Source organism: Anomaloglossus baeobatrachus, chromosome 5 (genome assembly GCF_048569485.1).
Source record: "Anomaloglossus baeobatrachus isolate aAnoBae1 chromosome 5, aAnoBae1.hap1, whole genome shotgun sequence".
Lineage (NCBI taxonomy): Eukaryota > Metazoa > Chordata > Amphibia > Anura > Aromobatidae > Anomaloglossus > Anomaloglossus baeobatrachus.
This window is the reverse complement of record NC_134357.1, coordinates 393,343,168-393,588,308: the sequence shown is the minus strand read 5'-3', so window position 1 is coordinate 393,588,308 and position 245,141 is coordinate 393,343,168. Positions and strand designations below refer to the sequence as shown.

At 47.0% G+C, this 245,141-nt stretch overlaps 1 protein-coding gene across 3 annotated transcripts; it reads left to right on the top strand.

Moving 5' to 3' along the window:
- Window positions 1–57,586: 57,586 nt before the first annotated feature.
- LRRC3C (leucine rich repeat containing 3C) lies at window positions 57,587–204,536 on the top strand. Of its 3 annotated transcripts, none has more exons than XM_075347675.1 (2): window positions 57,587–57,751; window positions 201,012–204,536. In XM_075347675.1, exon 2 carries the CDS (start codon window positions 201,095–201,097, stop codon window positions 201,875–201,877), a length of 783 nt encoding a protein of 260 aa, XP_075203790.1. In that variant the 5' UTR covers window positions 57,587–57,751; window positions 201,012–201,094; the 3' UTR covers window positions 201,878–204,536. The 3 variants fall into 3 exon arrangements, with proteins under 3 accessions (XP_075203790.1, XP_075203788.1, XP_075203789.1); XM_075347673.1 differs by lacking the exon at window positions 57,587–57,751 and adding an exon at window positions 192,066–192,427; XM_075347674.1 differs by lacking the exon at window positions 57,587–57,751 and adding an exon at window positions 194,900–194,966.
- The last annotated feature ends 40,605 nt before the right edge of the window (window positions 204,537–245,141 follow it).

The window sequence follows — 245,141 nt, the reverse complement described above, 5'->3', positions numbered from 1 at the left end:
GGAAAGCTGGGGTCACCCTTTTGGGAACCACAGTGGGTTTGGTATTGTCCTATTATCGAGATTTCCAAGAAATGGCTGCAGCTATTTATTTCTTTTTGTTACTTCTCCCCAAAAGATAAATCTGAAGTAAAAGGAGTGGTGTCCCAGGAACAGCGCCACTCCTGTCCGTAGGCCGTGCCCAGTATGGCAGCTCAGCGCCATGTAACCATCACGATTGGGAGCTCTCTCTGGGCAGAGACCTCCCTAATCAAACAGCACCATTAGAGGGGTCATCAACACTATAGACCTTATAGAAGGGGTCCAGATCCCCACTCTCCCCCTTGTTAGGTGGGGGGATTTTCATCAGTGTTTAGTCAATTATTACCATCAGTGATTTTCTCATGCAAAAAAAATCTAAATCTTCCCATTAGTGTTAGTCACGGACAGCACAGATTGCACACTGACGCCGTCCATCACTTTCACAGATCCATAGACTCATATGAGTAATCTTGATCTGTGACTTGGATCAAAAACTGACATGTCCAAGATTATTTACATCTACACGGTCCACAAAATACACAGACGTGATCAGTTCCATAGATTATAATGGGTACGTGTTCAATCATTGAAAAGAGGACATCGGACTTTGGCTTAGGCCGAATTACCAATTGTCCGTTGCATTTGGCTCAGTTTTTTTGTGTCTCATCTGATATCAGACGAGAATCAGGCCTTTAAACCAGATTCTATTGCAGTAGTGAGTGAAAAATGCATTATGCACTTTTTTAAGGTTCTGGGTTTCAAAAAGGGTCAGCACTACAAAAGATGTTCTTGTCAGGGGCATACATAAAATCCATGGGGCCCTATAGCTACAGGTGAGCGGACCCAAACTTCCAAGGGTGCGCTCATCTCTACCCATCGCAAAAGTTTTAATTGGGTCTCCCTAAAAATATATCTATTCAGCTGAGATATATCTCCCAACTTTTATAATTGTAGAGAGATGTATCACGGTACATACACAGTAGTTATGTCACTATTGAAGCACCTTAGCTCTTTCATGGCCATTATAGAGATTGGTGCTTTCAAAAATGACACACACACACACACACACACACACACACACACACACACACACACACACTTGTCAGTATGATGGTCCACACTTTTAATCATGCCCCCACAACAATAATAAAGTATGATACCCTCACACTATAATTTTCCTCACAATAAGGAGGTCCCTCCGGATAATGCTCTCCCTGAACCTCAGTATAACGCTCCCAAAGCCCCCAACCCCACACACCGTATTATTTTTCCCCTACACAGTATGATTGTCCTTCAACATGATGCTCCTGCAGCCCCCACTTAGTATAATGCTTCCATAGCCATCACTGAGTATATTACCCCCACAAACCCTTAAACAGTATGATGGTCCCACAGACCCCATTCAGTACAATCACCCCCCCTGTATGATGCTCCCACAGCCGGTAATTCAGTATAATGGTCCAGAATGCCTGACCACCACTGAATATGATGTCCACTACAGCTCCCACTCAGTATGATGTTTCCCGCAGACCATCCCCACTCAGTATGATGTCCCCCACTCAGTATAATTTCCCCACGGCCCACTCATTGTGAGCATCCCCACAATGGCAGTCCCCCAATCAGTATGATGGAGCCCTATGCCCTCTCCTATTCAGGATGATGGCCTCCAGTGCCAACCCCCAACTCAGTATGATGTTCCCAACAGTCCCTACTCAATATCATATCCCATACAAAAAAAGACAGTTTGCGCTCTGATAATGCTAAAGTATGGAAACCACAAATGTGTGAACATGGACCTGTATTACTGCTAAGGAAAATCTGAGAAAAATGAGATATTTAGCATATATAAATGGCCATTTGTATATCTGCCCAGTTGCCACTTCATGGCATATCTCGTAACTGGGTACCTACACTATGCTGAAGCCTCTCTCTAGGTTAAAAACCTCCTGTGTATGGGCAAGTAGGAACCTGCTATATAGGATAAGATCACGTGTGGCTAGTGGGGGAGGGGTACACTCACCAAACTGATGTATATGCTAAATATCTCATTTTCCTTAGCAGTAATGCAGGTCCATGTTCACACATTCATGGTTTCCATACTTTAGCATTGTCAGAGTACACACTGTCTTTTTTTGTATTATATGGCATGTTCAGTTATGCACCTGTTGACACCTCAGTTTGGTGAGTGCAGTCAGTCTTTTTGTCAATATCATATCCCCACAGCCCACCACCCACTCAGTATGAGGTTCCTGAATGCCAGTTCCCCACTTAGTATGGTGTCTCCCACTCAGTATGATGTTCCCGCAGCCTTCCCACAGCCCACCCCCCCACTCAGTATGATGGCCTAAAAAGCCAGCTCCCTTCTGACTATAATGGCCCCACACCCCCCACTCAATTTGATGTCCTAACAGCCCACGCAGTATAAGGGCCCCCAGAATACTGATATTTAAAATAAGCAATACTTTACCCCATTCCCCTTGCTTGCTGCTCTGATCTGTGAAGTGTGAGCACTGATGCTTTGTACTACATCATGATGTAGTGATGTCATTGCGCCTACAGTTCACAAACTCAGACCCACAAGTACTGGCTGAATGGTGGATCACGCAGGCTTCAGCTCCTTGAGCCACAATTCTAATCAATGGTATCTGCACACTGAGGATGCGGATGCTGCTGAAAGCGTGATATTGGGGGGCGAGAGGCATGCCTCTAATGGTATTGCCCCTCTACCCTCCCCCTGGCTTACAAGACCCCTAGCGGCCACGGGGCCTGCAGTTATGGGTGATACGCCCTTGGTGCCGGCTGAATATGAAGGATCCTATGGGATCTGTTCTCACATCAATTTGCCAGGGCGTGGTGTAGCATAGCTTGCTGGATAATGGGACATCCATCCTTATTTACATGCTCCTCAGCCTTAGGGTATGTGACACTCCCGCGCCGGGGCCGTGGGGCGACTCGTTACCGGGCCGCGGTTCTTGCTCTGGGGCGTCGTGGTGACGAGGCCCAGGTTCTGTGACCCCGGCGGTGTCGTTTAAATGTAAAGGGGATGATGATAGTTTATTCGTGACGCCACCTGTGGTATGCGGCAAGTTAGGTGCCGCTGCTGCGGGATGTGGACTTCTGGGGCAGATGGTGACACAGCTGAGATGGTATAGCTCCCCACAGGTAAAGCTGGGCCCCAGGGCGGATTGGGGAGGTAGTAGTAATCTATGATGGCGGGGGTTGCAGGGCTGGAGGCGCAGGTGAATAACGGAGCGACAGAGGGATGCAGTCTCAAGGTTTTTACTCACTGTAGCAGGTTCCAAGGTAACATGACATGTCAGTGACCGCCTTTGAAGTGCTGGGTTTCACTGTGATGGGCTGCAGCCGATCCCGGGTAATTTAGAGGTCGAGTCCGGTGCACCTTTCTTAAGTGTACCCTTCCCTGATTGTCATCTTGCGCTTGCTTCGCCCTCCTGCCTTGCGCCCTCACACACTGTACCCTGTCCCAGTGCCCATGGACCATGTTGGGTGGTGTGAAGCTCTATCCCTTGATCCTTTAGGGTCACCTTCCAGCAAATTTGTGTGCGGATGTGGCTTCTTTGCTTGCAGTCACCTCAGCCACTGATTTTACTAGTGGAGTACATAGGTGCTTCTCCTCTAGCCTAGGGACCAGTCCCTGTGTTGCGGCCAAGTCCTTCCACCCGTGGATTATATGTGAAACAAGGCCACGGGAGGATGTTGTACTTCCCGTGGTCTCTAGGACCCTCTCTGTCTGTGCCCGGGCCGAGCGGTACCATCTCCAGGCCATGGGTCTTTGCTCCTCTCTCCACACTCCACTACTCTGTGTTCCCACTCAACAGACTCCAGCCCCCCCCGGTCTGGTTTTGGGTATAATCACGCCCTTGCCATGTCTGGTGAGGTGTTGCTGTGTCGCCCAGGGAATGGGGTACTCGGTCCCGGGCAGTGTATCACTTAGGAATGTCACTTTGGTGGCTGTTGCCTGGTCTTATGCCCTGGGGGCTTTTTAGAAGGGTAATATTTACAGGGAGAATTATAATCATTAGTGTGACGCCACCTGCGGGTTGCGGTTATAATGATGGAACCGTCACTGTTGGGTTGGCTGTCCCTAGGGCTGGTGGTAATAGCAGCTGAGGTGGTAGGTCCTCTGCAGGTAGGGCTGAGCCCAGGAGATGTATGATGTAGTAATAAGGGAGGCCACACCGTGGGTTGTAATTAACAGTCTCTACTTACTCTTGACCCTCGGACGGCTGGTTCAGGTCCCTGTAGTTCCAGTGCCAGTTGATGACTCGGTTGCTCTATCCCTGGCACCCTCAGTGTGGTTGGGTCCCCATAGCATGGAGCGTTTGGGGCCCCACTGTCCCTTTTGTGTGGCAGTTTCCTTGTCTGTACGGTAGGCAGTGTGGACCCTGTAGGGCTGGTCTGTGTCCTGAACCCTGATCCTTGCTTTACTGCTGGTGCCCCCAGATCTGTGGGTCAGAGAGGTCCCCTCACTGTGCAGGTATTTGCCAGGCCGTATGAAACTGACATCTGACCTAGGACCCTGTGCCCAGTTGGTGCTCTGGTCCCAGCGGTACTCGGGGTACCTGCCCTGGCAACCACTCTCCTATGCCCCGGGTCACCGTTACATGACCCAGCTCAAAGGCACCTCTCCTTTATCCTACTTCTCTGCACTGACTGACTGCTGTTCCCTCCCACCAGGCTGTCTAGTCTCTCTGGTCTGGCTCCGCCCGCTAGGTGGCTATCCCCTTGTGTCTGACTAGCCAATTAAACCTGGTGTGGAGTGGAAATTGGGATTTTGGTGTGTGTGGCTGTTGCTGGCACTGGTGTTCCAGGTCCCAGAGGGTAGGCCCTGCATCCTGGTGAGGATGCAGTTCCTAGTAGTGCCCTGAGTGACTCAGTGGAGCTACATTGCTGAGTGAGAGTGTTGTTCTTTGTGTGAACCGGTTTTGATCTCCTCCATACCCAGGATGGAATACCACACCTCTGGATGAGGTGCAGTACCTCTGTGGCGACGGAAGCCTCAGGGGCGCCACATATATTCACACCGCATCTTTTTCTAGCATTCAAAAACATCTATACTTTCAAGCAGAAGAGGCTGCAGAAAACTCTTCTTTTCTCTGGAGTTTTATAAATGTGAAGTGTTTTCTTGTGTTATTTTAAGTGGGATTTTTGGGTTGTTTTTTCTTGGCATTTTCTGATGTTTAAAAGGAAATTAAGAAAACGCTAGCATTTTTGCAGCTGAAACACTGAGAAAACAACAACAAAAAAAACAAACACCTAGCCTCTTTTAACCTTCCCATTGACTTGTATTGAAATGTATCAAGACTAACATCCTCCATAATACGAACCTCACACCTCCATCTCCAAGACTTTTCTCATGCAGCGCCAGTTTTCTGGAATGCACTACCCCAAAGAATGCAACTAATATCCAGCCCCCAAGTTTTTTAGCATGCATTAAAAACACATCTCTTCAGACAAGCTTATCATAATAACTTACTAACCTAACTCTCCCCCGTCCCACCTTCTAAATACTATATGGTAATTATTTTAATATTCTGAGATAATGACTTTTGGGTTGTCATTGGCTGGAAACCATAATCATCACCATTAACAGAAATACACACTTGAAATAGATCACTCTGTGTGTAATTACTCTATATAATACTATATATGCGTTTCATTGTTTTGTATTGAATTACTGAAATAAATTGACTTTTTGATGATATCATTTATTGAGATGCACTTGTATATGTGTTAGCTCACCCATAGCTCCCAGCACAGGAGAAACTACACAGCACAGAGGGCATGCGCTGTGAGGAGTCACAAATCTGTAGTCACATAGAGTTAGTGCATACTTTATCCTAAAGGCCACTTCACACATAACGAGATCGCTAACGACATCGTTGCTACGTCACATTTTCTGTGACGAAACAACGACTTCACCAGCTATCTCGTTATGTTTGACACGTACCAACGATCCGCCCCCTGCTGTGAGATCGTTGGTTGTTGCTGAATGTTCTGAGCCATTTTTGGCTCGTTGGAGTCCTGCTGGGCAGGATGGATCTGTATGTTTGACACCTACCAACGATCTCGTTAACGACCTAGATGAGAACTTAAAATTGTGACACGTAGGCGTGTAGTTGCGTCACCTTTTCCGCGCCCCCTCTGCACCGATTGGTTGGCGCTGAGAACAGTACTGCGTTCTGATTGGGTATCGCTTCATGCTTTGTTCATTTTTGAGCCTTGCTTTGAGGTCTATCAGTGAAGAACAGGTAATCCTGGTGGAATCGCAGCTTCAATCTTCAAAGCAAACACTCGGGAACGAAGGAGGGATGAATCCGGTGCAGATGGAACTTCGATCCGAAAAGCAAGCAGGCAACCGGGAACAAAGTACGAATGAATCCGGGTGGAGTCGCAGGTTCTATCCTCAAAGCAAGGCCTAAAAAGGGACAAAGGATGAAGCGATACAAAGTTGCCTTCTAGGCTGGCTGCCTAATCAGAACGCAGTATTGGTCACCAATCGGAGCAGAAGGGTGTGGAAAAGGCGACGCATATGCACGCCTACTGGCTTACAGCGTCAAACACTATGTCCCTATTCAAGGTCGGAATCGTTACATAGCTGCTGTGTGACAGGGTCCCAACGACCAACGAGATCGTTATACAGGTCGCTGCATCGTTACCAAAGTCGTTGGGAAAATGACTGTGTGACATCTCACCAACGATCTCACCAACGATTTAACAACGATCCGGAAACTGTGATGTAGTAACGATCTTGTTAACGATATTGTCATGTGTGACTGTACCTTAACTCTGGACAACCCCTTTGATCATTGAAGTTAGGGTTTTCATTCAGTCCCATGACCACAGATGTATAATATCCAGCCCCTCGCCATGCAGTATGCCTTTACTAACATTTGTGACACAATGGTTTTATTCTCGCTGATACCAGCCTGGTCCTGTAATAGGAGCCACCAGTTAACAATTTGTCGCGGGCGGAGGAAGGGACGCTGCGCTCTCCCACTGCTCGGGTCCGGCTGCTGCGGCTGCTGCTGCTGCTCGGCGGTGGCTCGAGCGGTGGGCCGGATCCCGGGGACTCGAACGGCGTTCCTCGCCCGTGAGTGAAAAGGGGTAGGGATTGATTGGATGGTGGATTTGAGTATTGTCCGTGACGCCACCCACGGTTGTGGTGATATTGGTGACACCATCGCTGCTCTGGACGGGGATCCCGGGAGCGGTGACAGGGAGCAGCTTTGTTGTTAGTTCTCCCCTCTGTGGGTAGGGGGGTTGGTTGTCCCGGGCCCGGTGATGGGGAAGGGATGGATGGCAGGCGGGTTACGGGGCCTGGTGAGGTGCAGGGTCGCAGGGGCAGCGCTGTGCCGCACGGCACGGTGGTACTCACTCAGCCAATGATGAAGACACAGTTCTCGGTAAAACACACGGCTGGATGGACGGGTCCCACTGACGGCTGCGGTGGTTTCTGCTCCCGGCAGGTTGATGGTGACTGCCTTTCCCTGCACCTATGTACGGTAGATGGTTACGATGGGTTCCCACCGGTAACCCGCTCCCCAGCTTGGATATGGGCTGGAGGAGCCCCTTTTTGCCCGCAGGCTTTGGCCCTGGAAAACGGTTGCCTTGGCGGTGGCGGTGTCTCCCTCTCACGGTTGGGCTGTTGCCTTTTGTCGGGACTCGGCTGCTGGGGAACCCAGGAGGTTCCCTTTGCTGACGGATTCGACAAATTCACGGCGACTCCTAGCCTTGTCAGGGTCCGTAAACCCCTGCCAGATGGTGCTGACTTCTCTTTGTGTACCGGTCCAGTACCGCCGGGCCACCGCCCATCCACGGTCCTTACGGTAGACTCCAATCGGTCACTCCTGCAGACGGTCACCACCGTCTGCCAACCTTGCTGTACCGCCCGAGCCACACACCCGGACGCTGTCAGTTAGTTGCTCCACTACCACTTTCCTTCCTTCCACTTTCACCTCCAAAACTGAACTCTTTGCTTTTCCCGCCTCCAGGACTGTGAACTCCTCAGTGGGCAGGGCCAACTGCCTGGCCCACCCCCCTGGTGTGGACATCAGCCCCTGGAGGAAGGCAACAAGGGTTTTGTGTTTGACTTCGGTGTGCCTGACCGGGAGTGTGGGGTGTGTGGGTGTTGTGCTCTGTGGCCCCTGGCTTGTCCAGGGCGCCACATTCCCCCTTAGTTAAATGCAGACCGTCCGCGGGCTGCCCGTCCATCACCGGTTTTATTTTCACAACTGAAAAATAGAAAAGGTAAAACGGTAACACATTACAATTATATTAACATCTTCCCACATCGGGAGGTACTCTTACTTAAACGTTACGGTTACGGCTTCCGCTCTCTCCCACCCAAGCAACCTGGCCCTGATGCTGCCCCTAAGCAACAGGCAGCACCCCTTGACCCCAGTCCAGCACAAGTTGCCCGAGCGGGTTCTGTCCTTTTCAGGGGACCCACGTCCATGGGGAACCCCTGAAACCCCCAGAGGATTGCCACCGGTTCCGGTGGTGGCTGGGCCCCAGCCTGCTCCACTGCGGGCCCTTCCTCCAATCTGCCTATCCGGAGGCGGTCACGGTAAAAGCCACAACAACATTATTTACATGCCACAAGTTTGTGGTTGCCCTGCTAGTTCTCTGGCCTGTTCATAAGGAGTTCCTTATGCAAAATTATAAAGGGGGTCCCAACGGGGACCAGTTGCCGGCAACGACCGGTTTCAAGCAGGCTGACAATCAGGTGCAAATCAGATGACTTCATCGGTAAATCATTCTTTTATCATTTTTCAAAACTTTTTAAACTTTCAAACGGTTGCTGTGGTCCCAACGGGGACAACTTTTAGGCGGAGGACCGCCAGCTTCACTGCTCGCTTTCAGCATCCTCAGCCGGCCCTGGGTGGAAGAACACAGGCACCAGCCCCTCCAGCGCATAGCAGGCGCGACGAGGAAGGGCCGCCCGGTATCCGTTATTTCCGCTCCGGGGAATGTAAGTGGCCTCCATGCCATCCAGGGCGATGACTCCTTCATCCTCCTCGGAAACAGGCTCTGTGTCAGGTCCGGAGTCACTATCATCTGACCCTACGCCAGGCGGGTTGCCGCCAGCTGCTGCAGTCTCCGGGCCCGCCGATGTACGCCAGACGGACCAGCATCAGCGGGGTGCACGGGCGGGGAAGACGGGGGCAACATGGAGGCCAGGGGTAGACCGGGTCCCCCAGCCGCATTGACCGGTCCCTCGGGGACACAGGGGCGTGGGTCACTCACCAGCTCCTCCATCATTGCTTCCATTCCGTACACCCGGGCGACCGCAGCTACCTCCTCCACCTCCGCGGTCCACTGCTCCATCAGCCTACAAATCTGCCTCCGGTAATGTCGGCAGATCCCTGCCGTTCGGGCCCTCAGCCATGCCTCTGTTCCGGGCACCGGCTCGGTAGCCTCCGCATAGCTGGGTGGAGCGGACATTCTTTACAGGGGTTAGCGGATCGTGGGGTCCCGCCGTCCCTGTTCGTATAGCCACGCTCACATGCAACCAGCCGCCATTTCGTCCCCCTTAGTCTTTTTCCGGCTCCTCCTCTACAGGGGTGGGGTTTTGGCCTTCGCGCCTCCACTACTCGAGGAGACGCTCGAGCGGGAATTCTTCGCGCCCAAGATGGCGGCTTCACAAATTTTCCGGCCGGACACCTCCAGCGGTAACAAGGCGCACCTCTACCAGACGGCAGAGCGGTAAGATCCTGTTCGTGACGCCAAGTTGTCGCGGGCGGAGGAAGGGACGCTGCGCTCTCCCACTGCTCGGGTCCGGCTGCTGCTGCTCGGCGGTGGCTCGAGTGGTGGGCCGGATCCCGGGGACTTGAGCGGCGTTCCTCGCCCGTGAGTGAAAAGGGGTAGGGATTGATTGGATGGTGGATTTGAGTGTTGTCCGTGACGCCACACACGGTTGTGGCGATATTGGTGACACCATCGCTGCTCTGGACGGGGATCCCGGGAGCGGTGACAGGGAGCAGCTTTGTTGTTAGTTCTCCCCTCCGTGGGTAGGGGGGTTGGTTGTCCCGGGGCCCGGTGATGGGGAAGGGATGGATGGCAGGCGGGTTACGGGGCCTGGTGAGGTGCAGGGTCGCAGGGGCAGCGCTGTGCCGCACGGCACGGTGGTACTCACTCAGCCAAAGATGAAGACACAGTTCTCGGTAAAACACACGGCTGGATGGACGGGTCCCACTGACGGCTGCGGTGGTTTCTGCTCCCGGCAGGTTGATGGTGACTGCCTTTCCCTGCACCTATGTACGGTAGATGGTTACGATGGGTTTCCACCGGTAACCCGCTCCCCAGCTTGGATATGGGCTGGAGGAGCCCCTTTTTGCCCGCAGGCTCTGGTCCTGGAAAACGGTTGCCTTGGCGGTGGCGGTGTCTCCCTCTCACGGTTGGGCTGTTGCCTTTTGTCGGGACTTGGCTGCTGGGGAACCCAGGAGGTTCCCTTCGCTGACGAATTCGACAAATTCACGGCGACTCCTAGCCTTGTCAGGGTCCGTAAACCCCTGCCAGATGGTGCTGACTTCTCTTTGTGTACCGGTCCGGTACCGCCGGGCCACCGCCCGTCCACGGTCCTTGCGGTAGACTCCAATCGGTCACTCCTGCAGACGGTCACCACCGTCTGCCAACCTTGCGGTATCGCCCGGGCCACACACCCGGACGCTGTCAGTTAGTTGCTCCACTACCACTTTCCTTCCTTCCACTTTCACCTCCAAAACTGAACTCTTTGCTTTTCCCGCCTCCAGGACTGTGAACTCCTCGGTGGGCGGGGCCAACCGCCTGGCCCACCCCTCTGGTGTGGACATCAGCCCCTGGAGGAAGGCAACAAGGGTTTTGTGTTTGACTTCGGTGTGCCTGATCGGGAGTGTGGGGTGTGTGGGTGTTGTGCTCTGTGGCCCCTGGCTTGTCCAGGGCGCCACAAATTCACTTCACAAAACCAAAATTCTTTTTCTCCTAAATTTTCCACCATCACCTGTGAGTGATATTATTGAGAGGTGGAAGCAATTAGGGACCACGGAGCATTTTACCGTATGTATTGCAAAGGTTATATTCATGTCTCAGATTTACAATTCACAAGATGTTCAGTTCAGAAATAATTCCACAGTGCGTGAATGTGATTTATTAAGATCTTATTACAGTAGAGGAAAGGGCAGATGATCGGCTGTGTGTGCACACGATATTCATGCAGCTTTGGTTTAGCCGGGGCTCACTCACATGCAAATATTCCTGTAAGTCTCCTGCTTTATACCCTTTATTCGTGGAAAAGGAGTGGAGTGGCAATTTTACAAAGTGGCTGAAATGATTGCTCTATGGCTAGGTGCAGACGACTGTGTAGTCTCTCATCCGAGAGAATCGGGTCGATTATGGAAATCACTCTGATCAGAGTGTGAGCATAGTGCTCTCCGATTCTCTCAGATGAGAAGATGAAGAGAAAAAATTCTCCATTCGGTCAGTCTGTGGAAATTAGACTATACTAAGATGTGATCCAAATGCAGTCCGATGGTTTCCACTTGCATGGCCTAGTGCGATCCGAATATTAGATCAAACTCGGGAATACAGCATTTTTTTCCTGACATATGCATGGCCACATAGAAAAAGCACAAGACAAGAGGCGATCAAAATAGGTCCAAATATATTTTATTAATAAAGAGTGCGGACAAGTGAAGGGGGTCAAAACCCGGTATACATCACTGCAGCTAGCATATGCAACCATTGTGCAAGACAATATACAGTGTCAAGGTTGTGAATATATATGCACAGTCAAACAATACAATCTGCACTGAATATAGAGAATTTTAGCATATTCAAAAAGGGGGGACATCAATATCCCTTAGTTGTATACACAGCTCAATCATCCTCAATGCACACAAAAGGAATTAGATGTTTATATATAATGCGAAACCACATAAATTGCTCCAGACTGAAAGCATGGAGCACATTGTAATCCGTGGACATAGCCACACTAAGTATCTATCAATTACTCATAGAGTGCACCGAGGATGAGACTTAAGGGATATAAACATTGTCCACAAATCAGTAAGCAGATAAACAACGGCACTTGCTGAAAGGCAAATCAAGACTTACATATTACATAAGGATGTGAATAGCTGCAGTGGACTGCACCCAATGCGCATTTCGGTGTTAACCTTCGTCAGGGGGCGTCGCCTGCCGTACGCTCCCTGACAAAGGTTAACACCGAAATGCGCATTGGGCGCAGTCCACTGCAGCTATTCACATCCTTATGTAATATGTAAGTCTTGATTTGCCTTTCAGCAAGTGCCGTTGTTTATCTGCTTACTGATTTGTGGACAATGTTTATATCCCTTAAGTCTCATCCTCGGTGCACTCTATGAGCAATTGATAGATACTTAGTGTGGCTATGTCCACGGATTACAATGTGCTCCATGCTTTCAGTCTGGAGCAATTTATGTGGTTTCGCATTATATATAAACATCTAATTCCTTTTGTGTGCATTGAGGATGATTGAGCTGTGTATACAACTAAGGGATATTGATGTCCCCCCTTTTTGAATATGCTAAAATTCTCTATATTCAGTGCAGATTGTATTGTTTGACTGTGCATATATATTCACAACCTTGACACTGTATATTGTCTTGCACAATGGTTGCATATGCTAGCTGCAGTGATGTATACCGGGTTTTGACCCCCTTCACTTGTCCGCACTCTTTATTAATAAAATATATTTGGACCTATTTTGATCGCCTCTTGTCTTGTGCTTTTTCTGTATTATAATAGCGATTTGGTCCAGTCATTGTAGTCCTCATTCTGCACATTATACCATTATTGTGATAATTGTTTATTATCGTTATGCAGAATCTGTGTATGCCATTTCTTACTTTATGGCCACATAGAATAACATTGGTTCAAGTGTGATCCAATGTTTTGTCGGATTGTACTCGGATTCAAAATACAGCCATGTGCATGAGCCCTATTATGAATGACCAATTAAAGGGAATCTGTAATCTGTCAGCAGGTTTTTGCTATGTAAACTGAAGACAGCATGCTGCAGAGGTTAACACAAATGTCAGCAATGCATCTCTAATCACACTGTGCAGTTTATCTGCAATGTTTGTTTTAGCTTCTGGAAATTATCATTGCCAGTCTAGGTCAGCTAGAGTTCAGCTAGTCCGGCATGCTACCTGCTTTGATTAGCAGCTCGCTGTCTATAGATTTTATATATAGAGAGCCTGGTGTGGGTTGGGGCAACTTTCTGATCTCTGCTACATGCTAAATCTAAAAACTCTGATTGTGTCAGAACTGCTATACCTAAGTGATATATCGCTGACTTCAGGGTCTCTTTGCCTACATCATGCTACGCTCAGTTGAGGTAGCAAATACCTGCTGACAGATTCTTTTTAAGACGCCACAATTTTTTATTGCATCGCTGGAGTAGTGCTTTAAATTTAAGTCCCCTGCCCCTAGTCTTTTACGCACCCTCTGTCGTCTTCATCAGTTATCATCGTTGCTTCGTTGGTCCTCTCCATTTTGTGACCTGCCGGCAGCTCCAGTGTTTTAAGTAGTGTGCCAGAGGTCACAACACTATACAAGTCTATGGGTGCCTTGTTTTTGCTCTCATAGACTTGAATCACGAGCTTGCGATATAATGACCTGCAACCAGTGAGAAGTTAGGATCACGAGATGGTGCCGCAGGACCGGAGCAACGCTGAAAAGAGGTAAGGATGCGAGATGGGGAGTGTAAGGGCTCATGCGCACGTTGCGTAATTGCATGCATTTACGCTGCGTATTGCACTGCAGTGTAAATGCATGCGTCCTGCATCCCCTGCACAATCTATGAAGATTGAGCATGATACGTGAGCACTTTGTTTTTATGAACGCAATGATTTGGATGCTAAAATTTTGACCCAACTCCGTGCGTTCATAAAATGAGCATGTCAATTATTCCGTGTGCTATGGATGCAGCTCCCACTCTGTCTATGGTGGGGGCAGCATTCCGACCGCATGAAATCGGCTTTTTTCTACAAAAAAACTGCATTTATTATGCAGTGTTTCTGCAGCGATTTGAAGCGCACATGTGCTGTCAAATCGCTGCAGAATATTCAGCAATTACGTGCGCATGAGCCCTAAGACCGCGGATTTAGATTTAAAACATCAGTCCAGCCCTGGAAAAAAGAAAATACCAGAGTGGTGCTTTAAAAGAGGCAAAGAACAGCTACTGGACTCGTTCCACTTGTAGTTACGGTGGACAGCCCAGTAGAGGGCGCTAATGGCATACATTTACAATGGGTAATGGGTTCTTAGCTGCAGCAGGTAGCAAATGACATAACAATGATGTAGTCAGGTGAAACAACAATCGTGCATAATACAATAGTGCATTATTTTGGGCAGATTGTCAAGAATGTTCCTCTAATACATCCTTATGCCTTGAAATAGTTTATTCTTCAGAAAATAAGCCGAGAAACTGAAGCATCATCCTGATTCATATAAGCATTGCAGAAAAAGGATAAGTTTAGCCGTATACTTCTGCAATCCTTTTCATATTTCTGTTCTGTGCTAGATTTATTTGCTCTTCCATGTACCGGACTGAGGATTTCTTCTATATTATGTATTATGCATTTCTATTGATTGTGCTTGCTTACAAAGCTTTATGTGGTTTGCTTCTTATACATCCATCAATATTGCAGTCACAGCTAAAGTAAGGTAATGGGAACTGGGGAAACCGGGGTATTCTCAACGATCGTACATCTTATCAGAGTTATTAAGCTCAGTTTAATGACATATGAATACAAATTTATGGACTCATTGATAACTCAGAAAATATTACATATTTGTTATGTCTTACTAATACTAGATGAAAATGCCTATATACTTCACTCACTCACAATATTGGCCAAATGGTATGGTTTCCCATTGAGGAAAGAAAATACGGTAATTGCAGACTAAATAAATTACTGATACATTGCTGTAAATGCATCAATAGTGTCATTTAGAGATGAATCTGACAGTCTGGACCCTTAGACCACTGATCAGACTGAGACATGCATCTGTAACTGGCCAAATAGTGTATACAGTACCAGGATAAAATCTAACATTTGGTAACTAAAGAGGTTCTGTCACCTGCAAAATACAAACTGAACTAATTAAACAGTTATGTAGTGAAATTAGCCCCAATAAAATCTTATTCACAGTATACATTTCACTGTTGTAATTAGTTTGAAAACTTTTTGTATTCCATATACAAATGAGGAGGCTTTGGTGCACCCTTGGTGTGGCCAAGAGCGAGAAGTGTAGTGAGCATCTTCAGAGGAGAGTAGATCTGTCACGAGTGTGTCCCAGGTGACAGTCATGTGGTTTCTGACCATAGAAGGCCACATAGTTTGGCTGCCCAAATTGTTCCCTGACTTTCCATTGTTCCTGCTGTAAATATTCATTGGTATAGGTAGTTTTCCTGCTGAATTCATCTCTCCCGCTTTTGGACCCAACAGGAGCTTGTCTTCTTCCCAGCTGCTGATCATCAGTATTCTCTTGGTGCTTAAATGCCCCTTCCTTCCTTGGACTGGTGCTGGTGATATTTTTCAGTTCATTCAAGCCTTGGTTGCAAACAGGTGGCTTGTACTCATCTGTGGTGTCGTTGCTGAACTTCTACCTGAATCATCTATGGATAAGTAGTTCATGCATTTTCCCCGTGTGTATCCTCCTTGTGTCTTCTCTAGTGTTTAGTGGGGTTGACAAAAAGCTCATTCCATCTGTTCCCTATTTAGGGCCCAGCACTAGGGATGCCAAGTGTCAGGTATCCGGCTTGGCGCATAGGTGCAGAACCTATTAGGCTGGTGAGGGACCCCAGGGACCAGTAGTAGGTTTGGTCAGGGATCACCATCTTTCCTTTCCCTAGACACAGGGTTTCCCTTTCATTTCACCTTTCGCTTGGTACTTCCCCGTACCTAGCATGACAAGATAAATCCTTCCTGTCTTTAGTCTGTCACAGAGTAGGTCTGCATTGAAGACTGGAGGTGCACAAAACTGATCTCTCCTCCCCTCTGATGCTGTGTATTAAACTACTGGGGGTAGAAGTTCTGGTGCCTTGACAGGAGGCAATGATGGACCTGCCCCTGTAGTGTATACTCGCTGATTACTGCTGCATATTCAGTATGCTCACTCAGAGTTAAGCTTCAGGAAGTGCTCACTTTGGCCAAGTGAGCACCATTGATCAGAGTCAGGGAACTGCTAAGTATGTAAGTTAACAGATCAAAAAGCTCCTGGCCACGCCAAGGGTGCATCAGTGCCCCCTCATATGCGTATGGAATATAAAGAGTTTTCAAACTTATTACAACAGTGAAATATATATTGCTAATATGATTTTATAAGGGCTAAGTCCCCTACATAACTGTTTAATTAGTTCAGTTTGCATTTATTGGGTGACAGACCACCTTCAGGACTCCCAGGCTCATTAGATAGCTGTCGGCAGAACAACTGTTTGTCTGAAAGCTATGGGGTACTTTACATGCTGCGATCTCGCTAGCGAGATCGCAAGTGATCGTACCCGCCCCAGTCGGTTATGCGACAAGGGCAAATCATTGCCTGTGGTGCACAACCTCGCTTACACCCATCACACGGACTTACCTGCCCTGCGACGTCGCTCTGGCCGGCGAACCGTCTCATTTCTAAAGGGGAGGTTCGTGCGGCATCACAGCGGCGTCACACGGCAGCCGTCCAATAGCAGAGGAGGGGCGGAGATGAGCAGGACGTAACATCCCGCCCACCTCAATCCTTCCGCATTGCCGGTGGAGGCAGGTAAGGAGATGTTTGTCGCTCCTGCAATGTCACACACTGTCGCTAATAAGCAGAAAACAATTTTTGATTTCAGGACGACCTCTCCGCGGCAAACGATTTTGACCGCTTTTGCGATCGTTTAAGGTCGCTCGTACTTGTCACACACTGCGATATCGTTAGTGATGCCAGATGTGCGTCACAAAATACCGTGACCCCGACGATAATTCACTAACGATATCGCAGTGTGTAAAGCCCCCTAATCTCTCCCGATTACTCCATACACAGGAACGCTCAGCTCTTGTGCTCTCTAGGAGAAAGCTGCTGCCAGAATAATCTAGCACTATGTTATATTCCTGCAAAACAAAAGGATCAGATAATTGATTACTAACCATCGGATCCTTGAGTCTCTAGGCGTAATCACTTGGGGGGAAGGGGGGGGGGGGGGTCACTGGGTAGGCCCTAATGAATGGTCGGCCGATTACACCAAAACCAGCAGGTTCGGATGATTTTTATATACTGTGTATGAGGGCCTTAACACAAGACTAGAGATGAGCGAACCTGAATTTCGATGTTCGGTACGAACTCAGACCTTTCCAAGAAAACAAAGTTCAAGTTCGGGTGCTTTACAAATTCAAACCATTTGTGCGAGCATCGCAGTGCTCGGGTACGCTCAGTGCGCAGTCCAGTGAGAGACGCTTGCAATGTTTGATCTGCTCGCACTAGGCATAACATCAGCATTACCAGATGTAGTGTGAACCACACAAAAAAAAATGGAAAAACCTCACCCCCGGAAGTGATCTGTTTATGGCTGGCTGCATGTGGGTGGACACCTGAACTGCCATTCAGTCACTTCAAATGAAGTTCAGGTCAACTTTAAAGAAGTTCACCTGGACCTACAGAACAAGAACTTCCACGGATCTGCTCATCTCTAGAGAAGTCAGCACATATTCATACGCCAGTCTTAATGAAGGGGGCTGGTGAAGAAAGATGCAATTAATTTATTAACAGATACGTCCCAATTAACGGATCAGGCGCATTTTATCAATTACTTTATCTATTGTCTAGCTGAACCGAATCTCAACAGGTCCACTCATCTCTAGACATGTCAGATTTAATAAATTTGGCTCGGTTACTAAGGGGTTACAGGTGTTTCACTCCAGTATTCTGGGGAAATCATCTAAGATAAGACACTGATCAGTTGACAACCTTGTCAACCATTCCTCCTTGCCTACATAGTATTTGTCTGAGGTAAAAGGGGCCTACCAGAAAGCAAAGTGCACTACAGTGGGACCAGGATGTGACATAATAATGGGGCCTAACCACAAGAGCACAAGGCAATTCCTTCTAATACTGTCTTTGGATGGGCTGCTATGGAGTCATCCCACCTCAGCCCACAAAGGTAGACAGAGTGGTTGTCCACCACTTTCATACTTTCCATATCAGATCATTGGGGGTCTGACACCTGGTACCCCACCCCACGATCAGCTGATTCCTGCTGCTAGAAGTAAACAGTGCTGGAACAGAACAGCAGCATACAGGGCCAGATTAAGGTTGGTGGGGGCCCCTGGGCAGAAAATCTGGTGGGAGCCCCATAAGGTTAACATTTTTAGCCGTAACAGTAGAGCGCGAACCGTAGCATTTAGATATAAATCCAATGAACATGTATCTTATCCTGTTCTGCCACATTCAGATTTACAGTACTACAATACAGATACAGTCCAGGATCACTCACAGCCGTCACATATACACAGAAAGTAGAGTTACTCACATTTTTTTATTGATCCCAATGTTAAGACAGCCAGGACCGGCTCCAGGTTTTTGTGGCCTCCGGGTGAAAGAGTCTCATTGGTCCCCATCCACACACAGACACGCACATACACATACAGGCATATGTACATATACATATTTGAAGACAAATTCAAAAAAATACATATAAACAGACAAATATATGCACAGTCATATACACTGTGTAACGTTGCGCCCTGCAACGTGGGGGTTTCACTCGTTTGCAGTGGTGTGAGGTAGCTTCAGCAACACATGTACACAGTCTCTTCATAGAAATTCTGGCAGTTTATTAAAAACACTCAGCATAAACTGCCCTCAAACATAAACAATAAGTCCATAATGGAAGTTTAGCAACTTCCCCACTCTCTGGCTCCTGCCAGCGTACAACTCTAGCCAAGGTTCCTTCCAGCACCCAGGGCCCTCTGCAGACCCCTGTCTGTCTCTCCTCCAGGAGAGATTCGGCCCTACAGCCCTGGCCTGGCTTGGCCGCACTCACCTCAGACTCAATATCAGAGCTTTGTGATCAACCTCCATGCAGGTTGAAACACCCAGAGCTCCCGGCTCTGCTCTCACTTGTTTCCAGCACACACACTGGAAATCTAGAGCCAGTCTCTCTCTAGACTGCCCTAGACACACTCCATGCAGAACTCTCGGCTCTGCTCTCACTCTCTCCCAGCATACACGCTGGAAGTCTAGAGCTAGTCTCTAACTAGACTGCCCTAGACACACTCCACCCAGGTTCAGAGACAGGATTGCTTTAACCCCTGGAGCCACACCCACAGGTGGTAAGGAGTGTGTAATCAGCATCACACACCCTTCCATGGCTCTACATGTAATGCAATCCTGTGGAACCACAGGTCCCAGCCAGCTTCACATTGCAGAGCACCCACGCTTCTGCAAAACATGCCGGCCCTTTGTAATACAGCCGGTTGATACCTCACAACTGACATACATGCAGACACAGACGCATTAGGGCTTGTGCGCACATTGCGTAATTCCATGCATTTACACTGCGTATAGCACTGCAGTGTAAATGCATGCGTCCTGCATCCCCTGCACAATCTATGTAGATTATGCATGATACGTGTGCACGTTGCTTTTATGAACGCCGCGATTTGGGTGCTAAAATGTTGACCCAAATCTGTGCGTTCATAAAATGAGCATGTCAATTATTTTGTGCGCTATGGATGCAGCTCCCACTCTGTCTATGGTGGGGGCAGCAGCCATAGCGCATGAAATCGGCTTTTTTTGTACAGAAAAACTGCATCCATCATGCAGTGTTTCTGCAGCGATTTGACGCGCACATGTGCTGTCAAATCGCTGCAGAATATTCAGCAGTTACGTGCGCATGAGCCCTTACAGGTATTAATATGGGAAAGTCGCCAGCAGCCTCACTCACCTCTCCCGCTTGTTTCCGTCCAGCTCCTTCAGGACATGTAGCTGTGTTTCATGAGGGCTGTTACTAACAGACATGACTGCACGCTGACAGCACTGCTGTATATACATCACAGGAGGGGCTGGGGGCTACAATATATACATTACAGGAGGGGCAGGGGGCATAGTCGTTACTGGAGTGGCAAACAGCTCTGGTGGTGTACTCATTACTGGGATGGGTGACATAGCGCTCTAGGGGACCCATATAGTTCTGGGGGGGCCGCACAGACTGCTCTAATTCATATACAGTCATATGAAAAAGTTTGGGCACCCCTATTAATGTTAACCTTTTTTCTTTATCACAATTTGGGTTTTTGCAACAGCTATTTCAGTTTCATATATCTAATAACTGATGGACTGAGTAATATTTCTGTATTGAAATGAGGTTTATTGTACTAACAGAAAATGTGCATTCTGCATTTAAACTCAATTTGACAGGTGCATAAGTATGGGCACCTCAATATAAAAGTGACATTAATATTTTGTAGATCCTCCTTTTGCAAAAATCTCAGCCTCCAGTCACTTTCTGTAGCTTTTAATGAGTTCCTGGATGAAGGTATATTTGACCATTCCTGTTTACTAAACAATTCCAGTTCAGGTAAGTTTGATGGTCGTCGAGCATGGACAGGCGCTTCACATCATCCCACAGATGTTCAATGATATTCAGGTCTGGGGGCTGGGATGGCCATTCCAGAACATTGTAATTGTTCCTCTGCATGAATGCCTGAGTAGATTTGGAGCGGTGTTTTGGATCATTGTCTTGCTGAAATATCCATCCCCTGCGTAACTTCAACTTCGTCACTGATTCTTGCACATTATTGTCGAGAATCTGCTGATACTGAGTTGAATCCATGCGACCCTCAACTTTAACAAGATTTCCAGTGCCGGCATTGGCCACACAGCCCCAAAGCAAATTTTACTGTGGGTAGCAAGTGCTTTTCTTGGAATGCCGTGTTTTTTGCCTCCATGCATAACGCCTTTTTGTATGACCAAACAACTCAATCTTTGTTTCATCAGTCCACAGGACCTTCGTCCAAAATGTAACTGGCTTGTCCAAATGTGCTTTTGCATACCTCAGGCGACTGTGTTTGTGGCATGCTTGCAGAAACGGCTTCTTTCGCATCACTCTCCCATACAGCTTCTCCTTGTGCAAAGTGCGCTGTATTGTTGACCGATGCACAGTGACACCATCTGCAGCAAGATGATGCTGCAGGTCTTGGGAGGTGGTCTGTGGATTGTCCTTGACTGTTCTCACCATTCTTCTTCTCTGCCTTTCTGATATTTTTCTTGGCCTGCCACTTCTGGGCTTAACAAGAACTGTACCTGTGTTCTTCCATTTCCTTACTATGTTCCTCACAGTGGAAACTGACAGTTTAAATCTCTGAGACAACTTTTTGTATCCTTCCCCTGAACAACTATGTTGAATAATCTTTGTTTTCAGATCATTTGAGAGTTGTTTTGAGGAGCCCATGATGCCACTCTTCATAGGAGATTCAAATAGGAGAACTACTTGCAAGTGACCACCTTAAATACATTTTCTCATGATTGGACTCATCTGCCTATGAAGTTCAAAGCTCAATGATGTTACAAAACCAATTTAGTGCTTCAGTAAGTCAGTAAAAAGTAGTTAGGAGTGTTCAAAACAAGAAATTGATAAGGGTGCCCATACTTATGCACCTGTCAAATTTAGTTTAAATGCGGATTGCACATTTTCTGTTAGTACAATAAACCTCATTTCAATTCAGAAATATTACTGAGTCCATCATTTATTAGATATATGAAACTGAAATAGCTGTTGCAAAACCCCAAATTGTTATAAAGAAAAAAGGTTAACATTAATAGGGGTGCCCAAACTTTTTCATATGACTGTATACACACACACAGTACTGCTTCTTACACGCACAGCTCTGACACACACACACACACACAAATACAATGCACCCCCATTACTCCATACACAAACACACAATACAATGCACCCCCCATCACCCCTACACACACACAATGCACCCACCCATCACCCCCTCCCCACACTCAATACAATGCACCCTCCATTACCCCTCCCCCCACACACAATACAATGCAACCCTCATCACCCACTACACACACAAATTACACTGCCCCATCCCTACACACTCCTGCTTCCCCCTCCCTCGGAATACAGTACTACTCCCTCTGCCTGTCACAAAGCTGAGTTCCTTCAAAAATGTTCCCCGTTATGTGTCCTCAGCCCCTCCCCACTCATCCGCATTCATTATGTGGCGCCCTGGACTAGCCAGGTCATCACAGGTACTGCAGAGCACACCCCCACCTCGAGACAGGCACATCAGCCAGACACAAAATCCTTGTTGCCTCCCTCCAGGGGCTGATGTCCACACCAGGTGGGGTGGAGCGAGGCAGTTGGCCCCACCCACTGAGGAGTTCACAGTCCTGGAGGCGGGAAAAGGAAGTTCAGTTCAGTTAGGGAAGTGCAAGTGTGAGGAGTGAAGAGGAGTGGAGGAGTAAACTGACGGTGTCCAGGTGTGTGGCCCGGGCACTAAGAGCAAGGTTGGCAGACGGTGGTTGCCGTCTGCAGGAGAGGCGAATCAATGCGGAACCGTAGGACCGGGGTCTGGCGATGGCCCGCCGGTACCGAACCGGGGAGCGAAGTGAAGCCAGCACACACAGGCAGGGCCTGCGGACCCTGACCAGGCTTGGAGTCGAAGTTAAAGGTCAAATCCGTCAGTGACCGGAACCCCAGGGGTTTCCTAGCAGCCAAGACCCGATAGAAGGCAACAGTCCGACCAGTAGATGGAAATACAGCTACCGCCACAGCTTGAGTTCCGAAGGCCAGAGCCTGCGGGCAAAAGGGCTCCTCCGGCACATATACGCTGGGGAGCGGGTTACCGGTGGGAAGCCATCGGAGCCGAACATACACAAAGGTGCAGGGAAAGGCAGCCACCACCAACCGTCCGGGAGAAGCCACAGCAGCCGGCTGCGGGACCCGTCCATCCAGCCGTTTGGTTTACCAGAGACTTTGCGTACATTTGTGGCTGAGTGAGTACAACCGTGCCATCCGGCACCGCACTGCGCAGTCCAGGCGACCCTGCACCTTGCCAACCCTGCCTCCCCGTCACCTCACCGGGCCCCGGGACCACCAACCCCTACCCACGGAGGGGAAAAAACAACATCCCAGCTGCTCCCTACCATCGCTCCCGGGATCCCCGTCATCAGCAGCGGTGGTGCCCAACCTCACCACAACCCGTGGGTGGCGTCACGGACCAAATCCCCAAACCAAACGACCCCCCCCCTCCTTTCACTCACGGGCGAGGAGCGCCGCTCGAGTCCCCGGATCCGGCCCACCGCTCGAACCACCGAGCAGCAGACGCAGCAGCGCTGGACCCGAGCGTTAGCGAGCGCAGCAGCGGCGTCCTCCTCGCCCGCGACAATTACACCTGTCTCTTCGGCTCCTCCATGGAGCGCTTACCGCTGCCTGATGTCCCCTGTGTGGCGCCCGCAGCACTGTGATGACGTCAGCAAGGTGCTGATCTCATCACGTTGCTGCACGTCGGGGTCGGGGTGCGCTGTTCAAATGTATTTACGTCTGAAAGACGCAAATACATTTGAATAGGAAGGAGGAAGCTGCGGTCACCGGCACCGGCTCTGCTGCGCTCCTCTGCAGTGTGTACAGGCCGGGCACACAGCAGCACACAGCAGAGCCAGCACAGCACAGCGCGCTGCCTCCTGCTGCAGCTACAGCTAGTGTGTCGAGCATGCATGCACACACTGCGGAGGAGCGCGGCGGTGACAGCAGATACAGCGGCCCACGACACCATGCCCCTGCCCTCGCTGGGTACGCCCATGACGGCCGCAGCACATAGCAGGGAGCTCATTGGCACACCTCTGACCCCGGAAGTGCAAGCGCTGGTACTTCCGGGGTCAATTAGCGTCCTGTGCCCGCAGTTTGTTTTTGCGTCTTAAAGACGCAGATACAAATAAATGGCGGTGCGCCGCCCCGCCCTCCCCCCAAACACAGCTGATTTATTAGACTGTCTTTACGGAGGGGGAGAAGGTGTGAAGAAAAAAAAAATGCTGACAGGTGCCTAGTGGCAAGTATGGCCCTGGTGGTGAGGGCCCCCTTAGAAGCTCTTTTGGTGGGGGCCCTGGGGCTGGAGCCCCGCCTTCCCTGCCTATAATCTGGCCCTGGCAGCATACACTGTGTAGTGGCCATTCTTAGGTATTGCAGACCACAACCTTGGGAGTGAAAGTAATTTGAACTGCAGTACCCAAGAGCAGCCACTACACAGTGTATGGAGCTGTTCTGTTCTGGTTCCATTCTGTTTACTTCTGGCCACTGCTGGACCTGGTAACGGCTGATTGGAGGGGGAGTTGGGTGTGGGACCCCGTGATACTGATGATCTAGAGTGATATTGACATTAAAGCTCTTGGTCCGTAATACTAAATCTGAATTAAGTCCTTTCAGTTACCATTTGTCATATCATATTCTGTTATCTTCTTATGTAGCTGAAAATCCAGGGCCTGGGCACAAGTATGATGACCCAAAGCTACGCTTCTGAATTCAGAGTCTAGACATATAATACAGGCCATTGCAGTTTAGGCAATTCCCTTATCCACAATCATCATCGAAGGTAATGTGATTTTCCAAATAAACTGTTATTATTATTCAAGAAGGATCTGAGCGCTCTTATCTGTGAGCTGTGTCCTATAAGATGTGCAGATGTCAAGTCGGGTTTATATAATGCCTCTGACATAAACATTACCATGCCATCTTCCCTAATATAATCACAGAAACCATCTCCAGGAACTAATGTCTTCTAATATCTTGGGCTATGATACTTGCCAGATCTGTGCCTTGCCCTCTTACATTTTGCACATGCAGCTCTTGTATTAATATAAGGAGTTCTTCTGGCGTTTTCTGTAAAACCTCAACAAGATCCCATTGTAAAGACAGTGTTCAAGAAAACAAACACCTCTTACACAGCAAGCAGGGAATTACACCTGTAACCTCCAACAGCAGTCCTCATGTCACTCCTGTCTCAAAAAAAAAATCTATCTATCCATCTATCTATCTATCTATCTATCTATCCCTCTATCTAATAATCCATCCATTAGCTATCCTTCTATTCCTCTATCCATTAATCTGTCTATCAGCTATAAATCAATCCTTCCATCATCTGTCTATCTATCAATCCATCCATCATCTATGTAGCCATCTATCTCTAGCCATCATCTATCTATCTATCTATCTATCTATCTATCTATCTATCTATCTCTCTGTCTGTCTGTCTGTCTGTCTGTCTGTCTATCTATCTATGGCATCCCTGGGCTTCAGGCGCTACAGAGTATTGCACCACTTTTCTGGGGTAATATCTATCCTGGGTCAGGAGGGGGTTAACCTGCCAGTGCCTTCACAAAACACATGCATACAACAGTAAGGTGCTTACTCATAGTGGGTTGGACTAGGTCAGACAGGATAGTTAGCCATCACAAAGCATGGGACTTTCCTAGTCGCTAGGACAACCATCGGGACAGGCACCACGAGGTAGAAGTAGGCGCAACCATCACCCTTAGAACAGAGTCAGACCTTCCAGGGCACAGCTTGGGATAACATCTAGCACTGACAACTGGAGTTAGGCTATGTGCCCATGGGGAAAGTGTCCTGTGGATATATTGCAGGACATTCCGCAGGAGCTCCCAGAAAACCGCAGCACAACTTTGTCTGTTTACATGCTGCGGTTGTATTGCGGAATGTCCTGCGGATATGCTGCGGTCATTCTGCATTGATGATACGGCACTGTATCCTCAATGCAGAACAAGTGCTGGAGTCATCGGTGAGTTCATACTTACCTCCATCACACAGCACTCCACTTTCTGGCCGTGTCTGTCTGAACTTTGCAGGAGAAGGTGGGCGGGCCTGAACTAGCTCCGGCTGTCACATGACTGCAGCTCGTGCAGGCCCCACCCACCTTCTGCTGACCACTCCTGGCTCCATCGCGCTCCTCTGCATCGGAGGAAGTGACTCCGGTGTCTTCTATCAAAGCAGGTAAGTATAGGATCGTGCGGAAAAATCCACAGGAATAATTGACATGCTGCAGATTTTTCTGCAGGGAAATCTCCATTATTTCCGCTGCGGAAAAAAACGCAACAAGGGCACAGCACTTCCAAAATGCCACAGAAATGGCTGGGGACTCACTGTACTGCGGATTTTTGAGAAATCCACGACTTTGCCGCAGAATGGGCACATAGCCTAAGTGTTTCTCTCTCTCTTTGTGGGCCTGTAGCTTGGAGCAGGAGGCTCGGCCCGGGTTCCGGATAGCAACCGAAGGACACTTCACTAAAAGACTTTCACGGGCACCAGCGGTGACTGCCGACTATCTGGAATCGACTGGAGCCCATCGTGGCAGAGATCGGTACTCTGGGGCAGCACCTGAACTACTTGTTAGTAAAAGACCTGGAACCGCAGCCCCTGCTTCTGCCTCTCCTTTACTGTTGCCATCACCTAGCGCTGCAGCGCCAACGGGGACTACCACCACCCAAGTTCGTCCACCATCATCTTCCCCGGGGTAATCCCGTTCCACCTGTGGGGAGCGACACCATCACGACTGTGACCTTCACCATCAGCCCCAGGGAGCAGCAGCTGCAGCAACGGCCCGAATTCCTGGTCGCGTAACACAGGTGGCGTCACGATCATAATAGACTTTCCTAACCGCCACTACCACCCACATCCTTCGTCCTGCCTCCCTACCACCCTCCAACCCTCCATTCTGTACGACTCGGGGCAACAGAACTGGGTCAGGCCACCCCATGACGACGCAGAGTATCCGCATCCCCGACCCGGCAATGAGTAGGTTAAAATACCTGCCCTGTGGGGCGCTACATATCCATCTATCATCTATCTATCCATCCATCTATCCCTCTATCTAGCAACCCATTATCTATCCATCTATCTCTAGCGATTCATCATCTATCTTTCCTTTTATCTCTATCCATCCATCATCTATTTGCCTATCAATCTCTCTATCCATACATCCATCCGTCTATCCATCCATCCAGTCACCCATCCAAACATCCAGCCATCCATCCATGAGTTCCTCAGATTGTAAAAGTATGTACTGTCAAGATTTATTGCCATAATATAGCATGAAATTACAAAGACTGTGAAACTACTCCAGCGACAGTCGTTTCAGCAGCCAGTGATGTATAAGATACTTTATGGTGCTTGTCACGCAATGGATGTGAGCATAAATCCCCATTATGTAATCTTTAGTCTTGTGTAATGCTTTATCTAATGCTTATTTCTCTGACATCCTGAGATTTTATGAATTATAGCTGTTCAGCCCAGACATCAGCCAAAGCAACACGTCAAAGGCAGCTTCACTAGTCCCAATTATAGTTCTATGATGGGAAAAGATAAAATAATACTCCAAATGTGTTCTGAGCTCGAGACGCTACCATCATAAACGCTTTATACTGTGCTTGTATCTATCGGAAAAGGCCTTGAAGGAGGTTCATTATAAAGGAAACCCTACATCTATAAAGCCTCACGGTGATGCTCATTGGCTAAAAGAACAGAACTAACAAGGCTCTTGTTACAATGCTATTCCCTCCTGTCCTTTTCCGATAGATGCAAGCCTAGTATGTAAGCACCCATGAAAACAATACATTAAAAACCATAAAATCCCTCTATAGTGCTTTTCTATAGTACAATTTCCTCATGTATTTCAGATCTAAAAGATGCTACAGTCTTTAGATAGTATTTTGTGTCCCAGGTCCTCTTTCCATGCTGGACTGCCCATGCAATTATTGCAATTACACACATTTTTTATACACGTTTATTTCCTTTGGGTGTATTTCGACAACACAAAAAACGGAGAAAACAGGCAAATTGGACATAATTTAACATAAAACTCCAAAACTGGGCAGAACAAAATTGTTGACAACTAAGGCTAATTTCACACTTGCGTTGGGCGAAATCCGCTGGGTCTGTTGCTGCGTCGTTTTGACGCATCCGTTATTTTTGTGGTGTCAACGGATGCAACGGATCCGTTATTTCACAGGAATCCGTTAGCTGATTCCTGTGAAATAACGGACCCGTTGCATCCGTTTGGCGTCCGTTAGGCGTCCGTCTAACGGAATGCGTCGGCTCTGTTTTTTTTTTTTTTGTTTTTTTTTTCATTTTTTTCATTCTGGGCATGCTCAGTAGAAATTAGCGGAATCCAGCAGCGGATTCCGTTGTAAAGCATTATGCAACGGAATCCGCTACCTTAGGAAGCCATTATAAATTTTAACGAAAGCAACGGAATCCGCTGCTCGGCGTCATTTTGACGCAAGCAATTAATGTTACATGCTGCGTTGCTTCCGCTCGGCGGAAGCAACACAGCGTCGGCCAACGGAAGCAACGCAGGTACTTTTGGCACAATCCGTCATCCATACAAGTCTATGGGAAACAGCGGAATCCGTTAACGGATTCCACTGTTTTCCAAAAGGGCGGATTGCGACTGAAGGAAAACAACGCAAGTGTGAAAGTACCCTTAATATTTGGTAACATACCCTTTGGAATAAATAACTGCGATCACTTCCTATAACCATCAACAAGCTTCTTAACCTCTTCACAACACATGACGTACTGGGTACGTAATGGATCGTGTCAGGTTAATGCCTGCCTGCTCGTGCGGGCAGCCGGCAGCGATCGCTGCACATGTCAGCTGATTTGAACAGCTAACATGTGCGGCTATCAAGCACGAATGGATTCGCTACATACTCGTGCCTGTTAACCTCTTACAGCACACTGTGAAATTGTCACAGCGCGATGTAACAGCGCGCCGCGGTATGTATTCACTTATCCGGCTCCATTGGAAGTCACGTGATGTGATCACGTGGATCCGATGGTTGCCATTGTAGCACAGAGGCATGTAATGACTCCTGTAACTAGCATGAGTCACTTCCTGTTACACCCAGCAGAGGGATTGTGTGTAAGAGGAGAGCTGCTTTTGTGCAGATCAGAGCAATGCTGCTCTAATCTACAATAAAGGGAACTAAACATCAGGTTTTTCATCTATAAGGTGCAGCCAGTGCAGTACTGGCACTATCAGGCACATTGTGTACATACCATCAGGGGGCAGCTCGGGTTTTTAGGCAGCGAAATCCAACTTTATAAAGTTTGAAAATTCGTGCACTTTTTGATTGACGTGTGCACCTCTCTCCTAATGTCCGGGTGGGTTATGCACGTGTTCCCCGTCCCCCCCACCAGCCTGTTCCTCCCTCTCTCCCTCCCTCTCTCCTAATGTCCGGGTGGGTTATGCATGTGTTCCCCGCCCCCCTACCCGCCTGTTCCTCCCTCTCTCCCTCCCTCCCTCCTAATGCCCGGGCGGGTTATGCACGTGTATCCCCGCCCCACCCCGCTGCCTGTTCCTCCCTCTCTCTGGTTGTATTTATATTTTCCTCTTCAGTGACATGACGTCGGAGTTGGCGCCTGCGCATAGCGCTTATCTCCGGCGCCATGTTTCTGAAGCCCGCAGTACCGTTCAGCCGGGTGCACGAGAGGGCGGCGCATGCGCACTCGCTTCTTCAGATCCCGTTGTGACCGCGGGAGCGTGCGCGGTTACAACAGGACTGGAGATAGCACAGCAGCCGCCTAGGACACCGGGGCTCAGGTGAGGTGAGTTCACAATGCTGTATGTGCGCCACTGCGTTGACCTGGGCTCACCTTCTGAATGCCAGGTCACCGCAGGAAAACACTCACAGCTGTGTGTCTGTGCTATGTGTGTGTGCAGTGTGTGTGTGTGTGTCTGTGCTATGAGTGTGATTCTGTGCAGTGTGTGTGCAGTGTGTGTGCGTGCGCAGTGTGTGCGCAGTGTGTGTGTGCACAGTGTGGTGGTGTGTGCGCACGCTGTGTGGTGTGTGTGTGCGCGCACGCTGTGTGTGGTGTGTGTGCGCGCACGCTGTGTGTGGTGTGTGTGTGTGCGCACGCAGTGTGTGTGTGTGTCCTGAATCCAGGCCTGGCATTACTGGAGTTTCATCCGGTAGCCAGTCCGACGCTGCACTGAAGTGTGTTTTTTTTTTTTTTTTCTTCCAGATGATATTGGATCCGGATTGGACGGCGCGGGACCCTTGACCCAGGATTACTGCGGAGAGGGGTTCTTTATTTCAATAAAGATGGAGTCACTAATTGTGTTGTGTTTTATTTCTAATAAAAATATTTTTCTGTGTTTTTTTTTTTTTTTTTATCTTTACTAGAAATTCATGGTGGCCATGTCTAATATTGGCGTGACACCATGAATTTCGGGCTTAGGGCTAGCTGATAATACACACCTAGCCCTAACCCCATTATTACCCAGTGAGCCACCTGGCATCAGGGCAGCTGGAAGAGTTGGATACAGCGCCAGAAGATGGTGCTTCTATGAAAGCGCCATTTTCCGGGGTGGCTGCGGACTGCAATTCGCAGCGGGGGTGCCCAGAAAGCTTGGGCATTCTGCACTGCGGATTCCAATCCCCAACTGCCTGGTTGTACCTGGCTGGACTCAAAAATTGGGCGAAGCCCATGTAATTTTTTCTTTTAATTATTTCATGAAAATCATGAAATTAAAAAAAAGGGCTTCTCTATATTTTTGGTTCCCAGCCGGGTAAAAATAGGGGGGGGGCCTTGTAGTTTGGCAGCTGCTGTCTACTCTCCTGCATCCACTAGTGGATGGAGTATGCTGGGCCTTGTAGTTCTGCTCCCCCTGCCTCTCCCTCCTGCATACAGTCCTGGATGTAGCATGCTGAGCCTTGTAGTTCTGCAGCTGTCTGCTCTCCTGCATAGACTAGTGGAGAATGAAGAACATATTGAAGGAAATGATATCAGACCTTTTTTCTTTCTTTTTTTTTAACAATCTTTAATAGCATTGTTTACTGTTAAAAAACGCATAAAAACGCAGTGAGCAAAAACGCAGCAAAAAAAAACGCACCAAAATGCGGTAAAAACGCATGCGTTTTTTGCCGCATTTTTTCCCGCGGGTGCGTTTTTGTCTGATCACTCATTCTTTTCTCCCTATCAGAGCAGCACCGCTCAGATCAGGAGAAATGCTCATCTCCTGTAACCTGCAGTACTCGGCTGCTGGCTATAGGACCTGCGTCACGTGAGCTACAGGAGTAATCACAAGACCCAGTGCTAACACGACAACCATCGGATCCACGTGATCCCATCACGTGACTTCCTGTGGAGGCTGGTGATTATGCGAATAAAGCGATCGCCAATTAAAATGGAGCTGTGAGATTTTTACCGTCCTATTTAAGGGGTTGACAGGTACAGGTGGATAGCGAATCCACTCGCGCCTGCAAGGCACACGTCAGCTGCACAAATCAGCTGACATTTGCGCTGATCGCTGCTGGCTATCTGCGTCTGCCAGTGTGGATTACCAAAATGAGTGCAGGGACGGAAAATATTTAAATGGATTTGTTAAGGAGTTGATAAATGCATTAACAAAAATGTTGCCAAAATCTTGATCTTTCATATTTTTTTTTGGTCAGAAGCTGTTTCTGTGACCACAGGTAAAAAAGATGCAGCGTGCTGTCATAGCCATTGAGTTATTTGTCTGCAAAGCTGCTCAAGTTCTTGTATATTTTCTCAATATTTCAATACCTTTGTTTAAATTAAAAAACAAACATTTTAAAATAATTAATTGTTTTGTTTTTTGGGAATAGGTTCTGTTGCCCCCATGTAGTAGTTTTCAGACACTTAGTATTATGGTGCGCTTTATAATATATGTAGGACTATGAGGTGCATTAGATTATACGGACGACTATATGGGGCACATTACTATATGGAGGACTGTATGCTGGAGGGAGAGGCAGGGGGAGCAGAACTACAAGGCTCAGCATACTCCATCCACTAGTGGATGCAGGAGAGCAGACAGCAGCTGCCAAACTACAAGGCTCAGCATCCTCCATCTAGGACTGTATGCAGGATTTTTTGCCCCGCCCCCCCCCCCAAAAAATGACGTGGGCTTCACCATGTTTTTGTATGCTAGCTAGGTACAGCAGGCAGCTACGGGCTGCCCCCAACCCCCAGCTGCCTATTTGTACCCGGCTGGGAACTAAAAAAATATAGAGAAGCCCCTTTTTTTTTTTATTTCATGGATTTCATGAAATAATTAAAAAAAAAAAATGACATGGGCTTTGCCCAATTTTTGAGTCCAGCCAGGTACAACTAGGCAGCTGGGGATTGGAATCCGCATTGCAGTGTGCCCAAGCTTTCTGGGCACCCCAGATGCGAATTGCAGTCCGCAGCCACCCCAGAAAATGGCGCTTTCATAGAAGCGCCATCTTCTGGCGCTGTATCCAACTCTTCCAGCTGCCCTGATGCCGGGTGGCTCACTGGGTAATAATGGGGTTAGGGCTAGGTGTGTATTATCAGCTAGCCCTAAGCCCGAAATTCATGGTGTCATGCCAATATTAGACATGGCCACCATGAATTTCTAGTAAAAATAAAAAAAACACAACACACAGAAAAATATTTTTATTAGAAATAAAACACAACACAATTAGTGACTCCATCTTTATTGAAATAAAGAACCCCCCTCTGCAGTAATCCTGGGTCAAGGGTCCCGCGCCGTCCAATCCGGATCCAATATCATCTGGAAGAAAAAAAAAAAAACACACTTCAGTGCAGCGTCGGACTGGCTACCGGAGGAAACTCCAGTAATGCCAGGCCTGGATTCAGGACACACACACACACCACACACAGGGTGCGCACACACACCACACACAGCATGTGCGCGCACACACACACACCACACACAGCGTGCGCACACACACACACACCACACATAGCATGCGCACACACACACACCACACACAGCGTGCGCAAACACACACCACACACAGCGTGCGCACACACACACCACACACTGCATGCGCACACACACACACCACACACAGCGTGCGCACACACACACCACACACAGCATGCGCACACACACACACACCACACACAGCGTGCGCACACACACCACACACAGCATGCGCACACACACACCACACACAGCATGCGCACACACACACCACACACAGCGTGCGCACACACACACCACACACAGCGTGTGCACACACACACCACACAGAGTGCACGCGCACACACACCACACAGCGTGCACACACACACACACCACACAGCTGTTCTGAACATGGTGTAGAATGGTGACCGGCTACACTGATACTTGTAGTGCCACAAGTATGATTAAAGGCATTACAAGAGCAGGTTTGAATGTTGCTGAAGATGGGAGTGTTAACATACCTCCACATGTGAGTGGGGCTTCCAGCATATAATGTGAGTGTTTGTTTGACCACATGGTCTGGCAGAGAGAGAGACACACAGTCCCAGGGGGAGACAGCCTCTGGAGGGGGGCTGTGTGTGTACTATGTGTACTAACTGGAGTCAGTGGGAGGGTGTGCACAGTGGTGCAAGCTGTTGTGATGTCAGTCTTGATTCAGTGTGTTCTCCAGAACCTCCATTCTCCCTCAGGGCATTGTAGTTTAAGGGCATCTTCGAAATTGGAATTGGAGATTCGTAAAATCCAGTCCTTGGGCCCTTCTACTACCCCAGGGTCCAAATTATTTGCAGAAGTTGAGTTTTTCCAAGAGTGGTGGTGAGACTGTGGAAGGGTGGAGGCGAAGCTAGGGTGGACCCTAGACGGAGTCTCAAAATTTTGCCAGTATGGGGCCCTGAAATTGCTGGTGGCTAGCTACTGACTAGTGACTGGCTAGTCCTTAAAAGAGCAGTGCATGCCACACGACCTAGGAACCTCACAGAACTGGAAGACTTTTCAAAGGAAAAATGGATTCAAATCCTTCAAACAAGAATCGAAAGACTCTTGGCTTACTACAAAAAACATTTACAAACTGTGATACTTGCCAAAGGGGATGCTACTAGGTATCCAAACTTTTGTATCTGCCCATTTTCCATTTTAGTTAATTTTAAAATGTAAAATATGAAAAAATATATATTTTTAGCCTAAAATACAAAGTAAATGAGTTATCTTTAAATCTATGCCTTTTAGAGATCATTTAATCTTCAACTTGCGTAACTGTTCACAATAACACTACTTTATGTCCTCATCCTGGGCCCATACTGGTATGTATGTCCTCATCCTGGTCACATCCTGGTATGCATGTTCTTATTCTGGACACATCCTGGTATGTATATCCTCATCCTTTGTCCATCCTGGTATGTATGTCCCCATCCTGGGCCCATTCTAGTATGTATGTCCCCATTCTGGTATATAGGTCCCAAACCTGGACCCATCCTGGTATGTATGTCCCCATCCTGGGCCCATCTTGATATATATGTCCTCATTCTGTTCCCCATCCTGGTATATATGTCTCCATCCTAGTATGTATGTCCCCATCCTGGTATATACATCCTCATCCTGGGCCTATCTTGGTATATATGTGCTTATCCTGGATCCCTTTCTGATATATACAGTCCTCGTTCTTTCTCTAATGCATAAAAAAAAAAAACTCCAAAACTCTACTCATCTCCCCCTGCTCCCACGTCCTGCAGCATCCTTTGTAGCCAGCTTGCAGTGGCCGGTAGCTAACAACGTAATGCACGGCATGGTGCATGGCATCACTGTTTTGCTCCCCCAGTCACGTGCACACCAACATTAACTGCTGGCCAGCAGCTTGTATTTCAGCTTGTATGACAGGTCTCTGTGCTTCAATGCATTTCAGCTGGATGTGTAACTTCAGACACACATCCAGCTGAAGCACGCACTGCACTCACTACGCCTCTTACTGTCATAATTTCACCACTTACATTGTCCCAGGGACTCAGTGAGTGACAGCTCAGTCATCCTGTAGAATCGGGCTTGCTGGGCTTTCAGGATTGTGGGTGACAGCCCAGGGGTCCAATCTCATCAGGTCTGTTGTGTCAACCATTCAGGATGATTATCTGACTATTTAGATATCAGACCAATGCCATTGGTAGCTTTTCTCGATGGTGTGTGTACCTAGCGCTTAGTGTTTTGCTATTTTGATCTTTGTTGCCTAACCTCAGACTTTGCCTTTTGACTTTTTGTTTGTATTGCTTCTTTGCCTTTGAGATATTCTGACTTTTCCTTCCTGCCCTCTGAACATGCTTTTGCTTACCCAGTTGGCTTCGACATGCTCTCTTGGTATTTGACCCCTGACTCTCTTGACCCACAACCTATCTGTGAGAAGTGACTTACCGTCACAATATCCTTATGTGATGAGTTAAACACATGGCAGTAATGAAAGGATTACTTCTATTTCTATATAATATTAGCACGTGTAGCTATAATTGCCACCTGTCCTAATCTCCCCAGAGGTTCTCTGATTAGATATACAGTATATGACCTGGTAATGACCCTATTTTTCACTATCGACCATCTGTACAGCACGTCTCTTGCTCCTGAGTATTGGAGGAGAGACTAGTTCTATCTTTCAGGTCTATAGAGATATCGACTTTATATTTATTCAGGAGTAGATGATTCCACACTATGTAAAATGCAATTACGTTGTATTCGATAAGCATTATAGTGTGTGACATGGCTAGAATTATCCTAAACAAATTAGTGTATGTCCCTGAAAATTATATGAATATCTTGTCATTGATGTAAATGGGGTCACCGGGCAGGTATTTATCAAGCCGTGTAGAACTGGCACCTGATCTAGGGCCCTGTGCGTCGTGCGTGCTCCAGTCCCAGCGGTACTTGTCTGTACCTGCCCTGGTGACCTCTCTCCAGTGCCCCCGGGGTCACCGCTGCATGAACCCATCTCCGGCACGTCTGCACACCTCTCTGTGTGCTTAACTTCTCTAGACTCACTGCTGACCCCTCTGACTAATCTAAGGACTCGTTTCTTCCATGGTGACCATCCCCTTACATGGTTAACCCTCTATGCCCTTTGTGGAGTGAAGAACTGGGATTTTGGTTGTGCTTTGGTGGCATCGGCACTGGTACTCCAGGTCCCAGGGGGTAGGTCCTGTATCCCCAAGAGGATACAGTTCCTTGCAGTGCCCTGAGTGGCTCAGGGGCACTACATCACCATAGCGGGAGAGGCTGGTAAGTGTCACCATAGGAGGAGAGGCTGGTAAGTGTAACTTGTTTTTGTTTTCCTCCAATACCTTTTGTCTCTGTATTCAGTTTTTGTAGTTTCTGTCATTCTTCTCTTTGTCCTACTTTGTCCTACTTTGTCCTACTCTTCAGTGGGCAGCCCTGCAGTGACGGACGTTCTGTCCCCGTTTCAATAATCACCTTGAAACGTTGTGCCATGGTATAATAAAACAACCTCATAGTTTGCAATGTCTGTATCTTTCTGGGAAACCTCTCTTCAGGTTTGTATCACAGAGTATTTTCACGTGAATTTTGGTGCCTATAACGACCCAAAATGTTTCTGTAAAATCCTTTGAAAACAACTTCTCGTTCTGCATTGCAGTTCATGCACCAGTGGAGTTGAGAAATGCTTTATTAAATGACAAGTCTTTTATTAATGAGATTTCCATGCATATTTCACGCGGAAACCATGGCTAATGAGGGAAGTTGACTGGCATGTGGACCCGCTGAAGTTCAAGCTGAAAATCTATAGCAGAAATGTGAAGACCATGTGCACATTGTGATGACATGGACTCTGTCAGTGCCTAGCATGGGTTAACTTTCTTAAAATTCAGCCAGACATGAAGACAGTTTGTTTATAATCCCTCATTGTTCTACAAGACTCTTGGGAGTTTAGTATTGAAGTTTTTGTTGACTCATGTAATTGTTTTGGCCACTGAAGGCCAGATACCCATTGTATTACGATTTGAAATCTAGCCAATAAGAGCCCCGTCTTATCCACCAATCATGAAGACCCCAAATGGTCTGAATGAAGAGCTTGGGGGTATAAGAAGGAGGACTGTCCATTGCCCAGGGAGACTCTTGCTACATGATACCAATCTAGGACCTGCGGATCCGATTGGAAAGCCATAGCTGAACTTGGATTATAATACTACATGGACTTCAGCATCAAATGCAAGGATTCGGCTGAGATATCAAGGACTACGTAAGGAAGGAATCCATCTTGGGATTATGCAGTCACCGGACTACAGACTTTGGACCTCAAACAGCTTCCTAAATCTGGCGTTATTCCATTCTTGGTGGATGCCCGCCGAAAGCGAGGTGCTGCTGGTTTGGAGTAAGTAGCCCTGGAAGCTCTGAGGCATGGACATTCTAAATCCCTGGTGAGCCAGCGGAAGGGTGAGAAACTGTTGCCAGTTGTATTCTGTGGTTTTGCTGGTTATGTGCCATATGCCGTTAATTGTTTGGGGATCCAATAAAGTCTTAATATTGTGATTCCCTCACCCTGTGTTGTCTGAGTAGTGTTCTGCCCATGGTTAAGGAGGTCGGGCGTTCAGTTGGGATGAGGCCTGGGTCATGCTGTCTTTGTAAAGGCGGCCGGGCCAGCGGACGAGAGCACCCACTGACCCCCATGTTGAGTATTTCTGGGGGGTTTACCTCAGTATTTGTAAATCAGGAGTGGGTAAAAAAATCCAGAAGTGGGGACGTGTTTCTATTATACTTTTCCCCCGATTGTCCCACTCCTTGTTTTCGCTACAAATACTGAGGTAAAAAACTCACCAAATAATCGTGTGCACGTGGCCTTAGGCCTCATTCAGACTTCTTACATGTGTGAAAAAGCAGTCCGAGTGTTTTCAGTGTTTGGTACACTGTCAGTTTTTACCATCAGTGTTTCATCAGTTAATTTCACATATATAAAAAATAAATTATAAACCATCTTCTATTCATTACAATGTTAGTAACAGACAGCACATGGATTGTACACTGATGACCTCCGTGTGCTGTCCATCATTTTCACAGATCGATAGACATGCATTGGTAAGTTTGATACAAGACGCAGATCAAAAATGGACACATCACCGTGATATTTTTGTGCACACACAGTTTGCAGCTAAACAGAATAACTTGATAGTCTATAATGGGTAAGTGTTCCACCAGCGAAAAGAACGGATATGACAGTCACCTAAAAAATGGACATCTAAATGAGGCCTGAGGTGAATCACACAGCTAAGGCACCACAGATTTTCTGTGTGAAGTCACCCCTATTTGCACATGGCTTCTGCTGGAGAACTGTGGCATTACATGGCACGGATTGAAATGAGAACATAAATATGCAACACATGACCCTGCTGACTCCTCCAGAGCTGTAGCTGTTTCTGAGAAGTGGTATAGGAGGGGGTTAAAGGGATTATCCGGTCTATTGTAGTGAATTTCAGTGTATTGAGGGAAGCCACAGCCATCTAGTCAGGATGTGGCCGAGTATGCTTATCACATATTCGCAGCCACTTGACCACTGTTCCCAACTCTGACACCAGCGAATCCTCACAGAGCACAGTGTATACGATGTGAGGACTTATAAATCTGCAGTCACATAGAGTACTGCAAACTTGTGAGTTTAGACCGGACAACCCCTATAATTACTGGTGATGGGCAATCCCCCCCGATGGTCAGGGTGGATTGATTTAAATCACGCCGATTTAAATCATGATTTAAATCACGATTTAAATCAAAAGATTTTTTTCTATTTAAATCGGATCGATTTAAATCATGATTTTAATCATGATTTAAATCACTGATTTAAATCAAAAGGTTTTTTTTAAATATAAATCACGATTAAAATGAGAAGTGAGAGCAGTGTGCATGTGCGCACATAGTTACACGGGCGAAACTAGGGGCAACGACATACCTCCCAACCGTCCCGGATACAGCGGGACAGTCCCTCGTCTGAGCCTTTGATCCCGGGTCCCGCCCGTGAGGCTGTTTGTCCCGGCTCCACCCACCCACTGTAGCCCCGCCTCGCTGTTTCTCCCTTCTACTATTCATTACAGAGCCGAGCGCGCACCTACTCCTGTGACTGCTGCTGAGGTATGAATCACCCCCTGCAGCAGAGCGACCCCCCTGCAGCAGAGCCGAGCCCCCCCTGCAGCAGAGCGACCCCCCCCTGCAGCAGAGCCCCCCCCCTGCACCAGAGCCGACCCCCCCCAGTCCCGGAGCCTGCGTTTGTCTGCAGCTGTTCTCTGATTCCCCGTGTGCGGCTTCTCACTGCTGCAGACACGCGGGGAGTCAGGAAGCAGAGGAGACCGTGCAATCAGCACTTCTCTCTCCTGCAGATAGCAGTGGCAATAACCTATGCAGAGTGACATCTGCAGGCTTCTATTAGCTTACCGATCAGTGGTCTCATGCCTGTGGAGCAGAGCTGCTGGGTCCTAGCTTCCCAACAGCTTCAGCTCTGCTTTATCCTGGCTCCCCTACCAGTTAAAGGGAACATGTCAGCAGAAATTTCACAATAAAAATAAAAGATTCCCCTCTGCAGCTCCTGGGCTGCTTCTAGAAAGGTTCCTGTTGTTATTGTGCCCCCTTTGAGACCTACAAAAATACTTTATGAAGTCTTACCTTTTTGCATGCAAATGTGTTTTTATGGTCACGGGGGCGGGCTGTCTGGCGTCCGTTATTCCCCCTCCTGCCGCTTTACGCAGTCCCCCCATTGCTCATTTACATACACAAGGACGCCTTCCTAATGTAACTGTCCTCCCGAAGTTTTGCGCATGTGAACGCTTTTTCAGGTGATTGCGCAGGCACGAGATTATGGGCGGCGCTGTGATTGTCATCAGCAGCGTTAACCAAGTACCCGCCCATAATCTCGTGCCCGCACTTTTCCCTCTGACTCCACCGTTATGCGCAAGTGCTGGCCATATGAACCATGTTACCTATTACTGCTTGCACGAGATTATGGGCGGGTACTTGGATGACTTTGCTGATGACAATCACAGCGCCGCCCATAATCTCGCGCCCACGGTAATAGGTAACGTGGTTCATATGGCCAGTGCTTGCGCATAACGGTGGAGGCAGAGTGAGAAGCGCGGGCACGAGATTATGGGCAGGTACTTGGATGACGCTGCTGATGACAATCACAGCGCCGCCCATAATCTCGCGCCCATGGTAATAGGTAACGTGGTTCATATGGCCAGTGCTTGCGCATAACGGTGGAGGCAGAGTGAGAAGCGCGGGCACGAGATTATGGGCGGGTACTTGGATGACGCTGCTGATGACAATCACAGCGCCGCCCATAATCTCGCGCCCACGGTAATAGGTAACATGGTTCATATGGACAGTGCTTGCGCATAACAGTGGAGGCAGAGTGAGAAGCGTGGGTACAAGATTATGGGTGGGTACTTGGATAACGCTGCTGATGACAATCACAGCGCCGCCCATAATCTCGCGCCTGCGCAATCACCTCAAAAGCGTTCACACTTTGCACAGTGCTTACTCCCGCGAGAGTGGCACTGGGCATGCACAAAACTTCAGGAGGACAGTTACATGAGGAAGGCGTCCTCATGTATGGAAATGAGCAATGGGGGACGGCGTACAACGGCAGGAGGGGGAATAACGGACGCCAGGCAGCCCGCCCCCGTGACCATAAAAACAGATTTGCATACAAAAAGGTAAGACTTCATAAAGTATTATTTTAGGTCTCAAAGGGGGCACAATAGCAACAGGAACCTTTCCAGAATTCATCCCAGGAGCTGCAGAGGGGAATCTTTTATTTTTTTTGCTAAATTTCTGGTGACAGTTTCCCTTTAAAGGGAACCTATCAGGTGCAATCTGCACTCAGAGCCAGGAGCAGTTCTGGGTGTATATTGCTAATCCCTCCCTAACTGTCCCTGTATACACTAGCATAGATAAAGGCATCTATAGAAAAAGTATTTTTAAAGAGCTTATATCTTATGCTAATTAGCGCGGGGACTAGTCCCAAGGGCGTTACTTCACTTGGCTAGTCGGCTCATATAGCGTGTTAGTACTCACACAGGGGCGTAATAACATGCTAACATGCTATGCGAGCCGACTAGCCAAGTGAAGTAACGCCCTTGTGACTAGTCCCCGCGCTCATTAGCATAAGATATAAGATCTTTAAAAATATTTGTTCTTGATCTCTTTATCTATGCTAGTGTATACAGGGACGGTTAGGCAGGGATTAGCAATATACACCCAGAACTGCTCCTGGCTCTGAGTGCATATTGCACCTGACAGGTTCACTTTAAAGGGAACCTGTCACCAGATTTGGGGCCTATAAGCTGCGGCCACCACCAGCGGGATCTTATGTACACATTCTAACATGCTGCATACCTCCCAACCGTCCCGGATACAGCGGGACTTTCACGCTTTACGTTGTTTGTCCCGTTGCCACGGGCGGGACGGCCGGCTCCCGGGCTCCGCCCACCCACTCTCTCTCCGCCTCCCTGCTTTTCCCTCTTACCATCCTAGTAGACGTGGCATAGAGAGGAGCGCTGCCTGTGCTGCTGCTGGTACAGTAAACTAATCTCCCCAGCGCTGATTTCCCTCCCTCCCCCCTCACCCCCGGCCGGAGCCTGTCTGTGCGGTCGGCCGGCCGCCTGTCTGTGCGGTCGACCCGCCACCTGTCTGTGCGGGCGCCCCCCGCCGCCTGTCTGTGCGGGCGCCCCCCGCCGCCTGTCTGTGCGGGCGCCCCCCTGCCGCCTGTCTGTGCGGGCGCCCCCCTGCCGCCTGTCTGTGCGGGCGCCCCCCTGCCGCCTGTCTGTGCGGGCGCCCCCCTGCCGCCTGTCTGTGCGGGCGCCCCCCGCCGCCTGTCTGTGCGGGCGCCCCCCTGCCGCCTGTCTGTGCGGGCGCCCCCCTGCCGCCTGTCTGTGCGGGCGCCCCCCTGCCGCCTGTCTGTGCGGGCGCCCCCCTGCCGCCTGTCTGTGCGGGCGCCCCCCGCCGCCTGTCTGTGCGGGCGGCCCGCCGCCTGTCTGTGCGGGCGGCCCGCCGCCTGTCTGTGCGGGCGGCCCGCCGCCTCATTGTGCGGGCGGCCGGCCGCCTCTCTCTGCGGGCGGCTGGCCGCCTCTCTGTGCGGGCGGCCCGCCGCCTGTCTGTGAAGGCGGCCGGCCGCCTGTCTGTGCGGGCGCCCCCCGCCGCCTGTCTGTGCGGGCGGCCCGCCGCCTCATTGTGCGGGCGGCCGGCCGCCTCTCTCTGCGGGCGGCTGGCCGCCTCTCTGTGCGGGCGGCCCGCCGCCTGTCTGTGAAGGCGGCCGGCCGCCTGTCTGTGAAGGCGACCGGCCGCCTCACTGTGGCTGCCTGCGTGTCCGTGCTGGAGGCCCGCCGGCTGCCTGCGTGTCCGTGCTGGAGGCCCGCCGGCTGCCTGCGTGTCCGTGCTGGAGGCCCGCCGGCTGCCTGCGTGTCCGTGCTGGAGGCCCGCCGGCTGCCTGCGTGTCCGTGCTGGAGGCCCGCCGGCTGCCTGCGTGTCCGTGCTGGAGGCCCGCCGGCTGCCTGCGTGTCCGTGCTGGAGGCCCGCCGGCTGCCTGCGTGTCCGTGCTGGAGGCCCGCCGGCTGCCTGCGTGTCCGTGCTGGAGGCCCGCCGGCTGCCTGCGTGTCCGTGCTGGAGGCCCGCCGGCTGCCTGCGTGTCCGTGCTGGAGGCCCGCCGGCTGCCTGCGTGTCCGTGCTGGAGGCCCGCCGGCTGCCTGCGTGTCCGTGCTGGAGGCCCGCCGGCTGCCTGCGTGTTTGTGCTGAATGGGTGTGGATGGGGAGTGGATATGGGCGTGACCGTGAAATGGGTGTGGTTAGGGGGCGTGGCCTAAAATTTGCCGCGGCGCGCTACGCGCCCCGCAAACTTTGTCCCTCTTTTCCTTCTTTAAAAGTTGGGAGGTATGGGCAACGATCTAACGCCAGGGTGAGGGGGGGACCCCAAAGTAAGTAAAAATCTTTTTTGTTTTACTATATGGCAATAGGTAGGTGTTTAAAAGCAGCATGTCTTAATTGTATAAACTATTAATAGCCTCCACATTTTGTTCATACTGCCCCTTTAATTCCACACTTCTAGCTTGGTTTCAGTTTTGGTTTAGTTTCTTTTTCCCTGCATTCAGTTGACATGCCCAAACTTGTTGGATAGTCAGCAGTACTTGCCTCAGACTGTAGTAACATCAGCAGTGAAGTGTGAATCTGCACCATTTCAAAAATACATGTTTGCAGATAACGTCGTTAATGAACTAAAACCACTGGACTGGTGGAAGTCGCAATCACTTGTTCTTCCAGCAAAGATAATAAATCTAGCTACTCAGCTACTGACTGCATCGGCTTCATCCGCAGGAGTAGAGAGATTGTTTTCTTCATTTGGTTTTGTGCACACAACAGTCCGAAACCGCTTAGGAACTGCTAAAGCAGGACAACTGGTTTTCCTATTAAAAGTCCTAAATAAACAGTAGGCTTAAAGGACTGATGTATTCACTGAAGATGTTTGCTTACTTCAAACGTTAGAGATAGGCTATTGTTAAAAAGTACTTAGGGTACCTTCACACTTAAGCTGGTGTCACACATAACGACGACGACAACGACGTCGCTGCTACGTCACCATTTTCTGTGACGTTGCAGCGACGTCCCGTCGCTGTCGCTGTGTGTGACATCCAGCAACGACCTGGCCCCTGCTGTGAGGTCGCCGGTCGTTGCTGAATGTCCAGCTTCATTTTTTGGTCGTCACTCTCCCGCTGTGACACACACATCGCTGTGTGTGACAGCGAGAGAGCGACGAAATGAAGCGTTCAGGAGCCGGCACTGGCAGCTGCGGTAAGCTGTAACCAGCGTAAACATCGGGTAACCAAGGGAAGACCTTTCCCTGGTTACCCGATGTTTACGCTGGTTACCAGCCTCCGCTCTTGCTGCCAGCGCCGGCTCCTGCACTGTGACATGTGGCTGCAGTACGCATCGGGTAATTAACCCGATGTATACTGTAGCAAGGAGAGCAAGGAGCCAGCGCTAAGCAGTGCGCGCGGCTCCCTGCTCTCTGCACTGTGACATGTAGCTGCAGCACACATCGGGTTAATTAACCCGATGTGTGCTGCAGGAGAGCAAGGAGCCAGCGCTAAGCGCGGCTCCCTGCTCTCTGAACTGTGACATGTAGCTGCAGCACACATCGGGTTAATTAACCCGATGTGTGCTGCAGGAGAGCAAGGAGCCAGCGCTAAGCGCGGCTCCCTGCTCTCTGAACATGTAGCACAGCGACCTTATGATCGCTGCTTCTGCTGTGTTTGACAGCTAAGCAGCGATCATAACAGCGACTTACAAGGTCGCTGTTACGTCACCGAAAATGGTGACGTAACAGCGACGTCGTTGTCGCTGTCGTTTAGTGTGACACCCACTTTTGCGATGCAGCAGCGATCCGACCAGCGATCTGACCTGGTCAGGATCGCTGCTGCATCGCTACATGGTCGCTGGTGAGCTGTCAAACAGGCAGATCTCACCAGCGACCAGTGAACAGCCCCCAGCCAGCAGCGACGTGCAAGTGACGCTGCGCTTGCACGGAGCCGCCGTCTGGAAGCTGCGGAGACTGGTAACTAAGGTAAACATCGGGTATGGTTACCCGATGTTTACATTAGTTACCAGCGCACACCGCTTAGCTGTGTGTGCAGGGAGCAGGGAGCCGCGCACACTGAGCGCTGGCTGCTTGCTCTCCTAGCTACAGTACACATCGGGTTAATTAACCCGATGTGTACAGCAGCTACATGTGCAGAGAGCCGGAGCCGGCAGCACAGGCAGCGTGAGAGCTGCGGAGGCTGGTAACTAAGGTAAATATCGGGTAACCACCTTGGTTACCCGATGTTTATCTTGGTTACAAGCTTACCTCAGCTGTCAGACGCCGGCTCCTGCTCCCTGCTCGCTTCATTTGTCGCTCTCTCGCTGTCACACACAGCGATCTGTGTGTCACAGTGGGAGAGCGCCTTTGAAGAAAACGAACCAGGGCTGTGTGTAACGAGCAGCGATCTCGCAGCAGGGGCCAGATCGCTGCTCAGTGTCACACACAGCGAGATCGCTAATGAGGTCACTGCTGCGTCACAAAAAGCATGACTCAGCAGCGATCTCGGCAGCGAGCTCGCTGTGTGTGAAGCACCCCTTACTCTCTGTAGTTCAATTCTGAGTGTTTAATAGTGCAAATAAAAATTATTAGGTTTCATAATCAACTGTTTTAATATTTTTATTTGTGTAAAACAATTAGATTTGCAAAAAGACAAAGTTTTGCTTGTGTACAACTTGATTAAAAAATCTGATTTAAATCAAATGATTTAAATCAAAAAAATCTGATTTAAATCAAAAAAATCTGATTTTTTTGATTTTTTTAAAAAAAATCAAGATTTTTATCCACCCTGCCGATGGTTGGGATCGGGAGCCTCACCCGATCGTTTAATAAAAATCGAGATCGGGATCGGGATCTAGATAACACGATCTTGTGTCCAGCTTTAAAGTTATGGGATGGGACGGGATTTGTAAAATAAAGAATATAGTTAATAATAAACATTGTCATTATACTTACAGGTCCTGCGACGCGTCCTGCAGACTCTGTCTCCCGGACGATTCTGAGTTCGATCATTGCTGTGCCCCCGGGTTAAAGGACCTTCCGTGACGTCATAGCCATGTGACCAGTCTGGTGTAAATGTTGTACAGACATTGGCTTACAGACTGGTCACATGACTATGACATCATCGAAGGTCCTCACTGTCAGCCTGCTTCTTGCTCTGTACAGAGCAATGTAGCAGAGATGACATGGCTCTCGCTGCTTCTCACTTTGTATAGACTGTGTCTGTACAGAGTGATGAAGCTGATTTTGCTGTCTCTTTGAACTACGTCGGACTAAGGAGCTTTTTATAATAAACATGGAGTCTCTACATTTTTTTTTGTTTTATTTCTAATAAAAAATTTTTTTCTATGTGTTGGTTTTTTTTTTTACTGTTTATTACAAATTCATGGTGCCATTTCTAATTTGTCGCGTCACCATGAATTTCAGGCTTAGTACTATCTGAGAATACAAAGCTGGTATTAACCCCTTTATTACCCAGCGTGCTACCGCCTTAAGGGACTAAGGGACTAAAAAGGGACTATACATTTCTCATGTATAGTCATCCAGCCTGGTGCCTGCAGTTTGGCTCCGGCTGCCACCTCCATTCAGATCAGCATTACTTTCCTCCTGCTTCCAAGATAGTTGATACAGTAGCATCAGGAGATGTGATAAATCTAAGCAAGACCATCTCAGCCTTTCCTGTGCTTTGGGGTTGTAAAGGCAGAAGAAATAATATAAAATGTACCACTGCACATACATACAACTGCATCGACAATCTGCCAGTAGTTTAGACCTTAAAGGGGTATTTCCATTTGCAAGATCCTATCCCAATATGTAGTAGGTGTAATAATAATAATATTAGCAAATATCGTCAATTAGAAACGTAGTATAGTTCTGGTTCACTATGTCGCTTACCTCATGTTCAGGGCTTAACAGGACCTTAGGTATCCCTGGTTAAGACCATGAGCAAGTAACTAACTGTGACTATATGCATGCTTGTCACCATGGATACCTAAGGTCCTGCAATGCCTTACACATGAGGTAAGCTACATAGTGAATCAGAAGAACTATACTAAATTTCTCATTGGAGGTATTTGCTAATATTATTACTATTATTATTATTATTATTAATAATAATAATAACCCTATTTATTAGGACATGATTTTGGAGCTGGGAATAACCCTTTAATGGCTGTGTGTTGATTTATTTAGAGGGGACACCAGATTTACACTGTTATACAAGCTGTACACTGACTACTTTACATTGTATCAATGTCATATCTTCAGTGTTGTCCCAAAAGAAATAGTAAAATATTTAGAAAAAATGTGAGGGGTGTACTCACTTTTGTGATATACTGTATAATAGGTAATAGCTCTTTAACCCATCACCTTAAATTTTCTGAAAATCAGCACCAAATTAAAGCCCTTTGTGATTCATTACTGTTTATTACCTACAATGACTGTCAGGCATTAACTGATTACATTCCTGGGTGGAAATTATTAAACTGTCCCTACGGAAATGTTTCTTATTTGTGATAATTTGAAAGGAACAAAAGGTCTGCCATTCCCGGGGAAATGAAGGAGGAATAATCAGCTTTGTTCTATTTATAATCCTCCACCAATGTAAAACTTGCTGAATAATTCAGCGCAGTCGCTTGCTGAGCTAAAAATAGGCGAGCGAGTGTTTTGCGGGGGCGAGGGAGACAGCGAGCGGATACGTGTGCTAATACTAAGTCATCGCGTCTGCAGTGGGACCAGGGGCGAGCAGCTCCCCAGGGCGATGTGTGAAAACACACTTCATTTATTCTTGTGAATTATTCCATCTTGGTGATGTTTGCCAGTGATGACCCCCATTGTTTCTCCTGACCTTTGTCCACTTATTGATTCCTTTTTGTTGGGTCCTATGGAAACCTGCTATGCTGTAATGGATTGAATCTGTTGTGTCTGAGCGCAGCTATCACCATCTCTGACACTCATTATTTCTCTTGCTTTTTCTAACCTTTTCAGTGTGACATCTTCAGCCAGCATCTTATACATTTACAGCTTTATTTTGCTCTCTGCTTTTATTTTTTTTCTTTTTGTTTGTCATGTTGCACAAGATGTAATACTTAGAAAGATTTGAATCTATCTATCTATCTATCTATCTATCTATCTATCTGTATACGAGGAGCTGCTGATAAGTCTTTGGCTTCACCCATAAAGATAACCCTCCCCGCAAAAAAAAGATAGGATAATGAAACTTTACATTTATCCCACATACTGTCCACTGATATCAACACACTTCTTACATCGGTATTCCAAGTTCTGTAAGCCTAGCAGAAAGAAGGATTTCGCTTGTGCCTCAAACCAGGCATCCGTAGCAGCCATGGCACCCTTGAGGGGTTTCTTCGGGTTTGGAAACAGATGATAGTTGGAGGGAGCTAGATCTGGTAAATAAGGTGGGTGGTCATCCAACTGGAAGCCCAGCTCTGCCAGTTTTGCCGTGGTCGCTTGTGCAGTGTGAGCAGAGACATTGTCTTGCAGGAACAAGATTCCTTTGGCCTTCAGAGCTTCCTTCAATTGGTACAAAAGTTCAATGTAATACCTTGCATTGATGGTGGAACCCTTTTGAAGGTAGTCCACTAGCAGTACACCCTTCTTTTCCCAGAACACAGACGCCATCACCTTAGTGGCTGATTTTTGCACCCTGAACTTCTTTGGACAAGGAGAACCACTGTGCCTCCACTGTTTTGACTGCTCCTTGTTTTCAGGGTCATACAAATAAATCCAGTTCTCATCCATAGTGACCAGTTGATCCAGGAAGTTCTTATCAGTCCGGAAACGCTGACTAATGGACCGGGAAGTTTTCACTCGCATGTTTCTCTGATCTGTTGTCAAATATTTGGGGACCCACTTTGCAGATAGCTTCCTCATGTCCACAAGTTCATGGATAATGACACAATCCCATTCACGGGAAATCCCTATGATGTCTGTATTGCTTTAGCTGAAATTCGTCGATTCTCCAGTATTAAGTTGTGCACAGTATCGGCGATCTCTGAAACAAGAACCACTCTCGGTCGTCCAGGACATTCCTCATCATTGGTGCTGAAGTGGACCATTTTAAATTTGGCAACCCAGTTCTTAACTGTGGAGTATGAAGAGCATTGATCCCCCAAAGCCTGCAACATATCACCATGAATATACTTTGCGGACTTTCCTTGCAGAAACAAGAATTTTATCACTCCTCTGCTCTCAGTTGCTGTGAATATCGTATTAGACTCCGCCATTTTGTTTTTCCACATGTTGCCACATGTGGCAACAAACACAACAAAGCCATAAGCAACAAACACAAAATTTTGACAACATATAATAGACACATAAGGCTTTCATATGATGTAACATTTGTTACCATAGAAACAAAAAAGATCACAAAGCCAAAGACTTATCAGCAGCCCCTCGTATATTATTTATCCTAGGTACTATTCAGATGTTTCCACTGTCGGAGTGCTGACCTCACACAATCAGGGTTTGCAGTGTTTTGGATGCACCGTGTTTTTGCTGCGTCCAATATGCTGCATTGTATAGTAGAAGCACAGTGGATGGGATTTATAGAAATCTCCTGCCCACTGTGCTTCTTTTCGCTGCAGCATAAACTGACATGTGGTGCCGCTTTCCGAGTCGCAGCATGTCAATTTATGTGGAGGAGACGTGAGTGAAAAGAGTGAGCGAAAGTCCACAGCAGTCAAACCCTGATCATGGGCAGCTCCAGTCTCCTGCAGAGAACACTTGTGTGTCCACAGGAGAAGACTTGCAGCGTGACCGGATCACGAACACCCACCCTTATATACCCCTGAGGATGTTGAGTTCATACCAGGAGACCCACATCTAATCTGTACCTTGCAGCCCATACACGGACCATGAAAGTCAGATGTGTGAAATCGACCTTAATGCCAGAGTCACACTTGCGAGTGCCTCTGCCGTGTAACTCGCGCGAGTCTCTCATTGAATCACCCGGCATGGACTCACACTCTCAGGACAGGAGCATCTCAGCTGCATAGACATACATGCAACCGACCCGCTCCCGCTTTTTTTTCCCATAGGTTTTGCTGGTGAATCACTGCAGAAAGGTTATGAACATTTTCTGCAGCAAAACATGCAGCAAATCTGCGGGAAATCTGCGGTACAATCCGCCTAGTGCGCACAGAGCCTAAATCTGAAAATTGTGACGTGCATGTTTATTTAACCCCCTGTAGTCTGATACCCCTTTAAAGTCTCGAGTGACCAATTAGCTCTAGAAGTCACTTAATTAGTTGTGATGGGCGGATCCGGACTGTAAAAGTCCAGATCCACACGGGTTCAAAAGAACCCATCGCCAACCCGGGGCCCAGAGTTTTCAGGGAACTCCAGGTAACTATCCAGATCTGGCCACCCGGATAATAAAAAAATCAAAGAAAAAAGAAAGAAAATAAGAATAAAGCAAGTGCTTCACACTTACTGGTCTCCGCTCGACTGTATACTGCTTCTGATCATTATCTTCATGCATATGCACTGCCTCAACTGCTAACCAGCAGTCCCCACGTCTCCTGATTGAATGCTTATCTTTACTTTGTATCAAAATAAGAAGAACCGCATGCAGCTTTTTTTTTTTAATTATTTAAATAAATACTGGCTTGCGGTCCCCCACCCAATTTTGATACCCAGCCATGATGATGACAACAGCTGGGAGCTGGTATTCTCAAGCTTTGGAAGCCCATATTAATTGGCCCCACCAGCCTAAAAATAGCAGCACGCAGCTGCCCAGGATTGTTGCATCCATTATATGCAACAATAATTGCACTTTAGTCAGTTCATCCTGATTGCCTTGGTGCTGTGGCACTTGGGGTAATAAGGGGTTAATGACAGCTCACAGCTGCCACTAAGCCCTTAATTAGTAATTGAAGGTATCTATGAGACCCCCCCATTACTGATCTGTAAGTGAAAATAAATAAACAAAAATGCCGAAAAAAACTTTGTTTGAAAAAAAATACAAAAAACCCCCACTCTCTCACTTCTTTATGAACTCCAAAAAGACCCAGGTCCGACGTAATCCACACGAGTTCCTATGACGATTTCAGTCCCGCTACATCTCAAGTGTGTATGTGATATGTGATTAGGCGCTTAATTCCTCAGGTCTGATTGATTACAGGTTTAGATACTATCACGCTACAAAATAAAGGTTTTTGGTATCACTGAATTTTGAAGGTTATATTGTTGAAGTGTTTATTGGCACTTTAAGTCACCTAATATTTTTTGATTTCTTTCTAGTTTACTTTTTGAGAGGCAGAATCAAGCAGAAACTACAATTCAGGATTTATTTTTTTTTTTATGTCGTTCACCATGTCATAAAAGGGATGACAGCTTTATCCTTTGGGACAGTACGAATACAGTATATTAGTTCATATAGTTTTTTTTTATTTTTTTGTCACTTTTACACCAAACAAACTACCGTGTTTCTCCAATAAGAGAGGGTGTTATATTATTTTTTTCACAGAAACATGTGCTATGGCTTATTTGCAGGGGACGTCATATTCTCCCATGAAAAATAATCCACATTTATTCTTGAAGAAAAAAAATACCATATTTACAAAGGTTTTAATTACCTACTTAAATTCATTATTCTCTATGATACAGGTTATATATATCTCTTCATCAGGCATTGGAGGAGAGAGTAAGAGTGATACCTCTCCCAGACCACTAAATGCTGTAATTGATCGCAGTATTTAGGGGGTTAAGCAGCCATGGACAGTGCAAGGATTGTCCCTGGCTGTGAAAGTCAGGGCTCAGCTATGTTGTAAGCCGAGTCCCGGCAACTATCACACCGGGCACAGCTTCTCTGCCAGCACAATTGCAAAGACGAACTAGGCCCGCGACCCACCTTTAGCCTGTTTATCTCTGGCCACTGCATCCATTCTGCTTGTACTGTACAACGTAGAGTTTTGGACGCAACTAATCTCACACAGGAATCCCTGATTGTGGGCACATACAGTTACATACATGCATCTTTCAAACATACATACAACCCCAGAAACACGGACATGTAAACATACAGTACAGAGATGTGTACACATATACAGATGTGTATACCCACACGGCATACAGACGTGCACCCACACGTTATACACATGCACACACAGTGTACAGACGTGCACACACACATCCAGATGTGCACCAATACGGCCTCCAGATGTGCACCCACAGTGTACAGACGTGCACACACATAGCATTGACATACACACACAGCATACAGACATGTACATGCACGGGGCAGCCTGCCGCTGCTCGGGTCCGAGCCTTCCGGTGGGTGGCTCGAGGGTCTCCGGACCCGGGGGATCCCGTGGACATGCCGAATAAAAAGGGGTTGGGGGGATGGTGGATGTAGGACGTATATGTACGGGCTGGGCCATACTAGGTTCATGACGCCACCCACGGTATGTGGTGAGTTTTGGACACCACCACTGCAGTTACGGGGCACCCGGGGGAGATGTTGTGCAGCAAGTAATTAATCCCTCCATGGGCAGAGATGGTGGCCCCGGGACCCGTTGTGGTCTGTTGGTGCAGGGAAATGGGCGACCGCAGGGTGCTGGTATACTCACTATTGAAGGAAACACACGAGTCTCTGGTAAACCAAGGTGATGGTGGTTGGTGCCCACAGCCGGCTGCGTTCTGGTTCCCCCACCCGGCTGGTGGTCTCTGTCTTTCTCCTGCACCTTTGTGTAATGGTGGACTGCCTGTGCTTGCAACTTCAGGAGTCCGCTCCCGGCTGGATGTGGCCTAAGGAGCCCTTGCCCGCAGACGCTGGCCCGTGGGATCTCTGAGCAGTGGCGGTGGCCTTTTATCCCCCTCGGTGGGCTGTTGTCTCCTAATAGGGACTTTGGGTGGGACAGGACCTCTAGTCCTGTCCTCAATCGGTTAATTAGCCGGTTCTAGTCGCTTATGGTCCCGGCTTCAGGGTCCGAGTACCCCCCTGTGTGCTTCGGTTTCCGAGTCGGTTCCCCGGGTCGGTACCAGCGGGCCACTACTCTGTCCCGGTCCACCTCGGTTCCACCGAGCCGTCTTCCCGGCTCCTGCAGATGGAGACTGCCGTCTACCTCCTAGCCAGTGGCACCAGGACTCCTACCCTGGCGCCGTTCAATTTGGGGTATTCGCCTCTGCTGGAGCTGCACCCAGTTCCAGCCCACACTCCTCTCCAACTTGAACTCTAACACTTGACTGACTACTTTCCCGCCCCCGGGCTGTCCAGACTCCTTGGTGGGCGTCTTCCAACCGCCTGGTTCCGCCCCCTGGTGTGTCCATCTAGCCCTGAGGGGGGTGACTAGGGTTTTGAGGTTGGCTGATGTCACCTGTGAGGGAAAGGTGTAATGCAGGGGCCTATCTGTGACTACCTGGCCCGGCCAGGGTGTCACACATGGACCCAAATGGCAGAGACATGCACATACGGCATAAAATCGTGCACCCACAAGGCATACTGAATTCCCAATGCTCATTGTGCCAAAACATCTCATCCCCCAAACCCAAACGTGACTCCTCAGTCGCTACCCCAATGTGAAAAGAATGTGATCTATATTTACGGGGCTTCTCGCCCAAACCTGTCCAACACACCCAGAATACTTCAATAAACTGATATCTAGATAACGCTGAACCATCCAAATGTCTTAAAAATGAACCAGGTAACTGCCTCTAATACACTGAAATTTGCAACCATTTTTAGCGGGCAGCACTCGTACCCCGGAATCTCATACCAGCTTACTCAGAACTACCAGCTTACTCCTCCCAACTGGATCTCTCTTTGAGCTCTTCAAAACACAGTCCACTCAATCCTCCAGCAGAGTTGTCTAACTGACCTGCTGCCCTTCCTACACCTGTCTAGAAAAAGCAACCAATTCACCAATCTGAATGACACCATAAAAGACTAATATGGCGCCCCTGCGGCTTCAGGCGCCAGAGGGTACTGCACCTCACCCGAGGTGCAGTATTCATCTTGGATACGAAGGAGGTCATCACTGGTAAACGACCACCACAACACATCCAACACATAACACGGAAGCTCTGTCACTGGAACTGGGCCAGGGTAGGCGCTAGGGGTGGCCATCATGAGGTATGGGACCTCTTGCCCACTAGTTCAGCAACCCAGGAGGCGGGGCACCTGCAGGGGAAGTTAGGAGCCATCTCACACAGTAGTTAGCTCCAGGCGCAGCATGCGCCAGGTCACACCCAGGAAGAGACAACAGTCAGAAGTGACAAGGACAGACGGGGGCCTGTGGTTCGGAGCAGGAGGCTCAACTCGGGTTCTTAGGAAGAAGGGGGATCCCAGGGTTCGCAGGGAGTGCTGCAGGCACCGGTGACCCGTTCCACAGCCCAAGAGTTGGGGTGGAGGGAAGACCATTGGAAAGGACACAAAGAAGGAAACGCTGGCCCCGACCTCTAAACTATCCGGTATCAGCTGGAGTCCATCACATCACAGCGGAATCCGGCAGCCCAAAGGCGTGACTTCAGTGAGTAAAGAATTTGAACTGCACCCTCTGTGTCGTTCCATCATTGACGCGCTCTCATCATCGCGCCCCTGCGCCATTGGAGACTACTACCACCAACTTCCTCCCTGGGGCCTACTCCCATCATCCCCATCCCCATCTTTATTGACACCGCTGGGGTCACGAAACCGGGCCAGGCCGCTGTGACATCCCAAACCAATACCAGCCCGGTGATGAGTAACCCCCAGAGACCCCGTGGGCACGTCACTAACATAAAAGCAGATGAGAACAGCAACACCTCAAAATTTGAAAAACATCACATTTAATCAAAACAGCAGCCTGTCTAAAAGGATAAAAGAAAACGATCTCCTTTTGTTGTGACTGCACCTCTCCAAAAACCTCTCAACACTGTATAACTAAAAAAATCCTTTGTTATGTCCTCCAACCCTTGCAACTTAAATAAATGCTAAAGTAACCAGTCTCTGCGACACTGCTGACACTGATCTACATGCACCCTCTGTGAAGTCATAACCAACCAATGACAGTATTAAAAACAATTGATCCATATACGATGAACCAACCATCACATTCACACACAAATCTTCCCACTCTTCCTACACTTTCCTGTACTGTCACCACGTAGCTGTGGTCACCGATTGTTTAATTGGTTCACAAACTACTCCATAACCAGCTGTGACACTCTACTCCCACGTCGTCCACCCATGGAACCAGACAACGCATCAGCTACTTCTTTGGACACCCCTGGGATATGTCTGGCTATAATACACACATTCCATTCCAAACAATGCAATACCAGATGGCGCAAATAAAGCGGGCTTTACACGCTACGATATATCTAACGAGATGTCGGTGGGGTCACGTCGTTAGTGACTAACATCCGGCATCATTAGTTATATCGTAGTGTGTGACACCAACGTGCGACCCTGATTGTGCGTTAAAACGATCGCATACACGTCGTTCATTTTCTAAAAATTGAACGTCAGGTTGTTCATCGTACCCGGGGCAGCACATATCGCTGTGTGTGACACCCTGGGAACGATGAACACAGCTTACCTGGGTCCCGCCTGCAATGCGGAAGGAAGGAGGTGGGCGGGATGTTTACATCCCGCTCATCTCCGCCCCTCCACTTCTATTGGGCAGCCGCTGTGTGACGTCGCTGTGACGCCGGACGTCCCTCCCCCTTCAGGAAGAGGATGTTCGCCGCCCACAGCGAGGTCGTTTGGATGGTAAGTACGTGTGACGGGGGTTTACTCGTTTGTGCGACACGGGCAACAAATTGCACGAGCCGCACAAATGATGGGGGAGTGTGCGATCATATACGAGATCGCATATGAAATTGTAACGTGTAAAGCAGCCTTAAGCCACCATCAAAAGAGACTTAGCCATAAGTGAATTAATTGCATAAACCACACGTTATCACAATGAAACTAAATCTTCTGATTCCTGAATTCTGAACTCCAAAGTTCCAACGCCACTATGATTGGAAACATTTTCAGTAAAGGCAAAATTTTCACAAAGGCCACCAACCTCAGCACCAACGTCCCTGAAAAAATGCCCCAAAACCAACTGATGCTGCCTCATTTGTATACAGCTGCAAACCACCATAGGACGTGACCTTCTCCATCTACAACAGCACTCATTATACTTTGGTAACAAAGAATCCCAGACCGCTAAATTGTCCCTTACCTCCCTTTTGATTCTCCCAAAATGTGCTAGAGATTTTACTCTTGCTGTGGCAGCTGCCAAACGCCTAGAAAAAATACAGCCTGTAGGCATAATACGGCAAGCGCAATTGAGCTTACCCAATAATGACTGAACCACACTCAATTGAACCTTCTTAGCCCTCATTAGCACGGCTAATGCCCACTTTACAGTCCATGCATTGCAGTCCGTGCTTGGACTAAGTTTTATGGATGTATGCAGGAGCCTGCATAAATTGGATAAGGTGTGACTTTTGACTTCAAAGGTTTATTTGGAGCAGAGGAGCAAAACTGTAGAAAACAGAAAACACAGTGTGCCAATTTATTCGTTTGGGATATTTAAGGTGAGCCTTTTTCTATGTGATTTTTACATGGATCATGTGAAAAAAAACACTCGGTACGTCCTAGATGTAATAAAAACGGTTACTGATGAGTGAACCAGAACTTTAAAGTTTGGTATTCATGCCGAACACAGACTTTACAAAAAAAATCAGAGTTCAGAGTTTTGATGTTTTACGTATGCTGACCACTCGAGTGAGCATTGGTGTGTTCAGGTGCTCGGTGCTTGGCCCAGTGCGAGCCGCTGGCACTGTTTTAACGGCTTGTACTGGGGGGTAAAATCATAGTTATTGGATGTAGTGAGTTCTACAAGAAATCAATAATTGAAAAACCTGCCCGCTCCCAGAAGTGCTCTGTATGTGGGCGAAGGAGAGCTGAACCAGCCAATCAGTGAATTCCAATTAAGTTTGGGTTAAGTCCAGGTCCAAAACAGAACTTCATCTAAAGACTGACTGAACCCACAGAATCCAAACTTCCACGGGTCTACTCATCTCTAAAACCAGATGCTATACTGAATATATGCTTGTGGCATCCATTAATATCCATTGCAAAGATTACATAGAAGACTAAATTGCACTTTTTGTTATTTTAATTGTCGATGATGTGAAAAACTGATGTCATATAGTCGAGGATACATAATACACAGACATATAATAATTATATAATCTACTTTATACACTTATATAGCGCTATGTACATCAGCAACACTGTCCCCATTGGGGCTCACAATCTCAATTCCCTATCAGTATACGGGGCTTTACACGCAACGACATCACTAATAAGATGTCGTTGGGGTCACAAAATTTGTGACGCACATCGGGCCTCCTTAGCGACGTTGTTGCTTGTGAAACGTACGAACGACCGCTAAAGATCAAAATTACTCACCTAATTGTTGATCGTTGACACATTGTTCCTTTCCCAAATATCGTTGCTGGTGCAGGACACAGGTTGTTCGTCGCTCCTGAGGCAGCACACATCGCTATGTGTGACACCCCAGGAACGAGGAACCTCACCTTAGCTGCGTCCTCTGGCAACGAGGTGGGCGTGTCTTTCCTTTGGCTGCTCTCTGCCCCTCCGCTTCTATTGGACGTCTGCCATGTGACATCGCTGTGATGCCGCACAAACCGCCCCCTTAGAAAGGAGGCGGTTCGCCGGCCACAGCAACGTCGCTAGGCAGGTAAGTATAGTGTGACGGGTCCTAGCGATGTCGCTGCGTGAAAAGGAGCCTTTAGTCTTTGGAGTGTGGGACAAATGGAGCACTACATGGATGAAAAATCGTCTGTATCTTCTCAATGTAAAACACAATTTTTCACACTTATCTGAATTTGGTTAGTCTTTATATGGGAGGACAATGCATATTAAATCTGGTTTACATAGGGAACCAAGATCAATATAATTGTAAAAGCCAATGAATGGCGTCTTCTGCAACCTCATAGCTAAAAATCTCTTAGCCGCAAGGCAGATGAAGAATTTAGACAGTTTTTACTTAGTGAATCTCTCCTCCAGTCCTTGTGTTTTAATAGATGTCCTGAAAACCATGTGATTTCTCTAATTAAATCAGAGTTCGCTGTTGCCTGCTGCTCAATCTCATGCATGCGTCTGTTGGAAATGCCAATGGAATACAGCCTGGCATCGAGAAAGAAAAAAAAAGTAGAATTGGCATCTAACGAGCAAATATTTATAGGACTCTCCTCATCCCGCCAAGCAGCCAAGCTGCTGTCCAGTAGCTACACTGCCATGAGGATGTGTGGGAGACAGCAGCACATACTAGGGATGCCCCCCCGCGTAAACATCTGACCCCAGGTAGGTCCCAGGGAGGAAGGTTCACATTTAACGATGGCTTTTGCACCTTACTATACAGCAGAGCTGGATTTGTCGTATGTAGCAGAGGTGAGTTTGTCATTTGGTATGCAATCTTGATAGAGTAACAGGCAGGAATTATATTTAAATATTGTCGTAAATTCTCATTTATTGACCCCATGTATGCCCCTATGCCCCACACTGCTGCAGATGAGCATCATATTTGATGTTTTGTACAACGCCCTTTGCTGTGAGGAGTAATATTATATCTGACTATATCACGTCTGATTCTCCTTTTATTTTCCATCTTCCCGTCTCTCGCCCCTGGGATCCCCCTTTCTGACTACAACCAACACAAGTCTATTATTAGGCTCTACTTTCCCAGGTTGCTGAGTTCTGCAGTTATTTTTAAACCCCAGAAATCAATATTAGTCATTTTTTTGTGGAGCTGAGAGTGATTATTGCATTTATAAGCATTAAGCCTTCCTTTCCGCTTCGGCTTATTTGCTCTGTGCCTGCAGAGTATTCTAATCCACTGCCATCACTAGCTACTTGTACATCATGCATGTGCTACAGATACAGACAGTGGGGAAATATGGATGGCCATAGAGCTCACAATCCATCTAGTGTAGCATTATCCAGTTGGAAAAATGAATAAATCAAAGTGATCTCTGCTTTGGGACCACTTAAAATATTATATTGGGGGAACTGCATTATTATCAATTACCTAATGTAAGTGTATTACTGGAATTGCTGTGCTGCATTGTGCTGATGGTGCATGTAGTGCAGCGAAGAGAATTTAACTTGTAAATAGAGTATGACGACCATTACCCTACCAAACTGGAACAGTACTGGCACAACATGCAATGAAAGCTATTCTTAAGCTGCCAGATACATTAGATAGCTATCGGCCGTACAATGGTTGGGTCGTTCGTTTAGCCGGCAGCCATCTCCACTACCTCCCGCGTACACTAGAGCGCTCGTTCGGATGAGTGCTCCTAGTCTATGAGAGAGCTGCTGCTAGATATGTTTGGTGCCAGCTTATCTTCAGGAGAAGTAAAATATTGGCTGTCCAAAATCAGACATGCCACATTGATATCTCCCCCAACAATAAATTAGTCTAACATGTATTGGGGGGCTCTGGATTGATCGCGGGTATCTGGCCGGTAGACGGTCCCCATATAAGTCTATGGAGACCAGAATCCGGCGATTACAAATGGTGGTAGGACGGATAGGGGATAGGAGCAAGCAAATTATACTTACCAAGTCTCCGACGCAGCTGTAACTGCTTCCTTGCCACTCATTCACTTCCTGGGGTGGTCATTAACCTTCATTGCATATGCACTGCTTTACCCACCCACTGGCGTCTGTGATTGGTTGTAGTCATATATGCCCCCACCCTGAGTGTCAGCGTGTTAGCTAACTGCTTCCAATCACAGAGCCTGTTTATATCATACAATAAAAATAAAAAAAATTGTCAAAGGGTCCCCCCATATTATGATACCCAGCACAGATAAAGCCTATGGCTACAGACGGCAGCCCCCAGCCATGCCCTCATCTTGGCTTTGTACCAAAATAATTCTAAATAATAAAACAGCGTACAGTCCCCCCCAATTTTGATACCTAGCCAAGGTAAAGCCCGACAGCTGGGGGCTGGTATTCTCAGGTTGGGAACACCCATGGTTATTGGGCCCTCCCCAGCCTAAAAATAGCAGCCTGCAGTGGCCCAGAATTGTCGCATCCATTAGATAAGAGAATCCCGGAACTTTACCAGGCTCTTTCCGAATGCCCTGGTGCACTGAAGATCAGGGTAATAAGGGGTTAATGTCAGTTCACAGCTGCCACTAAGCGCTACATTAGTAATGGGGAGGGTATATGAGACCCACCATTACTAATCTGTAAGTGAAAAGAAATAAACACCAAAAAAATCCTTTATGTGAAATAAAATGGAAAAAAGCACCCTATTTCACCACTTTATTAACTTCTAAAACACCTCTGCAGGTCTGACATAATCAACACTAGGTCCCATGACGATTCCAGCTGCTATTTTGAGGCTGAGGGGAGCCCAATAAGCAGGGGTCTCCCCAGCCTGAGAATTCCTATCACCAGCTGTTGGGCTTTATCTTGGCTATGTATCAAAATTGGGGGGGAACCACATGCCAGTTTTTTAAATGATTTATTTAAATTATTGAAACAAAAAAAATACAAAAAAAAAGGCCACATGCGGTTCCTCTTATTTTGATACACAGCCAAGATAAGTGCATGGCTGTTGGCTGCAGCCTGTAGCCATATGCTTTATCTGTGTTGGGTATCATAATTTGGGGTGACCCTACGCTAATTTTTTTAAAAAATGTTTCCTGTACGATATAGACACGCAGTCATGGTGTGTGATTGGAAGCGTCAGACACGCTGTCACTCAGCATGGAGGTGCGTCTGACTGCAACCAATCACAGACACTGGTGGGTGTGGAAAGCAGTGCAAATAAATGAAGTATAATGTGAGGCCCTGGAAGTAAATGAGCGGCCGCGGGAGCAGTTACAGCCGGACCTTAGACTCGGAAAGTATAGCAAGCCTGCTTTATTATTATTTTCTTTATTTTTCCTTTCTTTTTTTTGTATTACCCAAGTGCTGGATCTGGATCAATAACCAGAATTCCCTGAGAATTCTGAGCCCGGGCACGGCACTCGGGTACCTTTGAACCCAGTGCGGGTCCAGACTTTTACAGTCTAAGGCCCGTTTCACACGTCAGTGAAAAACACGGACGTTTTTCACTGGCGTGTAAAACACGCACATGTCCCTGCGTGTGCCGAAAATCACGGCACACGTGGGTTGTCTAAGTGCAATCCGGGCTCCGTTCTCCGTGGCCCGTGATTGCACTTAGAGATTCACTCACCTGCGCCCGCTCCCGCTGTCCATGGTGCTGATCGCTCCCGCGACGCAGCATCCGGCCGGCGGTGACCCCTGCAGGAGCTACTTCCGGGTCGGCTGTGTCGCGCATCATGAATATGCGCGACAGTAATCAGCCGGCTTAGAAGGAGCAAGCTGCACGGGCTGCAGAGGACATCGCTGGACGCCGGGTGAGTTAAAATGTTTATTATTTTAAATGCACGTTTTTTTCTAAAAAATGGACATGTCTCCGTGCAGCAATCACGCACACGCGGGTACGCTGCACGGAGACACGTGCAGTGAAAAATCACTGACGTGTGAGCAGACCCATTCATTATAATGCTAGAAAAAACATTGCATGCACATAACTTTTATAGGTACGTTCTCTCTGAGTTTTTTAGACCAGGTTTGCTTAAAAAATTCTGACAAATCGATACAAAAACACATGAAGTACTCACCCAATTAATTTCTATTGTAAATCCACTCTACTGTTCATATGTTCCAGCTTTTGAGTGCTTTTTACCACTTCAGGCTTTGCAATACACCTAGTGGGAAAAAAGAAAGTTCATGTCACTTCTTTAAAACTGATCCTGATGAAATCTGCTCCAAAATAGTCACTGCAAAGAAAATTCTCCAGCAAAAAAAAGACACTTACAAAAAGTTTAAATAACTCTTAAAAATCGCTTCAGGAAACAAAAAACTACTTGAAATAAATCCTCAAAGGAGTGTTAGTCGATGTTTTTCAACGCCTCAAAAAAACTCTGCGTGCACATATCCAAACTTATATCACCGTACACAATTGTGTAATAAAGTAGAATATACACGGCAAGAATGGAAAATGCCCTAATCAGGGCGGGATTATAGGCGGGGCAAGCGGGGCTCCAGCCCAGGGGCCCCCACCAAAAGAGCTTCTAAGGGGGCCCCCACCACCAGGGCCATACTTGTCAGCATTTTTTTTTTTCTTCACACCCTCTCCCCCTCCGTAAAGACAGTCTAATAAATCAGCTGTGTTTTCGGAGGGGGGTGGGGCGGTGCACCGGCATTTATTTGTATCTGCGTCTTTAAGACGCAAAAACAAACTGCGGGCACAGGACGCTGAATGACCCCGGAAGTACCAGCGATTGCACTTCCGGGGTCAGAGGTGTGCCAATGAGCTCCCTGCTATGTGCTGCGGCCGTCATGGGCGTACCCTGCGAGGGGCGGGGGGGGCACCTGCCCCCCCCTTCCTAGAAGCAGGGGCACGGTGTAATGGGCCGCTGTATGTGCAGCCACGCTCCTCCGCAGTGTGTGCATGCAGGCCCGACACACTAGCTGCAGCAGGAGCAGGAGGCAGCGCTGTGCTGTGCCGGCTCTGCTGTGTGCTGTGTGCCCGGCATGCACACAATGCAGAGGAGCGCAGCGGAGCCGGAGCCGGTGCTCGCAGCTTCCTCCTTCTTCCTATTCAAATGTATTTGCGTCTTTCAGACGTAAATACATTTGAACAGCGCGCCGGGACTGGTCCCCGCCCCCGACGTGCAGCAACGTGATGAGATCAGCACCTTGCTGACGTCATCACAGTGCTGCGGGCACCGGCACACGGGACATCAGATGGTAAGCGCTCCATGAAGGAGCCGAAGAGACAGGTTTAATTAATGATGATGAATGGGGAGGGGCTAAGGACACATAACGGGGAACATCTGTGAAGGAAGTGGAACACAGCTTTGTGTCAGGCAGAGGAGGAGTACTGTATTCCGAGGGAGGGGGGGGGGGGCAGGAGTGTGTAGGGATGGGGCAGTGTGATTTGTGTGTGTAGGGGGTGATGAGGGTTACATTGTATTGTGTGTGGGGGGAGGGGTAATGGGGGGGTGCATTGTGTGTGTGTGTAGAGGTGATGGGGGGTGCATTGTGTGTGTGTGTGTGGGGGGGTGATGGGGGGTGCATTGTGTGTGTAGGGGGTGATGGGGAGATGCATTGTGTGTGTAGGGGGTGATGGGGAGATGCATTGTGTGTGTGTGTAGGGGGTGATGGGTGGGTGCATTGTGTGTGTGTGTGTGTGGGGGGTGATGGGTGGGTGCATTGTATGTGTGTTTTGTGTGGGGGAGTAATGGGGGGTGCATTGTACTTGTGTGTGTGTGTGTGTGTAGGGAGGAATGGTGGGTGCATTGTATTTGTGTGTGTGTGTGTAGGGGGTGATGGGGGGTGCATTGTGTTTCTAGGGGGTGATGGGTGCATTGTGTGTGTAGGGGGTGATGGGGGGTGCATTGTGTGTGTGTGTGTGTGAGGGTGATGGGGGATGCAGTGTGTGTGTGTGTGTGTGTAGGCGGTAAAGGGGGGTGCATTGTGTGTGTGTGTGTGTGTGTAGGGGGTGATGGGTGGGTGCATTGTGTGTGTCAGAGCTGTGTGTGTCAGAGCTGTGTGTGTCAGAGCTGTGTGTGTGTGTGTGTGTGTCAGAGCTGTGTATGTGTGTCAGAGCTGTGTGTGTATGTGTGTCAGAGATGTGTGTGTGTCAGAGCTGTGTGTGTGTGTGTCAGAGCTGTGTGTGTCTGTCAGAGCTGTGTGTGTGTGTCAGAGCTGTGTGTGTGTGTGTGTGTGTGTCAGAGCTGTGTGTGTGTGTGTCAGAGCTGTGTGTGTCAGTGTCAGAGATGTGTGTGTGTCAGAGATGTGTGTGTATGTGTGTCAGAGATGTGTGTGTGTCAGAGCTGTGTGTGTGTGTGTGTGTCAGAGCTGTGGTGTGTGTCAGAGCTGTGTGTGTGTGTCAGAGCTGTGTGTGTGTGTGTCAGAGCTGTGTGTGTGTGTGTCAGCTGTGTGTGTGTGTCAGCTGTGTGTGTGTGTGTGTCAGAGCTGTGTGTGTGTGTGTCAGAGCTGTGTGTGTGTCAGAGCTGTGTGTGTGTGTCAGAGCTGTGTGTGTGTGTCAGAGCTGTGTGTGTCAGAGCTGTGTGTGTATGTGTGTGTCAGAGCTGTGTGTGTGTGTGTCAGACCTGTGTGTGTGCCAGAGATGTGTGTTTGTCAGAGCTGTGTGTGTCAGTGTCAGAGATGTGTGTGTGTCAGAGATGTGTGTGTGTCAGAGCTGTGTGTGTGTGTCAGAGCTGTGTGTGTGTGTGTGTGTCAGAGCTGTGTGTGTGTGTCAGAGCTGTGTGTGTGTGTGTGTGTGTGTGTGTGTCAGAGCTGTGTGTGTGTGTCAGAGCTGTGTGTGTGTGTGTGTGTGTGTGTCAGCTGTGTGTGTGTGTGTCAGAGCTGTGTGTGTGTGTCAGAGCTGTGTGTGTGTGTCAGAGCTGTGTGTGTCAGAGCTGTGTGTGTGTGTCAGAGCTGTGTGTGTCAGAGCTGTGTGTGTGTGTGTCAGAGCTGTGTGTGTGTGTGTGTGTCAGATATGTGTGTGTGTGTCAGAGCTGTGTGTGTGTGTGTGTGTGTGTGTCAGAGCTGTGTGTGTAAGAAGCAGTCTGTGCAGCCCCCCAGAACTATATGGGTCCCCCAGAGTGCTATGTCACCCATCCCAGTAATGAGTACACCACCAGAGCTGTTTGCCACTCCAGTAACGTCTATGCCCCCTGCCCCTCCTGTAATGTATGTATTGTAGCCCCCAGCCCCTCCTGTGATGTATATACAGCAGTGCTGTCAGTGTGCAGTCATGTCTGTTAGTGACAGCCATCGTGAAACACAGCCACATGTCCTAAAGGAGCTGGGCGGAAACAAGCGGGAGAGGTGAGTGAGGCTGCTGGCGATTTCCCTATATTAATACCTGTAAGGGCTCATGCGCACGTAACTACTGAATATTCTGCAGCGATTTGACAGCACATGTGCGCGTCAAATCGCTGCAGAAACACTGCATAATGGATGCAGTTTTTCTTTACAAAAAAAGCCGATTTCATGCGCTCTGGCTGCTTCCCCCACCATAGACAGAGTGGGAGCTGCATCCATAGCGCACGAAATAATTGACATGCTCATTTTATGAACGCACGGATTTGGGTCAACATTTTAGCATCCAAATCGCTGCGTTCATAAAAGCAACGTGCGCACGTCTCATGCACAATCTACATAGCTTGTATAGGGGACGCAGGACGCATGCATTTACACTGCAGTGCTATACGCAGCATAAATGCATGGAATTACGCAACGTGCGCACGAGCCCTAATGCGTCTGTGTCTGCATGTATGTCAGTGTATATGACCGTGCATATATTTGTCTGTTTATATGTATTTTTCTGAATTTGTCTTCAAATATGTATATATACGTATGCCTGTATGTGTATGCGTGTCTGTGTGTGGATGGGGCCCACTGAGACTCTTTCACCCGGAGGCCACAAACACCTGGAGCCGGCCCTGGCTGCCTTAACATTGGGATCAATAAAAAATATGTGAGTAAGGTTCTGTACGCACGTTGCGTATTTGCATGCAGTTACGCTGCGATCTGCACCGCAGCGTAACTGCATGCGTCCTGCGTCCCCAGCACAATCTATGAAGATTATGCAGGAGCCGTGCGCACGTGGCGTATTGGAGTGTAGCGATTCGGCTGCTGCCTGAAGTGCTGCGTTCTAAGAAGTGACGTGTCACTTTTTTCATTTGCTTTGGATGCAGCCCCTGCTCTGTCTATGGGAGGGGCTGCACTCAGAGCGCATGAAATTTGCTTTTCATTACGGACTCTTTCTGTAGCGATTTGAAGCGCACGTCTGCTGTTCAAATTGCTGCAGAAATTTCTGCAGAGACAAACGCAACGTGCGCACATAGCCTAACTCTACTTTCTGTGTATAAGTGACTGCTGTGAGTTATCCTGGACTGTGTCTGTATTGTAGTACTGTAAATCTGAATGTGGCAGAACAGGATAAGATAAATGTTCATTGGATTTATATCTAAATGCTACGGTTCGCGCTCTACTGTTTTATAGCTAAAAATGTTAACGTTATGGGGCCCCCACCAGATTTTCTGCCCAGGGGCCCCCACCAACCTTAATCCGGCCCTGGCCCTAATATATTGTTAGCAAATAGGATCTGTTCTACATGTGATAGGACAGTATAGGAATAAACTCAATCACTTAACAGGAGTGTGTAAGCACAAACTGACAATGTACTGTACACTAAGGGGTACTTTGCACACTACGACATCGCAGGTGCGATGTCGGTGGGGTCATGTCGAAAGTGACGCACTTCTGGCGTCGCTCTCGCCATCGTAGTGTGTAAAGCCTAGATGATACGATTAACGAGCACAAAAGCGTCGTAATCGTATCATCGGTGTAGCGTCGGCGAAAACCACAATTACCTTGCTGCGACGGTCCGATGTTGTTCCTCGTTCCTGCGGCAGCACACATCGCTGTGTGTGAAGTCGCAGGAGCGAGGAACATCTCCTACCTGCGTCCCGCCCGCCAATGCGGAAGGAAGGAGGTGGGCAGGATGTTTACATCGTGCTCATCTCCGCCCCTCCGCTGCTATTGGCCACCTGTCGTGTGACGTCGCTATGACGCCGCACGACCCGCCCCCTTAATAAGGAGGCGGATCGCCGACCAGAGCGACGTCGCAGGACAGGTGAGTGCATATGAAGCTGGCGTAGCAATAATGTTCGCTACGCCAGCTATCACCATGATATCGCATCTGCGACGGGGGCGGGGACTATCGCACTCGGCATCGCAGCATCGGCTTGCGATGTCGTAGTGTGCAAAGTACCCATAAGTACATACAGTAGCTGTGTAGGGGATATATGCAGATCTGAAATGTAATCAAATATGCTAATTATGGTGCTTGGTGTACACTTGGTGTGCAAAAGAAGCTCAGCACAGCGTTCCTTGCACTGATTTTGCATGTCGCCACCTTCCTCACTGGTGATAGACAGCACTGGTGTCAGAGTTCTGATTTGGGGTGCTCTGCTCTCCTGCAGAGCCGATGCGCTGCTGTTGTATTGTGCTCCGGTGCATGGGTTCCTGGCCTTGGGTCCTGCATTGGTGCTGGGAGAGGTCTGTTCACAGAAGCTTTGTTCCGGGTGATTGCTCTGCTTCATTAGGGAGCAACCTCACCCGGAACGCCGCTAGTCATAGTTCTTGTATTGAAGCAAGTGCTTTTGACTCCCAAAAGAGTACTGTTCTAATCTTGTCTCTCAACCCTGGACCTTAGTTACCCTTCTCCTTCCGTGCCTCTGACTCTGATGTTACACCTTGGCTCCTGACCTCCGTCTCGTATCCTGACCTCAGCTCCGCTTTCTCTCTGTGTTCCATACGTGACTTTCTGGCTCCTGACCTCTAGCTCATACCCTGAAATTGGCTCCGCTTATTTCCTGTGTTCCATACATGACTTCCTGGCTCCTGACCTCCGGCTCGTACCCTGACCTTGGCTCCGCTTTTTCCCTGTGTTCCATACGTGACTTCCTGGCTCCTGACCTCCGGCTCGTACCCTGACCTTGGCTTTGCTTTCTCCCTGTGTTCCATATATGACCTCTTGGCTCCTGACCCCCAGCTTATTTGACCACTCCTCTACAAGTTGTATCTAGTGACACCTAGTGATTGAGCATCACAACTGGCTTGTCTGGAGTGTGTACTGCCTGCAGAGAAAGCTAAGGCAAGCCAGCGCTGTCAATCACCAGTGAGGGAGGCGAGAACATGCAAAACCAGTGGGCAGAACAATGCACTGAACATTTTGGGCACACCCAGGGTACACTAAGGCCCCTTTCACATTGCGTTTTACCTTCCGCTCACAGGTCCCGTCGGAGCATCCGTCCGAACCGCCCCTCCCCCATTCTGCAAAGCGTGTTCCGGACGCATGCGCCCGACAGGGCCATTCACTGCTATGGAGCGCACTGCGTTAGCGTGTGCTCTGTTTTGTGCAATTTTCTGCACATATACGTTTCTACAGACGGACACCCGAACGTTGTCCACCTAGCAGTGAATGGCCCTGTCGGGCGCATGCGTCCGGAACACGCTTTGCAGAGTGGGGGAGGGGCGGTTCAGACGGATGCTCCAACAGGACCTGTGAGCGGAAGGTAACACGCAATGTGAAAGGGGCCTAAGCAGCCAATTTAGCATTTCTTATTAAAACTGCAGTTTCTGCAAATTGGAAGCAGCGATTAGAGTGCTATAGGGGCAATTTATATATTGTTTAAATACCCTGCAATACTATGTGCTTAGTTTATACTGTCAGTTTGGACTCATTGACTCCCATGAAGTACATACCGTGTTTCCCCGAAAGTAAGGCCCTGTCTTACATTAATTTTACCCCCAAAAGTCCCACCCTGCCTTACTTTCGGGGGAGGCCTTACATTGGAAAAAATAATAATCCGGCATCCACCCCATCCTCCCCCCTGCAGCCTCCCCATTGTTTCATAATCCGGCATCCACCCCATCCTCCCCCCTGCAGCCTCCCCATTGTTTCATAATCCGGCATCCACCCCATCCTCCCCCCTGCAGCCTCCCCATTGTTTCATAATCCGGCATCCACCCCATCCTCCCCCCTGCAGCCTCCCCATTGTTTCATAATCCGGCATCCACCCCATCCTCCCCCCTGCAGCCTCCCCATTGTTTCATAATCCGGCATCCACCCCATCCTCCCCCCTGCAGCCTCCCCATTGTTTCATAATCCGGCATCCACCCCATCCTCCCCCCTGCAGCCTCCCCATACAGTGGTTCTGCCCCCCACTCTGCCACCACACACACTGACACATACGGTACCGGTACAGCCCCACACGGCACCCACACACATATCGTACCGGTACCGTACACACACACACACACACTGACACATACAGCCCCATACGGCACCCATACACATACCGTACACATACCGTACACATACCGTACACACACACACACACACACACACACACACACACACAGAGTTTCGGAACTTACCGTTACTTTCCTTCGATCTCCTCTGCGGTGCCGGGCTGACGTATCTGATGCCGGGGACGCTGGACCAATCGGAGCGAGCGCCTGCAGGCGGTGACGTCGCGGCTGATTCGGCCAATCAGCTGCGAGCCGGCTGACTGGCCAATCACAGCTCGAGCTGATGGCCAGCAGGGAGCCTGTGACTTACAGGCTGATCGGCCAATCAGCTGCGAGCAGGAAGAGCGGTGACCCGGGACGCGCCGCAGGCCGGTGAGATATGCAGCCTTACATTACATTACGCCACGACCACCACCCATAGGCGGCCTTACATTCCCGGGCCCCCCCGCTACCCTGCCTTACAATCGGGGGGTGCCCTACATTGGCGGACCCCCCCGAAACCCCCACCCTGCCTTACTTTCGGGGGGGTCCTACTTTCGGGGAAACACGGTAGCAACACTAACAGCAAAATAGTACAGAGATAGGTTGCCAGTGCCACTAATAAAGGGAAGGACTCTAGTAATTCTATAAGGACATACATCATATGCACCAATATATCTCCAATGTTAGTAGGCGAATAGGGGAGATAATAACAGATAGATATTTATAAGCATTAAGCAACACTATAGCAGTGCTAAAGTAATAACAACAAACAATGCTGTAGAAACATTATCACCCTAAACCAAGTCTAGTGACCTCATGAGTCCAAAGGTGTTAAATTATCCCAGCTATATAAACTGTACCATTTAAAGGGACTTTTTTAAGTTTTCCTATGGGGCTAAGCACTTATCCACAGGTAGTTACTAACTACCTTCGTGTTCTGGCCTGTGACGATCTCTCCCGACTCAGATCGGTCATGGACCTCAGCTGCCAGCGATTCTTTTGGATTATGTGATATTTTTTCAGTAGAGCAGTTCTTTTTCTTCCTCCTTGCTCTGCTGATGGAGCGTCACTGCCGACGTCATGTTGATTGACAGCGGGCCCAACATAATGCAACAGGGAGCCGGCTGTAAATCAACATGATGTTAGCAGTAATGCCCCATCAACAGAAGAAACAGAACTGCTCTGCTGACACGACATCACAGGAAACAGAAGACTTATTGCAAACCACTTGTTGTGTACACACACGTTGCGTTTTTGCTTGCAGATTTGTCACAAAACTACAAGCAAATCCTTATGCCAGCAAAGTCAATGAGAATCCTGAAGTATAGTGCACATGTTCAAGATTTTCCCCTTGCAGATTTGGTGCAGAAAATAATCTGCAGCATGTCCATTCTTTCTGCATTTTTGGCTGTGTTTTTCACCAATTGACTTCAATTAAGTCAGTCAAAAACGCTTAAAAATGTGTTGGAAAAACGCAGCAAGACACGCGTTTTTACCTCTACATTTTTCCTTCCAAGAGATACTGAAATGGTGCAGAAATTTCTGCAAGCAAATCTGCAACATGAGCACATAACCTAAGCCAAAACAAATTGTCGCAGGATAGTCAGGCAGTTAATAACTACCGTACCTACCAATAAGTGCTTGGCCCCATAGTGAATATAAAAAAAAGTCCCCTTGAATGAAAAAATAAACCCTTTAGTTATCACTATACCCAATGATATGACATCTCATAATGACAGTAAGAGCAGGAGCCTTAAGCTTTGTGCACTCATGTCTTTAGCGCACCACTCCAGCGTTCTTTTCCTTTTTGGAGCCCAGGAGTGGTGGTTTAAATCTAAGTCCTCTGTCTTATACTGACCTTCCAGCGCTTTCATCCTTCTTCGGCGCCACTATGGTCCTGTAGCGTCATCTTGTGCCTGAAACTTCCGACTGGCTAGAAGTCAGAAGTAACGTCATAATCACTCAATACAAGCCTATGAGAACCAAAATGATGCTCCCGTAGACTTGTATTGAGTTGTGACCTCTGACACGCTCCAGAAACTACTGGGTTGCCAGCAGGTCACAAATCGACAGAGACCGAATGGAGCAACACTGGATACAGATGAAGATGGCGACAGGTGAGTATTATACAGGGAGCAGGGTATTTACATTTCATGCACCACTACAGTGCTGATTTTTTTTTAAAAAAAGATGTCATGGTGCTTTATTACACCAGCATACCCGCTGAGATTTTCCTAAGCAAAGCAGCTTCAGGACCAGAAACCGGCTATCTTTATCTGTAGTGGCTTTGCTGGCGGTATGATGTTTTTTTCCCTGTAATTTTAAAATATGATGAGCAGGCGACTGGGAAAAATGAACATACTACTTCTTTTAACTGATTCACGATTTCCAAACCATTAAGTAGTTAAAAGAAGTAACAAAAACATAAAAATGTGCACAGCAATGTCGTTTTGATATTACTGTGTGTTACATTATATTTTGTGGCATTTTTTCAGGCGGATTGCAAGAGGAATTTTCCTATAAAAGATACACATACCCTTACCTGTTTTAGGATACCACTATTCACCATCAGCAGCCACACTTTGAACAGCTTGTCACTACAGATGCAAGTCACTTACAGATCCTCTTTTAGCCCGGAGTCACATTTACGAGAGACTTGTGTGAGTCTTGCATCATATCACACGGCGTGGCCTCACGCTTTCCAGACGTGAGCGTCTCAGCTGCATAGAAATACATGCAGCTGACCCGCTCCTGTCAGCAGAGCATATGGCCGTGCTGGGTGATGCGACACGCGTGCGAGTCTCTCGGAAGGGTACGGTTCCACTTGCATTTTGCACGGACGAGTACAATCCGATAAAACATCGAATTTCACACGCACCAGTGCAAAAGTATGAAGCAGTGTCCATCTGTGATTGCTTTCTCATGCCATATCGGCCTGAGCAATGACTTTCAGCATATTTCGTTTGGCAGCGATTCTTGGCTCACGCACCCTCATACAAGTATATGGGAGCGTGTGAAACATTGCACAGCACTCGCATGTCATCCGCATGTCAGTGCGATATATGCAGAGACAGGCAGTGGAGGACATGGGGAGAGAGTGCTCCCCCACTCTTCTCCGCACCTGTGATGCCATCACAAGATCGCATCACACTCGCATGAACCTCGGCTAACACACGCAGCCATCAGAAGCTATATGCAAGTGGAACCGTACCCTAAAGGCTACTTTACACACTGCGATATCGGTCCCGATATCGCTAGTGTGGGTACCCGCCCCCATCTGTTGCGCGACACGGGCATATCGCTGCCCGTGCCGCACAACATCGCCCAGAGCCGTCACACATACTCACCTGTCCGGCGACGTCGCTGTGACCGGCGAACCGCCTCCTTTCTAAGGGGGCGGTCCGTGCGGCGTCACAGCGACATCACTGAAACGTCACTGAACCGCCGCCCAATAGCAGCGGAGGGGCGGAGCTGAGCGGGACGTAACATCCCGCCCACCTCCTTCCTTCCGCATAGCGGCCGGGAGGCAGGTAAGGGGAGCTTCCTCGTTCCTGCGGCGTCACACGCAGCGATGTGTGCTGCCGCAGGAACGAGGAACAACCTCGTTACTGCTGCAGTAACGAGATTTGAGAATGGACCCCCGTGTCGCCGATTAGCGATTTTGCACGTTTTTGCAACGATGCAAAATCACTTATCGATGTCACACGCAACGGCATCGCTAATGCGGCCGGATGTGCGTCACAAATTCCGTGACCCCAACGACTCCGCATTAGCGATGTCGTAGCGTGTAAAGCCCGCTTAAGGGTGACTCTGGCCTCAGGCTCGGGCTACACAACAACATAATGATCTTGGTATCATATTGCGTCATTGCATCTAATAACTGTCAATGGAATCACTTTGCAAAAAACCAAACCGTTCGATTTTTATTTTTTAGGTTGCAAGTCACACATAGCTTTTCCCCCTAAGCCCCAATATACAGTATGTCAATTTTGACATAGGTTTCCCATGCGACCTGTGGACAATTTGGTTATTTGTTTTTACAGCCAAGGTGCATTCACAGCAATTCACACAGATGTTGATGGTCACACAATTTCTTTGAGAATTGCTGTTACATGACCAGAGTCACCATCTATGTCTTTGTAGCAGGAACGCTCAATAATTCATCACTCCTGGTGGGCAGAGACTGGCGTGTGCCCCTAAGCAGATGGCACCTGTACCAATCAGGGTCAGTCAGAGAGGCGATGGATGGTGTAATGTAATCATATTGGATTTGTCTATTTTAGAGGTGTAGTGTAATTTTATTTTTTTATAAATATGGCAAATTGTATTTGTGACATATTTTTTTAAGTATTGGAATCTTTCACATTGCAGTTATATTTGACATCCATGTAGAGTAAGAATTTGGAGACATCTGGATGGGTTGGTAAGAGTTAATGTAGAGCTGCATTCTGTATGTATTTGTGTCTGTGTATGTAAATAACGGGCAAGGATTCCGTATCCCTATCACGTGACGCGGCTGGTGGCATCTGGTCCAGGATAATCTTTGTTAGCGAGGGTTTCCTAGCAACAATGCAGTCCCTTAGCAACCCCAAGCCCCTGATGCTTATTTTTGAGGGAAAACCAGTGAGTCATTTTACACTTTATATTTAGCAGGGGACACCACCAGTGGGAGGAAGGGAGGCCCGAAATAACACCAGGGTGTGGGGATGTCTGATGTGTTCAGGAGAACGCTGCTGGAGATTCAAAGAATAAATGCAGATACCATGTCAGATTAACATGGCGTATATGAGTGAGTAATTAAAATTGCCGTGAATCAGAATAATACAAACAGTAACATAAATTTAATCTAACATTTAAAAAAAGTCTCTTATTACTAGGGGGGGAAGGGGGCTTAGTAATAAGAACCAAAAAAATTCCATCTGCACTCAAATCTCGGAGCAATGGGGTGGGCAACGCTTTTCCCAACTGCCTAATATCATATCAGGGAGTGAATTTCTTTGTAGATGTATCATTTTCATTCATGCATACAGGTAATGATCACTTATTGATGACCACCAGGCACGGCTCCAAGTTTTTGTAGGCCCTGGGCGAAAGAGTCTCAGTGGGCCCCATGTACACACAGACACGCACATACACAGATACATACACATACAGGCATACGTAAATATACATATTTGAAGACAAATTCTTAAAAATACATATACACAGGCATAAAGCTAGACACAGTCATATACACTGACATACATAGATACACATACATGCACACACAGAAACATTAGAGATATTTTTAATATGGGGAAGCTCACAGCAGCTTCACCTACCCCGCTTGTCTCTGTCCAGCTCCTCCTGGGCATGTGCAGGGCGCTTTGTGTGATGGACGTCACTAAAAGATATGGCCGCGCACTGTGCACAATGAGACTGCCACAGGGGAGGCTGGGGCCATACACCTTACTGTGTGGTATGCACGTTACTGGGGGAGGAGGGCATACAGTACTGGGGGAGCAGCATACAGCTCTGGTGAAGGGTCCATGCAGCTCTGGTGGGGGTGGGAGGCATACAGCTCTGGTGTGGGGCCCATACAGCTTTAGTGGGGGGCTCATACAGCTCTGGTAAAGGAGCGGGTCATACAGCTCTGTTGGGGGCCCCATGCAGCTTGACGGGATGCTGGCAGTATTTCGGCTCTTTTCTTCATCTGTGGGATGGGACAGCATCGCGTGCTAGGTCTGCCCACGGATGAACTTCAATGCACTTGCATGCAGTATTCAGCAGTGAACCCTGTCTCTCCAGGGTCCTAGCACTTGCCCAGGTGCGCCAAGTGCTGATGCTGGCTCTGATGACCACATTAAGTTTATAACCAAAAAGCTCTTTCTAGAAAAGTGTGGAGAGAAACTTCTGAGAGAGTTTTGCATCTCTTTGAGACATTGGGTTCTCCACACCAAATTAGTTTATTACGTATCTTCAGGATTGCTGAGTACCTTACAATGTTTAGAATGAACTTCGTTCCTCAGCACAAAGGAGCCGGAGCACAAAGGCCCCAGTGCTGAAACCATTTCCCCTTCTAATTAGCTTCCCATTATGATTATAAGGGCGGCTGTCAAGGTTCAACAATTTCTGAATGTAAAAATAGGGCACTTTTTTTACCTTTTCAGTAAAAAAAATCTGACGTGTCCATGATATATTTGAAGCTGATTAAAATTGTTCAGATTATTATTACAGTCGTTATCATTATTTTACAGTTCACAGTGAATGCAGCAAATGTCTTCCTATCAGAATTACGCACTGCTGTAGACATGGGTCACTTACATTCTTAAAGATTTATTATAATTTTACAATATGTCCATAAAAATAAGTTGGTTGTGCGTGATTATTTTATAAGCTCTTTATAAAAAAGAAAGAATCCAGTTGGCATCACTGGTGGCCATACATTACATTAGAGTTTGTGAAGACCAGACTCATAGATGAATATCAAAGAAAGAAAGAGCAAACAAATGATTCTACTGAAAAAGATGGTGGAAATGCTCTTAAAGCTACAGAATCAAAGATACCCTATAATAAAGAGACAAGAGAATGTTTCAGGTGTAAGAAAAAGGGACATTTAAAGAGACTGTACTATACAGAAAGCAGAACAACAGAAATTACACCATAAAGAGAGTACACAGAAGGTGAAAAACACAATTTCTGATTAATGTGTAAATAATTAGAATGGCACATTTAAAGTAACTGATAAGAAATCATCATCAGGTTGGTTTATTGACTCAGGAGCAACAAGTCATATGAGAAGTAATAAAAGTTTCTTTACTGAACTTGGTTTAAATAAGAAGGAAGCCATTTATCTTGCAGATGGGAGCAAAATAACTGCAGAAAATATTGGACAAGGTATGCTAAACTGTTATAATAAGTATGGGCATGATTCAAAACTACTTGTACAGGATGTGTTATATGTTCCAGGATTAGAAGGAGGATTGTTATCTGTAAAATGTCTAACAGCTAAAGGACTTACTGTAAAATTCAAAGATGATGAATGTACATTCCTAGCGGGAAATAAGATAATAACCAATTGTCTTGCTAAATTCTCCTAAAAAGGAGGCTGAAAGCCCGTACTTACACAGCGCTCACTGATATCCTAATCAGGCACGAATACTAAGATTCTTTATAGCAAGATACTATTTATTTTAATAGCACATGAATAATCAATGGTACATAGGCATTAGAACTACTTTATAATCATAGAATCTTATACGATAACAGAAATATGCATCAACATTACCGTTATGTTGTAGCAATCCTTTCTCATCGGAGGGACTCGATTATTGATAAGGAAACAACATGGCATTTGCATCACAGGAACAGTGAGTCCACTTGAGCGTCCTGGAAATGTCCCTAATCATTAAGCGAGTCTGGTGTATTTTTATAGGAAAAATTTGTACGTCATGTGCACTGAGTGGTGAATTAGTGACCAGCATGTGACAGCTGAGTCATGTTCATGTAACTTGACCACAACCTGCTGTGGGCACCAGTAGCTTCCTGCACATTTAACCAGTTGAACACTGGCCGACCACAGTTTCTGGAGATATTGCAAGGAGCCGTGAATTTTACATGCCAGCTTCCTTACACCTGTTGTGAATTAACCACGAGTTTCCTGACTGTGGAACTGTAAACGTTACTTCCTGATAATCGTGGTTTTGCTTAAGATCTGTTTGACACGTATTCTTCATCATGGTAAAAATGGGTCAGCCAGAGGACATCTCTCTTTGATACTGAATTATTGATGGATCAAATAGTATCTGGGATCACGATCTTTTGATTATGATCCCTATCTAAATCACACTCATTCTTCAGTCATATCACATTGGTATCACAATTGGTCCTTGATCCCAGGGATTATTTTCCATCATCAGTATTCCACTAGAGGAAGATCACTCGGAAAACACCATACCATGACCAAGAAATATCGTTTGCGACAAATTTAGTTTTCTTGGTTTGTTTAGATAAACGATGAATCACAAATATAATCACTTTCACTACTATGTATATTAAAACTAAAAGCAATATTATTTGAAAAGCTCCCTTGAATATCATGTGTTTTGGCATTTGCTCGATATTCAGAGGAATTATTACACATTAAATTTCCCGATATGTTACTACAAGTTTCATTAGTCCCATTTATGAACATATTGCCATAAGGCCATAACATATCATGAATTGTCCTTTCCACTAAGCTGGGTTTAAAAGCATCTACAGTATTTATAGCTGTCCCAAAACTTATTTTTATATTCCCCATAGGGATGAATCCCAGGTTAGTCAGTCCAGTCTTATTTCTTGGTACCCAAATTCCTCCCTTAAAAGCCAGATATTGTAAATTGGTGACTGTTGCATTCAAATTGCCTTGCCACCATGGAAGATTGATCCATCCCACTACGGGAATGGGTAGTATTCCATAGACAAACATTTCGAGTGTCTTTATCAGCAAGATGATCAGAACAACTTTTCCACTTTAAGATTTCCATCGGTACCGGGATAGCCAGATAAGGGATACTGGTGGCTGTAACCGGAGAATGTGTACAGATCCAGCAATCTGTGTGTTGAAAATGTGATGGTGCATCAGGAATTTATTCGCCATATGTTCCTCCTGATATAGACTTGTCCATCCAACGACCAAAGAGGCGAACATCAAACACACGAATTTCTCCATCTCATCACTATCGAGCTCTTCCCAGTAACCGATACCATGGATTCCGCTTATTTACAACACCATCTGCAAATAAAGATACACTATTATTCTCGTAAATAACATTTTTCTTGTGGAACATATTCCCACTTCTCCACTCCTGGTCTCATTATCAGGAGAGTACGATCTTTTCCGACCACTATTACCTCTGCCTCTGAGGGCGGTCCTTGGAGTTTTTGAATCCATATTTTTGCTCCTATATTTGTAATATTAGAGGATCCAAAATGTTTAGTACCCCGTATTGTTAATTCTGCCGGGGCAGATCCTTCTCTTATCTCAGACAAGTTTATTGGAATTATCAACTTCTGAGCCACCTTCTGGTGTTTCACCAATATCAAAGGTTCATTTCCCAAATTTAGCATCAGTACCTTGATTTCTCTCTGATAATCTGCATCTATAACCCCTCCCATCACTTTGGCTCCTTTTAACGCTAAACTAGAACGAGTGGCTATTTGACCATAATGATCCTTTGGCATCTGGCAACCCAATCCTGTTGAAATTGGTTCTACCTTACCTGGGGGTACCACGACAGTTTCCAATGTACTGAGGTCTAAACCTGCTGAATAAGGTGTCGCTCTTTCTGGTGTGCCCAAACAGCTGTACCTTGCCTTGTCAACTGTTGGACTGACTTGTCTGATGGCTGCTGCTCTATCTGCTTCTGAATTAAACAAGTAAAATATATCTTTGTACCGTGTTAGCCAGTAGAGATAAAAAAATTTGTTTAAAAGAACTGAAGTCCTCAGTGGTTGATACCTTTTAATGGCTAACTGAAAAGGTGGTAATAATTGCAAGCTTTCGAGACTACTCAGGTCTCTTCATCAGGCATGGTATAACACAAAATCTGAAGAGTCACATATTTATACACAACAGGACATAGAATGGGGCAGTAAAAAAAATAAAATAAAAAAAAACAACCAAGTTATATAAAACAGAACTATCATTATGCAAGGGGGACAAACTGTTGTAGCCATAAATTTTGCTGCAGTTCAGTGTGAAAGTTTTATTGTCCTCTGATCAGGGTCTGGTCCAGGCTGTGACACGCTCGGATGGTCTGAGGAGCACATCTTTTAACTGATGTAAAAAGACAGCATTTTTGTAACTCAGACCACAGCATCATAGTCATGTAATTGCTGTTATTGAAAGGAAATTTCAAGTCCCAGAGAGATAGGAGACTTTGGGAGTACAAACTTATGATGACCTTTGACACATTCAGAGTAGGAATGAATGTGTCTCATGGATTCATGTCTTTTTACATCAGTTAAAAGATGTGCTCCTCAGACCATCCGAGCGTGTCACAGCCTGGACCAGACCCTGATCAGAGGACAATAAAACTTTCACACTGAACTGCAGCAAAATTTATGGCTACAACAGTTTGTCCCCCTTGCATAATGATAGTTCTGTTTTATATAACTTGGTTGTTTTTTTTTACTGCCCCATTCTATGTCCTGTTGTGTATAAATATGTGACTCTTCAGATTTTGTGTTATACCATGCCTGATGAAGAGACCTGAGTAGTCTCGAAAGCTTGCAATTATTACCATCTTTTCAGTTAGCCATTAAAAGGTATCAACCACTGAGGACTTCAGTTCTTTTAAACAAATTTTTTTATCTGAATTAAACAAACGTTCAAGTGAGTTAGTAGGGACATGAGCATCGACATGAAATACAGTGGTCTTGGTAGATTGAATAATCTCTTCAATGTCTTGCCACACTTCCTTGACCATCTCAAACGCATTTTGCTGTTCCTCTCCTCAGTGGAACTCATATTTTTTTCCTCGTTTCTTTGTACAAAGGAGCCAACATTTGTCCCAAATGAGGGATATGTTGTCTCCAAAAATCAAACAATCCAATATAAGACTGAGTCTCCTGTCTGGATTTAGGGACCGGAAAATTAATAATTTTCTGTCTGGCATTGGGCAAGATCTCTCTGTGCCCCTTGGTCCACTGAATCCCTAGAAATGTTACCACCTGAGACGGTCCTTGAACCTTGACATCATTGATTTCCCATCCTTTACTCCTCATATGAGCAACCAGTTTTGTCAATTGATCTTTCACACTTTGCTCATCTTGTCCTTGTATCATTATATCATCGATATAATGTGAGATCTGCATTTCTGATGGTAGATCAAATCCATCCAAATGCTCTGCCACCGTCCGGTGACAGATTGTGGGGCTATGTAGCCATCCTTGGGGTAACCTAGTAAAGGTATATTGTCTCCCTAACCAAGTGAATGCAAATTGATCTTGAGCCTTCTCTTCTATAGGTATAGTAAAGAAAGCATTTGCCAAATCAATTACTGCATACCAAGTTCCGGAGTGAGTCTGAATATTTTCCACAATCGTTATTGTATCCGGAACTGCAGCTGTCAAAGGAGGAGTATTCTTGTTTAACTCCCTATAGTCAACTGTCATGCGCCAAGAGCCATCACTCTTTTTAACTGTCCAGACAGGACTATTCCATGCGGTAGTAGTAGGGCGCATTACCCCAGTTTCTACCAATTCTTTAATGGTTTCTCCTATCTCTCTGTGACCTCCTGGTATTCGATATTGTTTCATAGCTACCATTTTTGTAGCTGGAGGTATATGTACAGGGGGCATTTTAACTTTGCCCACCACCACCGGTCGCATTTCCTTATGACAAGACTTAACCCCAAAGGAGAATTTTCCTTCGGTTAGATTAAGAGTCATCCCTTTTAGGACATCAATTCCCAAAATATATTCTGGTATAGGAACTACCAGCACTGTATACTTCTTGATAGGTAAATTACCTATCTTCAAAGCTACCTGTGTCTGAACCCCGGTGATCACTTGACCACCTAGTCCAGCAATTTTTACTCGAGGTCCTTTTATTTTTTCTGGGTTTCCATGAATTAAAGTAGCCTCTGCCCCTGTGTCAATCAAAGCTTGGACTCTTTGAACATTTCCCCCTTTCCAATGTATGCTAAGATTGACGTAGGGACGTTCGTCCCTTTTTATCAATAGGGGGGCTTGGCTGGCTACCTATGGTAAATCACTTCCTTCTGAACTTTCATTTACACAGACTTCAGTCTGTGTATTAGCCCTTCCTTCCGTGACCTTTGTGGCCACGGCTGCAGCCAGTTCTTCCCATGGATAAACTGACTGAAAATCTTCCCAAGACACTTTCTTTGGGGGTTTTTCCCCTTTTCCTTCTGATTTCTTTACCTTGGGTTTTTTTGAGCCCCCTTTCACATTTGTAGTGGTCACTTTCTTTGCGGATAGAACTTTCTGTTTGTACAACTTCCATAATTCTCCTGTCTCCTTTCCATCAATCCTTTCCTTAATGATTCCGGCTTTAAGCAAAGCCTGGAACATGTCTTTGCGAGACACCCGTGGGGCCTCCCCTACTGATTTCTCTTTCCAATCAGGATTGTTTGGCTTACTGTTACCAACATGGCCTCCAGGGGACGATTTATCCCACTGTCCCATATCCTGTAACTCCCTCATCCTCCCTAGAACTACACCGATTGATTCTCCAGTCAGCGCTACAGTTAAGGTTAAAATAACTGTTTTGTTTGCTGGAGGAGCATCTTTAACCAGCCTATTTCTTATGCTGGCTGTCAATTGGTACTGGAGATAATCATCATCCATTACCAAAAGAGGAAGAGCATTCCTCATTGCTTCTTCCTTCAGCCTTTCCATACCATCTTTTAAGGTATACCAAGGTTTATCATTGATAGGAAAGTCTGCTTCTGATGTGTATTTGTCCAGAAAAGCATGGGCTAAGATCACGATTAACTTTTGAGTACCATGCTCATTATGATCAACAAAATAATTTTTTATTGATCTCTGAATTACTGGGTCCCGAGACATGGTGACAAATTTTGCCACATCTCCGGCGTCAAAGTGCACTCCACCTCCTCCGAGATCGTGCACCCTGACCAACCAGGGAATTTCTCCTTCTCCTGGTTTTTGTCTAAACTGTGTTAAAATGCTATCAACTTCTCTCTGAGATTAATCTTCAATGGTTACTCGATTTTTTACATGAGGAATCGTTCTCTCATCTGTGATGGCATTACCATCTTCGTCATATTGCAGATTTCCCTGACCATCCCGGACATGTTCCCGGATGATCTCATTCTCTGTCCTCTCTAGCCGCCTCCTTACTGGGTTAGCCTGAATCTTCCCTTTATGGTAATCCTCCTCATCAGATGATGAAGATGAATCCCACACATCCCCATCCCAAGTATCGGGATCCCAGTTTACAGAAGCTGAGGCGATACTTTTATGTACTTTGGTTTTATTTACTTTTCCTCTTCTTTTCTTGTACTTATTTTGAGCAATTTTTACGGCAGCTTTTTCTGCCACATTCTGATAATGTTCCAATTTATCCTTCAACAGTCTGATATTACATTCCAGAACTGTTTTCTGGCCACCTAATTCTATCATCTTTTGTTCCATCTGGGAACCTTTCTTCTGCATCTTTAGATTACGCTCATGCATCTCGCGATATGCACTTGCCAAAATCCAGATGCACCGTCCTAAAGACACTACATCACCTGCTTTCACAGGGATACTACTGAGTACATTCACAACATCAGTAACTTCACAACCCTTGAGCTTATTCTGCCATTGTTCTGCCAATCCACAATTGACCAATTCATGTGCTATAAGATTGTAGGGAGCCTCAGTCCAGCCGGGAATCTCCACAACAACCTTAACATTATCCTTAAGTTTTCCGAACATTTTGATACTATGCAAATATATGTGTTTAATTTCTAAATTAAAAAAATTCATTAATTACTTCTTATAGAAGTAATCCTGCCAACTACGCCAATTTATGTCTTGCTAAATTCTCCTAAAAAGGGGGCTGTAAGCCCGTACTTACGAAGTGCTCACTGATTTCTTAATCAGGCACGAATACTAAGATTCTTTATAGCAAGATACTATTTTTTTTAATAGCACATGAATAATCAATGGTACATAGGCATTAGAACTACTTTATAATCATAGAATCTTATACAATAACAGAAATATGCATCAACATTACAGTTATGTTGTAGCAATACTTTCTCATCGCAGGGACTCGATTATTGATAAGGTAACAACATGGCATTTGCATCACAGGAACAGTGCGTCCACTTGAGCGTCCTGGAAATGTCCCTAATCATTAAGCGAGTCCGGTGTATTTTTATAGGAAAACTTTGTACGTCATGTGCACTGAGTGGTGAATTAGTGACCAGCATGTGACAGCTGAGTCATGTTCATGTAACTTGACCACAAGCTGCTGTGGGCACCAGTAGCTTCCTGCACATTTAGCCAGTTGACCACTGGCCGACCACAGTTTCCTGGAGATATTGCAAGGAGCTGTGAATTTTACATTCCAGCTTCCTTACACCTGTTGTGAATTAACCACGAGTTTCCTGACTGTGGAACTGTAAACGTTACTTCCTGATAATCGTGGTTTTGCTTAAGATCTGTTTGATACGTATTCTTCATCATGGTAAAAATGGGTCAGCCTGAGGACATCTCTCTTTGATACTGAATTATTGATGGATCAAATAATATCTGGGATCACTATCTTTTGATTATGATCCCTATCTAAATCACACTCATTCTTCAGTCATATCACATTGGTATCACACCAATGTCAAGGCAGATGAACAATTATATCATCTAGACACATTAAAGGAACAGATGAAGTTGTGTACACATGATCACAAGAATTGTATTCACATGTCGCATAGACGTCTAGGACACAGACATCCTGAAAGTATAATGGAGCTACAAATGAAAGAATTGTCAAAGGATTTATTGATACCTGATTGCTCAATTACTGTAAGATGTGAATGATGTATAAAATCTAAAGCTACAAGAATATCTATACCTAAAGAAAATGAGACGAAAAGTGGACGCAGACAGAAGGACCTTGTGCAAGAACAATATATGTGCCCTTTTTCAGTCCAAGAGCTCATCAAAATGCACAATTCCACTTGTTTTGGATCTAGAAATGGCTCCCCTGACCTCTTGGGCCTGTGTACAGCTGCACAGGCTCCACCAATGATATATCTGCCCCTGCACTGCATAAGCTACCCTGCTTAAAGGGAGCCAATCACCAGGATTTTAGTATGTAACCTAAAGCCAGTGCTATACTGGCACTATCATGCTGATTCTATACATACCTTTAGTAGTCATCTGGGATGTTTAGGTTTTGAAATCCAATAAAGTTCATTAAATCATCAGGTTCTTGTGTGACAGCAGCTGAGGATCATATAATAGCAGAGGGGGTATTTATAGTTATCCCCTCCCCCTGTTAGATATAGCATAAGTATTATACCATCGTTTCACTTTTTCACTTGCAGATAAGGAATAACGTTTGGAACTCCATTCTATGCCAGAACTGGGTGCAAAAACCTAAAAAAACCATCACTATATGGAGATAAGGTATGCACACCAGTTACTATGCAAGGGGAATACATGTAATAACAGAAACTGCTGTGTGAATACTGACATGAAAAATTCAATAGCTATATGTAAGAATGAAATGTGAAAAATGGAACCTGCATTACTGCCATGAATATATGAATAAAGAGAAATTTAGCTACTGAATTGATCAATGCAATAGAGCCCCAACACTACGCCAAAGTATTTCTCTACGTTGGGGTCCCTAGCTTGTGTGTGTCCTCCCATGCAGTTAAAAAACTTACCGTGTATGGGAAGCTGAGACCCAAGCTATATATACTGTGACGTATCAACCGGCTGTATTACAAAAGGCCGATATGTTTTGCAGAAGCATGGGTGCTCTGCAATGTGAAGTTGGCTGGGACCTGTGGTTCCACAGGATTGCATTACATGCAGAGCCATGGAAGGGTGTGTGATGCTGATTACACACTCCTTACCACCTGTGGGTGTGGCTCCAGGGGTTAAAGCAATCCTGTCTCTGAACCTAGGTGGAGTGTGTCTAGGGCAGTCTAGATAGAGACTAGCTCTAGACGTCCAGTGTGTGGACTGGAAACAAGTGAGAGCAGGGAGCTCTGAGTGTGTCTAGGGCAGTCTAGATAGAGACTAGCTCCAGACATCCAGTGTGTGGACTGGAAACAAGTGAGAGCAGGGAGCTCTGAGTGTGTCTAGGGCAGTCTAGATAGAGACTAGCTCCAGACGTCCAGTGTGTGGACTGGAAACAAGCAAGAGCAGAGCCGGGAGCTCTGGGTGTTTCAGCCTGCGTGGAGGCTGAACACAAGGCTCTGATATAGAGTCTGAGGTGAGTGCAGCCAAGCCAGGCCAGGGCTGTAGGGCCAAATCTCTCCAGGAGGAGAGACAGACAGGGGTCTGCAGAGGGCCATGGGTGCTGGAAGGAACCTTGGCTAGAGTTGTACGCTGGCAGGAGCCAGAGAGAGGGGAAGTTGCTAAAACTTCCATTATGGACTTATTGTTTATGTTTGAGGGCAGTTTATGCTGAGTGTTTTTGAATAAACTGCCGGAATTTCTATGAAGAGACTGTGTACGTGTGTTGCTGAAGCTACCTCACACCGCTGCAAGCGAGTGGAACCCCCACGTTGCAGGGTGCAACATTACATATGGTGGAGATAGCGGGCATGCTGTCTGGTTGTTAGGGGCAACGCAGCCTGGTTGCTAAGGGCAACGGTCTAGGACGTATTCCTCTGGATACAAGTGGTTTGCGGTGGATCGGCAGGTCCACGAAAATTTTGTCTGCGCACTCAAGCAGCTGGCGGTGGATCGGCGGGTCCACGAACAGTGACAGCGCTCTCAAGCACCTGGCGGTGAATCAGCAGGTCGGCGAGGACCCGTGCTGCAGTGGCGAGAGTCCAGCGACTAGAGGTTCCAGGCCAGCCCGGAATTGCGGGGCCCTGTTTGGTGAGCAGTGATACACCACAGGCTGGAGATCCTGGTTGTACAGGCGGTACAACCCGGAATGGTTAGTGGTTCTCTAACCCCCCCCCCTGTCTTTGACCACCGGGTATTACCCATTGGAGCCCCCCTCCTGTTCCTCTTCTCGTTGCAGCATGCAGGAGCTCCTGAACCAGCTGCTAAAGAGTCAGCAGCACCAACAGCATGTGCCAGGAGGTCCAGCGACAGTAGTGGGGGCTGAAAGCCAAAAAGAGGGAATGGTCCCTGCGGACAATGTGGAGGAGCTGTACCAGTTCCTGGTGCGGGGACAGCAGGAGCTGTCAGTGTGCAGCGATGTCGCAGCCATGGACCAGTTTGAGAGTTCTCTTTGGGGCCCAGTATGGACACTAGGTGCCCAGGGAAATAAGGGCGAACGGTGTGAACTGGGGGCTAAGGACATTGCATGGAAACCCAAAAGGGGGCGGAGTCCCAAAAAGGGGTGGTTGCCCAAAAGGGGCGGAGTCCCAAAAAGGGGTGGTGGCCCAAAAGGGGGCGTGATTCCAAAAAGGGGTGGTTGCCCAGAAGGGGGCGGAGGCTCAGAACGGGGTAGTTACCCAAAAGGGGGCGGAGCCTCAAAAAGCAGTGGTGACCCACCAGGGGGTGGAGCATTCACAAGCCGAACAGGTGGACTATAGCAAGGGGCAATGGGATTCGCCTTACCTATGTCCTACCTGCGGTATAGGCTATCCATCCGATGTGAGGCCACAGAAGTGCTCAGTGGACTTGAATGGGCTAAGTGTGTCTGGTCTGTTAGACCCGGATAGCCAGTTGACCTTAGTGAGACCCATGTCCGATCTCCATTTTATGGTGGGTAGGACAATAGAAGGACGTTGTGTGCATGGGACCACTAAAGAATATCCTCTGGCCAGGGTGCTGATTTGGACGGCCAGAGGTGTGGGGCACCCTGATGTGGGTGTAGCTCCAGATCTGCTATATCCGGTTGTCATAGGACAGGACTGTGAGTTTTTTCGGGACTTATGGAAGACAGAGGCCGGGACCGATTGCACAGGAATAAGTCGGCTCCTGTCTATGGAAGCCTCTTTTCCGCAAGAGGTTATACAGGTTCCCGGTGGGACATTGAGGAACACTGAGGACATTGAGAACACGTAAGGACAGTCCTAAGTTAGGGGTGACCAAAGATAATGGGGGACATGCCCAACTTAGTGACATGACCGTTAAAGTAACAAATGGTAGTGTGACCGTTGAAAACGGGAGAGCTCCAGACAAGGGGTCCGACACCTGGTTGAGTGGGGACGTGGTAGTCCAGAACACCAGGGGGAGTGACGATGACTCTAGAATAGACACTGAAGTTACTAAAGTGACAAATGAGTTCAGTGACAGACTGATGAGCAAAGGGGGGAAATCCTCCTCCAGTCGCCGAAGGCGCAACAGGCGCAGAGGGGCGAAGCAAGCTACAACCTCAGAAAATATGGACCAGGTAGAGACAGTGTTGTGTGTGTCTGCCCACCGTGCGGATTCCCTTCCAGAATCTGAGTGTGCAGAGAAGGTTGAGAAAGGCACGTTGCCGATAGCAACCGCTAATGTAGAGTCAGACAGCAAAATCATGCAAAAGAAAGTTGTTATGGGGAGATAAGGTATGCACACCAGTGACTATGGAAGGGGAATACATGGAATAGCAGAAACTGCTGTGTGAATACTGACATGAAAAATTCAATAGCTATTTGTAAGAATGAAATGTGAAAAATGGAACCTGCATTACTGCCATGAATATATGAATAAAGAGAAATTTAGCTACTGAATTGATCAATGCAATAGAGCCCAACACTACGCCAAAGTATTTCTCTACGTTGGGGTCCCTAGCTTGTGTGTGTCCTCTCATGCAGTTAAAAAACTTACCGTGTATGGGACGCTGAGACCCAGGCTATATATGCGTATAATGTGGATTGGCAATAGGTGTGTATGGGGAGGGTTCACAAACGAAAAACTACTAACATTAAGGAATAACGTTTGGAACTCCATTCTATGTCTGAACTGGGTGCAAAAAACCTAAAAAAACATCACTATGGGGAGATAAGGTATGCACACCAGTGACTATGGAAGGGGAATACATGGAATAGCAGAAACTGCTGTGTGAATACTGACATGAAAAATTCAATAGCTATTTGTAAGAATGAAATGTGAAAAATGGAACCTGCATTACTGCCATGAATATATGAATAAAGAGAAATTTAGCTACTGAATTGATCAATGCAGAAGAGCCCCAACACTACGCCAAAGTATTTCTCTACGTTGGGGTCCCTAGCTTGTGTGTGTCCTCTCATGCAGTTAAAAAACTTACCGTGTATGGGACGCTGAGACCCAGGCTATATATGCGTATAATGTGGATTGGCAATAGGTGTGTATGGGGAGGGTTCACAAACGAAAAACTACTAACATTAAGGAATAACGTTTGGAACTCCATTCTATGTCTGAACTGGGTGCAAAAAACCTAAAAAAACATCACTATGGGGAGATAAGGTATGCACACCAGTGACTATGGAAGGGGAATACATGGAATAGCAGAAACTGCTGTGTGAATACTGACATGAAAAATTCAATAGCTATTTGTAAGAATGAAATGTGAAAAATGGAACCTGCATTACTGCCATGAATATATGAATAAAGAGAAATTTAGCTACTGAATTGATCAATGCAATAGAGCCCAACACTACGCCAAAGTATTTCTCTACGTTGGGGTCCCTAGCTTGTGTGTGTCCTCTCATGCAGTTAAAAAACTTACCGTGTATGGGAAGCTGAGACCCAGGCTATATATACGTATCATGTGGATTGGCAATAGGTGTGAGTGGGGTGGGTTCACAAACGAAAAACTACTAACAAATAAGGAATAACGTTTGGAACTCCATTCTATGTCTGAACTGGGTGCAAAAACCTAAAAAAACATCACTATATGGAGATAAGGTATGCACACCAGTGACTATGCAAGGGGAATACATGTAATAGCAGAAACTGCTGTGTGAATACTGACATGAAAAATTCAATAGCTATATGTAAGAATGAAATGTGAAAAATGGAACCTGCATTACTGCCATGAATATATGAATAAAGAGAAATTTAGCTACTGAATTGATCAATGCAATAGAGCCCAACACTACGCCAAAGTATTTCTCTACGTTGGGGTCCCTAGCTTGTGTGTGTCCTCTCATGCAGTTAAAAAACTTACCGTGTATGGGAAGCTGAGACCCAGGCTATATATACGTATCATGTGGATTGGCAATAGGTGTGAGTGGGGTGGGTTCACAAACGAAAAACTACTAACAAATAAGGAATAACGTTTGGAACTCCATTCTATGTCTGAACTGGGTGCAAAAACCTAAAAAAAACATCACTATATGGAGATAAGGTATGCACACCAGTGATTATGCAAGGGGAATACATGTAATAGCAGAAACTGCTGTGTGAATACTGACATGAAAAATTCAATAGCTATATGTAAGAATGAAATGTGAAAAATGGAACCTGCATTACTGCCATGAATATATGAATAAAGAGAAATTTAGCTACTGAATTGATCAATGCAATAGAGCCCCAACACTACGCCAAAGTATTGCTCTACGTTGGGGTCCCTAGCTTGTGTGTGTCCTCTCATGCAGTTAAAAAACGTTTTCACTTGCAGGACCTGTGTGAGGTCATACCCATGTGACCAGGAGAGGCGGGGCCTCAGCCAACAGAAAAATGTTGCTTTATGGTATCAGCTTTGTTGGCTGAGGCCTTGCCCCTTCTGTCACATGGGTATGACCTCACACAGGTCCTGTAAGTGAAAAAGTGAAACGATGGTATAATACTTAGGTTGTGGCTAAATCCAGTGGGCAGAAGGACCTGTGGGCGTGACTGGCTTGGTTAGAGGGCGTGATGGCTTGTTTGGTGGGCATGGTGATGTTTGCTCCAGCCCAACATACTGATGCTTCACCCACCCTGCACCTCCCCTATCTGGAGGTCTTACCCTCAGACCCCCGCTTCTATTATAATCAATTCCTTGCCCACGTGGACTTAAAAGAATAATGTATCTTCCTAGTATCAGCTGTCGGCGGAGGCTCCACCTCTTCTGGTCACATGGGTATAATGTGAGCAGAGCTCCCTCTGGACACTGGGATTTAGATGTTACCATAATACTTATTCTAATTCTAACAGGGCGAGGAGATAACTATGAATACCCATCAGATATTATCTGATCCTCAGCTGCTGTCACTCAAGAAGCTGCCGATTTTGTAAACTTTTGTAAACTTTACTTTTTTCGATTTCAAAACCTAAACATCCAAGCTTAAAACTAAAGGCAGCGTTACACGCTACGATTTACCTGACGATATGTCGTCGGGGTCACGGATTCCGTGACACACATCCGGCATCGTTAGCGACGTCGTTGTGTGTGACACCTACGTGCGACTCCAAATAATCGCAAATAGGTTGAAAATCATTGTTCGTTGACACGTCGTTCACTTTCAAAATAGTGTTCATCGTTTGGAACGCAGCAGACATATTGCTACGTTTGACACCCTGCAAACAACAAAAACAACAAACAACATCCACACGATCGCCTTGGTCAAACTATATCGCTGAACGATTTTGCGTCGTTTGTGCAAATCGTTACGTGTGACCGCTACTAAACGACCTATGTGCAATCTCGGCAAATTGGAACTACGATCTGGGCGTGTCACATCGCTAATGAGATCGTTAGATAAATCGTAGCGTGTAAAGCGGCCTTAAAGGTATGTATAGAATCAGCCTGATAGTGCCAGTATAGCACTAGCTTAGGTTATATATGAAAAGTCTGGTGATTGGTGCACTTTATAGCAAAATGGGTTCGCTATAGAAGAGCTGCCGCTCTGCCACATAAGAACACTCCAGTTTTATAAATGGCATATGGTAGCTGCGCCGTCTAGAAGCATCATATTACACCCCTGTTTGTCTCCATGTCGGAGTTTTCCTTTAACATAGAACAATTTTTTTTTTTAAGAAAATTTGAAAAATGTTATTCCATGGTTGCATAAAATGGAAAAGGAAGTGTTGCAATATATTTCTTTTTTCCATGCCACTGGGTTTTCTGGTAAAGCTGTAGAGTGTCCAGGGTTTGTGATTCCTGAGACTGCTGCCGTGTGTGAAAACAGATGGAACATGGCAGGTTAGAGCGAGCTGTGTAAAAGCTGCAGAGTAACACGAGCACAGACCGTTTGCATATTAATAAGCTAAGCTAATGCTGAATAATTATGCACGGGGCTGCCTGGGTTCTTGATTAAATCATTGCTCAGTCCTTGCAATAAATCTGCTCTTCGTGGGGCAGACCCTAAGGATGTGTGTGTGTTGAGCTACATTACGGGTTTCTCCACTCTTCTTTTTTTTTTTTGTAACTTTTCTGCATTACATTTTATAGTTTTATACATACCGCTAATTGAATATACTGTATTGTGTATTTTGTATACTGCTTCTGTGCAGACCTGTAATCAAACCATGTGTGATGTGATTCTGCAGCAATACTTCCCTTCTATACATCTCATATATCCTGCTAACCTATCAAATGTAGGATAAGGAGAAACAGATGGAAGGGAATATGACTCCAAGATCAGACTACACAGGTTGTTTATTGTCCTTAACCATGGAGACACATAGGAGCCGTAGAGGAAAAGAGCTAGAATTTGTTTTAACTAAGATTATGTGCAAAGTTTTATTTATGTATATATATTATTTATTTATGGGAGCAATATGAAAAATAGGTTACAAAGGCAAATTGTCGCAGCATATATTCCTTGAATCATCCTCTTTTTTTTTTCTTCCTGTCCAAAAAATGAACACAAAAGTTGGTTGTTTTTTTATGAAATTGACCCATCCTGTGTGTCTGTGTATGTATGTGTGTATGTGTCTGTGTGTGTGTGTGTGTGTGTGTATATGTATGTATGCAGGTGTATGTGTCTGTGTGTGTGCGTGTAATGTATGTATGTGGATGTCTGTGTATGTGTGTATGTATGCTTGACTGTGTGTGTATGTGTGTTTATGTATAGTATGTGTGTGTGTTTGTGTATGTATGTGTGTGTGTCTGTATGTATGTGTGTATATTTGTCAGTGTGTGTGTATGTGTGTTTGTGTGTCAGTGGGTGTTTGCATGTGTGTGTCTGTGTGTGTCTGTGTGTGTCTGTGTGTGTATCCTAAAAAGCAGATTTGGAGTCTCATTGGAGAAAAGAATTCAAGTGAATGATGACAATCTCTATACAGCACTGCAGAATGTGTTGGTGCTATATATGCAACAGGAAAAAATAAAGAAATATTCTGTTTTGTGATTTTTTTTTATATATCTTATTCTCTTAAAAGCCGGGTAACAACATAAATACTAGTAAGCTTTATTAAGAGCGGTCGATCAGCTTTTCTGAATGGCAAATCCTTCTAAGTATGGAGTGATTCATCCCTCCATCTGTATTTCTGCATAACTGACATTCAGGGTGACAAACTCTGCATATTTAATAACTTGATCAAAGAAGATGACTCAATGAGTTATATTTTTATGAATATTAGTATAATATTCTTTATGATCTACACTTATGTTTGCAGACGTGAGACCTGCTAATTATAACTTCTAGTTAATAAGCCATTGTAGGACTATTGGGCTCAGAGGTCTGCTGCTGTCCATGGTGCTGAAGACATTTAGGAATTAAAAGGGTATGTGCACGGCCACCGCTGGATCCAGTGACAGCGGGTAACCTCAGTGACAGCTCAGCTGATCGCGCTACTCACCTCAGTTGCTGTGTGGAGGTGACAGGAGCGGCGGTGTATTCTGCAGCTCCGGTCCCCTTCATGCAGCAGAGCTGGAAGCGACGCTGGAGGTCCGTGGATTACGCTAGACATGGAGGGCTTTTTGGGGCTTATTAAATTGCTGAACCAGGGAATTTGTTAGTGTTTTTAATTTCTAATAAATGATTTTTTCAGGTGTGTGTGTGTTTATTTACTGTAACTTACAGATTAATCATGGAGGGTGTCTCATAGACGCCTGACATGATTAATCTAGGATTTAGTGGCAGCTATGGCCTGCCATTAACTCCTTATTACCCCGATTTGCCAATGCACAAGGGCAAATCGGGAAGAGCCAGGTACAGTCCCAGAACTGTCGCATCTAATGTATGCGGCAATTCTGGGCGGCTGCTGACTGATATTGTTAGGCTGGGGGGCTCCCCATAACGTGGAGCTCCCCATCCTGAGAATACCAGCCTTCAGCCGTATGGCTATATCTGGCTGGTATTAAAATTGGGGGGGACCTCACGCCATTTTTTTAAATTATTTATTTATTTATTTCACTGCACAGTATAGACCCGCCCACCGGCTGCTGTAATTGGTTGCAGTGAGACACCTGTCACTGAGTGGAGGCGTGTCTCACTGCAACCAACCATAGGCGCCTGTGGGCGGGGAAAGCAGGGAATAAGAGATTGTTTAATGAGCGGCCGGCTTTTTCAAAATAGTAAAAGCCGCCGGAGCAGTGTGAATGCCGTGCAGCGCCGCGCCGGGGATTGGGGATCGGTGAGTATGAGAGAGGGCTGCTAACTTCAGTCACTCGGGGGATTAGCGGTCACCGGTGAGCCCTTCACAGGTGACCGCTAATCAGGACGTTGCACAGACAGAGACGCAGCATGACAATGAAGTCGGGTGAAGTTCACCCGAGTTCATTCTGACAGTGCGGCTCTGTCTGTGTCTGCTGTCATCTGCCATTAAGCTCTGCTGCATGGCTGTCTGTGTCTGCTGTCAGCGGCCATGTAGCAGCGCTGAATGGCAGATGACATAGTAAAAAATACTCATTACACACGCATTACACACGCTAGTAAAATCATTAATTTATTCAGAAAAAGCATCGCACTTGCGTTGCACTCGGACTTAACGTGAACCGAGTTTTTTTCAGCCCAGTCGGACCGATTTTACTCGCATAGATGTGTTTCCACCCTTACATGTATTAGTTGCATTTGTTTGAACTCATTACCTGTATAAAAGACACCTGTCCAGACACTCAGTCACACTCCAACCTCTCCACCATGGCCAAGACCAAAGAGCTATTTAAGGACAACATGGATAAAATTGTATACCTGCACAGGGCTGGGATGGACTACAGGACAATAGGCAAGAATCTTGGGGAGAAGCAACAACTGCAATTATTAGAAAATGGAAGAAACATAAGATGACTGTCAATCTTACTCAGACTGGGTCTCCATGCAAGATCTTTCCTTGTGAGGTAAGGATAATTTTGAGAAAGGTCAGGAATCAGCCTAGGACTACACGGTAGTTAGTTAATGACCTGAAGAAAGCTGGCAACACAGTCTCAAAGAGTACAGTTAGTAACACACTACACTGTAATGGATTAAAATTCTGTAGGGCACACAGGGTCCACCTACTCTCACCAGCACATGTCCAGGCTCAATTGAAGTTTGCCAATTAAAATCTGGATGGTTTAAAGGAGGCATGGGAGAAGGTCAAGTGGTCAGATGAGACCAAAATAGAACTGTTGGTATCAACGCTACTCGCCGTGTTTGGGGGAAGAAGAAGGATGAGTCCCAACCATGAACCATGGGGGTTGATACATCATACTTTGGGAGTACCTTTCTGCAAAAGGGACAGGACGACTGAACCGTATTGAAGGGAGGATAGATGGGGTCATGTATCACAACATTTTGGCCAACAACCTACTTCCCTAAGTAAGAGCATTGAAGATGGTTCATGAGTGTGTCTTTCTGCATGATAACGACCCAAAACACACAGCCAGGGCAACTAAGGCGTGGTCCATAAGAAGCATTTCATGGTTCACTAGTGGCCTAGCCAATCTCCAGAACTGAACCGAATAGAAAATCTTTGGCGGGAGATAAACTCAAATGTTGCCCAGTGAAAGCCACGAAACCTGAAAGATCTAGAGAAGATCTGTATGGAGGAGTGGGCCAAAATCCCTGCTGCACTGTGTGCAAACTTGGTCAAGAGCTACAGGAAATGTCTGATCTCTGTAATTGAAAGCAAATGTTCCTGTACCAAATATTAAGTTCAGTTTTTCTATTGTATCAAATATTTATTTCATGCAATAAAATGCAAATTAATTATTTAAAAATCATACAATGTGATTTTCTGGATTTTTTGAGGGTTTCTGTCTGTCACAGTTGATGTGTACCTACGATAAAAATTACTGATCTATCCATTCTTTGTAGGTGGGAAACTTGAAAATATTTATGTCCCCCATGGTATTATACTAAACATTTGCATGTACAGTGTTCAGCATATTCACATTTTGCCTCCATCAGGTGCCCTTAACCCAGGGTACTACTGTGTCTATAAGTAACAGCTGCTCTGAATGTCACCCAGCTTTTCATAACTCTCGAATGACAATTACCCTTATGGCTCATTCACATATCAGTTTTGTTATTTTTGTTTTTCACGAATATCGTTTGTACTTATTATAATCTATGGGGCTGTTCCAAATCATGAACACATGACTTCTATTGATCCACGTATCGGAGCAAACTTGGCAGTGCAAAATAGTCAGTAAAAAAAAAACGGACAGCACTCAGATGCCATCCAACTGTTAAGGGTGCTTTACACGCTGCGGCATCGGTAGCAATAGCTAGCGATGTCGTGTGCAATAGCACCCACCCCCGTGCGACATTTGGTGATCGCTGCCGTAGCGAACATTATCGCTACGGCAGCGTCACACGCACATACCTTGTCAGCGATGTCGCTGTGACCGCCGAACAATCCCTCCTTCAAGGGGGAGGTGCGTTCGGCGTCATAGTGACGTCACTGCGGCGTCACTAAGCGGCCGCCCAATAACAGAGGAGGGGTGGAGATGCGCGGCCGGAACATGCCGCCCACCTCCTTCCTTCCTCATTGCCGGTGGATGCAGGTAAGGGGATGTTCGTTGTTCCTGCAGCGTCACACATAGCGATGTGTGACGCCGCAGGAGCGACGAACAACCAGCGGCATGCACCACCAACGATATTTTGAAAAGGAGCAACGTGTCAACGATCAACGATTTTCGATATTTTTGCGATCGCACGTCGCTCCTTGTTGTCACATGCTGCGATGTCGCTAACGGTGCCGGATGTGCGTCACTAACGACATGACCCCAACGATATATTGTTAGCGATGTTGCAGCGTGTAAAGCACCCTTTAGATAGGAGAAGGTGGAGAAACTTTTTTTTTCCACATATCAGAAAAGCTGATGAAATTCGGACCAAACTCTGAGGAAACTTGGATAACACTGTTAAAAATCAGATAAAACTGATGAAAATAACTGATGACACTCGGTCCATTTTTCTCTTGTGCAAAACAAACTGACTTGAAGGAGCCCTTTATTATACAGTGATACAACAATATTTAGTTGTCCAAGATATTGGGACGCAGACTCACTCAGTGCCACGGCTGGGCTGCATCCTCTCCAGCACTCCCATGACCATCCACATGTGCTCCTGCTTGCTTCTCCTCTCGAGGCCTGTGCATGTAGCACAGGTCCCCCGGGAGTACGCTTAAGGTGCGTGCAACTGCCCTCTTCTTAAAGGGTCGGCACGCCAATATTCCGGAAGTGCCTCTCAGCACATGGCTGACAGGCACTAGGTACTTAAGGCATCCTCCCAGTAAGGGAGAGGGCTGCACAACCTCCTTAGTTAGTCAGTCATCTGTCTGCTTGCTAGTTGTCAGGTCCCGTGCTCCTGTCCTGTTACCTTCCCATACCTTTCTGTCCCTACTGTGCCTTCATACCGGTCTTTTCCCACTTTCTTGTCTGCTTCAGCCACCTCAGCCCTAGGAGTGATACCTGGTGTCTGACTCGCGGCATGTGCTTAGTTAAACACCTACCACTAAAGCGTAAGCCCGGGTGCCCCCTGTGGACCAGTAGGTCCACTTTTGCTCACCACCTCAATACAGGCAAGCATTACCAAACTTTTATGCGGCTTTTTTTCATATTTTTTTAAACCATTTTTTATTTTTTACGGTGCTTAATAGTCCCCTTAGAGGACTATAACATGTGATCATCTAATCGCTTGTGCTACATACAGCAGTGCCACAGCATTGTGGTACATAGCAGAAATCACAGTCTCCTTTGGAGCTCAGTCACAGGTAGGGTTACAAAGGAATGCTGTTATGATGAGTATGGAGGCCATCTAAAGATCCCTTGATTTCATAGCAACCCATCGGTGACCCGCAATCTTGACCTTATCTGACCTCAGTAAAGTCAGTGACTTCACCTGAGGTGAGGTCATTGAGTTCATTGAGGTCCCCTGATCGCGTGGCTCACTCAGTCTCTGCCTGAAGCTCACAGTGGGCAATCATGCTCTGTGGCACTTGCTGTGACTCAGATGTAGCAGAGTTGGAATGATCATGGGACCTTGTGTGGATTACATCGTACCTGGGTGTTTTGGGGGTTAATAAAGTAGTGAAAGAGGGTGTTTTTTTTTTATTTCATTTCAAATAAATAATTTTTTCAGTGTTAATGTTTATTTACTTTCACTTACAGATTAGTAATGGGGGGAGGGTCTCATAGACGCCTCCCATTACTAATCTAGGGCTTAGTGACAGCTGTGAGCAGCCATTAACCCCTTATTTCCCTGATTGCCACCACACCAATGCAATCGGGAAGAGCTGGGTAAAGTGCTGGGATTGTCACATTTAATGGATGCAGCAATCTTGGGCAGCTGCAGGCTGCTATTTTTAGGCTGGGGGGGCCTAATAAACATGAGTCTCCCAGCCTGAGAATACTATCCTTCAGCTGTCGGGCTTTATCATGGCTGGGTATCAAAATTGGGGGGGACCGCACCCTGGCTTTTTAAATTATTTATTTAAATATTTTGCTGCTCCTCAAATTTTGATACACAGCCAATATAAGCACACGGCTTGGGGCTGCAGCCTGTAGCCCTTGTGCTTGATATCATAATATGGAGGGACCCTACGTAAAAAATATTTTTATTTATTTTTATATCACGATAGTCGCACATAGCTTCTTTGATTGAAGCGGTCGGCTGATATACTGCCACTCAGGGTGGGGACGCATCTGACTGCAACCAATTACAGACGCCGGTGGGCAGGGAAAGCAGTGCATATGCAATGAAGGTAATGATTGGCCCCAGGAGTGAATGTGCGGCCAGGAATCAGTTACAGCCACGTTGGTGTCTTGGTAAGTATAGCCCGCTTGATCCTATCCCCCTATTCCCTCTACCATGATTTTTAGTCGCCAGATTCTGGCCCCCATAGACTTATATGGGGACCAGCGACCGGCCCGATACCTGGGATCAATCCTGGGATGAAACAATTTTTCAAAAATCCGGCTAGACCCACCTGTCCCAGTTATCTGAGAGTCCACCCATCACTACCCATAACCTGATAATTTTGAGACTGAATCATCAGCCCAGTAGAAGAAAGACACTGAATTCTCTAATAAGATATATTACAAGGTTTCTTATTTTCTCATGTACTGTTGATTTATGGGGTGGGAGGATTAAAAGGACAGTTACTCTGTAATATAGATTGCGGGCAGAGTAATCGCCTGTGTGGCACCTGCTGGACTAATAGTACTCACTATACAAGAACAAACACTAATGAATTATTTAATGGGCACCAGATGGGTAGTAAAAATATTTAATAGTAACTAAGACCCAAATAAGATATAGAATAACCTGTAAATAATGCATCTTTTCTGGCATCACTATTTTATGGGACCATTTGTAACCTTCCAGTATTTATTAGCTGCCAACTATCATCTAATTTATTATTAGATTGTTCTTGCAGGGTTCGTCACCTGGGCATGTCATCTCTCTTATTTATAAAATGCTGAACCAGAGAGACATGTCGGACAAACCCAAATTTGTCTATAGATGGGGAGAGGAACTGGGAGAGGACATTTCGGAGGACAGATGGAGCAGGGCGTTTCTGTGGACCCACAAACTTTCTCTGGCTTGTGCCGCCCAAGAGAAAAACTATAAAATTCTCACAAGGTGGTACCAATACCCGACCAAATTGCATGCTATCTTTCCCTCAGTGTCCGACATGTGCTGGAGATGTGGTACAGAAAAAGGGTCTATGTTACATATATGGTGGAGCTGTGCTAAATTGCAACCATTCTGGGACTCAGTGTTTTCTCTGTATAAAAAGATGAGTGGGGGTGAGTTGGAGAGATCTCCCCAGGTGGCCCTCCTCTCTATCCTCCCAGGTTCATTCAAGTCACAAAAGAGGGACCTGCTGCGATTTTGTTTAGCAGCAGCCCGTATAATTATTCCCAGATACTGGAAACAGACTAGATGCCCCACGTTAGCTGACTGGGTAGAGGAGATGGCAAACCTCCAGAGAATGGAGGAACTCACAGTTGAACTTAATGGGCTCACGGAAAAATTTATCACAGTGTGGGGACCGTGGATTACGTTCATGGAGTCTCCTGAGTTCACGGTGAGTCTGGCAGGTTATTTGGGATGAGAAATGGTGACATACCTTGTCTTCCCCTCTCCCCACACACTTTTTTCCCCCACCCCCTCTTTACCCTACTTTCTTTACTCTATTTGATTCCTTCTTTTCTAAGCTTATATCTGTTCTTTTTTTTTTCTTCTAGTTTTCTACTTTTTCTTAAATGTTTATTCAATAACTTAAAAGGGGATTGTTTTATGCTGAGAGTGGTCTTGTCAATTATCAGGAAGACATGTTTAGCTGGAACTCTGATTTCTAGTGTATGGTTTGTCATGGAGTGTTAGTATAAGGATAGCTTATAGAGTTCCAATGAAATCTACAATGTGATGTTATTTTTGTCATTCCGAAACTGAGAGATCACTGTTTATGTTTTATAATCTTTATAAATGTTCAAGATGTATGCTTGATTTATAAACTTAATAATAAAACAGATTTGAAATAATTTATTATTAGATGAGTTGCCAGCCTATGGTGGAGTGGACATGTTGGGGGCCAAAGCAATATTCCTCCTGTAAGCTTATTAGTCTCTATTGAGATGTGAGGCGCAGGGAGTTGATGAGGTTTTCAGCGCAGCCATTCACGCAGAAGAAAACATTAAGACAGAGTGCTCATTGATTCCCTATGAGTATTAGTCAGCCATCGAATAATTTCCGCCACTGAAGAGTCAAATAAATAGAAAGTAGAGCAGATGTCTCCTGCAGCCCCAGAGCCTCAGCAATGTCTCAATGTGGAGGGGTTGGATATGCTGGAATGTAATATAGTGCCCGTCAGGCGGCTCCAGCACATACAGGACAGACATGGAGTTAGGGTTAGGCCATATTATTCCAGCGTTTTACATGCCCTGGTGATATGTTACAGGGTCATTCACGCTACTTTGAAGTCGTAGCTCAAATATGAATGTTGCATGGGATGATACACTGAACCAAAATCTCAGTAGTGTAAATAGGATCGGAGGCGCTTACAGCCTTTTACAAATATTTCATTTTTCTGACAAGTAATAGAAGTCTTGATAATGTGAAAATGTCCCACAAACAATGTGCAAGCAGGGAATAATGAGTAAATGATGACAAACTGTAGACAATTTATGAACAAAACACGAATACAAAGAATGAGACAATGCAACCATTAGTATGACTGTCAGGACATGTTGGGAATATTAGTTCTACAATGTATGTGGGGTACAGGTTGAAGACCATGGTTAAAAATATCGGTGTAGGTAAATACTGCCAAATGGGGTCAACGAACAGATTGTATGTTATTACAGCAATCCAACTCTCACAATCCTGATGTAATCCGCAGTTTTATATACTGATAACCCCCACCGTGCTGGATCCAGCTCCGTTCTTCTTCTTATTGTCATATACAGTATATACGGTAAGTCCACCATTTTCCAGATACCTGGAACATGATAAAGGTCTGGGGAGAAGGGCAATTATCTGAAATTTTCAGGACATCGATCCTTGCATGAAATGCCTTGGCTAATAATAATGACAAATGCTAATAGGAAGGTTTTAAAGCCCCACTTCAGTGTTTTTTTTTTTATTTCCTCACTGGAGTGGTGCATTAAATCTAAAGGGGGCTTTACATGCAGCGATATCGCTAGCGAGCGTACCCGCCCCCGTCGTTTGTGCGTCATGGGCAAATCGTTGCCCGTGGCGCACAATATCATTAGGAGCCGTCACACCGACCTACCTGCCTAGCGACGTCACTGTGGCTCCTTTCTAAGGGGGCGGTTCGTGCGGCGTCACAGCGGCTTCACTAAGCGGCTGCCCAATAGAAGCGGAGGGGCGGAGATGAGCGGCCGTAACATCCCGACCACCTCCTTCCTCATTGCCGGCAGCCACAGGTAAGCTGTAGTTCGTCGTTCCCAAGGTGTCACACATAGCGATGTGTGCTGCCTCGGGAACGACAAACAACCTGTGTCCTCAACAATCAACGATTTTTTGAAAATGAACGATGTGTCCACAATAGACAATTTGGTGAGTATTTTCCATCGTTAGCGGCTGCTCGTTGGTGTCACACGCAACGACGTCGCTAACGATGCTGGATGTGCATCACGGAATCCGTGACCCCGGCGATATATCGTTAGATACGTCGTTGCATGTAACGGGGCCTTTAGTCCCCTGCCCCCAGTCTTATAGTCACCCTCCGTCAGCTTCAACTTCTATCACCGCCGCCCCGGTCAGTCTCCTGTGATTTGTGATCCGCCAGCAGCTCCAGTGTTTGCTGGAGCACAGTGGAGGTCACAACTCAATGCAAGTCTATGAGAGCCTCATTCTGGCTTTCATAGACTTGTATTGAGCATTTGCGACATAACTTCTGAGTTCTTGTCAGTCACAAGTTACAGTCACAGGATGGCGTCGCAAGACCAGACTGGTGTTGAAAAACCATGAAAACACCAGAGGGTTAATATAATACTGGGGGCAGGTACCTTAGATTTAAAGCACCACTCCAGCACCGAAAAGAAAAAAAATGCTGGAGTGGTGCTTTAAAATAAGATACTGTTATGCTCGCTGGGCAAGCAGGGATTTTAGTGGACCCACTGGGCCACAGCACTCAGAAAACACAGAGGGGCTTGACTGCAGAACCACAACTGGTTTTGACCAGGGCATCTAATGCTAAGGGTGTTATGCTGCAGGTGTGAGACTGGGTGCTACTTGGGAAGACTGGTGCTGCAATGGCTGACCCAAGGGGTACGGATGAAACAGTCTCTGGAGATAAATAACAGCAGCAGGCGTCGAGGTTTCAACCGGGATGGATGGATAGATGCGGCAGCAGCTGGTGAGGATACTTCACAGCAGCGGGTATCGTAGTTGGTGGCCGGCGTGGCAGCTTGTAGCATCAGCAGCAGGTTAGGGATAACAGCAGCAGTATACTGAAACACAAACATATGTCAGCAACAGAAACTAGCACAATATAATAGCAGTAGCACAGTGCACAGAACTCATTGCCCACACACTTTCTAAAGTGAGGAAGTACCTTAAACAGCTGCAGCCTTTCAGCTGACCTAAGAGGCATTTCTGGGTTAAGGGTATGATGGCCCTTTAAGAAAGGGGGTGTGGCCACACGTGATTCCCTAGAGCAGAAGCAAGAAGCCTGCGATGAGAACGCAGACTCTAGGAAACAGAAGCAGGGGACGGAAACGGAGCACCAGGAGAGATAGATGGGTGAGCGAGCCAACGTTCCTGCCATGGGAGGAAGGCAGGACTATGCGGGGTCACTGGTGTGGGCATTACAGATACTCATAGAGACGTCAGCAACCTGTGGTCCTTTAACTGTAGTGAAGCTACTACTTTCATCATAAATGGCGGTCATACTGGAAGTTGTGGTTTTACAACAACTGGAGTGTTGCAGGTCGATAAACCATAAACTAATAGAACAACAAAATTAAACATGACTTACCAACCAAATATTACAAATCTCGCAAGACTGGTATTGTGCTGTCCAACCATCCACAGAAAGTGCAGTTTTCTAAAATGGTACTAAACCCTAGTGAGTGATGTGAGGGCTTGATATTGCTTATACATTCTATCGAGGAATTGATAATTGAGCAATAATGATGATGCAATAGATGGGGCTTTGTAGTCTTAAATGGAATCTATCAGCAGGTTTTTGCGGTGTAATCTGAGGACAGCCTGATGTAGGGGTTAAAACACTGAATTCAGGGATGTGTCACTTATTAGGCGGTGCGATGTTGTTTCTACACAGTTAAGGTTTTATCACCAGTAGATTATCACTGCCAAGACTACAGTGCAAAGGCTTCCTAGATCGATATGACCCCTCTTCTGATCATCAGCTTAGTAGACAATGTACATAGAAAGCTGTGGTGTGGGCGGGGTTATCTTTCTGAGCTCTGCTACAAGTTGCATCTAAGAACTCTAAGTAAATTAAGAGTAAATTAAGAGATAAATCGCTGAAATCAGGGTTTCTTTATCGACATTATACTGCTCTTTGATGATGTAGCAAAAACCTCCTGATAGATTCCCTTTAATGGCTATAGAAAGGCTGTGCAATGTACACAGTTGATGCCGCCTGGTCTCACGTTGCTGTGCACATATCTGCTGCTCAGCTGGGTAGCTGGAATAGTTGTCTCCACCCGTAGCTACATAAATGATGGGAGATGGATGGCGTTATATATATTGATTATTGGATACATTTCTTCTCACACTGTCATATCACAGACCTGTTATAACATGGAGCTGTAAAAAACTCTGAAGCTTAGAAGGGAGAGTTTAGAAAAGCTTCTCATATAATTATTGTTAACTGCACTGTCCAGTCATATATTGATTTCTATGGTTTCTCATCAATCAATTTCATTGTTTTCACCGCAGGATTGGAGGACAGGACTCTCAGCTAGTTAATCCAGGCCCTGCCATGAGATCCAGCCACTAGACCCGTCAGGTGTAGCTGAGTTTATGATGCGAGTATTGCTCCCCAGCCACATCTCTTCTGCTGTGCCTGACACGAATATTCACTGAGGCCATAATCAAATGCATTTCTGTATAGTTTTCCTGCCGCGATGCTCTGTAGAGTTCTCATCAATATGCAGCCGTTTATGATGTTGCACTGAGAAAGAAAGCAGGAGGGAGACAGATTTTGAAATGAATGAAAATGGCTTCTCAATCCCTATGTTTCCCTCCAGTATAATAATATCGCCTATACTCACCTATGGTGGCGGCACCGTTTCCACATTGGCGGCACTGACGCTCCCAGGGATCGCATGACTGTTATGTACAGAAGTATTCCAACACGGTTAAAAGTGGAAATAAAGCCTATCTTCATGCAGTGCACCTGCACCCTACCAGTTCCTGTACAGACTAGTATCCCTAGCTCCACCGCTCCGAAAGGGAAATATTGCATTACACTGAACAATCAAAATAATTGGACATCCATATATTGCTTAAATGCCAGCTGCCCTCCAAAAATCACTCCATTACGGCTAATACTTTACCGTCATAAACAAAAAATTTTGAGACGTACAAAAAATTTTCTTTTCACAAACTTTGCTGCTTCAGTATTCATAGTGGCAATCTGCATCTGCATTAACTAAAGATTCTATAAAGATTGATCAGATGAATTGAAAAAAAATTGCAAAGTCATTACTTACCATGAAGTTAATCACAAACCCCCCCATCCGCTCATTTTCAGCCTTGACCTGCTTACATCATTTGCATGATCTTCTCGTTAGCTCAGGAGAAAGCGCTAACGAGGGCAAGACAGGTGATATCACTCTGTTATGTTGAATGAATTATAAGAGCACACTTATTGCTTTAATGGGGGGCTGCAAATCACTGTCTTCTTCTGTTAACCATGGTTACCTCCAAGGAAACACGTGCAGTCATCATTGATTTGCATTAAAAGGGGCTACAGTAAAGCATTTTCAGACTTTTTATGTATCCAGTTGCTTTTCATCGAAAGGGTGCAGACTAACTCACAATTTTGCCTTAGCACGCTGCCATTTAGAGATGAGTGGATCACTTTGTGTAATCCTGGACCACAGTCCAGGTCCAGTTCTCTTTGGTCAAGGAGTTGTATGATTTTCCTTACTCTAGGATCTCAAGCTCAGCTTATGATTTGCCAGCCTGCCGCCCCGTTGTCAGTAGCCCGTATATGGCACAGATGACATCACATCAAGCCATCGAATCCAACGCCAAGCCAAAAAAACCTGGAAATTCATGCAGCTCCTGTCCATGGGCAGAGAGCACTTATCTAGACCATGGACCTGGGTTCCACAAAGTGATTCCCTCATCTTTACTACCATGACTAGCGTCTATACATTCTCCAAGAGTAGCAAACATTGAAATTTTGGGTCTGTTTCCAGGAAACTCTGCAGTAAATATTGAGTGTTTGCATAAACTTGATGAATTTATCAATAAAAGTGTAAAAACATATGAAATACTTGAGGTTCGAGGTTTGGATTTGGAAACCGACTTCCAAAAAAACAAAGTTTGAGTTTGAAGTTCGAGTGAGTTACGAGTGCAAACCACTTCAGTGAGTAGCGCTGTGCTTAGGTGTGAGTGATACTCAGCCCTGTGCGAGCCGCTTGGGGTAAAATCAGAGTGATCAGTGTGTACACACAAAAATAAATAATTTTTAAAACCCCGCCCTCAATTACAGACTTCCATTGAGGTTCGGATCAAGTCAGGGTCACAAACCAAACCTTATCTAAGGTTCAAATGTGCCCTCCAAACCGAACTTCCAAAGGTTTGCTCATCTCTACTGCTAATTGTACTTTAGTAAACATACTGTATAAAGATTGGACTAAAATATCTAAAAACAGTAGAGCAGCAAACTTTGTGAAATGTAAATGTCTAAATCTTTTGTCCACAACTGTATACAAGACACCCTGTTTAAAGGCAAATTATACAGTAAAACGGAGTCTCCATTGCCATTATTATGTAGCATTTCTATTTTATAGTCACTGTTGCTGCCAAGTCAGAATATATTTGTGGAATTGCCAGTGGATTTTTTGGGTCTTCACTTGAGAGAATCTGGAGATGTCACTGACCATTGAATGGTTGACAAAGCATGTAGACCCCAATGGTAAAACAGTTTACATACAACAGACTGGACCTGATAGTAAGGGGTGCTTCGCACACAGCGAGCTCGCTGCCGAGATCGCTGCTGAGTCACGCTTTTTGTTACGCAGCAGTGACCTCATTAGCGATCTCGCTGTGTGTGACACTGAGCAGCGATCTGGCCCCTGCTGCGAGATCGCTGCTCGTTACACACAGCCCTGGTTCGTTTTCTTCAAAGGCGCTCTCCCGCTGTGACACACAGATCGCTGTGTGTGACAGCGAGAGAGCGACAAATGAAGCGAGCAGGGAGCAGGAGCCGGCATCTGGCAGCTGCGGAGGCTGGTAACTAAGATAAACATCGGGTAACCAAGGTGGTTACCCGATATTTACCTTAGTTACCAGCCTCCGCAGCTCTCACGCTGCCTGTGCTGCCGGCTCCGGCTCTCTGCACATGTAGCTGCTGTACACATCGGGTTAATTAACCCGATGTGTACTGTAGCTAGGAGAGCAAGGAGCCAGCGCTCAGTGTGCGCGGCTCCCTGCTCTCTGCACACACAGCTAAGCAGTGTGCGCTGGTAACTAATGTAAACATCGGGTAACCATACCCGATGTTTACCTTAGTTACCAGTGTCCGCAGCTTCCAGACGCCGGCTCCGTGCAAGCGCAGATGGGGGTTGGGGGCAGCTCGTACCTGCCTGCTGTAACTAGCTAGCATACAGAAATATGGCAAAGCCCACATCATTTTATTTTAGGTTTTGGGCTAAAACTGAAAAAAAATGGATTTTCCATTGCCAGTGAAGGTAACAGCAAGCACTGAGGGTTAGAAGCCAGTAGCTGCTTGGATTACCCTTAGCAATATAAAATGCAGCGGGAGCCCACACAATTTTTTTTAATTATTTTTTTAAATAACTAAAAAAAAGATGGGCTTTCCTTTATTTTGATTGCCAGCCAAGGTAAAGCCAGGCAGAAGGGGGTGGCAGCCTGTAGCTGTCCGTTTTGTGTGCGCTGAGACTCAAAAATACCGCGGAGCGCTACGCCAGTTTTTAAAATTATTTAGTTATTTTTATACAACTGTATATTGTGTATATTATATATATATATATATATATATATATATATATATATATATGTATATATATATATACACACACACACACACACACACACACACACACACACACTACAGACCAAACGTTTGGACACACCTTCTCATTCAAAGAGTTTTCTTTATTTTCATGACTCTGTAAATTGCAGATTCACATTGAAGGCATCAAAATTATGAATTAACCAGTGTGGAATGAAATACTTAACAAAAAAGTGTGAAACAACTGAAAATATGTCTTATATTCTAGGTTCTTTTTTTTTTTTAAATTCTTTTATTTATAAATGTAATCCTTTAACAGTACACGTAACAGTTCTTAAGATCAAATGGACCTTTGTAAGATACATTCAACACACCAAAAAATAGGACATAAGGCACACTTTACATTTTTACATTGTGACAGAAAATGTTCCCGCAAATGCCCACTTTCAGGTGTATAGACATTCAAGGTTCCATCTAGCTTTTTCAAAGAATAAATTCACATTTAACAGGTAACATACGTAACTCACCAAGAATAGTAAGAAGCGAAAGAGGAAAAGACCAGAAAGAAAGCAAGAGAAATAAAACAAAGAATAGAAAAGAGTGAGAAACTGGGGAAAAGGAGGAGGGTGGTGGGGGGGGGGAGGGCTGGGAGGTGGAGGGGCCAGGTGAGGGTAAGAAGGGGTGGGGGGGGGCTGGGAGGTGAAGGGGCCAGGTGAGGGTAAGAAGGGGTGGTGGGGGGGCTGGGAGGTGGAGGGGCCAGGTGAGGGTAACAAGGGGTGGGGGGGGTCTGGGGATCCGCTTATGTACTACCTTCTGTGGTTCCCTCAGCCGCCTCAACACTGCCCACCAGAGCACCATAGTCCTCCGAGTGCTGGAAGTCCATCCACTCCCTCCACGTGGCCCAAAATTTCTCATATGAGTTGTGTAATGATGTATATTCTAGGTTCTTCACAGTAGCCACCTTTTGCTTTGATTACTGCTTTGCACACTCTTGGCATTCTCTTGATGAGCTTCAAGTAGTCACCGGAAATGGTTTTCACTTCACAGGTGTGCCCTGTCAGGTTTAATAAGTGGGATTTCTTGCCTTATAAATGGGGTTGGGACCATCAGTTGTGTTGTGCAGAAGTCTGGTGGATACACAGCTGATAGTCCTACTGGATAGACTGTTAGAATTTGTATTATGAGAAAGCTGTGAAAAGATAAGGCGCAAATAGGGTCTTACTCGGTAAAACACGTAGGGGTGAATGTTGGCAGGAACACTCACCTGGTGCGGTTGTGCCAGTCACAACCCCTTTTGAGCATGTAAGTAACGAGGAGATGGCGTGGGAGGCAGCGGTCCTGCGGTGAAGAGACCATTCAAAAGGCAATAGAAAGCAGGTTTAAATACCGCGCCAAACCACAGGAGTCCAGATGTTGTTAGTTAATCTCTTTTTCTTTATTTACACAGGTCTACGCGTTTCAGGGACATGTCCGTCCCCTGGTTTTTACCACTGCACTTGGGGACACTTTCAAAGTTTTCCCAATTTTTCGGACTGACTGACCTTCATTTCTTAAAGTAATGATGGCCACTCGTTTTTCTTACCTTAGCTGCTTTTTTCTTGCCATAATACAAATTCTATTCAAATGGCAATAGAAAGCAGGTTTAAATACCGCGCCAAACCACAGGAGTCCAGATGTTGTTAGTAAATCTCTTTTTCTTTATTTACACAGGTCTACACGTTTCAGGGACATGTCCATCCCCTTCCTCAGGACAATGTACAGAGAATACTATAGCAAGAGACAGGTTGTGAGCTCTTATATATACATCTGAAAAAAAGCCACGTAATCACTCCTTACGTCATGATCTCGTGACTCATAGGTGCACGAGGTAATGGATAAAGTTGTGAACATTGACAAGAGAAGATGAAAAAAAGAGAGAAAAAAAGAGAGAAAAAGAAAAAAGAGAAAGAAACAAAGGGGACCAAAAGAGAGAAAAAGAGAAAGAGAGGAAGGAAGAGGAAAAAAAGGGGGAGAGAAAGAGTGAACAAAAAAAGAGGGGAAAAGGGAGAAAAGGGGGGGAAAAACGCTGAGAAAAAAATGGATGAGTAAAAAAATGAATAAACAAATTATTTTAATTGAATAAAAAATGAACAAAACAAAAGATTTTTTTGGACATCAAGTTATTTGGAGAGGCAAAAAGTTATTGTGAAAAACAAAGAAATATATATGATGATCGTTGGAGAAAATGGACATAAAATGTAGACAGTGAACAACAAAAAAATAAATAAAAATAATAAAAATGTGAAGAATAAAAATAATTGAAATGAAGTAAAATAAACCTGTCGCCATTTTGATTTGTAAGGTTGTTATTTCTACCTACATATGGAGAAGGGAAAAAAAGGGGGGGGGGAAATAAAGTGAAACTGAATGTGGATGGATCCGCAATAAAAGTGCGGAAAAATAAACATAACTAAACGTAACTGTGAGAATGATCAAACCAGCGGGGGATTTGCAACAAAAAATGTTAAGAGCAGGAGCAGGAAGAAACCCGCATAGAGGATTACTGGAGGGTGACAGCGTGGGAAAAAGATGAACACGCTTGCGCGAAGGGTGAGATGAGGTTAAAACTAGGAAAAAGTGAAAAGCGCCTGCGCAAGGGGTAACCTAAGGTTAATACCGTGGGAAAATGCTGTGTGCGCTTGCGTGCAGGGATAATACTAAGTCCAGGCCGCATGAATGATAGCGGTATCAGCGGCTAGATAATAATGTCAGGATAGTGCAAGAAAGGTTGAAAATATAATGTGAAAAAAATGTGTTTTAATTAGAAAGAAGAGGTGCTATAGATGTTAAGTTAAATGTTAAGAGCAGGAGCAGGAAGAAACCCGCATAGGGGATTACTGGAGGGTGACAGCGTGGGAAAAAAATGAACGCGCTTGCGCGAAGGGTGAGATGAGGTTAAAACTATGAGAAAGGAAAAAGTGAAAAGCGCCTGCGCAAGGGGTAATCTAAGGTTAATACCGTGGGAAAATGCTATGTGCGCTTGCATGCAGGGATAATACTAAGTCCAGGCCGCATGGATGATAGCGGTATCAGCGGCTAGATAATAATGTCAGGATGGTGCAAGAAAGGTTGAAAATATAATGTGAAAAAAATGTGTTTTAATTAGAAAGAAGAGGTGATATAGCTAGAAAAATACTTTGTGTAGTAGTGAATGAATAAAAATATATAAAAAGAAATTTTTTTTATATGATATTATATTTAGCGGACTCTCCAAAAAAAGGGGAAGAAAATCAGGAAAAAAGGGAAAAATTGAATAGAAAGAAGGGAACAAAGCTCCTAGTGGAGCTGCATACGTTATCTGGGGTACGGACCAATGTAGACCCGGATATCTGAAAACCCGAAAAAGGGAAAAAAAGAGAAAGGCAAAAGGACAAATAATTTAAACTAAAAAACATATACTTAATTTATTACCAACATTTTTTTTTAATTTAAAAAGGAGAAGCATGATGATTCCTACATAAAAGAACATCTACATAAATAAAAAAATATAATATAATATGATATGATATAATAGATCATATAATATAATATATCATATAATATATTTCTCCAGAAAATGAGAAATACAGGATGTTATAGATAAAAAGCTTATTGGAGAGATGTCGTAAAAACATATTAAAATATAAAATTATGTATATATATGTATGTACAAAACTATGAGCATAAAATTAATATAATAACAATATAATTAATGCTCGCAAAATAATTATGATAAATATATATGATAAAAATATATAAAAACTCATAAGATATATAGGAAAATCCCAAAAATACAAAAAATTGATTAATTAAAAAATAAAAAAATTAAAAGGACAAGTCTGTTACCAAATTCAAACCCATAGGTTTCAGAGTGTCCAGTCTATGTATCCAAAATGATTCTTTTTTATTTAGGCTGTATCCTTTACATCCTGTATTTCTCATTTTCTGATCATGAATATACTTCCCAATATGGCTGTATGGATGTTGGATTATATATTATATGATATATTATATCAAATTATATTATATATTTATATTTATGTAGATGTTCTTTTATGTAGGAATCATCATGCTTCTCCTTTTTAAAAAAAAAAATGTTGGTAATAAATTAAGTATGTTTTTTAGTTTACATTTTTCGGGTTTTCAGACATCCGGGTCTATATTGGTCCGTACCCCAAATAACGTATGTAGCTCCACTAGGAGCTTTGTTTCCTTCTTTCCATTCAATTTTTCCCTTTTTTCCTGATTTTCTTCCCCTTGGTTTGGAGAGTCCGCTAAATATAATATCATATAAAAAAATTTTTCTTTTTATATATTTTTATTCATTCACTACTACACAAAGTATTTTTCTAGCTATATCACCTCTTCTTTCTAATGAAAACACATTTTTTTCACATTATATTTTCAACCTTTCTTGCACCATCCTGACATTATTATCTAGCCGCTGATACCGCTATCATCCATGCGGCGTGGACTTAGTATTATCCCTGCACGCAAGCGCACATAGCATTTTCCCACGGTATTAACCTTAAATTACCCCTTGCGCAGGCGCTTTTCACTTTTTCCTTTCTCATAGTTTTAACCTCATCTCACTCTTCGCGCAAGCGCGTTCATTTTTTTCCCACGCTGTCACCCTCCAGTAATCCTCTATGCGGGTTTCTTCCTGCTCCTGCTCTTAACATTTAACTTAACATCTATAGCACCTCTTCTTTCTAATTAAAACACATTTTTTCACATTATATTTTCAACCTTTCTAGCACTATCCTGACATTATTATCTAGCTGCTGATACCGCTATCATCCATGCGGCCTGGACTTAGTATTATCCCTGTACGCAAGCGCACACAGCATTTTCCCACGGTATTAACCTTAGGTTACCCCTTGCGCAGGCGCTTTTCACTTTTTCCTAGTTTTAACCTCATCTCACCCTTCGCGCAAGCGTGTTCATCTTTTTCCCACGCTGTCACCCTCCAGTAATCCTCTATGCGGGTTTCTTCCTGCTCCTGCTCTTAACATTTTTTTGTTGCAAATCCCCCGCTGGTTTGATCATTCTCACAGTTACGTTTAGTTATGTTTATTTTTCCGCACTTTTATTGCGGATCCATCCACATTCAGTTTCACTTTATTTTTTCCCCCCCTTTTTTTCCCTTCTCCATATGTAGGTAGCAATAACAACCTTACAAATCAAAATGGCGACAGGTTTATTTTACTTCATTTCAATTATTTTTATTCTTCCCATTATTATTATTTTTATTTATTTTTTTATTTTTCACTGTCCACATTTTATGTCCATTTTCTCCAACGATCATCATATCTTTGTTTTTCACAATAACTTTTTGCCTCTCCAAATAACTTGATGTCCAAAAAAATCTTTTTGTTTTGTTCATTTTTTATTCAATTAAAATAATTTGTTTATTCATTCATTTTTTTCACTCATCCATTTTTTTCTCAGCGTTCCCCCCCCCCTTTTCTCCCTTTTCCCCTCTTTTTTTGTTCACTCTTTCTCTCCCCCTTTTTTTCCTCTTCCTTCCTCTCTTTCTCTTTTTCTCTCTTTTGTTCCCCTTTTTTTCTTTTTTTCTTTCTCTTTTTTTCTTTTTCTCTCTTTTTTTCTCTCTTTTTTTCATCTTCTCTTGTCAATGTTCACAACTTTATCCATTACCTCGTGCACCTATGAGTCACGAGATCATGACGTAAGGAGTGATTACGTGGCTTTTTTTCAGATGTATATATAAGAGCTCACAACCTGTCTCTTGCTATAGTATTCTCTGTACATTGTCCTGAGGAAGGGGATGGACATGTCCCTGAAACGTGTAGACCTGTGTAAATAAAGAAAAAGAGATTTACTAACAACATCTGGACTCCTGTGGATTGGCGCGGTATTTAAACCTGCTTTCTATTGCCATTTGAATAGAATTTGTATTATGGCAAGAAAAAAGCAGCTAAGGTAAGAAAAACGAGTGGCCATCATTACTTTAAGAAATGAAGGTCAGTCAGTCCGAAAAATTGGGAAAACTTTGAAAGTGTCCCCAAGTGCAGTGGTAAAAACCATCAAACGCTACAAAGAAACTGGCTCACATGAGGACCAGCCCTTGAAACGAAGACCAAGAGTCACCTCTGCTGAGGAGGATAAGTTTATCCGAGTCACCAGTCTCAGAAATCGCAGGTTAACAGCAGCTCAGATTAGAGACCAGGTCAATGCCACACAGAGTTCTAGCAGCAGACACATCTCTAGAACAACTGTTAAGAGGAGACTTTGTGCAAAAGACTTTCATGGTAAAATAGCTGCTAGGAAACCACTGCTAAGGACAGGCAACAAGCAGAAGAGACTTGTTTGGTCTAAAGAACACAAGGAATGGACATTAGACCAGTGGAAATCTGTGCTTTGGTCTGATGAGTCCAAATTTGAGTTCTTTCGATCCAACCACCGTATCTTTGTGTGACGCAGAAAAGGTGAAAGGATGGACTCTACATGCCTGGTTCCCACCGTGAAGCATGGAGAAGGAGGTGTGATGGTGTGGGGGTGCTTTACTGGTCACACTGTTGGGGATTTATTCAAAATTGAAGGCATACTGAACCAGCATTACTACCACAGCATTTTGCAGCGGCATGCTATTTCATCCGGTTTGTGTTTAGTTGGACCATCATTTATTTTATAACAATGACCCCAAACACACCTCCAGGCTGTGTAAGGGCTACTTGACTAAAGGGGCCTTTACACGCTACGACATCGCTAATGCGAACTCGTTGGGGTCACGGAATTGGTGACGCACCTCCGGCCGCATTAGCAATGCCGTTGCGTGTGACACCTATGAGCGATTTTGCATCGTTGCAAAAACGTGCAAAATCGCTCATCAGTGATATGGGGGTCCATTCTCAAAAATCGTTACTGCAGCAGTAACGAGGTTGTTCCTCGTTCTTGCAGCAGCACACATCGCTCCGTGTGACACCGCAGGAACGAGGAACCTCTCCTTACCTGCCTCCCGGCCGCTATGCGGAAGGAAGGAGGTGGGCGGGATGTTACGTCCCGCTCATCTCCACCCCTCCCCTTCTATTGGGCGGCCGCTTAGAAAGGAGGCGGTTCGCTGGTCACAGTATGTGTGACGGGTCTGGGCGATGTTGTGCGGCACGGGCAGCGATTTGCCCGTGTCGCACAACAGATGGGGGCGGGTACCCACACTAGCGATATCGGGACCGATATCGCAGTGTGTAAAGCTCGCTTAAGAAGGAGAGTGATGGGGTGCTACGCCAGATGACCTGGCCTCCAAAGTCACCAGACCTGAACTCAATCGAGATGGTTTGGGGTGAGCTGGACCGCAGAGTGAAGGCAAAAGGGCCAAAAAGTGCTAAGCATCTCTGGGAACTCCTACAAGACCATTCCCGGTGACTACCTCTTGAAGCTCATCAAGAGAATACCAAGAATGTGCAAAGCAGTAATCAAAGCAAAAGGTGGCTACTTTGAAGAACCTGGAATATAAGACATATTTTCAGTTGTTTCACACTTTTTTGTAAAGTATTTCATTCCACATGTGTTAATTCATAGTTTTGATGCCTTCAATGTGAATCTACAATTTTCAGAGTCATGAAAATAAAGAAAACTCTTTGAATGAGAAGGTGTGTCCAAACTTTTTGGTCTGTACTGTAATATATATATATATATATATATATATATATATATATAGATATATATAAATAAAATGTACACAATATATAGTTGTATAAACATAAATAAATAATTTTAAAAAATGACGTAGCGTTCTGCAGTATTTATGATTCTCAGCGCAGATAAAGCGGATGGCTACAGGCTGCCACGCCCCTGTGCCTGGCGTTACCTTGGCTGGCGATCACAATACAGGGAAACCCATTAATTTTTTTTCATGTGAAAAAATAAATTAAAAAAAATGCGTGGGCTCCCGCTGTATTTTCATCGCCAGTAAGGTAAAGCCAGGCAGCTGGGGGCAGGGATTCTCGGCTGCCCGCAGTTGCCCCTGGAAATGGCGCATTGTTTCTTAGCGCCATTTCCAGGCGCTTTACCCGGCTCTTTCAGTGGCCCTGGTGGCGGTGGCACGCTGGGTAATAAAGGGGTTAATACCAGCTTTGTATTCTCAGATGGTACTAAGCCTGAAATTCATGATGTCACGCCAAATTAGACATGGCCACCATGAATTTCTAGTAAACAATAAATACAAACACAACTCAGGAAAACATTTTTTTATTAAAAATAAAACAATAAAAACATTTAGAGACTCCATCTTTATTATAAAAACAATCCTGAGTCTGATGTAATCCACAGGGACAGCAATGTCTATACACTATGAGAAGCACAGAGAGCCAAGGCAGCTCTGCTACATCGCTCTGTACAGAGCGAGATGCAGGCTGACAGTGAGTGGATGATTATACTTGCGTCTCGCATCGCCCCGCACGGCCTGACAATCTCAGGACAGGAGCGCATCAGCTGCATGGAAATACATGCAGCCGACCGCTCCTGTGGGGAGATTGTGCGCCGTGATGAGACACTTGCACAGTGAGAATGAAAGTTCAGTTACCAGGACCTTCGATGACGTCATAGTCATGTGACTATTCTGTAAGTCAATCAACATTCACACCAGATGATCACATGCTATGACATCATTGAAGGTTGTCACGGCCGGGCGGTCGGGCAGACCCAGGAGGTGGATCCACTGGACCGAACTCTAAGATGGAGGTAGGGAGTCCGGCAGCTGAAGCACTGAAGGGCAGCAGGATAGTCCGTGCAAGTGAAGACAGCGGAGGAGTCCCTGGGACCACGGAGTCACAGAAGGTAGTCTTGGTGACGTAGCTCAGGTTCGGAGGCCGAGATGATATCAGGCGGAGTCCGGAACCTCTGGAGCAAGATGACGGGTCACCGCAGGGATCCGAGATGGCAGGTGCTGTCGGATGGCAGACGGACAGCGTGCGGGGTTCGGGATACGGCAGACTGGATGGCGAGGCAGGTACGGCTCTACAAAGAGAGATAGGTGAGTACAGGCACATAAACACCAGGAGACCTGACTCCTAGCTCAGGGAACACGAAGATCAGGCCCCGCCCCCTTGGACAAGAACCCCCTTTATACCCTGAACCTGACTAACCTCATTTCCTGTTACCGGACGCTGGCCCTTTAAGAAAGGGTCAGTGACCGCGCGCGTGCCCTAATGCGCATGCGCGCGGCCCGGGTGCCAGAAGCCAGGGAAGGAGGCTGCGAGGAGGACGCAGGAGAGCCGGCCAGGGCCTGGGAAGATGTCGGACGCCGGGATCGGCGACCAGAGGACCTATGGAGGACGGGCACCGGAGGCTGGGACGAGGGGAGCGTGGCAGGTGAGCCGGGGAGCGGAGCTGAGGACCCGGGGAGGGGAGCCGAGGACCCGGGGAGCGTGACAGTACCCCCCCCCCCCACGCCCCCCTCCCCGCAACCGGGACATGAAGGCACGGATAAGAGGAGTGCCTACGTTCTCCCTGGGCTCCCAGGACCTATCCTCAGGACCATACCCTGCCCAGTCCACCAGGAAGAACTGCCGACCTCGTACGGTCTTCATGGCCACGATATCCCTTACCGCATAGATGTCATCATCGGCAATAGGTGGAGGAGCTGGACTGGCAGCAGCGGAGAAGGGACCAAGGACCACCGGCTTGAGCAGGGAGACGTGGAACGAGTTGGGTATCCTCATCGTGGCCGGGAGCTGCAGCTTGTAGGAGACCTCATTGATCCTGGTGAGGACTTTAAACGGCCCAATGTAGCGAGGACCCAGCTTGTATGAAGGTATCTTCAGGCGGACGTACTGGGAAGAAAGCCAGACGAGGTCTCCAGGAGAGAAACACGGAGGATCCAGGCGTTTCTTGTCTGCGTGTCTCTTCATCCGCAGGGAAGCACGTCCTAGAGACACCTTGACAGAGTCCCAAATGGTGGCAAAGTCACGGGCTACTGTATCTGCAGCAGGGACATCCGAAGAGGGGGATACAGGCAATGGGATGGAAGGCTGAAGTCCGTAAACAACATGGAAGGGAGAGCTGGAGGACGACTCACTGATGTGGTGGTTGTGGGAGAATTCAGCCCAAGGTAGAAGAGCGGACCAGTCGTCGTGATGGGCGTTAACATAGTGACGTAGAAATGAGGTCAAGATTTGATTGACCCTCTCTACTTGGCCATTAGACTGAGGATGGTATGCAGATGAAAAGTCCAGAGTCACTCCCAGATGGTTACAGAGAGCCCTCCAGAAGCGGGAGGTGAACTGAGTTCCTCTGTCTGATACGATGTGTAATGGAAAGCCATGCAAGCGGAAGATGTGTTGTATAAAAGCGTCCGCGAGTTCCTGAGCAGAGGGCAGTCCAGCCATAGGAACGAAATGGGCCATTTTTGAGAACCGGTCCACCACGACCCATATGACTGTGTGCCCGGATGACAATGGCAAGTCCGTAATAAAGTCCATTGCTATGTGTTGCCACGGAATCGAAGGTATCGGCAGAGGCAGAAGGCGGCCATGTGGGAGGTGTTTGGGCGTCTTGTTTCTGGCACAAGAGGAGCAGGCAGAGACAAAGGCGGCGACGTCCGTGCGAAGAGATGGCCACCAGTAATGGCGTACAATCGCACCCCATGTTCTCTTCTGGCCTGCATGGCCGGCTGTTTTTGAGGTATGACCCCAGTGTAAGACCGTTAGCCTGTCGGTCTCCGAGACATAGGTCTTCCCAGGTGGTATCTGGGCCAGAGTGACAGGAGCCACCGGAACAATCTTGCTAGGAGAGATGATAGGCTGGATAGTCTCTTCCTCCTGTTCCATGGGCATGAGAGACCTAGACAAGGCATCAGCGCGTACATTCTTGTCCGCTGGTCGGAAGTGGAGCTGGAAGTCAAACCTGGCAAAGAATAAGGACCACCTGGCTTGCCGTGGGTTCAGTCGCTGAGCGGACCGCAGGTATTCCAGGTTTTTGTGGTCCGTGTAGATAATCACGGGGTACACTGCTCCTTCCAGGAGGTAGCGCCACTCCTCCAGAGCCAGTTTGACCGCCAGTAGTTCTCGGTCACCGATGGTGTAATTACGTTCGGGTGCTGAGAAGCTCTTAGAGAAGAAACCGCAGGTCACCATCTTCCCGGAGGAGGATTTTTGCATGAGCACTGCTCCGGCTCCTGAGGAGGAGGCATCCACCTCCAAGGTGAACTGGCGGTTTAACTCCGGTCGGTGGAGTACAGGGGCGGAGGCGAATGCTCGCTTCAAAGAACAAAATGCGGCGTCTGCCGCAGGTGACCAGTCCTTAGGATTAGCCTCCTTTTTGGTCAAAGCGGAGAGAGGAGCGGTCAAGGCAGAGAAGTGCGGGATAAACTGGCGGTAGTAGTTGGCGAATCCCAGGAAGCGTTGGATTGCCTTCAGTCCAGAAGGCGGAGGCCAGTTGATGATGGCGGAGACCTTCTTGGGGTCCATCTGCAGTCCAGTATCAGAGATGATGTACCCCAGAAAGGGGAGGGAAGACTGCTCAAAGACACACTTCTCATACTTTGCGTACAGGCGATTCTCTCTCAGTCTTTGTAAGACCAGCTGTACGTTTTCTCTGTGGGTTTGGAGGTCCGGAGAGAAGACAAGGATGTCATCTAGATAAACAACCACACAGATGTAGAGAAGGTCCCGAAACACGTCGTTCACCAGTTCTTGGAAGACGGCAGGGGCGTTACACAGACCGAAGGGCATCACGCAGTACTCATAATGTCCATCGCGCGTATTAAACGCGGTTTTCCATTCGTCACCAGAGCGGATGCGTACCAGATTGTAAGCACCCCGAAGATCCAGCTTGGTGAACACACGAGCTCCTCTAAGCCGGTCAAATAATTCGGGAATGAGCGGCAGGGGGTATTTGTTTTTCACGGTGATTTGGTTGAGACCCCGGTAGTCTATGCATGGGCGTAAGTCTCCCTCTTTCTTCTTGACAAAGAAGAAACCTGCTCCAGCAGGAGAGGAGGATCTCCGAATGAACCCTCTTGCTAGGCTCTCTGAGATGTAATCCGACATGGCCCTGGTTTCGGCTGGAGATAAAGGATATATCCGTCCTCTAGGTGGGGTTGTCCCTGGAAGCAGGTCAATGGCACAATCGTATGGACGATGTGGCGGCAGTACCTCGGATTCCTTTTTGTCAAAGACATCGGCAAAGGACCAATAGGCCGAAGGTAGCCCCGTTAGGGTCTCAGGAACCGGAGGTCGTCGGAGGGGTGGTATGGACTTTAGGCACCTCTCATGACACGAAGAGCCCCAACGGGTGACTTCGCCAGTACCCCAGCTAACCGATGGTTCATGTGTCCGCAACCATGGGAGTCCCAACAGGATCTGGTGGGACATGTGTGGGAGAACGTAGAGAGCGATGTTCTCGGTGTGAAGAGCACCGATGCGTAGTTCGACAGGCCTGGTGATCAAGGAGATGGTATCAGAGAGAGGCCTCCCATCCACCGAGGCAATCACTAGGGGTTTGTCGAGTGGCATGACAGGCACCCGGTACTTGTCCACCGTGGCCTGCTGGATGAAATTGCCTGCTGCCCCGGAATCGAGGTAGGCATCAGCCGTGAACCGCGTCTCTCCCGTGGTCACTTGCACTGTCCATGTAACTGGGTCAGAGAGGGTCCCAGCACCTAGGGTGGCCTCTCCTACCAACCCTAGGCTTTGGAGTTTCCCGGCCTCTCTGGACAGGAGCGTAGCAGGTGGGTGTCCTCACCACAGTAAAAGCAGAGGCCCTGGGCGAGCCGCTCTGCTCGACGTCGTTCAGACTGCCGCACTCGGTCGATCTGCATGGGCTCGTGGACGGGAATCCCAGCTGTTGATGACTGAGGAACGGAGGACTTCTGCGGAGGAGGAGAATGCCGTACCGGGCGTCTCTCCCGAGATAGCTCTTTGGAGCGCTCCTGAAAACGTATGTCCACACGAGTTGCTAGGGCGATCAGTGCATCTAGGGTGGAGGGCACGTCCCGACCCGCCAACTCATCCTTGATGCGACTCGAGAGTCCTTCCCAGAAGGCGGCTGTTAGGGCCTCATTATTCCACCCGAGTTCTGAAGCCAAAGTGCGGAAACGGATGGCGTATTGACCCACCGTCAGTGTCCCTTGACGTAGGCGGAGGAGTGATGAAGCAGAGGCAGAGGCGCGTCCTGGCTCGTCAAAGGTACTGCGGAAGGCCTGTAGGAACTGTTGAAGATCCTTGGTCATGGGGTCCTCCTTCTCCCACAAGGGGTTCATCCACGCCAGCGCCTCGCCCTCTAGGTGGGACATTATAAAGGCGACCTTGGCTTGGTCGGAGGCGAACAGATGTGGCAGCTGCGTGAAGTGAAGGGAACATTGGTTTATGAAGCCCCTGCAGGTCTTGGGATCTCCAGCATACCGAGGAGGTGACGCCAAACGGAGTCGGGAAGCATCTGAAGAGGCTGCCACTGGTACGGGAGCCATGGCTTGCCTGGCGGGGGACCTGGGTGCCGCAGGCGTCATTGATGCTTGTAATGTGTACAGGCGGGTGTCCACGGAGGTCATGAATTGCAGCATGCGGGTCTGGACTTCACGCTGGCGTTGGAGTTCCTCTTGCAGGGCCATTAGTGCAGCAGCGGGATCCATGGCCTGATCTTACTGTCACGGCCGGGCGGTCGGGCAGACCCAGGAGGTGGATCCACTGGACCGAACTCTAAGATGGAGGTAGGGAGTCCGGCAGCTGAAGCACTGAAGGGCAGCAGGATAGTCCGTGCAAGTGAAGACAGCGGAGGAGTCCCTGGGACCACGGAGTCACAGAAGGTAGTCTTGGTGACGTAGCTCAGGTTCGGAGGCCGAGATGATATCAGGCGGAGTCCGGAACCTCTGGAGCAAGATGACGGGTCACCGCAGGGATCCGAGATGGCAGGTGCTGTCGGATGGCAGACGGACAGCGTGCGGGGTTCGGGATACGGCAGACTGGATGGCGAGGCAGGTACGGCTCTACAAAGAGAGATAGGTGAGTACAGGCACATAAACACCAGGAGACCTGACTCCTAGCTCAGGGAACACGAAGATCAGGCCCCGCCCCCTTGGACAAGAACCCCCTTTATACCCTGAACCTGACTAACCTCATTTCCTGTTACCGGACGCTGGCCCTTTAAGAAAGGGTCAGTGACCGCGCGCGTGCCCTAATGCGCATGCGCGCGGCCCGGGTGCCAGAAGCCAGGGAAGGAGGCTGCGAGGAGGACGCAGGAGAGCCGGCCAGGGCCTGGGAAGATGTCGGACGCCGGGATCGGCGACCAGAGGACCTATGGAGGACGGGCACCGGAGGCTGGGACGAGGGGAGCGTGGCAGGTGAGCCGGGGAGCGGAGCTGAGGACCCGGGGAGGGGAGCCGAGGACCCGGGGAGCGTGACAAAGGTCCTTTAAGTCACTGCTGGTTACCGGCGGAACAGCAATGATCGGACTCAGAAGCACAAGCGGCCGGGAGTCTACAAGTCGCGTCGCGGGACCTGAAAGTACGATGACATTGTTTTTTTAATAATGTGGGTTTTTTTTTAAAGCCCCTGGACCTGATCTGTAACATGAGCTTCCCAGGAAATCTCGTGGTCAGGATCGTGTACACGATCCCCGATCTTTACAGATCGGGATCGCCCACCCTATTCCTGATACATTGCGTTATTAAGCTGGGAAACTGTATTTCATGTTTTGTACATTTTAGAATATGGATGTATAAATTCAGATGTCACACTGACATAAAATGCAGACACTCAGATGACACATTGATGATAACATGTATAAAAAGGTGTCTGGATGAAAATCAGAATTTTTCATACGCTCATCTAACCCTGGCTAAGGTCGATATCTGTATTTTATATCAGCCTCTAAACTGAGGAAATGTAACTTTTCGGGATCAGGAGTTGCTGACGTTGGGGAAGGTGATTTTGCTCTAAGAGCACCATCTCCTGCTGTCTTATTTCTAGAAGTAGAGACTGGGATTGGAGAATGTCACTGTCACCGACTTTGGACAAGTGACAGGACTAGCAGGGTCCTGACATATATATATAGCACATCCCGTGAGGCTGCCAATACTAAACAGCCCTTACTGTGATTTACAGTAGAGAGTGCATAAAAGGGTAATATTAGATTGTGATGTATAGGATCTGGAAAGATTACCCCATATTAATAAAGTTATTATGTAACTACATTAACTATAGTGATGTCAGGAGATAATAAGATGCCTATTACTATAATTATCTAGAGGTTAAGACTATTATACCGTGATGATAAATTATCCCTAAAAGCATATGAGCTGCAGGGAAACAAGATTATTCCCATAGACCTTGAAAGAAGATCACATTTTTAACAGGTAACAATAATCTAGCTGTTTCTTAACTATATGGGAAATCAGATTGAAAACAAATGTGATCAATATTAAAGGGGTTGTATGGTCTAAGATGACAAGTCTGCAGTCACTCTATGTGACTGCAGACTTGTGATTCCTAATATTGCGCACTGTGCGCTGCGGGGATTCTTCGGTATCATCTCTGGGAATGGCGGTCATGTGATCGCAAGTATGCGATATGCATAGCCCTGATCAGAATTCGAGTAGACTCAGTGCACTAAAAACAGTCTAGTTGGGTTCTGGTCGCGACTATGCATATCGCATACTTTTAGTCCCATGCCTGCTGTTCCTAGCGCTGTTACTGAAGGATCCTCACAGCACACATTGTGCACAATATTAGGAACCACAAGTCTGCAGTCATATAGAGTGACAAAGAGTCACTACAGACTTGTCATTTTCGACCAAACAACCCCTTTAAAGTATGTAACAGCATGCCGGTGAAAAATTAGCCATATGTGGATCTGTTGCAGATTTTGCTTTTGAGTTGCTGGAAATTTAGCTGCATTGCAAAGGTTAGTTGAAAACTGGAAGACAGAAGCGCAAATAGGGTCTTATCCAGATAGATAAAACAGGGGTGACACACTGGAAAGGCTCACCTTGTGAGTTGTGAGAGTCCCAAACACCTGTATACGTTTAAAAGACATGGCTGCTTCATCCCACGTGGATGCAACCTGTAAAGGAGTGATGGGGAAAGGGTTAACATCGCGCTACCAGGGATAAAGAACAGTCTAAAAGGTACCTCGATGGAGATTGAACAATGTATTTCAGAGATTCCATCTCCTCCATCCTTTTTAAGATGAAGGAATCTGTCTTGCCATGCCAACTATAGCTTTCGCTAAACCGGTTTGTGTGGTGTTGTGTTCCAATAAGTGGTGATTTACTGCATGTTGCTTGGTGTGCTGTGCAATTCCTCCTGTCATTTTCATATTTCCTCATTGCTCTTTATTTTCCTCCTTATCATTTGTTGTCTGATTACCCTGTGTGAATGTGCTGCGTGTTAAGGTACCTTCACACATAGCGAGATCGCTAGCGAGATAGCTGCTGAGTCACAGATTCTGTGACCCAACAACGACCTCGCCAGCGATCTCGCTATGTTTGACATATAGCAGCGACCAGGCCCCTGCTGTGAGATCGCTGGTCGTGTCGGAATGGCCTGGACCATTTTTTGATCGTCGAGGTCCTGCTGGGCAGGATGCATCAGTGTGTTTGACGCCTTACTAATGACCTCGTTGACGACAAAGAGCTCAGAGCTCAGTGTCCCAACAACCACTGAGATCATTATACAGATCGCTTCGGTCGCTATATCGTTGCTGCGCCGTTGGGAAGATCTGACTGTTTGACATCTCACGAGTGACCACGTAGCAACTTACCAGCGATCCTTATCAGGTCATATCGTTGTTGGGATCGCTGGAAAGTCGTTAAATGTGATGGGGGCTTTAGAGTTTTGGTTTCCCCAGTTTATCCTTATATGTGGGTTCCACCACTCATGTCCCCCTGGGGTGGAATAGAGGGGGTATTAGATCAGGGGTGGCCAGGAGCACGGCAAGGAAGGAAGGCAGACATTGTCACCATTAGATATATCTCTGGGAGTAGGGACAGCTAAGGCCCCCTAGCCTCAAGGCAGTCTAGGAGCCTTGTTCCCATGTTATCCCCTCATACCCTGTGACAATCTCCTGATATCTGCTATTCCGCAGAGAATAGAGGGTGTGGTCAGAAAGAGTGGCTACTGTGACACTGAATTACAGATGTTATTGTGACACCCTGGCAAAACCAGGTAGTCACAAATAGGCACCCGCAGAACACCTTCCCTCACTAGGAAACACACAGCTAACCTAGAAACCCTAGTCACCCCCCCTTAGGGAAAGATAGACACACCAGTGGACGTGACCAGGCGGTTGGGAGACGCCCACCGAGGGGTCCAGACAGCCCGGGAAGGGAAAACAAGCAGTTGAGGAGAAAGTGTGGAGAGTTCAGTTTGGAGAGGAGTGTGGGCTGGAGCTAAGTGTAGCTCCAGCAGGAAAGTTCAAGTTGAACGGTACCAGGGTAGGAGGCCTGGTGCCACTGGCTAGGAGGCAGACGGTGGTCTCCGTCAGCAGGAGACGGGAAGACGGCTTGGCAGAACCGAGGTGGACCGGGACAGGGTTGTAGCCCGCCGGTACCGACACGGGGAACCGACCCGGAACCTTAGCACAAAGGCTGGTACTCGGACCCTGAAGCCAGAACTGAAACAAGCGGACTGGTTAATTCACCGATTGAGGCCAGGACTAGAGGTCCTACCCTACCCAAAGTCCCTCATAGAAGACAACAGCCCACCGATAGGGATAAGAGGTCACTGCCAGGGCCCATAGATCCCACGGGCCAGCGTCTGCGGGCACGGCTCCTTAGCCCACAACCAGCCGGGAGTGGACTCCTGAGTTCACGCTAGGAAGTCCACCTTACACAAAACAGTGCAGAGAAAAGGATAGAGACCACCAGCCGGGTGGGGGACCCGAATGCAACCGGCCGCGGCACCGGCCACCAGCACCTTGGTTTACCAGAGACTTGTGTGGTTTATTAACTGTGAGTACACAAACACTCCCTGCGGTCGCTATATCCTGTATAGAGACACCGGGTCTCGGGGCCACCATCCCTACCCACGGAGGGGTTAACAACTAGCTGCACAACATCTCCCCCGGGTGCCTTACAACAGCAGCGGTGGTGTCCCACTTCACAACACACCGTGGGTGGCGTCACGAACTTACTACGACCTAGCCCGTACATTTACGTCCACCTTTTTACTCGGCGTGTCCACGAGACCCCCGGGTCCGGAGACCCTCGAGCCACCACCCCAGAAGGCCCAGACCCGAGCAGCGCCGGCTGCTTGCACGGGGGCGGCACACCCCAGAACTTGGCGTCACGAACAGGATACTTACCCATCCACTTACCTTGTGGAAGTGCGCCTTGTATTGGACAGTCAGCGGTGATCCGTTGCAAAATTTTCAAAAGTCGCCATTTTTCCGCCATTTTAGGCGCGAAAACTACAGCCCAGCGTCTTCTTCCCCGAAAAAAGGGCGCGAAAGCTGAAGCCCCGCCCCCTGGGAAAGCAGCCAGAAAGCAAGCCGGAAGTCGAAAAACGAAACTAACAGGCCTCAGAAAGAAGTGCCGGCAAAAGACCAAGGGGGAACGGGTGAAGATTCTGCGACATGTGACAGAGCAGATAAAGGGCAGAGACTTCAGGACCCTGCCACCCTTCTTGTTCCTGGATACCACCAACCGTGCAGCATGGCCGACCCATCTGGAAAGCCCGTAGTGAAGGAGCCCGTGCCCGGAACAGCCGACTGGGTGGAAGCCCAGACGAAGCGTATGTGCCGCCGGATCCAGGCACAGGCGAGCTTTCTGCTCAAAAGATGGACGGCCGAGATGGCGGAGTTGGTCGCAGCCGTTCGGCCCCGTGAAGTGGAAGCAGCCTCGGAGGAGCGGGTAAGCGACCCACACCCCTATGTTCCCCAGGGACGGCCGACCAGGCTGAGGGGCCCGGTCTGCCCCTGCCCACCACGCTGCCTCCCTCACCGCCCGTACCTGTTGCTCACACCCCGCTCGGTCCGCTGCCACCAACACTGGCAGCGGTACCCGTTCCGTCGGCCCGCGAGGACCAGCCAGCGAAAGCCGCCAGCAGCGAGGCCGTCACCGCCCTGGCACCCATACCGGCTCCAGGCCAGACCAATGCCCGGAAGGTGCCCCGTCCGGTCCTGAACCCGACATCGATCCCAGTCCCGGAGGATGCAGCGCCTGAGATGACAACGGCCTCGGCAGTCCACCCGGTCACAGCGGAGGCGGTCGCCGACCGGAAGCCAGCACCGCAAGCAACACTGGCCGCTCCCAGACTCGGCTGAGGCACAGCGGGGATGTAGCTGCAGGGCAGCAGAGCGGGCCACGTCACAGCGGGGTCCACCATTGCCAAAGGTGCCGGTCGTAGCCGGCACCGAGGGACTCTGGCTGGGCCCGGCCCCCGCACAGGTTGAACTGGAGCAGGCAGCGGCGCCAGCTGGGTAAAGAGATTGCTGCCCGGGAGAAACGGAAGGCAGAGGTCCTGTCCCGGACCTACACAGAGAAAGACAACTTGAGAAACGCCAGTTTCCGGGTGAGGGGCCCGACGTATGAAGGCCAGATCTGGCACTTTAACCCCCAAAAGGGGTAGGGCTTCATATACGAGCCGGGCATGTAGGCCAAAATATTTGTTTCCCGGAGGGACGTGGCCCCTCATCTGCCTGTTGGCCACCCTGACCGGGACCTGGAACCCGGAGAGCTTGTGACATACACCCGGCACTGCGGAGAGAGGGGGTGGTTTGCCCTCGATGTCAGGAGGAGGGTGAGAATGGGTGCCCAGCTGCACACCCACCCCTCTCCGCCACTCTCCAGTCCCGAAGATGAAGATGTTTAGGTAGCGGTTCCCAGCTACCTCCCCTGCAAAGTCCCCGTTGGGTCCGTCTGTTGATCCCTTTACAGTTCCCGTGTTTCAGTTAAAAAGACAATGGCTTTGAACCTGCAGGCCAGCCCATAAACTTTTGGGTTTTGTAAATAGCCCCCAACCAACCTTCTCACTATGCCGCAGTCTCTGGAGAGGCTGATTGGAGGACGGGCCTGCGGTAAAGTCGGCCGAGGCCCTGTCACCAGCAAAACCGGTGACTACCCTCCGGGTCAGGGGTCCCCTGGACGTGGGGCCCTTGAAAAAGGACTGACGGGTAAGGAACTTTTTACCCGGCCCATTTGGGCAACACCCGGACCTACCCTGGACTTGGGCAAGGGATGCCAACCTGTGTTTTAGAGGTGGCATCAGGGCTAGGTTGTTTTGGTTGGGTGAGGTGAGAAGGACCCGGTCCGTCCCATCCCAGTTTTATATGCAACATTAAAGAAAAATGCCTCCCGTTAGGGAAGAAATCATAAACATGCTTGATTGTAAATATGTTATTATAATTGTAAACTGTTTACCCTTTTAACTTTTCCAGTTCAATAATTGGTGGTGGTTGGACAGCCCGCGGATGGTCTGTATTAAACCAAGGGGGAATGTGACACCCTGGCAAAACCAGGTAGTCACAAATAGGCACCCGCAGAACACCTTCCCTCATTAGGAAACACACAGCCAACCTAGGAACCCTAGTCACCCCCCCTAGGGAAAGATAGACCCACCAGTGGGTGTGAACAGGCAGTTGGGACACGCCCACCGAGGGGTCCAGACAGCCCGGGGTGGGAAAACAAGCAGTTCAGGAGAAAGTGTGGAGAGTTCAGTTTGGAGAGGAGTGTGGGCTGGAGCTAAGTGTAGCTCCAGCAGGAAAGTTCAAGTTGAATGGTACCAGGGTAGGAGCCCTGGTGCCACTGGCTAGGAGGCAGACGGTGGTCTCCGTCAGCAGGAGACGGGAAGACTACTCGGCAGAACCGAGGTGGACCGGGACAGGGTTGTAGCCCGCCGGTACCGACACGGGGAACCGACCTGGAAACCGTAGCACAAAGGGGGGTACTCGGACCCTGAAGCCAGAACTGGAAACAAGCAGACTGATTACTTCACCGATTGAGGCCAGGACTAGAGGTCCTGTCCCACCCAAAGTCCCTCATAGAAGACAACAGCCCACCGATAGGGATAAGAGGTCACCGCCAGGGCTCATAGATCCCACGGGCCAGCGTCTGCGGGCACGGCTCCTTAGCCCACATCCAGCCGGGAGCAGACTCCTGAGTTTCACGCTAGGAAGTCCACCTTACACAAAACAGTGCAGAGAAAAGGATAGAGACCACCAGCCGGGTGGGGGACCCGATGCAACCGGCCGTGGCACCGGCCACCAGCACCTTGGTTTACCAGAGACTTGTGTGGTTTATTAACTGTGTGTACACAAACACTCCCTGCGGTCGCTATACCCTGCACAGAGACACCGGGTCCCGGGGCCACCATCCCTACCCACGGAGGGGTTAACAAATAGCTGCACAACATTTTCCCCGGGTGCCCTACAACAGCAGCGGTGGTGTCCCACTTCACCACGCACCGTGGGTGGCGTCACGAACTTACTACGGCCTAGCCCGTACATTTACGTCCCCCTTTTTACTTGGCGTGTCCGCGAGACCCCCGGGTCCAGAGACCCTCGAGCCACCACCCCAGAAGGCCTGGACCCGAGCAGCAGCGGTTGCTGGCTCGGGGGCGGCATATTTTAAGGATAACAGAACTGCACTGGCCATGTCATCTTTATAGTCTACTAGCTGTAGTACGCGCCGTTGGCCGGGATAGTAACTAAAAAAGTGGTGCTGCACTGTAAAACATATTTTTGCCGTTTTGGAAGCTTTTTGACCCCCTTAAATGTGTTGTCTCTGCCTTATGTTTGGCCTCACATTGAATTTGATGGGGTTCAGAAAGATTTGATAAAGATTTGAAGTTCAGTTCGATAAAGGTTCAACGAATGTAACCCTTGTTCACTTGGGCTTGGCGAACCTTGAGAGGTTCACTCATTTCTACTGGGAATCTGTAAGTAATAGAATAAGGGTAATTACATTTTTCTTAAATAAAATCCTTATATATGACATAAAAAGTGCATAAACCATTCTAATATCTTACAGTATAGTGCACGAAAAAAGATCAGCATAGAAATGACACCATCACAAAATATCAACATGGTAACAGTCTATTGTTTTTACTTGGCAGCTGTGTCCTTGAGGAGGACAGTTAAGGGCATAAATACAGCAGGATGTATACAATGCTGCAGTATAGGGTTCGGCATGCTGTCATGCAGTCATGCACATAATTTGTAGCACTGTAGAATGTGCTGACATGATAGATAGTGAGTCGTGACATCCTCGTGTGATAAATGTATTCAGACTCTTACAAGATATAGAATTAGGTATGAAAATTAATCACATTTCAATAAAGGACTTAAGCAACAGATAGTATATCTAGTCTGTCTATCTATCTATTTATCTATCTATCTATCTTGAAAAATAAGCAGCACACCAGTTAAAGGGGTTATCCGGCTTATTTTGACTTTTTTTTATTATTTCCCTATTGGGCTACATTGGGGCAGGTAAGTAGATAGTGACCACTTATCTGCCCTGCTGTCAGCCCCTCTACCCCGCCTCAGAGTGGTCACTCATGTGACTGCTCCTGCCGCGATTTTGCTGCTTCCGGTCATTTCATGTCAACATGGGTAGGACCATGTTGACGTGCAAATCTGGGAACGGAACAGCATGTTGCCGCCCTGCTGGGCGGGTACAGTGCGTGGAGTCCCCGACCCCTTCCCTGCACCCTCCCACACATTCCCCCGTACCCTGTACTCTCCCTGCAACCTCCCCCGCCACTGCTGTAGGACCCGTGAGCTGGGGGTAGGGGCCTGGCGGCGGCTGCCCACAGTGTCACCGCCAGTACTGGGCCCTCCCTGCTCAGGATCACACATTCAAATGTATCGGCATCACAGATGCCTATACATTTGAAAGTACTGATGAGATGCCATATGTCCGTTGCGTTATTATGGAACATGTCCTATTCTGTTCCGTAATAACGGGCCGTGACTCAATACAAGTCAATGGGCCCGCAAAATCCCTGGAAGCCACAGGGAAGCACTTCCGTGTGACCTCCGTCGGGTGCTTGTGCAGTCTGTGTCCCGCTCCAGCCCCACGGCTGCCCGCACTGCAGTGTGTCAGTGTCTAGCCGCACTGTAGTGTCAGCAGCTTCTCACACTGCAGTGCGGGTAGCCGCGGGGATGACGAGCGCTGCTGTCAGGAGGATAGATGAGATCATTACCTGCTGTGACGATCTCCTGCACTCCTGACGTCAGCGCTGTCACTGCCTTCTTTGCCCGCTGCATTCTCACGTCACGTCTCGCGGTCAGCCCGAGACTGTCGCTAGTGGTGACGTCACGGGCTCCCGCGATACTGCTGAGAACGCGGCGGACATAGAAGGCAGTGACAGCGCTGATGTCAAGAGTGCAGGAGATCGTCACAGCAGGTAATGATCTCATCTAACCTCCTGACAGCAGCGCTCGTCATCCCCTGCAGTGACCTGGGCTGACCTATTGATGTTAGCTCAGGTCACTGCACTACTCTCCCAGCCAATGGGGAACATTCTGTTCTTCATTGACTGGGACAGTGACTATGGTATGGATCGTTGTGGGACCCCCTTATTGAATTACGCCGGACCCGGATTTGATTGTTCTTTTCAATAAATTGGTGAAAGAGGGAATGTTTTGGGGAGTGTTTTTTCAAATAAAACTTTTTTTGTTGTCTATTTTTTTATTATTATTGACTGACTGGGTTAGTGATGTCGGGTATCTGATAGACGCTTGACATCACTAACCTCAGGGCCTGATGCCAGGTGACATAACACATCTGGCATCAACCCCATATATTACCCCGTTTGCCACCGCACCAGGGCAATGGGATGAGTTGGTGCAAAGCGCCAGGATTGGCACATCTAATGGATGCGCTACTTCTGGGGCAGCTGTGGCCTGCTATTTTTAGGCTGGGGAGTGTCCAATAACAGTGGACCTCCCTAGTCTGAGAATACCAGACCACAGCTGTCTGCTTTACATTGGCTGGAGATCCAATTTGGGGGGGACCCCACGGGTGAAGCTGCCAGCTTTGGTTTGCAGGCTGCAGCCGTCTGCTTTACTCTAGCTGGCTGCAAAAGATAGGGGGGACCCCATGAGGTTTTTTTTAATTATTTATTTTTTGGCTAAATACAAGGCTAAGCACCCTTTAGTGCCACGTGAAAGTCACTAAAGGGTGCCAGCTTAGAATATGCAGGGGGGTATATATGTCTTTGTCATCTATCTATCTATCCCTCTGTTCATTCATTCATTCATTCATTCATTCATTTCTCTATCTCTCTGTCTCTACAGTATATCTATCGATCCATCTCTATATCTACTCATCTATTTATCTTTCTTGCTGCTTCTGTTTTTTGCAGTCCGCAAAAAAAACGGAAGGCACACGGATGACACACAGATGCATCCGTGAAAAAAACTGACCATTTTTTGCGGACTGCAAAAACGGAACGGTCATGTGAATGTAGCCTACATGTGTTCCTTATGGGGGTAGGGGTCGGTACAGAACGATGGTGGGGGGGTCGGTGCAGAACGATGGTGGGGGGTTGGTACAGAGCTCTGTGTGTGTGTGTGTGTGTGTGTGTCGGGAGAGTTGCAGAGCCTGATGTGGTGTGGGGTGCAGAGCCCTATGTGTGTGTGGGGCGCAGAGCCCGATGTGGTGTGGGGTGCAGAGCCCTATATGTGTGGGGGGATGCAGAGCCCTATGTGTGTGTGGGGCGCAGAGCCCGATGTGGTGTGGGGTCCAGAGCCTGATGTGGTGTGGGGCACAGAGCCCGATGTGGTGTGGGGCGCAGAGCCCGATGTGGTGTGGGGCGCAGAGCCCGATGTGGTGTGGGGGTGCAGAACCCGATGTATGTGGGGGGTGCAGAGCCTGATGTGTGTGTGGGGTGCAGAGCCCAATGTGTGTGTGGGGTGCAGAGCCCGATGTGTGTGTGGGGTGCAGAGCCCTATGCGTGTGTGGGGTGCAGAGCTCCATGTGTGTGTGGGGTGCAGAGCCCCATGTGTATGTGGGGTGCAGAGCCCCATGTGTGTATGGGATGCAGAGCCCGATGTGAGTGTGGGGTGCAGAGCCCCATGTGTGTGTGGGGTGCAGAGCCCCATGTGTGTGTGTGGGGTGCAGAGCCCAATGTGTGTGTGGGGTGCAGAGCCTGATGTGTGTGTGGGGTGCAGAGCCCGATGTGGTGTGGGGTGCAGAGCCCGATGTGGTGGGGGGTGCAGAGCCCGATGTGTGTGTGGGGGTGCAGAGCCCGATGTGTGTGTGGGGTGCAGAGCCCTATGCGTGTGTGGGGCGCAGAGCCCGATGTGGTGTGGGGTGCAGAGTAGAGATGAGCGAACCGGTCCCGGTTCGGCTCGAGGCGGTTCGCCGAACGGGGGGTCTGGCTCGAGTTCGGCTCGTCGAACGTTCGACGAACCGAACTCGAGCCCATAGGAAACAATGGCAGGCAATCACAAACACAGTAAAACACCTAGAAAACACCCTCAAAGGTGTCCAAAAGGTGACAAACAACTCACAACACAACACAAACACATGGGAAAGTGACAAGGACATGTACTCATGCGAAAACAAAACAGCTGGACAAGGAAAAAGAGGAGGACACACAGATATAGGCATGGCACGCCCTTCTAAAGTCATGTAAAACACCGCAAGGTGACTCCAAGCGGAGTCTCCCTTTTTTCCAAAAATTGGGCCCCACACACCCACCCCTTCAGTGGCAGCAGTTGTGCCCCAGTTGTACACTTCACAGCTAGATTTGCATCAAGCACATTCAAAAATACGCCATTCTTATCCGTCCCCAGGATGACACCGGGGTAGGTAGCAAAGTCTTTCCTGATCCCAGCTCTGTTCATCTTGGCTTCTTTTAAAAACACAGCAAGCAAGGGTTACTCCAAGCGGAGTCTCCCTTTTTTCCAAAAATTGGGCCCCACACACACCCACCCCTTCAGTGGCAGCACTTGGGCCCCAGTTGTACACTTCACAGCTAGATTTGCATCAAGCACATTCAAAAATACGCTATTCTTAACCGTCCCCAGGATGACACCGGGGTAGGTAGCAAAGTCTTTCCTGATCCCAGCTCTGTTCATCTTGGCTTCTTTTAAAAACACAGCAAGCAAGGGTTACTCCAAGCGGAGTCTCCCTTTTTTCCAAAAATTGGGCCACACAGACACCCACCCCATCAGTGGCAGCACTTGGGCCCTAGTTGCAAACAGGATGTTTTGATTTGCATCAAGCACATTCAAAAATACGCTATTCTTAGCCGTCCACAGGATGACACCGGGGTAGGTAGCAAAGTCTTTCCTGATCCCAGCTCTGTTCATCTTGGCTTCTTTTAAAAACACAGCAAGCAAGGGTTACTCCAAGCGGAGTCTCCCTTTTTTCCAAAAATTGGGCCACACAGACACCCACCCCATCAGTGGCAGCACTTGGGCCCTAGTTGCAAACAGGATGTTTTGATTTGCATCAAGCACATTCAAAAATACGCTATTCTTAGCCGTCCCCAGGATGACACCGGGGTAGGTAGCAAAGTCTTTGCTGACCCATGACTTGTTCATCTTGGCTTCTTTTAAAAACAATGTAAGCAAGGGTTACTCCAAGCGGAGTCTCCCTTTTTTCCAAAAATTGGGCCACACAGACACCCACCCCATCAGTGGCAGCACTTGGGCCCTAGTTGCAAACAGGATGTTTTGATTTGCATCAAGCACATTCAAAAATACGCTATTCTTAGCCGTCCCCAGGATGACACCGGGGTAGGTAGCAAAGTCTTTGCTGACCCATGACTTGTTCATCTTGGCTTCTTTTAAAAACAATGTAAGCAAGGGTTACTCCAAGCGGAGTCTCCCTTTTTTCCAAAAATTGGGCCACACAGACACCCACCCCATCAGTGGCAGCACTTGGGCCCTAGTTGCAAACAGGATGTTTTGATTTGCATCAAGCACATTCAAAAATACGCTATTCTTAGCCGTCCCCAGGATGACACCGGGGTAGGTAGCAAAGTCTTTCCTGATCCCAGCTCTGTTCATCTTGGCTTCTTTTAAAAACACAGCAAGCAAGGGTTACTCCAAGCGGAGTCTCCCTTTTTTCCAAAAATTGGGCCACACAGACACCCACCCCATCAGTGGCAGCACTTGGGCCCTAGTTGCAAACAGGATGTTTTGATTTGCATCAAGCACATTCAAAAATACGCTATTCTTAGCCGTCCCCAGGATGACACCGGGGTAGGTAGCAAAGTCTTTCCTGATCCCAGCTCTGTTCATCTTGGCTTCTTTTAAAAACACAGCAAGCAAGGGTTACTCCAAGCGGAGTCTCCCTTTTTTCCAAAAATTGGGCCACACAGACACCCACCCCATCAGTGGCAGCACTTGGGCCCTAGTTGCAAACAGGATGTTTTGATTTGCATCAAGCACATTCAAAAATACGCTATTCTTAGCCGTCCCCAGGATGACACCGGGGTAGGTAGCAAAGTCTTTGCTGACCCATGACTTGTTCATCTTGGCTTCTTTTAAAAACAATGTAAGCAAGGGTTACTCCAAGCGGAGTCTCCCTTTTTTCAAAAAATTGGGCCACACAGACACCCACCCCATCAGTGGCAGCACTTGGGCCCTAGTTGCAAACAGGATGTTTTGATTTGCATCAAGCACATTCAAAAATACGCTATTCTTAGCCGTCCCCAGGATGACACCGGGGTAGGTAGCAAAGTCTTTCCTGATCCCAGCTCTGTTCATCTTGGCTTCTTTTAAAAACACAGCAAGCAAGGGTTACTCCAAGCGGAGTCTCCCTTTTTTCCAAAAATTGGGCCACACAGACACCCACCCCATCAGTGGCAGCACTTGGGCCCTAGTTGCAAACAGGATGTTTTGATTTGCATCAAGCACATTCAAAAATACGCTATTCTTAGCCGTCCCCAGGATGACACCGGGGTAGGTAGCAAAGTCTTTGCTGACCCATGACTTGTTCATCTTGGCTTCTTTTAAAAACAATGTAAGCAAGGGTTACTCCAAGCGGAGTCTCCCTTTTTTCCAAAAATTGGGCCACACAGACACCCACCCCATCAGTGGCAGCACTTGGGCCCTAGTTGCAAACAGGATGTTTTGATTTGCATCAAGCACATTCAAAAATACGCTATTCTTAGCCGTCCACAGGATGACACCGGGGTAGGTAGCAAAGTCTTTCCTGATCCCAGCTCTGTTCATCTTGGCTTCTTTTAAAAACACAGCAAGCAAGGGTTACTCCAAGCGGAGTCTCCCTTTTTTCCAAAAATTGGGCCACACAGACACCCACCCCATCAGTGGCAGCACTTGGGCCCTAGTTGCAAACAGGATGTTTTGATTTGCATCAAGCACATTCAAAAATACGCTATTCTTAGCCGTCCCCAGGATGACACCGGGGTAGGTAGCAAAGTCTTTCCTGATCCCAGCTCTGTTCATCTTGGCTTCTTTTAAAAACACAGCAAGCAAGGGTTACTCCAAGCGGAGTCTCCCTTTTTTCCAAAAATTGGGCCACACAGACACCCACCCCATCAGTGGCAGCACTTGGGCCCTAGTTGCAAACAGGATGTTTTGATTTGCATCAAGCACATTCAAAAATACGCTATTCTTAGCCGTCCCCAGGATGACACCGGGGTAGGTAGCAAAGTCTTTCCTGATCCCAGCTCTGTTCATCTTGGCTTCTTTTAAAAACACAGCAAGCAAGGGTTACTCCAAGCGGAGTCTCCCTTTTTTCCAAAAATTGGGCCACACAGACACCCACCCCATCAGTGGCAGCACTTGGGCCCTAGTTGCAAACAGGATGTTTTGATTTGCATCAAGCACATTCAAAAATACGCTATTCTTAGCCGTCCCCAGGATGACACCGGGGTAGGTAGCAAAGTCTTTGCTGACCCATGACTTGTTCATCTTGGCTTCTTTTAAAAACAATGTAAGCAAGGGTTACTCCAAGTGGAGTCTCCCTTTTTTCCAAAAATTGGGCCACACAGACACCCACCCCATCAGTGGCAGCACTTGGGCCCTAGTTGCAAACAGGATGTTTTGATTTGCATCAAGCACATTCAAAAATACGCTATTCTTAGCCGTCCCCAGGATGACACCGGGGTAGGTAGCAAAGTCTTTGCTGACCCATGACTTGTTCATCTTGGCTTCTTTTAAAAACAATGTAAGCAAGGGTTACTCCAAGCGGAGTCTCCCTTTTTTCCAAAAATTGGGCCACACAGACACCCACCCCATCAGTGGCAGCACTTGGGCCCTAGTTGCAAACAGGATGTTTTGATTTGCATCAAGCACATTCAAAAATACGCTATTCTTAGCCGTCCCCAGGATGACACCGGGGTAGGTAGCAAAGTCTTTGCTGACCCATGACTTGTTCATCTTGGCTTCTTTTAAAAACAATGTAAGCAAGGGTTACTCCAAGCGGAGTCTCCCTTTTTTCAAAAAATTGGGCCACACAGACACCCACCCCATCAGTGGCAGCACTTGGGCCCTAGTTGCAAACAGGATGTTTTGATTTGCATCAAGCACATTCAAAAATACGCTATTCTTAGCCGTCCCCAGGATGACACCGGGGTAGGTAGCAAAGTCTTTGCTGACCCATGACTTGTTCATCTTGGCTTCTTTTAAAAACAATGTAAGCAAGGGTTACTCCAAGCGGAGTCTCCCTTTTTTCCAAAAATTGGGCCACACAGACACCCACCCCATCAGTGGCAGCACTTGGGCCCTAGTTGCAAACAGGATGTTTTGATTTGCATCAAGCACATTCAAAAATACGCTATTCTTAGCCGTCCACAGGATGACACCGGGGTAGGTAGCAAAGTCTTTCCTGATCCCAGCTCTGTTCATCTTGGCTTCTTTTAAAAACACAGCAAGCAAGGGTTACTCCAAGCGGAGTCTCCCTTTTTTCCAAAAATTGGGCCACACAGACACCCACCCCATCAGTGGCAGCACTTGGGCCCTAGTTGCAAACAGGATGTTTTGATTTGCATCAAGCACATTCAAAAATACGCTATTCTTAGCCGTCCCCAGGATGACACCGGGGTAGGTAGCAAAGTCTTTGCTGACCCATGACTTGTTCATCTTGGCTTCTTTTAAAAACAATGTAAGCAAGGGTTACTCCAAGCGGAGTCTCCCTTTTTTCCAAAAATTGGGCCACACAGACACCCACCCCATCAGTGGCAGCACTTGGGCCCTAGTTGCAAACAGGATGTTTTGATTTGCATCAAGCACATTCAAAAATACGCTATTCTTAGCCGTCCCCAGGATGACACCGGGGTAGGTAGCAAAGTCTTTGCTGACCCATGACTTGTTCATCTTGGCTTCTTTTAAAAACAATGTAAGCAAGGGTTACTCCAAGCGGAGTCTCCCTTTTTTCCAAAAATTGGGCCACACAGACACCCACCCCATCAGTGGCAGCACTTGGGCCCTAGTTGCAAACAGGATGTTTTGATTTGCATCAAGCACATTCAAAAATACGCTATTCTTAGCCGTCCCCAGGATGACACCGGGGTAGGTAGCAAAGTCTTTCCTGATCCCAGCTCTGTTCATCTTGGCTTCTTTTAAAAACACAGCAAGCAAGGGTTACTCCAAGCGGAGTCTCCCTTTTTTCCAAAAATTGGGCCACACAGACACCCACCCCATCAGTGGCAGCACTTGGGCCCTAGTTGCAAACAGGATGTTTTGATTTGCATCAAGCACATTCAAAAATACGCTATTCTTAGCCGTCCCCAGGATGACACCGGGGTAGGTAGCAAAGTCTTTGCTGACCCATGACTTGTTTATCTTGGCTTCTTTTAAAAACAATGTAAGCAAGGGTTACTCCAAGCGGAGTCTCCCTTTTTTCCAAAAATTGGGCCACACAGACACCCACCCCATCAGTGGCAGCACTTGGGCCCTAGTTGCAAACAGGATGTTTTGATTTGCATCAAGCACATTCAAAAATACGCTATTCTTAGCCGTCCCCAGGATGACACCGGGGTAGGTAGCAAAGTCTTTGCTGACCCATGACTTGTTCATCTTGGCTTCTTTTAAAAACAATGTAAGCAAGGGTTACTCCAAGCGGAGTCTCCCTTTTTTCAAAAAATTGGGCCACACAGACACCCACCCCATCAGTGGCAGCACTTGGGCCCTAGTTGCAAACAGGATGTTTTGATTTGCATCAAGCACATTCAAAAATACGCTATTCTTAGCCGTCCCCAGGATGACACCGGGGTAGGTAGCAAAGTCTTTCCTGATCCCAGCTCTGTTCATCTTGGCTTCTTTTAAAAACACAGCAAGCAAGGGTTACTCCAAGCGGAGTCTCCCTTTTTTCCAAAAATTGGGCCACACAGACACCCACCCCATCAGTGGCAGCACTTGGGCCCTAGTTGCAAACAGGATGTTTTGATTTGCATCAAGCACATTCAAAAATACGCTATTCTTAGCCGTCCCCAGGATGACACCGGGGTAGGTAGCAAAGTCTTTGCTGACCCATGACTTGTTCATCTTGGCTTCTTTTAAAAACAATGTAAGCAAGGGTTACTCCAAGCGGAGTCTCCCTTTTTTCCAAAAATTGGGCCACACAGACACCCACCCCATCAGTGGCAGCACTTGGGCCCTAGTTGCAAACAGGATGTTTTGATTTGCATCAAGCACATTCAAAAATACGCTATTCTTAGCCGTCCACAGGATGACACCGGGGTAGGTAGCAAAGTCTTTCCTGATCCCAGCTCTGTTCATCTTGGCTTCTTTTAAAAACACAGCAAGCAAGGGTTACTCCAAGCGGAGTCTCCCTTTTTTCCAAAAATTGGGCCACACAGACACCCACCCCATCAGTGGCAGCACTTGGGCCCTAGTTGCAAACAGGATGTTTTGATTTGCATCAAGCACATTCAAAAATACGCTATTCTTAGCCGTCCCCAGGATGACACCGGGGTAGGTAGCAAAGTCTTTCCTGATCCCAGCTCTGTTCATCTTGGCTTCTTTTAAAAACACAGCAAGCAAGGGTTACTCCAAGCGGAGTCTCCCTTTTTTCCAAAAATTGGGCCACACAGACACCCACCCCATCAGTGGCAGCACTTGGGCCCTAGTTGCAAACAGGATGTTTTGATTTGCATCAAGCACATTCAAAAATACGCTATTCTTAGCCGTCCCCAGGATGACACCGGGGTAGGTAGCAAAGTCTTTCCTGATCCCAGCTCTGTTCATCTTGGCTTCTTTTAAAAACACAGCAAGCAAGGGTTACTCCAAGCGGAGTCTCCCTTTTTTCCAAAAATTGGGCCACACAGACACCCACCCCATCAGTGGCAGCACTTGGGCCCTAGTTGCAAACAGGATGTTTTGATTTGCATCAAGCACATTCAAAAATACGCTATTCTTAGCCGTCCCCAGGATGACACCGGGGTAGGTAGCAAAGTCTTTGCTGACCCATGACTTGTTCATCTTGGCTTCTTTTAAAAACAATGTAAGCAAGGGTTACTCCAAGCGGAGTCTCCCTTTTTTCCAAAAATTGGGCCACACAGACACCCACCCCATCAGTGGCAGCACTTGGGCCCTAGTTGCAAACAGGATGTTTTGATTTGCATCAAGCACATTCAAAAATACGCTATTCTTAGCCGTCCCCAGGATGACACCGGGGTAGGTAGCAAAGTCTTTGCTGACCCATGACTTGTTCATCTTGGCTTCTTTTAAAAACAATGTAAGCAAGGGTTACTCCAAGCGGAGTCTCCCTTTTTTCCAAAAATTGGGCCACACAGACACCCACCCCATCAGTGGCAGCACTTGGGCCCTAGTTGCAAACAGGATGTTTTGATTTGCATCAAGCACATTCAAAAATACGCTATTCTTAGCCGTCCCCAGGATGACACCGGGGTAGGTAGCAAAGTCTTTGCTGACCCATGACTTGTTCATCTTGGCTTCTTTTAAAAACAATGTAAGCAAGGGTTACTCCAAGCGGAGTCTCCCTTTTTTCCAAAAATTGGGCCACACAGACACCCACCCCATCAGTGGCAGCACTTGGGCCCTAGTTGCAAACAGGATGTTTTGATTTGCATCAAGCACATTCAAAAATACGCTATTCTTAGCCGTCCCCAGGATGACACCGGGGTAGGTAGCAAAGTCTTTGCTGACCCATGACTTGTTCATCTTGGCTTCTTTTAAAAACAATGTAAGCAAGGGTTACTCCAAGCGGAGTCTCCCTTTTTTCCAAAAATTGGGCCACACAGACACCCACCCCATCAGTGGCAGCACTTGGGCCCTAGTTGCAAACAGGATGTTTTGATTTGCATCAAGCACATTCAAAAATACGCTATTCTTAGCCGTCCCCAGGATGACACCGGGGTAGGTAGCAAAGTCTTTGCTGACCCATGACTTGTTCATCTTGGCTTCTTTTAAAAACAATGTAAGCAAGGGTTACTCCAAGCGGAGTCTCCCTTTTTTCCAAAAATTGGGCCACACAGACACCCACCCCATCAGTGGCAGCACTTGGGCCCTAGTTGCAAACAGGATGTTTTGATTTGCATCAAGCACATTCAAAAATACGCTATTCTTAGCCGTCCCCAGGATGACACCGGGGTAGGTAGCAAAGTCTTTGCTGACCCATGACTTGTTCATCTTGGCTTCTTTTAAAAACAATGTAAGCAAGGGTTACTCCAAGCGGAGTCTCCCTTTTTTCCAAAAATTGGGCCACACAGACACCCACCCCATCAGTGGCAGCACTTGGGCCCTAGTTGCAAACAGGATGTTTTGATTTGCATCAAGCACATTCAAAAATACGCTATTCTTAGCCGTCCACAGGATGACACCGGGGTAGGTAGCAAAGTCTTTCCTGATCCCAGCTCTGTTCATCTTGGCTTCTTTTAAAAACACAGCAAGCAAGGGTTACTCCAAGCGGAGTCTCCCTTTTTTCCAAAAATTGGGCCACACAGACACCCACCCCATCAGTGGCAGCACTTGGGCCCTAGTTGCAAACAGGATGTTTTGATTTGCATCAAGCACATTCAAAAATACGCTATTCTTAGCCGTCCCCAGGATGACACCGGGGTAGGTAGCAAAGTCTTTGCTGACCCATGACTTGTTCATCTTGGCTTCTTTTAAAAACAATGTAAGCAAGGGTTACTCCAAGCGGAGTCTCCCTTTTTTCCAAAAATTGGGCCACACAGACACCCACCCCATCAGTGGCAGCACTTGGGCCCTAGTTGCAAACAGGATGTTTTGATTTGCATCAAGCACATTCAAAAATACGCTATTCTTAGCCGTCCCCAGGATGACACCGGGGTAGGTAGCAAAGTCTTTGCTGACCCATGACTTGTTCATCTTGGCTTCTTTTAAAAACAATGTAAGCAAGGGTTACTCCAAGCGGAGTCTCCCTTTTTTCCAAAAATTGGGCCACACAGACACCCACCCCATCAGTGGCAGCACTTGGGCCCTAGTTGCAAACAGGATGTTTTGATTTGCATCAAGCACATTCAAAAATACGCTATTCTTAGCCGTCCCCAGGATGACACCGGGGTAGGTAGCAAAGTCTTTCCTGATCCCAGCTCTGTTCATCTTGGCTTCTTTTAAAAACACAGCAAGCAAGGGTTACTCCAAGCGGAGTCTCCCTTTTTTCCAAAAATTGGGCCACACAGACACCCACCCCATCAGTGGCAGCACTTGGGCCCTAGTTGCAAACAGGATGTTTTGATTTGCATCAAGCACATTCAAAAATACGCTATTCTTAGCCGTCCCCAGGATGACACCGGGGTAGGTAGCAAAGTCTTTGCTGACCCATGACTTGTTCATCTTGGCTTCTTTTAAAAACAATGTAAGCAAGGGTTACTCCAAGCGGAGTCTCCCTTTTTTCCAAAAATTGGGCCACACAGACACCCACCCCATCAGTGGCAGCACTTGGGCCCTAGTTGCAAACAGGATGTTTTGATTTGCATCAAGCACATTCAAAAATACGCTATTCTTAGCCGTCCCCAGGATGACACCGGGGTAGGTAGCAAAGTCTTTGCTGACCCATGACTTGTTCATCTTGGCTTCTTTTAAAAACAATGTAAGCAAGGGTTACTCCAAGCGGAGTCTCCCTTTTTTCAAAAAATTGGGCCACACAGACACCCACCCCATCAGTGGCAGCACTTGGGCCCTAGTTGCAAACAGGATGTTTTGATTTGCATCAAGCACATTCAAAAATACGCTATTCTTAGCCGTCCCCAGGATGACACCGGGGTAGGTAGCAAAGTCTTTCCTGATCCCAGCTCTGTTCATCTTGGCTTCTTTTAAAAACACAGCAAGCAAGGGTTACTCCAAGCGGAGTCTCCCTTTTTTCCAAAAATTGGGCCACACAGACACCCACCCCATCAGTGGCAGCACTTGGGCCCTAGTTGCAAACAGGATGTTTTGATTTGCATCAAGCACATTCAAAAATACGCTATTCTTAGCCGTCCCCAGGATGACACCGGGGTAGGTAGCAAAGTCTTTGCTGACCCATGACTTGTTCATCTTGGCTTCTTTTAAAAACAATGTAAGCAAGGGTTACTCCAAGCGGAGTCTCCCTTTTTTCCAAAAATTGGGCCACACAGACACCCACCCCATCAGTGGCAGCACTTGGGCCCTAGTTGCAAACAGGATGTTTTGATTTGCATCAAGCACATTCAAAAATACGCTATTCTTAGCCGTCCACAGGATGACACCGGGGTAGGTAGCAAAGTCTTTCCTGATCCCAGCTCTGTTCATCTTGGCTTCTTTTAAAAACACAGCAAGCAAGGGTTACTCCAAGCGGAGTCTCCCTTTTTTCCAAAAATTGGGCCACACAGACACCCACCCCATCAGTGGCAGCACTTGGGCCCTAGTTGCAAACAGGATGTTTTGATTTGCATCAAGCACATTCAAAAATACGCTATTCTTAGCCGTCCCCAGGATGACACCGGGGTAGGTAGCAAAGTCTTTCCTGATCCCAGCTCTGTTCATCTTGGCTTCTTTTAAAAACACAGCAAGCAAGGGTTACTCCAAGCGGAGTCTCCCTTTTTTCCAAAAATTGGGCCACACAGACACCCACCCCATCAGTGGCAGCACTTGGGCCCTAGTTGCAAACAGGATGTTTTGATTTGCATCAAGCACATTCAAAAATACGCTATTCTTAGCCGTCCCCAGGATGACACCGGGGTAGGTAGCAAAGTCTTTCCTGATCCCAGCTCTGTTCATCTTGGCTTCTTTTAAAAACACAGCAAGCAAGGGTTACTCCAAGCGGAGTCTCCCTTTTTTCCAAAAATTGGGCCACACAGACACCCACCCCATCAGTGGCAGCACTTGGGCCCTAGTTGCAAACAGGATGTTTTGATTTGCATCAAGCACATTCAAAAATACGCTATTCTTAGCCGTCCCCAGGATGACACCGGGGTAGGTAGCAAAGTCTTTGCTGACCCATGACTTGTTCATCTTGGCTTCTTTTAAAAACAATGTAAGCAAGGGTTACTCCAAGCGGAGTCTCCCTTTTTTCCAAAAATTGGGCCACACAGACACCCACCCCATCAGTGGCAGCACTTGGGCCCTAGTTGCAAACAGGATGTTTTGATTTGCATCAAGCACATTCAAAAATACGCTATTCTTAGCCGTCCCCAGGATGACACCGGGGTAGGTAGCAAAGTCTTTGCTGACCCATGACTTGTTCATCTTGGCTTCTTTTAAAAACAATGTAAGCAAGGGTTACTCCAAGCGGAGTCTCCCTTTTTTCCAAAAATTGGGCCACACAGACACCCACCCCATCAGTGGCAGCACTTGGGCCCTAGTTGCAAACAGGATGTTTTGATTTGCATCAAGCACATTCAAAAATACGCTATTCTTAGCCGTCCCCAGGATGACACCGGGGTAGGTAGCAAAGTCTTTGCTGACCCATGACTTGTTCATCTTGGCTTCTTTTAAAAACAATGTAAGCAAGGGTTACTCCAAGCGGAGTCTCCCTTTTTTCCAAAAATTGGGCCACACAGACACCCACCCCATCAGTGGCAGCACTTGGGCCCTAGTTGCAAACAGGATGTTTTGATTTGCATCAAGCACATTCAAAAATACGCTATTCTTAGCCGTCCCCAGGATGACACCGGGGTAGGTAGCAAAGTCTTTGCTGACCCATGACTTGTTCATCTTGGCTTCTTTTAAAAACAATGTAAGCAAGGGTTACTCCAAGCGGAGTCTCCCTTTTTTCCAAAAATTGGGCCACACAGACACCCACCCCATCAGTGGCAGCACTTGGGCCCTAGTTGCAAACAGGATGTTTTGATTTGCATCAAGCACATTCAAAAATACGCTATTCTTAGCCGTCCACAGGATGACACCGGGGTAGGTAGCAAAGTCTTTCCTGATCCCAGCTCTGTTCATCTTGGCTTCTTTTAAAAACACAGCAAGCAAGGGTTACTCCAAGCGGAGTCTCCCTTTTTTCCAAAAATTGGGCCACACAGACACCCACCCCATCAGTGGCAGCACTTGGGCCCTAGTTGCAAACAGGATGTTTTGATTTGCATCAAGCACATTCAAAAATACGCTATTCTTAGCCGTCCCCAGGATGACACCGGGGTAGGTAGCAAAGTCTTTGCTGACCCATGACTTGTTCATCTTGGCTTCTTTTAAAAACAATGTAAGCAAGGGTTACTCCAAGCGGAGTCTCCCTTTTTTCCAAAAATTGGGCCACACAGACACCCACCCCATCAGTGGCAGCACTTGGGCCCTAGTTGCAAACAGGATGTTTTGATTTGCATCAAGCACATTCAAAAATACGCTATTCTTAGCCGTCCCCAGGATGACACCGGGGTAGGTAGCAAAGTCTTTGCTGACCCATGACTTGTTCATCTTGGCTTCTTTTAAAAACAATGTAAGCAAGGGTTACTCCAAGCGGAGTCTCCCTTTTTTCCAAAAATTGGGCCACACAGACACCCACCCCATCAGTGGCAGCACTTGGGCCCTAGTTGCAAACAGGATGTTTTGATTTGCATCAAGCACATTCAAAAATACGCTATTCTTAGCCGTCCCCAGGATGACACCGGGGTAGGTAGCAAAGTCTTTCCTGATCCCAGCTCTGTTCATCTTGGCTTCTTTTAAAAACACAGCAAGCAAGGGTTACTCCAAGCGGAGTCTCCCTTTTTTCCAAAAATTGGGCCACACAGACACCCACCCCATCAGTGGCAGCACTTGGGCCCTAGTTGCAAACAGGATGTTTTGATTTGCATCAAGCACATTCAAAAATACGCTATTCTTAGCCGTCCCCAGGATGACACCGGGGTAGGTAGCAAAGTCTTTCCTGATCCCAGCTCTGTTCATCTTGGCTTCTTTTAAAAACACAGCAAGCAAGGGTTACTCCAAGCGGAGTCTCCCTTTTTTCCAAAAATTGGGCCACACAGACACCCACCCCATCAGTGGCAGCACTTGGGCCCTAGTTGCAAACAGGATGTTTTGATTTGCATCAAGCACATTCAAAAATACGCTATTCTTAGCCGTCCCCAGGATGACACCGGGGTAGGTAGCAAAGTCTTTGCTGACCCATGACTTGTTCATCTTGGCTTCTTTTAAAAACAATGTAAGCAAGGGTTACTCCAAGCGGAGTCTCCCTTTTTTCAAAAAATTGGGCCACACAGACACCCACCCCATCAGTGGCAGCACTTGGGCCCTAGTTGCAAACAGGATGTTTTGATTTGCATCAAGCACATTCAAAAATACGCTATTCTTAGCCGTCCCCAGGATGACACCGGGGTAGGTAGCAAAGTCTTTCCTGATCCAAGCTCTGTTCATCTTGGCTTCTTTTAAAAACACAGCAAGCAAGGGTTACTCCAAGCGGAGTCTCCCTTTTTTCCAAAAATTGGGCCACACAGACACCCACCCCATCAGTGGCAGCACTTGGGCCCTAGTTGCAAACAGGATGTTTTGATTTGCATCAAGCACATTCCAAATCCACAAGCATTTACTCTCCCCAGGATGACACAGGGGTAGTAAATTCCTTCTGGATCCATGACTTGTTCATTTTGATGAACGTCAGTCTGTCCACATTGTCACTGGACAGACGCGTGCGCTTATCTGTCAGCACACACCCAGCAGCACTGAATACACGTTCAGAGACAACGCTGGCAGCTGGACACGACAAAATCTCCAAGGCGTAAGTTGCGAGCTCTGGCCATTTTTGTAGGTTTGAAGCCCAAAAGGAGCAAGGCTCCAGTTGCACAGTCATGGCATCGATGTTCATTTGGAGATACTCCTGTATCATCCTCTCCAGCCGTTGACTATGTGTCAGACTTGTTGTCTCTGGTGGCCTTGCAAAAGAGGGTCTAAAAAAATTATGAAAAGATTCCATAAAATTGCTGTTACCGGCACCAGAAAAGGTCCTACTGGTACGGGTAGACTGTTGAAGATGACGAGACCGTCCCATGTTTGTCAAGTTACAACTGGGAGATTCACTCCCTGCACCTGCACGGTTGTTTGGTGGAAAAGCCGAGCTAAGATCTAGTAACAGCTTCTGCTGATACTCCTGCATACGTGCGTCCCTTTCTATGGCTGGAATTATGTCACAAAATTTGGACTTGTACCGGGGATCTAATAGTGTGGCAATCCAGTAGTCATCATCACTTCTAATTTTGACAATACGACTGTCATGTTGGAGGTAGTGCAACAAAAAGGCACTCATGTGTCTTGCGCAGCCATGCGGACCAAGTCCATGCTGTGTTTGTGGCATAGAGGTGCTACCCGTTCTTTCTTCCTCTGACATCTGACCCCAACCTCTTTCAACTGAAATTTGACCAAGGTCTCCCTCATCCGCTGAGTCTTCCATGTCCATGGACAGTTCGTCCTCCATTTCTTCATGTTCTCCTGCACCTTGCTCAACATTTCGCCTGCTACTATGCGTCCTTGTCGATCCCTGTCCCCCATGGTCCCATGCCTGCTGCGTTGGTGATGATGAACGTCTGGACCTTCGTGATGTTGTTGTCCCTTGCGCATATGAATCCTCCTGTAGTTCCTCCCCTTCATGTTGTCCCACCCCCTGACTCCGAATAGTGTTTAGCGTGTGCTCCAGCATGTAAATGACTGGAATCGTCATGCTGATAATGGCATTGTCAGCGCTAAACATATTCGTCGCCATGTCGAAACTGTGCAGAAGGGTGCATAGGTCCTTGATCTGAGACCACTCCATCAGGGTGATCTGCCCCACCTCTGCATCTCGTTGGCCCAGGCTATACGTCATGACGTATTGCACCAGGGCTCTGCGGTGCTGCCACAGTCGCTGTAACATGTGGAGAGTTGAATTCCAGCGTGTCGCCACATCGCATTTCAGGCGATGAACCGGCAGGCCGAAAGACTTCTGGAGCGATGCAAGTCGCTCTGCTGCGGCGCTTGAACGGCGGAAGTGAGCTGACAGTTTTCGTGCCCTGTTCAGAAGGCCATCTAGGCCGGGATAGTGTGTTAAAAATTGCTGCACGACAAGGTTCAACACGTGAGCCATACAAGGTACGTGTGTCACCTTGCCCAGGCGAAGTGCCGCACCCAGGTTTGCAGCATTGTCGCACACGGCCTTACCAGGCTGCAGTTTGAGTGGAGACAACCATTTATTAAACTCGGACCGCAAAGCTGACCACAACTCCTCAGCTGTGTGACTCTTATTACCAAGACATGTCAAGCTAAAGACCGCCTGATGCCGTTGCGCTCTGCTGCCAGCATAGTAATGAGGGGTGCGTGATTCCTTCTGCGCAGTGAGAACGCTGGTGGCCTGACCAGGCAGGCTTGGGGCGGAGGTGGAGGACCCAGATGAGGTGGAGGATGCAGAAGCAGTGGCGGAACTTGGACAGACAGAGGATTGACACACAAGTCGTGGGGACGGCAAGACTTGTGCAGCAGACCCTTCACCATCTATCACCATAGTTACCCAGTGCCCAGTCAGCGACATGTAACGTCCCTGTCCATGCTTACTGGTCCAAGTATCGGTGGTGAAATGCACCCGTTCACACACAGAGTTTCTCAAGGAAGCGGTGATGTTGTGTGCGACATGCTGGTGTAGCGCGGGCACACCTTTCTTAGAGAAGTAGTGGCGACTAGGCATCTGGTACTGGGGCACAGCGACAGACATAAGGTCTCTAAAATCCTGTGTGTCCACTAGGCGGAAAGGCAGCATTTCGGTAGCCAACAGCTTACAGAGGGATAGAGTCAACCTCTTAGCTTTGTCATGGGTCGGAGGAAGTGGCCTTTTATTTGACCACATCTGAGGGACAGAGATCTGGCTGCTGTGTGTAGACGGTGTTGAGTAGGGTGTCCCTGGAAAAATGCAGGTTTGTGAGGAAAGTGCAGGCGGAGACATGATGTTGCCTTCATCCAACGTTGGTGCTATCGATGTCTGAGAGAGCTGTACACACTCACTTGTTTCCCCTTCCAAACCAACTGACGACCTTACAAGCAAACTGCCTGTTGCGGTTACAGTGGTGGAAGTTTTGCGTGGAAAAACAGGTGTGGCAGCTGTCCCCACAGTCCTAGAAGATGAAGAGCGCGCGGATGCAGTGGAAGGGGCGGGCGGTGGATGGTTCGCTCCGCTAGGCCGCATTGCAGCACGGTGAGCTTCCCACCGGGACTTATGATATTTATTCATGTGACGATTCATGGAAGAAGTTGTCAAACTGCTGAGCTTTTGACCTCTACTAAGAGAATCATGACAAATGTTACATATCACATGAGTTGGGCGATCTTTTTCGATGTGAAAAAAGGACCAGGCTAGGCAAGGCTTAGAGGCCATGCGACCTGTTGATCCACCCCGAATAATGCTCATAGGCAGAGTGGTGGCTGAGGATGCAGTTGTAGACGTGCTACCAGTGCTCCGACTCTGTCCAGGAAGGCGCAAGGTAACTTCGTCGTCGGTTGCATCCTCCTCCACCGCCTCTGTTGACCTCCTCGAGTGCCTGACTGGGGGTTGACAGTAGGTGGGATCTAGAACGTCATCATCAATTGTTGTGTTTGCACTCCCCTCCCCCTCAGACCGAGCCTCTTCTTGCCCTGACGGAATATTTAAGTTGTCATCCCAATCGGGTATCTGCGTCTCATCTTCATCAGTATGTTCCTCATTGTCTATAACCACAGGTGTTACAGTTTGTGACAAAGGGTCAACATTATGCTCAGAAACTTGGTCCTCACGGCCTGAATCTGAGTCACAAAGGTTCTGGGCATCACTGCAGACCATTTCCTGTTCTGTACTCACTGTAGCTTGGGAGCAGACCTCTGATTCCCAGGCTATAGTGTGACTGAACAGCTCTGCAGACTCAGCCATCTCAGTTCCACCATACTGTGCAGGGCTGATGGAGACTTCAGAGCTGGGAGAAATCAAGTGTGATTGGGATGACAACTCAGAGGACTGGTGTTTTTTGGATGCGGTACTTGAAGTGGCTGAGAGGGCACTTGTTGGACCACTTGAGATCCATTCAAGCATTTTCCTTTTTTGCCCATCATCTACCTTTCTTCCTGTTGTTCGTGTCCGTAAAAAAGGGAGCACATCGGATTGTCCACGGTAAGTAGTAGACATCTTACTTTTGCTGGTAGATGGTCTATCTTCAGCAGATGATAATGGAGCTTTGCCACCTTCCCCACGGACAAAACCTTTTTTGCCTTTTCCACCACGCCTCTTCCCCTTTCCACCAGCATCTGTCATTTTGCCACTCATGTTGATTGCGACAAGATTGTGGACTGAAAATGTGGTAGTAAAAATTGAGAGGTGGTGAAGATTGCAGTGGTGGTCTAGCTTTATTAACAGCAGAATAATAAAGAATAAATATCCCTGACAATGCAACTTAGTTATAATTAGTTGGAGTGTGCAACGCAGGCAGACGTGCTGCAAATGTCTTTGCACTAGTGGGACTATAGCAAAGTCCAATAGCCACGTATAGGATGCCACTAGGTACACTGAGTGTTTGCTAGTATAATGGCTTGGTTAGAATGAGTTGTAGTGTGCAACGCAGGCAGACGCGCTCTGCAAATGTCTTTGCACTAGTGGGACTATAGCAAAGTCCAATAGCCACGTATAGGATGCCACTAGGTACACTGAGTGTTTGCTAGTATAATGGCTTGGTTAGAATGAGTTGTAGTGTGCAACGCAGGCAGACGCGCTCTGCAAATGTCTTTGCACTAGTGGGACTATAGCAAAGTCCAATAGCCACGTATAGGATGCCACTAGGTACACTGAGTGTTTGCTAGTATAATGGCTTGGTTAGAATGAGTTGTAGTGTGCAACGCAGGCAGACGCGCTCTGCAAATGTCTTTGCACTAGTGGGACTATAGCAAAGTCCAATAGCCACGTATAGGATGCCACTAGGTACACTGAGTGTTTGCTAGTATAATGGCTTGGTTAGAATGAGTTGTAGTGTGCAACGCAGGCAGACGCGCTCTGCAAATGTCTTTGCACTAGTGGGACTATAGCAAAGTCCAATAGCCACGTATAGGATGCCACTAGGTACACTGAGTGTTTGCTAGTATAATGGCTTGGTTAGAATGAGTTGTAGTGTGCAACGCAGGCAGACGCGCTCTGCAAATGTCTTTGCACTAGTGGGACTATAGCAAAGTCCAATAGCCACGTATAGGATGCCACTAGGTACACTGAGTGTTTGCTAGTATAATGGCTTGGTTAGAATGAGTTGTAGTGTGCAACGCAGGCAGACGCGCTCTGCAAATGTCTTTGCACTAGTGGGACTATAGCAAAGTCCAATAGCCACGTATAGGATGCCACTAGGTACACTGAGTGTTTGCTAGTATAATGGCTTGGTTAGAATGAGTTGTAGTGTGCAACGCAGGCAGACGCGCTCTGCAAATGTCTTTGCACTAGTGGGACTATAGCAAAGTCCAATAGCCACGTATAGGATGCCACTAGGTACACTGAGTGTTTGCTAGTATAATGGCTTGGTTAGAATGAGTTGTAGTGTGCAACGCAGGCAGACGCGCTCTGCAAATGTCTTTGCACTAGTGGGACTATAGCAAAGTCCAATAGCCACGTATAGGATGCCACTAGGTACACTGAGTGTTTGCTAGTATAATGGCTTGGTTAGAATGAGTTGTAGTGTGCAACGCAGGCAGACGCGCTCTGCAAATGTCTTTGCACTAGTGGGACTATAGCAAAGTCCAATAGCCACGTATAGGATGCCACTAGGTACACTGAGTGTTTGCTAGTATAATGGCTTGGTTAGAATGAGTTGTAGTGTGCAACGCAGGCAGACGCGCTCTGCAAATGTCTTTGCACTAGTGGGACTATAGCAAAGTCCAATAGCCACGTATAGGATGCCACTAGGTACACTGAGTGTTTGCTAGTATAATGGCTTGGTTAGAATGAGTTGTAGTGTGCAACGCAGGCAGACGCGCTCTGCAAATGTCTTTGCACTAGTGGGACTATAGCAAAGTCCAATAGCCACGTATAGGATGCCACTAGGTACACTGAGTGTTTGCTAGTATAATGGCTTGGTTAGAATGAGTTGTAGTGTGCAACGCAGGCAGACGCGCTCTGCAAATGTCTTTGCACTAGTGGGACTATAGCAAAGTCCAATAGCCACGTATAGGATGCCACTAGGTACACTGAGTGTTTGCTAGTATAATGGCTTGGTTAGAATGAGTTGTAGTGTGCAACGCAGGCAGACGCGCTCTGCAAATGTCTTTGCACTAGTGGGACTATAGCAAAGTCCAATAGCCACGTATAGGATGCCACTAGGTACACTGAGTGTTTGCTAGTATAATGGCTTGGTTAGAATGAGTTGTAGTGTGCAACGCAGGCAGACGCGCTCTGCAAATGTCTTTGCACTAGTGGGACTATAGCAAAGTCCAATAGCCACGTATAGGATGCCACTAGGTACACTGAGTGTTTGCTAGTATAATGGCTTGGTTAGAATGAGTTGTAGTGTGCAACGCAGGCAGACGCGCTCTGCAAATGTCTTTGCACTAGTGGGACTATAGCAAAGTCCAATAGCCACGTATAGGATGCCACTAGGTACACTGAGTGTTTGCTAGTATAATGGCTTGGTTAGAATGAGTTGTAGTGTGCAACGCAGGCAGACGCGCTCTGCAAATGTCTTTGCACTAGTGGGACTATAGCAAAGTCCAATAGCCACGTATAGGATGCCACTAGGTACACTGAGTGTTTGCTAGTATAATGGCTTGGTTAGAATGAGTTGTAGTGTGCAACGCAGGCAGACGCGCTCTGCAAATGTCTTTGCACTAGTGGGACTATAGCAAAGTCCAATAGCCACGTATAGGATGCCACTAGGTACACTGAGTGTTTGCTAGTATAATGGCTTGGTTAGAATGAGTTGTAGTGTGCAACGCAGGCAGACGCGCTCTGCAAATGTCTTTGCACTAGTGGGACTATAGCAAAGTCCAATAGCCACGTATAGGATGCCACTAGGTACACTGAGTGTTTGCTAGTATAATGGCTTGGTTAGAATGAGTTGTAGTGTGCAACGCAGGCAGACGCGCTCTGCAAATGTCTTTGCACTAGTGGGACTATAGCAAAGTCCAATAGCCACGTATAGGATGCCACTAGGTACACTGAGTGTTTGCTAGTATAATGGCTTGGTTAGAATGAGTTGTAGTGTGCAACGCAGGCAGACGCGCTCTGCAAATGTCTTTGCACTAGTGGGACTATAGCAAAGTCCAATAGCCACGTATAGGATGCCACTAGGTACACTGAGTGTTTGCTAGTATAATGGCTTGGTTAGAATGAGTTGTAGTGTGCAACACAGGCAGACGCGCTCTGCAAATGTCTTTGCACTAGTGGGACTATAGCAAAGTCCAATAGCCACGTATAGGATGCCACTAGGTACACTGAGTGTTTGCTAGTATAATGGCTTGGTTAGAATGAGTTGTAGTGTGCAACGCAGGCAGACGCGCTCTGCAAATGTCTTTGCACTAGTGGGACTATAGCAAAGTCCAATAGCCACGTATAGGATGCCACTAGGTACACTGAGTGTTTGCTAGTATAATGGCTTGGTTAGAATGAGTTGTAGTGTGCAACGCAGGCAGACGCGCTCTGCAAATGTCTTTGCACTAGTGGGACTATAGCAAAGTCCAATAGCCACGTATAGGATGCCACTAGGTACACTGAGTGTTTGCTAGTATAATGGCTTGGTTAGAATGAGTTGTAGTGTGCAACGCAGGCAGACGCGCTCTGCAAATGTCTTTGCACTAGTGGGACTATAGCAAAGTCCAATAGCCACGTATAGGATGCCACTAGGTACACTGAGTGTTTGCTAGTATAATGGCTTGGTTAGAATGAGTTGTAGTGTGCAACGCAGGCAGACGCGCTCTGCAAATGTCTTTGCACTAGTGGGACTATAGCAAAGTCCAATAGCCACGTATAGGATGCCACTAGGTACACTGAGTGTTTGCTAGTATAATGGCTTGGTTAGAATGAGTTGTAGTGTGCAACGCAGGCAGACGCGCTCTGCAAATGTCTTTGCACTAGTGGGACTATAGCAAAGTCCAATAGCCACGTATAGGATGCCACTAGGTACACTGAGTGTTTGCTAGTATAATGGCTTGGTTAGAATGAGTTGTAGTGTGCAACGCAGGCAGACGCGCTCTGCAAATGTCTTTGCACTAGTGGGACTATAGCAAAGTCCAATAGCCACGTATAGGATGCCACTAGGTACACTGAGTGTTTGCTAGTATAATGGCTTGGTTAGAATGAGTTGTAGTGTGCAACGCAGGCAGACGCGCTCTGCAAATGTCTTTGCACTAGTGGGACTATAGCAAAGTCCAATAGCCACGTATAGGATGCCACTAGGTACACTGAGTGTTTGCTAGTATAATGGCTTGGTTAGAATGAGTTGTAGTGTGCAACGCAGGCAGACGCGCTCTGCAAATGTCTTTGCACTAGTGGGACTATAGCAAAGTCCAATAGCCACGTATAGGATGCCACTAGGTACACTGAGTGTTTGCTAGTATAATGGCTTGGTTAGAATGAGTTGTAGTGTGCAACGCAGGCAGACGCGCTCTGCAAATGTCTTTGCACTAGTGGGACTATAGCAAAGTCCAATAGCCACGTATAGGATGCCACTAGGTACACTGAGTGTTTGCTAGTATAATGGCTTGGTTAGAATGAGTTGTAGTGTGCAACGCAGGCAGACGCGCTCTGCAAATGTCTTTGCACTAGTGGGACTATAGCAAAGTCCAATAGCCACGTATAGGATGCCACTAGGTACACTGAGTGTTTGCTAGTATAATGGCTTGGTTAGAATGAGTTGTAGTGTGCAACGCAGGCAGACGCGCTCTGCAAATGTCTTTGCACTAGTGGGACTATAGCAAAGTCCAATAGCCACGTATAGGATGCCACTAGGTACACTGAGTGTTTGCTAGTATAATGGCTTGGTTAGAATGAGTTGTAGTGTGCAACGCAGGCAGACGCGCTCTGCAAATGTCTTTGCACTAGTGGGACTATAGCAAAGTCCAATAGCCACGTATAGGATGCCACTAGGTACACTGAGTGTTTGCTAGTATAATGGCTTGGTTAGAATGAGTTGTAGTGTGCAATGCAGGCAGACGCGCTCTGCAAATGTCTTTGCACTAGTGGGACTATAGCAAAGTCCAATAGCCACGTATAGGATGCCACTAGGTACACTGAGTGTTTGCTAGTATAATGGCTTAGTTATCAGTTGGAGTGTGCAGAGGACAAGAGGGTACAGTGGCAGGATTGTGGTGCTCTGGGTAGAGGAATGGAAGACTGCCTTTCTATTCCCTCCTAATGGTGAAATGCAGGTAGGAAATCCCTGACCTGGGCTACACAGACGCTGTTGCTGTTTGCAGGACCTGTCACCTATGGCTCTCTGACCCTGCCGGTTGGAGCCCTTAAAAGGACTGCTATAAAGTGCTCTCCCTAAGCTGTCTAACGCTGTGTATGCAGCGCATACAGCTGTATCGGCTATAGGACTCAGGAAGACGGAGCTGCGACAGTGATGTCTGACACCAAAGACGCAGAAGGCAGATAATGGCGTCCGTGAAGAAAATGTCCGGTTTTATAATGCAGGGACATGTGACATGCAGATCCTATCACACATGCCGTTGCTTCTCTGGCTCAAAGTCCACTTAGCTGTGTGTGTGTCTGGGATTGGCTGACATGCTGGCCCGCCCCACAAGACGCGCGCGCTTAGGGAAGGAAGACAAGAAAAAAAAAAAAAAAAAATGGCGATCGCCATTATAGAAACAGCAGTGATCTGAAGGCGCTGTTCACGCACACTATACACTGAAATGTGATAATAGTTTGATTCACAGAGTGACTTACACTATTACAGCAGAAACCAAGCTATGATTTAGCTGTTTTTTGGCTGCTAGAACCGTTCTCGAACGTTTCTAGAACTACCGAGCTTTTGCAAAAAGCTCGAGTTCTAGTTCGATCTAGAACATGCCCCAAAATCACTCGAGCCGCGAACTGGAGAACCACGAACCACGAACCGCGCTCAACTCTAGTGCAGAGCCCTATATGTGTGGAGGGATGCAGAGCCCTATGTGTGTGTGGGGCGCAGAGCCCGATGTGTGTGTGGGGTGCAAAGCCCGATGTGTGTGTGGGGTGCAGAGCCCTATGCGTGTGTGGGGTGCAGAGCCCCATGTGTGTGTGGGGTGCAGAGCCCCATGTGTATGTGGGGTGCAGAGCCCCATGTGTGTATGGGATGCAGAGCCCGATGTGAGTGTGGGGTGCAGAGCCCTATGTGTGTGTGGGGTGCAGAGCCCGATGTGTGTGTGGGGTGCAGAGCCCGATGTGTGTGTGGGGTGCAGAGCCCTATGTGTGTGTGGGGTGCAGAGCCCCATGTGTGTGTGGGGTGCAGAGCCCCATGTGTGTGTGTGGGGTGCAGAGCCCAATGTGTGTGTGGGGTGCGGAGCCTGATGTGTGTGTGGGGTGCAGAGCCCGATGTGGTGTGGGGGCGTGCAGAACCCGATGTGGTGTGGGGGGGTGCAGAACCCGATATATGTGGGGCGTGCAGAGCCTGATGTGTGTGTGGGGTGCAGAGCCCGATGTGTGTGTGGGGTGCAGAGCCCAATGTGTGTGTGGGGTGCGGAGCCTGATGTGTGTGTGGGGTGCAGAGCCCGATGTGGTGTGGGGGCGTGCAGAACCCGATGTGGTGTGGGGGGGTGCAGAACCCGATATATGTGGGGCGTGCAGAGCCTGATGTGTGTGTGGGGTGCAGAGCCTGATGTGTGTGTGGGGTGCAGAGCCCTATGCGTGTGTGGGGTGCAGAGCCCTATGCGTGTGTGAGGTGCAGAGCCCCATGTGTGTGTATGGGGTGCAGAGCCCCATGTGTTTGTGGGGTGCAGAGCCCGATGTGAGTGTGGGGTGCAGAGCCCGATGTGGAGTGGGGTGCAGAGCCCGATGTGGTGGGGGGGCAGAGCCCAATGTGTGTGTGGGGGTGCAGAGCCTGATGTGTGTGTAGGGTGCAGAGCCCGATGTGGTGTGGGGTGCAGAGCCCGATGTGGTGGGGGGGCAGAGCCCAATGTGTGTGTGGGGGTGCAGAGCCTGATGTGTGTGTAGGGTGCAGAGCCCGATGTGGTGTGGGGTGCAGAGCCCGATGTGTGTGTGGGGGTGCAGAGCTTGATGTGTGTGTGGGGGTGCAGAGCCCGATGTGTGTGTGGGGCGCAGAGCCTGATGTGGTGTGGGGTGCAGAGCCCTATATGTGTGGGGGGGATGCAAAGCCCTATGTGTGTGTGGGGCGCAGAGCCCGATGTGGTGTGGGGTCCAGAGCCCGATGTGGTGTGGGGCACAGAGCCCGATGTGGTGTGGGGCGCAGAGCCCGATGTGGTGTGGGGCGCAGAGCCCGATGTGGTGTGGGGGTGCAGAACCCGATGTATGTGGGGGGTGCAGAGCCTGATGTGTGTGTGGGGTGCAGAGTCCGATGTGTGTGTGGGGTGCAGAGCCCGATGTGTGTGTGGGGTTCAGAGCCCTATGCGTGTGTGGGGTGCAGAGCCCCATGTGTGTGTGTGGGGTGCAGAGCCCCATGTGTGTGTGGGGTGCAGAGCCCGATGTGAGTGTGGGGTGCAGAGCCCGATGTGGAGTGGGGTGCAGAGCCCGATGTGGTGGGGGGGCAGAGCCCAATGTGTGTGTGGGGGTGCAGAGCCCGATGTGTGTGTGGGTTGCAGAGTCCTATGTGTGTTTGGGACACAAAGCCCGATGTGGTGTGGGGTGCAGAGCCCTATGTGTGTGTGGGGATGCAGAGCCCTATGTGTGTGTGGGGCGTAGAGTCAGATGTGGTGTGGGGCGTAGAGCCCGATGTGGTGTGGGGTGCAGAGCCTGATGTGGTGTGGGGCTCAGAGCCCAATGTGGTGTGGGGCGCAGAGCCCGATGTGGTGTGGGGGGTGCAGAGCCCGATGTGTGTGTGGGGATGCAGAGCCCTATGTGTGTGTGGGGCGTAGAGTCAGATGTGGTGTGGGGCGTAGAGCCCGATGTGGTGTGGGGTGCAGAGCCCGATGTGGTGTGGGGCTCAGAGCCCAATGTGGTGTGGGGCGCAGAGCCCGATGTGGTGTGGGGGGTGCAGAGCCCGATGTGTGTGTGGGGTGCAGATCCCTATGTGTTTGGGGGGTGCAGAGCCGTATGTGGTGGGGTGCAGAGCCCGATGTGGTGGGGGGTGCAGAGCCCTATGTGGTGGGGGTGCAGAGCTCTATGTGGTGGGGGGTGCAGAGCCCTATGTGGTAGGGGGTGCAGAGCCTGATGTGGTGGGGGTGCAGAGCCCTATGTGTGTGGGAGGGTGATAACAGGTGCTGGTGCAGAATACTGACAGGGAATGTGTGTGCAGGGGGCGGACAGGGGGCGAGGATGGACAGTGAGACCGGGCGGTGCCAGCTCTGACTGGGAGGTTTAGCACAGGAAGAGGTCAGTTTGCTGGAGCTGAATGTAAACAAAGAGCTGCAGAGAATAAAGGGATAATTCAAGAGGAACAAAAGTTAGAAAACAAAAAATAACAAATGTAGGGGCGTTTTATATGACAATACAGCACAGATTAGCTTACCAACATTTTTTGAGTTTAAGTCGGACAACTCCTTTAAATGGGCAAAATCTATGGCTAACACTAATTGGGCTAACTAATGAGTCTAGTAAACAACCCCCATCAGAGGCGTATCTAGGGGGGTCTGGCGGGGCATTTGCCCTGGGCGCAACTGTGAGCGGGGCGCTGTCGGGCTGCCTGATGCAGCGCTGTGAAAGTCTCCCCGGGGGCTGCGGTTGCCGCACTGCAGTGGGAGCCATCATTCTCTGAGAGCGGCTGTCACACTGACAGCCGCTCTCATAGAAGCTGCAGCGCGCGGCTCCCACTGCTCAATTGTCCTTGTATCTGTCAGACGCGAGGACAATTGGAGCGGTGACGCTGGCGCTGACTTCCGGGTCAGAGCGACGGCTGTCATGTGATCAGGTCAGCTGATCACACTGCTGACCCGGAAGTCAGGGCCGCAGCGCAGAGGCGGCAGAGAGCGCTGATAAGTGCTCCAGTGTGGAGCTGAAGACACGGACGGAGGAACATTATGGGGTGAGGAGCGAGGTATCTATGCACACGGAATGGGGGAACAGAGGGTGGGGAGAGGGAACTATTAGTGGACACATTATGAGGGGATAGAGGTTGGGGAGGGGGCAGTCTCCAAAGACAGTATGGAGGAGAGAGGATGGGAAGGGAGCAGTATCTATAGACACAGTAGGGGTGGGGGGGAAGATCTTTTGACACAGTATGGTGGGAAGAGAGGTTGGGGAGGGGGAAGCATCTTTGGGCACAGTATGGGGAGAGAAATGATGAGGGGTGATGTATGGGGAGAGAAGTGATGAGGGGTGATGTATGGGGAGAGAAATGATGAGGGATGATGTATGGGGAGAGAAACGATGAGGGATGATGTATGGGGAGAGAAATGATGAGGGGTGATGTATAGGGAGAGAAATGATGAGGGATGATGTATGGGGAGAGAAATGATGAGGGATGATGTATGGGAAGAGAAATGATGAGGGGTGATGTATGGGAAGAGAAGTGATGAGGGGTGATGTATGGGGAGAGAAATGATGAGGGATGATGTATGGGGAGAGAAACGATGAGGGATGATGTATGGGGAGAGAAATGATGAGGGATGATGTATAGGGAGAGAAATGATGAGGGATGATTTATGGGGAGAGAAATGATGAGGGATGATGTATGGGGAGAGAAATGATGAGGGATGATGTATGGGGAGAGAAATGATGAGGGATGATGTATGGGGAGAGAAATGATGAGGGATGATGTATGGGAAGAGAAATGATGAGGGGTGATGTATGGGAAGAGGGAGGATGCGGGGTGATGTATGGGGAGAGGGAGCATGCGGGGTGATGTATGGGGAGAGGGAGGATGTGGGGTGATGTATGGGGAGAGGGAGGGTGAGGGGTGATGTATGGGGATAGGGTGGGGTGACGTATACAGACATGGTATGGGGAGAAAATGAGCAAGAAATTTTGAGGACACAGAATAAAGAGTGACATGGTATGAGGAGCAAGTGGGCAGGATGGGGAGTGAGACGAAAAACTATATGGACACGCAGGAGGTAGTGAAGAAGACATGAGGAAGGGATGAGAAAAATGTGAGGGGGCACAGAATAGAGACTGGGTAGTAGAGGGACGTGGTATGGAGAGGGGGCAGAATTGGAGGACAGTGTGAGGCCGTAGTGAGGAGGGGGCACAGTATAAAGACTGGGCAGTATAGGGTGACACAGTGAGAGGACAGTGTGAAGAGTATTGTGGAAAGGAGAGGGAGTGTGGAGGGCATGTACCATAAGAGGGACAGTGTGGGTCATATTTTGTGCAGAGAATACTGTGAGGGGCCATTATTTATTCTGGGGCACAGTGTAGGGCATATATTTTTAAATAGAAGTATTATAATCATTCTGCTATTGTAGGGGCATCGTGATGGGATGTGCTGCAGAAGACCGGAGAAGATGGAAATCTGCAGGGATGAGATGTGAATGTGAAAAGTCATCATGGCGTCCGGACCAGGTGAATAGAAAGAAACGACTCAGAGGCAACATCATCTATAAGGTACCTGAATGTAAATGTTTATTTGTGATACTAGGTCCCATCATTAGGCCTTGGTCCCACTTGCGCATTGTTTCTGATGTGAGCACAATGGGACCCCCACTGATCAGCTGTTCTTGGTGCAGGTGGCCGGAAATGCTTATTTCTGGATCTGCTCTGTCCTCTGATGGTGTCCGCGGCCGGGTACTCTACATCCACCTCATTGATTTTAATAGGAGACTGCTGCCACTATCAGAAGATGGAGCAGATCCAGAACTGAGCACTTCCGGGCACCTGCCACCACCGGCACGGCACCTACAACAGGCGATTGGCGGGGGGTGCCAGGTGCCGGATCCTGACCAATCAGACATTGGTGATCTATCCTAAGGAAAGGCCTTCAGTGTTAAAGTAGTGGACAATTGGACAATCTCTTTAATAAAGTCTTGTGCCGTCTGACAAGTTAAGGGTTACTATGTTTTTATTTATGTTGTTAGGAGCATTAAAGGGGTTGTCCAAATTTGTGATGAATCTGCAGTCACTCCTTGTGTCACTCTATGTGACTGCAGACTTCTGAATTCTCACAGTGTGCACACTGTACGCTGTCAGGATTCTCTGGTGCTGGTGGTGACAGTGGGAGGTTACGAAGCTGCAAGTATGCAATTTACATAGATGTGGTCACGTGCTGAACAGACATTCTCAATGAAAATGAATTGACTGAGGCTGGACACATCAAACCAGAATGTGACCAGAAGTATACAAATCTCATACTTGTGCTCACATGATCGTCCATTGTCGTCACTGGCACCGGAGAATCCTAAAAGTGTGCAGAGCATGCGTTGTAAGAATTCAGAAGCCTGAAGTCACAAATAGATTCAATGCAGATTTTCATCTCTAATCTGGACAATCCCTTTAATTACAAAAGTAAGCAGTGTAGTATCCTCAGTTCTAACAGCGTGTAATATACCCACTGTCACAATTCAGCTCTGCTCGCTGGTCACCACATGGCCACTCCACTCATATGTGATTTTCATACTTGCATGTGACAACTGGCTTTTCTTCATACGTTTCTCATTGAACATTGAGAGAATTATTAAGAGAAGCTCGTCCTCACGTGACTAAGGGTATGTGCGCACGTTGCTTTTTACCTGCTTTTTACCTGCTTTTTTGCTGCTTTTTCTTCTGCGCTGTTTAATGCCAAAATGGATGTGTTCTTCTATTCAAGCAAAGTCTATGGGAATTTGGGTTTCTTGTTCACACTATGTTGTTCAAAATGCTGCCTTTTTGAGGCAGAACTTTGGTCAAAAACTCAGCTTTTCAAAGAAGCAACATGTCAATTGTTTTTGCCATTTGGGTTTTGCACTGCAAAGCTGAGTTTTTGACCAAAGTTCTGCCACAAAAAGGCAGCATTTTGAACAACATAGTGTGAACAAGAGACCCAAATTCCCATAGACTTTGCTTGAATAGAAGAACACATCTATTTTGGCATTAAACAGCGCAGAAGAAAAAGCAGCAAAAAAGCAGGTAAAAAGCAGGTAAAAAGCAACGTGCGCACATACCCTTAGTGTGCAAATCACTTATGAGTGACTGGTCACATGACGACCACCCAAATTGCTTGGTGGGGGCAGGGGGCGCCAAACTGAATTCTTGCCCCGGGTGCTGGAAAGCCTAGATACACCTCTGCCCCCCATGATATAGCTATACCTACCAATGCACTTTAATCCTTTACCACCTAAGCCTGTTTTCACCTTCCTGACAATTCTGACCAGTGTCACTTTATGACGTAAAACTCTTGGACGCTTCAATGCATCCCAGCGATTCTGAAATTGTTTTTTCATGACACATTGTACTTCATGTTAGTGGTAAATTTATGTCTGCTTTACATCAGCATCATTTTGGTAACATCATTTTCTGTGTGAAATTAGAAGAGTTAAAAGATTATCATCTATTTCTTATTTATTTCCCCACAAAATTTATGAAACTAATTTTTTAGGGACCATTTAACATTTAAAGTGACTTTGATGGGTCTATATGACAGAAAATACCCAAAAGTTGCATAATTTTAAAAACGGCACCCTTCAAACTGCTGAAAACCTTATTCAGGCAGTTTCTTAACCCTTTATGTGCTTCACAGGAATTAAAGCAATATGGAAGTAAAAAATGAAAATTTTACTGTAATGCAAGTCACTACTTACGGGTAGTACAAACGGAAGAGTAGTCAGGAAAGCTGGGGTCTGGTAACAGGAGTGCACATATGGATACAGGGAGTACACAGAGGCGTAGTCAAGTCACAATCCGAGGGTCAGAATTTCAGGAAGGCACGTAATAGATTCAGGGAGTAAACTGATACGTGGTCAGGTAATGGTCCGAGGTAAAAGCCAGGAGGTCACGACAGGGAGCGGGCAGAGAGGAGTCAAAACAACAGTCCAGGGTCAGAGATCCAAGATCAGAATACTTGAAGAAAGGCCAAAAGTACAACAAATGAACCAGAATGTACGACTGGCAAGGTTCTGAGAAAGCATGCTCAGTAGAGAAGCAGAACAATTACCAGGACGATGAAACATCTGAGCAATCAGCATCTCCCAGAAAATGGAATCCTGTGCAGTCAATCATCTTGCCAGCTCAGTAGCCCAGGAAAACCTAGCAGACATTCTCCTAGTGCAAGATGCTCTTCACAGAGGAATTATGATACTGCCAACTCGGTAGTCCAACAAAACACAGCAGAGCATCTTTACCTTTCCCCACAAAAATATTGCTTTAGCCACATTTTTTTTTCATTTTCATAAGAGTAACAGGAGAATATGGACCATAAAATATGTTGTGCAATTTCTCCTAAAGTACATTGATACCCCATATGTCATAGAAAACAATTGTTTGGGTGGACAGCAGGGCTCGTAAGGAAAGGAGTACTGTTAGGGCTAATGCGTACATTGCATACTTACATACATTTACGCTGCGTATAGCACTGCAGTGTAAATGCATGCATCCTGCGTCCCCTGCACAATCTATGTGGATTGTGCATGATACGTGCGCACGTTGCTTTTATGAATGCAGCGATTCGGGTGCTAAAATTTTGACCTAAATCCGTGCGTTCATAAAATGAGCATGTTAATTATTCTGTGCGCTATGGATGCAGCTCCCACTCTGTCTATGGTGGGGGCAGCATCCCGAGTGCATGAAATTGGCTTTATTTTTTTTACAGAAAAACTGCATCCATTATGCAGTGTTTCTGCAGCGATTGGAAGCGCACATGTGCTGTCAAATCGCGGCAGAATATTCAGTAGTTACGTGCGCATGAGCCCTTAAGGCCCCGTTACACGCAACGACATCGCTAACGAGATGTCGCTGGGGTCACGGAATTCATGACGCACATCCGGCCTCGTTAGCGACGTCGTTGCGTGTGACACTTAGGAGCAACCTCTATCGATACCAAATACTCACCAAATCGTTGATTGTTGACACGTCGTTAATTTTCAAAATATCGTTGCTTGTTTGGGACGCAGGTTGTTCGTTGTTCCTGAGGCAGCACACATCACTACGTGTGACACCCCGGGAACGACGAACAACAGCGTTCCTGCGTCCTCCAGCAACGAGGTGGGAGTGACGTGAATGCGGCTGCTCTCCGCCCCTCCGCTTCTATTGGTGGCCCACTGTGTGACGTCGCTGTGACGCCGCACGAACTGCCCCCCTTAGAAAAGAGGTTGTTCGCCGGCCACAGCGACGTCGTTAGGAAGGTAAGTTCGTGTGACACGCACTACCGATATTGTTCGCCACGGGCAGCGATTTGCCCGTGACGCACGCACGACGGGGGCGGGTGCGATCGCTAGCGACATCACTAGCGATATCGCAGCATGTAAAGCAGCCTTTAGAGTGCAAAATTGGCTGAAATAGACAGCAGACACCATGCTGCATTTGCAGAGCCCCTGATGTGCCTACACAGTAAAAACTCCAGACAAATTAGCTCATTTTCGAAACTACACAAGGAATTTATTTAGAAGTGTGAGGTGAGCACCATGTGCCCACAGGTGTTTCACATAATTGTATAATGTTGAGACGTGAAAATGAAAGAATACATTTTTCACAGAAACATTTTGTTTTTGTCCAAAAGTTTTAATTTTCACAAAGATAACAGTGGATAGTGGACCATAGCATTTGTTCTGCAATTTTTTCTGCGTACACCAATACCCCATATGTGGTCGAAAAGTACTGTTTCGGTGCACGGCAGGACTTGGAAGGTAACAAGCACTATTCTAGTTTTAGGACTCATGCGCACATTGCTTTTTTTTTTGCGTTTCCGCAGCGTTTTAAGCTGCAGCGTCACATTGTCAAAATGCATGCGTTCTGCTTCCTCTGCAAAGTCTATGAGAATCATGCAAAATCCGTGCTTTTTTGAATGCAGCGTTTTGAAAGTCAAAAATTTGACAAAATCTCTGAGTTTAAAAATGCAGCATGTCAATTCTTTTGAGCGTTTTGGCAGTGTCTTTCGCCCTTTGAAATCAATGAGTTGTTGAAAAACACTTCCAAAATGCTAAGCAGTGTGTTCGCACTGCATTTTTGTTGCGATCCGCATGTTTAGTTGACATAACAAACGCAGGTCTTTTGGTCTCTCTCTCTCTCTGTCGATGCCGGTCTCTCCCTCCCACCCCCTCTTTCCTACTCACCGATCACTGGCGCGGCACTGCACGGCGTTCACACTGTGGCGGCTTCTCCTCTTTTGAAAATGCCGGATGCTCATTATTCCATCTCGTATTCCCTGCTTCCCTCACCCAACGGCGCCTATGATTGGTTGCAGTCAGACACGCCCCCACGCTGAGTGACAGCTGTCTCACTGCATCCAATCACAGCCACCGGTGGGCGTTTCTATATCATGCAGTAAAATAAATAAATAATTAAAAAAAACAACGTGAGGTCCCCCCCAATTTTGATACAAGCCAGGGTAAAGCCACATGGCTGAAGGCTGGTATTCTCAGGATGGGGAGCTCCACGTTATGGGGAGCCCCCCAGCCTAACAATATCAGCCAGCAGCCGCCCGGAATTGCCGCATCCATTAGATGTGACAGTCCCGGGACTCCATCCGACTCTTCCCGTTGCTCTCGGGGCAATCGGGGGAATAAGGAATTAATGGCAGTCCATAGCTGCCACTAAATCTTAGCTTAGTGATGGCAGGCGTCACTGAGACACCGCCATCACTAAACTGTAGAGAAAGTAAATTAACACAAACACCGAAAAATCCTTTATTTGAAATAAAAGACAAAAAAAACCCTCTCTCACCACTTTATTAACCCCCCAAAAACACCTCCAGGTCTGCCGTAATCCACACAAGGTCCCACAACGCTTTCAGCTCTGCTACATGAAGCTGACAGCAAGCGGCCACAGACCACAACCGCTCTCTGTCAGCTCCACGCAGCAACTGAAGTGAGCCGCGCGTTCAGCGATGACGTCACTCAGGTTACCCGCGGCCACCACTCTCAGGTGGAGGACTGCAGCTGTGGCCGCGGGTAACCTGAGTGATGGCACCACTGATCGCGCTGCTCACTTCAGTCACTCAGGGGATTTGCGGTCACCGCTGAGTTCTTCACGGGTGACGGCTTATCAGGACGCGACACACAGACAGAGCCGCGGGATGACAATAAAGTCGGGTAAAGTTCATCCGAGTTCATTCTCATCGCCCGGCTCTGTCTGTGTCTGCTGTCAGCGGGCATGTAGCAGAGCTGAATTGCCGGGGGACCGCACTAACAAAAATGCATCTAAAACGCATGTAAAATGCATGCAAAATGCATTCAAAATACATGCGTTTTGGATGCATTCTTTTTGTCAAAATGCAGTGTCAAGTCGCTTTTTTCTGCACTGGTCAGGACACAGTGTGCGCACGAGCCCTTAGAGCGCAAAATTGGATGTAACAGATACCTGATGCCATGTCGTGTTGCAGAGCTCCTTATGTGCCTAAACAGTGTAAACGCCCAACAATTGATTTTGGAAAAAAACACCCCTGAAGGAATTTATTTAGAAGTGTGATGAGCACCTTGAACCCACAGGTGCCTGACAGGATTTTTTTAACATTGAGCCATTAAAATAAAAAAAATTATTTTTCCACAAAAATGTTGTTTGCCTCAAATTTTTAATTTTCATAAGAGTAACAAGAGAAAATGGACCATACAATTTGTTGTGTAATTTCTCCTGTGTAAACAAATACCACATATGTGGTGGAAAACTACTTTTTGGGTGCTGTCACGCTCCCCGGGTCCTCGGCTCCCCTTCCCGGGTCTCCTGTCCCGCTCCCCGGCTCACCTGCCACGCTCCCCGCGTCCCAGCCTCTTGTGCCCGTCCTTCCTAGGCTCCCTGGCCGCCGATCCCGGCGCCCGACGGCCTCCCAGGCCCTGGCCGGCTCCCCTGCGTCCTCCTCTCAGCCTCCTTCCCTGGCTTCTGGCACCCGGGCCGCGCGCATGCGCATTAGGGCGCGCGCGCGCGGCACTGACCCTTTCTTAAAGGGCCAGCGCCCATTAACAGGAAATGAGGTTAGACAGGTACGGGGTATAAAGGGGGTTCTTGTCCAAGGGGGCGGGGCCTGATCTTCGTGTTTTCTGAGCTAGGAGTCAGGTCTCCTTGTGTTTTCCTGCCATACTTACGTATCTCTCTTCTAGAGCTGATCCCGCCACGCCATCCAGTCCTGCTGAATCCCGAGCCCCGCACGCTGTCCGTCTGCCATCTGACAGTCCGTACCATCTCGGATCCCTGCGGTGACCCGTCATCTTGCTCCAAAGGTTCCGGACCCCGCCTGACATCATCTTGGCTTCCGAACCTGAGCTACGTCACCCGGACTGCCATCTGTGACTCCGTGGTCCCAGGGACTCCTCCGCTACCTTCACTTGCACGGACTGTTCTGCTGCCCATCAGTGCTTCAGCTACCGGACTCCCTACCACCATCTTAGAGTTCGGCCCAGTGGATCCACCTCCTGGGTCTGCCCGACCGCCCGGCCCTGACAGTTGCATGGTAGAGTGATATGTGATAAGACGGTTTTATTCCTCGGGTCAGTATGATTACAGCGATACCACAATTTTTTTTCTATGTGTTGCTTCCTTCACACACTAAAACCAATTTTTTTTAGAAAAAAATATTCTGTATTTTCCATCACTATATTCTGGCAGTTAAGCCTGCTTTACACGGTTCGATCTATCGTGCAATTTTATGATTGATCGTACCCGCCCCTGTCGTTTGTGCGTCACGGGCAATTAGTTGCCCGTGGCGCACAAAGTCGTTAACCCCCGTCACACGCACTTACCTCCCGGGCGACATCGCTGTGGGCGCCGAACATCCTCTTCCTGAAGGGGAAGGGACGTTCGGCGTCACAGCGACGTGACACGGAAGCTGGTCAATAGAAGCGGAGGGGCGGAGATGAGCGGGACCTAAACATCCCGCCCACCTCCTTCCTTCCGCATTGCCGGCGGGTGCCGCGGGACGGAGGTAAGCTGATGTTAATCGTTCCCAGGGTGCCACACTGAGCGGCGTGTGCTACCCCGGGAACGATGAGCAACCGGCGCCATTTTAATTAAACGAGATTATGAAACCGAGCGACGAGTACACGACTCACGATTTGTGAGCGATACTGCGTCGCTCGGAGGTGTCACACAGCCTGACGTCGCTGGCGATGCCGGATGTGCGTCACAAAAACCGTGACCCCGACGATCTATCGCACGATAGATCGTCTCGTGTAAAGCACCCTTTATAGCTTATCTTTTCAGTTGATTGAGCTACATTGCAGCTTGTATTTTTGTGGGACGAGATCACCATATTTATTTACATTTGACTTTTTGATCGCAATTTGTTCCATTTTTTCCAGCAATTTCATGAAAAAGCCTAATTTTAGTCACTATTTTTATTTATTTGTTTTTTTACAATGTTCATTGAAGGGGTTAACTAGTGTGACAGAGTTATAGATCGAGTTGTTCCAGACACGTTGACGCTAAATAGGTGCACTTTTTTGTTTATTTTTGTTAGCTATAATGTTCAGAGGGATTCCATGCAATCTCACCTCATGATTAATAAGCAACCTGGAAGGAGTTTTGGCATTAACCCCTTAAGGATGAAGCCAGTTTTGTACTTAATGTCCAGGCCATTTTTTGCAATTCTGACCAGTGTCACTTTATGAGGTTATAAGCAATTCAGCGGATCCTGGTGATTCTGAGATTGGTTTTTTTTGTGTGACATATTGTATTTCATGATAGTGGTAAATTTAGGAAAATAATTTTTGCTTTTATTCTTGAAAAAAATCGGAAAATGTTGCTTTACGAGGGGCTGCTGATAAGCTGCTGCGCTATTTACTTTTATCTTGAATCAGAATAAGTACCCTTTTCTGCCGCCGTTTTAATACGTAAGGCGGTCGTAAAGAAGGTAAGTAACCCTGATAACATAATGAAGTGGGCTTGTTTACTGAATAGGTCAAATACCACCGAAATAGCAGTTTTTCCACCAGACAAAGGCAAATCAGTGATGAAATCCATGGACTAATGAGTCCACAGTCCTTCTGATATTGGCAGTGGAGTCAATTCCCCGGCTGTCCGGCTATAACAGACTTTAGCGCTTGCACAAGTGTCACAAGTAGATAAAAAAATATTTAATATCATTATACATGAATGACCATCAAAAGAGTCTAGCAATAGCTTTATGTGTAACTGTCAACCTAGGGTCATCACTGAAGCCAGAATCATGAAATTCATGCAAGAGACGTAAACTCGGGTAGGCAGGAACAAATACTTTAGACCCTGGGCTTCACAGATCTTTGCTTCAAAATCAGAGGATACTATAGAAACCACAATACCTTGAAGAAGAATGAAGGATGGAGATTCTGGAGGAGAAAGATAATCAAGGCTGCATGACAAAGCCAGCAACTTGCAATTCCCTACATCATAATTTCTCTGAGCAGATGAAAATTTCCTAGAGAAAAATGCACATGGCCGCAAGTTGGTCAGAGTTTTGGCACCTTGAGACAATACAGACCCTACCCCCATTTCAGGACCATCCACCTCTACAATGAGCAACTTCTGAGATTGGGATCAATTAAAACTGGAGTGGGCATAAAATACTCTTTCAATTTATTAAAGGCCCTAATAGCATTTGATGACCAAACTCTAATATCCACCCCCTTACATGTGAGATTAGTTTGATGATCTGAAAAAAAACCTCTACATTTTCTGTAGTAATTAGCAAATTCTAGAAACTGTTGCAATGCTTTAAAGTCATAAAGTTGTGCCCAATCAATTATAGCCTGCACCTTCCCAGGATCCAACTTAAAGCCTTCAGCTGATACAATCAACTCCAGGAACAATATTTATTGCTCAGAAAAGTATATTTCTCCAACTTAGAGAACAAATAATTTTCTCTATGCTTTTGTAAAACAAAATAGACATGTTAATAGTGTGAATGCAGATCAGGCAAATAAAATTAGAATATCGACAAGATAGAAAACGATACACCTTTCAATACAATTAAACACCTCTAATCCCTAGGAAAAAAAACAGTGCTAAATATTCCCATAAAATTTTAATTTTATTACAAAAAATAAAAAACTGAATATACAGTACAATTTTCCAAACAGGAGATCCACTTATGAGACTCAATTCATCCACAGTTAATAAGAGTGCATTCGAATCGTGACCTTTCAATACAATCAGAAAATATTCATAAAGTTTTGAAAGATTTCTGGCGCATTGTTAACCCAAAAGGCATGACAACATTTTCAAATAATAACCTCAGCACTCATATATGGACAAAAGAAGATTTTGAGAATTTTGAATTTTTTTTTATTTTGATAAACTGCAAAAAGTGCACATAAGGTATAGCAAACCCGATGTTTTGGCTTTGTAGGCCTTTCTCGAGGTTTTGCGTTGAGAGGAAGAAGAGACACGAGTCACAGGCGAACCGCCATGCAAAGTAACTTCAGAGGTGTCACATTTTTGCAGTACAGAAAGTTCATCCAGGGATCGATCATGGAATACAGTTTTGGCCACTATCTCCATTCCCACCACTGCCTCACCAGGACGTCTCCTCCTTCTCAGGCTCTCACCAGCAGTGGCACTATTTCCCCAAAACTGTATTCCATGATACAGGCCTTCATGGTAAAATAGCTGCTAGGAAACCACTGCTAAGGACAGGCAACAAGCAGAAGAGACTTGTTTGGGCTAAATAACACAAGGAATGGACATTAGACCAGTGGAAATCTGTGCTTTGGTCTGATGAGTCCAAATTTGACATCTTTGCATCCAACCACTGTGTCTTTGTGCGACCCAGAAAAGGTGAACGGATGGACTCTACATGCCTGGTTCCCACCGTGAAGCATGGAGGAGGAGGTGTGATGGTGTGGGGCTGCTCTGCTGGTGACACTGTTGGGGATTTATTCAAAATTGAAGGCATACTGAACCAGCATGGCTACCACAGCATCTTGCAGTGGCATGCTATTCCATCCGGTTTGCGTTTAGTTGGACCATCATTTATTTTTCAACAGGACAATGACTCCAAACACACCTCCAGGTTGTGTAAGGGCTATTTGACTAATGCGGGCTTTACACGAGTCGACCGATCGTGCGATTTCACGATCGATCGTACCCGCCCCCGTCGTTTGTGCGTCACGGGCAAATCACTGCCCGTGTCGCACAAAGTCGTAAAACCCCCGTCACACGTACTTACCTGCTGAGCGACCTCGCTGTGGGCAGTGAACATCCTCTTCGTGAAGGGGGAGGGACATTCGGCGTCACAGCGACGTCAAACAGCCGCCGGCCAATAGAAGCGGAGGGGCGGAGATGAGCGGGACGTAAACATCCCGCTCACCTCCTTCCTTCCGCATAGCCGCCGGGAGCCGCGGGACGCAGGAAAGCTGTGTTAATCGTTCCCGGGGTGTCACACGGAGCAATGTACATGTATAATGTGACAATCTACCCCGGGTACGATGAACAACCGGCGCCATTTTAATGAAACAATTTTTTAAAACTGAGCGACGAGTACACGACTCACGATTTGTGAGCGATACTGCGTCGCTCGGAGGTGTCACATGAGACGACATCGTGAACGATGCCGGATGTGCGTCACGAAAACCGTGACCCCGACGATGCATCACACGATAGCTCGTCTCGTGTAAAGCCCGCATAAGAAGGAGAGTGATTGGGTGCTACGCCAGATGACCTGGCCTCCACAGTCACCAGATCTTAACCCAATCAAGATGGTTTGGGGTGAGCTGGACCGCAGAGTGAAAGCAAAAGGGCCAACAAGTGCTAAGCATCTCTGGGAACTCCTTCAAGACTGTTGGAAGACCATTTCCGGTGACTGCCTCTTGAAGCTAATCAAGAGAATGCCAAGAGTGTGCAAATCAGTAATAAAAGCAAAAGGTGGCTACTTTGAAGAACCTAGAATATAAGACATATTTTCAATTGTTTCATACTTTTTTGTTAAGTATTTCATTCCACATGTGATGATTCATAGTTTTGATGCCTTCCATGTGAATCTACAATTTTCAGAGTCCTGAAAATAAAGAAAACTCTTTGAAAGACAAGGTGTGTCCAAACTTTTGGTCTGTACTGTATATACACGGGCCCATACACATACAGGAACATATACTACAGTTAGGTCCAGAAATATTTGGACAGTGACACCATTTTCGCGAGTTGAGCTCTGCATGCCACCACATTGGACTTGAAATGAAATCTCTACAACAGAATTCAAGTGCAGATTGTAACGTTTAATTTGAAGGTTTGAACAAAAATATCTGATAGAAATTGTAGGAATTGTACACATTTCTTTACAAACACTCCACATTTTAGGAGGTCAAAAGTAATTGGACAAATAAACCAAACCCAAACAAAATATTTTTATTTTCAATATTTTGTTGCGAATCCTTTGGAGGCAATCACTGCCTTAAGTCTGGAACCCATGGACATCACCAAACGCTGGGTTTCCTCCTTCTTAATGCTTTGCCAGGCCTTTACAGCCGCAGCCTTCAGGTCTTGCTTGTTTGTGGGTCTTTCCGTCTTAAGTCTGGATTTGAGCAAGTGAAATGCATGCTCAATTGGGTTAATATCTGGTGATTGACTTGGCCATTGCAGAATGTTCCACTTTTTTGCACTCATGAACTCCTGGGTAGCTTTGGCTGTATGCTTGGGGTCATTGTCCATCAGTACTATGAAGCGCCGTCCGATCAACTTTGCGGCATTTGGCTGAATCTGGGCTGAAAGTATATCCCAGTACACTTCAGAATTCATCCGGCTACTCTTGTCTGCTATTATGTCATCAATAAACACAAGTGACCCAGTGCCATTGAAAGCCATGCATGCCCATGCCATCACGTTGCCTCCACCATGTTTTACAGAGGATGTGGTGTGCCTTGGATCATGTGCCGTTCCCTTTCTTCTCCAAACTTTTTTCTTCCCATCATTCTGGTACAGGTTGATCTTTGTCTCATCTGTCCATAGAATACTTTTCCAGAACTGAGCTGGCTTCATGAGGTGTTTTTCAGCAAATTTAACTCTGGCCTGTCTATTTTTGGAATTGATGAATGGTTTGCATCTAGATGTGAACCCTTTGTATTTACTTTCATGGAGTCTTTTCTTTACTGCTGACTTAGAGACAGATACACCTACTTCACTGAGAGTGTTCTGGACTTCAGTTGATGTTGTGAACGGGTTCTTCTTTACCAAAGAAAGTATGCGGCGATCATCCACCACTGTTGTCATCCGTGGACGCCCAGGCCTTTTTGAGTTCCCAAGCTCACCAGTCAGTTCCTTTTTTCTCAGAATGTACCCGACTGTTGATTTTGCTACTCCAAGCATGTCTGCTATCTCTCTGATGGATTTTTTCTTTTTTTTTCAGCCTCAGGATGTTCTGCTTCACCTCAATTGAGAGTTCCTTAGACCGCATGTTGTCTGGTCACAGCAACAGCTTCCAAATGCAAAACCACACACCTGTAATCAACCCCAGACCTTTTAAGTACTTCATTGATTACAGGTTAACGAGGGAGACGCCTTCAGAGTTAATTGCAGCCCTTAGAGTCCCTTGTCCAATTACTTTTGGTCCCTTGAAAAAGAGGAGGCTATGCATTACAGAGCTATGATTCCTAAACCCTTTCTCCGATTTGGATGTGAAAACTCTCATATTGCAGCTGGGAGTGTGCACTTTCAGTCCATATTATATATATATAATTGTATTTCTGAACATGTTTTTGTAAACAGCTAAAATAACAAAACTTGTGTCACTGTCCAAATATTTCTGGACCTAACTGTATATATACACATATATGCAGAAACATACATAGGCACATATACTACAGTATATATGCACATATAGTATATATACAGGCACATACAGATATATATATAGGTACATACATATCTTTTATAAATAGAAATATATATATTTATATACACAGGCACATACATATACTAATACAGAAGTGCAAACACACATATGTACAGTACAAGCAGCATAGGTCAGACCTGGGCATTTTTGATTTTTATGCTGCATTTATCCTCTGGATTTTATAAAAAATTACTAATAAAGAAGACAACTTTTTAATATTTCATGTGATTGCGCTGGATTTACATCTTTTATCTATTCTATATGTTCTTTCTATCTATCTATGCTTTCTATCTATTTTTTCTATCTATCTATTCTAGTTATCTATCAATTATCCTATCCTATCATAGTTTATTTCGCCTTTGAAAAACGCACTGACAAAAACACATTGAAAACGCATCAAAAACGCATTGAAAATGCATTTGTTTTACCACATTTTTTTGTCAAACGCAGTGTTTACAGTTGTCAAGTATGTCAGAAGGTGCATTTGTTTTGACAAATCAAGAATGCAGCGTGCAGACATACCCTAAGACAAGTCAGAAGGGATGGAGCATTGCCCCCTCCCTCCCCCCGGGGCATTTGCGGAGGCCCTCATGACACTTGATTGGTGGGGAGGTCAAGGTGTCATGAGGGGAGGGGGAGAGCGAGCCCGTTTTTTAAAATAAAACAATGATCAGGGGGGAGGAGCGGCACATTTCCCGCTCTTGGGGACAGAAGTGACAGTCCCTGTACCCCTACCTCACCTGCTATGGCATCGGTGGATCAGTTCCTGGAGCAGCTTAGAGCGGCGGCCGGCGATCATCCCCCTGGCTGGCTGCAGGATACTGTGGCAGGGATCATCGGCGGGAGGCTGGAGGCGGCAGGGTCTTTCCCCCTGCAGGAGCGGCGCTCCCGTAGGTCTAAACCGCCGCAGCGGTTTTCTCCTGACATGCCTCCCCGGGCCCAGCGTCGCTGCAGAAGCCCCTCCAGGGACCCCTCCAGGCCGGGCGCCGCGAGCAAAGAAGTCCAGTGCGCCCCGGCCTGGGAGGAATTCTACTGTGCGGCTGGGCCCAGCGGCGGTTAGCAGGCCTCTGCTGGAGCTGGAGGCGGGGTCTGCTACCGCCCGGTCTGCGATGGATGTCGGCGCTGCGGCGGGGCGTGTGGGCGATGTGCCTGACCTGCACCCTGAGCCCTGTCAGCAGGACAGAATGGAGGAGCGGGCGGGCCCCAGCAGAGGGGGCGGAGCGCGGATGCTGGGATCTGTGGTGCACCGGGCCTGGAGTGCAGGGCCTACAGCAGCAGAGGCCCGGATTGAAGACGGGGCCCCCTGGAGGAGCACTGGAGAGCTGCACTGGCAAGGTGTGGAGGAACGCAGGCAGCTCTCTGGGGCGGACGGCTGGCAGGACGGACGTCAGGCCCATATTACAGGGTCGGAGGTGTCTTCCGGCCTTGCGGCAGCAAGGGCTAACAGCGGGGAATCCGGTGGGAGGAGCCAAGAATCTGCGGATCGTGTGGATGGACGTCAGGAATCAGGCGGTCCGGCTGGCGGGGCCTCTTCCCTAGTGCAGCCCGGTGAGTATGCTTCTGTGTCATGTCTGTCTCCTCAGCTTAACCGGGATCGGAATGAAAGGGGAGGGGTAGATCAGACGGGGTTAAGTCCAGGGGTACCGTTCGGTGTTGGTGGGTATGCGTCGGGGGGTGGGGAGCTGGGAGAGCTGTTAGGTTGCGTGCGTTCGTTGCTGGAGCGAATTGGGGGTCCAAGGGAACCCCCGGCGCCTGTGGGGGCTTGGGTTAATCCGCCCATTCTGGGGGTTAGTGAGTCCGTGGTTGCAGATATTTCTTCCCCGGTTTCGGTGTCAGTCCAGACGGAAAAGAATAAGGAGGACAGGATTCATTTAGATGATAGGGCGCGTGGGGAGGTTTATGTATGCTTTGAGGGCCCCTTAGGTTCGCACCTTAAGAAGAAGGTGAGGGAAAAGATCTGGAAGGACGAATATGTCGAGATCTTCTCCCTCCTTCCTTTGGCAAAATTTAATTTGGATAAAGGGAAAAAGGAGGATAGTAAGAAAGAAGATGAGGAAAAGCGGCGGTGGCGCTTGATCCCTCAGACGTTTACCAATTGGTTGCAAGCCTTCGCTATTTTGGCGAGTGTGATAGGCGAAAAGGCGCCGGAGAATTGTTCTCATCTATTTTGTTACATGGATTCGATAGGTGAGGCCTACAGGGTGTACGGGGGGCAGACGTGGCTTCGGTATAACGAACAATTTCGTCAGAGGAAAGCCGTACGCCCATCTATACGATGGGATCAAAAAGATATAGGGTTATGGTTGCGGCTCATGGCACCGGCTAGGTATGGCCAGCCCTTTCAAGGCGGGGCCGGGACTTCCGGCCAGTCGGGAAATCAAGGGACCAGTGGTCAGCAGGGTCAGGCGGGATCGCAGAAGCCAGGTATATGCTGGCAATTCAACAACGGGCAGTGTAAGTTTGGGGCCACGTGCCGTTTTAAGCACCTATGCACCCATTGTAACGGGACATCCCACGGAGCGTCTAAATGCTTCAGGAAGGGGAAACCCAAGCCCGGCGGCTCTCATACCCAAGGGTCTGACGCCAGTGAAGTTAGTCGCGATGCTTCCGTACCTAAATAGGTACCCAGATCGGGAAAAGGCGGAAGTTTTGCGGTTGGGTTTTGGGAGGGTTTCAGGATTCCTGCCCCCATTTTTGAGGTTCCGGGGGCAACCAGGAATCTCGTTTCTGCATACCAGCATGCGGCGGTTGTGGCGGAAAAATTAAGGAAGGAGGTGGCGTTGGGGAGAATGGCGGGCCCGTTCCGGGCCCTTCCTTTTCCCGACTTGGTGGTGTTGCCGTTGGGGGTGGTGCCGTAAAAGGAACCAGGGAAATTCCGGCTTATTCACCATTTGTCTTATCCAAGAGGCAGGTCGGTGAATGATGGAATACCCGCTGAGCTGTGCTCAGTGGTATATACGGCATTCGATAAGGCTACAAAGTGGGTAAAGAGATGTGGGAGGGGGGCGCTGTTGGCTAAGACTGATATTGAATCAGCTTTTCGGCTATTGCCGGTGCATCCAGATTGTGTTAGGCTGCTGGGTTGTTGTTGGGAGGGTGGCTATTTTGTAGATCGTTGTTTGCCCATGGGGTGTTTGATTTCGTGCGCATTTTTCGAGACTTTTAGTTCGTTTTTGGAATGGGTTGTTCGGGATGTTTCGGGTTGGTCATCAGTGGTACATTTCCTGGATGATTTTTTGTGTGTAGGTCCGGCTGACTCGGCGCAGTGTGCCGGAATTTTAGCGGCAATGGAGTGGGTTTCGGCTTATTTTGGGGTGCCTTTAGCACCTGAGAAAACGACGGGGCCGACGACTTGCATAAGTTTTCTTGGTATTGTGATTGATTCCGTGGCTTGGGAAGTTCGGCTTCCTGAGGAAAAGGTCAACGGGCTAAAAGACGAAGTGGCAAGGGCACGGCGTGTGAAGAAATTGCAATTAAGAGAGGTTCAGTCTTTATTGGGAAAGCTTAACTTTGAGTGTCGGGTAATGCCAATGGGGCGAATTTTTTCGCGCCGACTTACTGGTGCCATGGCGGGGGTGCTTGCTCCACACCATTACGTTCGTTTATCGGCGGAACACAGAGCGGACTTAGCAGTTTGGGGACAGTTTTTGGAGCATTACAACGGTCGTTCGCTGCTGATGGAGGACGTAAAGGACAATTTTGATTTGGAGCTGTTTACTGATGCGGCGGGCAGCTCAGGTTTTGGGGCTTTCTTTCAGGGTCAGTGGTGTGCGGAACGGTGGCCTGATAGGTGGGTTGATGAAGGCTTGACGAGGAACGTGGCGCTATTGGACATTTTTCCGATATTGGTGGCGCTTCATCTGTGGAGGGAACAGTTGGCGAACAAGAAGATTCGCTTTAATTGTGACAATATGGGGGTGGTGCTGGTCATTAACAAGTTTTCAGCATCATCTCCTCCAGTTATTCGGGTGTTACGGGAGCTGGTTCTGGTTTGCTTGCAAATCAATGCGTACGTTACGGCAGCTCATGTGCCAGGTGTTCAGAACCTAATAGCCGATTCCCTCTCTCGTTTTCAGTGGGATCGGTTCCGGGTTTGCGCGCCAGAGGCAGAGGCCAGCGGCTTTGAGTGTCCGGTACAGCTTTGGAACGTGGTCTTCAGACAGTAGGACCACTGATTCGGGCGTCCCTGTCGGGTACCACATGGACGGCGTATCAGGCAGCATGGAGTCTTTGGGAGCAGTGGTTGCAGGGTTGTGGGTCTGCTGAGGGAGATCAGTTGGGAGTACTGTTGGAAAGGTTGGGGGAGGCAGCGGTTACAGGATGGTCATTTGCGAAGGTGAATCGCTTTATGGCGGGATTAGCATTTGGTTTTCGGTTGCGGGGTTTACAGGATTTGACTAAGAGTTTTTTGGGTGGTTCAGGCTTTGAAGGGATTTCGGAAACGATGCAAGCCGCTGGATGGTAGACGGCCTGTATCATTTAGCTTATTGGAGCAGTTGGGTAGGGCATTGCGGGGGGTTTGTATATCGCAGTTTGAGGTGAGTTTGTTCCGGTTAGCGTTTTCCTTGGCGTTTTTTGGGGCGTTGCGGATTGGGGAATTGGTATCGCCCAGTAAGACTTCTCCCGGGGGCCTGGGTCATGGCGATATTATCGCCGTGAAAGGCGGGATCGAATTCTGGATTCGGAGATCGAAGACAGATCAAAGAGGTGCAGGTAGGCGAGTTCGCTTGGGTGTGGTTATGGCATCGGAGATGTGCCCGCTCAAGTGTTTCGGGAACTTTGGAAGGATTCGCCCGCAGGTCAATGGCCCCTTGTTGTGTCATGAGGACGGGTCTTTTTTATCTAGATACCAATTTGTAAGTGTTTTTAGGGCATGTTTGAAGTCTTTGGGGTTAGATCCGAGGTTGTTTGCGTCACATTCTTTTCGCATTGGGGCAGCGACAGAGGCCGCTATGTGTGGTTTGCCGGAAGAGACTGTGAAGTGAATTGGTAGGTGGAAGTCGCAGCGTTTTAAGTTGTATGTCCGTCCACAGGCGGTCGTCGGCAATTGAGTGGGGGGTTCTGCGGCTGCGAGGGGGGGGGGGGTGGACAGGGTGTTTTTCAAGTTGGGGAATAAGGAAACTGAATGGTTGTTTGTTTGTACATTTTGTATTACAGAAACACCCCCCCCCCCCGTATCTGGTTTGGATCCTGGGCCATTCTTATGTATACTGGGGAGCCCAGCGAGCGGATGCAAGAAGAAATGGGAGACAACTAGGTTTTGAAAGGGATATGGCTCTTGTACATTGGTTGGGGGTTAGGGGTTTGGGGTGGAACAGGGTATTGCAAGAGGTGAATAGGTATGCCCGTTTAGACAGGCCTCCCGACGTTTTGGTCTTACATGTCGGGGGAAATGATCTGGGGGGGCGTCCTTTTCGAATTTTTATAAAAGACATCAAGCATGATTTATTGCGGTCATGGGTGTCATTCCCACGGCTAACTATAGTTTGGTCCGAGATGGTGGCGAGAAGGTGTTGTCGAAAAGCGCGGTCGGTCGATAGGTTGAACAAGGCGCGGGCAAAAGTGAATAGGGCGATTTCGACGTTTTTTACTCGTAATGGGAGAGTTGCGATAAGGCACGTTGAGTTGGAAAGGACGGATGAGGAATTCTGGTTGGCAGACGGGGTGCACTTAAATGCGGTGGGGATTGATTTATGGGCCCTCGGCCTGCAAGGAGGTATCGAGAGGGCGCTGCGGTTGCGGGGGGTCTCAGGCACTTGAAGATTATCAAGGTGCCCTCGTTGTGGCGGTTTTTATTGGTGGGTCCTTGAAGTTGGTTAAAAAATTGGTTCGGGGAATCCATCTGGGTATGGATCCCCTCATTGGCAAAATGGCTGGCCACCTGGTGATTTTGTGGGAATTCCCGACGGGGTATGTCGGGGTCCCTGTGGGTGGTTTGGGTTAACAGAGGATTAACCCTTACCGTTTGGTGCTCCTGAGCCAGTGTGGGTAACGGCTGGGGGCAAGTTGGTGTTTATGGTTCGGTTGGTAGGAATCACCAGGGTTTGTAGCTTCAAGGACCCTACCATATTGCAATGTTTTTTATTTGTTATATATTTCTGTTTAATAAATGGCTGCTATGGCCAAAATTATCCAAAGAAAAATTGGTGTCTGTGCAATCATTTTAGATACGAATTGGGAAAGGAGGGGTGGAGTATGGAAAGACCGGAGTCAACAATTCCAGGGTCAAGAAGGGATGGAGCATTGCCCCCCCCTCCCCCCGGGGCATTTGCGGAGGCCCTCATGACACTTGATTGGTGGGGAGGTCAAGGTGTCATGAGGGGAGGGGGAGAGTGAGCCCGTTTTTTAAAATAAAACAATGACCAGGGGGAGGAGCGGCACATTTCCCGCTCTTGGGGACAGTAGTGACAGTCCCACCCGCCCTCCCTCATATTTTGGGGTATGCTTAGTATGTTCAGGGGGTGGGGTGCGGGGTTGTTTACGGGTCGTAGTGGCTGGGTGGCGGTTTTTATTGGTGGGTCCTTGAAGTTGGTTAAAAAATTGGTTCGGGGAATCCATCTGGATATGGATACCCTCATTGGCAGAATGGCTGGTCACCTGGTGATTTTGTGGGGATTCCCGACGGGGTATGTCGGGGTCCCTGTGGGTGGTTTGGGTTAACAGAGGATTAACCCTTACCGTTTGGTACTCCTGAGCCAGTGTGGGTAATGGCTGGAGGCAAGTTGGTGTTTATGGTTCGGTTGGTAGGAATCACCAGGGTTTGTAGCTTCAAGGACCCTACCATATTGCAATGTTTTTTATTTGTTATATATTTCTGTTTAATAAATGGCTGCTATGGCCAAAATTATCCAAAGAAAAATTGGTGTCTGTGCAGTCATTTTAGATAAGAATTGGGAAAGGAGGGGTGGAGTATGGAAAGACCGGAGTCAACAATTCCAGGGTCAAGAAGGGACGGAGCATTGCCCCCTCCTCCCCCCGGGGCATTTGCGGAGGCCCTCATGACACTTGATTGGTGGGGAGGTCAAGGTGTCATGAGGGGAGGGGGAGAGTGAGCCCGTTTTTTAAAATAAAACAATGACCAGGGGGAGGAGCGGCACATTTCCCGCTCTTGGGGACAGTAGTGACAGTCCCACCCGCCCTCCCTCATATTTTGGGGTATGCTTAGTATGTTCAGGGGGTGGGGTGCGGGGTTGTTTACGGGTCGTAGTGGCTGGGTGGCGGTTTTTATTGGTGGGTCCTTGAAGTTGGTTAAAAAATTGGTTCGGGGAATCCATCTGGGTATGGATCCCCTCATTGGCAGAATGGCTGGTCACCTGGTGATTTTGTGGGGATTCCCGACGGGGTATGTCGGGGTCCCTGTGGGTGGTTTGGGTTAACAGAGGATTAACCCTTACCGTTTGGTACTCCTGAGCCAGTGTGGGTAATGGCTGGAGGCAAGTTGGTGTTTATGGTTCGGTTGGTAGGAATCACCAGGGTTTGTAGCTTCAAGGACCCTACCATATTGCAATGTTTTTTATTTGTTATATATTTCTGTTTAATAAATGGCTGCTATGGCCAAAATTATCCAAAGAAAAATTGGTGTCTGTGCAGTCATTTTAGATAAGAATTGGGAAAGGAGGGGTGGAGTATGGAAAGACCGGAGTCAACAATTCCAGGGTCATGTGAAATACTGGGAGAAAATAGTCTGGCCAGGTTAGACCAAAATTTAACTCTGTGGAAGCCATATTTAACACTATGTTTGTAGGCCAAAAGTCACTACATATCACTCCCAAAACATCATACCAACAGTGATGTTTGGAGATGGGAACATTATGCTGTGGGGCTATTATTCAGCCTACGGCACTAGTAAACTTCATGTTGTTGAATGAAGAATGAATGAACAAATGTACGGAGACATTTTTGATAAACATCTGCTACCATCTACCAGGATGAGTAACATGAAATGAGAGTGGACATCTTAGCAAGACATTGATCCCAAATTCACAGCCAAGGAAACTCATTTGGTTTCAGAGAATGAAAATAAAGCTGCTAGAATGTCCCAGCCAGTTATCTGACCTGAAAACAATAGAAAATTTCTGGAAGTAAAGCTCAAAGTTCATAGAAGTAACCCAAGAAACCTTAAGGATTTGAAGAGAGTTTATGTGAAGGAATGACCCAAAATCACACCTGAGCAATGCATGCTACTAGTTTATCCATACATCAGAGAGCTTTTATAGACATCTGGTGAGAAAGTTATGTCAATAGCCCCTTTAGAAATATATTTATTTAGAAAATTGGTGACATGTTCAATACGTATTTCACCTCTGTATGTAGAGTCTGTAGGGTCTGAAAGGACCCTCAAGCAAAGTGACTGCATATAAGAGAGTGAGTAGCTCATCAGAAGAGAAGGGATGCGACTTGCAACTGGAATATTTGTATATATGAAGGACTGTAGGGGCATCATACAATGTGACAGGCTTTAGGAGTATTACATAGTGTGGGGTACACTAGGGGCATCATAGTGTGTGTGTGTGTGTGTTTGTGTGTGTGTAATTACACAGTGTAAGAGTTTTTGGGAATAATATTGTGTGTGGGTAGGGCTGTGATGGAATAGTACTATTTGGGGGCTGTGAGGGCATTACAATGTTTATGGGGGCATCCTATGTTGGATACTCTGGGGACATCATTCTGTATTGTGGGGTTGTGCAGGCATCATATTGTGTAGGGGAATTGTGGGAGCATTAGAGTGTTTGTAGTTGGCACTGTGCGGTATAATATTGCATGAAGGGACAGTGGACAACATAATGTATGAGTTGGAATATGAGGGAATTGTATTTTGTTGGGGTATCATACTCTGTGGGGAAAAATATACTGTGAGGGCTTCGGTGGACATCATACTGTTTGGAGAGCATTGTAGAGGCGTTATATTGTGCAAGAACATCATACATTGTGAGAGGAGGACTGTGAGGGCCATGTGGAGGCATCAAACTGTGTGTGGGTGGGTTTTGGGGGTCCTCATACCATTTTGTGAACATCATACTATGTGGCAGCATCATAATGTGTATAGGAAAACTGTAGTATGGAGCATCATTCTGGGGGATCATCATGGGATCTCTGTGGAGTCCATGGAAGAAATGTCGTACTTATGATTTTCATTAGGACTGCATGGGGCTAGGGAAGTGGCTTAGTACAAAATAAAAGTTGTGGCAATTTACTGCAGTATGTTTTTCCTGACTTTTAAGGTTATGAGATATTCATGTGACTAGAATGACTAGTCCAAGAGGCAGCCCCAAGCGGCTTATTCTATCCCCATTGAAATCACGAAACAAACACGGTTGCAATAACGTAGCCGGTCTCTGAGTCATCACTCCTGTATTTTGGCCAGCATATATATATAATTAATGTGGTAAGTACATTGCAAATGGAGGTAATACACAAGATCTTCTGGCTCCATGCCATGTCTGGGTGCACTGAGCATTAATAGGACATCCATCTATGTTACTTCAGAGGCAGAACACCTCGGAGAAATGATGTCCCATGGACAACCATACTGTGGCACAGTGTCTCTGAAGTGTGGATCCGCAGGGCACTCCATGCGCCAATATATAGCTTCCTGCTCTCCTGTAATATCTCAGTAAAAGTAGTCATTGACAAAACCATGTTACAAACTGCAATAAGTGAAAGTGAAGTTACTTGTGTTCAATAAATAAATAGCTCCATTAGTGGAAAGGTTTGTTACAGCCGACCGGTCCAGCATTCTGTGAAAAGAGGGCAACAGCCAAGATTCATGCTTTGCAATTTTCCCCGTTCAATACTCATTTATTTAATTTTGCTTCTCTCTCCAGTAACCCTTAATTAAAATAACAAGGACGCTTTGTAATTAACATACTAATTGCAGTTCGGATGCTCTTGTTATGGCAATCAAGGGTAGTCCTGCTAATGGCTGCTCCGAGCTGACCCAGCCAGCAGATGCAGCAAATTCCTGATTCAGCCCAGCCAACCAATAACCAGCTAAATAAATTAAACCCGCAATCAGAACATAGCGTATTCCATGCTCTCACATCTACCTACAACAGGCACAATTTTAATCCCATACATATGTTATTTTACTCACTGTACTTACTGGCATAGGCATCTTTTAGGTGAAAGAGCTTGTTGCAGAATATAAGGGGTTAATAGACTTCGCTCTTGGCTGCTAAAAGCTTAAAGTGAATTTCCACATTTTATCATCATGTAGCTTTAAGTCCAAATTATTTTCTATTATGTATCTTTATAGTGGACGGAGACAAAATCCCCTTCATAGACAGAGATTAAAATAATAACAGGGAGTAATAAAAGGGCCAACAACATAAATATTCATTTCTGAATCCGAAATGGCAAATCTGCTGTGTGTAGCGTGGGGGAGCGGGACACATCCTCATATACCGTAACTAGGCATATTACCTAATCAGGGATTTGGGAAAGCTGTGATTGTAATGGTCGTCTTAGATTGGATCACAGCATGTCATTAGTTGCCCCCGATATCCATCTAAACTGTCCATAATAAGCTAATGATGGTTGTGAGCTGCTACAATACGGCGCTCTGTCTCCATCACAATTTGTGGAAGATTCTCGTTCAATCAATAAAATCAATGAAGATTTTGTTTTTGTACTGACTGAGCTGGAATCATCTGCTTCTGATCCTCTTACTCATGATTGATGAGTATCTTGAAGTAGATTTCTTGTCTTATGTAAAGCTTTAAGAAGTTGTCTGAAATGGACAATCCTCATATATAGAGGCCTCCCTGGTGGTCACAGTTCAGGCTGCCAAAGCTGGGAGTGCCACACGTTATCCATTTGGAGGGAAGATAATGATGAATGTAAAGGGAATCTGTCAGTGGGTGTTTGTTATGTAATCTGAGAGCAGCATGATATTGGGGCTGAGAGCTTGATTCCAGTGAAGTGTTACTTACTAGACTGTGTGCGTTTGTCTTAATCAAATCACTGTATTATAAGCAGAAATGTAATGTTATGTTCAGTTCTGCATTCACCTGCTGGCACAGTGGAGTCAGACTCTGTTCACACTACAGAGTCTGACAAACAATCAGAGGCTTCTGGATTGTTCAGGCAGTGCCGGGTGTCGGCTGGTTCAAGTTCACTGGTCTGCAGCTCTGAAAGAGTTAACCCCTGGAGACTGGTGAGCAGGACCTAAATGCTCAGGTTGCTGATTGCCAAGTGCAGTAGTCTCCTCCCTATATTAAGCACTACTTCCTTCCTGTATGTGCCGATGATAGCTTCTGTGATCCCGGTCTTGGTGTTTCTTCTGTTCATGGTGATCCATACTGCACTTCTGAGTGGTGTGAGCATTTCCCCGTTGTGCGTTAGTTGCTCCCCTTTTTCATTACTCCCCAGTACACATTTTGTCTCTCCTGTGTGTGTTGAGTACTTTGTGTTTCAATTCTCCCTTGTTAGTGTCATTTTGTGAGGTTTCGTATTTGTTTTTCCCGGCCCTCCCCAAAGCGTGGGGGAGAGGGGAAGTAAGTGTATGGCGATTATGAATAATAATGCACATCCATTATATGAGCTATTCATGAGACAGAAGAGCACCTTCAGTAACCGGCTAATCCTTCTGAGGTGTAAGAAGGAAAAATATAGGAAATCATTTGTGCCAACTGCTATGGGAATGTACAACAATAACATTAGTGTTAAATCCTCAAGGTGAATGTCTACTTCTTTATTTCTTCTACTTTCAGTTTACCCGCTGTGTATGACCTAATCTAATGTATAATGTTCTTCTGGTAACTCTACTGTCTTGTCAATTAAGTAATTCATGTTATGATTTAAGTTGTGCTGCTGTGATACCAGAATTTCCCACAGGATCAATAAAGTGTATCGTATCGTAAGTTCAGGGCTCGGACAGGAGTTAGGGCCACGCTGATGACTTGGACCTGGTTACCATCAAACCTACCTCTGAGATAAGGCATAGTGCCGGATCGCAAGTCTGAGGGCCAGTTTAGGGGCCCCTGTCCTATCTCCATATACCCCGTGACAAAGAGATTATCATTACAGAACTAGTTCTCATGCTTCCTAGTCAATATATTCCTTGTAACCCAGCTCCTGTCACTGATTAGGAACTTGCCAACAATCTACAATGTACACAGAGTTATATAGGGTTCAGTATTCAGAGCTCAGAAAACAGTGACTGCATCAAAATGACAGCATGTAGACCAGAAAGTAACATCAAGGAAAAGGGCTCAACTCATGCAATTGTATTTATTGGACATTTTTTTCCTTACAGGACGGGGGGGAGGGGGGGGGGGTTGGGGGTAGTGGGTAATGCTTTTCATGTCATTTTTCATGAATTTTTATATTGAATACATCTTCTGGACTCCTAATTATGCAAAGCATCCAGTGTAAATTCTGTGAAACGTACAAAACATTTAGTAAGTAATGCAGATGTAATGCTCCTCAATGACTCAGCTGATCAATGATTCCTAGTCATACACGGTTATAGTGTATCCTGCGCTGCTGTGTGTGACACCCTGCTGGCAGTGGAGAATAATAGGCTATATATAATAAAACCTTGAGTGCACACATGACATACCGCACTTTACGGTGAATACTGATTGGCTCATTGCGAATACTAATGACTTGACCATGTAGCCCCGTTGCTGTAGATGAGGCCTGAATTATCCCAATGGAGAGCACAGGTCACAGAGAATGTACTTTAAATGAAGTGCCATCTATGAGCTCACTCTCCATCTGGGGACGGCTGTAATCCTAAATTGACAACATTATCTGAGACTGCAGTTAGTGTTCAGTATCCACCATGATCATCCTGCCCACACATATAAACACTCACATAAGTACCATTTACTGAATGCATTTATGTGGTAGTGACCTATATCTTTTTCCTCTACAGAATGTGACCCCTGTGCACAATTACCCAGATGTCAGTGACTTTAGTATAACTGGGGACAGATTAAGTAGTACATTGGTATATTTATTGTTAAGCTGACATAAGGGAGTCACGTTAAAGAGCATCAATTGCTGGTTGTCACTTGACTTCAATGGGACTGGGGAATCAACAACGATCATTGAGATGACGGGTATCTGTGCCAACTCTCTCATCCACAAAAACACTTGGCTTGGTGGCCTCCCTAGTCTGGTAGCAGCTTATCTCCCTAAGAAAAATCATTGACTGTTTGAAAATGCAATAGGCATTGTGCTTCTCTTCCCAGACAATCCAGGCTGGATCGGCCAACTATCTAATTTGAATGAGGGCCTCCTGACTTCCATCTGATAGATAATGTTTGGGTAGAGAAGAATTCGGCTCTTGGAATTTCAATGGCCAACTCTTTTGAATGGTGCTAAACCACTACCAACTCTACTCTATGCAGGGATCCAAAATCAAGTGGGACTATATTTATCCCTAAAATTTCCGTCCACTGATTTTATACTCACAGGAGCAATGGTGGACAAACCACAGGGGCAGATGCACATAGATCCCTATGGACTGTATAGAAAGTAGAATACCATGTTAAAAAAACCCCACCAGGTTTCTCTTGGCTCAAAAATCCTGATGCATTGTGATCAATCAAACGAAAATTTGACAGGAGTGTAAGGAGAAAGGAGCACTATAATAAGCCCATAACATAAGTGGTAAATAGCAATTAGCATACACATTGTTTAAGCACAGGAGCCCCCTAGTGTTTTGAGCAATGGGGTTTTGTTTGTGAGATTCCTCACAATATAGAACTGGTGGCTTATGTGGACTATATTTGACAAAGGAGAGCAATGTGATCACCAGTTTCTTTCTTAACCTGATTACTAAGATAGAAGATTTCATAGTCAGAAGGAACAAGAAATTACCATACTGATGACCCATCATACAGAACCCCATATCGCGGCTGTTAATAAGATGAAAAGAACAGGTGGGCACACTTCTCTTCTCCATGGTGCTCAAATTCACGGATGGACTCCACAGTAGACCAATATTAACAGATTGGCACTCACATAAGTTTCTTCTTCATTTTTACATTGTTATTTAATTTCCAAATAGGTATAACAGGACGCGTTTCGGTTTTACTCCTAAGAGTAAGGGGTACTTTACACGCTGTGACATCGCTAACGATTTATTGTCGGGGTCACGGTGTTTGTGACGCACATCCGGCTTCGTTAGCGACATCGCAGTGTGTGACACGTACGAGCGGCCTTAAACGATCGCAAAAGTCGTCAAAATCGTTGGTGTTGGAGAGGTCGTCCAAACACCAAATATCGCTGTCTGGTGAGTAGCGATGTTTTTTGTCGTTCCTGCGGCATCACACATCGCTATGTGTGACACCGCAGGAGCGACGAACAACTCCGTACCTCCGTTCACCGGCAATGAGGAAGGAAGGAGGTGGGCGGCATGTTCCAGCCGCTCATCTCCGCCCCTCCTCTGCTATTGGACGGCTGCCGTGTGACGTCGCTGTGATGCCGCATGAACCGCCCCCTTAGAAAGGAGGCGGTTCACAGGCAACAGCGACGTCGCTGGGCAGGTAAGTCCATGTGACGGGTGTTAGCGATGTTGTGCAACACGGGCAGCGATTTGCCCGTGACGCACAACCAACGGGGGTGGGTAGGATTGCTAGCGATATCGTTACTGATATCGCAGCGTGTAAAGTACCCCTAAGACTTTGAGAAAGGCCTAAGATGTAAGACTGAAACATGTCCTGTTATACCTATTTGGAAATTAAATAAAAAAGAAAAAATGAAAAAGAAACTTATGTGAGTGCTGATCTTTTAATATTGGGCTCTAAGGGGAATTGGAATATTGTAAAATATTTTACTGTGTTTAAAGGTTCATTGGCTATTTTTTTAAGAAAAAAATCAATTACAAGCAAGTCTTAGGGGTTTATCTTTTATGGTTTATTCTTTACAGTGGGTCTAGTAGATTTTTTATTATTATTATTATTATTATTATTATTATTATTATTATTATTAATAATAATAATAATAATAATAACAAGAAAAATTTCTATAGTGCCAACATATTCCGCAGCGTTTTACAATTCTGAGGGAACAAGTACAGACAATATGAGACAATACAAAATAACAAAATTCAGATACCAAGAGGAGTGATGGCCCTGATCGTAAGCGTACAATCTATGAGGAAATAGGGAGGCACAAAAGGTCGATGGGGGGGGGTGCATCTTTGGCTTTGTTCAATCATACTTGCTCTTCATATGAGGTCATTTTAAATGGTCAGTCAAGTGTCTAGAAAGGTTGATCCTGATGTAACCATTTTCTTCAAGACATTGGAGTTTCTCTGTTTAAAAGAGATCGGAGTAGTGGGCAACATTTGGCACCATGCATGGTATTTATGTATGGCACTGTTCAGTGTTTGAAAAAATTTGGAGACTGACACAAATATTGGTTTTAACGAAGTTTATTTTTTCAGTTTTTATAGTTAATTTGCATTAACTCTAGATTGCTATGAAGAGTGATCAAATGGATTGCAAAAAAATGTAGTCATTCCTTAACATGAAAATGAATTTATTCCCAAAAACAAATTTCCACTGACAAAATTACTTGCTTACATTATTTCAGTGATCCTCTAGTTAGGTTAGGAGAAAGTGTTATCAAGGACAGCTGATATCACTGTTATGTTGATTTAATTATAAGAGCAGGGTGATTGCTTTAAAAGGGGGCTTGAACTTGAAATCACTGCCTTCTGTTAGCCCTGGTAACTTCCAAGAAAACATGTGCAGTCAACATTTCTTTGCATCAAAATGGCTTACAGACAAGAGCATTGCTGCTTGTAAGATTGTCTCTAATTCAGCCACTTTTCAGATAATCAAGAACTTTAAAGAGTGAGGCTCAATAGATGTGAAGAACGTTCCAGGGTACCAAAGAAAATCCAGCAAGTGCCAGGACCATCTCCTAAAGAGGATTCAGCAACAGGATCAGTTCAACACTTGTGCAGAGCTTGCTCAGAAGTGACAGCAGGCAAGTGTCAGTGCATTGGCCCACATAGTGAAACACAGACTTTTGTGGGCTGGTCTGGTGTTAAGAAGGACAGTGAGAAGCTACTACTCTCCAAGAAAAACATCAAGAACAAACTGACGTTTTCCAGGAAATAAAAGGATTAGACTGCAGATGACTGAGGTAAAGTTATTTGCTCTGATGAAAGGCTGGGATATCTAGAAGAGTGATTTTCCATTGAAGAAAAGGTGAACAATACCAGAAGATCTGAGTCATGCCAACAAAAAACCATCCCGAAAACATTCATTTGTGGGGTTGCTGTTTGTGCAACCAAGCAGGTTCACTCACAATTTTGCCTAAGAACACAGCCATGCTTCTCCTAACAATATATGAGCAATTTGGTGATGAACAATGCTTTTACCAGCAAGATGGAGCTCAATTTTACAAAGCAAAAGTGATAACTAAGTGGATCGGTGAAGAAAACCTTGAAAGTTTGGGTCCATTACCCGGAAACGTCCAAAGATAACAATTCCATTGAGACCTGTGGGTAATCCTCAAAAAGTGGGTGGACAAAGAAAAACACAGAGTTTGTAAGCACTCATTAGACAAGAACAGGTTGACATCAATCAGTATTTGGCCAAGCTGATATTCAAGATGCCACCAGTGCGAAAAATAATGGTCAACATTGTAAATATTGAGTTTTTGCATAAACTTGATGAATTTGGCAATACAAGTTCAAAAATGATAAAATACTTATAAAGGTACTTCAGTAACCAGAGACACATCTGACTAAAAGATCTAAAAACACGGAGTCAGCAAACTTGTGAAAACTAAAAATTGTCAGTCTCAATACTTTTGGCTAATACGGTGTTCTCTGCTATAGGTACTTTATTACATATTTCTACAATGCAAGTCTATATGCATAAGCTCTTAGTGTCTTCAATAGACAGGGATAAGTGAAGCTACTGGTCTTCCTACAGTCACCACAGGCAGTCTCAATCTGTTCTATAATCTTGAAATCAGGATCTAGAACACATTACAGCTCACACCAGGGCTCCTTGCGGGTGTCACAAACACTACATTAATTTTACACCTCACTAATGCTGATCTGAGCATATCTGAGCTTAATCTGCTCTTATATGCCAAGAATAGAGTATGAAGCTTAAATTGGGCAGTTTTGTATCATTTGGGGCAATTTAGTAGATAGGCTATTATGCCTGGGGATGTAGATACTATTGTAAAATATGTAAATCACAAAACATACCTGACTTTCAATCTACATCTTCCATCTTGGTTAGCCTATGCAACAAAAAAAAACAATCTTTGGCTTTTTGAACATAATAGGAGATGTAGTCTTGCAGTGATCAATCATCAGCATCGTTGGTCTGGTATTCATAGTATGTGTTGAGAATCATTCAGCCATCTATTTTCATGGACGTGTTCTATGCCTGATTTTTAATGATAGAACATGAACCTATTATAGTCTATGGGGCTGTTCAGATGTGAGTGTTTATCAACCATGCCTCTGTGGTTTGGGTTATATTCTAAGTCATATGGCAAGGCTCATTAACAGGTTGATATTGACTTCTAAGATTGTTACTTATGTGGCGCCCTGGACAAGACAGGGGCCACAGAGAACAACACCAACACACCCCACACTCCCGGTCAGGCACACCGAAGTCAGACAAAAACCCTTGTTGCCTCCCTCCAGGGGCTGATGTCCACACCAGGGGGGTGGGCCAGGCGGTTGACCCCGCCCACCGAGGAGTTCACAGTCCTGGAGGCGGGAAAAGGAAGGCAGATGAGTTTGAGAGTGGAAAGTGGAAGGAAGGAAAGTGGTAGTAGAGCAGACTGAAGTTGGTCCGGGTGTGTGGCCCGGACGGATCAGCAAGGTTGGCAGACAGTGGTGACCGTCTGCAGGAGTGGCCTATTGGAGCTAACCGTAAGGACCGTGGACGGGCGGTGGCCCGGCGGTACCGGACCGGTATGCAAAGAGAAGCCAGCACCATCCGGCAGGGGCTTACGGACCCCGGCAAGGCTAGGAGTTGCCGTGAATTTGCCAAATCCGTTAGCGAAGGGAACCTCCTGGGTTTCCCAGCAGCCAAGTCCCGACAGAAGGCAACCGTCCAACCGAGAGAGGGAAACACAGTCACCGCCAAGGCTAAAGTTCCCAGGGCCAGAGCCTGCGGGCAAAAGGGGCTCCTCCATCAACCATCCAAGCTGGGGAGCGGGTTACCGGTGGGAACCCATTGGGACCGTTTACAGTACACAGGTGCAGGGAAAGGCAATCACCATCAACCTGCCGGGAAAAGCAACACCGCAGCCGCCTGTGGGACCCGTCCATCCAGCCGTGTGTTTTACCGAGAACTGTGTCCTCATCATTGGCTGAGTGAGTACCACCGTGCCGTGCGGCACAGCGCTGCCCCCGCGACCCTGCACCTCGCCAGGCCCCGTAACCCACCTGCCATCCAGCCCTACCCCCATCACCGGGCCCCGGGACAACCAACCCCCTACCCACGGAGGGGAGAACTAACATCCAGGCTGCTCCCTGTCATCGCTCCCGGGATCCCCGTCCAGAGCAGCGGTGGTGTCACCAAATCACCACAACTGTGGGTGGCGTCACGGACAATATCTAATCCCCACAATCAAATCCCCACCCTTTCCACTCACGGGCGAGGAGCGCCGCTCGAGTCCCCGGGATCCGGTCCACCGCTCGAGCCACCACCGAGCAGCGGCAGCCGCAGCAGCAGCGGCCGGACCCGAGCAGTGGGAGAGCGCAGCGTCCCCTCCTCCGCCCGCGACACTTACAATAGGTGGCACCAGAGTTCAAGTCCTCTTCCTCTGTGAAGAGGCAATTTGCATATTTAAAATCAAGGGGGAAAACTACCAATACAAGTCTAGGGGCCCTTGAAGATCACAGATAGGAAACATATTACATCAGTTCCAATCGGTGTGCTGTCCATAATTAAAGGGGTTGTCTACTATTAGGACAACCCCTTCTGATTCCACTTGTTTCCCCCAGTTAAAAGACCCTGTACTCACCTCTGGTTCTGGGGCTGTTCCAACACCGTCGGTAAACACGGTTTGGGGCTCAAATGACATTGTGACTTCACGTAAGCCCTGAGTCCGAGCTGGCTTCTATCTCCACGCCTTCAGATCAAGTGAATTAATCAACAGGAAATGACACTTTGGCTGCCACTCACCTCCTGTTGATGTTCGTTTGGTCTGAAGGCAGGGAGAGAGAAGCCGGAGATGATTGGACGCTGAGCTCCCATGACATCACTGAGCCCTGAACCGCGATTACTGAGAGCATTGGAACAGCACCTGAATGGGAGGTGAGTACATGGTCTTTTATTTTAACTGGGGGAATCTAGCGGAATCAGATGGGATTGTCCTAGTAGTGGACAACCCCTTTAATATTGTAATGGATAGGAGATATTTTGTCATTTAATTACTTATCCATATGTAACATTCACTGATGAAATACTGATGGTGTAAACTGATAGATTGATGAAACTCGGATCCAAACTACCGATGACACGCGTACTATTTTTTTCATGTATGTGAAAAAACATAGATGTCTGAATGAAGCCTTATTCTTGATTTGTGAATACAGACCCCACTTCATTAGGTGCAGAGGATTCAGTCACACCCAGGCTCTGGAACCTATGGTCTCTCAAAAGATTTATTTGGTCCTCATAAGAAGACCAGTTTTATTAAAGACCTGTGATAGATGGTGATCCTGAGGGAAATTTTGCATTGGGGCCCATAAGCTTCAACTTACGCCACTGCTTCTGAAGTCTGTTGCTTGCACAGGGATTCCCACACCCTAAATCACAGGACATGGGTGTTATAATTGTGGATTACAATGGATGTACAATTGCAAGCTCTGAGATATCGCCATCTCATTTACAAACAGTTACAATTCCTTCTCTGGAATATTTTTTTTCCTTTTCTCCTTCCCTCCATACTCCTAGTCAGTATCTACTGTCTTCTCTCTTTATCCACCTCGCTCCCTCCCTCCTTCCTTCTTTCACATCAGGCGGAGTTTCCAATCCCCAGCTGAGAGACCTCATTCTCGTGCAGGAAAACACAGAGAGAGCTTGTTAGGAAGAGGTGAGGATGGGCCACAGCTGAGAGATCGGTGACTTCCCTTCGCCACTCTAATAATCCCAGCAGGACCTGGGAATAACAGGCGAGCTTCTCTTCTCGTACCATCTCCATGACTATGCCTGACAGAGGCTCCTGGATCATCACACCAACTTTCTATCTGTTGAAGGCTTGTAGGGTAGAAGACGCCTGTTGCTTATGAATGAATGAATGAATCTAATGTCAGGTTGACCTGTTCTGTAGACCAACAGGTGAATTCAACCACCTGTCCTAACATATCAAAGACGGGTTAGAACCACCAGCGAAGATGCAGGTAATTCTTCTTTTCCTAAATTTTTATATATGAGGAAATTGTTTACATATCTGATATGTCTTACTAAGTTGGAATGAAACAGATGTGAATGGTTTTCTTCACGGGATATCCTTATAGTTCATAGAATATGCTCTTCTTGAACAGCTGAACACTGGATGGGCTCTTCTAGGAGTGCTCCTACAGGAGGGAACTCCCTTAAGGATTGCTCCATTGCTTCTTAGATGCAACTTGTCTTTAAGAGGTTAAAAGGATTCCCCAGTACCATGACTGGATAAGATAATTAATTTTTTTTTTGTCCAAAACGCAAACTATTTTCTCCACCGATCTAGGGTGTGCCCTCTAAGCCTGCATTTGTATAGTCAGATCTCCAAGCCTCTCTAGAAGAGACAGAAGGAAATAAATACCTGAGGCTTTCTACAACTGATATTCCATATACAGTAATAGTGTATAACTGGATTGACCAGGCTTGGTATTTTAAAGAAATGAAAGGGTTATTTCCGCTGCCGAGTCAGGAAAACAGCAAGCAGCCATTGAACCACTAAATATGCAATTATACATTAATGAATCCATCAACCTGTCAGTGGTTCCTGACTATTGCAAATCACAGTGATGAACCATAGCAGTCGGGCTATTCTCTTGTGTTACGTCCGGATGTCTGAAACGTCAATGTAATACTTTACAAAACTCTGTGATCCGTGTAATTCATCCTTAATAAGACGCCACCTATAGCAGACGCAGGCACTGCCTCCCAAAAATGTGATATTCTGCAGTGCAACACGCACAATATCATCTTTCATAGAAGTTTCTTCCGACACACGCACTAGGGTCCATTTCAGAAAACCATTTAACCTATCCCTCATTGGACTGAGGAGTAAATGAAGTATTTTGTCGAAGCCTCGAGCATTCGGAAAATACATAAACTCCATGCAGATGTTGCCCTGGTTGGAAATGAACCCATGGTTCTAGCCCCTGCAGCTGTTCGCAAATTATGTCTAATCTTCATCAAACTGATCATCAGGCTCATGCTATCTGGCTGAGCAGACAGCCAGGCGATGCCACCCATGCAATGGCAGGCAGTGTTTTCTTGCTGCATAGTGAACTACATGTTGATTTAATTTGTGCCCACCGCAAGCTTGTGGGTAACTTGTAAACTGTAAGGAGAGCTCCATATATTATATATATAAAAATAAAATAATTTGGTCACTTTCTTCCACAAAATCAACAGACTCATCTTTTGCTGTTGTAAGAATTCTAATGATTTGATGCTGATCTGACTGCACAGTGCTCAAACCCCTCCTGCTTTATAGTAGTGTAGATGTATTGAAATAGGAGGTAACGCTAGATGCTGGCCATACACAATAGATAACATTTGGTTGGATTTACCATTTATACACTATATATGGAAGCAATCCATCTAATGAAACGAAGATCATTTGGATTTCATACATTATTGCCCCAGTAAAAGGGTTTGGAACCTTATTCTCATTTTAGCCGTTTAGGGAAGTGACAGGAGATGGCTGATGGCCATAAATGTGGTTGGCCAATTTGACATTGTGCGATTTATTCTCATTTTTTTCGGCCCATATCTATGAGTGAAGTAAGCCTTCTCAGTGGTATAAAGACTGACAATTAATTTTCTATAGCAATTACGCTACCTGTAACATATTGATTAATTTATGTGAAAAGGTCATTTCCAGCAGAAAGTAAATAATTAATTGCAGAGTTCTGTGATAGGAAATGAGGTGGGAAAGTTGGAAGGAGCTTGTTGTTACCAGTTGAAGCCAGCCATAATGGAAGCAACAGTGCTAAGAAGTATACGATAAGAGAAAGGGGTTGTCTTGGCTTAAGATATTGATGACCATCAATATATAGTTGGTGTGGCTCTATGACCGGTCAGTCCCACTGAGATCAGCTGTTTTCAATTCTGGTGGTGGCCACATGTAAGCAAAGAAAGGACCCAGAAATGCAAAGTATTGTGGGCATTCGTCAGTACTGCAGCATAGCTCCCATTGAAGTCAATAAAAGCTGACCTGCAGTTCTTGACAGCTGCCACAGCATAATTAACGGAGGTGTTCTGTGCCGCTTCTGTTCATTGTTTACATCTGGTAGCTCCAGGAAGTTAAAACAGCTGATCAGTGGATGACCTAGGTGTTGGACTGGCACCAATGTGATATTGATGACCTATCATGACCTATAGGATAGGACACCAATATCATAAGCCTAGACAAACACTTTAACATGCAGCTCAGTCCTATTAAAGTGAATGTCTAAGAGCTGCAATACTGAACACAGCCTATTCACACAAGTAAATCAGAAAAGACATTTTTGTAAATTATAAAAGTAAGTTGTAATGTGATTTTTTTTTTGTACTGTAAGGGTTAAAAACTCAGTCCATTCAGTATGTGTGCTCCAATAGTATCATAATCTGTCACCTTTAGTTCTTGGTCATCAGCTGATTAACAATTTCCCTTTAGGATGACCCTCATATGAAATACAGGAGGCTGCACAGTGTAGCAAGGAACGTGTAGCCAGAAACCAGGTAGATATACATTTATACTGATTTTTAAGGAATTGTAAGCCTCATCAGCACATATCGTAGGATGCCCTAAACTCAGGCATTCTGTAAGTGCCTCTTGTACGTTTTTGGAGAACAGTATAGAGATTTGCTACTTTCAAACATCTGATCAAGGCGACTTGTTGAGATACTATTCAACAACCATATACTGTTCAAATCTACATAAAATATTTAGTAACTTTAAATTATTTTTTTTTACTGATTTTAAGCCATATTATGTTTTCTTTTTCAATTCACACACAAAAAAAAAAAAAAAGCTAAAAGGAATAGTCCACTACTCAGGAACACCCTTCTCAATGAAAAAACTTCCCTATGTACAATAAAAAATATCTTATACTCACTTTTGGTGCTGGCGCCATTAAAGTGATGTCAGCATCAGGTCTCTTGTGACAATATTATGTCATGTGAGGCCTGCAGCCAATCAATGGCCGCTTCATTCTCACTTCCTTCAGATGAAACCGTCACGCTTGCCGTGGGTAATGGAACTGCAGCGAGCTGGACAACAGGGAGACCCTAGGCCTACCCAAACGGGGGGTAGAGGACCGGGACTGTGGCAGCTGATCCCCAGGATAGGAGTGGACACATGAGCATATAGGACTGAGTCTCAAGTGCAGATGTAAAGTGCCAGGGAGGGGCAGACATGGGCGAGGATTGTGGTTCTCAACCCACCCTAGCACAGTACAGACACTGGGGCCAGAATGGTGTATGGAGTGGGTGTAGAGGTAGTACCTGCCTGAAGATGCTCATTTGGGTATTCATCCAGCTTCTCTGGATTCCATTAACTACAACCGGCATCGCACGTCACACTTACAGTAACGAGTCCACCATCAGTTAAAACCTTAACTTTACTGTAACATCTTTTAACACACATCTTCCACTTATTAAAGGCAGCTTTTACACCATGTTCTTTCACAGGCATTTCTTTCTGTACAGAACCCGGTTCTTCAGCTACGACCATCAAGGAGCGATTTATCCGTTCCTTTCTGACCCAATCATTAAGCGTCATGGCTGGTCTGACGGCTTAGCTCTTTAACAATGGAAGGATTCCTTATGCTGGGCTCCCGCTGTGCTAGTGACTCTACAGGCCACCTGTCTGTAACACTTACAGCTGCCGGCCTAAGAAAGGGATGCTCTCCTCATTATCTCCCTCTTTACTGGAATTACGCTGAATAGCTGAGGGGGCTCACACTCCACTTTAGTCTCCTTTACACCTTCTTTCTTGTGTCTTCTATCGGTGCCTGAATCCTCCACACCACTCAACTTTACTCTGCTACATCTCACCCTGTAGGTCCTTTCTCTTCTTGTCACTACTCCCTATCTAGCTTAAAATAGGAAGCTCCTTTCCTATATCCTCATGTGCTGGGGACTTTCCTCCCCCTTATTAACCCATGTCGTCCTGTCACTACCTCTACATTCCCTACACCCAGGGACCAGGGACCTGGTGACATCTAGTGGTGGTCGGCCAAATTCTACAGGAAAAACACACAAATACATTACTCTAAAACGTATACATTCAGATCATAACACATTCAGGGATAGCAGGTCACTGGACACCCTCTTACACAGACAAGGACCACCAGGGTGGCTCAAAGCAGACAATACAGGCACGACGGACAGGCACAGTCTCTAGCACCAACAGGGCAGGATGGAAAGGCAAAGTCACTAGCAAGGCAGATGGCAGGGCAAGGACGGACAGGCAGAGTCTCTTGTACCAGCAAGGCAGGAAGGACAGGCAAAGTCACTAGTAGCAACAAGGCAGAACAGACAGGCAGCAGGTACGGGTGGAACAGGACTGGAACCAGGTGCCAACAGTTAGGACAGGCTGGTAGCCAGGTACGAGCAGGGACAGGACTGGAACCAGGTGTCAACAGGCAGGATGGGCTGATAGCCAGGTACAGGCAGGACAGGACATAACCACGTACCAACAGGCAGGATGGGTTGGGACCAGGTAAAGGACTAGACAGACAAAGGGCGGGTGACCTAACAACTGACTAGACAGAACCAACTGACTAACAGGATCTATGGCGTTGAACAGACAACTACCCTAGTGGGAGCTTGCCTTAAATACCCAGTGCCTCTCAGCGATAGGCTGAGAGGCACTTCCTAGGAGTGGCGTGCTGGCCCTTTAACAGAGGGGCAGCGGCACAACCGCACTCCCTAGGAGCACTCCCTATGACGAGCGCACAGACTTCAGGAGGCGGGCGTAGGAGGAACCACGTGGTGGAGGGTGCAGGGGCACCGTGAAGGAGCCGGCCGCAGCGGTGAGTCAGAGCACGTCCCTGCAGGAGGGGAGAGGCAGGGACGCAGTATTACACTGACATCCAGAAGAAGTGAGAGTTGCTCTCTGATTCCCTTCGGATGAGAGTTACATCTGAAGAAAGCGAGAGTTAAGCAACCCATTAAGCAGTGACTGATTGGCTGTGGGCATCAAATGACATAGCATTACAGGAGGCCACCGCAGACATCAGTTGAATGGCACCAGCACCAGAAGTACATATAAGATATTTTTATTGTACATAGGTAAATTTTGTAATTGAGAAGGGGTTGCCGAAGTAGTGGACAACCTCTTTAAAGACATCACTACCCTAACTCAGGTACTGGTTTTACCATAAATTCCTAATGATAAGGCTTCTAAAGAACCCCATTTACCTTTAATGCCAATTTTCATGACATTTTATGCCTTTCTGCTTCACTTCTTGTTCACTGGCCCCAGCCCTGTTGTCACAGCCATCACGTCTCCTTCAGGATCTTCTGCTAACTTCTGATTACATTACCCATCATCCCTTGTGCTGGGCTACAGTGAGCACAACCCTTATAACTCCGCCAATACCCTTCCACTTCTCTCCCAGCTTCACACACAGCATCAGCATAATGTTATGTTCAAGACATTGCTGAAGGAAAGTCACTGATACAATGCATAGAAATAATCCACAAAGCACCAGAATATCAGCTCTGACAAATATTATCCCAAACTCACCCTCACTGACTGTAATAGCATGGATGGATGGAGAGGGAGGGAGATGTAGGAATGTATGGGTATAATAGATGGAATACAGATGAGGGTATATGTATTACATAGGATATAGACCAGGGTGTGTAGATAAATACAAGATCTACTACAAGATACAAGGGAGAGCTCTGGAAGGAAAAAAAAAGTGCAGGGAATCGAGAGAGCTGTGTCTACAGCTATATGTACAAAAGCAGTGAGTGAGCTCTGCTGAATAGAGCCCCGCCCACTAACATGGCATGAAAGTCACATGACTTCAGATAGAACCTGAGGTAATATCACAAGAAGTCAGAGCATCCTCAACAAAAGATCATTTAACCAGGAGAGCAGCTCAGGTCACAGAAGGATTTGGGAAAGTAAGGCATTTAGAAAACAGCAGGTATTTCACATGAAAGGGACTGTCAAAGTAATGGCTAATCCCTTTAATTTATAAAGATTGTGTCTTCAGGAGATTACCACATATACATTTTATATATATATATATATATATATATATATATATAATATCTGTATATAATATAATAATAATAATTTTATTCATTTATATAGCGCTATTAATTCCACAGCGCTTTACATACATTGGCAACACTGTCCCCATTGGGGCTCACAATCTAGAGTCCCTATCTGTATGTCTTTGGAGTGTGGGAGGAAACCGGAGAACCCGGAGGAAACCCACGCAAACACGGGGAGAACATACAAACTCCTTGCAGATAGTGTCCTTGGTGGGATTTGAACCCAGGACCCCAGCGCTGCAAGACTGCAGTGCTAACCACTGAGCCACCATATATATATATATCAGGTTTTGTGTTACATCCACCTTCTACAACATTTTTGCTTCATAATGCAAACATTTTTTTTTACTCACATACAGTGTGTCCACCCATATCCTGTCCACCGCCATTAACTTGAGAACGGCATTAGCTATAGGCATAGAAGTGGTGTCTAGGTATAGTAAAGTAGTCATGCTCTATGCAATGAAACCACCTATAGCGCCACCTGGTGGAAAACAACGGAGTTAGCATTTTTATCTTGAAAACGGAATGAGATAGAGAAAAAAAATGAATTAAAAAATTGTAGGGCATCATCAGTTCAATACGAATCGACACCTTGCTTACAGAAATGCTATGATATGAAACCCATGAACCCCCCCAAAACATTGAATGCTGGTCACGCATATGGCGCTCATTTAACTTTGATGCTCAAAGTGGCCACCGTCAGCTGCAATGCACATCTGGACTCTGGACAGCATACTGTATCTTGCTACACGTTGTGCAATATGGTAGGTGACACATTTGCACAAGCATCTGTGATACGTCGTCGTGGGTCTGGCAATGTTGGTGGAGGGGTCGCATACACCTGCTGTTTGATGTGACCTCACAGAAAGAAGTCCAATGGGGGTCAGGTCAGGTGAGCATGGAGGCCACTCCATGCAGCCACCATACCTAATGTCTTGTAGGAAGGTCTCCATGAGGTTTCACTTCACGTCCGCAGCCTTGTGAGTTTACACATTTCAATCATAGCATTGCTGTATGCAAGGTGTCGATTCGTATTGAATTGATGATGCCCTACAACTTTGTAATTCACTTTTTTTTCTCTATCTCGTTCCGTTTTCGAGATAAAAATGCTAACTCCGTTGTTTTCCACCAGGTGGCGCAATAGGTGGTTTCATTGCGTAGCGCATGGATACTTTACTATACCACTTCTATGCCTATAGCTGCCGCCGTTCTCAAGTAAATGGCGGTGGACAGGATATGGGTGGACACACTGTTTAGAGCCATAAATACCACAGCGCTTTACAAACGTGATCATCTTTGTCCCCATTGGGGCTCACACTCTAAATTCCCTATCTCTATGTCTTTGGAAGGTGGAAGGAAACTGGAGAACCCATGCAAATAGGGGGAGAACATATAAACTCCTTGCAGATGTTGTTGGCATAAAAAACAGTTAACTTACAATTTTTATACTGGCTACTTGGGCTATTTTAAGACTTATTCTTAAATTGGGTATTCTTATTGGGTTTTTTTTTTGTTTTTTTTTTATAAGGGGGTGAGTTGTAGTTTCTTTATATGGCATTACGGTTTGGTATATAGAATTTATTGATTTAATTTTTATAATCTCTCTCTGGGAAAGAATGGAAAAAACACCAATTTTGTCTTTCTTTTTTATTTGTTGCGCTCTTTAAAATAGCTAACTTTTAGTTATGTCTATGGCTTTATAGGAATATCAAATATGATTTTTTTTTTATATACGGTATATATTTTACTACTTTTGCAAGGCTAAAAAATAAATTATAGAAATAAGGTTCTTGCAAACCTAGTTGTGACTGGGGTTCAGTGCTGACACTGAGGTATTCGTATAATCCTTACAAATATGCTGCAGCAGAAATGATGGAAACCATATCTCACAATCTCTGTCAAAGATTTCCAACATTGTATAAGTCGTAGTTATATCCTTATTTGTCAGAAAACAGCTTCTGTTGTAAAGGTGATTTCAGGATGTGGTTATATAATGAAACCCAACCTAACATAATCATGCTGGCATATTGCCGCTGGTGCCAAATTTATGCGGCTTCTGCTGTCCCTAGAAAAAACTTGTCTAGTCAAATCAAAATAGAGGAGCCGTCTTCTGCATATGTCTTGTCTAGATTTATGGGGAGCGAAGAAAAAGAGATTATGTAATGTAATGGAAGAGGTTGAGAAGACAATACTCCCTTATCGCTAGAGGAGGGATAAGGAGGGCCTGACAGCTATCCTCTCAGGTCTACATGAGAAGGTGTTTTATGTAAAAGGAGGAGTGGAGTGGCTTGTAGAGGTGAGCATTCCATGTCCTGATATGTAATGTTTGTGTAATAGGAGATATAAAGATAGAAAGTCTTATCGGAGTCTGTCTGGTATAGAACTTGTCCTAATTTCAATATTCTAGCAGATTTTATTATGCCAGGAAGATATTTCATAAATAAAACTATGCTGTCATATTCACTATTGGTTGTTTTTTTCTTCTAGAAAAGATGTAAATGCTCCGTGTTCCCCCAGTCCTGAGCATTATCCTTATAATCTCACTCCTCTGAGTATGCTGCTGGCCGGCCATGCCTTTCTTGGACTGGTACCTTCGACGCTCACTGGCAACATGGCTGCTTCTACACAGTTTGGTCCTCATGTCTCTCTGCTTTCAGCCAGCCACAACATTTCCCAAAGGCTGCCATTCCTCCCAGGAGGATGGGTACAAGACTCTGAGGTGCAGCAATGCCCAGCTCACAGAAGTACCGAAAGACATTCCTAATGACACTAACCGCCTATATTTAGACTTCAACCAGATTACCTACCTCCCTTCAGATGCTTTCCGCAACCTCCCAGTTCTTATGGAGCTAGATCTTTCACACAATTCCTTGGGTCACTTGGATGTTACTGCTCTCAGGGGTTTGAGCGATCACTTACTTTCACTAGACCTGTCTTCCAACAAGCTAGTGTCAGTCAACAAGGAGGTCTTTGCTAACTTGAAGGCCCGAACCAATCTTTCTGGCAACCCTTGGATGTGTGACTGTGATCTTCAGGAATTAATTCGGATGGTTGAATTAGACCCAACATCCTCCAATGGGATTGTCTGTGCTAGTTCTGTGCTAGAGGAACATGCTGGAAAACCCTTTCTGCAGGTGGTTAAAGATGTGGACTTGTGCAATGCTTATAAGAGAACCACAGATGTGGCCATGCTGGTCACAATGTTTGGATGGTTTGCCATGGTGATCTCATACTTGGTGTATTATGTACGCCAGAACCAGGAGGATGCCCGACGCCACCTTGAGTACCTCAAATCCCTGCCAAGCAAGCAGAGACACAATGAGGAGCCCTCTACATTAAGCACTGTGGTTTGACTCTTGTAGAGACTTGCAGTTATGGGTGCAAATGTATTTTTGCTATTTGCTCACCCTATAACTTAACACTTAAGCTGGAAAGTAATCTTAATGCTGCCATTTCAAAGTTTCATAACATCACAAAAGAAGATGTACTGTTCTCACATTTTCTAATACTTGTACAAAGATGTTTTTTCTTATATGCATAGAAAAATGACCAAATGTAGTAAAGATAAATATATAGAGCTGAAGACAACTTAGTGACGCTGCCTAATATTTAGGTGGACTTTCACCTTGGTTCATGGACCATAAACACCAAGACATCACAGTGACATAAATACACGGATCACATATGCATATCTACATGTCAAAATGGCTCCAAGAACCAACCAAATCAAAGCTCTTCAGAAAGTGAAATGGATTATAATTGGATATATTGAAAAATGTAGTTACATGGTAATCACCAGAATTAACCCCTAAATCCATATTACCTTTTTTTTTTTAGCAGATTTTTAGAAGGCTTACCTTGTAAGATCATTCAGTTCTATCCTGGGCACCATAATGACATCGGTACTAAGTGTTTTAGGTTTCTGAAAATAAGTTTTGGGTCTGGATTCTTTAAAATATAGGTGTAGGCCTGGTACAGTCTGCAAAGCCCAACAAATACACAAGACCAACAAAAAGGATGGGACCTTTGTCCATAATGACCAGCTAACGTCAAATGTATTTTATTGGTCTAGGCCTTGAAATCTTTTAAAAACCCTTGGCCTTCAAGATATACACTCCATCAATGGGATATTAGAATGACAAAACTGCTGGTGGCAAATTTAGTGTAGTCATCTCCTGGATATGTTCTTTTTGTTAGGTCCCAAAGTCCCAGGTGAATGGAGAATGACTGAGCATGTGCTACCACTGCTCCAATAACTATCCAAATAAGTCACTGAATATTAATAGAGCAGTGGTATTCAACCCTTGTTCTTGGGTTCAGTGGGAATCTCGACAGTCAGAGCCACACCAATCATATTATATACTGTGAATTTGTGATGATGTTTGAAAAAGACCCCTTTAATTGTCATTAGAACAATATGTTTTAGAGAAAAATACTTCATCACATTCACCTAAATACACAGTATTAACTTATCGATGACGTCTATGGTATTTACCATCTTCCTATTACACAAATTACATGTGTGCCTTTAAAGTGTAACCATCATTTTAATTTTTATTTCATAAATTAATAGTACACAGGAAAATAAGCAATTTTGTGATATATCTTATCAGACAAATTAGCTTTTTTCTCTTCCTGGAGTGATATTTCAGTCTCAATTCTGTGGTAAAATCTGTATTCAATGGAAACTTTCCCATTACTGAGATAGGAGATGGCAGTTGATGATGAGGAGATTCTAAGACAATGGGAGGAGGGAGGATCTAGATGCAGAGGGAGGAGCTACAAGAAGAGCTCCGCCCCTCCTCTTCTATCTACACAGAATCTCATCAACACCAACTGCCATTTCCTATCTCAGTAATGGGAAAGTCTTCACAGAATACAGATTTTACCACAGAATAGAGAATTTTGATAATGACTGATCAATTCTCGAAGAGAAAAAAAGCAAATTTGTTTGAAAAGTTCTATTACAAAGTTACTTTTTTGAAAGTTGATTTATGAAATAAAGATTAAATCTTTCCTTACATAGGAATATGCTTAATAATTCCACATAAGACGCTCACTAACCCATAACAATGAAGCTGTTCATATTTCTACCTAGGCAATACGCTTTGCAGACACCAGGGGTCAACATTGTAGCTGACATTTTTCTTTTTAATACTTAATGCCTTTCTCTTTCCGAACTGATTTGATACCCCAAGCGTAACCAATAGATTTACATTCCATTTACATAACATTTACAACTGAGGCTATGAACTGCACATTGTGGATAGAGATCCAAAACCCAAGCCTATAAACTCAATTGTAAAAGACATTTGTGGATTGATAGAAATTTGACACACTCTTTTACCACAAATATTTTGTAACCCTTTGTGAAACGCATTTTGGACAAAAAAAAAACAACAGACTTTTTTTTAAATTATTTTTACTGATCAGGAAAAAACTAATGCTGACCAAAAACTGTGAGACCCTTCTACATGGGATACAATAATGTTGGGGACGGTTGTACTAGACCATGCGGAATTCTGGAAAAGTCCAGTACTTATCTCGATCAATCGAGAGATCAGTGAACACTGTATAGAAAGCCACTAACCCTGACATGATATTTGGCATTCAAGAGAATGATAAGTGTAAAAGCCCATAACGATCCCGAGCAGATAATCTATAGTTGTAATTGGACATTCTATAGAGGTCCTGACCTAACCTATGGAATTTATTTATCGTGGTCTAATAATCTATAATCAGAGAATATCTGGAAATTCTGTAATAACCCATAACACTATTTTAGAGATTGTTCTAAAAAATAAATCTGTAATCAGGAGATCACTGTACTTTCTATAGAAAAGAAGCGATGTCTGGCCATGGTGAGATATAATGTACATTAAATTGGTTCAGTACCTGGTACTAATTATAAGACATCTTTGTGTTGAGCGGAGGCTGCACTTGTGTAGTTGGAATGAAAAGAGATGATTCAGAAGGATTTTTGCCTTAACTATTAGATACTGTATCAATAAATATAGGTTTTTACTAAAGATTTTGGTGTTATGTGTATTTATTTCAATATAAGCACCAATGTAAATTTATATACTTGTACCCATTTATAGGGATTTCCCTATTAGTCTAATAGCTATTATCTCACCACAAAAACAATCCTGCAACATCGAGGGATCTTATTTTGGCTATGTTCACAAATTGTGTTTGCTGTGCTTTTGAACGTAGCCTTGAAGGGAATCTGTCAGGTAATTTTTGTAGTGCAATACTTTATCTTTAAATAAGACTTAAGGAGACCTTTCAGGATCGGTAAGTTTTATTGTTCTGTCTCATCTTGTTATCTTGTTGTAGGCTACGCTTCATAAAATTCAGTGTCTTTTGCAAGCTAGTCAAGTGTATGTAAAAACAATTTGCATATTCACTGCTCCCCGATCCATATCCTAGTGCATTCACTATCACTGCTGAGAGGTGGGAGGGAGTATGGATGTGGCAGCAGTGCAAATTCAGTTCAGATTTACTATCACTGATGCTAGCACTGAGAGGTGGAAGGAGGGAGCAGTGCATATGCAGCTTGTATTTACATGTGCTTGACTAGTTACTACATCACACTGAATTCTAAGGAGCTAACAACAAGATAACTAGATAACATAGAGCAATACAATTTAAAGTGAACCACCCAGCTGGATTTTCATATATAAAGTAAAGCCAGTCCTATACTGGCACTAGGATGCTGAATGTAAGCATACCTTTTGTTCAGAGATTGGATGTTTTATTTCATAAATATGTGCAAGTAAAGCCTGCTTTACTTGTTACGATTCTGCATACGATATCGTATGCGATCGTAACCGCCCCCATCGTATGTGCGGCACGTTCAATTTTGTTGAATGTGCCGCATAAACCATTAACCCCCGTCACACGTACTTACCCATCCATACGACCTCGATGTGGGCGGCGAACGTCCACTTCCTGGAGTGGGTGGGACGTTCGACGTCACGCGGCAGCCGGCCAATAGAAGCGGAGGGGCGGAGATGAGCGGGACGTAAACATCTCGTCCACCTCTTTCCTTCCGCATTGCTGGCCGGGAGCCTCAGGACGCAGGTAAGATCTGTTCATCATTCCCAGGGTTTCACACACTGCGATGTGTGCTACCCCAGGTATGATGAACAACCTGACGTTCAATTCATGAGGAATGAACGATGTGCGTGCGATGAACGTTTTACCGTTCATTCGCAATCGCACGTAGCTGTTACACACTACAATGTACCTTACGATGCCGGATGTGCGTCACTTACGACGTGGCCCCGCCGACACATCGTAAGATATATTGTAGTGTGTAAAGCGGGCTTAAGGTTTAGTAATGCACTGCTATTTGACTGACAGGTGCAACAGGAAGGGCATATGTGGGTTGGGTTTTGCTATCTATTCCCACTATTACAGCATGTATACTTCTTAAGGTAATTCAAGCACCTTAATACACTAAGGTAACATACATGGAAGTGTTAAATTGAAGACATGAAAACTGCAAGACACCTACTCTCACTGTAATTGGTTGAAAATGTTTTACCTGAAATGAAGAATACCACCAAGGGACAAATTGAGGCTGCTACAAATTGCAAATGTCCCCAAATGCTACAAATTGCAAATATGACCAAATGCATGGAAACATTTATCTGGTCCTCTGTTGCTTTCCTTTTATCATTACGGAACTTCCAAAATTCTGTGATTATTATTTTATCAATATATTTTTATAGTGTACACAGCTTCATTCATTTTTTGCACAGACCTCAAATTCTTGTGTGTGCCTATAAATATATATATATATATATATATATATATATATATATATATACACACCGGTACGCACAGTATATACAGTATATATATATATATATATATATATATACAGTGCTGGCCAAAAGTATTGCCACCCCTGCAATTCTGTCAGGTAATACTCAGTTTCTTCTTAAAATGATTGCAATCACAAATTCTTTGGTATTATTAACTTCATTTATTTTGCTTGCAATGAAAAAAATACAAGAGAATGAAACAAAAATCAAATCATTGATCATTTCACACAAAACTCCAAAAATGGGCCAGACAAAAATATTGGCACCCTTAGCCTAATACTTGGTTGCACAACCTTTAGCCAAAATAACTGCGAACCACTTCCGGTAAGCATCAATGAGTTTCTTACAATGCTCTGCTGGAATTTTAGACCATTCTTCTTTGGCAAACTGCTCCAGGTCCCCGAGATTTGAAGGGTGCCTTCTCCAAACTGCCATTTTGAGATCTCTCCACAGGTGTTCTATGGGATTCAGGTCTGGACTCATTGCTGGCCACTTTAGTAGTCTCCAGTGCTTTCTATCAAACCATTTTCTAGTGCTTTTTGAAGTGTGTTTTGGGTCATTGTCCTGCTGGAAGACCCATGACCACTGAGGGAGACCCAGCTTTCTCACACTGGGCCCGACATTATGCTGCAAAATTTGTTGGTAGTCTTCAGACTTCATAATGCCATGCACACGGTCAAGCAGTCCAGTGCCAGAGGCAGCAAAGCAACCCCAAAACATCAAGGAACCTCCGCCATGTTTGACTGTAGGGACGGTGTTCTTTTCTTTGAATGCCTCTTTTTTTTTCCTGTAAACTCTATGTTGATGGCTTTTCCCAAAAAGCTCTACTTTTGTTTCATCTGACCAGAGAACATTCTTCCAAAATGTTTTAGGCTTTCTCAGGTAAGTTTTGGCAAACTCCAGCCTGGCTTTTTTATGTCTCGGGGTAAGAAGTGGGGTCTTCCTGGGTATCCTACCATACAGTCCTTTTTCATTCAGACGCCGACGGATAGTACGGGTTGACACTGTTGTACCCTCGGACTGCAGGGCAGCTTGAACTTATTTGGATGTTAGTCGAGGTTCTTTATCCACCATCCGCACAATCTTGCGTTGAAATCTCTCGTCAATTTTTCTTTTCCTTTCACATCTAGGGAGGTTAGCCACAGTGCCATGGGCTTTAAAATTCTTGATGACACTGTGCACCATAGACACAGGAACTTTCAGGTCTTTGGAGATGGACTTGTAGCCTTGAGATTGCTCATGCTTCCTCACAATTTGGATTCTCAAGTCCTCAGACACTTCTTTGGTCTTCTTTCTTTTCTCCATGCTTAATGTGGGACACACAAGGACACAGGACAGAGGTTGAGTCAACTTTAATCCATGTCAACTGGCTGCAAGTGTGATTTAGTTATTTCCAACACCTGTTAGGTGCCACAGGTAAGTTACAGGTGCTGTTAATTACACAAATTAGAGAAGCATCACATGATTTTTCAAACAGTGCCAATACTTTTATCCACCCCCTTTTTTATGTTTGGTGTGGAATTATATCCAATTTAGCTTTAGACAATGTTTTTTTTATTTTTTTTCATTGAAGACAAATTAAATGAAGATAATAATACCAAAGAATTTTTGATTGCAATCATTTTCAAGAATAAACTGAGTATTATCTGACAGAATTGCAGGGGTGCCAATACTTTTGGCCAGCACTGTATATGTATATTTTATATATATATATATATATATATATATATATATATATATATATATATATATACCATATACACACTATATATCTTACACACACACACACATGGACACCCACACATAGAAGTGAGTACACCCCTCATTTTTTGTAAATATTTTATTCTATATTTTAATGGGACTACCCTGAAGATATGACACTTTGATACAATGTAAAGTAATCAGTGTACAGCTTGTATAAAAGTGTAAATTTAGTGTGCCTTCTGAGTATGAGTGCTGCCAGCATTGCTGCAGAGGTTAAAGGGGTGGGGAGTCATCACCCTGTCAGTGCTCAGACTGTATGTCGCACACTGAATAAATTGGTTTGCATGGCTGTTGTCCCAGAAGGAAGCCTCTACTAAAGATGATGCACAAGAAGTCCCGCAAACAGTTTGCTGAAGACAAGCAGACTAAGGACATGGATAACTGGAAGCAGGTCCTATGGTCTGATGAGACCAAGATAAACTTATTTAATTCAGATGGTGTCAAGCATGTGTGGAGGGAGCCAGGTGAGACGTACAAAGACAAGTGTGTTTTGCCTACAGTCAAGCATGGTGGTGGAAGGGTCATGGTTTGGGGCTACATAAGTACTGCCGGTAGAGGGGAGCTACAGTTCATTGAGGGAACTATGAGTGCCACAATGTACTGTGACATACTGAAGCAGAGCATGATCTCCTCCCTTTGGAAACTAGGCTGCATGACATTATTCCAAAATGACAAACACATCTCCAAAAATGACCACTTCCTTGCTAAAGAAACTGAGGGTACAGGTGTTGTACTGGCCAAGTATGTCTTCAGACCTATACCTTATTGAGGATATGTGGGGCATCGTCAAACGGAAGGTGGAGGAGCGCAAGGTCTCTAACATCCACCAGGTATGTGATATCATCATGGAGGAGTGGAATAGGATTCCAGTGGCTTCTGTGAAGCTCTAGTGAACTCCATGCCCAAGAAACTTAAGGCAGTGCTTGAAAATAATGGTGGCCACACAAAATATTGACACTTTGGGACAGTATGGCCACTTTATCTTAGCGGTGTACTCACTTTTGTTGCCAGCAGATTTGACATTAATGGCTGTGTGTTGAATTATTTAGAGGGCACACCAAATTTACACTGTTATACAAGCTGTACACTGATACAATGTAAAGTAGTCAAAGTGTCATATCTTCAGTGCTGTCCCATGAAGTGATATGATACAGTAGTTATAAAAATGTGAGGGGTGTACTCACTTTTGTGAAATCTATATAAAAAAAATAAAATGTGTTTGTATATGTCTGCAGTCATCACTAGAGGAATCTAAGCGGCGTACTGCTTTATTATTTTAATGTATACCAATATGCAGATACATCATTAACTCCATCTAGATGCGAGAGCTAACAGAGTGCTAATGTTGTATGATTTAAATCAACACTTACGCAGGGAATTTGGATCTCTGTATAAGAAAAAAGAAATTCTGAACACTAAAAATATTTTTAAAAATGGCGTATTAATGTAAAAGACACTGAATTCAATCCTATATTCATATAATTATGGTTGGAGTGTATAGCTCTCTTCAGCTATTAAAAGAATGGTTTAACAAAAATGACCTGTACTCTAAACATTAGTTTGAATATACTACCAAGTAGCTTTCACCAAATATTTCATGTTGAACTGGACATATAATGTAACAGTGGATGCAGAATGGAATACAGCTTTTTTTTTGGCCTGGTTATTAGCAATCAAAGTATTTGTCACCGAGTGAGTTACCCTTTGCTAAGTCCAGGCGGAGGTTAAATTTAGACTTTTCACGCAGGGAGTGTATTTCTTCCCCCTATATAATGTTGAGCAATCATAAGCAAGCAACAACATACAAGAAGAAAAAAAACAAAACAACCCCCAACATAGCTTAAATCAGGGTCTCAGTATGTGAGATATAATGACAGATTGCACTGATATTCTGGTCTAACCTCCTGCATTATTAGAACATGCTGGGAGTAGGGCACAGATGACTAAAGGCTGCTTTACACGGTACGACCGATTGTGCAATTTCACAATCGATCGTACCCGCCCCCGTCCTTTTTGCGTCACGGGCAAATCGCTGCCCGTGTCGCACAAAGTCGGTAACCCCCGTCACACGTACTTACCTCTCGTGCGACCTCGCTGTGGGCGGCGAACGTCCACTTCCTGGAGTGGGAGGGACGTTCGGCGTCACAACGACGTCACACGGGCGACGGCCAATGGAAGCGGAGGGGCGGAGATGAGCGGGACGTAAACATCCCGCCCACCTCCTTCCTTCACATAGCCGGCGGCGGCCGCGTGACGCAAGTGAGCTGCTGTTCATCGTTCCCGGGGTGTCAGACGGAGCGGCGTGTGCTACCACGGAAACGATGAACAACTAAATTAAACGATATTGTGGAACCTAGCGATCAGTACACGACTCACGTTTTGTGAGCGATACTGCGTCGCTAGGAGGTGTCACACAGGCTGGCATCGCCAGCGATGCCGGATGTGCGTCACAAAAACCGTGACCCCGACGATCTATCGCACGATAGATTGTCTGGTGTAAAGCAGCGTTAACACCTTTCAGATAAAGTCATGATATCAGCAGAGCAGATTTTCATTATGTCTATGTAAAGCCCCACGGGGCCTTAAGGTACCGTCACACTTAACAACGCTCCAGAGATCCCATCAGCGATCTGACCTGGCAGGGATCGCTGGAGCGTTGCTACATGGTCGCTGGTGAGCTGTCAAACAGGCAGATCTCCACAGCGATCAGAGATCAGCCACCAGCCACCAGCAACCCGTGTAACGACGCTGTGCTTCGTAACCATGGTACACATCGGGTTACTAAGCAAAGCGCTTTGCTTATAGTTACCCGATGTGTACCTTGGCTACGTGTGCAGGGAGCAGGGAGCCGGCTTCTAGAAGCTGCGGACGCTGGTAACCAAGGTAAATATCGGGTAACCAAGCAAAGCCTTTGCTTGGTTACCCGATGTGTACCTTGGTTACCAGCATCCGCAGAAGCCGGCTCCCTGCTCCCTGCACATTCAGATTGTTGCTCTCACGCTGTCAAACACAGTGATGTGTGCTTCACAGCGGGAGAGCAACGACCAAAAAATGGTCCAGGACATTCAGCAATGACCTCACAGCAGGGGCCAGGTCATTGCTGGATGTCACACACAGCGGCATCGCTAGCAAGATCGCTGTTGCATCACAAAAACCGTGACTCAGCAGCGATGTCGCTAGCAATGTCGCTTAGTGAGACGTGGCCTTTAGGTTACTCGTCACCGGGCCAGTGGTTTCTTGGGGTTGCTGTGACTGGCCTGACCCGGCTCCGTTGCCCCGTCGGCTACATGAAAAGACAAACAAGTGTGATGGGGCATGGACGGAGGGCGACGGATCTGTGGGAAGCATGTCGCTGGTTGCAATGGTGAATTGGTCTTTGCCTCCTCCGCTGCAGACCCTTCCTGCTACTTTTCCTCTCCCAGGGTGGTGTTGGATGGGAATGGGGGATGCTTCGCAGTGCCACCCGTGGTGTGCGGCCAGGAATTAGCCGCCGCTGCATAGTCTCTCTCCGGGGAAGGTGTTGGGTGCAGCCAGGATAGCAACACTCCCTACAGGCGGAGCAGGATTACCCCGGGAGGTTGGTGAGAAAGGGGCAGCAGTCCACAGGAGCACCGGAGCACAGGGCGGTGGAATTTACTCACAGAGTCACAGGGTGCGGGTTCTAGATGCTTTTAATCTCTGGTTAACATGGTATCGCGCCCCAGGTGCTGGTCCTAGCCGTCAGAGACTCCAGTCGATCCCGGGCAGGTCAGAGGTCTGGTCCGGTCTGGTGATCGCTGGGCTTTCTCCTCCATGCAGAACCCTGTACTTGGTGAGTCCCCGTGGCCTGAAGCATCTTGGGATCCCCTCCTGCTCTCTCACTCTCTGTCTTGGCCCGTATGGCAGGCAGCTTGAACCTCTATTGCGTTGGACCTCTGTCCACGTTCCCAGGTTACCTCTTTGCTGCTGTGCCCTGAACACTAACGTCGGTGGAGTCCTTGATGGTCCCCTCACTGGGTAGATTGTTATCAGGTGAGCTTGAAGCATCTTCCTGAAGTAGGGCTCTGTACCCCGCCTGTGCTTAGTCCCGTGAGTACTCGCACCGTACTCTCCCTGGCGACTGTACTCCTTTTGCCCATGATTACTGGTACCGGGTCCCGTCCCTCCAGGTGTTACTAGCCCCGGTCTGGCTGGCTCCCCTCTGCAGGAGACTCCTGCAGAGGTCGGTGAGGTGTTACATCCCAGACGGTTCTGTACTTTCTCCCTGAGGGGTGCCTGGCAGAAACCCCTCAGGGAGCTGCTCCACAGCATGTCTGCTCTGTCTCTGTCTGACTGGAACTGACCTCGACTTTCTGTCTGCTTTGTAACTAACTCCTACCCCCATCTTTTCAAGGATTCAGGCCGATGTTATGGTGACCTGGAGTTCCCCTAGTGCCTGTGTCTGCTAGGAACTGGCTGAGTCACTTCCTAACTGTGTTTAGATGAGCTATGTGAGCAGGGGTGTAACTACCGTGGTCGCAGAGGTCGCGACTGCGACCGGGCTCGGAAGATTAGGAGCCTGCGGCCGCCCAGCAGTTCAGCAGCCAGCTCCTTTTTGTGAGAGGAGCTGCGCTGATCTGGTCCAGACCATGCGGCCGCTATATGACCAGGTGCCGCCACTGACACCGAACCCCCTTGCCCGGTGTCAGTGGTGGCAGCACCGGGCCCCCCTCCCCTGTCATCGCGCACAGCAACAATGAAGCGTGGAGCGGCCAGTGCAGCTCCACACTTCATCATTCTCCCTCTGTGCCTGCGCAGTGACGTCACTCCTGTGAGACGGCTGTGCTCAGAGCGCAGGGCGGGAGGATGCCGACGGCAGCAGCAGGGGAATAAGGAGAGGTGAGGACGGAGCAGCGCTGGAACGAGGAGAGAGGTAAGAACTTGTTGGGTTTTTTTTTTGTTTTTTTAAATCGGTGTGTACATGGTGGCCAGAGGCCATGGGGGGCTTGCATTATACATGGAGCATGGAGGCAGCCTGCATTATACATGGAGCATGAGGGGCTGCCTGCATTATACATGGAGCATGGGGGGCTGCCTGCATTATACATGGAGCATTGGGGGCTGCCTGCATTATACATAGAGCATGGGGGGCTGCATTATACATGGAGCATGGTGGGCTGCCTGCATTATACATGGAGCATGGGGGGCTGCCTGCATTATACATGGAACATGGGGGGCTGTCTGCATTATACATGGAGCATGGGGGGGCTGCCTGCATTATACATGGAGCATGGGGGGCTGCCTGCATTATACATGGAGCATGGGGGGCTGCCTGCATTATACATGGAGCATGGGGGGCTGCCTGCATTATACATGGAGCATGGGGGGCTGGCTGCATTATACATGGATCATGGGCTTTCTGCATTATACATGGAGCATGGGGGGCTGCATTATACATGGAGCATGGAGGGGCTGCATTACACATGGAGCATGGGGGGGCTGCCTGTATTATACATGGAGCATGGGGGGTTGCCTGCATTATACATGGGAGCATGGGGGGCTGCCTGCATTATACATGGAGCATGGAGGGCTGGCTGCATTATACATGGAGCATGGGGGGCTGGCTGAATTATACATGGAGCATGGGGGGCTGCCTGCATTATACATAGAGCATGGGGGGGCTGCCTGCATTACATGCATGGAGAATGGGGGGCTGTCTGCACTATACATGGAGGTCTATGGGGCTGCGTTATACAACATGACGGACACCTTATACATGGACTATATGGGTGCATTATACATGGAGGAGTATGGGGCACAATATGAAGGTTTTATGGGGGTGCATTATAATACATATAGGACTATTGGGGCTACATTATAATATATAGAGGACTATGAAGGCTACCTTATACATGGACTGTGAGGGTGCATTATAAAATATGGAGAACTATGTGGAGCATTATAATATATGGAGAACTATGGGGTGAATTATATTACATGGAGAACTCTGGGAAATGCATTATAATGCATGGAGGACTATGCAGCTGCATTTTAATATATGAAGGGTTATGTGGGGGCCATTATTATATTTGTAGAACTATATAGAAGGGGGACAAAGATACAAGCATGGGATGGGAACGTTTTGTGCTGAGGGAAAAGGGCTCTTTCCCTCAGCACCCAGCTTTCCCACGCTCTGCTATGCATCTCTCAGCACCCAGCTTTCACATACTCTGATATGGGAAAGCTGGGTGCTGAGGGAAAAATGTATAGCAGAGCATGGGGAAGCTGGGTGCCGAGGACAAGATGGATATCAGAACATAGGAAAGCTGGGTGCTGATAGAGGGATTTCAGATCATGGGAAATCTGGGTGCTGAGGGTAAGAGCCAAGTGTCAGCGTCATTATCCCGTACCCCGAGTGTCATTGTCCCGTACTCCAAGTGTCGGTGTACGTGGAGGGGGGGGCCAGGTCCGTATGTGAGGTGTGTGTAAACTTACCGGGTTAACCTCTTCCTGCCCAGGAAGGATATAATGATATACCCTGTAGCGACCAGTCTCTAGGGCGCTACATCTAAAAAATGAGTAGCCTGCTTAGCTCTGACTTCAGATTGATTTCATGTTGATGTAAGCACAACAGACATCAATGCGATTACTGACACTGTGGAGCTCTCACCTCTGAATGGGCAATGTAGGAGGAGGGACAGTACTGCAGAGGTCACAGTGCTATAATTGGCTAGCTGATATACGGGTTTGTAATGTGACACAGCTAAACTCAGCTGTTCTGTCTCTACCCCACAGAGACCTTTTCTGAAATGTGTTAGCAGTCGTGGCGTCACCACCGGGTGCACCTGGGTAAGTGTCGGGGATGAACCTTTTGCACATTATCTCACATTTCCCCTGTAATGTGCAAACAGCGTCCAGCAATTTACTAAAGGGGGGCATAAATAGCTGGAGTTTGCATATTACAAGTGGGAGAGTGCATAATATGCAAAATGTTTATATATCCCCCACCATGTAAATAGCTGGAAGCATTTTTTGAACATTATTTCCCCCATGTAAACAGCTGGACACACAGTTTGCACATTACAGGTGTAATGGGGGCTAATGTGCAAAAAAATGTATCTGGCTATTTACAAGGTGTGGGGGAGGAGGGGGAGGGATAAATAGCTGGATGCACTTTTTGCACATTATCCCCCATTCCCCTGTAATGTGCAGTTTTTTTTCTTTGCAAGAAATTCAGCTAAGAATAAAATGCTGACTGGAACTGCGGGAGGGGGTAGGTCACAAGAATTGGCACCTAAGGGGTTGACTTGCATAAATTCCCTCTGCTGCATGGTATTGTTGAATTTACAATAGATATCACTCGTAATGTAAGAAGTAAGTGAAATATTTGGCATTGTGCTATACTGTACGTATATTTCTCTGCCGTATCTGTGCATCATGAATCGTGGTATGTGTTAAAGGACCCACTGAGACTCTTTTTCCCCAGGGGCCCACGAAACCTGGAGCCGGCCCTGAGTGTTAGTCATCTATGCTATATTTCTATCACTTTTTTATTATGAACAAGGTTAGAGCAGGAGATCAGAGCTGAATCATTACATCAAACACATTAAGAAACTTACTCTAAGTTATTGTGGGGGTTTGTGTGTTTTTTCTCCAGTGTGTAGCTGTCAGCTTATGATTGGGCAACTTCATACAGGGGGATAAGTACACGCCCCCACTTTACACAATGTGATAATGCCCACTTGGACTTCAAAAATGTTAACTCATTAGGTAGCAAATACTTTGATTGCTAACTTCTCTGCAATGTGTAATAATAGTAATGGGATGATGAAACTGTAGGCCAGCAAACGCAGTATGCCAGACACACTTTGCGCTAGCCATCAAGCCACCATACACCCTTAAGGGATGTGGTACTTTTCACCTGACTTCCGGTCCTTGAAGGGGGGACTTTGGCAGAGCCCTCCCAAGGTGACAATATCGGTGTAGCTGGTGGCTGGGCACACAGGCCACAGTCAGATCAAAAAGCACCAACACCAGCAAGGAAAGTAGTAACCACTATACTGGTATAAGGAGAGTCTAAGGACAAAATCAAAACCAAAAGAGCAGAGCAGAGAACCAACCATCAGAAACACAAACTACTAACCTTCCTTTCTACTTAGGAACAACTGAAAATAATCAACACTGACCACTGGATGTGGCGGATTTAAATATCCCTCTTATGATCAGCTGACACTGCTGAGGCAATGCCCAGTCTCCATCTTCAATACAAAGTGGCAAAGAAGGGAGAGAGGAAGTTTGACTGGAAGGAACCTCCCATAATCTAGCTGAACCAAAAGACATGGCATTTCATATCCCCTGGCAACAGAGGACACTAGAGGACCCGGCGTCCTGGGACCCCATGCACTGCATAATCGCTGGGAGCGACGGCACCCCGCCTCCCAGCAATGCCACAACCTGAAGTGAGTCTCTTAGAGCGCAAAACACAGCCAGAGCAAACACCTGCAATAGCTCCGCCCCCTTGAGTCGACCCCCATCCCTCATGGCATATGACCCGACGGAGACCTGGAGCATGCCCAGGATTGCAAAAGTCTCACCTGGGTGCAGAGGCATGAGAAAGACTAATCCCCCTGCCCCCCGGAGACCTGCCATGATGCCGGCCACCATGCAAACCACCAGACCTGACTCAATGTAGAAGAAACAAAACAAAAATAAATTGTATTCCTCTCTACAACTACTATTACATATCATGTATCCAGTTCAAAATATAAAGTTTGGAAAACATTCCTCTTTAGGCTGTGATCAGATGGGCGTAGATTCTCTCATGTGAGAAAATGGGATCGATTATATTAATGACACTCTCATCAAACTCTGATCCAAGTTTGATCAGACTGTCAGCTTAATGTGATTTGATGAGAGAATCGGAGCACACTGCAGGAGAAGATGAAGTCCATGGAAATTGGACTGCGCGCAGATGTCATCCAAGTGCAGTCTGGTGATTTCCAGGCACCCATAGATTTGAAAGGGTGTGTGCCATCCAATTTATGCTGCAAATCGCAGGATACTATGCCTTTTTTCTTATGCCAAATCGGCATGAGAAAAAAAGTGATGATTATCAGTCCCCCATAGAATAACATTGGAGCGAGTGCTATCAGACAAAACATCGGATAGCACTAGTCTGAGTTATACGCTCGTGTGAGCGCTGACTTAGGCTATGCTATGTGCCCACGGAGAAAGTGTCCTGCGGATATTTCCGCAGGACATTCCGCAGGAGCTCCCAGAAAACCGCAGCACAACTTTGTTTTAATGCTGCGGTTGTATTGCGGAATGTCCTGTGGATATGCTGCGGGCATTCTGCATTGAGGATATAGTAACACGGCTTCGGCACTGCATCCTCAATGCAGAACAAGTGCTGCAGTGATCGGTGAGTTCATACTTGCCTCCATCATGCAGCACTTCACTTTCCGGCCGTGTCTGTCTGCACTTTGCAGAAAGTGGGCGGACCTGAACTAGCTCTGGCTGTCACATGACCGGAGCTCGTGCAGGCCCTGCCCACCTCCTGCTCATGGCTCCACCGCACTCCTCTGCACTGGAGGAAGTGACTCCGGTATCTTCTATCAAGGCAGATAAGTATAGGATTGTGCGGAAAAATCTGCAGGAATAATTGACATGCTGCAGATTTTTCCGCAGGGAAATCCACATTATTTCCACTGCGGAAAAAAACACAGCATGGACACAGCACTCCCCAAATGTCATAGAAAGGCTGGGGACTCACTGTACTGAGAAATCCGCGGAATTTCCGCGAAAAAATCGCGGCAAATTTCACGAATTTTCCGTAGCGTGGGCACATAGCCTATACGTGCATATTGAACTTACAGACATGCTTGCTTTTATTTTACATTGCAATTTATTGAACAGTAGAGAGAAATTGAAACGGAATCATATATACATATAATTAATATAACAAGTTTTCTGTATGATGTACATGTCATTGATTTGACCTCCTGATACCATCAGCTAAGTGAATTTACGTCATTTATTTCCCCTGGTGGATGTGTGTCGCCCACCTGTAGCGGTCGCCTCAGGGACGTCACTCCACCTTCTGGGACGCCACGGGGGCTCCACTTGATTACCGCTGGCAACAGGTACAGTCATATGAAAAAGTTTGGGCACCCCTATTAATGTTAACCTTTTTTCTTTATAACAAATTTGGTTTTTGCAACAGCTATTTCAGTTTCATATATCTAATAACTGATGGACTGAGTAATATTTCTGGATTGAAATGAGGTTTATTGTACTAACAGAAAATGTGCAATCTGCATTTTATCAAAATTTGACCGGTGCAAAAGTATGGGCACCCTTATCAATTTCTTGATTTGAACACTCCTAACTACTTTTTACTGACTTACTAAAGCACTAAATTGGTTTTGTAACCTCATTGAGCTTTGAACTTCATAGGCAGGTGTATCCAATCATGAGAAAAGGTATTTAAGGTGGACACTTGCAAGTTGTTCTCCTATTTGAATCTCCTATGAAGAGTGGCATCATGGGCTCCTCAAAACAACTCTCAAATGATCTGAAAACAAAGATTATTCAACATAGTTGTTCAGGGGAAGGATACAAAAAGTTGTCTCAGAGATTTAAACTGTCAGTTTCCACTGTGAGGAACATAGTAAGGAAATAGAAGAACACAGGTACAGTTCTTGTTAAGCCCAGAAGTGGCAGGCCAAGAAAAATATCAGAAAGGCAGAAAAGAAGAATGGTGAGAACAGTCAAGGACAATCCACAGACCACCTCCAAAGACCTGCAACATCATCTTGCTGCAGATGGTGTCAATGTGCATCGGTCAACAATACAGCGCACGTTGCACAAGGAGAAGCTGTATGGGAGAGTGATGCGAAAGAAGCCGTTTCTGCAAGCATGCCACAAACAGAGTCGCCTGAGGTATGCAAAAGCACATTTGGACAAGCCAGTTACATTTTGGAAGAAGGTCCTGTGGACTGATGAAACAAAGATTGAGTTGTTTGGTCATACAAAAAGGTGTTATGCATGGAGGCAAAAAAACACGGCATTCCAAAAAAAGCACTTGCTACCCACAGTAAAATTTGGTGGAGGTTCCATCATGCTTTGGGGCTGTGTGGCCAATGCCGGCAGCAGGAATCTTGTTAAAGTTGAGGGTCGCATGGATTCAACTCAGTATCAGCAGATTCTTGACAATAATGTGCAAGAATCAGTGACGAAGTTGAAGTTACGCAGGGGATGGATATTTCAGCAAGACAATGATCCAAAACACCGCTCCAAATCTACTCAGGCATTCATGCAGAGGAACAATTACAATGTTCTGGAATGGCCATCCCAGTCCCCAGACCTGAATATCATTGAAAATCTGTGGGATGATTTGAAGCGTGCTGTCCATGCTAGGCGACCATCAAACTTAACTGAACTGGAATTGTTTTGTAAACAGGAATGGTCAAATATACCTTCATCCAGGATCCAGGAACTCATTAAAATCTACAGGAAGCGACTAGAGGCTGTTATTTTTGCAAAAGGAGGATCTATAAAATATTAATGTCACTTTTATGTTGAGGTGCCCATACTTTTGCACCCAATTTGTTATAAAGAAAAAAGGTTAACATTAATAGGGGGGCTCAAACTTTTTCATATGACTGTATGTCAGGCTTATTTTCATGGGAGTCATGACGCCACTCGCGGTTTGCGGTCAGGGTTATGGGTGACCGCCACTGCAGGTTTAACGAGCGTCTGGGGCTGATGGAGTCTGCAGTCTGGTGGTGTGGCCTCCCGTGAGTGAGGCTGATCCCAGGGGCTCGGGTGTGTAGAACAACAGGTCGCAGAATAACTCAGTCGCAGTCCAGAAAGTCTTTCAACTTGTTTACTCACTTTTGGATGTTTTGTTGTGAGGAGCCCGGGCGATGCTGAGATTCAACCAGGTGGAACCAGGAATTCCTTCAGGCCGAACTGAGGGTAGCCATTAACTCGCCTTCCTTCTTTTGTTTCGGATAACCCCTGACTTGCAGTATCGTGGGATTCATCCAGGGAAGTCGCTACTGCCTTTTCTTCCCTTTCTGGCCCGTTTGCCGGCAGCGTGGACCAGGTGAGATGGCTTCTGGCCCTATCTCCTTATGGGTCCCCCTGTTGCTGCTGAGGCTCGAACTCTATCTTTGGTGAGGAACCTCACCGGCAGGTTTAGCAGATCAGTAAATGGATGTCTGGCTCTATGGACCTGTTCCCTGTGCGTGTCCAGTCACCAGCAATCCCCGTACTTGACTGCCTCCCTTCAGGTGTCTTTCAGACTGACTTTCTGGTCACTGTACTCCCCCGCTAACAGCTACCACACGTGCAGGGTCTGACTAGCGTGGCTGTACGTCTGCTTCTTTCAGCAACTTCTATACACTGCTCTCAGACTGGTTTGCTCCTCCTCCTTTTCTGACTGCCACTGCAACCTAGCTTCCAGCCCCTCCACTGCACCCCTTGCTGAGAATTGAAAGCTAACCTCTTCAGAGGCTACCCAAGGGTCCCCTCTAAAGGTGTTGGAGACCTGGTTGCTATGTGTCTGTGTGTACACACCTCATTCTGGTCTTTTGGAATTACCTAGAAGCACTGTCCCAGCATGGGTGCAGTACTCTGACCAGGTCAGGGGCGCCACATTCCCCCTTAGTTATCATCAGCACGTCCTCGGGCTGCAAAGACAAGAAACAAGGTTAAATACAACTTTTCCCACACAGGGGATATTATTTACATTTAAAACATACCAGGTACCATTCCACAACCACCCACAAGTCTTGAACCCACCCAGCAGCTTCCAGGAGGCAGGTCACCGGTCCCTTTGGTGACCAGGTCTGGGCCAGCTCTATCCCAGACCTTTCCTCCAATCTTCCTCTCCTGAGGAGGGTGGTGTAAGGTACGCCCCATAAACAGGCGTACCAGCTTCCGTGTGTTAGAGAGCAGGACCCATAAACAGGCGTGCTCCCTGGTGGTGTAGAGCCAGGCCCCATAAACAGGCGTGCTCTGAGGTGGTGCAGAGCCAGGCCCCATAAACAGGCATGCTCTGAGATTGGTACCACTGGGGTAACTTTTTACAATACGAGAGTTTGTGGCCATAGCCAGTTCATAGCCTGTGGTCCATTTTTAAAGTGCTCGTAACCTGGTGCTAAATAAGTAAATACTCAAACAGTTCACACAAAAGTTATTGTGGGCACATTTCACTTAAACGTTGCTAAACTTTCAGAAAAAAAAACATTTTTAAACATCCTTGTTAGACACTTTAACTAAACTGTATTTTCTCTATACCGTAATGGGGGCTGACCAAAGTTGCTGGTTCCCACCCAGTGTATGTGTCTCAATGTGAATGATGGGTGTACTGGGTGCTGATACCAATGCATGGTTTCCTGATTCAGCTTCACTTAGCTTTTCTAGGTTCTGAACAGGTTCTTCTTCTCCTCTAACTTCTTCTCTGGGTTGAGGGAAGGTGATTACTGGAATTACAATGGCTCCATTGTATTGAGGCCAACTTGCCGGGAAATCTCCAAGCACAGTATGGATCATTCTCTCTCTTGGTTTTTCGATTGGCGAAGAGTTGGGGACTTCTCCAGGGGTTCTTAGTTGTTCAGGGCATCTCTTAAGGTGGTCTCTGGAAACCAAAGCTGTTGTCTTTCCTCCATCTTTGCTGATGAGGCATGTCTTCTCACGGCTAGGTGTTAACGGTAACATGGTGTAGGGTTCTGCTTCCCAGTGATTGTCGAGTTTGTGATTTCTTCTCTTTCTCTTGAGGACCACTTCTCCAGGCATCAAAGCAACAGCAGGTGCATTTTGATTGTACGCTTTTTCTTGTCTCTCCCGCTGCTGGGTCAAGCTTCGCTCCACACACTCTTGTACGCTCTTGTACTGGGCCTGGCGGGTGGAATCCTAATCAGCACCTTGTAGAGGGTCTTCGGGGGTCTCAATTCTCATTTCCAGATCCACTTTCAGTCTTCCAGGTCTGGCCCTCATCAGGTATGCTGGTGTGCAGTTCGTGGAACTCACGGAGACGTTGTGATACATGTCCACCAGGTCAGGCAGCTTCTCTGGCCACCGGCATCTTTCTTCCAGTGATAGAGTTTTCAGGAGGTCAAGAACAATGTGATTCATCTTCTCACACATGCTATTGGCCTGAAGATGGTAAGGCGTAGTACGGATCTTCTTGCAGCCATAAAGGTTACAAAACTCCTTGAACACCTCAGCTTCAAAGGCCGGGCCTTGGTCAATGAGCACTTGGTCTGGGTAGCCATGTGGTCTACAGAAATGGGCTTGGAAAGCTCTGGCTGCAGTCTGGCCTGTCAAGTCCTTGACTGGTACCACCACCAGGAACCTGGAGTAATGATCAACCATAGTTAGAGCATAGTTATTGCCTTGTCTGCTGGGCGCCAACTTTACATGGTCCAGGGCCACTATTTGCAGGGGTCGTTTGGTTTGGATCGGCTGGAGCGGTGCTCTCTGGCTGTGATGGACTTTTCTCCTGAGGTTGCATGGACCGCAGTCTCTACACCACTTCTCCAGGGCAGATCTCATGCCCACCCAGTAGATTCTTTCTTTAAGTAGTGCCTCCAGTTTCTTCCAACCAAAGTGGCCTGCACCATTGTGATAGGCCTCCAGCACCATCCGAGTATCCTTCTGTGGTACAATCACCTGCCACACCTTCTCATGCATCTTCGGGTCAATGATGCTCCTGTAGAGTTTGTCTCGGTAGATGAATAATCGACCCATCTCTTTGCACAAGTGCTGTGCTTCAGGTGGGGCTTTGGAATCAAGGCTGGCACCAGGTTGAGTGATCAGCTTCTTCACCAAACCAACCGCTGGATCATTCTCCTGAGTCTCCTTCCAGTTGTAGTAAGGTAGCGGATTCAGGACCACTTCTTGGTGGCTGGTGTGTGACTGCTGGCACTGGTTGACCCCAGGGCGATGGAACTCTGGCAGCTCAATCTCTTCAAGGTCATCTACATCTTCACCCTCGTCGGCTAGGTGAGACATCCTTGACAGAGCATCTGTGTTGCCATTCTTGCAACCGGCTCGATACTTGACAGTAAAATCATAATTTGCTAGTCGGGCTACCCAACGTTGCTTCATTGCACCCAATTTAGCAGTATCCAAGTGGGTCAGAGGGGGGTTGTTGTCCGTGAAGACGGTGAATTTGGCAGCTGCCAAGTAGTGATTGAATCACTCTGTGATAGCCCAGACCATGGCCAGGAACTCTAGCTTGAATAAACTATAGTTTTCTGGGTTTCTTTCAGTAGGTCGGAGCTTTCTGCTGGCGTACGCGATCACACATTCCTTGCCCTTCTGTACCTGTGAAAGCACTGCTCCCAGCCCCACATTGCTGGCATCTGTGTACAGCACAAAGGGTAGACTGTAATCAGGGTAGGCTAATCTCCTCACCCGTCAGGGCCCCTTTCATTTGTCTGAAGGAGTGTTCTTCTGCTTCTCCCCAGGTGAACGGTGGGCTGGAGGTCTTTCCCTTCTTTGCTTGGCCTACCAGGAGCTCTTGCAAAGGCGCCGCCATCTTTGTATAGCCCTTCATGAACCTCCTGTAGTAGCCTACCAGGCCAAGGAACTAACGTACCTCCCGGACGGTGGTGGGTGTGGGCCATTTCTGGATGACTGTGACCTTCTCTGGGTCCGGTGCTATTCCTTCCGCACTGACCACATGACCTAGGTACTGGACCTTTGGCTTTAGTAAATGGCACTTGGATTGACTTCAGTTTTATCCCATAACGAGATAGTGCTTCAAAGACTTCAGCCAGGTGTTTCAGGTGGTCCTCATAGGTCTTGGAGTACACAATGATGTCATCCAGGTAGAGCAGGACAGTCTCAAAGTTGAAGTGTCCCAGGCAGCACTCCACCAGCCTCTGGAAGGTCCCGGGGTTGCAAAGTCCAAATGGCATGCTGTTGAACTCACAAAGGACCATGGGGGTGGTGAAGGCCGTCTTCTCCCGATCTTCCTCTGCTACAGATACTTGCCAGTAGCCACTAGTGAGATCTAGGGTAGAAAAGTAGTTAGAAGCTTTTAAGGCAGCGAGGGATTCCTCTATCCGTGGCAAAGGGTAGGCATCCTTGTGTGTAATCTGGTTTATCCGTCTGTAGTCCACACACATCCTCATTGTGCCATCCTTCTTTTTCACCAGGAATAGGGGAGCTGCCCAACGGCTGCAACTGTCCCTAATAACTCCTGCCTCTTTCATGTCCTTCAGTATGTCCTTAGTGCGCTGGTAATGGGCTGGTGGTATATTCTTTCCTTAATGGGAGGATGACTGCCTGTGGGTATGTGATGTTGCACCCCTCTGATTCTACCAAAGTCTAGTGGGTTCTTACTAAAGACCTGCTCGTATTCCTGCACGACCCGGTGAACAAGAACCACAAGGTTAATATTAGAGGTAGTAATAATTATCAAAAACTACCAATTTCACTACTCTCATAAAATTATACTTTATTCGATAAATATTTAAAACACAACAATTGTAATGTTCTCTCAACTAGTAATCAATACCACATATAGACAAACATAAATGGTGCAGGTGTCAACCAGTGTTCGACCCTCGCCTGAGGATAGCCCAGGACAAATGGTTCGTAAGGGAAGACAGAGTTCAGAGTTTTCTTTAGTCAAAATCAGGGTAATCCTGGTCTATATGGATACTCAATCTATCCTCCTGTAAGGTATCCTAATGGCCTAAACCTCTGTCCGCAACAGATAAACTTACCCTTACTGTCCTAGTAAACCTCTAGCGGGGGTGACCATCACCAGAAAAAACGTGATAGAGTGTAGTGCAAGACAGAACCACAATTTACAAACAACATAAACAAAAAATTGCGTTAGTTGTCAAGGTTCTTCACTGGGGCATGGTTTCCCTTTTATAAGTATTGAACTGTTAGGTAAGAGTCAAGAGGCCCACTTAGCTTATGGACCCCCCCAACTCTCCCGACGCGTTTCACCCCCCCTAACGCAATACAGGGGGATCATCAGGGGATCAATTCCGAATCACTCCTTTAATAACACACCTGAAATAAAGAAAAAATAATAGAATGTATATGATACATATGAGACTATACTGCTATTGGTCTATAGCGAATTTGTCACTCACACAGGGAACTATTCTTAGTTGTCAGGACAATGCTTATTCCCTTGTTTGTGTATAACGTAGTTCAAGGAGGACTTGTTAGTCCGGCCAGCTATTGGGGTTTCTTATTAACTAGTACCTGTAAATAAAAAGAACGGAGATGAGAATTTATATGACTCATCATCTGTATGTGCATTCTCTCAACGGTACATGGCATGCGATTTCTACCTGAACTGAGATGTAATAAATGATTGTACACGTAGTGGTAGTAGGATTGTCTGGACGGATGAGTTTTTGTCCACTCTGACTTCCAGAAACGAATGGGAGACCGTTTAAGGCAAATTATCAATGATGGCTGTATTACAGTCCTGTCAGAGGAGACAAGGAAAGACAAGAGGAAAAAGTTTCCTATTCCAATGGTATGTCTGTAAGTATTATCATTATTCTGGACAAAAGCATGGCAACCATTATTACCTGTAAGAGAAAAACATAAAGGCATATTCACACCTCCTGTCTAGATTCTCTTGGTACCTGCAGGTCGTGAAATTAGAATATAAAAAGGCTGTGGGATCATGAAATATGTTACCTGTAAGGAAACTGCATGCAGAGGAGGAGAAAACAGCTCCCTGTCCTAAAGGTGTTTCAATATATCACCCAGCATTAAGGCCATTAATATTCCCTGTAAATAAAGTCGTAAATAATGTTGTCCTGACAACTAAGAATAGTTCCCTGTGTGAGTGACAAATTCGCTATAGACAAATAGCAGTATAGTCTCATATGTATCATATACATTCTATAATTTTTTCTTTATTTCAGGTGTGTTATTAAAGGAGTGATTCAGAATTGATCCCCTGATGATCCCCTGTATTGCGTTAGGGGGGGTGAAACGCGTCGGGAGAGTTGGGGGGGTCCATAAGCTAAGTGGGCCTCTTGACTCTTACCTAACAGTTCAATACTTATAAAAGGGAAACCATGCCCCATTGAAGAACCTTGACAACTAACGCAATTTTTTGTTTATGTTGTTTGTAAATTGTGTTTCTGTCTTGCACTACACTCTATCACGTTTTTTCTGGTGATGGTCACCCCCGCTAGAGGTTTACTAGGACAGTAAGGGTAAGTTTATCTGTAGCGGACAGAGGTTTAGGCCATTAGGATACCTTACAGGAGGATAGATTGAGTATCCATATAGACCAGGACGACCCGGTGAACCCCGTGTTTCTGGTAGGTGGGGGTAGAGTCAGTTCCTACATGGAGTTGTTGGCACCAGTCCTCTAACTGCTTTTGGGAGGTCTTGTCCTCTTTTGAGTCAGCTTGTGTCAGGGGACCTACAGGTTGTATAGCATCATTTGGGCAAATAAACAGTTTGGCAATGGTAGCGGATCTTGGTAGTCTGGCTTCCTCCTCCCCACAGTTCAGCACTCGTACAGGTACTCGTCCCATGTGTACGTCAACTACCCCTCTGGCTGTCAGAATCGTGGACCAGTGTTCTGAATGAGTGGGCTCTACTACAGCCTGGTAATCCCGTCCTCTGAGACCTACCGCTGCTCTACACCACAACATCATCTCGCTCCGTGGGGGTATCACAATGGGGTTAGCATCTATCACTCGTACATTAGCAATTTCACCGCCAATCTGGTTTACCTGTTGCTTCCTCAGGATGACTCGGATCTCTTTCTGCAAGGCTCTCCGTTGTCCGCCCTCAACACCTTCAGCAATCTGGTGAAGCAACAACAACACTTCCCCTAGGCAATTTTGTATGACATTAGTGCCTAAAATCATTTGTGGATTCCTTTCCCTTGCATCATTATCTATAACAATCAGTCCTTGTCCCTTCATTTCCTGCCTTCCCACCTTTATGGTTACCTCTTTGACCCCAATCTGGTCTATAGGTTGTCCATTAGCTGCATAGATGGTAAGGTCAGGGTCCGGTCGTCAGAGATCCTCGTCCAACCAAAACCTGCGATAAAGGATATACGGGATTGTCGTTACCTGGGAGCCGGTGTCCAATAATGCCAAGGTTGCGATCCCGTCCAGGGTGATGGACAGGACCGGTCGTCCACCCACATACTAATCACGGCAGTAAGCTGGGCCTGGTTTTCTTAATCCTGGGGACTGGCCCTTGGCCCCAGGTTTGACCCGTTTAAAGGACAGGCCCTTGCATAGTGGCCTGCTTCCTGGCAATGGCGGCAGATGGGTTGTCCAGACGAGTCATAGTGATCACTGCTCCTCCCTCGGGATGTGGGACCTCTTCTCCCCCCGCATCTAGGGGACGTCCGCTGGGCTGTCAGCTAGCAGGATCCTATGATTGGCTTTGGGTTCTGGTGGAAGTTGCATCGCTTTCAGGATCCGGGCGACGTCCTTGCTGAGCTGTTGCACCTGGGAGGACAGAATGTCGGTGACACCGGCTGATGTGGTGGGTCCTTTTGCAGCTACCAGGGCCTGCGAGAAGGATTCTGCTCCGACAGTTGGGGTGCTGGTAGACCATACTGGTTGGACGGGGTCCGTGTTAACGGGGGGTTGAAGTGCTTTTACGGCCCTGTCTTTCAGAATGGAAAATTCCACATCACTGTGTTCCAGGGACCACAGCCTCATCTGTTTTCTATCCTCAGGGGAGTGCAGGCCCTGGAAGAACTGTTCTGTCATCATCCGGTTTCCCTCCTGATCACCGACAGGGTCTACGCGCTTGAGAGCCCGCAGGCTACCCAAGGGTCCCCTCTAAAGGTGTGGGAGACCTGGTTGCTATGTGTCTGTGTGTACACACCTCATTCTGGCCTTTTGGAATTACCTGGAAGCACTGTCCCAGCATGGCAGCATGGGTGCAGTACTCTGTGGTGCCTGACCAGGTCAGGGGCGCCACATTCACACATGGTAAGGTAGACATGTCAAATTGTTTGTTATTTGATGTTCCTTTACTTGCAGTGTGTGTACTGACAGGGAGTACAAAAGAGAAGAAGATGTGCAGGCTAATTAATGCTCCTAGAATGTCTATCTTTAATATACTTTTTTTCTCTAAGTAGAAAATATTGACCTGTGTATATTATTTAACCCCTTCACGACCTTGGATGGATCTATCCGTCATGGTGCGTGTCACGTTAAGCCCCGCCCCCTGCCACGGGCAGGCGGCGGTCGGCACACATATCAGGTGTTTTCAACAGCTGACATGTGTGCCTGCATGTTGCGAGTGGAAGCGCTTCCACTCACAACATTTAACCCCTTAAATCTCGCTGCCAAAGTCTGGCAGCGAGATCTATATGTGCGCGGCCATGATTTTACTTACCGCCTCCCCCACCGGAAGTCACGTGCGTGATCACGTGACTTTCGGTGATTGCCATGGTAGCACAGGGTCATGTGATGACGCCTGCAGCTATGACATTTCACTTTCGTTTTCACCCGGCCCGCAGCCAAATGAAACAGGAAGTGACCATATCTGCTGTTTACAGCTGTGTAGCTGTGATCAGCAGATAGATCAGAGCGATCGGATTGCTTATCGCTATAGCCCCCTAGGGGGACTAGTAAAAAAAAAAGTAAAAAAAAAGTTTTTAAAAAAAAAAAAAACCTAAAAGTTTATATCACCCCTTTTTCACCCCATTGAAAATTAAAGGGTTAAAAAATAAATAAATATACACATATTTGGTATCGCCGCGTTCAGAAATGCCCGATCTATGAAAATATAAAATCAATTAATCTGATTGGTAAACGGCGTAGTGGCAAAAAAATTCCAAACGCCAAAATTAAGTTTTTTGGTCACCGCATGTTTTACACAAAATGCAATAACAGGCGATCAAAAAGTAGCATCTGCGCAAAAATAGTACCATTAAAAATGTCAGCTCGAGACGCAAAAAATAAGCTGTCACTGAGCCATAGATCCCGAAAAATGAGAACACTACGTGTTTCGGAGAATGGCGCAAAACATGCGCCACTTTTATTGGACAAACTTGTGCATTTTTTTAACCCCTTAGATATAAGTAAACCTATACATGTTTGGTGTCTACAAACTCGCACCGACCTGAGGCATCACATAGATAGGTTTTACCATATAGTGAACATGGTGAATAAAACATCCCAAAAACGACTGTGCGATCACACTTTTTTTGCAGTTTTTCCACACTTGGAATTTTTTTTGCTGTTTTCCAGTACACTATATGGTAAAACCTATGGTTTCATTTAAAAGTACAACTCGTCCCGCAAAAAACAAGCCCTCATATGGCAAGATTGACGGAATAATAAAAAAGTTACGGCTCTCGGAAGAAAAGGAGCAAAAAACAAAAACGCAAAAACGGAAAGTGCCCGGGGGCTGAAAGGGTTAAAGAAAAAGCGATAAAATGAATACCAGGACAACGTACGCAACCGATCTATGTAAAGATGAGAAAAGATGGCAGGATCTCTAAAAAACGTAGATGTTTTGTCATGTTTAATGAAGGTTGTGTCATGTATCTTCATCTTTAATTAAATCATCCCTGTCCCTGTTACATTATGGAGGCAGCATTCTGCCAGGATGTAACACTTCATTTTATTTTCCTCTGATTCAATTGTAATCAATGCAATTATCCTGCCTGCAGTGAAGCTTGCAAGTAGTGCCCCGAGCAGAATTATTATTATTATTTGATCAAAACACTCATCCTATTATATTTCAAATTGCAATGCAAAGGGCAAAAAATAAAAGTCGAAAAAAAATTATATTTTCCATTTATATGTTTCTAATGGTATTTTCTTGGAGGTTTCTTTTCCTCAGGCAAATTTTTACAAGACTGTCTCAGGAGCCCATTGAAGTCCCTGTAGTCAAACAAAAGTAAGTTTTTGCTTTATGTGTTTTCCCTTCTTCTCTATGTCTAGTGTTTCTTCAAACGGGTATTGCATGAGTTAGAATTTCTTCTTCATGCTGATAAAATTTTACATAAAGCGATAAAAACTCAGGATAAATGGAGGGAATCGGGACATTTTTGGTGCAAGACTGAAGTGGAATTGGTAAGATTAGTGATCTGGAAAGTTTGTCTTTTTTGTGTATTGTTTATTTTATTCACTTAAAATCAGAAATTTACATACACTATCTAAAAAGACATATATGCATGTTTTTCTCACTATCTGACATGAAATCATAATATTTAGGTCAATTAGGAACCAAAATTATTTATATTTGCCAAATGCCAGAATAATGAGAGATAATGTTTTAAGGAATTTTTATTACTATCTGCACAATCAAAAGTTTACATACACTAAGGGGTACTTTACACGTTGCGACATCGCTAGCATCGGCTAGCAATGCCGAGCGCGATAGTACCCGCCCCCGTCGCGATATGTGGTGATTGCTGCCGTAGCGAACATTATCGCTACGGCAGCTTCACACGCTTGGCAACGTCGTTGTGACTGCCGAACTATCCCTCCTTCAAGGGGGAGGTGCGTTCGGCGTCACAGCAACGTCACCGCGACGTCATTGATCGGCCGTCCAATAGAAGCGGAGGGGCGGAGATGAGCGGGATATAACACCCCGCCCACCTTCTCCCTTCCGCATTGCCGTCGGGACACAAGTAAGGAGATGTTTGTCACTCCTGCGGGTTTACACACAGCGATGTGTGGAGCTGCAGGAACGACAAACAACATCGTACCTGCAGTCGACCCGACATTATGGAAATGAACGACGCTACACAGTTCAACGATTTTTGACACTTTTGCGATCTTTTATCATCGCACCTAGTATTTACATGTTGCGAGGTCGCTACCGGCTCCGGATGTGCGTCATGTGACCCCAACGATATTTCGGAAGCGATGTCGCAAAGTGTAAAGCTCCCCTAAGAGTACTATGCCTTTAAACAATATGGTACAGCCCATATGATGATGTCATGTCTTTGGAAGCTTCTGATAGGTTTATTTGCAAGATGTAAGTTAATTGGAGACACACCTGTGAATGTATTTTAATGCACACCTGAAACACACTGTTTATTTGTGAAACATCATGGGACAATCAAAAGAAATCAGCTAAGATCTCAGGAACAGAATTGTGGACTTGTAGAAGTCTGGTTCATTTTTGGGTGCAATTTCCAGATACCTAAAGGTGCCTCATTCATCTGTACAAACAATTATAGACAAGTACAAACAAGATGAGAATGTCCAGCCATAAAACCGCTCAGGAAGGAGACGAGTTCTGTATACCAGAGATGAACATGCTTTGGTCAGACATGTGCATGTCAACCCAAGAACAAAAGCAAAAGACCTTGTGAAGATGCTGGTGGAAGCTGGTAATATTGTGTCATTATCCACAGTGAACCAAGTACAGTATCAGCATGGGGTGAAAGGCCGCTCTACCAGGAAAAAGCCATTACTCCAAAAGAAACATAAAAAAGCCAGATTAATGTTTGCTAATGTGCACAGGAACAAAGATCTTAATTTTTGGAGACATGTCCTGTGGTCTGACAAAACTAAAATTGAACTATTTGGCCATAATGACCATCGTTACAATTGAAGGGTTAAAGAAGAAGCTTTGAAGCCTAAGAACACCATCCCAACTGTGAAATTTGTGGGTGGCAGCTGTCACGCTTCCCGGTTCCCGTGCCCCGCTCTCCGGTCCCCGTGGCCCGCTCCCCGGTTCCCGTGCCCCGCTCTCCAGTTTCCGACGGCGTCCCCTGCTCACCACTCCGGTCCCGGCTTCCTCTCCCTCGCCTGCACCCCCGATATGTCCTGCTCCCCGCTCCCGGCGCTCCTCTGCGACGCAGGACACACAGCCGGGCACTCCTGCTTCTTCTGCACCGCTTCCTGTACTGGCTTCTGGCACACGGGCCTCGCGCATGCGCATTAGGGCGCGCGCGCGATCATTGACCCTCTCTTAAAGGGACAGCACTTAGAAATAGGATATTGCATAGACAGGTACAGGGTATATTAGGATTCTCTTTCCTGGTGGGCAGGGCCTGTTCTACGTGTTTAGTAAGCTAGGAGTTCAGGTCCCCGTTTTGCTTTGCCCAGTATTAACCCCTGTCTGTCTCACAGAGCCTGTCCTGCCACGCCAGCCGGTCCTGACCACGTCCGTTCCAGTCCTCCTGACGGTGACTTTGGCTGATGTTCCACCACCTCTTCAGCTCCGCCAGTCTCCGGTCCCTGGCTCCGTTTGGTGACCTGTCCTCTCGCTCAGCTGGTTCCGGATTCCGCCTGACCCTACAACCCGGCCTCGGACCCTGAGCCTCGTCACCCGGGCTACCGTCTAGGACTCCGTGTTCCCAGGGACATCTACTTTCCAGCTCTCATACGGACTGTCTTGCTACCAGTAGTGCTTCGGCTGCCGTGCATCAAGTCCCTCTGGCGGGGTGACCGGCCTGGCTGCCTCACCAGGGGAATCCGGTGTACGGTCCAGTGTTTCCACCACCCGGACATAACAGCTAGAACAGGCCATGGATCCCGCTGACGCACAAGCAACCCAGCTGGCTGGATTGCAGCAGGAACTCGGACGACAACGTGAGACCCAATCCCGTATGTTGGCCTTCATGACATCCGTGGACACCCGCCTGAATACGCTGCAAGCGACTGCCACGTCTCTGGCGACTCAATCCACGTCCGCACTCCCGTGGCAGCCTCCTCGGATACCTCCAAACTCTGTTTGGCCTCACCACCCCGGTACGCCGGAGATCCCAAGACCTGCAGGGGATTCATAAATCAGTGCTCCCTCCATTTCAAGCTGCTGCCGCACCTTTTTGCCTCTGATCAAGCCAAGGTCGCGTTCGTGATGTCCCACCTAGAGGGAGAGGCACTGGCCTGGATGAACCCCTTGTGGGAGAAGGAGATTCCGGTAACCACCAACATCCAGGAATTCCTGCAGGCTTTTCGTATTACCTTTGACGAGCCCGGACGCGCCTCCGCGTCCGCCTCATCGCTCCTCAGGCTACGTCAGGGGACTTTGACGGTGGGCCAGTATGCCATCCGCTTCCGCACCTTGGCCTCAGAATTAGGGTGGAACAATGAGGCCCTAACCGCCGCCTTCTGGGAGGGACTTTCGGGCCGTATTAAGGATGAGCTGGCTGGTCGTGACGTGCCTTCCACCCTGGATGCCCTGATCGCCCTAGCGACCCGAGTGGATCTTCGCTTTCAGGAACGCTCCAAAGAGGTGTCCCGGAGAGGCGTCCGATACGGCACTCCTCCCCACCACTGAAGTCCACCACTCCCCAGTCGGCGTCATCTGGCGCTTCTGCCCACGAGCCCATGGGCCATGGGCCTGAGGCAGTCTGAGCAACGCTGAGCAGAACGACTAGCAAAGGGTCTCTGCTTCTACTGCGGAGATGGCACACACCTGCTACGCTCCTGTCCCGAGAAGCCGGGAAACTCCAAAGCCTAGGCTTGGTAGGAGAGGCCACCCTAGGTTCTGGGACTCTCTCAGACTCCGTCACATGGACTGTTCAAGTGACTACAGAAGAGACCCGGTTCATGGCAAAGGCGTATCTCGATTCCGGAGCAGCAGGCAACTTCATCCAGCAGGCTATGGTGGAGAAGTACCAGGTGCCTGTTCTCCCACTAGAAAAACCGCTGGTGATCGCCTCAGTAGATGGGAGACCCCTCTCTGACACCGTCTCGTTGATCACCAAGCCTGTGGAATTACGGATCGGTGCCCTGCACACCGAGAAAATCACCTTCTACGTCCTCCCGCGCATGTCTCATTAGATCCTGCTGGGACTCCCATGGTTACGGGCACACGAACCGTCGGTCAGCTGGAGTACAGGTGAAATTACCCGATGGGGTTCCTCGTGTCACGAGAGATGCCTGAAATCCATACAGCCCATCCGACGACCTCCGGTTCCAGAGTCTTTACCAGGACTGCCTTCTGCCTACTGGTCCTTCACGGACGTTTTTGATAAAAAGGAGTCAGAGGTACTACCGCCTCATCGTCCCTACGACTGTGCCATCGACTCACTGCCGGGAACTACACCTCCTAGAGGAAAGATATACCCCTTGTCCCCTGCTGAAACACGGGCCATGTCTGCCTATATCACCGAGAGCCTGGCAAAGGGGTTCATTCGGAGATCTTCGTCCCCTGCCGGAGCAGGTTTTTTCTTCGTCAAGAAGAAGGAAGGTGATCTGCGCCCCTGCATTGACTACCGGGGATTAAACCAGATCACCGTGAAAAATAAATACCCTCTGCCGCTCATCCCCGAACTATTCGATTGGCTCCGAGGAGCTCGTGTATTCACCAAGTTGGATCTCCGTGGGGCCTATAACCTGGTTCTCATTCGCTCTGGAGACGAATGGAAGACCGCATTCAACACTCGGGATGGGCACTACGAGTATTGTGTCATGCCCTTTGGTCTGTGTAATGCTCCGGCAGTCTTCCAAGAACTGGTGAACGACGTGTTCAGAGACCTCCTCTATGTCTGTGTCGTGGTGTATCTGGACAACATCCTGGTCTTCTCTCCGGACCTACAGACCCACAGAGAGAACGTGCAGCTAGTACTCTAAAGGCTTAGAGAAAACCGTTTGTACGCCAAGTACGAGAAGTGCGTCTTTGAAAAGTCGTCTCTTCCCTTCCTGGGTTATGTAATCTCTGACACTGGTCTGCAGATGGACCCAGAGAAAGTGTCTTCCATCCTCAACTGGCCTCCTCCTTCCGGACTGAAGGCCATCCAACGCTTCCTCGGCTTTGCTAACTATTATCGTCAATTCATTCCGCACTTCTCTGCCCTGACTGCGCCCCTCTCTGCCTTGACCAAGAAGGGAGCTAATCCTAAGGACTGGCCACCTGCGGCCGATGCCGCATTCTGCTGTTTGAAACAGGAGTTTGCTTCTTCCCCGGTTCTCCATTGCCCTGAATTGAACCGACAGTTCACCTTGGAGGTGGATGCCTCCTCCTCAGGGGCCGGGGCAGTGCTAATGCAGAAATCCTCCACCGGGAAGATGGTCACTTGCGGATTCTTCTCCAAGAGCTTCTCGTCACCCGAATGCAACTACACCATCGGTGATCGAGAGCTACTGGCCATCAAGCTGGCCTTGGAGGAATGGCGCTACCTCCTGGAGGGAGCAGTATACCCCGTGATCATCTACACGAACCACAAGAACCTGGAGTACCTCCGGTCAGCCCAAAGACTAAACCCGCGACAAGCCCGCTGGTCCTTGTTTTTTGCTCGGTTTGATTTCCAACTCTATTTTCGGCCCGCGGATAAGAACGTGCGGGCAGACGCCTTGTCTAGGTCCTTCGTGCCCGTGGAGCAGGAGGAGGAGACGTTCCAGCCCATCATCAGCCCCAGTAAAGTTATTCCGGTGGCCCCTGTCACTCTGGCTCAGATACCCCCTGGGAAGACCTATGTCTCAGATACTGACAAACAAAGAGTCCTACACTGGGGTCATGCCTCAAAAATCGCCGGCCATGCTGGTCAGAAGAAGACTTGGAGTACAATTGTCCGTCACTATTGGTGGCCGTCCCTCCGTAAAGACATCGCCACCTTTGTCTGAGCCTGCCCATCCTGTGCCCGGAACAAGACGCCCAAGCACCTGCCATATGGGCGTCTTCTGCCTCTGCCCATTCCCTCCGTTCCGTGGCAACACATTGCAATGGACTTTATTACGGACTTACCCTTGTCCTCCGGACACACGGTCATATGGGTTGTGGAGGACCGTTTCTCAAAGATGGCTCACTTTGTTCCCATGGGCGGGCTGCCCTCTGCCCAGGAGCTTGCTGACTCCTTCATACAACACATATTCCGATTGCATGGCTTTCCTGCACACATTGTGTCCGACAGAGGAACTCAGTTTACCTCGCGCTTCTGGAGGGCCCTCTGGAAACATCTGGGAGTATCCCTGGACTTTTCTTCGGCCTACCACCCTCAGTCGAATGGCCAAGTGGAACGAGTCAATCAGATCCTGACCTCCTTCCTGCGCCACTACGTCAACATCCATCACGACGATTGGTCCACGCTCCTTCCTTGGGCTGAATTCTCCCATAACCAGCACATCAGCGAGTCCACCTCCAGCTCTCCCTTCCAGGTCGTTTACGGACTTCAGCCTTCCGTCCCGTTACCAGTATCCTCGGCTTCAGATGTCCCTGCTGCAGATGCCCTAGTCCGGGACTTCTCAGCTATATGGAACTCTGTCAAGACTTCCCTAGAGCGTGCTTCCTTGCGGATGAAGAGACATGTGGACAAGAGGCGCCTGGATCCCCCGTGTTTCTCTCAAGGTGATCTGGTCTGGCTTGCCTCCAAATATGTCCGATTGAAGCTACCATCGTACAAGTTGGGTCCTTGTTACATCGGGCCGTTTAAAGTCATCAGCAAGATCAATGCAGTCTCCTACAAGCTGCAGCTCCCTGCCACGATGCGGATACCCAACTCCTTCCATGTCTCCTTGCTCAAACCTGTTGTCCTTGGTCCCTTCTCCGCTGGTGCCAGTACTGCTCCTCCTCCCATCGCAGACGATGACATCTATGCGGTAAGGGATATCGTGGCCATGAAGACCGTGCAAGGTCGACAATACTTCCTGGTGGACTGGGCGAGTTATGGCCCCGAGGATAGGTCCTGGGAGCCCCGGGAGAATGTTGGCACTCCTCTGATACGTGCCTTCCTGTCCCGGTTGCGGGGAGGGGGGCGTGGGGGAGGGGGTACTGTCACGCTTCCCGGTTCCCGTGCCCCGCTCTCCGGTCCCCGTGGCCCGCTCCACGGTTCCCGTGCCCCGCTCTCTGGTTCCCGACGGCGTCCCCTGCTCACCACTCCGGTCCCGGCTTCCTCTCCCTTGCCTGCACCCCCCATGTGTCCTGCTCCCCGCTCCCGGCGCTCCTCTGCGACGCAGGACACACAGCCGGGCACTCCTGCTTCTTCTGCACCACTTCCTGTACTGGCTTCTGGCACACGGGCCTCGCACATGCGCATTAGGGCGCGCGCATGGTCATTGACCCTCTCTTAAAGGGCCAGCACCTAGAAACAGGATATTGCATAGACAGGTACAGGGTATATTAGGATTCTCTTTCCTGGTGGGCGGGGCCTGTTCTACGTGTTTAGTAAGCTAGGAGTTCAGGTCCCCGTATTGCTTTGCCCAGTATTAACCCCTGTCTGTCTCGCAGAGCCTGTCCTGCCACGCCAGCCGGTCCTGACCACGTCCATTCCAGTCCTCCTGACGGTGACTTTGGCTAATGTTCCACCACCTCTTCAGCTCCGCCAGTCTCCGGTCCCTGGCTCCGTGTGGTGACCTGTCCTCTCGCTCAGCTGGTTCCGGATTCCGCCTGACCCTACAACCCGGCCTCGGACCCTGAGCCTCGTCACCCGGACTACCGTCTAGGACTCCGTGTTCCCAGGGACATCTACTTTCCAGCTCTCATACGGACTGTCTTGCTACCAGTAGTGCTTCGGCTGCCGTGCATCCAGGCCCTCTGGCGGGGTGACCGGCCTGGCTGCCTCACCAGGGGAATCCGGTGTACGGTCCAGTGTTTCCACCACCCGGACGTAACAGCAGCATTATGTTGTGGTGTTGTTTTGCTGCAGGAGGGACTGGTGCACTTCACAAAATAGATGGCATCATGAAGGAAGAAGATTATGTGGCAATACTGAATCACCATCTCAAGACATCAGCCAGGAACTTAAAGCTTAGGCGGAAATGGGTCTTCCAAATGGACAATAACCCAAAGCATACTACCAAACTGGTTACAAAGTGGCTTAAGGATAACAAAGGCAATGTTTTGGAGTGGCCATCACAATACCCTGATCTCAATTCTATTGAAAATTTATGGGCAAAGCCAAAAAGGCAGGTACGAGCAAAGTGACCTAAAAACATGGCTCAGTTACACCAGTTCTGTCAGGAGGAATGGACCCATAATTTCTATTATGAGAAGCTTGTGGAAGGTGATCCAAAATGTTTCACCCAAGTCATACAGTTTAATGTCAAAGGTACCACATACTAATGAGATGTATGTAAACTTTTGACTTTGCAAAAAGTAATAAAAATGCCTTAAAACATTCTCTCTCTCATTATTCTGGCATTTAGGAAATATAATTAATTTTGGTTCCTAATTGACCTAAAACGGGAGAGGTTTATTCTGATTTCCTGTCAGATAGTGAGAAAAGCATGCATGTGTGTCTTTTTAGATAGTGTATGTAAACTGGTTTCTACTGTATATAGCTCCATTAATTCCATAACTTGTAGAAATGAACTGAAAAAATTCCAGCACCGTAGCCTGCTTCTTGGATGATTAAAAGTGAATTTTATTCAAAAATATTAAAAACCACACATCTTAAAAACATAGAAACAATTTTATGCATTTCAGACCAAAAAAGCAGGTCTTTTATCATAGGCAATGCATGGTGTGAAGATCAGCATATACAGTCATATGAAAAACTTTGGGCACCCCTATTAATGTTAACCTTTTTTCTTTATAACAATTTGGGTTTTTGCAACAGCTATTTCAGTTTCATATATCTAATAACTGATGGACTAAGTAATATTCTTGGATTGAAATGTGGTTTATTGTACTAACAGAAAATGTGCACTTTTCTGCTCACTCATTCCTACTCCTGACCACACAGCCAGCAGAACAAGTAATCAGATCAGCTGACTCCAGTCTTGGTCGATTACTTGTTCTCCATCGAGCGTGTACTGGCTGTGAGGTCGGCTAAGTTCGGTCGGCACTGGAGTCGGCTGAACCGAATTCAGTTGACCTCACAGCCCGCACACGCTGCGCTGGATGCAGAGGGACACCGAACAAGTAATCAGCCGACATTGTAGTCAGCTGATCTGATTACTTTTTCTGCTGCCTATGAACTCAAAGAGTTTAGCTGGGTTCAGATCAGCTGACTCCAGTGTCGGCTTTTTACATGCTCTCCATCGCAGCGTCTGCGGGCTGTGAGGTCAGCTGAGTTCGGCCAACATCTCTGGAGTCGGCTGATCTGAACTCAGTTGACCTCACAGCCCGCACACGCTGCAATGGATGCAGTGGGACACAGAACAAGTAATCGGCCGACACTGCAGTCAGCTGATCTGATTACTTGTTCTGCTGCCTATGAGGTCAAGGAGTTCAGCTGGGTTCAGATCAGCTGACTCCAGTGCCGGCCGAACTCAGTTGAATTCCACAGCCCGCACACCCTGCGATGTATGCAGGGTAACACAGAAAAAGTAATCGGCCAGCAGTGGAGTCAGCTGATCTGAATTCAGCTGAAATCCTGTCCACACAGCCCGCACACGGTCACACGTGACCAGCAGCAGGCACTGACTGCTGATAACCTGCATCCATCACAGCGTGTGCGGGCTGTGAGATCAGGAGTTCAGCTGACTCCAGTGCCGGACGATAAATTCTGTGTCCCGCTGCATCCATTGCAAGTAGAAGTAGAAGGATCCAGTAAAATAACAATTGCGGTTGCATGCGTTGCACATTCAATCTACAGGATCCGATCATATGTGATTTGTGTTTTTTTTTGCAGACCGGCTAAAAAACGCTGATGTGAAAGCACCTCCTTGTCCTCCTCAGGCCCTCTCCTTATATCCTTATATCCAGGGGTAGGCAGACAGGTTGGGTGGTTTTCATGCCTCCCAGACGTAGGAAAGACACCTCAGTAATCAAGGCTCTACAGGGGGTGATTTTCAGCATTTGGAGAGTAGAGGAATCATGAATGGATAGTCAGAAATTAGCAGGGGGTCATCAAGAGGCATGGACACATTCAGGCTGCAGATGGTAACTGAGCTAAATCAATAATCAGATCTTCTGTAACGTGATAAAGACTCTAGACAAGACGGGGAATATACAGAGCAACAAGGCAGCACTCCTAAAATCAGTAAAAATATGAACATAGATAAAATGATGACCACCCACCAAATCACACCATGGCAACCTCTCCCACCTTTTTAATAAGTGACCACGCCATGAGGTCTACACTGACCTCTGGCCACCTCACTTTAGTCCACATTGCTCAACTGTCAATAGTTCCTTGTACAGCGGTAGGGATAGGTCAATTTGAGGGAGTCTATGGTTCTTCTTGCCGGGACAATCCACCAGCATTCTGGTGTTGACTTCCCCATTTGTATTGGATGGAGGTTGTTGTTACGACAAGCTCCAGCGCAGCAATCATCCATTCAGCCATGTGAGGAGGTTGTGGTCTGTCACAATTGTAAAGTCTCTGCCATACAAGTATGGTTGCAATATTTTTAGTGCCTATACAATGGCAAGGCGCTCCTTTTCAATGGTGGGATAGTCAACTTCCCGATCCAGTAGTTTCCAACTGTCAAAAGCAACAGGATGTTCTTCCCCAACGGCATGTATGTGACTGAGAACTGCTCCAATTCCGAACCGGGCCCTATATGAGTCTGGGCTGATAGCATTGTAATCCAGGATAGTCCATTTTACAATGTTGTAATTCTGGTACCACTGTAAGTCAATGGTTCACTAAGCCCTCCTCCAGAATTCTATTCAGGAGTGCCACTAACAAATGCATTCAGCCAGAGTGGGGCACGTTTATCATAGCACACTGCTGTTCTAAGTCCTTAAAGAACCCCTCCACATCTCTGGAAGCCTCATCAAATGGCTTGAATTTCATCTGGGTGATCCGTACAGGCACCCGGATCGTTGGGGTTACTCTCAAAGTTACATTACTCTCTCTTTCAGGCTCCATTACTTCTGGTCTCAACTGGGGTTCTGGCCTTAGCATCAGCATCCCACAAAGGATGAATCTTACTGCCTCCTTGTGTCCCTCAGTCCTTCTCCTTATTTACAAGGGTAGGCAGACAGGTTGGATGATTTTCAGGCCCCTCACACCTAGGAGCAGCACCTCAGTGATCAAGGCACTATAGGAGGTGATTTCCAGCATTTGGAGAGCAAAGGAGTCATGAATGGACAGTCAGGAAATGTCAGCAGTGGAACTTCAAGAGCAGACCTGGGCAAGGGGCGGCCCGCCTACTGTCTGTGACAGGCCCGCCCGTCTTAGCTCAGAGTTGGAGGCATGGCCTGATCTACGATTTTATACCTCAGCCCCGCTCTCACTGCCGGGAGCTATGTATCCCGCAGTGCAGTGATAAGGAGCTGCCACGTCCCCCACTCTGCTGGTCACGCCCCCTCTTGCTGCCAGTTATTCCCCCTCTGGATGCTGGTCACAGTCTCTGGATACCTTCCATGGCATCCATGCTGCTCGCCATGCCCCTTTTGCTGTCATCCACGCCCCCTCAATGCTGGGCACACACACTCCTCGGATGCCTTCCTTGTCCCCTCCTGCTGCTGTTGATGCTGGCCATGCCCCCTCTGCCTGCCCCTTCTAACCAGGATCCCCACATGTGACCGGCTCATCTGCAGAGGTCACTTCAAGAACGTCTGTTCTACAACTGAGGTAAGTGCACTAGTAGCAGCAGGGAAAGTGCAGAGTGCCTGCAGGAGGGGGGAGCAGCACTTGTGTCTTCTCATGTCCCCCTGTGTCTGCAATAGAAGAAGCAAACACACACGGGACTCAGAGAAGGCAGCCAGAGGAGCCCTCAAGCTCTGCTGCTGCAGTGCTGCCTGCCTGTGCCCTCAGCGCCCCCAGGGCCAGTGTGTATGCTCCCCACTGGCCACCAGGGCCAGTATGTATGCTCCCCACTGGCCACCAGGGCCAGTATTTATGCTCCCCACTGGCCACCAGGGCCAGTATTTATGCTCCCCACTGGCTACCAGGGCCAGTATGTATGCTCCCCACTGGCCACCAGGGCCAGTATGTATGCTCCCCACTGGCCACCAGGGCCTGTATGTATGCTCCCCACTGGCTACCAGGGCCAGTATGTATGCTCCCCACTGGCCACCAGGCCAGTATGTATGCTCCTACTGACCTCCATATTTTTATTGAATCTTTATATTGTTTAACTAAAGGCCGCTTTACACGCTGCAACATCGCTCAAGCGATCTCGTTGGGGTCACGGAATTTGTGACGCACATCCGGTCGCTTTAGCGATGCCGTTGCGTGTGACACCAATGAGCGATTTTGCATCGTTGCAAAATCGCTAATCGGTGACATGGGGGTCCATTCTCTAATATCGTTACTGCAGCAGTAACGAAGTTGTTCCTCGTTATTGCGGCAGCACACATCGTTACGTGTGACACCGCAGGTACAAGGAACCTCCCCTTACCTGCCTCCCGCCCGCAATGCGGAAGAAAGGAGGTGGGCGGGATGTTTGTCCCGCTCATCTCCGCCCCTCCGTTTCTATTGGGCGGTGGTTCAGTGACGCAGCTGTGACGTCGATGTGACGCTGACCGAACTGCCCGCTTAGAAAAGAGGCGTTTTGCTGGTCACAGCGACGTCGCAGGGCAGGTAAGTAGTGTGACGGGTTGGGGTGATGTTGTGCGCCACAGGCAGCGATTTGCCATGTCGCACAACCGATGTGGGCGGGTACACACGCTAGCGATATCGGTACCGATATCGCGGCGTGTAAAGTGGCCTTTACTGTTTGTTTATGGAGGGTTAGTTTATATGCAATATACAGTATTGGGTAGAACTGAGTTTATTATATTAGTCCGGCCCTCTAAAACCATCCCAATTTCTCATGCGGCCCCATGGGAAAATGAATTGCCCACCCCTGTTCAAGAGGCATGGACACATTCAGGCTTTAGATGGTAACTGAGCTAGTTCAATTATTGGACCTTCTGTAATGTGATTAAAGGGGGCTTTACACACTGCGACATCGCTAACGATTTATCGTCGGGGTCACGGTGTTTGTGACGCACATCCGGCGTAGTTAGCGACATCGCAGCGTGTAACACGTACGAGCGACCTACAACGATCGCAAAAGTGGTGAAAATCGTTGGTGTTGAAGAGGTTGTCCAAACACCAAATATCGTTGTCCGGTGAGTAACGAGGTTGTTTGTCGTTCCTGCGGCATCACACATAGCTGTGTGTGACACCGCAGAAGCGACAAACATCTCGTTACCTGCCTCCATCGGCAAGGAGTGGGCGGGATGTTACGTCCCGCTCATCTCCGCCCCTCCGCTTCTATTGGACGGCTGCCGTGTGACGTCGCTGTGACGCCGTACGATGCGCCCCCTTAGAAAGGAGGCGGTTCGCCGGTCACAGCGACGTCGCTAGGCAGGTAAGTAGTGTGACGGGTCCGAGCGATGTTGTTCGCCACGGGAAGTGATTTGCCCGTGATGCACAACCGATGGGGGCGGGTACGCACGCTAGCGATATCGGTAACGATATCGTAGCGTGTAAAGTACCCTTATGACTCTGGACAAGATGGAGAATACACAGAACAACAAGGCAACACTCCCAAAATCAGTAAAAATATGAATATAGACACAATAATTTCTAAACACACCATCACAAAACCAATGACAGAAAGTGATGACTCGTCGACATAGTGAACCTCAGCGAAGTGCCAGGATAAGCCGGACGCAGATTGGTTCAAGTTTTCAGGACCATCCGCCTGCTGTAACCCATGTAATATTTCTTGCAGGTAGTACAACATGCTTTATAAATTACATACGTGCTTGAACAATTTACAAAATAATTAATATATATTTTAACCACATTAACATCATAAGTTTTGGCTTTTGCCATACATTTCCACAGATTGCACTTTGAACCACCACATTTATAAAAATCCTTTTAGATTGAGCCACGTATTGTTTTATTTATTTGTGCTAAATGAACTGGCAAAATTGTTGGATTTTCTAGCTCCAAAATTGATACCTTATGCAAGCATTATCTATCGTGTTGGATCTTGCTGTAGCAAAGGGGAATATTTCTTTATGAATTCAACAATTTTATAACAATCCGTACTGAATGGAGCTGAAAAGGAGATGCCCCAGTTGATAAAATTTGTTTTGTCAATGTCATCAGATAACAGGGAATTTCTAGTTTTTATACACAATATTTGCTCTATTTAAATTGGTTTCATACTGTGCTCTGTCATGGAATATGGAATATCCTCTTTTCCTAAAATGTTCATGGATGACTTTACATTCAGTAAGGAAACCAGCATCTGAAGAGCATAAATGTCGAGGTCTGATAAATTCGCCCACTGATAGGTTTTTTATTATGTGGGCAGGGTGACTACTGGATTCATATAACATGGTATTCCCAAAAAAGGGTTTTCTATAAAGGGCAGTATGAATAATGCCCGATTTGACATCACCAGAAAGCATAATGTCCAGTAAAGACGTTTCCTCATTGTGTGTCTCAACAGTGAACTTTAGATTCAAATTGTTATGCGGGCTTTACACGAGACGATATATCGTGCGATATGTCATCGGGGTCACAATTTTCGAGACGCACATCCGGCATAGCGCACAACATCGTCTCGTGTGACAACTCCGAGCGACGCAGTATCGCTCACAAATCGTGAGTCGTGTACTCGTCGTTAACTTTCTTCATAATATCGTTTATTTTCATGGGTGAAGGTTGTTCATCATTTCCGTGGCATCACACGTTGCTCCGTGTGACACCATGGGAACGATGAACACAGCGTACCTGCGTCCCACGGCACCCGCCGGATTAATGGAAGGAAGGAGGTGGGCGGAGATGAGTGGGATAATACATCCCACTCATATCCGCCCCTCCGCTCTATTGGCCGGCTGCCGTGTAACGTCGCTGTGACGCCGAACGTCCCTCCCACTTCAGGAAGTGGACGTTCGTAGCCCACAGCGAGGTCGTCCGGAAGGTAAGTGCGTGAAATGGGGGTTAAACAAGTTTGTGCGCCACGTGCAACGATTTGCCCGTGACACAAAAACGACGCGGGCGGGTACAATCGCTTGTGCTATCGCACAATAGATCGACTCGTGTAAAGCAGGCTTTACTGTTGATATAATTCCCAAAAGTCAGTTCGGTTTGTGCAGGAGACTGGTCAAATGTATGCCAGATTATGATCACATCACCTATATACCTAGCAAACCATTTTATGGATGGAGGGAATGGATTATTCAGCGTATGTATATGGAGATGTTCCCACCAGGACATAAACAGGTTAGCAAGAGATAGTGAGAAACTTGCCCCCATTGGGAAACCACACGTATGCAGAAAATACCTTCCATCAAAACTAAAATAGTTATTTTCTAACAGGAA

What these genes read in the sequence shown, in the direction of transcription:
- LRRC3C (XM_075347675.1), top strand. Translation starts at nt 201,095, where the DNA reads ATGCCTTTCTTGGACTGGTACCTTCGACGCTCACTGGCAACATGGCTG.